Source organism: Streptopelia decaocto, assembly GCF_964273445.1.
Source record: "Streptopelia decaocto genome assembly, chromosome: 15".
NCBI classification, from domain to species: Eukaryota; Metazoa; Chordata; class Aves; order Columbiformes; family Columbidae; genus Streptopelia; species Streptopelia decaocto.
The window spans coordinates 3,190,854-3,438,818 of record NC_138670.1 but is presented as its reverse complement, the minus strand read 5'-3'; the positions used below and the strand labels follow the sequence as shown (position 1 = coordinate 3,438,818).

General features: G+C 53.6%; 1 protein-coding gene across 11 annotated transcripts; it reads right to left on the bottom strand.

The window, feature by feature from the left end:
- Positions 1 to 9,208: 9,208 nt before the first annotated feature.
- NCOR2 (nuclear receptor corepressor 2) lies at positions 9,209 to 222,432 on the bottom strand. Of its 11 annotated transcripts, none has more exons than XM_082066400.1 (47): positions 222,166 to 222,432; positions 156,499 to 156,711; positions 145,513 to 145,640; positions 139,045 to 139,225; positions 120,819 to 120,998; positions 116,520 to 116,633; positions 106,389 to 106,445; positions 102,351 to 102,403; positions 94,251 to 94,317; positions 89,326 to 89,513; positions 88,049 to 88,145; positions 85,850 to 86,028; positions 82,712 to 82,766; positions 80,334 to 80,432; positions 67,376 to 67,500; positions 65,900 to 66,072; positions 63,349 to 63,411; positions 54,529 to 54,671; positions 50,066 to 50,213; positions 47,510 to 48,065; positions 43,332 to 43,452; positions 42,101 to 42,338; positions 38,003 to 38,158; positions 37,385 to 37,524; positions 37,200 to 37,305; positions 36,413 to 36,517; positions 35,524 to 35,627; positions 33,039 to 33,189; positions 30,020 to 30,172; positions 29,576 to 29,662; positions 28,832 to 29,109; positions 27,682 to 28,045; positions 25,577 to 25,795; positions 24,804 to 25,049; positions 23,996 to 24,145; positions 23,418 to 23,552; positions 23,149 to 23,311; positions 22,102 to 22,640; positions 20,282 to 20,422; positions 19,817 to 19,959; positions 19,301 to 19,494; positions 17,465 to 17,614; positions 16,653 to 16,798; positions 15,364 to 15,417; positions 13,002 to 13,229; positions 11,248 to 11,427; positions 9,209 to 11,140 (listed from the first exon to the last, which is right to left on the bottom strand). In XM_082066400.1, the coding sequence occupies exons 2-47, from the start codon at positions 156,601 to 156,603 to the stop codon at positions 10,965 to 10,967; spliced, it is 7,578 nt and encodes a 2,525-aa protein (XP_081922526.1). In that variant the 5' UTR covers positions 156,604 to 156,711; positions 222,166 to 222,432; the 3' UTR covers positions 9,209 to 10,964. The 11 variants fall into 11 exon arrangements, with proteins under 11 accessions (XP_081922526.1, XP_081922534.1, XP_081922533.1 ...); XM_082066408.1 differs by having other exon boundaries at positions 13,143 to 13,229; XM_082066407.1 differs by having other exon boundaries at positions 22,216 to 22,640.
- Between the last annotated feature and the right edge of the window lie 25,533 nt (positions 222,433 to 247,965).

Here is a 247,965-nt window from a genome sequence, read left to right as displayed (position 1 = left end):
ATCCTTCTGGAAAAATCATATTGGATTTATAGGGATGAAGTCAATAGGCTTGGATGAAAAAGGCTGTTAAAGGAATGGAAAGGAGAAGGAAAGCCACGTTACGCAAGAGTCTTGCTTCAGGTGCACGGGAAGGGCCCGTCTCCTCGTCCCAAGGTTTTTGAGACACATTGCGGCTGAACTGCTCCTGGGATGAAGGATGGAAGACACGCTCATCATCCTCAAGCACCTGAGGAACCACCGCAGCGTGGAGAAGGCAGGAGACGTACAGACTGAGTGCAATGGTTGGAACCCAAATGCCAGATGAAGGACACGTGCATCCACTCCTGTTATTTAAATAAAACTGTAAAACGTGAATGCTGTCCAATGAAGATTCCTGAGGTGGCAGCCTAATCCCCAGCAGCAAAAGCAGTATTAGATGCAGGATATGTGTTTTGGCAAGTGCGCTCAGATGAGCTAACCCCTAAGCTAGTGGCTTTACTGTGCCATTTGGATGTTGTAAATTTAAGCAGATGATGCTTGGTATTAGTTTTGCTCCTGGGATATTTCAGAGAGTAATTGCACATATCTCTGAGGGATTACAAGGTGCTGAAGTTATAATGGATGGACTCTGAATTTAGACTAGATGCCTTTATGAACAGAAGGAAAAGTTTAGGCTGGTTTTACAGACAGCAAGAATGCTGAGCGTAAAATGCCAAAAACCTCACCTAAAAGAAGTTGCTGATAATGGGCAGCTACAAATGAAATAATAATAAAAATCCACATGCTGTGATCCCCGTTCCACTCAACAAAGCAGAGCTGTCAGGGAACAACAGATGCCTTATCAAATTTCATTCCACAGCTATGTACAGTCAACAAACAACAGAGAGATCTGCCAGAGAAAGAACCTTACCTGATACTGCAGCAGTGAACGTTTCCCCTTACTGCCAAGGCATGGGCTTGAAGCCACCATGTGCTAGACCCTGGGCTTGGTCGGCTCTCCTTGTCGTCACCAGATGGCAACGTCACAGCCTGGACCTGCAGAAATGTCCTTGGATGATCTCTGCGGTTACCCCATGGCCTAGAAAGAATGTGGCTTGGTGGGTTTGCCACCACATTAACCATCCCCGGTTCTGCCCGTTTCTAAATGCCCTGCTCTCGTTACACAGGAGGGGACCAAGGACCTGCCCAGGGCTGCCCGGCTTCTGCCGAAGCTCCGAGTCCCTTTCCCCTGGCAACGTGCCCGGCCACGGCGGAAAATCAACGCGGGGATGGTTTGTAGGACAGAGGGTCTTGGAATTGCTTTTTTGGGGCGTAAGGAAGGAGTTTTATGAGCTCTATTTTCTGCTTCTAATAATGATACTGGATCCAAACAGTTCCACGCCTGGGTCCGAGACAGACGGGGAGTTCACATCTACGAGGATGAAAATGCTCATCCTGCCAAGCCTTTGATTCTCATCATATCCTTCCTACCCGCAAACAGGCGGACAGCACATTTCTAGCATAAAAATATCCTCCTCTCCAGCTAACCACCTCCAGATTCCCTTCCTGAGCCTGTTCTGAGCCCAGTGATTAGACATTTCTATATACACAAACATTCAGATCATCTCCCCAGGGCTTTTCCTGTCTCACAAGCAAATCCTGAGACCAGCGGCTATTTGCAGCTCCTTGAAGTACAAATGGGATCAGAGCTTCGTCCAAGCTGCCTGTTGCGGTCAGTGCCCTCCGAGCACCTCCCCACAGCACCCGGCTCGCACCCCGGCCACGAACCTCCCATCACGGGCCACCGAGACACCCATCACCGGAGAGGAACGCTGCTCCCAACACCCTGTGCGTGGCTGCGGGTGACGATGCTGGGGGGCTGCACGGGCAGCGAAACCCGTGTCAGCGCTGGGATGTGCCGTGGGGATGTGCGCGCTTGAAGAGAGGGGAAAAACACGGCACGTGCAAAGTGGTGGAGGAACGAGCAACGCACACACGAGTGCAACCTGCATTCTCTTTGGTGGAGGATTGTAGAAACATTACCTTCCCCTGGGGCCTCACAGCAAAATAACCTGATTATTCATAAACCAGCTAGAATAATCAATCCCTCATTTATCATTTTCAACATAAATAATAACGGTGAGAGAGGAACACGCCAGCAATGAACTAGTTATAGATGTAGTGCTGAAATCTGCCCATTTCCTTCAAATATACCCCACTTACTGATAATGAACAGCGAGCCAGCCGATCCCTCGTCTGAGTCCTGGAGCGCTGGATTACGAAGGACACAAGCCAAGACCCTGCTTCATCCTACTGAAAGTCCATTTGGCGTTTGCATGGGAGGCCAGCTAGGAAAACGCAGCAAAGCTGAAAAAAACCCACATTTGTCTCGCTGACAAATGCCTCAGGAAAAAAAGCCTTTGTGTTCTTCTTTGACCTCTTCCACTCACAGATGGGTTTTTGCTGTGCTTCTGAAAGGCTGGGGTTGTTTTCTTTTGTTTTAGCACCTGCACTTCCAGGACATTCATTTCAGCTGCTGAAGGGCACAGCTCGGCTGCCCGATGCAGGGGACAAATTTAAGAGCGGGTGTCCCCAGTGCCCGTGCCTGGCACGGCGATGATGCACATCACCGTGTTACGGACCTACTGACCTGGGGTGGCCAAGCGGGACAGCCTTGGAGGTGCAGAGCTGGGGTTTTAGCTTCAGGTCCAGCGTCTAGTGAGGCATTAGGGGATGGCAGCATCTCAGGCCTCTTAGAGCATCCTTGGTTGGTTGAGCATGGGCTTTTCCCCGGAGTATAGGCTGAGCCAGAGGAGAGGGCACCCAGAGCTGCGCAGATCCCTGACCAGTATTTGGGAGAGGAGCTGAGCATCTGCACAGCTCGAGCCTGAGCCCCTTACCAAAGCCAAGGTGGAGCGGAGCAGGGGATGGCGGAGCAGCGCTTGAGGCTCGCGGTACTTCACTAAGCGCAGCTCTGCTCTGCCTCCTGGTCTGCCCTTGAACTTTGCAGCTTGGGCCCTTTCCGAGTCCTCCGGGACTTATAAAGGTTTTGGCAGCGCCAGCCCTCTGTGTGAGCCCCCACCGTAGCCAAAGCTCACTGTTAATGAGCCACGTGTTTCCAAGGCCTCCAGGCTTGGCGCGGGATCACGGGGACCCAGCTCCACTCGCCAGCCCCGCGATGCAGCGAAGTGCCCAGCTCAGCACCTTCTGGAAAATCTTCATTTGTGGAGAAGTGGCGGATCTGTGGGAAGGTCCGGCCACCCTCCCCCTGCTCTTGCTCCGAAGGTCTCTCCTCTATGTGCACTCAGAGAGAGGGAGGAAAAAAACCCCACATATATTTTTAAACACTGCCTGATGGTGAAAAAGAACATCTGGAGCGCAGCCTTGCCCCGCACACCGTGTCCTCCATCTCCACATCAAACCCAACAGGAAACTGGTCCAGAAGGGACCCGTCAGCTCAGCGATGGGGCCAACTCTCCCTGCAGGTGCCACCAGCCTGGGGACCCTGGCTATGGACGGGGGGACAGCGGGCACCAAAGAGCCCTGGAGAAGCGGGTGGCTAAAGCCATACTCACTGTTGGATTTTTGGAGAGTGAAGGGAAGAGGGATGCTCAGCAGCCCACACCTGTGCCTCCCGTGCTTGCCCATCTCCCCCAGGCCCCCAGAAAACGGGGGTGCAGGAGAAACCCCACATCCTTGGAGCCTGTTTCCAACGGGGCTCTTGCAGCCAACATTAACGCGCTTTGCTTTACTTCCCAGCATGGCCCAGGGCAGAAAGCAACATCTGGACCTAATAAAAAAGCTGCCCTCCCCCACAAAGAGACCCAAGAGCAACCTCTGCTATTTGGTTTCCAACCTCTGTTGCTTGGATTCTCCTTCATTGGTGGATGGAGGAGGCAGCTCCAGCTCAGGGGCTGTTGCTGCTCTGAAGGGAAGCAGGATGCTCCAGCAGCCCACGGGGACTGAATTTGTCCTGGTAGCTTAAAAATGGGTCCAGAGGGACGGGTTTCACTTTTAAAGAGCTGGCAATGCTTGAACTGGTTTTGACATCTCATCAGGGTATAGAGATGGGGTATAAGGATTTGTTCTTCCCCTGAACAGAATGGTGCTCCTTTTCAGTTCCAAAATGCGAAAGCTGGAGATGGCTCAAAGCCAAGGCCCAGGATTAACATCCCCATGGGGAAAAGCCATGCTTTGGTCCAACTGGAATGCAGATCTAGACCTGGCACCCACCTTCAGGCACGCACCGACCAGGGTCCAGTGTCTGACCTCTGGCAGCTGCTTCGCTTTCTGGGAAGGGCTGAGGACAAAACAGCAGCAGAAAATGCTCCTGGAACCCGGGCAGAGCTGGATCAGGGTTGTGTATCTACACTCCAGCCTTTGGCCAACAAACACCCAAGTCAGCGGAGTCCAAACCTCCTCAGAGTCCGTGTCTCACCTGAGCTGAATCAGGGCCCATCCTGCCGCACACCAACAGCTGCTCAGAGCAGAGTTTGAGGAACATCTTGAATGAGGATGTAGTGTTTTCGAGACCAACCTTCTGAACGGCGTTGCTCTGCTTTTTGTTCTTCATGAAGCCTTCTCTGTCCCCCGTGCCACCAGAGGAGCCCCTGCAACCACTGACCTGCAACGTGTGGAGCAATTGATTGATTTTGGCTGGCTCGACCGGGGCTGCTCACCTCACACCAACCGTCCACAGGCTTCTGCTTCCTCCGCGTTTCCTCAGCCCCTGCTGCTGAGCACTGGGGCTGCCACAGCAATTAATGACGACAACTTGAAACACACCATCGTTCACGTGGCCGGGCCTCACAGGTAGTGCGATCGGTCTTTCCTATCCCCTGGCATCACCTCAGCAAACACTGCAACAGAGTTTTCTCCGAGCCGAGTGTGCATCTAATCATCAAAGAGATTGCAAATGACTAATAAATATGAAAAGAAGTCGGGAGGGCAGCACAAATTTCTGGACCAAGATCAGTCTTCACTGACAACTGCTGCTTTTGCTAAGTGAAAGTACCCTGCGGAGTTTAGAACAGCACCCGACTTCAAAGCCGAGCGCTCTCAGATGGAGTTCACCACCGCTCCTGGCAGCCCGTGCTGCGCCAGGTTACCCGCATCTCCAGCGAGAGACCTTTGGATTATCCCCAAAGCAGGGAAACACACTGGCCTCTGCAGAGACACGGACCTGAGCCCACGTGTGACCGACGCTCTCCTCTGCGCGAGGTGGCAGAACGGATCTCCGGGTGTTGTCTCTGCCTGTTCTCCATTCACCAGGCCCAACAAGTGGAAGCCTCACCTGTTGGTGGTTACTGTGTCTGCAGCTGAGGTGAGAACAGACCTTCCTTGGGTGGGATCAGGACCCCCATGTACCCCCCAGCACGGCATCGCTGCCACACCGGCAGGACTGAGCCCATGACACCGGCCAGGCCGGGAGGGCAGAGCCCAACAAAGCCCGACTTGCAGAAGAGCCCGACTCTGGAAAGCAAGACACAGAAACTGGCACGTTTGCAGCACGAGGGTTTTGCCTCTCAACCCACCTTCTGCAGGTTTTCAGCCCAGGCGTGTGCATGTCACAGCAATGTTTTTGGACTCCCTGGTGCCACCACGGGAAGGGACCTGCAGCCCCCCAGGGTCCGGCAGTGTCCCACACGCTGGTGCTGACGCTTTCGTCACCCCCCCGGTCCCCCTGCACCCCCGTTAGGTGATTCCTCCCCCCAGCAGCTGAGAACTGTGGCTCCGGGCTGCAGAACTGTGCCCCCAGGGATTTGATTTCAGAGGCATTTCTGCAAAGCTTTTTGTTTGTTTGTTTGTGGATCAGCTCCTCCGACAGCACTTGCACTTCACTAAAGCCGACACCGATCCCAGCTCGCTCAGACACAACCGTTCCAACCTCCCGTCGGTGGCGAGTGATTTATTACCGCTCCGCTGCCTGGAGTCCTGACAAATCCTCATTTTAGTAATTACAGGAGGCCAAAAAAAGAGTGGATAAATAAACCTGACAATTAATTCAGCTGTCGCCCGCCTTCTCCCCCCACACAGTGACACTCACTCCCAAGTTTCTTATGACCCAAACTCTTCCCAGATGGGCACACGAGGCAGGTAGGGCTGAGCCAGCCAAAACAGCCCTGCCCAACGCCCTTCGGTGTCCCACACTGATAAGATCCAGGCATCCCATCAAAAGCCGCTCTACTTTCCTTCCAATCTACTCGCCGGCTTAAAACATCTCATCTCCTGCCAAGATCAGCTCTTTAGCCCTCTGCATCATTATCAGCGAGCATATATAATTTCATGGCAAATCACAGGAGCTGATGAATGACCATCTGGATTGCGACTGTCAGGAGAGTATAAAACGCTTCCTGCTGTGAGGAGCACGGGGATGGTGACCGGCTCCGCTGGCCAAACGCACGTCTGACCCGTTTGGCCGCTCGGTTAAGGAGCCAGGGGCTGGTGCGCAGGGATGGGGGCACAAGACGGGGTTTGTATTCTGGCATGTTTTGTACCCTTTTGTTTTTAACCCTCCCCTGCCCATCTCTGGGTACCACACCGCACCCCCTCCCCATCACCCGCAGGGGGGACAGGCTGCAGGGAGGGTGACGGAGCCCAACGCACCGAGACCTGCTCGTGCGGCAAGGACCTTGGTCTCATGCTGCTTCCCCCCTGCCAGCTGAGCCTGGCCTAGCTAAAAAATCCTCCTCTTGCTTTAATTCTTTCCAAAAGAAGAAAAAAATCCCCATAATCCTAACTAAACACCAATTCATCACTACAAGGTCGCAACGGTCCTGTGCCTCCTCATGGCCTCTGTCCAGGGCAAAGACATCAGGGACCTTCTTCTGTCCTCCCTCTCCCCTTCAAGCCCCGTCTGCCACAGAGTCTAAAAATAACAGTGAGTTTGGATTTCTGACTCTTTTTACTGCTGGTTTTCAAAGCCATCTGCTTTTGTCCCATTTCATTTTCATCTCCTTATGCAAGAACTTTTCAAGTAGACCTAAAGTTTTCCATCATTAAATCATAAGCGTTAGCCTAGAATTCAGAGCCTTCCCCTCTACTGTTTCTTCAGCGTCAACATGAATTATTGACCAGGGCTACCGCTGTCAGCCCTCGTCAGCGCTTAAACCCTGATGCGGAAGGCTGAACAGCTTGGCTCCTGTTCGTGCTATTTAGTAACTTATTCTAATAGCCTCCAGAGCGGCAAAAGCCTTTCCAGTTAGGATTTTAACAAAATCTCTGGTCTCTAAGGTCTTTGGACTGATCTTTAAGAGCCTGCAGGAATGTACCCAGTGCATCGCCACGGGAGCTGGCACGGGGACCGGAGGTTTGGTCAGCGCGGGTACGTACCTGGAGGGATTCCAGATGGTGTCTGGGCGATACAAGGGACCCAGGACGACCCTTCAGCAGCACATGGAGCCTTGTGGATGTTCCTTGGAGAGACAAACCAGTCCCGCAGCACTGGGGACCCTTCCCCAGGACCTGCAGCCGCTGGGGTCGGGGGGAGCACCCGAAACGCTGAGCCGGAGGCAGGTTGGGGTACACCCTGAGGGAGATGCTTAGTGCTGCTCTCAGGAAAACATTCCTTGTGTAACATCCATGTCTGAGCCCCAGGACGGCAGCGGAATGTCCCCAAATGCAGAACCAGCTAACAGCCCTTCAAGGGATTCAATTCCACGTAGCCATCCAGTTTCTCCTTGCACAGAGCCCGGCCCCTCGGCTCGCTGTCCCCATGGCTCGCTGTCCCCACGGCTCGCTGTCCCCTCATCCATCCCTTGCCCTGTAAAACATCACCACACACACACACCCCCAGACCTGGATGGGGACGACTTGGGGACCGGCAGCTCCCAACCCCAACCAAAGTCAACCACACCCCATGAGGACATAGTGATTTAGACCCACAAACAGATCCAAGGCTTCTGTTTCAATTCTTAATTAGGTAGCGGCTAATTAGCCTCCCCAATACTTTTGTACAAGGCTTATGAGGGATTATCTATCACCAGAATATATATATATTTAAAAAAAAAATCAATTTAAATTCAAATTTTGAATTCAATCACACTTGAACAATGTTTTTCTTGGCTGCTGGTCAAAGAGCAACAAAGCCAGGGTGTCCTCCAGCATCACCCCTGCGCGATGCTGCCACAGATGCAGGTCTCTCTTACTTGGGGGGCATTTAGCTGAGAGGCGCAGGGTCCCACAGCTGTCTTTGGGTGCCATCGGTATCTCTTGGTGACCACAGTCAAGAAAAACATCCCGCTTAAGCAGCTTTTGGACATCGGTTGGTTAAAAAAGCAGTGCAACATCCCAAGACATCTGCCCGCCCATCCACCCACGAGCGCAGCGCCACAGACCCCAAAAGGACCAAAACAACTCGCAAACACCTGAAAACTCTTTTGAACATGGCGACACCCTCTCAGCACAGCCCTGTGCATCATTTGGGGCTCCCGGCCAGCCCCCCAGCTCCGACCCCTCTCCGTGGGTGCGCAAAGAGCAACACAGGCACAGGGTTGGCATCGAAGGGTGGGACAAGCTCTTCATCCTCCAGCCCACGGCTCCAGGTGCTGGGTGACCAAGCCCGGAGTAATGGGAGAGACACCCCCACTCCAGCCAGGGGGGCAAGGAGGTGGCTCTGCAGCTCCTGCCTGGAGTCCGAGCCCCTTCCCCACGTCCCCACCCGTGGGGTCAGCATGGGATGCTGCGTGGTGTGGAACCCAAACCAGCGCCTGCATCCCGGCACCGTGCGGGGCTGTGGGTACCACCGGCGAGCGAGCCGCAGCCAAACCCCGCGGCAGCACCTCGGTGCGGGGCTTCTCTCGTTCCCCTCTGCGTCTGAGCCCAGGACGGGGTCCCTGCGGTTAGAGAAGCTATGGCAGGGTCCTGTCACCACGGCATGGTCCTGTCACCAGCACCTTCCTGCACTCCTTGAGACACCAAAGCACCGCACACAGTATTGCTACTGTGCCAAGTGGGAACTTTATTCTTTGTTGTGTTTTTTTGTTTTCTATTATTTTTCTGAAAAGGTTACGGAGGCGGCTTTGAAGATGGGTCGGATTTGGACATTTTCCCCCCTCCCCGCCCCAGCAAAACCTGCAACACTTTAATAGTGTTATGCCCAGACATCAGCTCTGTTAGTTTTTATATCTCAGAGCCAGAGACACCAGCAGCAATAACCTGGGAATGGAAAGACTCCCACATCGCTTGTGCATTGTCTTGGATCTTTTTTCTTAAAAAAAAAAAAAAGCACAACAGAAAAGACAAACATTGATGAACATTAAAAACCTGTACATTGTAAAATAAAAAAACAACAAAAAAAAAACCAAAAAAAGAAAACCAACCCAAGGAAAAAAACAAACAAACCCCAAACAAACAACAAACACCATCATTCTCTTGCTTTGAAATCAGAATCAACCTGGGAACGTTGCAGGGAGAGAAGAAAGATCCGCGGGGAGGTGCCGGCGCCGGAGCCGCGTGGGGACGCGGGAGCTGCTGCCCGCCCGGAGCCGCAAAGTCTGTGCCGAGCTCTGGGTTCCTCTACGTATAGAACGCGAAGCATTTAATACATATTTCTGTGGGGTTTTGCCTTGTTTTGTTTTTTTCCTCCCAGAGCGAGAAAGCAGAAGTGAATGAAAAAAGAGTCTAATATTTTGTTCTTTAACCATGTAACTGCAGATATGAGCCAACGTCATGGAATGAAAAAAATAACGTAAAGTAGAGCATTCGTGTGTATCACAAAAATACAATAAAAACTTTTTTTTGCCTTTTTTAACCTTTTTTTTGTTTTTTTGTGTCTCTTTTTTGGGTGTCCTGTGCAGTCCCAGCCCCCCCGGGCTCCTGCCCGCTCTGCCCTGCCCGGGGGGCTCCGCACCAGCCACGGCTACAACCAGCGAACAATTCCTGCCGAGTCAGCAAAGGGGTGTGGAACGGGGGGCCCTGCAACCATGGCAAGATTTTGATATTATTATTATTATTATTATTTTTTAAACTAAGTTCATACATTCTCCTGACTTACAGATAACTTCAATGGATCATTGTTACCTTCTTTTTTGTTTTTTTTTTTAACCTTTCCATACAATGGACAAACGCATCAAAGCCTGCACGTAAGAACAGAACCTCTTTTACAGCATGTAACACTGTGTTTTAAGTCCTTCCTTGCGTAAAATATCGACATAATTCACCGAAGGTATCAAAAATATACCCTGTAGACCAATACAATTTACAATTGCCTTTTGCTCACCGTTCAGAAAACAACAATGCACTTAAAGCAACCGAGCCCCTCGTGGGCAGCACGCGAGCCAGCCCGGGGACACCCCTGTCCCCAGTCCCCTTTCAGCCTGGGGACACCCCTGTCCCCACTCCCCTTTCAGCCCGGGGTCGCTTCCATCAAAGGGATTAGGGCCTTTTTAAGCAATAGCTCCTTCCTCCCTCCCCTGCCCGCTCATCCCAGCCAAATTCGAAGCCTCTTGAGATGACTCCAGGGCTGACGACGTGGGCACAAGGGAACCCAACCGGGACGTTCCTTCCTATTTCAATTCTTAAAACTTATTCTTGTTTTCCTTTTCCTTTAACCCGCGCAAGGTTCTGCAGGTTCGTGGCACGGCGGGGATGGGGGAGCATCCCGCAGCCCCTCGCTCGACCCCGCTCACGGTCCCTCGCGAGCACCGAGGTCACCGCCCGGCACGGTTGCCAAGATCGAAGATGGGTTCCTTGGGTTTTGTCTCGTTAAGGCTTTTTTCTTTTTCAGACTGAAGAGGATGCAGACATTTCCAGATGTTAACAAAAAAAAAATTCAAACAAAAAATAATAATAAAAAAACCACATTACCCCAAACTGGCTGGTTGGGAGGGGAAGGGAAAAAAAAAAACAAAAAAAAAAAAAAAGGAAAAGAAACAAATAAAATAGCTCTGCTCCTGCATCTTCGCACGTGAGAGCCGGCGGGGCCGGGGCGCTGGTGCTCGCCCTGGGTGTCCCGCTGGCTCCCCGCGCCCCGGGTTTGGTCGCCATCTCCCTGCCCCTGGCTCCCTTCACTCGCTGTCCGAAAGGGTTTCGTACTGGGAGCAGAGCAGGGGCTTGGGCTCCTCGTCCCAGGCGTGGTGCTGGCTGCCGGGGGTCCCCTGCGGCAGGGGGGTGGCGGGGGCCGGTGTCACCACCCCGCTGGGGAGCCGCATGGTGAGCGGGTTGTAGGGAAACGGCGTCGAACCTGCACGGGGAGGAGGAGGAGGAGGCAGAGTCAGCGCCGGGGTGGGGACCCCCCTTGTGCGGGTGGCACAGCCGCTTTGGGGACACGTCCCCCACCCCGAGCCCTACCTGCGGATGACGGCCTGTCCTCCCAGACGCGGTTGGTGAGGGGTGTCCGCCGGTTGCAGTCACCCTCCGAATGCACGGAGGAGACGGAGGGCGGCCGCTCGCCCGAGGACAGCCCCGGCGCTGGGGACTTGGCCTTGCGGCTGTTGGGCCTGGCAGCGATCTTTGGCTTTCCCCCTCCTCCTGCAAAGAGAAGCGCCCGCTCGTCACCCACCTCCTCGCCACGGGGTGCAGGGAGGGGGCGCGGGTCCCTTTCCAGAGCTTGCAAAATGGCCGGTGGCAGGAGAGGAGCTGATCCCGGGGCTGCTGCGGTGTGGTGGGGAAAGGTGAGGGGGCTGCAGCGGGGCAGGCGGGCGGCTGCGGGGGCTCCAAGAGGTTTCTGTCCCCGCCCTGCGCCGCTCTGCACTTTGTGGGTTGATGCCACCAACCGTCCCATGGAGCGGATCCAGAGCAGGAGCAGCCACAAATCTCTGCAGGATCCGCTCCCGAGCCGGCTCGTGGCTCAGCCCACAAACGCGGGTCCAGGGACAGGAGCTCCGTGTGTCGCTGGGCAGGGACCCACCGGGAGCTCTGTGGGTGCTGGAGCCCCCAGCACATTCCCCGTGGTCTACATGGCCAGGATGGTGTTTAATTTACAGCAAAATCCCCGGTGATATTTAACCAGTTTTTGAAAGGTTTAAACCCAAACCAGCCTCTGCTGAGTAGGTCAGCCTGGCTAAGGGGGAGCTCCCAAAGTGCGGGAGGGATGGACGGGCTCTGCATCCCTCCCTGCCTGCCTGGGCAGCCGCCGCCATAGAGAAGAGTGGCTGGAAGAAGCTGCTGGTTTTGTGCAGGAGCCACAAAAGCTTTTTCTGCCACAAGCTAAAGAGCTCCTGGTCTGAGCTGACACGGAGTGACGTGTGTGTGTGTGTGTGTCCCAGGACCCTGCTCCTCAGCTTTGGGGACTCCGTGCCCAGATTGCTAAGGGCGCACGGGACAAATGCTCTCCCTAATCCATCCCTGGTCCCCCTCCTCTCTTCCTTAACTGTGGATCTGACAAACAACCCCGCCCCAGCTCTGCTCAAGCCCGCCCCGAAGCTCGGCAGACCCCACTGATGTGCCCAGCCGGCTTTGCAAGCCCCATCGGAGCCCATCGTTACCTTATCCCCAGCCCTGCTCTCCGAAGTAGCCCCCAATCTATAGCTTTAGCTCCCTAAAGCTCTCCCTCCTGCTCCAGGCACCGCCAGGTCACATCCAGGTCCCAGTCTGGAGCGTCTCCTGACACCCCCAAACCCCGGGGTTGGGGGGAAAGGCCACCCTGCCCCATGTCCCCCCATGCTGGCCCTTCTCAGCTCCTTCCCGTTTTGGGAGCAGTGATCCCTTCTGGGGTTTATGGACAGTTTGTGGTGGCTATTTAAGTTTATGGCTTCATTGTTTTGGGGTGTGTGTCCCCCATAAACCTTCCCATGGTGTAAAAAAAAAAATAAAAAATAAAAAAAGGAAAAGGAGATATTGAAAACCAACAAACGGGGAAAAGAGCACAGTCAGTGGTTTAGAGAAAGCAACAGCACCTTCTGAGACTATTAAATTAACATCAAACAAGACCAGGATTAATCAGCGGATTCACAAAGCTCGAAGCTGGGGGAGGGAGGGGAGAAAAGAAAACCAAAATGAACACAAAACGGGGGAGGGGGAATAAATCCACCCACAAAAGGGGAAATATAAAGGCTGAGAATTAATACGACAGAGAGAGCGAAGGTGGAGAGAGGGCTGCAGACCTGGCAAGGAGCGCACGTCCTCATTCCGTCCGTCAGCAGGAGTTATGGGCATAGCAGCGGGCAGGCTTGCACTGGCATTCAGAGAGTTAAAAGCATTGGCACTGAGAGGTGAGCGCTCTTCCCACTGCTCGTCATATTTACCCATTAGGGCTTTCCTAATTATTGCCTCCAACCCCATGTTGGTACTGGAATTCTCTTGGACCGACTGGCTCCTACAACTGATTAGCCCTGGGAGATACGGGAGGGAGAGGAGAGAGGGGACGGGAGATGGGGGGGAGCCAAATGAGAAGAAAGATGGGGGGACGGGGAAAGGGGGAGAAAGGAGACAAGGGAGAAGGGAAGAAACAAACAGTCAGCACATTCTCGCAAAGCAACAAACTTTGTCATCTTGTTCTTTAAAGCGCTGCGATGCACCCGTCCTCCTCCTCCCGCTCCGTCCCGCCCCGGGGCTTGGCAGGGGCTGGCGGTGGGATGGGACTTACTCTGGGATTTGGGTTTTTGGGGTGCTGCAGGCAGGCAGGGTTCTCTGGGGCCAGGGGTTGAAGGACAGGGGGATATGGGGCTGTCGTTGAGCCCTGGGGGGCTGTGCCAGGCTCGGCACATGGGCCGGAGTCACCCGGACGCATGGGAGTCTGTACGGATGCACACACAGATCACAAGTCGCTGTGCTGGGAAATTTGGAGGCCAGTTTCCCGTGGAGGAAAAGTCATGGAAGAAAGAGGGAGCATCCCACAAAAACACCTGAGGTGCCCAGATGAGGCCCTGGCAGCAGCCGGCAGCCCCGGCCGGGCACACGCTGCCTGCGCTGGGGAGGGGGCAGAGTCCTTCCCTCTCTGCAACCCCCTGCCAGCCCCCTGCCCATCGCCCCAACCTGCTCCCTTCCCCCCCGGGGCTGGAGCCTCCTGCAGCCCCCCGGGCCCCTCCCACAGGCTGCAGAGGGGCAGTGGTGTTGGCGTGGGTGTGAGTCTCAAGCCATGCAGTTATGGTGCAGCCCTGCACCGGGACCAGAGGGCTCAGCCACGCCACCGTCATTCCCAGCGCGGTGGTTACAGGGAACAAGCAAGGGCAAAATACAGACACAAAAACAGCAGGCTGGCGAGGGAAGCACCCCCAGCACCCCCCCCCCCCATCCTGGGGGATGTGACACCACTGTCCCTGACCCTCCTGCTGCACAAAGTCCTTGCCCACAGCTCCTCCTCCCCTTGGCTGTGCGAAAGCTGCTGTTCCCCGTACTTAAAACTAACAATCTGAAGGCATTCCTGCTGTAGGAGAGCATTAATACTTAATTAAGTATCAATCAGTACTCCTCAATGGGGATTAATGTCATTCATTTGCATGCCCACCCAGGCACTGCTGGAGCAGCCTCCCCACCACCCTTCTCCCTCCGGCTGGTCTCTGTCCTGCACCGGGAAGCCCATGCCAGCCACTCAATTCCACGGGGCTGCTTTTTACTAAAATCCCTTCCTTTAGCTGCTCCCTCTCCTCCTTTCCCAGCTGGGATCAGCCGTGGGGCCAGCAGGGCTGGGGAGGGCGCAGGGCCCCTGGGGAAGTGCCTAAACCCCCATTTCAGCTCCTGCATGCTGGTCCTCGGGGCAGCACAAATACATCTCCACGGGTGCCTGGGGACCATCCCGACCCCTTCTCCCTGGGAGCAGGGGGCTCGTTGAAGGCCGGGATACAGCCCCAGGTGTTAGGCAGTGAACCCTGGTTAGGCGGGCGGTAGGTTAATGCTGGTTAGGGCTGGGACTGGCTAAAGCCCACCATGGCTCAGACACCACCACCAGAACTGGGCCATCAACCTGAAACCCTCCACCCACCGGGAGCCCCCCAGCAGCAGAGGGTCCCGGGGATCTTGCCCACAGAGCCCACCTGCCCTGCACCAGCTGCACGGCCACGGCCAGACCCACCACCACCTCCCAGCTCCTGGGAAACCAGAGCCAGCCCAGGCATTAAGCACCTGAAGAACTGAGCACAGAGCCCCTTTCCCGCTCTCGCGTTCCCTTCCGCCGCTGCCCTCCCAGCCCCCTGTGGGTGATCCCAAGGTCCCACCAAGAGCAGGGTGCTCTCTCCTGAACGGGAGGTTCCATCTTGCTAAAGTTTAACTACCTGTTGGCGTCAGATTGCCAACCCTTCCTTGAATTTAACCTCTCCTCAAGCTCTGCCAGGATTTCCCCGGAATTACACTGCTCGGCAGCAGGGAGTTACGGTGTGTCCCGGGGCTTCAGCCTCCCAGCAACTGCTACAATCAGTCTTATGGCAAAAGTTAAAAAGGAGATGCTTAAATCTACCACGACTCCTGCTCTCCGTGGCTGTGAGCCCTGTAGGGGGTGAGGTATGGTACAGGTATATGTGGGAGAGTTACCTGCTCCGGTAATCGCCGGCATATTGAAAATCTCTGTCCCAGGCTGCCCAACATCTGGACAAAAACAAAGAAGTTCTTCAGTACAGCGAGCGGCACGTGCAGGCTGGTGGTGGGAGGGACCTGCTGTGCCAGCCATGACGAGATCCCGGTGTCCCCGTCACAGCACCCAGGGTGGCAGCAACCCCCCTCCCATGCACTGCGGGTGTGGGGTCCGTGGGTGCTGCCTGGGACCAGGAATAATTTGCCTTTTGGAAAACCACGGTGGGCACATCTCGCCTGCTTGGAAAGGGCAGAAAAGCAGAGCCCAGAGAGCCAGGGCGATGCCTGCGTGCTCGGTGCTGACCTCCCTCCCTCCAGCCCTTCGGATTACACAGTTCCGTGAAGTTAAACCCTTTCTCCTGCCTACGGGATTTCCAAAGGCTCAAGTCCCCACATCCAGGGAGCAGGGCTGGGCAGCGGGAGGGTGAGGAGGAGGAGAAGAAATGTTAAATCAATATTTTCCCTCTTAGCTGAGCTGTTTGACTTGGATATCGCTTTCCTTAGAATAACAGAAATTCACATCAAATAAGAGGTGTTTCCTATTTCTATATATTTTCCCTCGATAAAGGAAAGTGTGGAAGGTCACGGGGTTCAGCCACATGTCCCCAAAGGGGCATAACAATACTGTTGGCTCATGGTAACATCAGCCAGGAGACGAGACAGCTCGGTCCCTCTTATCCGATGCAGCTGTTGCAAGACGGATTCAAATTGAATTAGTATTGACTGTATAATGCTGGGTTAAATTAAATTATGATCCTATCTACTCTATTAGTGGCTAATGAATGAATGGGCTGAATTTCTAATATAAGCCAGCCCGGTTAGTTTTACAGAGCTATACCAATATTGATGTAGAGCTTAAAGTAACGCTGGGGGGAAGATGCATCTCGAGGAGGAAGGATTCAGCTCGGCTGGCCGTTCATTAAAATATCAATTGCTCTTAAGTTTCCTCCATGCTCAGCTCATTATTTCCTTCCTCTCGGGGTTATCTGGCGCGGGTGTGATTGATTGACAGTTCCAGAGCAAGGAGACACAGGGCTGGGAACCCTCCCATCGCCTCCCCGGCTGCACACAGACACTGCTGGCACCAGCACAGCATCTGCACCCCGCGCTTCCCCATAAACCACAGCACGATGCAGAGAGAGCTGGCTGGGAGCTCCCAGCCCTGAACACAGCAGCACCCGTTCCTAAATCTTCTGTGTTTTGTCTTCCTCACCCCGGTGCCCCACATTCACCTCCCCACATGTCCTTACTGTACTCTGTCTCGTTTTTGTTGGTCGTGCTGAGCTTCTTGATGATCTCCTGTTTCTTGGACTTCACCATGGCAGAGTTGCTCTCAGTCAGCTTGCTAAAGAAAGCTGGAGGCTGAGTGTTGTTTCCTGGGGACTTGGACCCCATCCTGCAAGGCAAAAGACCATCAGAAACCTCTGCAACGTCCAGTTCACAAAGTCCTGCCTAGAGAGAGTCTTCCCTTAGTGTAACTTCTCAGAATCAGCCCTGGGGTTCCCAAGATATTTGGGGTCTCCAACCTTTTTCCCTATCCCTATCATAAATCATGGAATCATTTTGGTTGGAAAAGACCCTCAAGATCAAGTCCAGCTGTTAACCCAGCCCTGGCACTGCCCCATGTCCCCGAGAACCTCATCTCCATCTGTCCAACCCCTGCAGGGATGGTGACTCCAGCACTGCCCTGGGCAGCCTGTTCCAATGCCCCACAGCCCTTTGGGGAAGAAATTGTTCCCAGATCCAACCTCAACCTCCCCTGGTGCAACCTGAGGCTGCTTCCTCTCGTCCTGTCACTTGCTACTTGGGAAAAGAGACCAACATCCCCCTCACTACATCCTGTAGTTGTAGAGTGTGATAAGGTCTTCTCTGAGCCTCCTTTTCTCCAGGTTGAACCCCCCAGTTCATGTACCACATGGTGTTGAAAAGCCCCTACAAACGTGCAGCAACCTGGGATGTGACATCAATTTTGGCTGCAGAAAAAGCAGCTCGGGCTGGGGCGAGCGCGGGGGCAGAGGGAACATCCCCACATTGTCCCCACCGTGCCCTCCCTCGGCGTTACCTCTGGTCTATCTGCTCGCCCTCGCGGTACAGGATCGGGTACGTGGTGCTCTTGCCGTGCTCCGATTCTCCCACGCCCACTGGTGGAGAGACTGGCTCGATACAGTTGTCCGACCCGCTCCCGGCCGAGGCTTTGCTCTGCTCCGGGGACCTGCAGAGAGCGATGGGGAGATGCAATCGCTTTGTTGCAACACCCTCTGTCTCTGCACAGCAGCCCGGGGTCAAGGGGAGAAGCATTAAACCAGCTTTTCTACAGCAGGGAAAAAAGCCAAACCTTCCCAGCCTTGTGGGCTTGCGGTGCCTTTTAACACAAGCGGGAGGAAAAGCACAGATCGGGCATTTTTCTGGTTTCTGCGGCGCAGGACTGAGCCGAGCTGTGGCCCAGATTTCCAGGCATGGGGCCAGCGGCAGCCGCCCCACACAGCTGCCCAGGAGGGACGGCGGGACCAGTCCTGGGACTCGCTGGCTCAGCCCCAGTGTCCCTGCCCCTGCGGAGGGCTGGGACGCTTACCCTTTGGGGACACGGTGCTTGGTTCTCCCATCATATCTGGGAACAGAGGGGAGGGCAGCACCCCCATCCTCCCACCCACCTCCCCCTGGGCCAGCAGGGGCTCGCTGGCCATGAGCAAGGAGATGCTGGGAGCCTGGAGAGGACGGACACAGCCCCTTCATCCATCCTGCCCATGGCCAGCGCCTGGGAGACAGCCAGGCTCGAGTCCACCAGGAATTCATCACGGCGAGTTCTGGGAATTTACGTCTTTTTTCTTTTTGTGGTTTCTTCCCGCTCACCACCTCCCCATCCCCTTTTTTTTCATCACTGGGTGGCCAGGGCTGGGCTCTCTCCCTTAATGTTATAAAGCCAACTCTAGGACAAGGCAGAGCTGGGAAGAATAATCATATTTACTGACAAGGAACCACCAGTTTGGAGACACCACTTTTCCTGGATACATCCAGGTCTCTGTTGGTGTTTGGGTGGGCGAGCAAACCCTGTTCTCACATTCCCATTCTTTTAATTCCATACAACAGCCATCAGACCTTCCTTGTGCTGGTGTCAGCACAAGGATTTGAAAGTGATTTTAAAGGAAATACAGGTGGTGTCCGAAGTGGATAGTTGCAGTTGACAGGGCACATGTGTCCCACAGGCTTCTGATTCACTGATAATGATGGAAGACAAAAATAACTTTGAAACAACGGAAAACACATTGGGTTTGGGTTTTTGGAACCACCTGTGGCCTGAAAGGTCACTGTGGTGTGTGACCTGCAAGGGATTGGGGACAGTGACAGGACAAGAGGCAACAGGCACGAACAAAAAGACATGAAATTCAATCCCAACAAAAGGAAACACTTTTTTACTGCCAGGGCGCTCAAAGGCTGGTCCAGGTTGCCCAGAGAGGTGTGGAAGTCTCCGTCGGTGAAGATACTGAAAACTCAACTCACCCTGGCCCTGGACAAACTTCTCCAGCTGACCTGGAGAGGTCCCTTCCCACCTAACCCATTCCGTGACACCGGCCAGATGGAGAAGGGGATCATGAATGGACTCTAAGGGGGTCTGGAGAACATCTCTAGAACAGGAATGGCCAGGAGGCACCACCCTAGTGGAAAAATGCCCAGATCAGAAGGCAATTTTACACTCTGGGCCGTGTAAGCAAGTGATCCATCTGAGCCCCGAGCTGGGGAGCATAAATTCACTGATGCCAAATGCCAGCGTGCCCCAAGCACAGCCCCACCGAGGTGCCGGGGAGCCCCGGGCACCCGCCTGGCTCCACGCCGGGGACAGCCCTGCTCCGTCTGAGCTCCGGCTGGCACAGCGGCGGGGCAGGAACACATCTGACCTCACCTTTTGCCACCTTCGTTCTGCGGGGAGATCCTGGAGGCCACCACGTGCTCCTGCTGCTGCAGATACGCCTCGCTGGGGGTGCGGCGCAGGTCCAGGACGGGGCAGGTGGCCCCGGGGAAGGAGTACACCGGGGCCGGGATGTGCGAGTTGAGCTGCTGCGGGTGATGGCGGGTGTAGTCCTGCGTGATGACCTCCTAGAAGAAGAAACCCCCCCAAGTCAGAAATAGAGCTGGTTTCTACCTCTTGCTTTGCTGGGCTCAACTAAGATAGGGCAAGCAGGAGGAAATCAGGATGGTTTGTCCCTGTGGGGATGTAACTTCTGCTTCTTGCCTGCAGCAGCTCTCATGATGGGCTTGTTGAGGACAAAAACATTCAGGCTGAACACACCTGATGTACCCTATAGCCCGCAACCAGAGGTGCTGAAGTCTCCAGCATCACTCCCACCAGCCATGTTTCATATCAGCCCTTCCCTCCTCCCCGGAGCAACAGCGGGAAGGCAAGAATGAGGTTAATTACACTGATGTGCTGGGCCAGTGTGACCACACGCTGGTTCATGCCCTTGGCGCTCTGGCTGGACTGCAGGGGCTGGCACTGGGGGCCGTCGGGCGGCTGGAGGTGCTGCAGGTGGGCTGCGTCGGGGGCCAAGGCCTTCAGCGAGCCTGGGGAACGCACAAAGAAAACAACATGTGTGAGGTGATGTCTGTGTCCCCTTCCTTCCCCTTGCCCCATCCCTGGAGACATCCCAGGCAAGGCTGGATGGGGTTCTGAGCAACCTGCTCTGGGTGCAGATGTCCCTGCTCACGGCAGGGGTGGCACTGGGTGAGCTTTGAAGGTCCCTTCAACCCAAACTATTCTATGATTCCTTGACTGCCATCCCCCCACAGCACTGGGGCACGGCCAGTGGGAGGTGGCCGATAAATCCCCCCCGTGCCAGCTCGGGGTCTCCTGTGCCAGCCGGCAGCGCCAGCCCCTGCTGCTCACCTTGTTTCTGCCTCAGGTCGTGTTCCCCGTGTCCCTTCTCCGTGTCCTGCAGCAGCTTGGCCCCTTTCTCATGGGCCAGGCTGGGCGAGCTGACGGGACTCACGGCTTCCATCCGCTCAGGGCTGTAGGCTCCGTGAAAGCCTGGGGAAATGTGAGACGGGAGTTAAAACCAGGAGCTCGCTTGGCTTTTTCCCAGTGCTGTGGTAACCACTGTGTGCAGGTATTCAGCACATTCAGCAAAGGGGGGGAAAAAAGAGATGAGGGAAGATGTGGCAGGTCACACTGCAGGGACCCCCAGAGCCACCTCTGATGTCCAGCCATGGTGACGGCTGAGGTGAAGAGGTGACGTCTCATTCCTGCAGAGCTGGACACTCAGCAGCTCGTGTTGACAGCACGACAGGCAAGAACCAAACTCAGCCCCTGCGGGTTCACAGTTGATTCCCCTCCTTTTCCCTGCCTACTAAAAATCCTCCTGTGCCAGGAGGGAAAGCAACGCTCTGCAGGGGTGGAGGTGGCTGCACGGGAGGTCTCAAGTGCTTTACAAAGAAAAGTCCCAAGGCCAGCATGGCCAACAGCAGGGACATGAAAACGGGGCGTGTGGCCCTGCAGATTACAGATTGTGCTCCAGAGACAGCAGATTCACACACCACAGGGGCAAAAAGGCTTCTTGACCTTTCTCTGCCTTTTAAGCCCTTTGCATGGACTCAAGCTGCACCAAAGAAGGCAGAGCTGGAACAACGGACCACTGTTATCCTCAACAGAGAGGGGAAACGGAGGCATGGACAAGTTCTACTTCCACAGCCGAGGGGCAGAGGACAAAGGAGTCCTCGAGGAGGCACGCGTCGCCTCTCACCAGCTGAGCATGTTTGGTAACACTCTTGACTTTTGGCTCCACAGACCTTTACCCTCCTAATGCTCAGTTCCTAGAAACCCTTCACTGCAGGCACATCTGTCAGCGCTGCCGGAGGGTCCCCAGTGCCCGGGCAACGGACACGCTGACCTCGCACGTACCCAGGGCACGGGCAGGGAAGCACCCCCATGGAGATCCCCCTGTGCTGGGGACCGCAGCATCCCCCATCACCGCAGGCACGCCAGCACCAAGGGGACCACGCTCCAGATCCACCCAAGATGGAAAGATCCCAACCAACAGTTAAGTCCTGGGGGACACTGGCTCCGTTCTGTAAGCTCTAGAGAAACGTATCTCGGCACTTCTGTGTCCTACACAAGACTGATGTTAGGTGGTTCCTGTGCTACTGAGCAGCACTGGGCGAACCCTGGACAGCCCTGCCCGCATTGTCCTCTTGTGCGGCATCCAGCACCAGGACCCTGAGCACGGTCACCCCGTCTGAGCTGTCCCCAAAGCCCCCCGAGATCCTGCACACTCAGCGGTACAACCACGAGCAGGGAGGTCGTGTCTGACGGCCAGCAGCCCTGTCCCGCTCACACTCGAGCTCTCCACTTCACTCGTTTGATTTATTACCCACAACTGTTCCTTACAGACTGCCTGGGAATTTCTAACGATGGGGAAATCAGAATTAGCAAACTGCTATTGTCTGTAAAGAGCAATACCAGGAACTGAGCAGCATTTGCAAAACAAGACTTGGCAACGGGAAAAACTAAAAGAGGGTGGGAGAAGGGAAGATCCCTAAAACACACACAAATAAAAAAGTCTGGAGTAACACAACTGGGAAGTAGAGGGACAAGCACACTGAAGGAGCTTAAGAAGCCAACAGCCAAAACGTGCAATGAAAAATAAGAAATAATGAAATAAAACGGGTTTCAGGCCACAGCTCTCTCACCTCTCCCCTCCAATTTCTTACCATCGCTAGTGGAGTCGTTACTTAGCGAGCCTCTTTCTCGCTGCCCCTTATCGCAAGACATTTGGCGCATGATAATCACATCTATGAAGTTGGCCGCTGTCGTGGTGGTCTTACCCAGTGCTCGGAGCTCCTGTTCCTGCATTGAAAACGTTTTACTTTGACTCTTTTCTCTACTGTGCTGCTCAGGGCCCGAGGCTGTGTGCTGCTGGTCCAGAGGGTGATGGTGCTGGCTTTTCCCCTGTCCTCTGCTATAGTGATGAGAAGAACCAGGTCCGGAGGCGGGTAAAGGTCTCGACTCCATGGCTTTAATGGGGGAAGGCGACTGTTCGAGGCTGGCCCCACTGGGCAGCTTTGAGGTGAAGATGTTGTTGTCAGGCTGGGGTCGCTCTGCCTTGGCTTCCCGTGCCCTCTCTTTCTGCAGGACGGCCGGGTCCATCAGGGCTGCGTAGCCGTCGGCCGCGCCGATGGAGGAGCGCAGGGCGGAGGCCGAGGGGAAGGCAGCGGAGCGGATGGGTGACGTGGTAGTGGTGGAGGAGGAGCTGCAAGGCAAGCAAAGACGAGGTGAAGATGAGAGAAGCAAGCGGAGAAAGCGGAGCGCTGTTACAGCGTTCAGTCTGGTGGCCAAGGTCTCCTGAGTGTAGGGTTGGCCTGTGTTGGAGCAAGTGAGGATGGCTCAGTGGAGCCTCCACCACAGCAACACCCACGGGGTACTGGCTGTGGCCTGGATGCATTGACTCGGGGGAAAAAACCCACGGGACAGGCCCCAGAGACCTTTGTAACTCCACCACCAGGCGACGTTCAGCAAGAGGAGCAACAGCCTATGTGATGTGAGCACAGACAGCTCTGGGATGTTCCTGCTTTCTCTCCTGATAGCAGTAAAAAACACAGGGAAAAGGAAAGGATCTGGGCACCAAAATCCACCTCTCCTCATCACAACTTCCCTGTGAGCCCCAAACCTGCTTCTGCAGAGCCTGATGGCCAAAACCACCCTCGCCCCATCTCAGAGGTGCCCTAGGCGATGCCCATTAATTAACAGGTGGGACGTACCGCAGGACGGAAGGGGTGGGGGTCTCTGAGGAGATGATCTTCATGCTCGTGTTGTGGAGCACGCTGGGGCGCTGCTGGATGGTCTCATGGGTGCGGGGCGAGACAGGAGAGTGCTGGTGGCTGTGAGAGTGCGAGGACGAACGGCTGCTGGACTGCTCTGTACCTGCGGGAAAACACAAAGAAAAGCTTTAGCTCTTAGTTTATGGCCCCAACCCTACTTCAGCCAGCACGGGCCCCAGGACGTGGCGCCAGGCTCCTCCCCACCCTACCTGGTCTCCAGATGGGTGCGTGCTCCACCGTGGTGGATGCCAGGATGGATTTTTCACGCTCCCTCTCCCGTTCTCGCTCCCGTTCCCTCTCGGACACGGATGATCCTGACTGTTTGGTCATGTGCGTGGGGCCTCCTGAAACCCAAGTGAAAGGCAGTGAAAGGGCTGCAGGCACCGCGATTCCCCCCAGGGAACATCGCCTGCTCTTCGCATCGCTGGCTCTGCAGAGGAACAGCTCCATCCAAGGTCACCCGGAGCAGGACAGACAAGGACGAGTGTGACAAAACCCAGGCAAATCACACAATAGCCATCCTGGTGCCATTTCCAGTTTCCAGGGTACGACCTTCCAGCAAGCTGATTGCCAGCTGCCACTTTGGGGAAGAAGAGGGGAAAGCAAGGAAGCTCCCAACAAGCGGGATGGGAGGGGCTGGTTTGAGGGAGCCAGTGGGATGGTCCCTGCGTGAGAATGAATTTGGATTCCCCCCACCTGCCCTGGCAGGCTGAGCTCAGCCCCCTGAACTGGGTATGGGGATTCCACCCAACCGCTTTCCCAGAGGAAAAGCAAGCGGCAGCGTTACCTGGCGAGAGCGGGGAGCTGCTGTGGCGGCTGCTGAAGGTCTGGGGGGGCCCAGGGATGTAGGTGATGCGGTCCATGGTGGTGGCAGAGGTGCCAGGGGTGGGGGGCACGAGGACGGGCAGGTGTGGCACTTGGGACAGGTCAATGATGCCTGCAGGGAGAAGCGGGAGGACTGTCAGGATGATGCTGAGCTGCTGCAGCTTGGCTGTGCTGGTGAGATGCTGGGGGAGTTGAACCCTCCCATGGCCCTGGCACAGAGCAGGAGGTGCCAGCGCACACATGGCCCTCGGGTGTCAGAGGAGGGGACCCTTCCATGGGCAAATGCAGCATGTCCTGCTGCTGGGAGTAACAGGGAGGAAAAAACATTGAGATCGATCTGTGCTGAGTGAGGTGGCTGCAGGTGGCATCAGCCACAGCTTCCCCAGCTGGAGACCAACGCTGCTCAGAGGGACAGGAGCACCGCACCTCACACGCTCCCCAGCACCCTACGTTTTTCTGCAGAAACCCAGATACCTTTCTGGGAGTGTGTTTTTGTCTCCAAAGGCCAGCAGGGCCAGGCTGGGAAGTGTTCCCATGACCCAAACCCAGAGCTGCACATAAGGAGCCTCAAGTAACTAAAGATGGCAAAAAGAGCATCAAATTCCCTCCCCAAGGTGTCCTTGCTGACCAGCCAAGTTCCTACATTGCAGGGTGACACTGCTGCTGGCTCAGCCCCTGGCCCCAGCGCTGGAGCTGGTAATGCCAGTCTGACCCAGCCTCCTTCTCCCAAAATGTCCCCAAGCCCCTGGATGGTGCCGTGTCGGTAGGACCTGCTGGGTAGCTGAGGGCCAGGGAGGGCTCCCGCGGTGACAACCCGCGCAGCATGTCCGCCCGCTGTGCCATGGCCGTGGCTGCGGCATTGTGGTGCATCTGCTGGGACGTGATGTAGTCGTTGATGATGGTCTGTCGGTTCTCCATGGCAGCTGTGTCCGGGTAGCCCCGGATGAGGTATGGGGGGTAGAGGTGGGGGTACGTGGGGCCTGGAGCCAGGTGCCTCGGCAGGTAGTAAGCAGCAGCTGGAAGAGAAAAGGATGTAGGTGTGAAGTGGGTTTCCATAGAGACCTCTGGCTTTCATAGAATCATCAAATCACAGAATGGTTGCGGCTGGAAGTGACCTCTGGAGATCATCTAGTCCAACCCACCCGCTAACGCAAGTTCACCACAGCAGATCTCATGGGATTGCATCCAGGTTGGCTTGAATGTCTCCAGAGAAGGAGACTCCACAACCAACCTGGGCAGCCTGGTCCAGGCTCTGGCACCCCAAAGTAAAGAAGTTTCTCCTCATATTCAGATGGAACCTCCTGTGCTTCAGTCTGTGCCTGCTGCCCCTCATTCTGCCGTTGGGCACCACTGAACAGTCTGGTCCATCCTCTTGACACCCACCCTGGAGATATTTATCAGCATAAATAAGGTCCCCTCTCAGCTTCTCTTCTCCAGGCTGAACAGACTCAGCTCTCTCAGCCTTTCCTCATAAGAAAGATGCTCCAGACATCAAATAATGACAAAGAAAAAACGAATCCTAAACAGTCCCCACTGGCAGTACCTGCTTCCAGTTGGATTCCCCTGGGGATGGCAGCGGGGTCGAAGGCCAGCGGGATGTGTCCTCGGTACAGGTCAACGCCACGGAGCAGGTGCTCGTACGGGGTGATGGGGTGGTGGTGGTCGGGCACAGGGGCGTGCGGAGACTTGGAGTTGGTGAGCTCTCTCGACGTGGGGGTGATCTTTCTGTCCTGGGACACGGGCTTCCCGGCAGTGATGCTCCCTGCAGCGAGCAGAAGGAAATGAGTCAGAGACTGAGCGTCGTGGCCAAGCTGTGTCCCCAAGGGATGCCTGTGGCCAAGCATGGACAGGCACAGCTCTCCCGAACTCGGGGGACCTTTCCCTCCATGAGGAGGTCACTGCTGCTGGGCAGAGCCGGGGATCCCGAACCTCCCAGGAACAGTGGCAACACACAGTTCACAGGGTTCAAGCACCCGTCACCCTTTGGACCCATAAACTCTTTCCCAGCACACAGAGGGGAGGTTGGATCACATCAGGGACTTCTCTCAGCTCTCCCAGCCCGAGCTGGGCATTGGTGGCACTTCTCGCCCAACCTGGGACGATTGTCACCAGCTCCTGTGTCTGTAACAGCAGGCTGGGGCCAGCGGCTGACACAGAGCCACCCCAAACAGCGTCACCAAACCCCTGGCACCAGCCTGCACACCAAACGCTGCCCGGAGCCAGAAGCATCCTTGCGGATCCAGCCCCATCACTGTTGACTTTAAAACAAGTAGGGCTTCAACATGGGCCGTGCAAAGAGCCGCTCCTGCGCCTTTCAACAAGCTCGGCGTCTTGGCGTGGCTGGTAATAAATCAAACCTGCTGTTGGGGCAGAGGAAAGCTCAGGAGAGTTTGGGAAAGGTGCCTTCCAACTCCAGCCCACGCCACGGGGACTCCTCCTGCAGTTCCTGTGCACCCCAAACCGCTGAATGCTCCAGACATGCAGAAATACACCTTCCCATGGGAGTTTGGCAGGAACTTTTGATTTTTCCCTTGGGATCCCTCCCCACTGCCCAGGTGCTGCTTGTGCCAACCTCAAAGAGCCTCAAACACCTGAAGGCTTCCCCCAAAATGAGTGACCTAACTGGGCAGACAGCAGAAGCTGTGGGAATGGGAGACACCGAGCACGGGGAGCTGGAGCTGGCCCAGCCGGCAGCCAGTGCCTTTCGGAGCTCTGCACTGCACAGCCCAACTCCCACTCCTCGCCGGGGAGATGTGAGATGCGTTCTGGCCTCGCTTTTCAGCAAACTGTGTTGTCTTGTGCTGCACACCCCCGTATCATGAGACTTTCGGATTAGGACAAGTATGTGCAGGCAGGAGATGCAAACGGCCCCATAGCTAGCAGGCTTGGTGGGACAAGGTGGCAGAGGGACTGGATTCAGCGTTGATCCTGACCACAAAACTGCCATGAAGCTGGAGGGGTTTTTTGTGCTCTGGAGCCAAGTGTGTCTCACCAGATCACTGAGCCCAGCCCCAACACATGCCTGGTCCCCGGGAGCCCCAGGTCTGGCTCTGGGGACAGGAGATGAGGGATGCCAGCAGCATGGGCAGACCCTGCAGGGTGCAGGCAGGTGGGCTGGGCAGCCAGCAGATCCCCAAGGCTGGGGCATGGCCTGGATCCACTGGCTCAGGAGGGATTAGATATTCCTGGAGATGAGGCACTCAGGTGCCCAGGTGATGGATGAGGCACAAACACACAAGGCAGGCAAACACAGACCGATGAAAAGCCTGAGGATGCTCCCACCCAGTGCACCGAGCACTATTTTCCTCCCTGCCTGCAGAAACAAGGGTGCCCTGGGCCAATGTCGGGACAGGGGAGACCTTTCTAAACACCACCAGCTTCACCAGCCATCGTCCAAGCCTCCCTTTGGTCACCCCAGTGCAGAAATGGGGTAACCACCCCACTGCAACCCTGTGAGCACCCCTGGGAAGGGAGTGGAGCCCCAGCCGCCCCAGTGCTGGGCAGCCGTGGGGTACTGGGGAGATGCTGCAGAGAACAGGCACCTACTGGGAATGGTTCAGGCAGGTGGGCTCAGTCACCACATCCCACACACCTTGTCCACTCAGCTTGCTAAAAATCATAGCGTCAAATAAAAGGTTTGCCAAGTACCTTCGTGCTGCCGCGGCGTGGACTCGCGCGTGGAGACCGGAGAGCCTCTGTGCAAGTGGCTGCCGAACGCCGCGCTGTGCCCTGCGGGGTGCTCCTCGTAGGCCAGGGCACTTTGGTGGGGCTTGCCTGGCTCGGGTACAATTACAGGAGCCCCTCTGGCGATGGAGCCGCTTGAGTTTGTCACTGGGCTTGGCCTGTTTTTCAGGCTCTCTTCGTAAGCTCTCTCCAGATTCCTCGGGTCTTGGATGACGTCCAGCGAGTGCACGGGGTGGAAAGTCCTGCCGGGACTGCCGATGATGGAGCGCACGTCATGCTTTTTGGTACTCGAGGAGGAAGAGCTGCTGTCGTACTTCAGTGGGGTACCCTGGGGACAGAAGGCAGAGGGGACATCAAAGGGGTGTAAGAGCAGTACAGGACACAGTGACCGCATCCCAACAAGTTCCAACGGCACTTGTGCTTCCCCGCTCAGCGGGTCAGTGCACCAGTTTACTTGGTCAAATGGCAAATGCTACCAGCTTGGCACGGCGCAGGGCAGGGTGGAGCGCCCGTCATGCGTGTCTTGTTGTGCTCCAACAAGACGATGGTGAGTCATTGCCGAATGCTGGCTGTGCCCATCACGCCCCTCTCCTACACACGCTGTGAAATGAGGTAGGACTACGAGGTGCCATGGGAACCCTCCAAATATTTGGAGCCCAACAGGAGACAGCACGCCACATTTCATCCTGACTAGTGGCCTTGCTGGGTTGACACTTGCCCATAAAGGGAGGAGACCAAGATTATGCACACCCGAAGTCACAACCGCTGAGGGCATCGAGTTGACTTTGGCCTTGAACAAGAGCCAAACCTGTCCCCATCTGTGTACACGTGTAGATGAAGCATCACTTTCTTAACATGCCAGAGGGTGCTGAGGTCCCTTTCCTGGGTTTGGTATTTATCCACTGGGAGGGTTCATAGCCTGCTTTGGGTTGGAAGTGACCTTTAAAGATCCAAAGATGGGCAAGGGCAACCTGTACCCAAGCGGAGCCTCAATTCTGAGCAACCCAAGGGCCGTTCTGCTCTCCTTTTACCTTGGGAATGGTCCTCAGGGTCTGGGGGCAAGGACAGCAGCCTGAGGAGGACCCGTCTCACCTGCTGTTTGCCCCACACTCACCTGCGTGATGGAGCCTTCCTTCAGAGGTCTGCTCAGAGAGATGTCTGGCGTCCGCCTCAGCTCCTCCCGGGGAATCTCATGGATTGATCTTCCTGCTTCTTTTACCGTGGCCACCAAGCCTTCATGGGCTGGTTTCATTTTCAGAGGAGCAAGGCCCTCATGAGGCCTGACCTTATAGGCATCAGATAAGTCCCTCGGTGGAGTGTTTTCCCTCTTGAGCTGTTTGGCTTCTCTTCTGAGGTAGTCCTCATGGGCCTCCACGTAGGACCGAGGTATTCCTGCAACCCCAAGCAGATGATGGATGCAGAGGGTGAGTCCCCAGCCATTTCCAGGCTCCCAGTCCCCATGGGGATGCTCAGTTCAAGGGGGTCTCTAGTTAATGCACATAACTCGGGGACTGGTACCCAACTGATACACAGAGCAGCTATATCACTAACACAGTTGGACCACTCTCCATCTACCATCACTTTCTGGACTCACTTTGCATGAGTTTCAACCTGCCTTCATGAGAGTCATTGAGAATTTTACCCCCAACTTTGGTGAGAGTTTAGGTTGGTAGAAGTTGAGCAAGACTAACAATCTCTGAGCACATAGCTGAGGCTGCAGAGATCTGCAGTTGGACCTTGACATGTCCATCCTTGTCTCCTCCTGCCCTGGCCTGACACCAAGAACAACGGGCCACCCATGTGTGATACTTCCCCGCGTTACCTCTGGCCATGGCCACCTTCTCCTTGCAGGCTTTACCTTGTGTAATTGAGCCCCGCATGTGATGCTGCTCCTTTAGGTTGTGGGGACTGTGTCGGTCTGGAGGGATTGCTCGACCCATGAGACCTAGAACAGATCCAAGGGGGACACAGGGAGTTCATTTACAATGAATACATCACGGTGTTACCAGGGACTCCTGGGGCAACAAGGAAAAATATGAACAATTTTAAAATGATTTATCTTTTTTTTAAAGTGTGTTTCCTTTTTTCTTGTAGTCTTGAAACTGGTCTACCAGGACAGAAACCAAAGGCAAACAGGCCAGTTTGTGTCCCTTGTTCTCCCATGCTGGTCAGATGCTGCCCTGTTGGGATGTGCTGCGTGGTCCCAGCTAAGCGCTGCCAAAACACGGGCAGGGGAAGGTGCATCATGCAGACAAGAGACACTGCTAACACAGCATGGGTGCAAGGTTTCACCCAAACCCACCTTCAATGCTGGCAGATAAGGTATCACGAGCTGATAAGCCCCGGCTGATCCTCCCCTCCATCATATCGTAGGTCCTCTTGGTTCCTGTGGTCTCATGAGAAGCTCCTGAGCTCCTGCTGTCTTCTTTGGGACACTGAGAAGCAGCAACTCCACCTGGGGAAGGGAACACCGAGAAACACCATGAGGAGCACAGAAAATCAGCACTGGCCCAGGGAGGGTGTTCACTGCTGTTTGGGTGTATTGCTGGAAGCTCAGATCCCATCCCAGCACTGGCTACCACTCCGCAATGTCAGGACCATCGCATGACGTTGGCTTCCAAGAAGTTCAGCTGGTGTTTTCTCCCCTCCCTGCCTGCCTCAGACTCCCCATCTCTGCCTCCCACCCGGGCAGGAGCATCCGCCCATGGTGTCGCGCTCCCTCCCTCCTGCTGGGCCAGGGGCCGGCGCAGCGCTGGGGCCAGCGCCTGCGGTTCCACTGAACTTGGCCTTGTGGGTCTGGGGATTTTTTTTTTCCTCTGTTTGTTTTGATTCTTTTGCTAGACACCTACTGTTTGGGATCCTGGCCAGCCTTAACATTTGCTGAGACACTCCCTGGGTGAGAAAATCAGGGAAAAGGGGCGGGGGAGAGGCAAAGCTGAGAACGATTCCTTTGGAACAGCGGCGAGCGCGCACAAGAACTGGGAGAGACGGCGAAAAGTCCCACGCAGGAGTGATGGAGCAACAAGCAGCGTGACGGGAGGCCACTGACCGCCTACTTGTCCCAGCCTGGAGCAGATTCTTCTGCAAACCAAGAGTGGACGATGTCCTGAGCAACAGCCCCCTCCCCGCTGCCAGCACAGCCCAGGCAGCATCTTGCCCATCACGTGCAGCGAGCTGGGAATTTACAGGCAGCTCCTGATCCTGCCGAATGCTTGTGTTCATGTATCAAGCTCCAAGGGGGGATGTTGGCTTGGAGAGGTAAATGCCTCCACCCACCATCCCTGGCCTGACCACAGATTGCCAGTGCCCTGATTCCTCCTCTTCGTGGGCAGAGAAGGTCGTTATAAAATTAGGGAAAACCGAGAAGTTAAAAACATTAATTCCATTGTGGACAACTGGGAACAAAAGTCCTCAGCAAAACCAGTCATTAATAAAATGGGATTATTACAACTTTGCACCCACTGTTGGTTTCTGCCATCGGCCCCCACTCAGTCCAGAAAGCGTTGGGGGCTGCGTGCAGGGAAACAAGACGGGGATCTGTCCCTAGTCCTTCACTTCAGATTCATTTGACTGGAAAAATCTGGGGGTGACATTCAGAATCAGCCCAGCACCTTGCAGCAGATGTGGAGCGATGTGCCCGCACCCTGTCATCAAGGCACATCTGCTGCCAACAGCCCTTGTGCAGAGGGGACACGGTCCTGGGCACCATTTGTACCGCTGGGAAGCAGGGGGAGGACGTGAGGGAGAAAAGAGACTGAACAGAAAGCAAATCACTCCAGAACCACGTCCCTTGCCTTGCAGAAGCCATCAGCAATCATATGCAGCATGAGAATAACCAATCTAGCACAATTCAGCTCGCACATGCTACAGGATCTCGCCTCATTACAGCTCTTTTATTTTAAGCACCCTCATGACACTAAAGAATTTGCAATTTTTTTTTTCTGCTTGCCAAAATTCATAATCACTAACAATTTCAGTTTTCTTATTTAATTTTTGTTTTTAACTCTTCCACTTCGGGCTGCAAAGCTGCATGGGGGGAAGGAGAGAGGCAGCAGGGCTGGCCAGGCTGCAGGAGCAGGAGAGATGACTTAGGATGCGATAAACACTTCCGAGCATGTAAAAGGCTGCCGTGGGGAGGAAGGAACTAATTCCTCATCTCTGTCCCCAGTCCCCAGGAGGCAGGATGAGAGGCGACGGGCTCAGGCTGCAGGCCAGGAGATGGGCTGACACCCACAAGCGCAATGGGGAGAGCCCGGGTGCCGGTCTCCTTTGCTGCCCTGGTTGCACCGTTTCTGAGATCAACCTCGTTCGACTCCAGGCTCAGGCAGAGGAGATTAAAATAGCTTCTTGCACAAACAAGTCCTGAAATGCTTCCCGTCTCCTCCATGGTCTGAGCCCTGCCAACTGTCCCAAAGGGCGCCCAGACACGAGTCTCCCGCGGTGACACTTCTGATCTGGGCTAGAGTTGACAGGGAACGCGGGCAGGAGTGGGACGAGCTGGTTTCCACGCGGAGGATGAGCAGCTCGGGGCAGAGCCCTGTCCTGAGAGGTCCCTGTGGTCTCAGGGCACACACAGAAGTGGCATCAGCTGAAGCTTGTGAGTTGTCCCCTGTGGCATGACCTGACCCCTCTGCCTCTGGCCCCAGATGAAGTAACTGGTCTGCGATGAAACCAGCTGCCTGCACTTGTGGGCAAGCGGAAAGGGACCTCTGGACACCGTCTGCCTGCAGGACCGACCGCAGGGCCCGGGCTGCCGGGCAGGGTACAGGGATGCTCTGCCCTGGGGATGGGGGCAGAGCGATCAGACAGCACAGAGACACCTGCTGAGGTCAGGATCTGCTCCTTAGTCACCTCCAAACGCAACTGAGAAGAGAGGTGGCACACGAGGACAGCCATCCCCATGCACAACAGAGCTCACACCAGTATTTTAACCCACAAGGACACGGGGCCAAGAGATGGAAGATGCTCTTATAGTGTTTTTGGACAGTACCCCCTGCACAGGGCTGCTAAGGATGAAGGCAATACCTTCCCGCCTGGTCCTCTCCTCTCTCCTGCTCCCCAAAACTAGAGACCCTGCCCATGGCCACAGTCCCATCGCACCCCTGCCCACCGGCACAGCTGCCTGCAAGGCAAGACAACCACCCCGGACAGAGGGACACGCAGCTGGGCTGTGGGCAGGGACGACGGGAAGGGAGAGAAACAATGCTGGAAGTAAAGACGTTAGGCTGGACCACTGCAGTTCATCAGGCTTTGCTCGAACAGCTCCCGACTCCAGCTCCGGTGGCACAAACCCCCCTAAAAGGCCGAGAATTCCAACTTACCCTCGTAGGACAGCACGTGGCCTTTCTTCCCTTCGTAGATGACATGTCCTTTGGGCATGGCATCCTCCCGCGCCTTCTCTGCTCTGCTGGGGCTGTCTTCTCCGATTATCCTGGTAATGGTTCCTTTGTACAGCACTTCTGCCGGGGTGCCCTTGGAAAGCCACCAAGATCCATATTTAACAGTGTCACAAGCAATTAAGCAAGCGGGCGCGCAGGGACAGGCTGTTCCCCGCGGGAGGGAGAGCGCGCCGGCCCCCGCGCAGCCAACAGCGAGGGACTTGCGGCTTAATTATTGATGAGGATGATAACGAGGAGCGGTAAAAAGGTATGTGATCTGTGCGAGGCTGCTGGGAAGAGGTGGAGGGTGAGGACAGCATGGATCTCCAAAATAGCAACTCTACCACCTGCGTGTTTCGGAATAAGCTACCCAGCTCGCTTCCACCCCATGGGTTTGCGGGGACAGGGCTGGTGCCCTCCTGGGGACACCTCGGTGACAGCTGGGACTGCTTGAGCATTAGCTTTTCCCTGCAGCCTATTTTCCCAGCCTGGTACAGAGCTCCAGAGATGTCCTGCCCAGCCAGGTCACGTCTGCTGGCAGCACGCGTGACTTTCCAAGAGCTGTGGGGCTGGCAGCACGCCTGGGTGACATGGAGGTGTCAGTGAGCCCGGTCCCGCAGCAGGTCAGGGAGCAAAGCTTTCCAGTTAGCTCTCCAACAGGATCAGGCTCCTTACACAAACTGGTGTGAACTGGAACCTCTCTTCCCCACAGGTACACGGATGCCGCTCACTGCCACCTGCCCCTCTCTGAATCCCCTTCGAAACACTGGGTGTCCTCGAAGATGACACTGGTGATTAACACCCCTCTGCCCTCACAACCTGTTGGCACCAACTGCGAACAGCCACTGCGGGGTGACAGTCTCCCACCCCATTGCTGGGACGGCAGCGATGGTGATGCTGTCAGAGCCAAGCTCTTGCCTGACGCCCGCCTACTCTGCTGCTTCAACCCATCGGCCCCAGGACTGATGCTCGTGGGAAGCTCAGGGAAGCGATGTCTTTGCTGGTGCTCCCAGCTTGTGCCAGCACAGACCATTTCCCCAGCCCAGCATGGAGATGTCCCGGCTCTCATCACCAGTGGTCCCCAAAACCCCGCTGCAGCCACCAGGACGTGCCAGCACGCAGGTTCAGCACTCTGACGGCTCAGTGTTCTGATGGCTCAATGCCCTTGCAGCACACCCGGTCCCAGCTCTCGCAGCCCCAGGTAAGTCACCTTCCTTCCGCGGACGTGCTCTGAGGGGATTTGAAAGCAGGTGATGACAGATGGCTTCAGAGCAGAGAGCTTATATTCAAGATGTTTCTTCTGTGAACTGGATGACTAATCTGAGATCAAATGTCAGCTCTGGTACCCGGAGCTGCTGCCAGAACGGGGGGCTCCTTCTCCCCAGAGGGGGCAGAGGGACATGGGCTGCTGGGCCAGCAGCAGGTACTGCCCTGCGTCTGAGCTCAGTACCTTATTCCCAAGCCAAAGCAATTTAGATGGATGTAAAATAGTGTCTTGGCAAACCCTGCTTATCTTGTGATCTCTGGTACATGCTGCTCCAGACCCTTCATGCCCACCGGTTGCTGCCCACAGCTGCTGCAGGGGCACACGAGGGGACGGAGCTGTGTGGGTTATTTACAGCCCTCGAGCAGCCGCTCCTGGCAGCTGCTGGACGCAGCGCACCAGGCGAGATGAGCTTCGCTCTGGGCCAGCACTCAGGTTCAGGTCCCCGGGGCCAAAGGGAACGTGCTCACCCTCCTTGAAGGACGTGGGCAAAAAAAATCCGAGTGCGAGTGGCTTTAAATATCTGAATGATGGCCAGATAAAATCCCCACGGGAAACAGATTTTTTTCTTTTTTAATGCTCTCCGCTCTGTTACCAGATGAGCAATAACTCACACTGCAAAAAACTATCGCCCGCTTGCCAGCTGCTCTTCTGAAGATGGATGGTGGAGATTAAAGCCAAAGTATCTTCCTGCTCAGGAGAAGCTTTGGGCAGGACCAGGACCTGAGCACAGCAACTCAGCCTTGGCAAGGGCCTTCGCTCCCTTACATGCACCTCACAGCCTCCTCCTGTCCTCCGCCGGTCAGGGTTTTCCACCCGTCTCCTCCTTCTCTACGCTCCACTTTCTTCCACTGGCAAGATGATTTTCCCAGAGCCATTTAAAGCTGCTTTCGCCTCTGTTCCTGACAGCTCAGGAAAGCAAAGCAGGGTTTAGATGTGCTTTAAGGCTCTGCAACGCTGCTGGCTGAGCTCTGCTCAGCTCATGGAACAGGGTTTGTGCCAAGCTGGAGGGTTTTTGCAAAGGCTCTGGCCGCAGAGCTCTCTGAGGTGCTCTGCGGGACAGGACATCGCAGCCCCACGCCGCACGCTCAGCGCGTCCCACAGCCCCCTGAACCCCGTATCCAGCACCCGGCAAGCAAAACCCGCCAGAGACGAGGGACCTACGTGTGTGATGGACCCTCGGTAGGTGATGGGTGACTCTGGCGGGGGTCTGGACGTGGGTGTTCCCTTGGTGATGCTCCCTCCCGAGGCAGAGCTGAGAGAGGTACCTGTAAGGACACAAAGCCAGTGAGCTGGTGGCTGGATTTGCCACTCAGCACAAAACCCCTGACATCAGTGACTAAGTGCAGGATTCGACCCAATCTCTAGCAAGCTGAGGGACTGGAGGGGAAGCCCTCCAAGACACCAGTGTTCAACCCCACGCCTGCAGAGCCCTCCCTACCCAGCCCCCGAGGGACCGAGCCCTGCAAGCTGGGAAAAAAAATAAAGGGTATTTTGAGGTGATCAACTCTCTGTTGCCTTTGTGGAGGTGCTGGGCAGATTTACAGGCCTGGGAGAAAGCACAACCCATCTCAGCCTCCCCTGATGTGATCCGAGCAGATCTCTGGTGAGATGCAGCTTGGGGTGGTTTGAGTTCATTCGTGTGTTATTTGTGCTGGGTGGAGCGAATCCATCGCACTCCCTGCACCCCACTGCCTCAGCTGGGGGGTCACGAACCACAATTTGCACTTAAAAGCAACACCTTTGCATTTATTTTCTTCTGTCTAGCTAATGGGGAAAGAAACACAGGATGCCTGGATTTAAATGAAATGTGGTGCCTGCCCAGCTGCAGCAGCAACAGTGAAGAGCCTGAAAATGAATTAATAGCATTTAAACAGGTCTTGCTTTGTTATAACCAACAGATTTTGGGGCGAACACAAAACCTCCACCAGGATCAAAGCCTGAAGCTTTGACGCAGAGAGATGGCTAGAAACATTGAGACATTGTGCAGATCTCTCTGCCACCCCGCTGGCAATGCTGGAGAAAAGGAGCACCCTTCCCTCCCGCTCCTCACCCCGCAGGATGGAGCCCTCCTGGGACGGCTGCAGAACCAGACTCTCCGGCTGGCTGGCCTGGCTTCTAGGAGAAAGTTGTTCCTGCTTTACTCCAGGAAAAGGCACTGGAAAACATGAACCACGTATCAGCACAGGGCATGGGGCCGCAGCCCGCGGCTGCTCCAGCCTTCACCTCTGGGTCGGCACCTCCTCGGCACCATTGGTGTCCCCATCGCCTTGCGGTGGCCTTCGCCAAGGCTGCGGCGGTTGGCAGGACACACAAGCGCTGGCGAGCAAAGCCAAATCGTTGTTCTCAGCCTGGTGAAGGCACTGTACCAGGAACCAGGCTGCCACTGAAAACCCAGTGCTGGTTTATAATGGGACTCATGCACGTTGGGCAATAGGGCCCGGCTCCCCGCCCCCCAGACCGGTCCTGCTCCAGCCCCTCCTGTTGCTAAGAAATGCTCTCAAATCTGCAGACTAAACACTTTCTTTGTTCACTTCAGGCCATTTACTCTTTATCCTACCAGCCTGGAGAGCGGCAATATATTTCCTTCCTTCGATCACACTATTAGCTGGAGGGTATTTATAGGCTGGGATGTGTCCCCGACCAAGCTGATGCTTTCCTATACTGCACAAATTTAGCTCCCTGTGTCTCTGCTCTCCCGACAGACTAATCCTTTCATCCTCTTAGCAGGTCTCTGCGCCCCCTTGCCGCGTCCTGTGCTCCTCCTTCCTGCTGTGCCGCCGGCGAGCTCGCTCCCTGCTTGGAGCACGTGGGAAATCACTCGCCTGCCAATTTCTTACCCAGTTTCTTGGGATCCATGGTCAGCGGGAGGCCCATGGCGATGGAGCCGGCGGGGACCTTGGCGTGCTCGGAGCTGTAGGGCGTGTGGAGCTGGATGGGCATGCCCTGTGGTGCGAGAGGGGAGTCAGGCAGCGGCTGCCGGTCCCTGCGAGGTGTCCCCAGCGCTCACACCCCACAACCCTACCTGGGAAATGGATCCGACGGGTCTCTCCAGCACAGAGGGATGCTTGGTGGAGGAGATGAGGGGAGGAGGGTTGGAGATGCTTGCTAGTCTCTGCAGCCCCGAGCGAGAGCTCTCATGCAGGTTGAGCGGGATGGGGTGTCCTGTGCGGAGAACACAAGCATTAGCGAGACCAAGGGAAGGCAGAGTGGATGCAGCTACTGAAGAGGAAAGGGACAAGAGACAGAGCAGGCGCTGGATGTGCTGAACTGCCCAGCTGTGCCCCTGCACTAGGGTCCAAGTCACACGATCGTTTTGGAAAGGACTAGAATAACTTAAATCACCACCCTTGTCCCCTCTGCAGCCAGAGGATGTTCTGCACCCAACCTGTCTACCCTCCCAATGGAGATGGACAGCGCAGGGACGCTCAGAGCACCCTCAGACCACTGTGTTTGCAGCAAAGGATCCCCATGCTTGGCCAAAGCCAGGGGGTTAGCAGGTGTCTGCTGAACCCTCTCTTAGCTCCCCCCAAAAAAGCTGCACTGATTTAAGAGGATGACCTGTGATCCTGGCCACAATGCCAGCCTCTGTGCTCGGCCCTGCGTCGGGACAGAGGGCACACGCCACATGGCTTGTACTTGCCTGGTGGGTTATACTGGAACAAGTGGGGCTCCGCCTGGGGAGAGGTTTTTATCACATCCCGGGTGTAGGACAGGACAGGGGGCCAGCACGAGGCGGCCGTCAGCTCCGCGCTCAGCTTCTGAGCCTCTGCGATGGATGAGAAATGCAGGGACTTCTCTGCAAGGGGAACATAAAGCAGAAATGCTCAGCGGCCCCCACGGGCGAGGGGTCTCTGCGGGCACGGGCAGCGCAGCCAGAGCCAGTGCCTGGTGTGGGAAGAGGCTCCAGTTCAGTCTGATCTGACCAGGAGATGTGGGCTGAACTTCCTAACCAAACTAAAAAGAAAAAGCTTCAGTGTCCCTGCGTGGATCTGACACCATTTCTTTTAGTTCAAAGCGCAGCGGGGAGGATGCGTGTCTGTGCTGGTGACTGTCGGTGCTCGGTGCCAGCCAGGACCCCCGTGGACACCCCACCCCAGCCAGGAGAGACGGCGTTCGGCGTGCAGCTGGTCACAGGGACCGGCACAGCGCCCAGCTCCTCACGGCCCAGCTCCTCACCAGGGCTCCCGGGCAGGTCCCGCTGCACCCACCGCTCCACATCAGCCACCACTGCAGGGCTGGGGCATTCATGGTGATCCTGCCCAACCCTTAAAGCCAAGAGGCACCAACGTCGGCATCCCTCCAGGGCATGGGGGACATCCAGCAGGCACCGGCTCATCCCCATGTCACATCGTGATATGAACGCTCAGCTGCTATTAAAGGACAGTTGCTGGCCATAAACCATTTGCAGGCTGTGGGAAGCGGCCAGAAATAATGGCATGAGCTTGTTGGACAGCAATGAAATAACGAGCAGTGCCTGAAGTGACCAGATGTTCTCCGAACACTCAGGACAACTGCACAGTATGATACTGTCAAAGGCAAACGAAGATCAAGATGGGCTCTGAGGGATGACCAGATGCCTCTGTGGGGACTGGGGTGGCCTGCTGGTCCTCTGCAAGGCACCGGGGCTGGGGCAGCAAAGCTTCCTGAAATTGTCTGGCTCGGGGTACAGTGGATGTCAGGCTGGGTTCACCCTGGCTATAAAAAGGCTGGTCAGAGGCCAAGAAGTGCCTGATGACAGAGGAGCTGTGCTGGGGATGCCCAAGCCCTGCCAGGCTCTGCAGGGTGCTGGGAAACGAGGGGCTTCATCTCCACCAGCTCCACCCCAAGCGCATCCTCTCGCTTCGCTCAGCAGATGGAGGAGACAGGCTTTTCGGGATAGATTATGGGCAGGTTTGTGAGGATTTGCTTGTAATCGACTAACACTTAATTTTGCGTTGCCTTTTTTCTCCAGACCCCCACGTGTAACGTCTGCATTGACCAGAAATTAGAAACTGGACAGTAAACAATAGCAATTGCAAACAAACTCAGCCTTTAACCATCCATTTTTGATAAAAATAGAAGCCTGAATCCCGCTAAGCCTAGTAACAAGGCAAGTAGATTATCAGAGGCCCAATTTAATGAGGCTTTACTGCATTATCATTATTAATGCTCCGTGGGCTCAGAAGCCGGGAGATTATTCTTGTCCCCTTCAGCGAGAGAAGAAATCCATTCTCGGCAGGCAGAGGTGTCCGGGCGCTCGCGCCTCTGAGCTGCTGGGGCCAGACCTCGCCTGCAGCCTCTTCTCTCCCCACGCTGGATCCAGAGCGGATCCCTTCGCCCTGCCTGCGTGGGGGAATCCAAGCACATCCCCCAGATCAATGGAGACGCTCTACACTCCCTGGTTTTCTCCACTTCAGCTCAGCCCCGCTTGGCTTTGTTTGCACGGGGGCGAATGGTGCTGGGATGCCCTGGCTGAAGATGCTCTTGGATGCCAAGACAGCGTCAGCCAAGGCTCCGTGCACCCTGGATGGCTCCTGGAGAGCCCCGTCCTCCTCCCCTCCCCGTGGGAGCCGTCCCCTCCCCTCTGTGTCTCTCCAGCCTGTGAAACGCAGCCAGTTCCTAATTGCCCCCGCATTAGAGGGTGGCTATAACTCAGCCAGCTTTTGATAAAATAGCACTTAGGCAGGGAAGAGCAAGTTCCTATTACCGTTTATCAAGCCCCTGGAATGGGAGCGAAAGAGTCAGAGTTTATACGATCCGTCATCCAAATTAATGCTCTTGGCTCCCCATCGCCTACAAAGGCCAAACGAAACACAACTAAATCAACACAAAGCACAGCGCTGGCTTTCAAACCAGCGAGCGATAACCAAAGATATGCCCGACGGCGACTCGGCAAGGGGAAACGGGATCTGTCTGCCCGCCGGTGAGACGCAGGCAGCGCTGCCTGCCTCTGCCTGGCCCTGCAATTAGCAGCTCGCTTTGGGAGGCAGAGGAGGGCAGCGCTGGGGAAGGTACGGCCGGGCTGGCTGCTCTCCAAGCCGATACGGCCGCTGCCAGCGGCTGCGAGGCGGCCAACGCCTGGGCCAGGATGTGTGCAAGACTTGGCTTTGAAGCGGCTCCAGAGCGGCGTGAAGGACGTTGATCTCTGGAGCAGCTGCAAGAGTTCAAGCTCTCTTATCGAGCAGGGGAGGAACGGGAGAACCTGCTCCGGCGGGGCTGGCACAGGGATGCTCTCCTGGAGGCTTTGGGGCTGTGCTGGACTCTCCCGTTTAACACGAGGCTCGTGGAGAGGTGGTGTGGCAGCACCGTGTCTGCAGTCTGGACGCTTGCCATTTCACTGGGGCGCGTTGGAGAGCAGAGGAGGGAAGGGACATACACAGATCTGCCAGGACTATCTGGCTATCTCCCCTCTAACCCTTGATCTGCAGCCGAGATGTGCTCCAAGAGACAGACAAAGCACTGAGCAGCTGCCCAAGTCCACACCTGCACCAAAACCAGCGCTACAGGGGACGTGATTTCTCCCCTCGAGGTGACTCTTGCAGACCTGCTAGTTCCCAAATGAGAGATTTGTTCCCACCATGAACAGAGAAGACCAGCACCACCTCTCAGCGGGGAACTCCCCCTCTTTCAAGGTGAGCAGTCACCTTCCTTGCTGATATGCAAAACATTTTGGAGGTGTGATGCACACATGCTGCTCCTTAGTGTTTAAAGAAAATTTAACCAAGTTCCAGAAACCAACAATACTTGCAAGCATGTCCTTCTGTCCAGAGGGACATGACAGCTTGAAGAATAAATACTTGGCCCTGGGCACTGCAGAGCAGGCTGCTGAGATCCTGGCTGCCGGAGGGTGAACTAACGCAGTGATTTTCCAGCAAAGATCACAGCCCAGGTCCAGTGCAGATCTGGCTCATCAGTGCAGTGTCTTCCACCTTCCATTTCCACGCATAAGCAGGTCACTTTTGCAGCTGCACCCATCCTCATGTAGGATCCAGCACTGGGGGACATCCCACCCACCCAGCCAGACTTCCCTGCTCCTCTCATCCTGCTGCTGGTGACAGTGTCTCATTGTCACATGCAGCTGAAACACAGGCTGGCTACGAGGGGCAGGGACGCAGACTGTGAACTGGAACAGACTCTGACAGTCAGATTAAAACCACATTTAAAGGATGGTCTCATCAGGACTTCTCGTCTCTCCTTAACCTTGATCCCCAGGTGCCCAAGCTAATAACACTTCAGATGCTCTACGGTGGGAAACTCTGAATTGCTCATTAGGCAGCCAAACCACATCAGAGCTATTCGGGGGAGAAAGCACTGGGAATCTTTACAGGAACCTTTGGACTCCGAGTCACAGTATTAGCATTGATTTTAAATGAAATAATGGTCCCCGCAGAGCATTAAAAGCATTCTTTATAGAAAGCCAGCAAGGTAGAAAAGAGCCATTGTACCCGGAGCCCTGGCACATCTCCAGGCCCCTTTGCTCTGCAGTGAATGGCAGAGCCGCTAATAAAGGCAATCTTCACCTCCTCAGCGCTCGACACTGGCCCGGTGTTTGCTGGAGGCTCAGTGAGACATGATGTACTGTCTAATGAACATGGGAAATTAGCCATGGCTCTCTGGTCCTGCTTCAAGATGCTATTAAGGAGCTTTCAAGGGCTGGAGCAAGCTTACACTGAAGAGGAGGAAAGCAAGCGGCTGTGTACAGCTGCACGCACCGGGCGTTTCTGTGCAGATAAACACAGCGACACGCACACCCTCCTACCTTCCTTGTCACCGACAGCGGGGCTCCTGCTCTTTCCCCTGGGGCTGCTGCTCGGCGGCTGCTCCTTCTCCACCTGCGGCTGCTGCTGGGGCTGCGACAGCTTGTTTGGGGGCAGGTCCTCGCGGGCAGACTCGTGGGCTTTTGTGATCTGCTGCTGGTAGAGGGCCAGGGCATGGGGAGGCACCGGAGGCTTCACGCTTCCACTCTGCAACATCCCCTCTGAGAAACCTTCGGAGATCTGCAAAGCAACAACAGTTGGTGACACTGACCGTGTGCTGCTGACATCTGTAACGGTCCTGGAGGCATCAAGGTGTTCCGAGAAGCACCTGTCCCACTCTATCACCGCAAGTCTTACCAGCCCAAACAGGTCTCCAAAGCTCACTGGAGAATAAAAAACCCACAACAAAGAGTATCAGCTCTCTGCTGGTGACACTACAGGAGGGCCTCAGGCTTCCCTTGTTGGAAACCTCTAATCCACAGTTAAGTGCTTGTAACTTTTGCCAGAAGTTACATTCCAGCAGCCACATCAGAAGCTGTAACACGGGAAACTGGAAAAGCAGGAGGAAAGGGTCCTCCCTGAGTACTCAATACCCCAAAGCAGGGTTTTCCTCTCTCCACGCCCCACGATGCTGCTCCTCTGGTGCTGACCCTGGAGATACCAGGGTTCTTTTCGTCACAGCCCAAGCCATGGAGCCAGGAGGAACTGTCAGCCTTGGAGAATACACGTTCTGGCTGCTGGTAGTCAAAAAGAGGGACCAAGCAGAGCTTCTGGAGGAGGAAGAGCAGAAATGCTTCTCATGTGGTACCCTTCAAGCATGACATGAAGAGAAGCACAGGGCTGGGAAGGTGCACAATGGCTTTTTAAAGCAACGGGAGGCAGCAGTCATGTGGCAAGAAGCTTTTTCTGTCCAGACCTCCCACGACTTTCTGATAAAAGAGCTCAAGGGACATCCAAACACTGCTGGCAGAGCTGCTCCAGCAGCTGGGAACACGCTCTGCACTGGGAGCACCTTGTGTGCTGGGGAGCTCGCACCACCCCGGCTCAGCTCTCTGCGGACCACGAGCTCGGCCATCCACGGGGGTAAGTGCGTCCTCACAGCCCTGATGCATGCAGGAGAAAGCCCGATGGAAGAGACCCTAAGATCCTTGAGTCCAGCTGCTAACCCAACATGCATATGGCACACGTAGCCGCTGTGCTCCCAGTCCCGTCCCTCGCCGGTGGGGTACTCACGATGGGAGGGATGGCAGCCGCTCGCTGCTTCAGCTGCTTCAGGTCCAGCGGCTTCTGCGGCGAGGAGTTCAGCCTGGCATCGCTGGCAGCGTTGAGCAGGCTGGGCCGGGGGGAGAGCAACCTGGGCACAAAACACGCGTGTAAACCGGGCAATTCCATGGAAAAACTCCATGTCCCATCATTCCCCCATGTCCTGCACCCCTCTGTTTTATGCTGCCAAGCCTAGAGGACATCCCATTCATCAGAGAGGAGCATGTTGGATCACTGCTCGCTGCTGGGACTCCAGGCTCTGCAATAAATCATGTGCTTGGGCTTCCAGCCCTGCAAGTTGCGGCCCTGGCCCCAAACCTCTTTAGATGGCAACCGGCACCCCAAGACCTCAGCAACCACCATGAGGATGGATGCTTGTCCCTCAGGAGGTTGCTCTGTAGGAGAATCTACCGTGCTGTGCAAAGCACGAGGGATCTGCTGGGGATGTGTCTGGCACCGTGACCTCGGGGCTGCAGGTGTCCCCTGGTCGTTTTGGGCTCCGAGACCAGGCACAGAGGGGAACTGCTCCCTGCTACACAACCCAGCCCAGCAACACCCAGGGCAGCTTTGCTGTGGGATGAAAAGGGTGAAGGCAGGTGGACAGCACAATGGGATTCAAATCCCATTTTCCAGAGAAGATAAGCCCCCAGAGCTCCACGCTTAAACAAGACCATCACATCCAAGCTCAACCAGCCCTTGGACCCTCTTGCCTTCATCCCCCACTCTTGCTATTTCTGGCAAATCTGCTGCTGTTTTCCAGAATAAACCCAAGGGGAACGAACTGGAGCCCAGACTTGGGAGTTATAGCACAGGGTGACCAGTTCAGATTTCATTTGGGCACCAGGCCACTCTCCGGAGATCACGCACGGTGCTCGGGATCGGCCTCATGCTCTTTATCAAGGTGCTAAAGCTTGAGCAAGCGATCACGTGCACGTGGCCAGGACGCTCAGATCACCGGAAAGACGAGAGGCTGGATTTGGATGGGATTTGGTGTTCAGCCCTGCGCCCTCCCCATGTGTTGCTCCCCGGCGGACAGTGGGACGGCCGCACTGAGCCCCTGTGCAAACACACGGGGTGGGTGGGCATCTCCGTGGTGCCATCGAAACGGGGTGCGGACGGAGCCATGTGAAACCCGCGGCTCAAACCCTCGCCGCGTCCAGCTCCTGAGCCCATGCCGAGACCCCAGGGGCCACATCTCTCCAGGCCATCTCCGCTTTCTCTCCTTCCCGACTTCAGCCTGTTGAAGCCAGTTCATAGTTTTCCAGCTTTACAGTTTGATTTGTTTATTTTAGCTGTTATTTCACTGCTCTCTTCAGCCTATAAATTTCAAGGTCATCCCATGCTCACCCTTGGATGAATAAACAAGCGTGGCGGGGCCGTGTGCGGGGAATAAACTCATCCTGGTGCTGCGATGGCTCCAGCCCTTGCTCTGCACGGTGCCTGGCATCAGAGGGGACAGGGACCCACCTCTGGATTGGGACTGGGGTGCTCAGGTTAGGAGACCAGGTGAAAGGCAACAAATATGAGCTGCTCCCCGAAGAATTGCCATGTTGTCTGCCCACGGGGCCGTGCGGGTGCTGTGAAGCCCTGCTGTGGGGACATGAGGGTCCCGGCAGGGTGTGATGCCACAGGGACTGCTGAGACATGTGCCTGGGGACAAGGACACCCAGCACTTGCTCCCGACACCTCGGCACCGTGCTGAGCTGCAGCACTGCTCTTCTGCGGCTGCCGAGCTGGGGAAAGCCCGTGTTTGCAGCCCTGGACCTGCTCCCCTGGCCCTCTGGGCTCTGATATTGCCCCAAAGAAGCCAATCTTTTAAAAATTCTTTTTTAAAAAGGGACAATATTTCTGGGCAAGCCTCATCTGGGAGGCAGGGCAGCCAGCGCAGGCTGCCAGCAGCTCCGGGTGCTGGCCAAGAGCTCCTCTCCTGCCACTTCACCTCCGAGGCCAGCACTGCCAGGCTGGTGACACTGACACGTCACGCTGGGGCTGAGACAGGTCCTGGTGCTCACCAGGAGGTGACCGACCCGGCAGCGCTGACCCAGCTCCACGTCACTGTCACTGCCAGCGGCACAGGACACATCTCCAGAGCCGCAGCTGTGCTCAGCACCACTCTCCTCCTCAGCAGCAGGGCACACAGCTCAACAGCCTGATCTTCCAGAGGGCAGCAAGCTCCACCAGCCACTGGGGTCCCGCACCCCCTTCCCTCTTGCCGCGGGAACACCCCAGGCACCCCATCCCCTCCCGGGAGACGCCGCGGACGGCTCGGAGCTCTGACAAGCGCAGGGAAGAGCACCCACACCCCGCCGGTGCTGGGTGGGCGGGCGAGCATCGGGTGATGTGGTGACGGGGCGGCTCACGCGGCATCCCGGCTGCCTCGTCCCGCTCGTGGCGAGTCACGCTGCAGCAGCGGGTTTGCGGCAACCGCCCGCGAGCCGGGGGGAAACGCGAGGGAGCAAAGCTACGCTGGGGAAGGGGACAGAGTCCCCACCGGGAGCATGACGGTGCCGAAACCTCTGCCCGGGCTGTGGATGGACCGTGTGGGTGCTCCCGGGCAGAGCCAGGCGCTGGCCGCAGCTTTCCCAAGCTGGCAGGCTCTGCCGTCACCACGCTTCACCAACACGCCAGATAAGAGGAGCAGCCTGGGAGCTGAGGGACACCTGTTTAATGTTTAATATTCCTGGAAGCTGGTAACTGTTTGAAAAGCGAGATAGGCGCTGATTCAGCGAGGACCTGGGGATGAAAAAGTAATTCCCAAGGCAACTTGCTCCTCTGAGGTTGAGAAGTGGGTACGAGCTGCTGCTGCCCCGTTTTTGGGTTAATGTTAAACTGGAGGAGTGCGGCCCCACTGGCCCCACTCTCCCTCGCTGGGAGGTTTTCTCCCGTCTGGGAGGGAGGAGAGGGTGGGGAGGGGTGGTGCTGGACCCCGTCCATGCTGGAGAGGAGCACAGCAGCCAAGAGGCCTCAGCCCTGGACGGGGCCGGGGCCAGCGGCATCCACACCCCCCTCGGCATCCTCACCGCTGCTTCCAGCTGCTCGGCAGCCAGAGGGGCTGCACCCTCAGGGATCCCACAGGATCACCCACCGGCTCCTGCACCCACCGCAGGGAAAGCGCGGAGCTGTTAGGGCGGTGGAGATGCACGATGGCTCCTGACTAGCTCGTCCCACAGCGCTGTGTACAGCCCACCCGGCCTGACAGCACCCGTCTCGCTGTCAAACTGGTCCCCGCGAGCCCACAGGAGCGATGTGGGATGCAGAACGCTGGATGTGGGACACCAGCCCCCAGTTCCAGCCCAGCTCCGAGGCTGGGGACTGCTGTCCTTACATGCAATGGTGGGGTGGACTCAGGAGTCCCACCTGGCACCAGGAGCCAGCGTGGATGGAAGCAGAAGCCATTAGAAAAATCAGGGCTACAAAGATGCATGTATTCATATATATTCTTTAAAAAACAGGAACCTCTCTCCCCATTTGTGAGGCTCTCGAGTGGGGAGGGCTCTGTGGGAAAAGCTGGGAGGGGAGCAGGACGTTTCTCCAAGAAAGGGGCCAGCGTTTCCCCTTCCTGTCCCAAGAGCCACCCATGAAGGGCCATGAACGGCTGCTGTTCCCAGAGGTGCCTGAAGGACCTGGGGCCACAGCAGCTCAGAGCCGGTGACACTCCAGGAAAGTTCACACAGCACACCCCGTTCTCCTCCCTTTATGGCCAGGATGGGTCATTCACCCCTACAGATCCAAAGAGCATCTCCACCACAGGAGAACCTCACCCCCTATCTGCACTGGGAATATGTCCCTGATGTGGCTTCTTCCCTGCCAGTGTCAACTCAGACAGGAACCGTCCCCAACCCCGGATGCACCAGCCTGTGCCTCTGGCACAACTCCGCTGTCCCTGAGGGCATGTCCCCCTCCATTGCGTCACCCAGCTGGGCTGCCACCGGCAGACACAGTGGCTCTACACCCAATACCTGCCTGCGGCCATTGCCCGGTGTCACCTGTACGCTGGGACATCGCACTGCCTGTTCTGCCACGGCCCCTTTGCAAATGATGGCCCAAGGGTCATGGCCACATGAGGACACAGCTGGCCACATCCTTTCGCCTGGGGGAGCACCTGAGCAGCGACATTCCCAAGGAGGAGCTTTCCCCCTTGCTCCTACCTGCTCTTGTCCACAGCATCCTGCTCGTCCATCTCGTCCGCGCTGCAGGTCGCACTGGAGTCGCTGTCGGGGTTCACCCCGGCGCCTTTGCTGCCTTTATGACTCTCCTTCTTCTCAGCCTTGGGCGTCCCCTCCGTCCCTGCTGTCCCTCCGCCACCAACGCCACTTTCCGCCTTCTTGTCATTCCCCTTGTCCTTCTCCTGGCTGTCTTCGCTCTCCTCCTTCTTCACCTCGCTCTTGCAGGGCTCCTCGCTCACCTTCTCCTCCGGCTCCTCCGTTTTCACCACGTCCACCACCAGCTCCTCCTGCACCTTCTCCTCGCTGCTGGGCGGCTCCGGAGCTGCCTCGGGCGAAGGGCTGGATGCAGGAGCGGGGTTGTTGGGGGGAGCGGGGGGAGCGTCGGGGGGTGTAGGAGCCTCTTCCAACTTGACTGCTGGTTCTGCGCCCGAGTCACCTCCTGGCCCGGGTGGTGCCTTGGCCCCGTTTTCGCCTCCTTCTTTGGCTTCAGGCCTTGGCGAGGGAATGCTCTCGGTGTCGGAGCTGTTATTTACTGCAGCTGAGAAAAGGGAAGAAATAAAAATAAGGATCAGCCCGAGATTCTCGCTTCCCATATCACTGCCTCCGCCCCCTCCCATGGGAGGAGAACGCCCTCGTTCCTCCGAGGGGGAGACAATCCCGGGGCTGGGAGAGCTGCGCCGGGATCCCCGGATCCAGAGCCTGCTGAGTAAAGGGATGCTCTGGGGGCCTCTTTGCTTGCCCAGCATGGCAACTGTTGTTAACCCCCACCCAAACACGAAACCACATGCCCAAAAGCCTGGAGACAGAGCCACTGGGAAGCTGGACTTTAAGGGAAAAGCCTGGCTGCTGGCTGGACCTGCAGGACCTGCTCCCTCCTCACCCTCTCACCCAGGGCTCGGGATCAGCTCTGCGCCTGGGGGGCCAGGCACCTCGCTGGCACCCTGCTCACGGACTTATGTCACCCGTGTCCCTGGCTCTGCCACCCCGGGGCAGCTGGGGACCATCCCAAAACACTGCGCCTGTTTGTTGTTATTTAAGCTGCTGCTGGCAGAAGGAAGGAGGTCAAGGTTGGTGAAAGCAAAGTGCTGGCAGTGCTGCGGGACGGGTTAATTATTACATGGAAAGGATCATTCTCAAATCTGCCATCGATGGCTTGATGTGAGCTGGGAGCACAAGCGTCCATGCACTGTAGCAGGTGAAGGTGTTGCTGAGAGGTTGTTTCTACATCTGATGAGAGGATCATTCCCTCCAAACCTTCACTGGACAAACATGCCCAGGAGCATCAGGAGACCTCCACAGTCCCATCTCAGCATGCCCTGGCCAGGCATGGCTCTCATGGTCTTGCCCAAAGGCTTCCCCCTGCACATCCCTTGACTTGTGTCTCTCCATAGCAGCACACATTACAAACACTGGTGAGACTGGTGGCACAGAGGGACTGTGTCCCAAAAGCTCATCTATCCTTCCTTGGCTTGAAAATGCACCGTGCCCATCAGAGATTTGTCTTCTCCAACCTATACTCACTTTCTTCAGCTCCGTTGCCAACCCCAGCTGCAGAACCAGCGATGAGACTCGGAGCATAAGGCTCAGGAGCGTGTCAAGAGATCTGTCTCTAATCTCCAAATGACTGTTTCCTCTCAGGCACTCTTACAAAGAGCAATAACTACCTTTGACTTTGTGCCTCTGAGTCACGTATCACCTCGCACAAAGATTTACCTGGAATCTGCCTCGTAATGAGTCACTCGCAACAACGATTTGAAAAGATTTCCCATTTCGAGTCCCATTAGCCTGGGTGCTAAGGCCAGGAACCAGCGTGGTGCCAGCAGTACTGGTTAAGTTATTAAATTACTTTTGACAAAAGTCAAATGGGGCTATTGTTGGAAAATTATGCACATTTTCTCCAAACTCGCTGCCGCACTTTCTAAGCGATAAATAGCTGAAAATTGTCACTTTCAAGTTGTTTCCTTTCTTTGGTATGGCTGGGAAGGAGGAAAATGCTGCCTTAAAAGGGAAAGGAGGAGGAAAAGACCCACCAAGGTATATCAGCCCCAGGGTGGCGAGCCGCGGCTTCCCCCACCTTTGCTGGCAGCGCCGGCTCCACCAGCTGGGACAGCAGAGGCAGCGATGCCATGACGGGACGGGCACACGCAAACGTTAGTGGGTTATCCCTCCTTGAGCCCACGATAAGCTCCTCGAGAGCCCACGGGTACCCAGTAGCCACGGCAGAGGCCAGCGGGACTCACAGCTCCCGCATTGCACGACCTTCCCAAAATAAACGTCCTCCAGACAGACACGGGAGGAGGGCAGCGATCCAGGGCGCTCCTCGCAAGCGTGAAAGCTGGAGCCATCTGAAAGGCCACAAGCGCCTTGTGCGGCGGGACGCCGTCACCTCGGTGTGGCTTTGGGGTGACAGACGTGACCCCCCATGAGCGCTGATGTTTGCAGCCCCGGAGCAGTCGTGCACAGTGCCCCTGCTACAACCGTGCAGCAAAGCTGGGAGAGCTCAGCGCGTCCCCCCCGCCGCAGCCCCCCCAGCCTCACCTTCCGCCTCCTCGGCCATCTCCTCCTCATTGCCGCTCGTCCCCGACACCTCCATCTCCTCGTCCTCGGCCGCGGGAGGGAAGGCGGCTTCTTCGTTTTGAACGGCGGTGCCTTTTTTCTTCTTCCTCTTGGCGTTCCTTTCTTTCTCCTGGGGAAGAGGCAGAGGATAGTGAGAAGGAAAGACAAGAGGGATGGGGAAGAGATAGCACCGGTCCTGCCTGAAGGGCTGAGAGGGATGCTAACCCCACCGCCATCCCCCCGGGTAAGCCCTCTGAAAATCAGTCCTTGGCACCAGATTTGCCTGCTGAAAGCGCGGCAGCGTGGTCTCACCCAGCCAAAAAACTCTGACCACGGCGTAATACCCAGTACAGCTCCACATGGAGCCCCAGGCACCAGCGACCCTCCATGGGAGGGGTGGCACGGACACATGGACGAGGGACACACAGACAAAGGACACGTGCGCAGAAGCCACCAGCACCAGGCTGGCAAGAGCCTGCTGGTCCCATGTCCGCTCATTACGTGATATGACATGTTCATCCTGCGCACTTCCAGGCACCACCTCCAGCTACACAAACACGTGTGGCCGCAGCTTGACACCCATGTGCAGATAACAAAGCTGTCACCCCAGATATGCCCCAGCCAATATTTTCATGCACCAGCTTTCACGTCCCCTATGGCAGGTGCTGCCAAAGGACTTTGACTCCCATGCCGAGGAGGCTGTTGCTGGTGGGGACGCTCCGTGTGGCACGGCATCCCGATGCTGAGCTGCACCGCGCCCCGTCCTGCCCTGGGACAGCCCCATCCCCAATCGCCGGGGCATGTGCCGCAGCCACGAGGGCAGGAACGGCTGCTCCATCCCACCAGCCTAAAGGAAAAGTCTCGGCTTTGCTATTGTTTCCTGCTCTTGTTGCTTGAGTAAATATTACCAGTAGGAACAGGCCCATCATCTCCGGCTCTCCCTGCAAACCCCACACGAATGACGTGTGTAGGACGTTTATTTATATGGATGAAAAGATAAAGCTGTGGTGGAAACGTTAACTTTGCTGCTGGATCTCTGTGCTGGGAAGAGCTAGTCCCCCCGTCCTTCCCTCCCCCTTGCAACTTTTCAATCCTTTAAAAAACTTCCAGATAAAACAAACAAATACAACTGCTTTTTTGCTTGGAAACACTGCTTGCTCAAAATCTATTTTTATCAAACTGGGCAAGAGAGAGGGGAAAACGGCACTTGAGAAAGGGCTGCATGAAAGCTGGAGCGGCTCAGGAGGACGGCAGGGCTCCGCAGTGCCCGTGCCCGTCCCGGCAGCGATTCAGCAACCACACGTTTCTGTCTGAAGCAGCAGCTCCCCATCACACTAACACGGTGACAAAGCGCCGACGTTACTATGGCAAAGACTTCTCTGGCTCTTACTCACGGGTCGGTGACTCAGCCGCAGGCTCCTCGCTGGGGAATGAGCCGGGAAGCAGCCCCTGCCCCGGCACCGACTTGGCCGGAGCCCGGGGCCGGCGGAGCGGAGCAGCCAGCTGCCCTGGGGACACCGGGGGTCCCTCTCCTGGCAGACCCCACCGCTGGTGTTTAGGGAAGATGATGTGAAATCTGGGCAGCAGATCCTGGCTACATCTAGAGATATGTTCAGGCCACCACCTCGCCGCTTATAACATGAACAGCTCCAGCTTGCTCCTGGCACCTTGCCCAGGAACAGGCTCCTCTTCTGCTCTAAGCAGTCCCACGGCCCCCATGGCTGACATGGGAGCCTAAACATGACTGTGGCGGACAAGGAAGAGTCTCTGGGACCAGGTGTTTCCCATCATCACAACGTACCCTTAATCCAAGAGATTACCAGCAAAGCCACAGGAAGGTGCCTGCACCATGTGCCATGGGCACTTTGATGCTCATTTTGTGCTGTACTAGCCCACGGGGTCTCTGCTCTCCACCTGCCACCACTGCAGAAGCATCCAGGACTCAGTGCCACTTGGCCAGGCTGCCTTGCCAAGACCACTGAGGAGACAGGCTGCACATAGGACGCTGAACCCTGCATGAAGGGTCATTCCATGCCTGCTCCTCCTGGTCCCCAAGCAGCCCCGTCATGCTGACCCCCAGCCTGGACGGGCAGCTCTTCCTCTAGCAGTCACTAGACCAAAGTCACTGCAAAGAGCTCCAGGTGAAGACAGCACCTAATCTCCAACTGCTAACAAAACGAGCAGCTCCGAGGACACCATGTACCCCAGTGCACTGCTCTCCTTAAACACTGAGATTAGAGAGCGCAGCGCGCAGAAGGTCAAGGCGAAGTGACGCTGATGCCTGGGACACGGCCGAGCCGCTGGGTGAAACCCAGCCAAAACACACAGCGGGGCAGATAACGCGAGGTCTTGGGGTGGCCTGACCCTGACCCACCATGACCAGGCTCCTGTTCCGCGGTGCAGATGGCTCCAGGGGTGAGGAGCTGGTTGGAGCCGGGACCCCACTCCTGGAAGAGGCTGGAGAAGGGTCTGTGGGCACTGAGCAGCTCAGAGGAGAGGAAAATGGGGTCCATGTGCTGACACAGCCCCAGCCCCTCTGTGCTCCTTCCTCAGGGCAGAACCTCTCCAGAAAAATGACAGGTCTTCAAATTAAAACCCAGAACACAGGATGTGGGAGGGTATGGAGCACATGGGCTTTGCAGAGGTAGAAAAGGAGGGTCACTGCACCGGACACCTTGCCTGTTGCAACCCAAACCCTTCTCCTTCCAAATGCTGGATGTTCAGAAGAAGGGTTCCCCCATCCCCAGAGCTGGGGTTCAGCACACAAGGGGACAAGGAGCTGCCCCCCTGCCCCCCAGGGGACATCCTGCTCCGCACTGCGCTGCGCCACGTTTTGGGGACAGCGGGACATTGCCAGACTGTTTCCCATCCCACACGGCTCACTGCCACCAACCCGTCCCTGCAGCCCCTCTGAGTCACCCACACGCTGCCGAACCCGGCGTCACACCTACCTGGAAGAGGAGGCTACGATATTAATGAGCCCCATTTGGGAAACGAATGAGATCTGCTAATTGAGTTTATTCTCATTTAGCAAGAGGAAGAAAAGCAGAGCCGCTGTGTTTCCCAGCACACGAACAGCAAGAGTTGTTGGTGGTGAGGTCAGGGAATAATCTGGGGGTGTCACGGCAAAAGCAGGCGATGCCACGCTGCTCGCCATGTGCTTCCTCCGCAGAGGTCACGCGGACTGCAGGGTATAGGATGAGATTTGGAGGCTCGGTGAGGTTGTGAATATATTTAGGAGTCGGGAAGGAAGGTCTATGGCAATTTAATCTCAGTTGTTCTTTTATTTTATTCAGCTTTCTGGCATCTGCTGTTGCCACAAAACAATAGAGCACAATAAATAACAGCTGAGCGTTCATTGTTCTTCTCCACAACCGAACCCCATAGCCTCCAATGCTCAAAAAATAAAATGATGATGCTGATATAAACTGCAAGTGAGAGTGAGCAATTAGACGGGAGAACACTGGCGGCTGCCTTGGAGGGACGGATGCGGGGAAAAATGTGGTTCTGCAGAAAAACACTTCCGTGATATAATTTCTGCAACATTAGGAAGCTGAGTAAATTAATATACACCGGCTCCACTGTCAGCTAAGCTGTGTGATCTTATTTCAGATTCTCCCCAGTAATGAACAAGGATATCTTTATAATGTAACATTTCATATTTGGAGGGTTTGATGCACATTTCATTCCAGTCTTCATATCGGTTTTGGGGTCTTTTATATAGTTTGTTTGCTTTGTTTCTAAAAACAATTCAGTGAAACATGGGAACTCAGGAGTATCTCTGTGCATAGAGAATTAATAAAAAAGAATCACCGATGTCTTCTCTTTCTCTCATTCCTATAGACTGACTAGGATATTAAATTCCTGGGTGAGTCATTGAATGTTTTCCTGTCTTTCTTTTTACTCTTGCTGTAATAGCTTGCTTGGAGAGATTCCTGCATTGAACATTGTCCTTTGCATTTTCAAAGCACCCCTTGGGGGTTTTAGCCATGTGAATTCTATTAGCCAGAAACCAGGAACCCCAGGATACTCTACCAATGAAATAATTATAATCCTTAGTTACTCTTAGCAGCCCGTCCTATCTCCAGAACACCAAACAAGCCCCACTTCATTCACAGCCTGCATCGCATGCCAGAAAAGAAGCCGCGTTAGCCTCTTCTGATGGGGAAACTGAGGCACGGAGAGGTGTGCGCAGCCCCAACGACAACTGACATCTGTGTCCAGACCAGCCTTTCCTCACTTTGTCCTAAATCCCCGAATTTCCTTGAGGCAAACCAGCAATTTAGCAGGTCACAGCAGTACCTACAGGGCACAGAACCACCGTGCCCAGCCAGTTTTCACTCCAGTACATTCTCCAAGATGGTAAAGACCCCCCTGGGCTGTGGGAAGCAGTCAAGCTGGCAAGTATCTAAGGTGCCCGGTGCGAGCTGAGCCGGGGGTCTCACCATTTTCAGTTTGTGCTGCTGTAGGATCTCGTCCAGGTTCTGCCTCTTCTTGTAGTTGAAGTAGAAGTTTTTGCACTGCGACACGGTCTTGGAGCCCACCATCCTGGCAATGGCCGACCAGTTCCGCCCATGCTCAAGGAGACCTGTGCCCGCAGGAGGGAGAGAGGAGAAGGGTTTAACACCAGATACACTCGCACAAGGGCAGCATTGTGCAGGATGGGAAACACCCTCCGTGCAAGCCAAACTCCACAGGAACAATATGGTCACCAGCACCCGTCTGAATGGCTTCCTAGGCCAGGGGATGACCTATGAGAGGCTGTTTTTCTTTCCAAGGGGAAAAATGGCACTGTGCTGGAACAAAATACGTCCCACAGCCACATCTTGGCCAAGCACCAGGCCGTCAGGACGGCGAGCGGTGCTCCCTGAGCTTTAGGACGGTGGCAGGAGGTGTTCCATGCCCAGGAGAACCTGGGGCAGCAGCTCTTAGTCCCTACCAGGAAGCACAAGCTCTCCCCACCCTCGTGTGCCCCGTGGTGACTTTGACCAGGGTGACAAGGCGGTTCAGGGGGCTGGAGCACAGAGTCCCATTACGGATGGGGAAGAACAGCCCAGGCAGGGATGCGGTGGCACATGGGACGGGAAGGCCAGGTGATGTCCCAGGTTGGGCTATCAGTGCTGATCATGGGCTTGGGAGCAAAAGCAGCTTCCCAGGTCAGGCATCATGCCAAGGGCTGGCAAACCTGGCCAGACAGGGCCAACCAAGCATGGTGCTCCTGCCAGGGTGGAGGAGGAGGAAGGAGCAAGTCAGTGCCCCACGTCCTGGTGGTCTCTGTGGGGCTGTCTGGGCACCTGCTGTCCCACAGCTGCAGGTGGGAGTCACACCCGCAGCCCAGGGACCCTGGTCTATCCATCCCAGGTTCCTGGAGGTGACCCAGGTGAGGACCATCCAGGCTTCCCGGGAAATACAACCTCACAGCCCGCAGGTGCAGGGCCGGTCCTTCCCATGGTGGCTGGTGGGGCTGGAGCTGTCACCAGCCCACAGGACACCGCCAGCCCAGCTGGGTGTGCTGCTCTGTCTGCTTCTTGGACACCCACATGATGCCACCATCAGGCCAACAGCTCCAAGGTCATCCCTGCATCTTGTGTGGGGTGCAGGATGAAGAGACTATGAGCCCAGCAGGACGGTACTATCACAAACGGCGACTTCAAGATGAAAACCAGCAGGGAATTAACCTACTAAGAGCATCTTCCTCTTTCATTAGGGGTTTTTCTGCCCAGAAACCACCAAACACGAAGCCTGGGAAGACGTACTGCCCCGGCACACCTCCATCGTCCATCCCAAACCCCTCCCCGGCTGCTCTGCCACCGTGGGGCTGGTGAGTCCCACGCCATGGCGCCTGGACACAGCCTTGCTTGTGCTGGGAGCCAGGGCAGCTGTGCCCCAGCCACGCTGTTGCCACGTGTCACCTCCAAAACCCAGCCTGGACCTAAGGGCCAGCCCAGTCTCTGCTTCAACCCGACAACAAACTCCCCCAGGACAGACTGATCCCAGCACGGACATAAGAAACCAGGCCCTTGACCAGGATCTGCGCACCCCTGCAAGGTGAGCGCATGGTGCGGGGGCTCTGGTGGTATCTGCACTGAACAGATGGCACTGCGTACCCCAGGAGAGATAAAAACCCCCTGCCTTGCTTCCCAGGTCCTGGAGAAAAGCAGCAGCATCCAGCACAGCAGGAGTTAACGCGCAGTCGGTGCCTGTATCCTGCCCCGTCCCAGCACCAGGGCTTATCAAATTGCACGGAGCAGCAGGCATCGCAGGGCGCTGAGCACCACAAAAGGCTGTGGCAAGCCAAGAAACAAGTTGGAGCTTTAACTCTGCAACTCCCAGCCTCGCTCCAGCCAAACCCACGACCTCCGCCACCCCGCTGGCAGGCTGGGACTTCTTAAAAATAATAATAAATAAAAAAAGAGGATGTCCGGCCACCAACCGTGAGAGATAGCGAGCTGAGGCGGGAGTCCTCCACCCCCCCCTCCAGTTGCTGAAGGTTGCAAGGGAAAACAGGATAGTCCCCTATGTCACAACGTGTCCCCTGTGTCACAACCCTTTGCTGCCATCCAAAGCAAACAAGCGGCTCAGCCCCTTTGCCCATCGCTGCGCCGGTGGCCCCGCACCGAGCGTGACAGCTGGGGCTGGAGCCGTTTGCTGTGCCCCGGTGAAGCCCCGAAACACAAACGCTGGCAGCGGCGTGAGCCCCAGTGCTTCGGTGGCCGAGATGCGGTGCTGTCCGGCGGAGGGAAGCAGGACCCAGGGACAGGGCTGGGGGGAGACAGCTGCCAGCGTGAGAGTCCCCAGCACAGTGTGACCTTTCCCAGCTGTGAGCAACGCCAGCTCCCAGCTGCCCTTTCCCCTGCCAGGCTCGCTGTCCCCTGCCCACCGCAGGGCTTGGGGACAGGGACACTGCAGCTGGCCCGGCAGGTGGCCATGGCTGTGCCAGGCTCGGGACGAGGAAGGCGCCGGCAGCCCCTGCCTGCAGGACCCGGCAGGCAGCCCAGCTGCTCTGCTCTTTGCATCAAAACCACAGCAAAGCACCGACACCTGCTTCCCCACACTGTGATTATCCACACGGTCAGGGAGGGACCAGCCAAGACGCCCCAGGACGTGCTGCTCAGCCCTGGGCTCCCCCCGAGCTTGATGAGCCCCCCAGCAGCACAGCAGCCCCAGCGCCTGTCCCCCCGCAGCTTCCAGGCGCTGTCCCCGGCACGCCAGCCCGCCTCGGCACCGCGCAGCCCTTCGTTCCGCAGCACAACTGAAACTATGACTAACTGAGTTATCAGATCTTAACGCTGGCTTGGGGCGGGGGCTCGGACGCAGGGGCTGCCCACAGGCAGCTACATGCAACCCCGAGGTTAACCCCATCGCCGGACTTACGTGCTCCGGGTCCGGCTCCGGCGAGCAGGGAATGCGCCCGGAGCGTGCGGCGGGCGAGCTGGGAAGGACGCGGGCGTTGGGGCACCTCTTCAGAGCCCCCCCGGGCACGGCAGCCCGCTGCGAAGCGCTGCCAGTGCTCTGCTCACACCCTCCCCACGCATTTTGCTTTCGCTCCCTCGCAGCAGCCAGAGACGGAGAAGAAAGCAAAGCCGGTTCCTTAAATCCTGGGGGCGAGAGGATTTCAGAGCCATGGGCGGCCGAGAGCGGGGAGCGAGCAGGCACCAGGGCTGGAAAGCAGGTCACAGGCGGGAGATTCCTGACCCCAGTGGCAGAAGTTGGTGGGAACACATGCTTTGGCCTCAGTGCTCTTCCCTCCGGTGGGGCCGGTGAGCAAACGGCGTCCTCCGTGCTCCTCCCGCTCGCTCGCCGGAGCCCTCCAGCCGGCTGCAGCCGCGGGTACGGTGGATGGAAGCGCCTCCGGTATTTTCTCCCCTACCTCACCTCCTCATTCGGGGCTACGGGGAGGCTGTGCAGTTTCAGAAAGTGCCCGACGTTGCAAGAAATAATTAAAAAACCCACAAAAAAACAGGCAGGAGAAAGGCGCAGGGGAGGGAGCAGCCGACCGCGCTGCAGCTCCGCTCTGCCAGCCCGGGGACGGGGAGCCGGTGCTGTCGGTATGTGGCGGAGCAGCGAGCGAGCTCTAATCTGTTCCTCTGGCTGACCCGGGGCTCGTTGCATCTGAATGTGACCTCTAGACAGAGCATTAATAACGAACGTGGCGCTGACCCAAGCTGACAAGGGGTGCGGCCGCTTGGCACCCGCTCCCGCCCTCCCTCTCTCACTTTCTGTCTCCCTCGCTCTCGTCTGAATGTCAGCGGCAGGGGGAGGGATCCAGGAAAACAAAGCTTGGCTAATAGTTTCCTCCACTCTCAAGTGAATCAAAGGCGCTTTTCTTTGGGGAGGTGCGTGCCGGCGAGCCCAGTGCCGCGCTGGCGGGATGCCATGGCACCCCGGCACACCTCGACCCCGGCGGAGGAGGGATGGGGAGAGGTTTGGCGTGGGCACCGGTCTCACCACGCGTGGGTGGCCGGGGGACTCTGCTCCGGCACCGGCAAGCGGAGGCTGGAAGGATGAGGAGCCCAGAGAGCGTGATAGCGTGTGCTCGGTGTTTTGGAGTGCGGGGGAGAAACCCGGAGGGTCTGTCAGCTTGTGCCCCCTCGGCTCTCCGCAGCTGTGGGTTTTCACCGGAGCTGTTCCAAGGCTCACAGCACGGCTGCCCAGCCCCACCAAGGGCTTGGTGAGGGCACAGGGAGCCTGTAAAAGGGTCCCTTAATGGGAACTAACAGATTGAGGTTACAGGGGAAGAACTAAGTGTTCTTATTCCTCTATACCCGACAGCACCTGGTGCGATCCTCCAGCCCCTCTTGCACCCACGCTCCCTCTTGGGAGCGAGGATGGAGGCACTTCTGGTTGCGGCACAGCCAAAATGTGCTGTAACCCCATCCCGGACAAAGACTGGCACTACGGAGTCAGCGACACCACCCAAAGCATCGCGGAGCTGCTTCCCCCCACCCATCTCGGGCGCTTTGCAGCGCGTGGGAGAACCAAGGCACAAGGAAGGTGAGTAACTTCTCCAGGGCCGCGGAGCCGGTGGGTGGCAGAGCTGGGCGAGCGCCGGGCTCCTGACGCCGTGCCAGGGAAAGCAGTGGGGACGGTGTGCGGGCAGCGAGCCCACGTCCCTGCAGGCGCTGGGGACTTTGCCGGAGGGACCGTCGCACAGGCAGCTGGTTCCGTGTGCTCTCGCCATGGCGGGTGATGCTCACCCTTCCTGGGGATGGTAAAGCTGGGTCCAGCCTGCCACACCAAGCCCAGTGCCCTGACTGTGGACCTGGCCGGCTCTCCCCATCCTACCACAACCCTCCTTTTGTCCTGTGTCCCCACCCTTGGAGCCACCCTCCCTGGGGACACCTGCTCCCCAAGAGGTGCCATCCCGTCCGGTCTGGCCGGCGAAAGTCGAGTCCCCAGCACAAGGCAGCGAGTCCACGTGCAGCAGCCACTCCCCGTGGGCCCAGCTCTTTCCCCTCACCTGGTTTGGATATTATTCCTGCTCCCTTATTGTTGAAAAAATAACGCTCAAAATTAAAACGTAGGCTGTAAATTATAGTAATTACCCAGCAGTTCCCCCTGACAGGCCTTTTGTGTTTCATTCGCTGACACTCACTAAGCAAATCCTCGCAGTTTGCTCCTACGTGCTCAAGAAATGTTCAGCCAACGGTGGCAGAAAATGCAGCTCCATAGGGCATGGTGGCAGCTACGGGCACTGTCCCAGGGGTAACACCTTGTCCCAAGAGCAGCAAAGCCCCAGCATGGGATGGTGGGGACGGGATTACAGCTCATCACAGCCTCTTCCAGGGCAAGTGCAGACAATTCACGCCTTGGACACAGTTTTGCCCTTGTGGCTCTTAATCCACCCCATCCCCATAATTTCCAGGTATCTTGGCATGAAGTTGATGGCAAACGGGCTGTTTGCTCGGAGCCAGCAGATGCCGGTGCTCTGGCCATGGTGGCAGATGCCAGGGACTGTCCTTGCACCCACCTGGATGGAGAGCACCCACTGGGGGACCCGAGGGACGTCCCACCCCTGGACCAGCAAGAGGGTCAACAAACAGCAAGCGGCACAGGCTGCAAATGAGCTTCTCCAGCCCACATTTCCCACCATCAGCAGGATTTCACAGTAAATATCTCTAACTGGAGAGGGGAAGGCTCCAGCATGAGCACAGGGGAGATGAAGGGAGGAAGGTACAGAGCTTGAAGAAGCTATAGAGGAAGAACATGAAGACCCACAAAGACCCACCTCTCCTCGCCCTGCAGCCAGCTGCTCGCTAGAAATAACCGTGCAAACCCAAATTAGGGGTGCATGTGTTTACACTCTGGTTTTTTTTTTTTAGTTTTGTGGACAGAATGGAACTGGGAAAAATATGGTCCAGGTCAGTCCAAAACTCGTCTTACTTTCCAAATGGCTTGTCGGCAGAACTGAAAATCAGCCCCCCCAAAAATACCTTTGGCATCCAGGGGAATATTTTACATCTACCGAGAATGAGCTATTCGGGAGTTTTCATGGGTTATTTAACTCTCTGACATCAGCTTTTTTCCATTCGTGCCCAGCTCGCTCTGCCCCGCATGCTGAATCCATCCCATGGCCTCCCTGCGTCCTCAGCCTGGGAAAAGGTGAAAAGATCCTGAGCTGAGCTCTGCTCTGAGAGCGAGGAGCAAAGAGCCTTGGAAAGGCACAGGGGGACCTCAGGTGAGCAAGAAACCGCCATTTCCACGTGGCCTCTTTTCAAAGAACAAAACCACTTCATAGATGCCGTGAGGGGAAAACCCAGAGCCAGGGTGAGAACAGATACCAGACTTTAAAGAGTAACCAAAGTCACTCCAAAACCTCCTGGTTCATCGAGTTCAGGTCCAGCGCTATCACGGTTGCTCTGCGGCGCGGGGCAATAAACCCGCCTGCCTGCTGCTGGCTGGTGCTCACCCGCTGCCTGCAAAAGCCCTGCCTGGAACTCCTGCCCGCGGTCCCCAAAGGCGGGAGCTGCCTAAACATTGCCTTGTAAGGAGCAGCCCGGTCCCGCTGCCGCCAGCCCCCGCCCTGCCCGGCGGCACAGCCGCGGTGCTGCCCGCTCCCCCTCGGGAGGGGAACACGGGAAATCCTTGAGCAGCTCCGGTTAATCAAAACCTCCTGCAATATCAGGAAAACGCGCCGCCCTGCCATTATACCAATCTCCGCACATTTTGACAGACTAGTGAATCAAAGTTTATTGCGTAATAAAAGTGTCATTAAGCAAGAACTTTCCTCTCGCTAGGTTTGCGTTCCCCTAGTTAACTTTAATAACGCGGTACTCCCCTTTATTGTCTCTCCCAGCAGACACGGTCCTGCCTTCTCCTGCTTGGAAACTCTCGGTGTGGCTCCGGAGCAGAGGAGACGACTTCAACACCTCACTGTCCCAGGGCTGTTTTCTCTCACCTCCCCCAGCAGAAATGACATTGGGGTTCACGCCACGCACAAAGGACTCAGAGGTGGACAGCAAGGCCAGGCTGATCTCCCGGCTGGTGGGTGCTGGGAGCAGAGGGCACCATCCCCATCACCCAAGCACCCCAGGGAGTCAGGGCTGATTTTACATAGGACTCACATTTTGCTTGTTCAACCCCCTAAAGCAGCTGGCTGTGGGCTCAGATTGGTACTAGGAACCGGGGAAGAGTGTGGCTGGGGTGGCTGAGCCCTTAACGGTGAGGGGGACGGTGCCCGTGTCCCCAGGCCGGGTACCCAGCACCCCTGCAGCGGCTCTGCCGCCTCCAACCTCCCGAGGTTTCCTGCGGAGTTTCGCAGCGCTGCGAGTCGGAAACCCCCACTACGCCAGTCCCTGGAAACGCCAAACAGAGCCAGTTCGAAGCATTAAAGCGGCTGCTTCCTGGCAAAGGGGAATTTGGCTTCTCTGTATAAGTCTGGCGTTGCAATCTCAGTTTCCCAGGTTGTAATGGAGGGGAAAACATCAGCAATCAGGCTTCACACCAGCAAATCTCCCTGCCCCGTCCTGGCCCCTGGGCTGGAATAACTCTACGTGCTCCCACGCTTCATCCTTCCTCCACGCAGGCTTTGGCAGCTGGTTTTAAGACTCCTTAAGCGCACCTCCAGCATCCAGCATGAACCAGCAAGAGACACTTTTTAACAACCAGATGTGATCTCCAAAACAAAGCAGCGCTCGGAAAAGATCCCTCCAACAAACCCTCCCTGCTCAGCACCTGCTCACCCCATTACCTGGCCCCTGTCCAGTTTGTTTGATTAAAGTCTATCTATTAAATTTTGCGTCTATAGAAAGCCCTGCTCAGCAAAGCACAGGATTGGCACTGGATTGTAAAGGGGGCTGGAACAGCTTATAGGCGAGTGAGCCAAACGCTTTGGGATATTCACAGGCAAAGTAATCCAAGTCCACGGCTCCCATCGGCACCTGGGCAGCCGGCACTCCAGAACGTGTAATCACCATCCCGGCAGCAGGTGCATTTTCCAAGCAGAGCTGAACCCGCTAACACGCCTGTTTGCATTTGCCATCCCCAAACAGCACTCATTTCCATTTTAATTTTCCATTTACAATCCTCACCGGGCCAGGCGAGTCGGCAGCGATGTGAGCGGGACGCAGGGGCTGGGGACGTGAGCTCGACAGCCCATCAACAGGACGTGACTTTGGCAAAAAAAATGAGAGCGGCGAAAGAGCTGGCGCAGGAGCAGCACGAGGAGGGGAAGTGGCAACAAGGGCTGTGCTACACTCAGCACTTTTTAAAAATGGGCTCAGCAAAGGCTCTGAATCAGGGCCAGGATGTAAAGTCACCTCGTGCTGCCCGCAGCCCCGGCTCTCCGGAGCTCCCCGACACGTGGCTGCTGGGGTTCAGCGTCCTCCCCCTGAATCCCAGAGCTGCAAACACTCTTGGCGTGACTGGAACAGATCGTGCTGATAGCACAAATCTCCAGAGAGCGGTGTGAAGTGGCACCTCATGCTACAGACACCAGAAGCTGCAAAAAGCAACAGACGAAGCACTGTCTCCAATTCCTATGGCCGGCACCTGCCTTGCGGGACACGCGTGGGCTCCAATCACAGCCCAGACGTCCCTGGTGTCACCACAGCTCTGGGGGCCAGAGAGGCCGAGCGTGCCCTCCGTACCACCGCACGTCTCCCCCAGAATCCCCCAGCGAGGTTCATCAAAAACAAACCAGCACCAAGACGGCCAGAAGCCAGCCCCACCAGCCTGTGCCAGCTCCGGCGGTCAGACACTGTCCATCCCTGACGGCTGGGTTAGCTCCAGCAGAGCCGACGGGAGAAAGAAAAGGAGCAGCTCACCTTTTTTAGCCGTCTCCATCTCCTCTTCGGTCCAGCGAGAGCTTTCATTCATCTCCAGAGAAGCTGGAAGGAGGAAGGAAAGAAGAGCACTCAGCAAACCCAGCGAGCTCAGAGATGCTCAAACACCCGAAGCCCGTCCGGTGCCCGGTTCCCCAGAGGCACGACAGAACGCTGTGCCGAGCAAACATACTTCTGCAGGGAAGGCTGTCGTGATGGGGGCTCTCAAGGCTTTTCCACGCACAGTAACCCGTGCACAGCATCCCCCCGGGATGCGTCTCAGTGATGCAAACCTCTACTTTGGGAGTGGAAGCGAAGCCAGATGGCTTGAGGGTGGCAGCAGATTTCCTGCGGATTCGGTGCCATGCACCCTGGCCCGCCAACAACAGGTACCGAAGACGGAGCCGACTCCGGCTGTGTGCTTTGGAGGTGGCAGACGCAGGGTGGGACCGTCACCCTCGGCGGAGACGGAGAAACAGCGTCACCTTGGCGCTGACTTTGGCCGAGCGTGCTTGACTGCGGGCTCCCTCAGAGCCACCGCCGGGCTCTGGGCACCTCAGAGCCGCTTCCAGCAATGCCGGGGGGTTCACCCATCGCAGCAGGACCACGCTGCTCCGGCCGGGGGAGTCGGAGAGGGGGGTCAGCACCCGATGCTCCCCCTCTCCCACACCCTGCAGAGGGGGACACTGAGGTCCTGCATAAAGCCTTCACTATGCACCAGTCCTGCTGGCAGCCTGGCACTAGAGCAAACCCTACAATAACAAACCAGGGTGTGAGTCAGAGGCAAAAAACAACTCGGTAAGGAAACAGATTTCCGGCTCAGGCTGCCAAGGGGTTATTACTCTAAACAACAGGCAAAGCATTATTTCAACAGTGATGAGAGATGTTTTGACAGTGTCCTTTTAAAATGGAAAACAGGCTGATAGGTTCAGGATAAAGAATATGGGTGAGGAGAGAAGGAAGCGTCTTCCAAGAAGCTCTACAAGAAGCCAAGACCCTGCAGGAGGACAACACGGACTCGGATGCCCACAGCATCGGGCAGAGGAATCTCCTTCACAGGCGGCTGAGCACAACCGCAGGTGTCACCTCCTGAAGCCAGCGCAGGTCACCACCTCCCCCAGCAACGCTGTCCCTGGGGACACCGGCAAGAGGGAGGGACATGGATACCTCACTGCGTCCCTCGGCCGAGCCACGGCCACGATGCTCGTTTACGTAAACGTGAGCGTCCCCGCCGCGCCACGCGAGGCCCTTCGCTCAGCTTGAGGATGACTGTTATTGCATGGTAAAGAAATGCCAAAGAAATGGCCCGTTTGGTTTGATTAATGGTATTTACTGAGGTTGCGCAGTTATGAAACAGATGCCTACGGGGAGCTCCGGCATGCTGCAGTTAAACCACAATACGGTTTTGTGTTGTTTTTTAATGTTCAATTGGTATTTAAAACGCAATAACTTTCTTAGCCAACCTAAATTAAAGCACTATTGGAGAGACATAAAGTGAAACCAATTACTCAGATATGTCACTGGAATCGATCCATTCCTTTTTCCCAATTTAACATGGTTTAAAGTCTTTTCCCTGTGTTCACAGTGAAGTTTATCAAAGACTCTCAGATGCTGGGATAAAAAAATCCCATCTAAGTTACTGGCATTATCTGCTGCTTCTTTGCAGCATTGCTTAACAAGTTTGAGAGGGAGAGCAGGGCTCCGTTGTGCTGGGAACTATTTATATCGCCTGTATGAAAACAGTGCTCGCGATTGAGGCTTCAGCCACTCGTCAGCAGAGGAACAGGGAGGCAAAACACCTCGGGGTGATTTATAGCACATGGAACAGAACAAGCAAGAAACTGCAGAGCAAGGAAACTGAGAGGAGTCACCCTGCTTTTAGCTTTACTTGCCTCAGGTAGCCCAGTAATAATCTTGTACTTGATAAGAGCAGAAAATACATGAAAATCAGCCAAATTCCTTGATGTATTGGCTTCTTTAAGTTGATACATGAGCATTTTTCCAGGGTGGCCGCTACTGATGCTGCAGGCGCAAGAGCAGATAGAGCCAACGTGGGGCTGCGGATGCTGCCGCGGATTCCCGTCTAACCCGAGACAGGCCTGGTGGCACCGCGCGGCTCCGGCCGCCGCTCGTGGCCACGATCCACGGGTGGGAGGACCGGCAGGGACCCAGGAGGGCAGAGCAGGCTCCTGTGCAGAGCTCGAGGGTGCTGAGATCCCAGACCGCTGCCAAGAGAAGCACACCTCCAGGTGCAGGAGGTGCACGAGCCCTGCGCAAACCCAGCCGACGTGCTGCCAAAACTGACAGCTTCCCTTTGCGTCTTTTGCAATACTTTCCCTCTGAGCCTGTAAAGCTCACTAACGCTCAGCCAGGACAAGCCAAGCTCGCAAATGCCTCCAACTTTATCTGGGTGAACCGCACTGGGTCATTTGTGGGATTGCTGCCCCCCAAAAAGGAGCATTTCATGAAGGAAAATCCCTGCTCTGTGAGCAGGGAGTGACGTCCCACCCCAAGGACACCCCAAAAGCCCTGCCCAGGTGCCCCCGGTACCCACCCAGCTCCGTGCTCTGCTGCGGGGTGGCCGCCTCCTCGTTGTTGGCCTCGTTGGCCATGGAGCGGGTGATGCGGCCTTTGCGCCGGCCCTGGCTGTTGGCGGTTTTGCGACCCTTGGAGGTGACAGCTTCTTTCTCATCATTGTCTTCCCCGGACGTGTCGTCGTTCTTGTCCCTGCAAAAAGAAAAAACATTGTTAGGTTGGTCTGATTTTTAGGTCAAGCAATTATTTCTCTGCACGTGTTCGAGGGTATTTTTTTGTTGTTGGTCTTTTGGGGGGGCAGGTCTGTTTTTTGGGTTTTTTTTGCACACGCAGGCTCTTTTCCTGGCTGGATTGGTGGGGGGGTAATTTGCGGTGGGGTTTTCTTTCTGCAGCTGGCTGCAGCTCCACCACCGAGTGCACGCAGAGACCTGACAGAGACAGGTTTAATACCAGACCATTCAAATTCATCCCTGCCTCCTCCTCATTTATCTTCCTGAAAGGGACCTGCTGGTAAATGTCTTCGTAGCCTAGATATAATGAAGCCAGATGTTCTTTTAAACCAAGTATTAAGCTCATTACAGATAGCTCGCGGTCTGCGTGCCAACCTTTCCCTGCCGCGGCTCTGGTGCTCCCTCCCGATTCGGCGCGAGGGAGGCAGGGCTGGCCGAAAACCTTCATCTGGGAGCGCTCACGTTGACAGCAATAACGCTAAAGGTGAAGTGCTGCGCTCAGATCGCTCCTCTGACTCCCAGAGGCTCCCGCAACAACAAAACAAGCTGGAGGATCAGATGGGATTTGCGGGTCGATTTGGTTTGTTAAAAAAAAAATGTGTATCAGAGTTGCTCTCCCAGTCTGGGAGCAGCAGGGCAGAGGAATGAAGAGCAGAGCATCTTCAGAGGGACGGAACAGCTCTGCTGCGAGGACAGGCGCAGAGAGCTGGGGGTGTTCAACTGGAGAAGAGAAGCTCCGGGGAGACCTTATTGCACCTTTTAGTGCTTGAAAGAGGCCGATAAGAAACACGGGACAGACTTTTCAGCAGGGCCTGTTGCGACAGGACAAGGGGTGATGGTTTTAAACTAAAGGAGGGAGATTCAGGCTGGATATAAGGAAGAAATTATTTTTACACTGAGGGTGGTGAAACAAGGGTGCAGGTTGGCCAGAGAGGCGGTGGATGAACCATCCCTGGAGACATCCCAGGCCAGGCTGGACAGGGCTCTGAGCAACCTGAGCTGGTGAAGATGCCCCCGTCATGGCAGGGGGGGCACTGGGGGAGCTGGGAAGGTCCCTTCAACCCAAACGGTTCTGTGATTCTATGATTCTCTGCCCACGGAGGAGGTGAGGTGGGCACATGTCGACCCGCATGGGGTCGGGCAGCCCTGGACCACGCCGTGTCCCACCACTGCATCCCACTGAGCATCCCCCTGCACATTCCACCTCCGCAGCCCCAGCCCTCGCTGGAGGTGGCCGCGAGCCAGACAGGGAGGGCTGTCCTTACTTTGTCAGTTCTTCCTTGTCATTTTCTGTTTCCTGCTTGTCTTCTTCCTTTTCTCCCTCCTTCTCCTTTTCTTTCTCTTTTTCATCCTTCTCTTCTTGGCTGCTCCGAGGCATTTGCTGCTGCTGCTGCAAAACAAGGGAGGTAAAACAAAACCATGAGGCGGATACACCGCAGCACCTGGGCCAAACTAAACAGACTCGTCGAAACAATGCTGGGGGGTGAGCGGCCAAGAGGAAAAAGCGCCGCAGGCAGAAGGGACAGGCAGGGCGCTCACGGAGGCCATGGGGCTGAAAGCTTTCTGGGGAGATCAGAGGAGTGCGGGATGAGGCAGCCGCGCTCTGTCTCCTGTTCCAGGCAGCGGAACAGCCCCTGCAGCTCCCCCGGGGTCCAGCAGCGAGCAGGGAGCTGAGATCAACCCCAGCTCCCTGCAGGTGTTGGCTTAGCAACATCAGTCACGATTTGCAGCCGGCAGGATGCATTTTGCTGGAGCACAAAGGAGATGGGGGCACCAGAGATGCCCCGAGGCTCAGCGATACCAACTCTGTGATCTTTTTCCCAAGCATCTGACATGGCCCATGGGGAAAGTTTATGGCCCCGTATCACTGAGAAGGGAAGATGCCCAGCTTCCCAGCTGCTCCGTTCCGCCCAGCACCCTGGGTGCAGCCCGTGCACCCGACCGCCCCAGCGCCGCTGCTGAACCCGAGGGACACAGCAACTGCAATTGTTCTGGGTTTTGTTGCACCAGCTGCAGGAAGGAGGATGCTGGGGACGCCTGGTTCCCCTGACCTCCCTTCCCTCTGGCAACTGGCAAACCAGAGGCATTTCATAGAGAAGCAGAAATTAGAGACGGAAATGATTTATTAAACCATTCTGCTCCTGGCTAACGCGAGGCTGCTCGCTCCAGGAAACCCACCCGGGCTTGCCCGGCCCCTGCCCAAGCTACTGGGCTTCCACCACCCCTTGGGAAAGGGCTCGATGATGTAATGGGGGGAAGCTGCCTTAAAGCTGGCTTATCAACAGAAAGTATGATCCCAGGTGGCCTGGTCTGGGCAGCACGCAGCTGTTCAGCAAGCGCGGATGAGGTGTGTCCCTGTCCCTTGAGCCAGCAGGACCGGCCTGTCCCCAGTCTGCAGGAACTGGGAGGCTGCCCGATCATGGGAGTTCCCCAGCAGTGGCGCTGGGTACGAGCTAAACCCTCTGCCCCACGGGCTGCTGCTAAAACGAGAAGTGCAGAGCTGTCAAATTGGGCTTTGGAGCAGTTTAGCAAAAAAGTTTCTGATTCTCTCAGGCCCTGCTTCAACACAAGTCCTTAAAACACAAGTGCTGCCACCGCTGAAGCCCCACGGACTTTCAATTCCTTTTTGTATGGGGCGGGGAAGCTGTGCCGCCAGGAGCCCGCTCAGGAGCGCACGTGTGGCAGCCTCAGCCCCGGCGGCACCGGCACACGCGCCACACACCCCGTACCCCATCAGCTCACCCACACTGCACCCCAGGAAGGGCCCCATGGGATGCGAGGCTGTGGGGATCCAGGGAATGGTTGGGACGAGCACTCAATAAACTTAATATTTTCTGAAGTCCACAAATCTCTAAGGCTTGGGGAACAGGCTGTCTCCTGCAGCAACTGGCCAAGGAACAGCTCTCTTTCCAGCCATGAACCCAGCTATGACCGCGCGAGTCCCTGCCCCAGCGCCAGGCTGGCGCGGGCTCCCCGGGGAGCTCCAGCATCACCTCACCCCGTCTCCATGCCCATTCAAACCAAGGCACTGTCACCACAAGCAGCCGTCACAGCTCTGCCCTAGAGGAACGGGCTGGGGTGGCAGCGATGCTAACGAGCTCCCCACGCCAGCCTGCAAACACAGCAGTGGAAAAGCAGGGAGACGTGCGAGAGGCCACGGAAGCTCACATGGCATTGCAGGCACTTCTCTGGGGAGACAACCACCAAACTCCGGCACGACAAGGACAAGCAAACCCCAGTGACCCGGCTTCAGCGGGCTACTGCGCATCCCGTTCCTCCAGAAGGTTTCGAGCCCAGCAGGATAGGACATCAAATTAGAGCTTCTCCCACTGCAAAGGAGCATCTCAGTCCAAGGTTGCCCTCTAGTGATTGCCCTGCTCCAGCCACGGCAGGGTGACCCACGCCAGGAGCCAGATGGCACAGCACCCTGCACACAGTGGGAGGGGACAGGAGGGCACCCGCCTGCCAGCCCCCTCCTGCCGGGCTGAGATGCACGAAATGCATACTTGAGGCAGCAATGCAAACGTCGGGCAGCAATGAGGCAGCATCGTCACCACGAGGCCACAGGGGGAAAACTGTCCCCTGCTCAACCCGCGGCTGTGTTCGTGTCCTCATCTGAAGGCAGCTCCCGGCCACACGCTGCTTTGAACCCCGGCAAACGCGCGGTGATGGCTCATCTCCTGTGCTAGGGCTTGCTGCATGGCAGGGCACCCCAAACACCCTGGAAAGCACCTCTGGGGACGGCCACGCTCACAAACGTCACCTTACATCCCATCCCATCCCATCGCATCCCGAGGTACGTGCTGGGCTGGAGGCTGCGGGGATGGCTGAAGCACCCAGAGCCCTGGGGGGCAGCGGCCACCCCGGGGTCCCAAATGAAACCATGTGAGAGCTCAGCTACAAGTGGCATGTGGAGAAAGGAGGTGGGACACCCCCCAGCTGACCACAGCAGCCACCTTGGCCTGTCTGTGCTACGTGCTGTACCCCAAAACCTCAGACATCGCTGCCAGACCGCGGCACAGGACAGTGCTGGGAAGTCACAGCTGAGAACCCTTGAGCTGGCCGGTTCCCCCGGTTGCCCCCACGGTGCACGGGGAGGCTACTGCTATTCTTAGTGCTGGACGTAGACCAGCTCTGGATGATTCAAGGGACGGGACGCCATCCCAAAGCGTGACAGGCCAGGAAATGCTTCCCCAATTACCAGCCCACGTTTCCCTCTGATTCACACCGCCCCGGTTAGAGGTGGAGCAGCAGGTGGGTCGGCTCTTAGTGGACATGTCAAAGGCCAGCACCAAATCTGCTCGGCTCCTGGCAAGCTTAAACCTCTCTCCACCCACATCCCTGACCCCTGGGGATGAGGCACCTCATCTCCCGGAGGCAGAGCAGGTACGTGCTCCCCACCTTGCACAGCAAGGTGAAGGGACATGCCCGAGGCCAGGGAAGATGCCTGTGGCAGAGGGCAGGGCTGTCCCTCCCTCCCAGGTCAGAGGCTCTAACCACCGGACCGCCCTTCCTCCTCAGCATCGCTGCTGCTTGGTTTTGCTGCCGACACATCCTGTTTATTTAAAAAGGCCCCAGGACAAAAATCGCACCTGGGACATGTGAGCAAGAGGCCGATCGTGCTCCGAGTCCACGGGAACGGGCAGCCTCCTTCCCCGTGTGCTCCCCGTGCTCCGGCATGAGCTGCTCCATAATTACAAACATCTGCTCACCTCTGCCCCAATTTCCCACTGGCCCCGGAGCAGCTGGAGAGGAGCAGAGCACTGCCAGCCCTCCCGGGAACGCCGCGTGTGCCACCGGCCACCCCCTCGCCATGGCCCGTGGGCAGGGACTCGTGCTGGCCCCAGCACCCAGCTCCCCTCAGGGTGACAGGGCTCGCCCTGCCCAGCCAGCTCCATCGGATGGGCACGTCACCGGGATTTCAGCCACGCAAAAGCTCTGGCTCCGAGTGCACTTTCAGGGGACACCGGCTTCCAGGCAGGTCCCGGACAGCGAAACACCGGCCCTGCTGAGAACCGACCAACTCGCTGCGCGTCCCGGCAGCGGGTCTGGCTGGGGGAAAGCCCTGGCGAGGAAGAGGTGCAGCTCCTCCCACTCTGTTTACTTCCTCCGCCGAGGCACTGCCTGCTTCTGCGAGCAGGACGGGAGGGCAGGACGAGGTGGGAGAAGCAGCTCCCCACCTTTGCCTTCCCAGCCCCGCCGGAGACGCCTGCCGCCCTGGCACAGAGACGGTGAAACCAGCCAGGAACCCATTCCCGGCCGGCGGCACGGCCCCCGCCTCCGAAACACCCTGCTCACGCGCTCCCTGCCAGCTCCGGACCCTCATCTCCCCGCAAATCACTCACCTCCCCGCTCCCCGGCTCCCGCGAGCGGCCGGTCCCCGACAGCCCCATCGCCGGCTCCCGGCCCCTGCTCAGCGCCCAGCCATCCGGGCGCGCTGTGCCTTACATTCTCCGGCTCTGAAGGCTTCCTGACGATTTGCATAGTTAAGCCGTAAACTAACCACAACATTCCTCTTCTGATTTTGCAATCTGCTGGAATAACGTGGTCGCTCTAAGTCGAGTCGATGAATCATCAGCTATAAACCACAGCTCTCGTCACCGGGGCTCACAGTGCTGGCTGCAGCCAGCGTGATTAATCCGCCAGGATGCCAAGCTTAACCTACTGCGCAGGGCTATTTATTTTCCAAAACTTGCAAACCTCCGGAAAAACGACAGCTCCTGCCTTCCCCAGCCCCTCTGCGGTGAGATGTGCCGGGCTGCGGCAGGGGACCGGGGACACACCAGAGCCCCACGCAGAAACCTCCCTTGATGCCCACAGGGCATGCTGGCATGGAATTATAGAATAGTTTGGGTTGGAAGGGGCCTTCAAAGGTCACCCACTCCAACCCCCTGCCATAAGCAGGGACATCTTGACCCAGTTCAGGTTGCTCAGAGCCCCATCCAGCTGGCCTGGGATGTCTCCAGGGTATCCACCAACTCTCTGGGCATCAACCCTGCAACCGAGGCACACACGTCCTCTCCCAGTCCCCCCTCGCTCCCTGTTCCACAGCACCCTCAAAATCTACCACCAGTTCCCATCGCTCCAGCCATGTTGCTTGCTGGTAGGGAACTGGGTAGGTCACGGTGTGAGAGCCTGTCCCCAAGCCAAAGTGCCGGCTGGGGGTGACATCTCCTCTCTCTCTGTGACCAGGTTTGGAGGGTGGACTGGCTGCACAGGGGATGCCATTTGGCTGCCCGCAGGTGTGTCCCCTCCCCTGCCAACATCACGGTGTGCTGGGCTTATACAGAACACACTACAGAAACCACCAACTCCTGTTTGCTGCTGAAATGAGGACGGGCCAAAGCAGGACCCCTAAGCCCTGGCACAGCAGGAGCCACTTGGGCCAGGCTGAGCTGCATGGCAGCTCGTTACAGGGCTGCTCAAGCCATCCCTGGGCACTGTGGGCAGGGAGCTCCGGGGATTTTGCTCAAAGGCAGCTTAGTGTCCCTGGCCACGGGCTCACTGCAGCAGTGTGGGGACACGCGCCAACCCCCTCCCCACCATGTCAAACCCAAGTCTGCCCGGACAGGGGCTTTGGAGGGAGATGCTCCCCACCAGCGTGAGCCCCATCCCTGCCGGGAGCACCCACTCGGTTATGCCGCCTCTCCCGTGCACAGGGCATGAGCTCCTCACTTCTCCCACGGGTGACTTCAGATCAATGGCATTTATGATGCTCTCCAGGGGCACTCAGCTGCGGAGCAGGCTCAGGCCCAGGTCATTGCATGCAATCAGGGAGCTGCAAATTAAAACCAGCTTGAGATAAGCTGAAGACAAAAGGCCTACGCTACGCTGGCCAAGAATGCCTGGGGTTTGCTTTGCTGCTTCTCCGGGAGCCTCAGCATGCCTGGGATGGCCAGACGTGTGTGCAGGTGCCTGCTGGCATCACCATGACCTTCCAACGGGGTCTAGCACTGGCACCGCGGGCAGGATGCACTGTGCTCTTTTCGGCACAGCCGGTGGCACTCGGCTCCCACCCCAATCCCCAGCCCTGCAGGACGCTGTGCAGAGCGTCTCTGCCAGGAGCCGGGCTGGCGCTGCACAGCCATGGCTCAGAGCGTCCCCTCTCCATCACCCCATCCACCCTTCCACCTGCTTCCAAACTCTCCCTCTGGCAGGCACACCAACAAGAACCAGGACAGGGATTTACCCACCGAGCACCCGCAGCACCAGCCTCCTCTTTACCCACCACACTGCCCAGGCGCCCAAGGGCTCCCCTGCAGCATCCATCCCCATTTGCCGATGCCATAGCAGAGGCTGAGGCATCAACCACCAAGGTCTGACACCGCATGGCCACCGCAGAGCTCCCCGCACATCCCTACCCATCCCCGGGTGGCAAGCTGGATACAGAGTGCAGCGAGGACGGCTCAAAAATCCAGGTGTGTATCACATAACGGGCTCCCAGGGCCCGGAGCCTCCGATCCGATGGTCTGGAACGCCTCAGCCCTCGCTGCCACCCACTGCCGCACAGCCTGGCTTCTCACGACCACGCGCGGCACCCTCTGCTCATGGGAGAAACCACAAAGCAAAACAAGCGGCTGCCAAAACAACAAGGAGAGGAAGAGGAATGTCTGCCGGCGACTTGGCTTTGATCGCCTGCATCCCAGGGCTGGGTTTGATGCTGTTGGCTGTGGAAGCAAGTGGAAAAATCAAAGGGCCAGGCTTGGATTCGATAAGGAGAATGATAACGAGCATGGGGTTTGCTCGGCTCAGCTCCGACCACAACCGCCTGGAGCTGTGCTGCTCCTTCGCCAGTAAACAACAAACTCTGCAAGACAGCAATCATTACACGGCAGAGATGGAAAACACCACAGCCGTGCATCTGGGAGGCACCGAACGGGCCCCATCCAGGCTCACCAGCACCACTGGCCACAAAACGCGCTGGTGCCAGCAGCAAAGCCGCAGCCAGGCTGGGCAAACCCTGTGTCATCGCCCAGGCTGCCGGTGCTGGGGGTGAGCAGCGTGCTGGGGACGCTCCTTGATCTCAGCAAAGCACAGAAGTGATTTTTTACAGGACCCTGCTCGCTCAGATCCCTCCTTAAATCACCAAGGGCTTTTCCATAAGAGGAAATGTTTCTTTTCTGGGTTGCTGCTCAGTTTTTTAAAAAGTCACTTGATTGCTCGCAAAGGGAAAATGACTTGAGGGGAAGAGAGCGTAACGTTTGAAAGCGGAGGAGATGAGCCCCCGGCCTTGTCCCAGGTGGGGAACACGTGTTTTCTCCTCCCTGGGGTTTGCTTTACCCCGCACCCCCAGGCCGGGGGCTCGCGGGACACTGAGCAGCATCCCCGAGTGTTGCAGACGCACCAGGAGCAAAGCAAGCCCTGCATCCTCATGGAAGCATCCTTCTCCAGCATTTTCAGCTGTGCCTGCTTTAGAAAGCAACTTAGCTATGACACCACCCATTTCCCATCCATTCCCAGCCAAACCTGGATCACAACAATAGATAAAACAACTCATCCTAAAATCCAAAGGCTTCTGTCACTCCCTGTCCTGCCGGAAAGAAGCTGCAGGTCCCCTGCGGGGATCAGTAACACCCAGCCTGGATCCCAAATCCCCATTCCGAGGAGACTCACGTGGGTGCCGGCGTCGTGGGGCGCTCGCTGGGAGGATGCATCGACCTGCTGCTGGAGAAACACGAGTCCCAACTCGGAGGACAACGGGAATGGGAGCGCTCACGTCACTTTTAAGTGACTATTTTATTATTGCTCACTGCAGACGTGATCGGTCTACACAGAAGAGCCCGGCTGTGGTAGCCAAAGAGTCCAGCAGCAAGTGGTCCATCAGCAGCTCGTGATGGTGCTACCCCGGAGGGAAGCGGCTGCGTGTCCCGTTTGTCCCCACAGGTCCTGCCGCTGTCCCCAAGCTGCCAGCAGCCCACGAGGCTGCGCTGGGACTCGGGGACCGAGCAGCCATCCTCCCACAGCAATGCACCCTTCGCTTCTTTTCCCAAATATGGCCACATCGTTCTCATCTAATCACCCCCAAAACTGCAGCTGGGATTTCAGGAATGCGCGTTTGCACTGTGTTTGCCCGACTGTGCAGCCGGGGGGGGTGACGGGGCTGCGGGGAAGCGGCAACGCGCTCGGCACGGAGGGCAGGTGGACGCTCCTGTTTTGAGGCACCGAAATGATCACAAAGAGCATCCAGCAAAGCTCAGACAGGCTGCAGAGCCCTTGCCCTCACCTGTGAGACCCCCAGCACCACTGTCAGGCTGTCCTGGGAGCTGAGAAGCGGCCGAACTATACCCGGCTGTAGGAGAAGTACAAGAGATAGGTGTATTCCCAGAAACAACCACTTTTCCTGATGGAAACCGGCTTCTTTACAAGTTGTATAACACCAGCTGCTGAGCAGGACCCGCTGCCTCCAAACACACTCCAGCACAGCCTTTGGTGCTCACATCCCACTGCCTTCCCTGAGGATGGTTTTGGGCCACTTTTGATGGTTCTGGGGTGTAGCTGGTTTTGTCTGGATTCATTTTTTGGCTATGAGGAGACGTAGATTTAAAGAGCAAGAGCCTGCGCCCAGGGGCACACGCACGAGCACCCAAGGCACAAATGCTCTGTGAGACATTTCTCTGTGTGAGGCCACAGTCGATCAGGACCAGGATCGCGGGGTCTGGTTGGGTTTGACTTCCTATGGGTCCTGCACCCCCAGCCTGGCCAGGCAGGTGTCCCCAGCCACCAGCAGCGCTGTCACACTGCAGACCTGTCCAGAAAACAAGCCAAATTCAATCCCCATTGTGTCCCAGCAACGAGCTGACCTGGCCCCGCTGGTGGGATGCGGCAGAACGAGGTGACAAGGCAAGCAGGGCCACCTCACCGCAATGTCCCATCAGCAGAAGATGAACCTCAACACTGACACGTTATTCCAACCATGCAAACTGCTCTGTTACAGACCCTTTTGCAGCCACAACCACCCCCCTGCCCGCTCTGCTGGTAATCTCAGTGCTGTTGGAAATACAGCGCTCAAGTCAGCACAGGCTTAAATGCTTGCAGAAAAATCTACTGGTATTTGTGGCAGCAAAGTTTAGTGGCCACAGCCAGGGCTGTTTCCGTGTCATGTGCCGCATTATTAAACCAGGATTTCACGACAAGTATCTCCCTGCGTCTGAAAGAGAAGTTGTCAAACCCTTTGTCGCTAAGGAGCAGCCACTCCCCGGACTGATGAAAATCAAATTCTTCCCAGAAATAAGTATTATTCATCTCGTTAGCCGCTGTGGTTAACAGAGCGGGGGTACACGCACACTTTGTGGTGGAAGAGGCAGTTTGCAGAGCTCCAGACCTGGTCCTGACAGAGGAGATGGTCGGGAGGGCTGGACGGTGCCGGGGCCCCACTCCTGTCCTGGGGACAGGTGTACGGGGACACGGAGCCCCTGCCAGCCCCGACGGCTGGGATGGCACTGACGCGAAAAAAAATAAATGGGTTGTTTATAAAACCCCAGGCTGGGGCTGTTTATCCGCGTCGGGAATGGTTTGTGTTTGGGGAGGGCGGGACGGGCGGCGGGACGGATAATTCGATGTGGGTTTTGGCAGGGGCAGGGAAGAGGGTGGGCCTGGGAAAGGCTGTCAGCCCTTGGCAGGGGACGGTGCCGGATCCCGGGCAGGTCACGCCGTGGCCCCCGCCCGCTGGCGCGGCTCCAGCATGGAGGAAGGGGGGTCCGGGCGGCTCCGGTCCCCCCAGCGCCCCGGAGCGAGTCCTCGAAAGCGTCAGTGCTAACGCACAGGGCCTGTTCGCCGGGGCTGCATGAGCAGCGTCTGACAGCGGCGCCCGGGGGGACCGGCGTGACGGCACGACCCGCGAGCCACGGCCGTGACTTCATCCCTCTGAGTCACCCCGGGCGGGCCAGCGGCTGCCCCGGCCGCTGCGAGTGACCGCGGGGGCTCTGCCCGGCGGGACGGCCGCTCGCCCCCATGCCGGCCCTGCGCGGGAGCCCCACGGCGTGTCCCCAGGAACCCCCCGGCACCGCCGCGGGAGGCAGAACCGGCGCCTGCTCCAGCGCCACGTGGGCAACGCCGCTCCAAAACCAAAGCGGAATCACTCCGGAATAAAAACCTCACACTCCGCACAGAATAATTACATTGAAATAGAGACACTTGTCTTCCAGCACGGTTTCAGCCCGATGCTGAACGGCTCACCCGGCAAGCGAAGCACCCGGCACCAATTGCCCAGCTTCAATTTTGGTGCCCCTCACTACAGAATAAGGGGCGTTCGCAAAGAGACGCTCTTTGAAATACCCTGAAGAGCGACTGCGACAGCCCCCCAGGCGACACATCTGCACAAGGGCCTTTCATTACGAGCTCATGCAAATTTATGCTTATTACACCGAATATCAGATCAGATCATTTCACCACGACACAAACTTTCTTCTTTTTTTATCAATGAGAAATTACACACTCGCAAGTTCCTCCTCTTCCCATTGATTCCCCCGTTGCAGGGTTAGATGGCATTTTCCATACCCGAACGAAGAGGATTATTTTAGAAAGCATCTTCATCTCAGGAGCCTCAATAGTCTGCACAACGATCCATCAGATGCGTGCGCCCCTCGCTCGCCTGGAGCACGAGCTCTGCCTCGGAGCGGGCGGCTGCTCCCTTTCTGACAACTGGAAGCAGAATGATGTGAAGTTCCCACTCTTGGCAGGAGATTTTTAGCAATAAGTGGCAGCTTTATGGGGAATATCCTTTGCCAGGGGACCATCAGCCAGGGAGCAGTGGGATTCTTATTTTTTAATGGACTTTTAATAAGTAGGCCACAATGATCATCTTGACACCAGAGTAGCTTTATTTCTACGTGTAATTATCTCCACTTAGCTCTCAAGGTCCCCTGCAGCCTCCAAGAGCAAATAAGACCACCAACCTCTCCGTGAGAAAAGGAGCAAGAAAACAGCACAGGGCCACTTGAAATGCTGGTTGTATCAGACCTCACCCGCCGCTCTCATCTGATGGAAAAGTCAACCTTTCCTCCTCTCCTCTCCATCAATTCAATCTCACTTTTGGTGTTTAACCGCTCAAACCCTTACCAGCAGGAAAATACGTGCTCAGAGCATGGGCAGCGCCAGGAACACGGTGCCACATCTCCCGATGCTGCAGGAAGGGTGTTTGCAGCCCTGTCTCCTCCCCACACGCTGCCCATCCCTTCGATGTCCCACCGTGTCACCCGTCCTTCATCCCATCACTGTCTCTGGTGCCTGAGACAGGGCAGGTGGAGGCAAAGCCCCCGGGACAGCCCAACGCCACCACTCCCCAGCCAGAGCCCCAGCTCCTCACGAGGCTGCACGACAAGGGACCTGCATGGGTTAAAAATAATCCAGGACCCCTGGAACGAGCAGGGATGATGGGCTGAGCCTCGGGGACGGGTTACTCCCAGTTGAACACTCCTTCTGCAGACGCCTAGAGAATCTGAGCAGCTTCTGAAGGTTCTCACTAAGCAAAAATCCCACCAGGAGCATCCCCAGCTCTCCGGATTTACCGGTACCTAACCTCTCCCGTGCTGGTCTGCACAGCCGCACTGACCCCGGGGAAGCGGCTCCCATCGGCACGGCGTTCAGGGGAGACCCTGGCCCTGTGTAGGCTCTTAAAGCTTGGCTGAACATCCCCCATTCCAGCCCAGCATCAGGAAACACTGCTTGTGTCCCCCCCAGACTTAGAGAGCCGACTCCTCTTTCAAAAATCAGTAACGTTCAGGGTGAGCTCTGCTCTTGGAGCCCAGCAGCCTCTTCATGATTTTCAAATATTGCTGTCCTTTACTTGCAAAAAGTCCTGCCTTTTATTACAGTCAGTGCAGCAAAGGCTGGCACTGAACGAGGCTCCAAACGGCAGCGCAGGATCACGACTGCCCAGGTGGGACCGGACTCATCAGCAAGGGCAAGCGCTGCCCAAAATTCTGCAGCCAAGGATGCTTCAGATACTTTTAAAAACCAAAATACAAACAGCACCTGCTGGGCACAGGTGGCTGCTGGGGCAGGTAGGCAGATGCGGAGCGTTAGATTGTCCCTCTCCTTCCACACTTATTATTTGCTCAACTTAACATTGAAACCAGAATGAGCTGTGCTAAATGTCTCCACTGCTAACAAGAAACAAATGTGGCCTCATGTTCTAGTTGCTGTGATCTAACAAAACAGACCATGGTAAACACTATAAAAATGTACTGGAGGGAACCACCCTGTGTTTGCTGGGAGAGGGACTGGATAATCTAATCGGGCTTTATCCATCTCTAATGTCTCTGAAAAAGAGAAGGGAAAATTGGGCTCTGTCCATGACATTCGTCATGTCCCAGCTATTCTGATGTCTTAATGCTGCAGAAATCAAATTGCAGCGAGGCTACCTATCTGCCTCCCCATCGGGATCTAGACCCAAGTGCTGCTTTTTATGGCCATGCAGCTCGAGGAGCTGCTGATGTCAGTGGTGGCACTGGCCAGGCCAGTTTTTCCAACTCCATCCCCACGTTATCTGGAAAGATACTCCCTTTGTGGTCGCCCCGCTCTCCTCATGACGTGGATAATTGTTCACCTCATGGACCTGCGGATCCACCAGCGGGACCTTCCTCTGGTTCAAAGTGCCCGCAGGGACAAAGTACCTGCCCAGAAGGTCAGCACTTACCCAGGCACCTCGGTATCATGGGATCAGCAGCAACACTAGCATATTCGTGTCTGATTTTGCATTTTGGCCATGTAACGGCAAGGGTTGATTCAGTCACCCACCTCCAGGCACCTGCCCAGCCCCTAACCAAAGGGTTAAGGATCTCCTCTGGGTTCAGTGTCCTGTCCCCAGCACGCTGTCCTGTGCCCATCAGCTGCAGAGGGGACAAAGGAACGGGCCTCACTCGATGCTCGGACAGAGCCGCAGGCTGTGCAGGCAGCCCTGCGCTAGTCCTGACGTGTGGCCAGGTTTTCTGCGTTCACTCCATTCTCTTTTTCAAGCATCTTGGGTTTGTTGTTTGCTTTTTTAAAGCTACCGCGACTTTGGCACGGGGATGGACAAACATCAACTGCCAGAAAACAGCCTGTTCTGAAAAGCTACACAGAGCAAAACCACAGCCCCAGTGCAGCCTGCAAGCGAGATCTCCGTCTGGGGAGGCGAGAAAAGAAGCATTTGGGGTGCTCAGAGAAAGGGCTGCTGAGAAGCTGCGAGCGCGAAGCCCTGCAGCTCTCTGGGACAACGCTTCCATGTGCTTCAACAGCTCTTACCTGGCTCTTCCCGCGCCGCCGGTAATTCCTTCTCACAAGGTTCTTGTAATTCTCATTCTTCTTGGTCAGGTAGTAGTACAGGACGCAGTCTGCTACCGTCTGCAACGACACGGGCACGTCAGGGAACAGAATGTCCCGGTCCCTCCCTCTCTGGAGGTGCAGACTTCCAGAAGCAGCATTTGGGCCCTGCCATTGCCAGGTCTCCTGCTGCTCCTGAAGATCTGCAGCTTCCCCACAACTCCCTCCCAGAGCCCTTCGGTGGAGCTGGAAGAGGGGGCAGCACACTCAGTGTGGTAAACAGGCCCAGCCCCGCCAGGGGACAGAGCGGGGCCATCCCGCAGGCAGGGGATGGGGGACAGAGCGGGGCCATCCCGCAGGCAGGGGATGGGGGACAGAGCGGGGCCATCCCGCAGGCAGGGGATGGGGGACAGAGCGGGGCCATCCCGCGGGCAGGGGATGGGGGTGCAGAGCAGAGAGCGCCCCCGCTGGGAGGGGAGCAGGGGGACGGGCTGACCCCAGGTGACCGTGACAGCTCCAGGCAGGAGGAGCAGAGCCGCCTGTCACCCTCTGTCGCGGGTACGTGAGGCACAACCTGCCACGCGACTGTCGGCCGGCGTTACTTCCAGCCGCTGAGCTCACCGGCTCAAGCGCGGGCGGCTTTCTCAGGGCCAGGCTGAGATCCCGGCGCTCGGGAGCCACCAGCCCAACTCCAGCGGTCAGCTCCACGAGCACCGTCCCAGATCGGATACATTAGGAAAAAAACGACCCGCGTGGGAGAATTCTGGAATCCAGGAGGATTCTGCTCCTGACCAGCGCAGAGCGTGCCGCCCCGGGAAAAGTCCTTCGCGGAGCTGAACGCTGGTCTGGGCTACACCCTCCCATATGGGCTCAGCAGCTGCAGGAACAGAGCTGAGCCCGCGGAGCCATCCCGGGCGCCGCTGCGGGCTCCGGGGGCGCGGGGGGGCTGCGCTCCCCCTCGGCAAGGAGCGCAACCATTTGCAAAAACAGATTGCAACTTTTAAAGTGTTAATTGGATCTCTTTCTAATCTAGCCATGATTATACACACACACGCGAACACAAAAACTTACAGTCATCTGTTCCAAGGGCTAAGATCACTATTTTTTTATAATGCAATTTAAAAATCTATTAATTCATTACATTGAGCCATACTTTGCATCTCTCTCCAACAGGATAATGGATGTGTTCTGTATCATAATTACAGCCTGATTTACAAATGAGTACAAATAAAATTAGAAGACATTTTACAGCTTGGAACACAGGCTGGATTGTGAGCATCATCCAAGTCCCACCACTTTCGGCTTCAACAAGACGGAAAGGCTGGAAAGAGCCCGGTATCTTACAGTGACAACAGCAGCACGAGTTCTGCTGGCCTCTGCTTGCTGCTTTGGGCAGGGAAGTCAAGATCTTATAAGTTTTTTCCCCATCTTGTGTCATGCAGAATCAGAGAATAGTTTAGGCTGGAATTGAAGACCTCTGCAGGCCACCCCCCAAATGCAGAGGGGTTCCCCCAGAGCGAGGGGACACTGTAGATGAGACACCACACAAGATGGGCAGAGGATGCAACTAACTGCAAGGACCAGAGGAGCAGCAGCTCCCAAACGTGTCTTGCTCAGGACAGCACCTGCTCCATCGCTGCCTTTCCAGGCTGGGTCTGTCCAGGATCTGCCCACACAGCCTGTCCCACAGCGGGTACCCGGCCTTGCTCAGAACAGGACCAGAGACTCATTCTTCCTTCACATCTCTTTTTCAAACCTTTCAAAGAATCATTTTGGTTGGAAGAAACCCTTAAGAGTATCGAGTCCAACCATAACCTAAATCTAGCACTAACCCACGTCCCTAAGGGCCTCATCTTTTAAACCCCTCCAGGGATGGTGACTCCACCACTTCCCTGGGCAGCCTTTTCCAAAGCATCACAACCCTTTCCATGAAGAAATGTTCCCTAATATCCAATCTGATGAACTGGGACTCAGGCCACCCTCCAGATCCCCTTGCTGAGCAAAGAGGGGACCCCTGCGCTTCGCGCTGGGCAGGCAGGTGCCCACCCCCCGTGCGACAGCCTGGCTGGTGCAAATGCCTCCAGGAGCTGCTGGAGAGCAGATCCCAAGGTGGGCTGTGACGCCCGCACACCAAGCTGGATGCATTCCCACACCTCGTGGCGCTGAGCGCCGCGTCTCTCCACAGCTGAGTCGGTCCCTTGTCTCTGGGGGGAGCGGGAGGTGTCTGCACCATGCCCAGGGCTCTGAGCCACCACCGCACACAGACGCCCAGTGTCCGCCGGCTGCTCCAGCACCAGAGCCAGCCGTGTGATGGAGAAGAGACAGCACAAGCAGGTTAAAGCCAAGGCAGGGAGGCTTACCTTCCTGTCCAGAAAGGATGCGATCAGGCCAAAGTTCTTCGGATGCTGCATGAACCTGCGGGAGCGAGAGGGAGGGGGTTAGTGTGGTGCCGGCTCCGACCCTCCGACCCATGGCAGCTGGGCTGCCATGTCCTGCACACCCGGAGCAGCAAGGCCGGCTCCCCGAGGGACTTGGGAGGTTGAGAAAATATTTGTCTGCTGCTCAGCTTCCCAGAAAGACCAGAACTTTAAATTTAGCCCAGTGGAGCTGGGCTGGTTGGAAGCTTCGATGCACAGATGTTCATCACGCAGTGGGAGAGGGCAGGAGGGCTGGCAGTGCCCGACAGCTGCCTGTCACTCTGCTCCATCCCATGGCCACCCCAGCCTGGACCAACCGCAGGACGGGCACAGGGGGCAGCTGCACACCTGGCTGGGGCCTCAGGATCTGGCAAGGAAAGGGCAAAGCATCACCATCAATGGCCAAGCACAAGCACCCTGCAGAATGGCCAGCGGTGCCCCTGCTGCTGAGCAGGACCCCAAGGCTGGCTGGGCTGCCAGACACAGCTGCAAAGGACAGGAAGGGAAACCCAAACCCCAGGAGGAAGCACAGAGCTGCCACGTTGCTGAGTTGCTCAAGAGATGCCTGGTGAGGGATGTGCCTCCTGCCCAGCGAGCGAGGGAGCTGCCAGCAGGCTCGGGAGGGAGCATCGCCTGCCGCGGGGAAGCTGGCCCTGCGTGCAAAGACGGCTCCTCCAACAAATCCCTTCGCCTAGCTGGTGGGGAAGTGCTGATGGCAACAAGCCCATGGCAGGAGGTGCTCCCGCTGGCAGGACAGTTAACCAGTGTGTGGCCAAAGCACGGGGAGCCCAGCGAGTGGTGATCTTGTGCCAGGGCTGGGGCACAAGGCAGAGCAAGGGATCTCATCCCCGCTGCAGCCAGCGCGAGGCTTTTGTGGGTGACAACATGGGATTGGGAGGGTGTAGGAGCATGGACGGCAACAGGAGCGTGATGCTCGGGTGCTTAACGGGGTTCCCAGTCTCTGTCCCACAGGCAGCAACAGTCTTTCTGCCATCGGTGTCTTGAAGAGTAAGACTTATCTCCCAGATATAACACAGACACCAAGGAGATCATCTAAGACACATGAATAAATAAGAAAAAATAAACTAGAAATGCTAGGAAAAAAGAAAAGAGAAAAGCAGCTGGGCTGCTCAGCCTGCAATGGGAGCACAGCTCTGCAGCTGTACATGGCACAAACCACGGGCTGACCGAGGGACAGGCGTTTCAAGGCCACGTTATCAACGATGCTAACACAGAGTCAAGGGCAATGCAGATGACAATCCACTGTTTTTCACCGGCCAGGCCGTGTCCCCATGATGAGGGACGATGCTGCATTCACACCGTGCCCAGCAGCACAGGGCCTGGATGCTGAGTGCATGGATGCATGCACCGCAGCCATCCCTGCTGCTCCACCTAAACCACGGCCCCCCGTGAGCCGACTAGTGATGGGCTCTTAATAACGAGACCTGAAATCCTGCCCAGAAACAAATAAATCAGACTCCTCCTCATGGTTATGTTTTGACAGCTAAAACAGTTCAGACCTGGAGCCTGTCGGCCTTGCTGCTCTCTCCAGGAGCCCCTGCCCTCAGGGCTGAACAAAAGGTCGCACCAGGTTTTCACGGTCTCAGGAATAAGCCACCTCTGGGTTACGGATGACACATGGGGTTCACCTCAAAAACCCAGGCCAGAACTGCGGCACACCAGGCAGCTGAGCTGCCCACACACCAGGATCGTATCCTTACAGCTCCAAAGCACCAACCTCTTCAAATGAGCTTTGTGAGAGCCCTGAAATCCTGCTGTATTTATGCCTCGAGCTCTGCATCACCCACGGTGATGACACAGAAACCATCGCACATGGCAGGATGCAGGAGCTGGGTGTGGATTCTTCCAGCCCCATTAGCCAGGCCCAGCCCCGCCATTAAAGAACAAGTAATTAGCCTTTGCGTCATTTGTGGGCAAGCCTTGCTGTTTGGAGAGTCACATTTTAAGGCTAATTAGCAATGAGGATTCTCCTCTACCAAAGGTTTGGAAGGCTGTTTGCTTGTTTTGTTCTTTTTTGGTCCATCTTGGCAATTAGTTATTTCAGCTGCAAACGGGAGTCGTCACGGGCAGGGACGGGAGGAGAGATCCTGGACATGGAGAAGCTTCCAGAGCAGCTGGCCGTGGGCCTGCTGGTAACCCGCAGAGCTGTCCCATGATTGTTTGGAGGCCAGATGGGACGAGGTGGCCCTGTCAGACCCCTGTGTCCCTCGTGTCTCGAGCAGCGAGCCCCAGCAGAGCTCATCCTGCTGCAAGCTGAACTCCAGGCTTTGCTTTCAGAGACACACAGGGCACAGTGGGGACACCATGGATGCTCCGTGTTCTCTGTGCACACACACCCAGCTCCCCACTGGGCTGTGAGATACGGCAGAGTCTGGATATGAGATCGAGCTGGGACGCACAGCGTGGCTGACAGCACAGTGGTACCCAAGGAGGGGATCAGCATCCCCCAGGCGATCTCAAGCACTAAAGTGAAGTTGTTCTCAAGCGCTGCTTGCAAACAGGAGGCAGCACCGCAGCCAGAGCGGGCAGGTACCGGGTGTGGGAATGCACCCAGGGATACAGCGGCCGGTGGGAAATCCTGCTGAGCACGGGACCGAGCGCTGAGGGACAGGTGCAGGCTGGAAGCTGCAGCCTGAGGGGGTGTGCATGGGGGTGGGTGGTGACAGCCCCAAGAATCCCTCTGGACACACAGCGCCCAAAGGACAGGCATGTAAATCCAAAAATGTAACAGTGTATGGAGCACAGCTTCACTGGCTTTGTCCTTAAACTGGCTGATACGACAGGATATGCAGCAGCAAAGAAATTTCTACTAACATTTGTAGTTCTCGGCCTGTCATGAGCAGCAGCTTCCATCACCTCTACAACAACCACACAGAACCGCCTGAGGTTTCCGTGCAAGTGCATCACCCTGTGCACAGGTCCAAGGTGACACAGGGACCATGGTTGTGTCCCTCCAGGATTTGACAAGCCCTTGGGAAATTCATGACTGTGCTGGGGCCCTGGCCAAAGCACCGCACGGGTCCCAAAGGCTACATGAGGAGCTATGAGGGCTACACTCACTTTTCCCGGAAGGTTTCTTTCTCCTGCTCGCTCCACATGTTCATCACCTGCCGATCCTTGTAGACCTTCATGGGGTCATCCATGAGGCCGTTCATGTTGATGAATTTAATGCGCTGCTGGTCAGCATCGTAGAGCATGGGCGGGATGACGGCGAGCTGGCGCATCTGCTTCTCCAGGTTCTGTGGGGAAAAGCAGAGAGAACAGTTGGTCAGCACCACGGGCCCGCAGGGACCACAGGGGACAGATGTTCGGGAGGAAAGGACAGGCGGAGGAACAGCAGAATTCAAAAGCAAGCACTAGACAGCTTTATTGCTGGGGTAATTGTAAATTAAACGCTGAAAGAGGCTATCGCTGTCAGCCAGGAAACAATTAATCTTTCATTTTGAAATAAAAGGCTTTAAGATACCATGTGGAAATGCCTGACTTAAGCAAAACAGCTCCTGATCATGACGAGGGACAAGTCAGAGCAGCAGTCGCACAGGGAATGCAAACCCTTTCCAGCCACCAAACCCATGGCCACGTGGAGGTTCAGCGCCCACCCCAAACTGCAAGAGAGGAGGGTCAGCTCCGCAACGCTTTCTGAAAGGGAGGGCAGAGGGAAACGTCGTGTTTCCCTTCCACAAGAAACCTAGTGTTGTTCCAGGAGGTTTCAAATGTCACCGTAACAGGGCTGTCATTCCTTTCTTTCCTCTTACGGCAACACCCTGGGACAGAATTTGCTGCCTGGGAGGACAGAGGGATGCTCTGGGCACCTCTGTCATTTGCTAGAAGCACCGTCACTCTGAGTCCTCCCTGTCACCTGGGATGGCACCGGTCAGACACAAATTCCAACCCTTGACTCCTGAAGGCCAGGTCTCGAGTGCTCTTATTTTAATTTACAGCCAGACACCGGTTCCACAGGGAACTGTAACACCCACACCTTCCAGAACCACCCGGCTTCCCCACCATGATTGCTCAGACCCAACCTCCTCTTCCTAACACACATCCCTCTGCACAGACGCAGGCGCTTCAACTCATTTCATCACCTGCCTCATCCTCACTAGGAAGCGTCCTGTTCAGCAGCCAGCTTCTTCAGATGCCCTGCGGGTGTCACCTCATGGCAGGTGGCCAGGGACAGCCCACAGCCAGAGCATCGACCCTGACCGAAAGCAGCAAGCGCTGTGCAGAGCCCTGAGAGCACCAGCGATGCTCCCCAGCTCTCACCCCCCTGCTCCTTCCAACCCCATGGAAGGGCTAGAAGCTTCTCAAGGTCTCCTCCAAGCCAAGCAAAGTGGTGTCTTGGTGCTCAGCAGAAGGTTGTTGGGGTGGAGTTGAGCAGCACACGGCGCAGGAGGTCGCAGACAATCATCTAACGCTCCCCTTGGCCACAAGCTCTGCAGAGCTGTGAAGTTTCCCTGCTTCTGAGATCTGTGTCCTCTCGGTCGCCAGCTTAACTGGCAAACAGCAAACTGGGACCTGGGGCAGGGAGAGAACTGGGTGTGCAGGCAGCAAACGCCTCGGCCACGGCGGGCAACGGCTGCTCTCCCCTCCCCAACGCGCTGCGCTCGCTGCGCTCGCCTCCGTGCCAAGAGAGCGGAACCCTTGTGAAACCAGATCCAACCCAAGCCAAGGTCATGGGGATGTTTCGAGATGAATGGAGCTCTCCCAGAAGATCGTGGGCCAACTGGCTGACGTACAAACCATTCATTCCATAGGATTCCCCTGTGTCGAGCCGCACAGCCCATTCAAAACAAAACGGAACAGAAAAACCCCTCCGCCCGGCAGCCAGGGCGCCGGCTCCCTTCCCACCTCTGCTTCCAGCTTAAACTCACAGCCCGGAGGTGCCTGTGGGTGCTGCCCGGGACGAGCAGCATCCTGGGGTTTCATGTCCCTAAGAGGAATTTGAATGCCAATAAACTCTACCCACTGGCCACTGGGGCTCTTTGCTCCCTGTTTTGCCCCTGCAGAACCACTGCACAGCTTTGTTACATCGCTCGGGTGGCTGGAAAGACGCTGCTGGGTATTAAAGGAACACCTCACTTTGGATCCTGTGCAGAAAGTGTATAAGGCATCACGGCAACATCCCCAACCTCAGCATGGCCTGAATGTGGTGGGATTTGGGATAGACTTCACCGTGGGATCTGGCCGTGCTCTCCTGGTTTCCTCAGAGAGGTGTGGAGTGAGGGGTGAAGAGGAGGAGAAAGGACAAGCTGGTCTCACCTCTTGTTCTGAGAGCCCGTCGATGATCTCGGACACCTCGTGCTCGCTGCGTGCAGCTGACATGGCGAGCCCGCCGCTGCCCCTCTGTCCTACCCTGCTGGGAAAGGGCGGCGAAACACTCAGACACTGATGCTCCGCTTCATTAGCGGCAAACCACACTCATGACACCTCGCCGGCCCTGTTGTCCTTGTTGTTGACCTCCATAATGACCATAACCCAACACCCCACCCAGGCCACCCCATCCCACACCTGAAGCCCAGAGAGCATCATCCCCGGTGTCCCTCAAACCACCTTCCTTACCTGTGTCAACCTGGGCCGCTACAACAGAAAGGACATTTCATACCCAGCCATACTTTCCTCATATTTTCTCCTGTTTACCACACCGCAGCGTAAAGGCGTCAGCACCAGCACCAAGCCGTCAGTGCTGATTGCAAATGTTGCAGGAAATTTTAAATCACAACCAGCCATTGACATCTACCCCACCCAATATCACTAAATTTAACAGCCACGTATCCCAAGGAATTAAAACTTTTCCTATTAATCACATAAAAGCTTTAAACATTTCTGGGTACCATTTCTCCCCTTCTCTTTAAGATAAAATAAAGCCACCATTGAGGGAGTTTGGGAGCATCCTGTTGTGTGCGGGGCACGAGGACGGGACGCTGGCACAAGGGTTCAGATTCTGCGCACAGCAGGTGTCCCTGGGCAAGATCCTGGGGCTGAAATGAAGGACGGAGCGTTTTCAGCAAGAAGGGTGGAGATAATGAAATCGCGTCTCCTCCCGGCAGGAAACAATATGACCTCCATTGCGCTTCCCATGAAGCGGAGAAAACACACCAGTGGATGGGAGGGACAGGGGACATCCCTTTCAGTGAGACACTTTGCTCCTTCATATCATCCACAGTTATTCCTGTAACCTCTACAGATGTTTCTTCGATCAAAGCATGTGCATGTATTAAATCATCAACATGACCAAATCCATCTGCGAGTCTTGTATATCTTCATTTAGGCCCACCAGCGAGGCAGTAATTAGTGCTGTCCCAGCCAGAGGAGATGGGCAACCACATTCCTGACATTTTTCCTTCCCTCTTGGCTCTGTGATGAGCCACCCTGGGGAAGAAGCAGCAAAGCTACATGTCTGCTGGCTTCTGCCTTCAACTAGAAGGGGAGAAAAGGGACCGGTGGCCATCCCAGCCCGCTCCTCCCGCAAACAAACCCCGCACCCATCCCCAAAGAAAAGAGAAAGGCTGTCTGATACCAGCTCAGCCCCTTCCTACCGCTTCTCCTCTAACCTCTGCATCCGCTCTTGCAGTTCCCGCTGCTTCCGAATCTCCGGGAATTGCTTCTCATAGTATTCCCGCACTTTGCTCTCTTTGGCACGGCGCCGGGGGTTGTTTTCGATGCGCTCCACTTTCTTTTCCCAGGCCTCCATCAGCTGGTCATAGCGCTGGCAAAACTTCTGTTCCTGGAAGGGCAGAGGGAGAGAAGCAGCTCAGGAGGTGCCTGGGAAGGGCAGCTCCTCCGGCCTTTCCAACGAGTCACGTTGCTTCCATAAATACGGTTTATTAGGACACGGACACGCTCCAGGGTCTGGGCCCAACCCCAGGGGAAATTCTCAAAGGCAGGTCATCGGTACCCTCAGGCTTTTCCCTTCCAGCCCCAACACAAAGTGTGAAAACCAAGACTCCAGCCCAGTGTGGCTTTGTTCACCCACCACACATCCTGCCTGAGCATCCTCCAGCATCTTGGGTGCTTTATCGGCACCCAAACCCTGGTGCTGGGGAGGGAACCCCTGCCCCAACACACTGGGAGAGGGCAAGTCACCTGCCTGAGGCCACCAGGCAAGAAGGGACCAAAACGTGGCCTTGGCAGGGCATACAGGAGGGCAGGGATGGTGGCCTGGCCACACCACGATGCCACCAGCTCCTCCACCATCCTGGAAAGCAGAAGCGTTTTGTCAGCTGCTGCTCCTCCTCTTTGGCTCAGGAGCGGGACGAGCACAGATTCACTGATGGCAAACCCAGGTTCTGCTGAAACACGGTGCCGTGAGGGGTTTCCATGCCACATCCCCCCCAGGTGACATCCTCATAGCACACCTGATCCAGCTGCCCACGCGGGTTCATCACCACACTCCTCCCTGGGACTGATGAGACCATTCCAGTAACCACAACATTAAAATATCATTTGCAACACAAATAAGCCTCTCCCTACCTTTCCCCAAATTGCTCGTCCCTCCTCCAGCCACCCTCCTGCTGGCAGAAAACGCCCAGGAACAGGTGAGGTCCCGCCAGCCGCGGCGGTGACAGAAGCGATGGTGCTCAGCCTTATGTGAAAGCAGCTGGGCAGCCAGAGGGGGTTTTAAGGTTCCATTTTGAGTGAAACATTTTGAGCCTTCTAGGTCCCAAATTGGGAAGCGAAAGCAGATGTCGTTCTGCCAGGAACTCAATGGCAAACCGCAGGTCACCTCCTGTTCCCCCACCGCTTTCCAGAACAGGCGGCTCGGCACCGGCACCGCAGAGACAGTAACCTCATCTCTCGCCATCGCTGCCCCGCGGCTGCAGGGAAGTCCGAAGCTGCAGCATTTCCCCCATGTGCTCTGCTCTTGTCTCGCTCACTCTTGGCCACAAAAAAAAGAGGTAAAAAAAACCCCCAAAGCAATAGAAACACCCAGTTCCAGGTCAAGAGGCAGCTGGGTTATCCCCAGCCAGGCAGGTCAGTCATGCTGGGGACCCCATGTCCATAGCCCAGCGCCGGTGCCAGGCACCCGCAGCAGCCCATGGTTGGCATCACACCGATCCTGGCATGGGGGTTTGGTCCAGGCAACCCAGACCTGGCACGAACCCCAACGCAGCGACACATCCTGCAGTTCTGGGGCCTTCTGGAGGCACCTTGACAATAAAGTGGGGTGGACAAAGCACCTCGAACCCTGCGGCTGATGCAGGTGAATGCTTCCCTCCCGCAAATCAATTAATTCCCATTGTCACACCTGGAGCCAGGTGTTCCTGCCCTGCATGGATGCACAGGAGATGACCAAGTTTCAAAGGGAGCTAAAGGAAACAGCCATAAGATGAGAGCAAGGAATGAGAACAAAAATAAAAATGCCTTAAAAGTCAAGGAAGGGCAAGGAGCTACGGGTAATGCCAACAAACCATGGCAGCTCCCAGAAATCTCAGCTGCCGTGTTTCTATCCCCCGAGAAGTGATGCTATCACCCCCCTGAAAACGAGCGCTCCCACCCTGCCAGCAAATCTGCTACATCCTCCTGCTTTCAGAGCATCGCATTTGGGAAAAGGCTAAAAATACCTCGCAAAGTTTATCACTGCTCGGTGCCAGGAGGCAGCCGGTGCCCTGTGCGGAGTGCCAGCCCGCGCGGGGGCTCGAAAGGCTCTTCACTCCCCATGGGAAGGAGCGGGCGCTGGGTCCCGCACCGCATGGCCCCGGCAGAGCCGCCTGCCTGTTCCTTCTCCTCCCCTCTTTGGGACAACTCGATAAAAGCTTTATCCAGAATTCCTCTTTTAAGGAACTGGTACGTGCGGATGGAAAAAGCAACACCAGCATCACACGGCTGATCTCCCCGGTAGCTCAGGCCCTGGCAGCAGGACGGGCAGCACCAAAGGTCCCGGCTCGGCCCCCAGGGCACAGCTCTGCCAGACGCTGCTCAAATCCCGCTGACTTGCATCTGCTTGTTAAAGCCCCTTCCCACCCCGGAGCACAGAGATCCCTCCTGCCACACGAGCTCCAAACCCCAGCACGGCCGGGCTGGTCTGCGGCATCCCCGCCCAGCACCCTTTGGTCCAGCCGGGATACCTGCCCCCTGACATCTCTTCTCATCCTTCAAAATCCAAGATTACAGGCACCTCATTGTGTGCTCCTCAGATCTTCACAGCTCAGGGGAAGCTCCCAGTCAAGCACTTCAGAAGCAGAAATGTTTATTCCTTCTTCAAGCAGCCTTAAGCGAGCGTGTCCATTCCTGAACAACCATCTGTACCAGCTTTTAGCATCGGTGCTGCCTCTGCTCCCCTTCCCGGCCAGGCTCCCCAGCCCAGCAGCCTCTCCATCACACCCGTAAGTGATGGTGAGCCAAATCGGACTTGACGTGTGTATCTAAAAATGGATGAGTAGTAACGCCGCCGTAGAAGCTGAAGGCAGCTCGTGGGCTGTGCCAAGCCCGAGCCCTCCCGCAGCCCACGCTCCCGCGGCTCCGGGGAACAGAGCAGCTCTTTGGAAGGCAGGGGAAGAGCGGAGGTGACAGGAGGAACCAGAGCAATTCCTCTGCGAGCCCCACGTTTTGCTTCCCTGGCCGATGGAGATAAACCTCTCACAGCCAGCACAGCTCCCTTTGCCCTTTTCTCTCCGCAGCATCACCTTCCTGACAGCAATTAAACGTCTTCTGCTGTGCCGACCGGGAGGAAACCCTGCGGATCCTCTGGTGGGGCTTCTCAGGGCTGGACCCCACGGGGACCGAGCTCTGACCCTGCCCTGGGCAGCGACAATACCCCAGAAAGTAAAAGAGCCAGAAAGAAATGCTGGCACGTAGACGGGCTTTGCTAAAAATAGGGTCTGCTACAAAATAGGCAGAAAAATAGCTAAGCGGACCCATTTTGCAAACAGAATCAGCAAATGTATTCACTTTGCAAATTCAGCAACCGTATGTTGCCTATTTTGTAGAATAGGCAAAACGCTTCCCTAAACTGAAAAATCCCCTTTCAAGGACACTGAATAAACTGGCTGGCAGAAATTCACCTATTTTGCATGACAGGCGACTTTACCACAAATTGTATTTTAGGAATCGTGCTCTTGCAGCCTAATTAAACCCTTTCCCCCAGCTCCTCGATATTCACAACAGAGCGACTGTGGATTTAGCACAATAACCGGTCGCTTCCACCAGAAAGCAGCTCCTGGGCAGTTCCCTTCTGGTTCAAAACCACATGATGCTTTGCAATCCCTGTTTTGGGGAAGGGAACGTTGATCCGCTTCCCACAGCTGCAGAAGTCGGCTGGGACAGGCGAGGTGTGAGCCCTGAACACCCTCGCTAGGAACAGGGAAGAAGTTTGAGCATGGAAAAGACTAAACAAACACTTATTCAGACTCAAATGCAAGACACAGCCGTCCCTTTGGAGCGCAAGATCTGTGGCTTTTGGAAGATTGCTACAAAATGGAGGAAAAATAAGAAAATAATTTGATCGCTGCCTCAGAAATGTCTATGTAAACAGCCTTATTAGAAACTGCTTTTCAAGGCAGAGCCTTCCAGCCACTTTCCAGGGCTGATTATATTGAATTTTTCCAACAATTCCTCCCAGTCGGAGCACTTCCAGCACCAAAGACAGGGAGAAAACCTGCACCAATGGTAATGTAAGACCCTAAGGCCAGCACCTGAGCCTGGCCCAGGACAGACACCAAGGCAGGAACTGGGATTTTTATCTTCTGCATACAACACAACACAACACCCTGTGTCACGACCTGAATCAGCCTTCACCAAAAAAATCCACCTTCCGAGTGTGGGGAATGGGTTCTTCTGGCATTGCCCCTTCTGTGCTGGTTTCACCCCAGCTCCAGTGAACGAGCGCGGAGCTGCCAGCGACAGAAGTGTACGGTTCTGTAAATCCACTTGAACTTTCTCCTCTATTTACCGGGGACTTGTAAGAAACGCCTCTGAAGTCTTACAATAACCCCCACCTTCCCCCTTATTTAACCAAGAACCATCTCCTTGAAGGACTCTGGGACTATCTCATGGGCAAAACTGCCTAGAAGTGAACCGGTCAGAGCTTGATTTTTGTTTTAAACCACAAATTCCTAGAACATCGCTCTGTGGTCAGCTGGAAAGAGTCAGCTCGGTCTTCAGAGCATTTATCGGAAGCAGAGTCAGCTTGTTTCACACCTCTCTTAGGGTTCAATTACTCACAAACCAGACGTTTATGCTGTGAATAGGCGCTCTGAGAGCAACGAAGGGCTCCGCTGTGATTAAGCCAACCCCGCGTGTTTGCTCTGTGGGGAGGACTTGCAGAGGGAGGTGCTGCCTGCAGCGAGATCAGGGACCTCTCCTTTACATCCCAGTTATTTTAAGCATAAGAGATGCCGCAGCAACGCAAGAGGCAAAGAACTGAGCCCCAGCACTTCTCCGCTGGAAACCGCCCTTTGCTTTCTCACACAAATAAATTACGCTGCTTTATACATGTAAAATAAGGTATAAGGGAATCACTTACCCACTGTTTGCGAGCATGATTTCTTCTCTTAAAGTACAAAATTAACTTTTTCCGCATTGCCTGGTTTCTGTAAAGGAAAAAAAATAAAAAGAGGAGATCTAATTAATGAGGTGGCTAAAATCCCAAGCCTGGCTCTCCCCACATCCTGCAGGGATGAAGTTCCCTTGACCTGGAATTGCTTCAGAACTGCAAATGTGGTTATCTGGGGACCCCACGCCAGCTTTAGAGAAAGCCCAACAAACCCTCCGACACAAGAAACTTCCCCCGCGACTGTTGGTAAAACCAGTACTAAGGATAAGAACTAGATTCATAAAGTCTGAATTCTGCAAACCTTTACGTGTGCTCAGCACCGAACACGGGCAGATGCTCAGCTCCGCATCTACCAACGGGCCTGGCTGTTTCTTGATTATTTTTACATTTTAATTTGCAAAAACCCAGCGGGGTCCCAAAGCTGGGGGGCTAAGGCCAAGCTCTGCGTGGCAGGAGGTGGCTCCCCCCGAGCAGAGGCCACCCCGGTCCCCAGGGCCAGCAGCGAGGGACCTGCCAGCACACACACGCGTGCCCACGGGGTTGTTCACCCTGGACTCCGCCGCACTGATAAGAAAGCAGGATAGCGGCAGATATCTCCTGACCGCTCGCTTGCTTGGAGCCGGGCCTAACAAAGCTGCAAACCAGCCACGAAAGCTCAGCCTCTTGCAGAATTGGGACCTCAAGAGAGAAACTAGTCAGTGCAACCACAACCAACCTGATGTCTGCCCAGACACCCCCCTGGTTTCTTCTTCTTTCTACTTTCTAAAGAGAGCATGAAACAATTGCTCTAAGAGAAGCAGCACCAGAGCACTGAGGAGCAGGGAGGGCTGCACGAACCCGAGAGCCACACTTGTTCCTGGTACTAATATTTACAGCAATATGATCTCTAGGTAAAAGGTAGAGACCAGGGGCAAACGAGTTTGCTTAAGTCTTTTTATCCTGATTAATGGCAGAGCTGCAGTGTGTAATCACTGATCAGGAGCTTATCAGCCCCATGTAGGCACGTTCTGCAGGACTCAGCAGAATGAAGGACTCAGAAGATAAAGAGGGTCTGGTGTTCCAGGGATCCCAGCCTGCCTGTGTGCGGGACCGGGAGCAGGGCCTGGGGGCACCCACTAATTAGCAGGTTCATTTAGGACACTGAGAAACCACTGGGGTGATGCTAATGATGATCCACTGTGGGATGGTGCCGTCAGGGATTGTCTCTTGGGGCTTCCACAGCCAAATCGATCCTGACCCCCCCTGCACCAGCCTGGGCAACATCCAGGAGCAACACGGGGTTTGAGACGCTGCTGCTGGACCTGCCACACAAGTTCTCAGGAGACAGAAGGGTAAATGAGGAAAATTAGCAGCTCTTTTGCAGCTGATGGGTTGCCTTGAGTTTTGCATCATGGCTGACCTTGAAAGTGCTAACAGAGGCAAAGGCTTAATGGCTTCGCAGCTGCAAAAATCAGGGATGCCTTGAAAGCTGGCGCATGTTTACCACTGCCAAGGCTGAAGCAATCAAAGAGTGAAAGGATTAAAAACAACAACAAAACCCCCTCGTGCCCTAAATGTTTTTGCCAATTTATCTTTTTTTTTTTTTTTGCATAAGGTCAACCTTTCAAAGGTTAATACAACCTCAGTAAATATAAACAGGCTTCACAGTTTATCTTACTACATGTACTGCTGTTACTTAGAAACCATTCGCAGAGAGGTGAGCTTGGGCCAAGCGTCTCCCAAGCACACGCTGTGCTCCCTGGGCAAAGTGGGTTTGCTGGGGCTCAAGGGGAGCGTCCTGGATGGAGACCTGAACCTCGCAGAGCGGAGGGAATCACAAGCAGAAGGAATGGAGGCTCCTTAGATAAAGCAACAGTGACTCTTGTGGACAGATTTCAGTACTGCCGGCCTGGCAACCGCACCGCGCGCTGGGCTGGGAGGACGGCGAGCTCCCCATCCTTGGCCGTGCCCCAGGGGCAGCCTGGGATGGACCTGGAGAGACACGGAACCACCAGCTCCTGGTGAGCTGGGGTTGGGGGCTGCCAGATGGCACAGCCCCATCCTTGTGCTCAGGAATTCATCCAAGCCCCCAGCACCTCCCCACAAACACTGGCAGGCGGGAGGAGGAAACAGAGACCAAACCAGTGAAACCAAACTCAAAGCTTGATGTTTGAGCGACACCTGCCACCAGCAGAGGAAGCAGAATTCAAATACTATCTATAATTCTGGGCGTGATTCCACAAGAGCTTTTCACCCTTGCATAACTCATCCTCATCCCACAGCCCCACGGACCCAGCTGGTGCCCGACACCTGAGCGTGGTTCTCAGAGCCAACCTCCAAACCAAGGACCCCAGTGACATCCACCTCCTGCTCCACAAGGCAAAGGGAGCCCTGTGGGAACAGCTGCTTCCACCTTTACCCGGCTTGGCGCAAGGCTGGTTTTGTTTTCGGGCTTTCATAAAGGAGCCAGTCGAGGAGAGAACCTGTAACTCTGCCTTTTGAGTTACTTGGCTCAGGTCCACACAAACGACTTGGCTACGGTCCCTCTGGAGGTCGCGATCTTAAAAGGACGCCGGTGCACGCATGCGTGTCGGTGCTGGTGTGTGCACGCGAGTGGGCACCGCCAAGCCCTGGGATAAGAATCCCAAGGATACAAAGAGCCAATGCAGGGCAGCGCACCTGGCCTGGCCTGCGGAGACCTTCAGCCCGTGCAAGACGAGATGAAAGGAAGTTTGCTGTTTGATCAAAACTAATCAGGGGTATTTAATTACACGGGAGCATCTTTCATCAAGCAGCCCGTGCAAACAGCCTGCACAGAGCGATGGGAGCAGCGAGCAGCTGGCAAAGCCATCGCACGGCGAGATGGATCGTGCAGGCGAGGGTCAGAAACAGGGTCTCTGGTAATTCCAGCCAAACAAAGCGCTGCCAGCGAGGCTGGAGATCTGCAAACCACAGGACCTGTGGAGCACAGCAAGAATACTCCAAGGTGAAACGGGCCAAGAGGTAACGCAGAGGCTACAGAGACGGCCGTGTGCCACAGGTACGGCCGCCCGTGCATCGCTGGCGCCAGGATCCCACCTGCAGCTCGGGGCCGTCACCGATGCTGCGTCTCGCTGCCGGATGCCCTGCGGAGAGGGCAGGGAGCGGGTCGTCCTCTTCACGGGTCATCACAACGCATTCATTTCCCTGCTCTGGAACAGCCGGAGCACACGGCTCCAGCTGGTGACACACTGTGACCTGGTAACCCCGAGGCAGGGCACGTTCCCAGAAAGCCAGCTGTTCTGAGCGGTTTCCTTGCAATATCCAAAAAACGCTTTGGGGGGAAGAAAAGCAGAGCAGATCTTTAGCTAATTTACCCCAGAGCCCTTGAGCATTGGGATGGACCATTAGTGCCACTGGGAGCAGAGCGGCAGAGGCCCGCAGGTCTGGATATACGGGCAGGCAGGCTGTGGAGAAAGAAGCCATCTGGATGGAGGTCTTCCGACTTCTTCAATCATGTCCTGCAAGTCCGAAATGCATTCAGCTTTGGAGGTCCAAAGTCATCACTATAATTCGTGAAAATGTTTGTGCTGTTAATTCACTTGGTGATTCGCACGCTGAGGCCCGTGAGACGCTTGTGCTCCGAGGAGGAGATGCCTGGGCAAACATGGGCACCTCGTCCAGGTCCCTGCGGTGCCATCTCCTTGTTCCCACTGAGAAGCACAAGTGACTCCCCTGGGCAGCAGCTACATCCACAACCACAGTTCTTCACATCAGATGGGAAATTCCAGCCCGTCCCATTCAGCACCTACGAGCTCAGGACCAAAATGAGACAAGTCCAAGTGCAAAACCACTTCTACCATCGCTCGGGCACGTGTCCTACACCTTCGCCTTCCCTTGAAGCCCAAGCTGATGTTGCAAGCCCAAGTGTTGGCAGATATTACACCCAAAACAGCACTTGGCTTTTCACTGGCAAGAGCAAGAGGCAAAAGGTTGCGGTGTGTGCCTCCGTCATTTAGTAATTCCTCACAAGGTAATCGTTCTGCCCTAGTGCATGCAGAGAGAGAATAAAAGAGATGAAAAACCTTGAATGGGATGAGCGGGGAGCTGCTAGGTGAATTTCTAATGAGGAAAATGTCTGCAAGCGCTAATAAAAAGACCTGAAAGAGAATGCATTAGTAATGACAGGGTTTGGAAGAGCATTTGTGTTACATGTCAGGCTTCCACTATGAACTGAGAGGCAATCCAGCGCTACTAAAACCCCTAAACAGCCAGTAATGAAAAGAAGACTTAAATTTTCCAAAGTGACAAGTGATTTGCAAAGCTGTAGTTAGTAGATTTTCCAAAGAAAGCTCCTCTGCTCTTTGGGGAGTAAGGGGAGAGGCATTTCAAAAAGAAAAAGATATTCAGAAGCCCATAAACCTCTCTGAAAACCCAGACTTCACATTTGGATTCTGCAAAGTTCCTGCCCACCCACCGCAAAAAGAAAAAGGAAAAACAAGAAAAGAAAAGCGCTCTCAGCTGCAGACAGCAACCCAGATGTGCAAATACTAACAGCAAAGACAGCAGAACCACACCAAAACCCAGAATCACGCTCAAACGCGGCTTCTCCGACACCTCTGCAAGCACCCCAAGGGGACGCAGCCTGGTTTCACCCCGACGTTCCTGAATTTCAGCGTAAAACCACGCGTGAAGGGAATGTTTAAAGCAAACCCTGGGAACAGCACCTTGCACGTACTTCCCCTGCGCTTTTCGCTTTTCCTTTTGAGCTCAGAAGCTCACGTTTTGCTTTCAAACACAAACCCGCAGACTGTGATTTCAAGCTGACTGCTTGGGGAAGGGGGGAGGCGAGTCCTCCCGGGCGGCGCTTGGCGGCTGAGCGAGCAGGGATCTCCTGCCGCAGAGATGAAGGCCCCGCGGAGAACGTCTCTCCAGGTAGGCAGCAGGTAATTGATCCTGCTTGTGTGAACATCATCTTGTCATTTTGCAAACACTCTGAGGAAAGCAGGTTAATATCTGCGGTGCCAGGAGTCTGGGGAATACACAGCATCACTACGGCGGCAGGGCAGGGGGAGCAGCTCTCATCCTTGTACCTCCGGCTGGCAAAACGCTGAAACAAGAGCCCCAGACCAGACGCACTGGTGCATAACTAAGAGTCCTCTGCATTTGTTGCTGTATTTCGGCAAAATTCAAAAAAAACCCATAAACTAATGAGTCCTTGCAACCCTCTCAGCTGATGCAGCACCATTCAAACTGGCCTCCAGTTGTGTTTAGGGCTGCAAAGCATCTGGAAAGAACCTACCAGGCCACTGCAACGCCAGAACATTCACATAAAGACAGCAAGGGCCGAGCGAGCTCAGGGGGCAAAGCTCACCCCATCCCTATGGAAACGAGGACACAAAACACCACCCAGCTCCGTCTCTCCTTGGTGAGAGCGCGGCAGAGCCCTTCCCTCCAGCAAAGCGGGTGTTTCAAACAGAAAGGACACGGTCCCACCAAAGGTAGGTCAAAGTCTTTGGCACAAACCACTCAAGGGCGCCTCAGCTCCCGCGGCAGATGTCACATACAAAATTAACCACGTCTGCTCCAGTCCTGCAGGTGAAGCAGAGGGACCCAAGCAGCCGGTAACAAAGCATCGCCAGGCAGCTAAATAGGACTTAAAAGCTTCTGAAGCTGCAAACACCGGAATGAACTGGGGCATGAAATTAATTTTAACTGCACTGAATAGGAGACAGGCCATAAAACTCCACGAAAATAAGAGACCGGTAACATTTTACTAAGAGTAGAAATTCTCTCTGTAACTCCCCAGCCAGCTCTATTTGCATAAGTGACTCATCCCAGCTGAAAAGCAAAGCAAACAAGCAGGAAGAATTAAACTAGTGTTGCAAGGCGCAGAGTATCGCTGTAGAGAAATCGAGGAATCCTGGCTTTCTGATATTCAAATGCCTTCCCACTGATGCTTGTAAATGTTCAACTGAGGAAAAAATCCACCCTAGGAAGTCTTTAAAAAAAGAAGAAAAAAGGTATTTGTAAGTAAGAGCCTGGCCATCGTCCTGAGCGCAGCGATGGGGCTCCAACCCAGCTTGTCACGGGAGCGGTTTTAGCACAGCAGATCCAGCACGCAGTGAGGTTTCGTGGACAGAATCACAACCGAGATGATTTTCCGGCACCGCACCATAAGACCTTTTCCTCGTGGCTTAATCTGCGCAGGGTGACGTTGTTCAGAAGAACCTGCGCTCAGTTCCACCTCGGCCAAACACAACCTGTGGTGTCCTGGCGGCTGAACTGCTGGTGCCCGACTGTACTGGCTGATGATTCCCAGCACCCCAAGGATTTGTCCCTTCTCTTAGCGGAACAGCCACCTCCAGGCTGCAGAGCAGAAGCTGCTCTGCTAGAGCAAAAAGGAACAAACACACTAAGAACAAGGAAAGAACAAAAAATATCTTCCAATGCAGCCCACAGAGAGGCTGGTGGTGGGATTTGAACTTGGTCCAAACAGAGAAGTTTAAACCTTTTCCTTTTGGTCAAAGGACCCTGAATTGTTTGCTTAGAAGAATCATTGAAATCTTGATTTTGTACCTGCCTCCCAAGCATCCAAATGTCCTTTAATGTGCAGCAGGGAGATGGGAGAGCAAAAGACACAAGAGATGGGGGAACAGGCCACAGCAATTTCTCTGCATGTCCATCAACAAGTCACAACGTGCAGCTCAGGCCCCAGGATCTCCCAGACAGGCTCACGGTCAAAAGCAGCAAACATCTGGAGCCCAGATTGCTCAAGGGCCTTTTGCTGACCTAGATCCACGAATGTGCTCGGCTGGCATCAATAACCAGCTGAAGGCAGCTAATTGTGAGGTTTCTGGAAGGTGGGGACAGAGGCTTTTCATTAAAACGCGTGGTTTCCTTCCCATAGTTTTGCAGCATTAATCACAGCGAACATTAACCCCAAACCTGCCTGCCCCGACCTCTCCTTGGTCTCTCACTGCCACCATAATAACCCTCAGGATGCCACAAATGACAGGATGAGGAGGAGCATCTGGCGGCACGAGAAGATGGTTGGACGGGGCTTCACATCATCTTACCAGTTCCACTCCTGCCCCGCGCAGTCAGGTCCCTCTCATTCGTGCCCATCTTTCAGGCAGCAACCAAGGACAGGAAATCATTTAAATCACAGGAAAACATCATTGCAAATGTTGGCAGGGGAAGGGAGAGCGGGTGAAGTATCTGGATGTACTTTTAACTTGTTCTTTCAAGGAGAAAACCAGCTATCAGCTTGAAACGGCCCCATCAGCGCCCGGCTCCTGAGGGTGATGGAGCCCTTCGAGAGAAAAGAGGGGTCGGGGGACCCCGAGAGATGGTGACGGCCACATGTCATCAGTGGCAGGGCTGAGCCACGACCCAGAAAGCACGTCCTTGGGCCAGCACCCGATGCCATTCAGGTGGTTTATTGGGTTTGTTCAAGGCAGAAAAAAGTTTCAGATCTGGTTTGACTGTTTAGATTTCCAACAACAATCACAATTGTTGCTGTTCTCATCATCTGTTATATTTCTTCTGCGTTCAGGAAGTCACTGTGGTTATTAAATGCAGGTTGATGATTAAATCCTGTATTCAGGTGGTAAGTCAAATTAGATGATTGTTAAGTCTCGGTAAGCACCTCTGAAATAACCTGTTGTTATGAGACATTCAAGAGGTGCTTCACGAAAATCTAATTGTAATTGCAACTTTTCATTTTACCTCATCTTTCATGCATGTAAACACATACACATGTGCTGGCAGCTGATTTCATGCCTTGGTATTTGTGAAACACAGAAGAAAGTGCCCGATGTGAGCATAATCGCGGAAAACACTAAGACACCGGACAGGATGAACATCCACACCCCCCAAAAAATCAAACGGCACATTCAGCATCTGTCTGAACCCACAGCTCCCAACTGCTGAGCTCCTGGAGCTGGTCTGCGCTTCAGGCACCCGGAGCAGTGAAACGTCAGCTGTAAAAGGATGCTCACGAGTCCCTGGCAGCTTTAATCGAGGTCTGGGAGTGAGCGAGCATCCCTCCCGCTCCAGCCTAACGCCCAACCTGACATTTCAAATAGCCTTTTATTGCCACGTACTTACATTTTAATGTTTTCATGGTATTGCCTGGTGTCTGAAGGCTGGTTGTATAATGGCTGAAATAAATAAGAGAAATGAAGACATAAATGGTACAGTCTGACATTTAGAAACTTAAACCCATCAGAAGCGCTGCCGCCTCGGCGTCCTCCCGTCTCCCGTCCCCGCACCCCCAGCCCACCCATCACCCCCAGTCCCGCTCCCCGGCTGTACTGGGGGGTGCTGGTTCCCGGCAGCATCGCTCGAGTCCCGGTGCACCCCGGCTCAGCCCGGGGCAGGGCAGGCACTGAGCGAGCTGGCTCCCAACAAGCGATTTGCGACATAATCCCCACCACGGCGGAGTACGTGGTTGTGATTCAGTGATTGAGAAACGCAGCACGCTCGGGAACATCTGACACGGGGGAGGTGAGGGGAGAGGGGGCTCGGGGAGCAGGAAGAGACAGTCTGTGCGCTGCAAATTGTTATGGCTACGCAGCAAAAGCCTGACGGAGCTCTCCCCGGGAAGCAGGCACAGGCAGCTGCAGGCAGGGGTGAGTTGGTCCCCAGGCACATCACCGCAGCCCCCGGCACCCCCTGTGCACAGCGATGCTCTCGTCTGTCGCTCAGGAGGGGCACTGGGCTCCGGCAGGACACGAGTTCTGCCCAGCGTTGCCCTTTGGAGAGCCCGGTGACCACAGCTGTCTCCAACACCAGATGCAAGATCTGGATCCATCCCCAGTCACCTTCAGCCGGTCACTGCCCCCGTGACCTTTCCCTTCGCATCCACAGATTAAACACAGGAAAAGAGCAAAACATCTGCTGAACATCTGCTCAGTCAGGTGAGCGGCACTGGAGAGGACAGGACCTGCGAACATGGGTGGGTTCCTCTCTCCTCCATTTGGGAGAAGGTGTTATTCTCAACTCCTCCATGATATTTCCCCATCACTATCACCAGTGCTTGGCACAGACGCTCATTTTCCCACACGACCGGCCTGTTTCCACTGCCCTGTATAAAACAAACACTGCCTCACTCTGCCCTGCCACACATGGGGAAAAGAAAGGAGATGGGGTAGCAGCTCTCTCGACTCTCTGCAGCCCATCACCGCCGCATCTTGGCACCAGCAGGTCATCAGCTTCTTCTGGCTGCCCTTGGACCTGTCCCTCTTCGCTGCGAAAGCACAAGTAACCCCCATGTGGAAGAGGCAGATGGAGGAGCTCAGGGTGACAGACGTGGCCAGATGAACCAATGGAGACACCCAGCAGTGCCAGGGCAGACGAGAGGGAACAAGCAGGTCCCCCAGATGGGGACATGTTCTCCGTGGTGCCCCTTCCCCAGGGGGATTTCTATCATGAATCCTCTCAGATCTGCTGGTCCAGCTCCAGGCTCGGAGCTGGCTGTGCACTTCACGCTTGGAAAGCTCAGAGGAACACAGACGTCCATCTCATCACGTAGCTGGAAAGAGGCAGGTTTGCACCACAGAGAGGAGAAATCACGCTACGGCTCCGGAGCATCACGTCCACGGTCACCCTGGGAAGGCTCCGCTGGAGGAACGGCCAGGCAGCCTCAACCAGCCACAGCCTCTTGGAAGAGGAGCGCAGGAACTGGAAATACTGATAAATAAAAGCGCCTCTCCTCCCTCTGTGCTCATAAAAATCAAAGCAAACAAGCTGGCATGTGGTGAGCCACACAGACTGTCCTCCTGGGAGACGGTGGTGCAGTAAACAGTTTGGTTTGCACCTGGGTTAGAAGATGCTTATGTGCACGTGGACACCATGGATGCCCTAGTGCCACTCAGCTCTCCAAAGGCTGATGGTTCTTTTCCACTACTACTTATCTATCATATAAACAGGCACTTAAATTCTTAGTTAGCAAACCTAAGTGTTAACAGACAAGCACTGGATACACCACTTGAAAAGAAATGCCCAAACATTCAGAAATAAGAAATTCTGGGATCCAAAACCCAATATCTACGTGACACCAACATCTCAAAGATGTCTGTCTGCAGTGGTGCAAGCCCAGGAGACAAGATCTACCTACCCCACAGAGAACTTGACAGACTAAACAGTTAAACTCTATTCTCAACAGGGCAGGGACTGAGAAACAGCATCTCCCCTCAGAGCCACCCACAACCTGCACAGAATTACAGCTTTCCCGATGGGAGAGCAGGAGTCAGCCTGGCAGATCACCTGGGTACGGTGACATGTTCAAAACATCCACAGCATTTCTCCAGGGTAAGGGACGTGTAATGCATTTATCTGGGGGATGACATTTAAGGAAAACAGAATTGCAATGCAAAGCTATTACTGGAAAAACCTTGGATTTACTGAAAGCTCCTTCGAAATAAAAAAGAATGAAAGGTCTCAATTGCTTTCTGGCCACTGCAGCGTTCAGACTACACATCTCAATGACATTTCTCCCTGGAGAAAACAAGGGGTCATGTTTAAAACGGTCCCTCTACATTGCAGGGATGAAATGAGCAGAGTCCTGGCTCACTGAGACACAACCTCCTCCAGAGGGAACCCAGACTGGATCCGCGTGTCCCTCTCCTTGCACCATTGTGCTCGGGCGAGCTGCCCCACCACCGATGTGCATCTGTCACCATTGCTGCTGCACACGCAACAACCAGAGCTCTCCGAACAACCAAATGCAAGATCAGCAGCTCAAGCAGGGCTGACAGTGACCCAAGACCCTGCATTTGGGTGACGGCCACCATCGCTCCTTGCAGAGGCTTTGCACAGGATTAGCACCAGCTGCCCCGACCCCCCTGCAAGAGGTGTCTGGGCTGCGGCGGCTCCAGCGCTGGGGCACAGCGTGTGCGTGCAGAGCAGCAGAGCTGCTCTCCTTCCTGGAGCTGCTTCCTTTCCAGCTCAGAAGAAGATCTGACTATTCATCTCGTCTCTCAGAGGCCGTTGGCAAGTCCCGGGTGCTGTTTTGCCCAGCACGGCGTGGGGGCCGGGCCACAGATGAGACAGCCCGCCAGCAGAACCTGGTCGGGGTTTTGCAGAGGTTTCTCAGCAGAGGTTTCCTCCGTCCTCCCAGCAGTACGGCAGGGACATAGAGGAAAGGTTTGCACTGGGTTCTGCTACAGTTCCCTGCTGTGCAGTGCTGGTACCCAAGGACAAAGCATCAACAAACTAAAAAAGGGAAAAAAGCACAAAAAAGCCAAGGGGTGCGGTGGGAGGAAGGAAAAGAAATGCAACATCTTCTGGATGAGGAAGCACCAACCCCAAGCACTGCGAATCTTTAGAGCAGAAAGAGCAAAGGGTTTGACCCTGGTGACTCAAAGGAAAAATAATGAGCGCTACCTCCCCAAACAAGGAAACGAGCTCTGACACGTAGCAGCAGCGAGCACTAATTCCCTTGTGACCTCTCCCTTACACACCCGGGGAAGACAGCAATTAGTACCAGTGCTGATGACTGTGAGCTGCCCGCTCCCGGCAGGAACAGCCCCCTCCGTGGCAAGCGATGCTCCCTCAGACCACATCCAGCCCCACAGAACCTTCCAGCAGCGTCACTGCAGAAGGACCTTTTTCCAGCACCCTCCTCCATTACCTGCCCCTTCAGGGGTTGTTTTCAGCCACCCCTCCAGCAATCAATCACTTTGGATTTTGCTAGATGAAGGGGAAGCCCCAAATGGACAGTTTATTGTAAAGTGGCTTTTTTCCAGCTTCCTGTGCACAAGAGAAACAGCAGTAGGATGTGTGTGAGTCGCAGATGGTTGCAGAGCACCCTGCAGCACCCTGCTCTGTCTGCAGCACCCACCCCTCCCAGCCAGCAGCAGCCCCATAGCAGACGCTGACCCCCAGGGCACCCCGAGCAGAGGCAGAGCGTGCCAGAGCCCCTGCTGCCAGGCGGCTGAGCGAGGAAGGAGCCCAAGGAAGGGTTAAAGCTGCGTGTGTGTCCGCCTGCCTCTCAGTGCTCATCTCAGCCACTCCGCTTCCTGCGCTGGTGCTGTGCCAGGGGTCCGGGCCAGCACCCGCTTCCTCCTGCGGGCTCAGCCGCACGCAGGGTGCTGCGCTACCGCCCAGGGACCTCTCCAAACCCGCAGCCGAGGTGACACTCACCAGCTCCACCTGCGGCCCCAGGCCCTCCAGGATGCGGTGGGCAGCCTCTGCCTTCTTCTGCAGGGAGGAAAGGGAGAAGAAAAGTTATTTCTGACATCAGCAACAGTCACAGCCTTCTGCTCCAGCTCTCCCACCCATGCCAAAACCCCTTCCCAAACATCCACAGAACTGCTACAAATCCCTCCGTTTGAAAGCGGGTGGAAATGTTCAGCTCAACCTCTGGACCCACAGAAAAGCCCCAGGGGCAAAGGGCTCCGGCACTTAAGTTATTATGACTTTCACGCATTCAAGTTCTGCCTGAAAAGCGACCCAAATCCCCAACCCCTCCGGGTGCCAGGCGGGGGGATGGCACCCATCACCTCAACACAGCTGCTGTGTGAGGAGGAGGAGGAAGGCGGACGAGCCGGTACGCACGCAGAGATGCCCTTTCTGGGATTCATCACTCTCTGAGCATGTGATCGTTAGATTGGAGCTGCCCTTGGCTCTTCGTCTTCCCTCCCCTCCCCGCCGCAGAGGAGCCCTTCTCTGCCCCCTCCCGCCCGGCACAGCCACCTAGTGCTTATTAGAGAAAAGAAAACACCCGCGAACACGTGTCCGGGGCTGTGCGGCGGTTGCTAATTAAACAGACCTGGAAAAAAAGACACGAGCTGGCTGCGGCAGGAGTCTAAATAAAAGATGACATTTTCAGTAAATAGCACTTCCTCGCAAAGCCAGGCTTTTCGGGGGGGTTACTGAGAGTCTGATAAATCCAGATTGCTGCACGCTGCCGACGGGTCACGGGGCTAAGCTGATAAAGCCAAATACCTGGCAGCAAGGGGGGGGGGCGAGGAAATGGATTTTCATAGGCGTTTGTTCAATAAAATAGGTAGTTTTTGCTATTTTGGGGTAGGGGGAAGAGAAAATCCACAGCTGCCTAAAATAGGGCTAAAGGAGCACTGTGCAGTGGGGGCGGAGCAGGGAGGAGGGGAAAACCCTTTTTTTGAAGCACATTCAACATTTTAACCCAATAAGCACTAGGGCCCCATTTAACCCAATAAGCACTAGGGCCCCGCTGGAGCTGCGGGGTTGGGGAGCTGGGGGGGCTGAGCTCCAGGCTCCCGGCAGAGCCAGTGGGGCTTTGGCAAACCCCGGGGGAAGACCCCCCTGGGCAGGGAAGGGATTTCAGCTCCCGGTGTCTGGCACCGGGCACCTCTCACCTCCGCAGCAGCTCAGGCCGGATGAGTTTTGCAGGGTCTCAGCGCAGGGGATGTCTCACAAGCTGCATATCACCCCTCCAGCTCCTCCCCACGTTTACCCCCCCTTAGTGGGTTTCCAAAAAGCTTCACCTACGCCCCCAAGCCGGTCTTCAGAAGCGCCAAGGCAGCTGGTAGATGTGCGAGTTCCTCGCCGGGGCTTTGCACACCCACACACAGGCTGATCTGCACTTTTGCAGAGTTGGCCCCGGCAGCAGCTGCATGAGTCACGGTCCCCGCAGCCAAACCCGGCGGAACAGCCCCGGCCCGGCTGCGAAACCCGCGGCAGGTGCCTCACCGCGGCGCGGCCGCCGGGACACGCTGCCAGCTCCGCTATTTACCGCACGCTCGGGAGGACACAAAGCTCTTTCTTTTTTTTTTTTGCAATTTAGAAGCGACTTCAAGGATGCTACAGGAGATGGAATTGTGAAGCGTGCCTGCCCTGGCACCGTCCCCACACGTACGCACGATGCAATTAATAGCAGCAGCGCCGCTGTTAGCGCATCCCTGCCTGCCCATCCGCAGCGCTCCTGCGCAGCAGACCTCGGGGTGCACAGATGTCTCGGTCCCTGCGTGTCCCTCGCAGGCAAGGACACACACGCGGAGAAGCAGAGCAGCTCATGACGCTGTGGCAGAGCCCACAACGCAGCTGCAGCCCGTCCCAGCTGCTCTGCGCCTCCGGCCCCTCCGAGTCCCCGCTCCATCCCAGGAGGACCATGGGGGATGCACAGACGGGACAGACACCCGTCTGTTTGCTCCCACATCACCGGCGAGCCGCTCGGTGCGCACCGCGCTTCTGCCCGGTGCCGGACCGGTGGCGAGAGGCTTCAGGGACCACGTTTCCAGGGATGAGGTGGTAGACGCTCCATCCCTGGACACATCCCAGGCCAGGGCTCTGAGCAACCTGATCGGGGTGAAGCTGTAACTGTGGGTGGAAGATTGCAGCCCCAGCAGACACCTGTTCCCCTGGGCCCCGGCGTGGTGAGCGATGCCCTGACGGCTCCGCCAGGAACCGGGGATGCTGGAGGCCTGTGTGTACAATGCGATTAACTTCGAGAAACAGCCGAGTGTGTTCAGCTGCTGCATTTGCCATGTTTAGACAACTTAATGAGACAACCCAGAGGCAAATCACCATGGGCAGAACATGTGGCAAATCAAGAAGAATGACATAATTTGTCTTGCATTAACCGACTGTAATGTACACGTCTCCAGAACGAAAGATCAGGAGGGGAAGCTATTCTGAGCACGTCATATCTTTGTACGTACACAAAGAAATGCCTCTATCTTGAAAGCTGCCCAATTAACACTTGACACCCGCTGTAATTGCCGATGCTCCTTGCTGCATTTATCAGATCATAGCAGAACCGTAATGAGCTGTCTGAAAGACCACGCAGACCGAGGTGAGAGCTGGCGGCAGAATTGGGAAGGACGTGTTACACCCAACAGAAAGCTCCTGCCATGCTGGGGCTCAACCGGGAGGGCGGACAGACAGAGGGACACGTGTTCCCACCTGGGGAATTCAGGCAAACCTCAGACCGTTCAGGCGCAAGGGCCGCCCCCAGACTTTTGCTGTTCAATCCTGTTCGTGGGCACAGCCACCCAGGACTCTGTTCCAACACTGATTTTTTCAGGAGATGAGTGATTGACCCTGCAGAAGGGAACCAGAGGGTTCCTCCTACATCTGCTGAATAACCTCACCCGCCCCTGCAATCCCTGTTATTTCACAGAAAGAAATGTATCAGGGAGCAAATCCAGCCATTACCTCTGGCGAGACACATGAAGATCCCCACCGGTCTTACAGCCCCTCTGCCGCTCCGCAGCAAGCAGCTAATGACCCCTTTTCCCAATTCGGTACAGAATCCTGAAATATTACTACAGCACTGTCGTTTGCAGAGGGACTGAAGCCCCGAGGCTGAATTTTGTTCCCGTTTACATCCGAGTCACTTTGCTCCGGTGAAGCAGCTCTGGGTTTCTCATTGTCACACCGCGGGCTCTCCCGAGGGCAGAGGCGGCTCCGCCGCAGCGTGTGAGCACGACTCGGGCAGAGAGGTGAAGCCCATCGTGTATTAGCCCTCCACAAACACCCACCTGTGTCACTGCGGGGCCCACAGATGATAAAAGGGACCTGCAGATGTGGCCGGCAGCAGCATCGCCCCCAAAGAACCTCCGTCCCCAAGCGCAGGGGATGGGGAGGGCACCCTCTCACCCCATCTCACGCTCCTCCAACAGACCTGGAGCTAAAGATATCTCCACCATCAACAACAACCTCCCTGCAGACTAGGAAAATCTCCATTCTTGCCTAAAAAGCATGTGGCTTCCAAAGCAAACTTCCAGCCCCTTGTTTTTCCTTTGAAGAAACTTAAAACAGGCGTAGGAGGGGGAATTGGGCAGGGGAGCAGCTTCCCGGCCACGGGAGCTCCCGTGGGGACGAGGAGCCGACCCCGCGAGGCAGCGGAGCATCCGAAACCAGAGGAGGGACAGCCTGGGATTTCGTGTGGGCTCTTCTTAAAGCGAAGTTTAAAAATGGAAAAGGGGGAAAACACAAGAGTTATTTTGAGAAAGTGGATCTGAAATTAGGAGGCGGCATTTTGCTGGCCCCGCTCCAGCCGCAGCTCCATGCAGCGCAGAGCTGCTGCAGCTGAACCGTGCTCCCGGGGTTATTTATAGCAGCCCGTAGGCAGCAGCGCTGGGGAATGGAAAGGTTTTTATTGGGAGCAGGCATGTCCTGCACAGAGATAAGCAAACCCTTGGAGAGGCAGGATCGCTGCGTGCAGGGCGGTGCTGGGAAAAATTCCTGTCCCAGCTGGATGATGCCCCCGGGGCAGGAGGAGCAGCGGCAAAGAGGCAGCGGAATTGGATTTTATTTAAAACAAAATCCAGGAGTGTGGCTGAAGTCAGCAGGAATCACGGAAACCCTCAGGCGAGACACCTTTCTACACGAAGCACATAAGTCGGGGGGGATTTAACGGCGCTGCCTCTGCGCCCGGATCCGCCGGGACCAAACCACGACCTGGCAGTGCCGCTTCCACAGGGAAAGGTTTTCACCCCTGTGACCACAGGTACTCATTTTTTTTCCCCTTTAAACCTCAGCATACTCTCTGAGAGCCAAACCACCCCAGGATTTGCTGCCCTCCCCACAAAACAGGTGGGACGAGCCCCAGTGCTGTGGGGAGTGAAAGCGACGCTCTGGCCTGTCCCCGGCTCCCGCAGCCGGCAGGGACGGTCGCGCCAGTGCTGCCAGCCCAAGGACGGTGTCATCCCCCAGGTTCTCCTTGAACACACACGTCCCTGAGCTGCCAGAGACATCACTCAGCCTTGGTGGCCTGTGCCAGGCTCCTCTCAGCCTGCCCAGGGGCTGATGCTCGCCGGGGTGTCCCTGGGATGCCGGTGTGCCCGGGGTGCTCTCTGCTGCCCCACGTCCCCACGGCAGCAGCGGTGACAGAGCCACCCCGGGGCTGGGGCCAGCAGCAGTGGTTACAAATGACTAATCGCGAATAGCAAGAAAAGTGAGGAAACGGGTCAGGTTGGCACGGGTGTGAACAGCAGTCCCCGCCTGTCCTGCGTGGAGCGTGACAAGCGACTTGTTTCGGTTGCTCGCCGCTCTCCAGTTTTTGGCTCATCATTACCAGCCGGTTTCTGTGGTTGGTTCACTCACACCCCATCGCAGCCGAGGGGTGAACCCCTGTCCTGGCCGGGTTTCTGTGCATTCACACACTGACCCAGCATCGCACTCTGTCCTCTGTGAGGTTACAGTGACAAGCACAGGCATATTAACCTCAAACCAAGATCCTAAGGAGCCTTTGCCATTGCAAACTGTTGTTGAGCATTCTGCCACTGCAAAGCTGCTGAAAACATTGGCATTGCACAGCAGAATTTTAGAAATCAAAGTCTCATTACTAGAGCAGTTAGGGGAAGGTTCTGGTCTCACAACCCAAGGAGCTGGAGCCGTGCCGAAGGGTCCACACTCCTCCCTACGACAGATTTGGGTTCTCTGCGCTTTTCGTCCTTATTTCCAAGACCTGAAAATGCAGGACATGGCATTATCTGGTCTGGGTTAGTCAGGGACAAAGCTTCTAAGTCCATTCAGCTACTGGGAACTCCAGATCCTGAAGCAGACATTAAAAACAGAACCATTTAAAAAATCAACAACAAAATCTTCCTTAAAATCCAAGAAAAAGAGAAAGGATTCTCAACAACTCCAGGCTAAACATTTCAATTTTATCTTTTCAGAAATGTCGCTATCATGCAGAAGTGTTGCCAGCATCCAACCTCTGCCCTTTCCAGTTTTCCTCTGCAATATTCAAAACCCCATCGAGCGCCACCGAGCCGAGCTGAGGCAGCCCCAGAGTAACGCTTGTCACAAACAAGGCAAAACGAACGTGGCCCTTTCAGCAGCCGAACACGAAATGCCCCCACCCCGACTGCCACATCAACCAGAATTTGAAAAACAACCCTGCAGATTTAATGCTCGAAAGCAGTTTCACTGATAAGGTTTTATTTACCGCGCCAGCCCCGTGCTGACGGTGCAGGCCTGATTCTCCCCTTTCTAATGTAAATCAGGAGCTCATAGAAAATCAGAGTTATACAGACATAAAATCCCCCCGGGATCTGAGTCACACTCAGCGCCTTTGAGTAGTTAACGGCTAGATTATACTTTGCAATGCTAAAAGTGTTCATTTATCTGTTCTCTTATTTACGGATGGGGCATCAATGCTTTATGAAGGTATTTGAGGGTAAACGGTGAGTTGGGAACACGCTCCGCAGCCACAACAGCAGCAGGGGGTGCAAAAAGTTCAAAAAAACCCTTAGAATCCCGATTTCACAGCATAGTGCTGGATTTATAGATAGATGGCTGTGCCCTTTTGAAGGAACAAGCACCGAGACAGAAAACGAATTAAAATTTAATCTTATTGATTTCCAACAACTCAATCCCAAGAGCGAGACAGGCGCCGCCGCCTGTGCTGCATCAACCCTGCTTTTTCGGAGGGATGACGGGGGGACGGGCACGGGCCACACGGGAGGACCCGTCCCAGCGCTGGCCACGCCACGGTGGGTGACACCACGTGGCGTCCCCTCCCAGCGCGGCGGAGGGCGAAGCGGCACCGTGTCCCGACGTGACCTCTGCGATAAATGGGCTCAGTGTTTCAGAGGAAAGCTGACGTGCGCCTGTTTGCGGGGACCGGTCGGGCGCAGGGACAGAGGCTGCTTTGGATGTGCTGGTCTCCTGTGTGGCTCCCAGGAGCCTTTGGCCACCGATGGGGCTCTTGGAGAGCTGGCGACGGGCACACGTGGGCTCCACGTCGTTATGATGGTTGGAGAGACACCAGGAGCACATCTCCATAGCTGATGGGGACTCGGAGGAGAATCCACCATGCAAATTGGGTGCTGGCACGGCCAGGGCTGCCACAGTGCCACATCCTCCAGGACACACCGACAGGGAGAGCTCAGCCGGCCCCACATCCCAGGAACGGCACCAAGAGCCATTTGGATCAACAGCAATGCTCCCCCGTCCCCGTGCTTAGCAACAGACCTGGAAAAGTCCATTTAAAGCACAGAAACATCTTCAAGCCCAGGTACAGCTCAAGCAGCTTCAGGGGAACATCACTATCAGCCTCCAGCAGCCACCGAGACACCCATCACAACCCGATGTCCCCAGGCAGCTCTTCGTCACCCTCTTGGGGTGACGGGGACTGGCAAAAGCAGCCCATCCTGCACCCCGCACCGGTCCTGAGCTCCCCGCTGCACCGTCTCAGAGGTTTCAGCACCCGTCACTGTTTTCAAACATCGTTCTGCCTCTTCAAGGACTAGAGGCAGTTTTGAATATAGGACTCAGATGTTTCTGCCCACTGTTTATTCTCAGTTTCGTCTGCAGATAGTAACAAAAACGTTAACTTCCATTCTCATACATCCTTTCAGAAACGGTACGGTTTGCGCTCACAATTGAAATCTTGGCTTGGAAACACACGCACGGTTTTTCTGTGTAATGCTGCAAACGTTTCCCAAAAAAGTACTTTTTTTGGGTGCAACTTCACTGCTCATCTTTGGAGACAAGACCCAGCGGCTCCGGTCAGCACGTCACCCAGGGCAGGAGGCACCTGGATCTCAGCAACCACAAGTGACAATATCAACCACCTCTCTATAAACCAAGCCTCTGAAAACCTCCCCAAACGCAACCGCAGCCTCACAGGACAGGATTTCACCGCAGTCAAGGGCAGCTCCTCTCTGTTATTCCCCAGAAGAATGTGATTTCTCTGGAAATCAATTACTTGTCCAGCAGAGTGTAGCAAGAGGCGATTACAGGTCACATTTTCCACAATTATCCTCTCCCGACGCCAAGGAACTTTTCAAATCATAAGCGTTAAGTAGGTCACAAGAGGGAAAAGCAGTGTGATGGGCGTTTAGCATCAGCGAACCTGAATTTTGAGAAAAATCAGACACAGGCCAGCACCGACCTGCATCCCAACCCCTCATCCATACCCAGCGCGGCGGTGAGAACAATATATAGACTTCCCTGATGAACCATAAGCTAAAATTAGAAACCATTCACCCTTGCAAAGCCACCGCTATTGCCAAAAGGAAAGTAGGTCACAGAATGGCTGGCTAACTTGATTTTCCAGTGTTTCTAGCTGCTCTGTCCTCACGTAACCTCCTCTCTCCCATGGACCGTTCCTGGTGTGTCCTTTGTTCGCGGTGTAGCCGCGCAGCGTGCGGCTCCGGCACGGCCTGGCAGGAGCGGTGGGAACGGGCCCGGCAGCCCCCGCCGGCTCGGGAAGCACAGACCCGCGGTTCATGAAAAGCCAAAGCAGCGCCAGGCGGCAGCCCCTGCACAAAGCTCGCCCTCCCACCTGCTCCGGCAGCGGCACAGGCGCTGCCTTTCTCCCCCTTACACAATATTGCTCTTGAAAGATCGTTCCGGGCTTTGCCAGCTCCTCTGGGGTGCTTTGCTTTCTTGCCTCTTCCCAAGGCATGAATATCCTCTTTTTATTTGCATTTCTTACCGCGTGTCGCCTCCCTCAAGCAAGCCACAAGCTGAGCGATACGGGTAAATCAGGGTTTTCCTCCCTTCGCGCTCTGCCCACAGGCTGCAGCCCTGGCTCTGCCGTTACAGCCGCTTTTCCTGCGAGCAAAGCTCGAGGCATCCAACTTCGCTACTTTTCCATGGCACAGAAAAAGCAGAAAGGCTTCAAATTCAGCTCAGTGATCAGTATGTCTCTTACCTGGCTCACAGCCCTTTGCTCCTACCAACTCACCTCGCAATTTGGTGCTAAGCGGCAGCAAAGCGCAGGTCAGCATGAGCACACCCGGGGCTCACCGCTGCCACCAAACCCCCCCAAAGTGACCTGACGTCCGACCGCCAACCACTCTCCTCCACTCATGGTACTAAGTGATGCTGCTCCCACATCCTCTCCTCTTCCAGTTTTCCTCCTCCTGGCCCCAAGGGGAAGAGCAGCCACCACCAAAAGCCACCCCAAATGTATCCAATGGAGGGGAGATGTCAAAAGCTGAGGGGTGCCTTTTAGAAGGGCAGTCGCATCCTGAATCCTACCTCAGCACACCCTTCCCATGCAGCCCGGCATCCCCGTGTGATGGTACCGAAAAGGTCCTTTTGTCACCTGGCCTCAGCCATTGCCACCAGCCAGCAAAGCTCTCTCAGCTCTCAAGCCCATCATGTCATCTCCAGAGGAGGAACTTCCCTGCAGCCCGCTGTGGTTTCTATCAAGCAAAAGAGCTGTTTGGTTTGAGTCTCCTACCCGCAGACGGCCTCGCTTACACGCTACTCGCAAGGGGACTTTACAAGAAGAGGGGAAGAATCATTATTTACCCATCCAGAGATCACACAGACACGAGCCTGAGACCACCTTTTATGAACCTAACCCTCGCACAGGAGGCACAAGCCATCAAGCCCAAGCCCCTTGGAGAAGTCACTTGGTGATGCCGTGGAGAAAACGGCTCTGAGGAACATTGGGCACCTGCCCCAGCGCCCGGGGTCTGTGAAGCTGTCACCAGCCGGCACTCGCCAACGCAGCAAAGGCATCGCCCTCAGTCCTCACCCGCCCGCTCAACAGACCGCGCTGGGCTCCCGTCACTGACAGAGCAGCAGATGGAAACGGGAAAACCAGGGGATGTGATTTCTTCTTTTTTTTCTTTTCTTTTTAGGAGCCGGGCACCTGGATTTCTGCAGCTCCCAGTCAAATCCCAGGCCTCGCAATTCAAAATAATTAGCGACTGGTAGTTTTCCCTTTATGCAAAATCATCCTTTTTATCCAACACCTAAATGAAAATGAATGTGCTTGATTATCTACCAAAGGGCCCAATTTCCTCGCGCCGCTCCAAAGCGCACAGCAAAATCCATAACTCCCCGGGCTGCTGTTGCAGCCAACGGCTGAGCGGTCAAGGCGGAGCCGCGGAGCCAGCGATGCCAGCGTGACCTTTGCTAACGCTATTTACAGCGTCAAATACCCACAAATCCAGCAACGGCCGCATCCACGGCCTTTCTGCTCCAGCCTGGGGGGCTTGGAGCTGGCCAGGCATGTCCCCCCCACCATGCACCCACCAAAACCCATCCGCTGAGGTGGCTTTTAACCAGCTTCACTTCCAAGGGAGAGGATGAAACAAGTTTATTTAACAGACAGGGCTCTGAAGCACCTCCTGAAGGCTTCAAATCTAGGGCTGATCACAGAAACCCCCCCAGGCAGGTTCTTCAGAAGACACTGGTGCTCAAACCAAGCTCAGCGCTCAGCCCTCATTGTCACTGTCCCCTCCGGGCTCCATCTATCCACCTCCCACGGCCTCTGCCCCGGGGGGCTCACCCAGGGAACCCCCCACCCAACCTCCCTGCCCCCGGCCAGGGTGACAAGGCACGATGGCACGTCTGTACCTCCATTGTCTCCAGACTCACCCTGTTCTCGTCGTAGATGATCTGCACCAAGCTGCGATGTTTGGACTCGATAGGAGGCGGTGAGATGGGTTTTTCAGGCTCTGGTGGTTTGGCTGCTTCTTCCTCCAACTGTTGCTGTGGAAAGAAAAGGGGGAGGAGGAGGAGGGTGAGTCACAGCGAGAATCGCAGCCGTCCCTGTCCACACGAGACTCTCGGCGGTGCCATGGCAGAGGCTCCGGCTGCGAAGGGATGGGAGAGGGAGCAGAGCTGCCTAACAACCCCTGCCCCGCAAGCGCAGCACCGTCCTGCCCCAGGCACCCGGCCCTATGCTGCTGGGTTGGTGCTTTTTAGGCTTGGAGGATGAGGACCTGCCTTGAACAAGCCTCCTGGAGAGGGCTCGAGGCTGGAAATAACGATGTTACAGGAAACCCTTGAAGCAAAGCTCCAGCCCGGCTCCCTGCGGCTGCAGGCGGTGCAGGGGTGAGCAGCGAGGCTGCTCTCCACCTTCAGCTTCATCTCGCGGTGCTGTAGTTGGAGTAGACACCCCGGGATGACTGTTCACAATGAAACGCACCAGCTGCCCCCGCGCCACGCAGCCAAAGGAGCCAGTAAGTACGGCAGAGGAGGCAAGAACCCCGGGAAAGCTGACATCTCTGGACACGTGGCAGCCCGCCCGGCCAAGGGGAGAGACACAAAATGCTCAAGAGGGCATGGGACAGCACAGGACCCAGACACAGGCCACCAAGACACCCTCTGGTGAACTTTCATAGAGAGCCCAAGTACTCTGGTTGCAGCATTTCCTCCTTTCCTCCTGCCAGCACTGTAGGCTCCAGTGGCCCCTCTGTAACATGTGGGAACTCTGACCCGGAGAAGGCACCTCTGTCACTCCTCGCTCCAAAAACTCCAAAGAAAAAGCCACAAAAGGGATCAGTCAAATCCTCTACTTCTCTTGGGGAAAAAATAAGAGTGAGAAGCTTGGCTACATTGTTCTAGAAACCCACAAAAATCCTTCCAAGGGGTCAGGTGTGCTCTAAGTGATTTCAGACAAGAGGATTTGATGGTGTATCAGGAAACAAAAGTTTACCAGTAAATGAAGGCTCATTAAAAGCAGTTTGTTAAAAGAAAAAATACAAATCTAATTATAGCTGAAACACAGTAGAGAATTAAACTCCATTCTCCGTGGCATAACGCTGTCTGGTTATGAAAGCAGCAGATGCCAGAGGTAGGGATGCAGGCAGCACACCTACCACAGCAGGTTCAGCCACGACATAACCCCTGGGAGCTGTGGGAAATGGCAAAGCAAAATAGGTCAGGGTTCCCAGACACGGACAAAATGGATTTCTTAAAGGTCTGCCACAAAAGGCAGGCTGGGACGGTGACCTTTACGGGGAGAGAGGCGGGATGAGAGATGAGTCTTGACAGCTCCACACTCTCTCCCCACCCGCAGTGGTCGCTGCTCGACAGACCCTCCTCTTCCCAAAAGAAGCCAGCGAAGCGACGTTGAAGGGACCCAAGTTGCCGTGATGACCACAGCCCTGGCTCCTACAGCCTCCGCAGGCCAACCCGTGTCCAAGTGACATGGTGCCTTCTCCGGGTCAGAGTCCCCACACGTTACAGAAGGGCCACTGGAGCCCGCAGCGCTGGCAGGAAGGTGGGTGACATTTCAGAAAGACCCTGTCCCCATGTGTACCAGCCACTGTGCTGAAGGGACCTGCCTGACAAAGCCAAGGTCATTACACGCACCCAACTGCGTGGTGTTCAGCATCCATCCCCTGGGTACCGCGATGCTGCACCTGCCCAGGGGAGAGGAAAGGGCTTCTGGGCACAGGCGGCTCTGAAAACCACTTTACCAGAGGCGAGGGGAGAACAGAGGAAACTGGGACAGGAGACGGATGGAAGGGGAAACCCTGGAGCTTTTCCACCCGGCCGGTTCCACCTCCATCACCAGGTGGGAGTGTTGTACTCCGGAGAGGCTCCAGCACGGCTGCAGAGAACAGCCCCACAGCTAATTTCTCCTTCAGATACCCGGTACTGCTGCCAGGAATAAATGCATAAGGAGACAGAGGACTCAAGGAGAGATTTAAGCGCATATGGCACATGAACGAGCAGGGGGTGGCTGCTGGAGGTGGCCTCCTGCCAGGGGTGCGCACGGTTTGGGGAAGGTTTCTCAGCGTGCTGAAGGCGTTTGCTTCTTGAGAAGTCCATGCACAGTCGTCTTTGCCATTTCTGGAATGACCCAAAGAAAGAGATGGTGGATTTGGGTTGGCTGGGATTTTTTCTTTTTGCGCAGCCGTTCCACAGAATGTATTGAATTACCCTGAGAAGGCCTCCCAAAGACAGAGGGGAAAAGCATTAGGATACTCCGGCTGTGCACGATTTCTCCGCCGCCCGTTCCTGCAGCGGCGGTATCTGTTTCAGATTGCTTTCCCTGGCTCGTCTCTCTCCCGTGCTGACAGCTCAGATGCACAGATGGACAAAACGTTCCTGGAGGTTCCCAGACAGGACACCCCCCACCCCAAAAGTGCTTCCTCCCAGATGTCCCAGCTCTGCTGGAGGACTGGGCTGGGGAAGGATCCTGCTGCAGGGGAAAGCAGGAGGAGATGCTTCTTTTCCTGCCAACAGCCGCTTTCACCTTCTTCCCCACTCAGCCGAGCATTCTTGTGGGCAGGAAGAATTGTAAAATTCATTCAGAGGGAAGAAATAAAGTACCCAAGCAGCCAACAACAAGAAACCCATTTCCTTATGGAAGGACAGCTTGATTTTAACAGCAAGGAGCATATGCTGCTCCCGCCAGCTTCAACAGCAGCTCCTCAGCATCTCTGAAAAACATCAGGCAGCGGATCGGCAGAGTTGTCACCTCCCGGCTGCTGTGAGCGGGACCATCACCACCGTGCCGGGCACACATCCCGCTCGGGAAGCCTGTCCGGAGTGGGAAATGCCCATGGTTTGCATCCACATGCTCAAATAGGAGTTAAAAACGTGGACCAGCAGCCAGCGTGCCAGGTGTGAGAGGACACCCCCATTTTGCCTGGGCTCCCCAGGATGCCCAGGGGAAGCGCCAGCTTCACCCAGCTCCCTCCAAACCCAACCGGAGGAACCTCTGTGTGTTCCACTGCTCCAGAGCTGGCACATGGCGCTGATTCCTCCCACCCCCAGCACAGCTGCTGCTGGCCCCTCTTGGTCCCTCTCCCTAAACACTCAGTGGATAAAAAGCAACACACACAAAAAGGTCCTTCGCATTAATTAAACCACATTGTTTTGAAAACAAAACCAAAACATCCTGCTTCATTTTGCAGGAAAGAAATGGATAACATCTGATATGGGAAAATATAGGTCTGACGGGGACGAAGGTCGACTGCAGGCTCATCCTCAAGAACACTGACAGCCCAAGCGGGGGTTTGCTCCGTTCCCCAATTCCTGCCGCACGTGTTTCAGGAGAGGTCGCTCCTCTCGGACAGTTTGGGATTAGCAGCCAGCAGAGGGTTTAGAAACCGGCCCCAAGCAAAGGAAAAAACCCACTGGTAAGAGAAGCAGAGAGAAGCGATTTGCTTTAGCAAGTGAAAGCCTTTAAGTCTGTGGGTTTTTTCACAGACATCCACCAAGGTTTTGTCATATTAATCTCTTAATGGGTTTATGGTAATTGTATACATGGCAACATCGAGCTGGCAATCCTTGTGCTGGGGAGAGCTCTTGTGCAGGGGTAAAGCACCAACCAAGACGATCAGATTCAAATCCCCGGCTCAGACGCAGCCCTGCCCGGGGCTGGACAAGCCACGGCACACGGCTGCGGAGCCGCAAAGCCCTGGAGAAGGGGGACAGAGGCACTGGGAGGGCCATCCGGCCACAGCAGCGACGTTTTAGATGGCCCAGTGCTACAAGAGCGGCAGCAACAGCACCGGGGAGAGACACTTGCTGGAAAGAAAAATGAAAAGACCTCGGGCAGAGGACGCGGGCAACCCAGGCTGCACTTCCAGCTCTGCCACTGAATGCGTGTGTGACCGCAGGCAAGTCACCAAGGATTTTTCTCCCTTTAACGTACTCTGGTGTGCAAAAGAGCCCACAAACTGGGTTTCCAGAAGTTCCCTCATCTTGCAACTACCAGCTGCTGACTGCGGGCACAGCAGCAACTGCCCCATGTCATGCCAGGGAGCATGGGCACAGACAGACCGTCCTGGTGGCAACACAGACTGTCCTGGTGGCAACACAGACCGTCCTGGTGGCACTGCCACTTCCCCTCTGCGGACGCGCGTGGGCAAGGCCAGGGCGCAGGACAGCACGCAGCAGCGAGGATGTGTGCTCCCCTCTGGACCACAGACTTACCTGCTTCTTCTTCAGCTTGGAGATCTGCTGCTCCACCATGGTGATCTCCCGGTCCACGCGGTCCATGTTCTGGATGAGCTCCTCCTTGGACAGCCGGGCCGGCAGCAGGTCCAGCTCGGCCTCGGGGTGCGCGGGGCTCACAGGGGACACGGGCTCCAGTTTGCCAGACAGGCCACGATCCTGGGGAGCACAAAACAACCAGGTCAGCTCCTTCCCAGGAGACTTTGGATGCTCCTCTCATCCTCCCACAGCAGCTGCCAGCGCTCCCTGGCCCATTCCCAGCCTGAGACACACACCCCCTCCAAAAAACCTGCTCGGCTCAGCAGCACCAGCTGCCAGATCACATCACCCAAGTTCTCTGCAGCCTCCAATGTCTCTGGAGAGCACCAGGTTAGTCTCCAACAGACATGACAGCAGCTCTTCCTCCTGCCAAAGCCTCAGAGGCTCCCGCTACCTTCAGTACCACCCACGTTCCTGCAGGATCAATAAATCCATCCGTATTCACCATCCATCCCTTCACATCTCAGCAGCCAGCTCAAGGCTGCATCTTCTCAACACAACATGAGGTAGAGCAGCATTAACCATGTCAAACAAGAAGGGGCTACGCGGGCAGCCCCCAGGGGAGAGGGGACCCCCAGCTCCTTCAGGGAGGTCCCCTTCCACCTCTTGTTAAATGCTGGGGGGAGCTCAGAGTGTTGGACATCGAAAGCATCCATTCAATAATAGAGGAAATGGGGATGGGTGAGGTCAGCTGAGATAAAAATAAGACTGAATTGATGAACGCCACCTTTCTAAATTCCAGGTCAAGAAGCTCTCAGCTCAACAAGACTCTTCAAAAATCAGAAACCACCGGTACCCCCGAGCACCCCGCGGTCACAACGCCTCCCCACATCCTCATTCCAGCCCTTCTTGTGGATGGCATCACATCTGCCAACTTCCAGAAGACGTTTCCCACCAAAGAGGTCATGTCCCAAGAAACCAGCATCCTTCACTGGCGCCCTCCTCCTCCTCCCTGCTAAACCCAGCTCTAGCTAAGCCAGCGAGGGAGGAACCACCGCTGGGTGCAGCTTGAAGGCGTCAACATCCTTCCCACTGCTGCCATCAAGGGACAGGGAGCCAAGGAGCAACCTGAAATCCCCGCTCACTGTCTCGTTTTGCTTTCCCAGGATTAGACACCAAAATTCGCCAGCCTACTGCATAATTGGGGGAGTTTATTGGTGGTTTTTGTTTGTTTTGGTTTGTTTTCCGAGCAAGATTAGCAGGACAACCACAAAAAGCAAGAGATACATTAGGTGCTCGTAACATCTTGTTTGGAACTGGCCTGTAGGCGGGTAGGTTTTTCTAAAGGAAAGCAGCCAAAAATGCAGGAGAGAAAGACTTCTCTCTGTGCACATGAAACAAGAGACACCAACTCACAACTGCCAAGAGGCAAGACAGGGCATCTTTAAACTCCTGCTTGGCACAAAACCCTTTGGAAACCTGGTTTCTGATACATTTTTCTCTTTTTACCTTGCAGAATCAGAAATGAAACAGCAATAAAGCTGAATAAGGGGAATAGCTGCAAGTCACAGCACAAAAACCATCATCATCTAGTATTAGGAGATGATTATAGCAATAGAGAGAGGCAATGTCCCTGGACCTCAAACAACCAGTCACTGTCATTTCGCAAGCACCTTTTTAAACAGAAGAAATGACGAGCAGCAAGAAGGAAAAACCAAAATAAAACTCTTGCCTGTGCAACGGTGAAGTCCATAAAGCAGAGCTCCCGCATTTATACAAGGCACAAAGAGGCCCTTCTTCTACATCACAAAAGTGAGTTGAAAAGGTTTGCCAGGACCAGAGTCCACCCAGGGCCAGGAGTGGACTCTGATGGACACAGACATTTTAACTCTGTTTCCTTGCACCCTCAAGAAGCTGCTCAAAATACATCCCTCCGCTTCAGACTGTATCATAGCCAGGCTCTGAACAACTGCAGTGCGAAACGTGAAATTCTTCTTATTAACATGAAGTCACAGACTTCGAAACCAGCATGAGCCGGGAGAGCTGGAATAAATCTGCTGGAGGGAAGAAAACAATTACTGCATTACTCAAGTTGATATTTTCTCAGTAATTATACTGTTTCCATGTGATTTGTTTTTATACACGGCTAACAGCTACTGTAGTTCCTGTTTATTCCTGGACTTATTACTATGTGATTTGTACGATAACAAGGGTGGGCGAGCGGGGGGCAGAGGCTGCACAAACCTTCCCACAGCCAGAGGAGACGCTGCCGGTGAAGAAAATTATCACCGACGAGTCTATCGAAGAGCAGGGCCAGGCTTGGCGGGTGTGCTTCTTCTACACGCTTTTAATCCCAGCATAAATAACGTTAACGGAGCAAGCCTGATACATGCTATTAAGCCACGGCTTATAGGGGAGAAAGAGGTGAAAGAAAAAGGATAAGCCAACTGCCCATCAGTGCCTTGAAGAACAAAACCCAACTCTTGCCGCACAAGCCATTTTGGCCTTTCTGACCCCCTGACCGCACCAGCTGCCTCCTCAAGGCTACGCTGCTGGAGCTCAAAGCCCCTACAGCCCCAGCTATGCCGGGTGGCACCAGCGCGTACCGAGGAACCGGGATCCGCAGGAGCTCCGCACGGCACCACGGTGCTTGCAGTAAGTCCTGGTCTCTCTCTGCCTTCCTAAATCAGATCATTAGTGATGTTCCACCAAGCCCAGGACAAAGAATTAGGGGTGCCAACATCACCTCTTCCACAGTCTGTTCGCTTGCTAATTATCAGCCGGCAGCAGCGTTTTGTGCTGGAGCGCCGGGAGGGATGAAGAGGTGTCATCCGCAGCTCCTGCCCACTCACACGTCCCACGTCCCCGCAGGCTGGAGAGGGTTCCAAAAGCAGGCACGATGGGCTGGGGCTGCTCAAATTAATTCCCCGCAAGGACATAATTCACAAAGGGAAGGCTTGTGATCAGTGCAGCCTGCAAAGGATGTCTCCATCACCCGGGATGGCTCCATCACCCGGGATGGCTCCATCACTTGAGACTCACGTGGCAGCACAGAACCAGAGAACATCGCTGAACTCCGCCAACTACAAACAGTCCTCAAAACCCCATGGTGCGACGCTGTGCCACACACAGGGACAGCAGCTTGTCCTCCCTGTCCAGACCCCGCTCAGAGCGGCATCGCGCACCCTGCATTGAGAACGGAGCAGGAGAGCCAACACCCCACGCCTCCATCCATCAGGCTTTAGGGCAAAACTATACATATAAAACTTCTAGATGGGCCAAATACAGACTAAAGGATTTTTGTTAAATGGGAAAAGTGTCTAAACCATTCCAGTGTATCAGCAGTCCCAAGATTACACCACTCATGGGCAGAAAAGCCAAAGGGGCTGAAAACCAACATCTCATTTCCCCAGGGAGACGCGCGAGTCCGGAGCCAGAGAGCCTGGGCAGTCAAAAGTACATCGAGTTATTGCAATTGTTTTGTTCGTGACCATCTGCTGCGCTAATGGCTCTTTCAGCCTCCCAACCCTTCAAACTCAAGACTAACGAGCCATCTAAAGACAAACCTGAGTTTATTTCCTTTTTTTTTTTTTTTTTTAAATCTGTGACTTTATGAGAAGGCCGATGAAATTCCTTTCCCCTGTAATCCAGCTGAATTCCACACAGCCAGGGCAGAAAACATCCCAACAATTTCTAAGCTTGCACGAAAAGTAGGTCAAAAAACTTCCCCGATGTTTCAACAGCTTGAAGCAATTTAATTGCAAAACCAGTACCAAATGCTGACCCTCCCTCCCCACCCCCAGCAGCAGATTTACGAGGGTGGTAAAACCTCACCAGCGAGTGCTACGGTTAAATGCACTAAGCAAAGCCTAGTATCTGGTCTTGCAAAACTTGCTTCTGCTAAAAAAACCCAACAAAAACAGCAACAAAAGCGCCGTTCCACAGCGTTATAGTGAACAGATGCTGCTCAGGATCGCAGAATCGCAGGGTCTGACAGAAGCTCCAGCAAACGCGGCTCATGGACAAGAATAATGCATTGAATCCAGCAAACCTCGCTCAGGCAAACTCCCAGCTACACCGACAAATGGATGTTGTGCCTCTCATTAGCTTCTTGCATTTCCCCATTAGCGGATGATAATTGCATTGAATGCTTACGTTCCCTACTGACTTTGCAGGAGTGATGAATTCTCACATACTCATTACAAAGAGGAGCTAATCACTCCACCTCTCATTAAGACCCGCCCAACTTCTGCAGCACTGGATTTTCAGCTGAACCTGAGTTTGCTAAAACATTAACTTTCTGGACTAAAATTTTCCATGTTGAATATTCGCTTCAGGCATTTTTAGCCTTTTTTTTGGTTGTTGTTCTAAATACTAAATTTCAGCCAAAACAACTCTGCTGCTTCCAAGAACAAGTTTACAGGAAAACATGCCTTTCTGCAACGTTCAGAAAGATTCTGGGAACCTCTTCTTTGAGCATCTTTGCCGCAGTTGATACATCTGGCGAGACTGCTCTGTGCCAGTGATTGGCCTTTTGTTAACTCTGAAAGGGTGGCCAAATAAATACATTAAGAAATATCTCATTTTGGTGCTTGTGTAGGGGAACGTTGAACTGATCAAGCAAGTGTAGTGGGGTTCTGGGGAGCTCCAGGTCATGAGGGGGAAAAGAAGAGAGGAGGAAAAAAGAAGAGAGGAGGAAAAAAGAAGAGAGGAGGAAAAAAGAAGAGAGGAGGAAAAAAGAAGAGAGGAGGAAAAGAAGAAGAGAGGAGGAAAAGAAGAAGAGAGGAGGAAAAGAAGAAGAGAGGAGGAAAAGAAGAAGAGAGGAGGAAAAGAAGAAGAGAGGAGGAAAAGAAGAAGAGAGGAGGAAAAGAAGAAGAGAGGAGGAAAAGAAGAAGAGAGGAGGAAAAGAAGAAGAGAGGAGGAAAAGAAGAAGAGAGGAGGAAAAGAAGAAGAGAGGAGGAAAAGAAGAAGAGAGGAGGAAAAGAAGAAGAGAGGAGGAAAAGAAGAAGAGAGGAGGAAAAGAAGAAGAGAGGAGGAAAAGAAGAAGAGAGGAGGAAAAGAAGAAGAGAGGAGGAAAAGAAGAAGAGAGGAGGAAAAGAAGAAGAGAGGAGGAAAAGAAGAAGAGAGGAGGAAAAGAAGAGAAGGAAAAGAGAGGAGGAAAAAGGCTGATCTGGAAGGACCTTCCTGGCACGCGTGTTGTGCTCCGGGCCAACAGCAACAAGTGAGGAGGTGCAGGAGTCGTGGTCTGGCCAGCAGGTAAAGCCCGAGACCACCCACCAAAGGTTTGCATGAGAAAGGCACCAGGTACATCAGCCACCCGCTTAAGCACGTGTCAAAATCCTACACCAGGATATTCAGAACTTCAGTGACTAAGACATCCCATTGGTTTATAGAGGCCAAAAGGACGAGGCTGCCCCGAGCTCACCAAAACACTTGGGAGGCACAAAACACCTCTCTTAAAAAGGAGCGAGCTGTGAAAAACGCCTCCCATTACATTAAACACAAAGGTAGGGAGGCAAATTTTTAATGGCCCAGTTTGAAGCCCGGCCAGGGTGGTGGGGTTAACACCTCCCGGCTTGGCAGAACCAGACGGCAAAGGCGGCGGAGCAGCTCTCGGCTCCTGCCACAAAGCAGCCGGTCCCTGGGGCTCCAGCCTCCCTCGGCTTCCCTGGAACCGCCTGCAGGTTTCACAGGAGCCTCTGAGTCACTGCCACGACTTCCACGGAAACGCAGGACGTGGTAACGCGGCCTCACGTGCCCATCGCCCTCTCCTGTTGTTGCATTTCTCCCCACGCTGGCAGGAGGGTTCCCCAAAACACCCCAAAACCTCCTCCAGCAGCCCAGGAAGCACCTCCTCACCAAACCCAACAAACCCCAGAGGAACGTAACACTTATTCTGTGCTTTTCAAAGTTTTAGCCTCCTACTTTATTTTTATTTATTATTATTGGGTTTTTTGCAACACAACCATCCTCTTTCAGCTGCCACACGCACTAAAGCAAGGTCTGAGTCTTTCCAGGACACCAACCGCACAGGGATGGAGCATTAAGGTCCACGTTAACAGCAGCGGACACATTCCCTCCCATCTGGGGATGCTGGAAGAGTCCCCCCCAAATCCCAGCTGGTCCTCAAGAAAGCAGAGGGCCCTCAAGCCTCAGGTGCCAGGCTAAAAGTACAATGGAGTTCACCTTTTGTACAAAAAGCTTTTGCAGAAAAAAACCCCTAATTTATAGTAGTACAATACTCAAGTGGAAGCACAAAAGCCACCGCGGTGTGACAATGCACCAGCACGCGTTGGGCCCGCAGAAGCGGGGAGGGCAGCAGGACCCCAGCCCGGCCGAGCCCCCCGAATCCCCAGATTCCCGCCCTGCACCCCAGGAAGCTCTGGCTCATTCACGGGGTGACACCAGGTGCATCCTCCAGCACGTGGGCAAACACACAGGAGGGAAAATCCACCACTGAAAAACCTCAGTTATTTAAAAATAAAAAATCGAGGGGAAATGAAAAGACAAAAGCCCTTCTCAGCCTGCTGTTATCAAGCAGAGGAAATGAGACTTCTAAGGCTCCCATTCAGAGAGGAGTGTGGGGGAGAGAAATCCTACTCCAGACGCACTTGAGGGAACAGCTTTTGAAATGGAAATGTTGCTCTTCAGAAACATTTGAATTTCCTGCTATTGCCAGGAGGAGGAAGGAGGCAGAGGAGGGACCAGGGGCTCCCCAGCCCTGCAAATCCAAACGGGGGACACCGGGGCAGCCCAGTCCGGGGGGATGTGTCAAAGGAGTTAACCTGGACCAGCACCCGGTATTAAGTCACCTTGACAGGACATTGGGTTTAGAGGGGAAGCAAGGGAACGAATGAAGACAGCTCTAAGCACCGCTGCAAGCAAGACAGACCTAAAAGCTGCTCGTGCTCCCTCCCTCCATCCTCCCTGCACAACCATCAACCAAATTATTTTTGCCCTGAATCCTGGCTGCTGAGCTGGCTGCTGAGAAAGGGCTTGAATGAGAAAGCAAACTCAAGCAAGACACAAGACTATTTTAGGGGTGGTTGAGACGCGTTGTGCAGCCAACCTGTTGAAGCCTGTTGAACTCACCATTTGCTTTGGCATCTTTGCTTTAAGTGGGTGCTGGCCCATGGTCCCCAACATGTTCACTGGACACAGCGGGGATATCAACTCTGCCCAACCCAACCACCAGCCCATACAAACACATCACAGAATAGTCTGGGTTGAAGGGACCTCCCAGCTCCCCCAGTGCCCCCCCTGCCATGACAGGGACATTTCACCAGCTCAGGTTGCTCAGAGCCCCGTCCAGCCTGGCCTGGGATGTCTCCAGGGATGGTTCATCCACCACCTCTCTGGTAACCTGGGCCAGGCTCTCACCACCCTCAGAGGCAACAATTTCTTCCTCATGTCCAGCCTGAATCCCCCCTCCTTATTTTACAACCATCTCCCCTTGTCCTACCGCAACAGCTCCTGCTGAACTGCACCAGCCGTGGTCCCAAAGCACCCAGGATGCACGGGGGATGGACAGGGCCCCGTGCTGACACCGCTGTGCATGGCGAGAGGCGGGTGCAGCCCCCCGCACGTCCCCCGACGCGGGCTGCACCGGCCACGGGAGCCAGCGCCGGCTGCGCTCAGTGGTTTGCAGTGCCAATAACTGTGTGGACACGTGGAACGGGGTGCCCCAACACTCGTTGAGTAGCCGTTTCCTTCTCTTTTTCCACCCAGAGGCTGGATCCTGAGCCGCGTTGGCAGCAGGCGGGGGTGGCAGTGCCGGCTGTCCCCAGCGCTGTCCCCAGTGCTGTCCCCACGGCCGGCGGGGCAGGAAGGTGGGAGGAAAGAGCACCCCCAGGAGCAGGAAACGCAGGCGGGTGCAGGTCCAGACACGGGCCAGCAGCCCGACAAGCCCAGAAAAGCGTGCAAAACAAACCTTTCAGGAGCGTTTTGAATACATTTGGAGATTTTTTTCTGCCATAATATATTCCCCCCTCTATTCAGCAGGTAGAGACAGTCTCAGGGTGCAGGAACCATCACGGTGTCTTCAAGCCCAACACTCCTCAACCATCACTCAGCTTCATGATTAGAGCAAGACTGACCAAGGAAGCACCAAATACCAACAACAGCGCCAGGTAAAGCAGCTTCCGAAGGCTCAGGGCAGAAGCACCATTTCTAATTGCAAATGGCTGTGGGAGTCACTCGAACTGCAAACCCCTGCCCAGGCTGGTCCTGCGGAAACGCATGAAGCACCCGTGTCTCCGGGCCAGGGTGTTACAGTAAAAAACCCCGAACATCTCGGCTCCCAGAACAAGAATAAGCTCACAGTGAATTTGTTATTATCTGTTAGCAAAGCAGCAGCTTCCCACCAAGGCTGGAATTTCCATCTTGGTTTGGCAGGCACAGGGCTGTGAAATGATTACTGTGTTTACTTTTCCTTTGCTAACTATAAAATCCCATTCCACCGCCCTGCCAAGAATGACTGAAGCTAATAAAATTCAGGCATTTGGAAGAAAGCAATAATAAACCTCCCTTTTGGGGCCTTTATGATGAAATTTCCCCGCTCTGATCAGCGATTATGCTGTATTCATGAACACTAGTGATGTCTCCAAGTGCACCCAGATTGACTCAAATCAATATTTAGCTTTGCTCGAGACTGTAAGTCTTTCTCCGTGTGGCTGCTGAAGGCAGGATCGCTGAACTGCACAGCCAGGAGAAGCCTTTGAAAAAACAGCTTACAAGTAGGTAGGGCAGCATATATGTGTATGTGCACATGTAAAAAATGTAGGCTTTTCAATTACTTAAAAAACAGTGAAAAAGTATATACACACAAAACACGCATGGATGCGTGAATTTACATATCCCTCTCCAAATATATTGAAAGGTATTAGTAGAATGTACACTATATATCTATATACACATACCTGACTATTCTTCAGTAGCTTTTAGTGTTCGAAATGCCGTAATGTTCCTGTGTTACATCTGCCACTCTGTCAAGGCAGAAACACAGAGCTGCTGGGGGCAATCTGCTCTGCGTCTCCCCTGCGATGGCTGGTGCGAGATAAAGTAACACAGACCTGAAAAACAGCCTCAAGTAAAGGTCTGCGCTTGGTTTGGCCGCGTAACCACGCGGGATGGCTTGATTTGCGCTCGGCAATGGCTCTTTCTCAAGCAGCCATGGGAACGATGGCATCCAAGGCGAGATCAGAAGGCAGAAACGATCGCTGCTGCTCCTCGGGGAACAGCGCAGGGAGGAGAGAAATCCCTTGGCAGGGCAGCGATCGGAGCAGGCTGCTCAAAGGCAAGTCTAGGACACATCACCGTGCACGCAGAGCAGGTGACAAAGTGCCCGCTGTGGCCTTGGCGGGGGTGCTGGGGACTCTGCAGCCCCAGGGGGTCCCCTGGGGATGTGGTGGAGGCACCAGGCACCCCATCCTCTGCCACAAGGCACTGCCAAGGGACAGCGCTCCCCGTGTCCCCTGCTTCCCGCCGGAACACATCCTGCACTCGGGATTAAAGGGGCTGCCAGCCCTGGGCGGGAGGACGGCGAGCAGGAGCTGGGCTGATCGTGGCTGCATGCAGAAGGTGCTTGGACGAAGCCCTAAGATGACCAAAGCATAACAACATCTAGGCCAGGACCTTGAGGAGGTGGTTCAGATCATTTCATCCCTCGCTGCCTCCCCGCCACTAATTTCTGCTTTCAATTCACCAAAGCAGGGGTAGGACACCTCGCTCCTGCTGGGCAAAAGCGCGTTTCCGAGGGCAGAGGGAGCAGCTCCGCCGCGCTCCCGCTCCCCACCCGCCTGCAAGAAAGGTGCCAAGAATTAGAATTACATTTTTCACGAGCAGCAGAACAAGCCAAGGGCCTGTCAGCTTGTCCTAAAACAACCCCTCTCCGCTCGCCCAGCGCGCAGCCAGCATTCCTGACGCACACCAGTGTCCAGCGCCCCTCGGCCCCCCCGTGCGGAGCATCTCGTGGTGGAGCAAGCCAGAAAACCCTCCGAACGTTCTCCGTCTAAAACACAGCCAAAGAGTTTTTGTTTAAAAAGCAGATTTGCGTCCAAAAAGAAAGGAGGTTTTCAGCGAGCGACTGTAACTAGGCCCTCTGGCACTCGACAGCTCCTCTCTTGTTATCGATGCTGAGGGTGTTGTTAAGGGATGAGGCTCCGCGAAGCACGGACGTGAAATCACGGAGCTTTAGCAAGAGCTGTTGCCATGTTCAGTACGTTATTACAGCTCCATCACCACAGGCACAAAGAGCAGCAACTCCCCTCTGCCAAATCCATCTCTGAAATCACTTCCCCACCCCGTCCCCTCCAGCAGCAGCAGAAAAACACCATCCATTGGTGCTGCATCTCCACGGCTTTCCAGCCGGCGTCGGGAAGGAAGGATTTAGCACAAAATACCCTCCTCCTCCAAACACAGCACGTAAAATTAATCTGATCGGTGTCACAACGCGCTGGCTTTCGTTGCGTGAGTCAGAACCGTGGATGGGCTGCGTTTCATAACAGTGGAAAAGTACAGCCCCAAAAGTGTGCTCGGGGCTGCATGTTCGCCGAGAAGACACCTGAGCTGCTCCCACCAAACCTCCATGGAAGAGGAGAGGTGCGCAGGGTGCTGAACGAGGAGGCTCCACCTCCATCTGCCATCGGTGACAACCTCCTGCTGCTCTGTCACCTCCACTAACCAGCCAGATCACAGGGAAGCAGGAAGAATCACGTACCCCATCCCGGAGTGCGCGGGGATCCCAGAGACGTGGGCAAGAGAAGATCAGGCTGAGACTGCAGGGGAGGAAGAAAACACCCAGGACATCACTCTTGGTACCTGGGCTGAATTCTTCACTGGAAATTTATTCCAGGTGGGAGTTTCTTTTTTACCACAAATGTGCAAAAATGGATTGAGAGGCGGCACAGCCGTCCTCACCTGCACCATCCCCGAGCTTTGGAGCAACCACAGGAGCCCCGTGCCAGGTCCTGCCACAGCAACCCGTGTCCTACGTCCCAACTGAGGACTGACCAAGTTAAGTAGGAAATTATAACAGCTTTGCTGTCCTGCATTTCCAGGACATAACAGGGCATGTGAGAATCCTTGCTGTTAAAGAAAAAATAGGCACACGTAACAGATGTACAAACACTTCAAAGATGGAGAAGAAAAATCTCCATGAATCCACAGAGCACACGCAGCTCCCAACGCTGCCGTGCTGCAAGCAGAAAGAGCCGGCAATATTTCTTCCAATTACAGGGGTGAGACACAGTCAAGGGACTGACTTTCCCTCAAGCAGATCAGGTGAGATGTTGCACTGCGCGAGCCTTGCGATATTGACTGAACGGAACAGAAAAGTCCAATTATGTAAATGATGAAGCAGGCTCCCGAGAAGCAGCCAGCCTTATCACGCCGCCTTCTCCACCGCTACGGCTTGAAAGGCAATTTAAAAGGTTGTTTTGGATGTCGATCACCGCAAATGAGCCGAAGAAGTGCAAAACAACCACCTGCGCTTGAGGCACCGTCAGTTTGCGGTGGGTTTTCCAGCCGTGTTGAGCCTCGGCCCTGCGCCCGGTGGCTTGGGGACAGACGGGGGCCAGCGCAGGACACAGCCAGGCTGTGGGCAGCTCGGGGAAGGTCAAGTTCAGTTTTACATCCTGCCCCCGGATCACTTCCACAGCCCACGAGGGCTTTACCTGCTGTGCCTGAGCCTCTCAGGCCACAGCTCAGCTCTCCAGCCATGGGAAATTCAGCTGAAAAATGGAATAAAATCAGTTGTTTTGTCAATCTCAGTGCTCCTGCCCTTTAACCTCCTGCCCCAGGGCCGGCTGGAGGAGCCAAACATCTCATAAGGACCATGCAGTGCCTGGTAACATCGGCTTTTCACGTGAAACCCGCGTGAGTCCGTGCGTGGACGGAGCATCCTGCTCCAGGTACAACACCCCTCCGGCTGTTTGCTCCCCCGGCTTCCCACCCCAAGCCGGTGCACGGTGCTGACGAGTCCCCTCCCGGCACGGCCGCGGCACAACGGGGGACGGTCCCCTCCCGGCACAACGCCGCAGCAGCCGGACGGGGTGCCCGGCAGAGATGAGCCCTGCAGGTGTGCGAGATCACGGGCAGGTGAGCAGGAGTCCACACATTCACACGCATCCTCCTGCCATTCGGAAACGATCTTTGGAGCAGCCCGGAAAGCAGGGGAAGGGAGAAATCCAGCCAAAAGTGTTTGTGCTGTGACAAGGCAAAAAATGCAAATATTTCAGCTTTTAAATATGTTTGGAATGGCAGAGAATGCCAACATCTCCCTCATCTTCCCAGAAATAGCTTTTGAATCATTGCTGCCCTAACTCAAAGTCCTCCCTCCCCCACCCCCGCCCCACCGAATGGTTTTTGCAATCAGATTTTTATCAGGCACAAGTCGACAGCGTGAACAACCACCCGAACAACCACCCGGCAGACGGGTGGATGTCGAACACGTAGCATGAGGATCCTCCTACAGCTGCTGAACCCGACAACCCCGCACCCTCGCTGCCGATGGGCACCCAACCGCAGCACCGGCCCCGGGACCACGGGGAAAGCACGGGGAGTTCAGAAGAAACGCTGCTCTGCAGAGAAAGGAGGACAAAGGCAGGAAAGACGTAGGTACATTTGCACCCGCTAAAACTGCTGCATTTCACAGCTCAGACCTGAGGACAGAGGCACTTCAACAGGAGTCTGTTCCTCCAAGAAGGGGTTGGGAGGCCACACGCCACGTGTGGGCTTTGCAGTGAGCACCCTGCAGTCCTTAGGGTGACAGTTTTTCTTCTTGTGGTAAGATGTTTGAGGCATTTCACCCTTCACAGGGTGAGAATTATTTTTCTTCTCATGGCAAGTTGTTTGAGGCGTTTCAGCTTTCACGAGGCTGATGGAGCCGCACACGGCGCTGAGCTCTGCGCCTCACCTGGGTTTCGGATAACCCGGAGCAAACATGCAGCCTTGCCGTGTCCCCAATCCATCGGTGCTACCACCACATCCCACGGGGCTCGCCAGCAGCCACCCACCAGCCTCCCCACCTCACCAGATGTGGGCACAAGCACATCTGGCCAAGGAAACAGCTCCCTCTCCTGCAGCAGAGGCGCACGGCCAAGGAGGGCACCCCTGTCGCTGGGTCCCCGCTTGCAGACGTTCATCAACAGCCCCAGTAACGAGCCCAGAGCTCCTTTTCCCAAGCGAACCACCACTTCTGGCAGGGACGGGACAGCCCAACGTGACCCATGCTGAAGACTCGGAGGCTACGTGAGGGCACGTGCCTGGGACGGCCAACGCTCGCAGCTTCGTTTCCTTCTCCAGCCCCTCCGCGCTATTGTTCCGCGGCAATAAATCACGGGGAGGCGCTGGAATTCAGGGCTGGTTTCTGCAGGAGGAAGCCCAGGGTGCAGGAACCGAGATGCCGCCTCACTTGTGTTGTTCGCTGATGCCCTCGGCTGCCGCGCTCGGAGCACCGCGGCTCTCCCAGCCCAAAGCACGGCTGCTCCTCCGCCCCCTCCGCTCCCTTCCCCCAGCACTGGATTACTCAATTAGAGATTATGCTTTTGCCAGTTCCCTCCAAGCCAACTGGGGCCCCTGCCAAGGTCAACACAAGTTCCAGCCAGTTTCATTAATAACTGCAAGACCAACCCACTGGAAACTCTGAGAGGTTAATCCCAGCAACAGATCAATGTTCCCATAACAAAGCCACGGAGCAGAAACGCGACTGGTGAATTACCAGCCCAGTTATCCGTGCTGGGAGCTGCGGGTCTGTCCTTCCGAGCATCCCTCCCCATGCTGGGGCAAACCCCATGGCAGGAGACCCCAACCTCCCACTCCTCTGCGCATTCAACAAGGGATGGAACAGCTCCCAGCGCTCCCAAAGCTCCGGCGAGGGGGACATGGGGCTCCCAAAATGCCTTTGGGTTGTCCTGGGTGCCGGGGCTGGCATTAGCGGCTCGCCAAGAGCCTTTCCATCCCACAGCCTGGCTTCCAGGGGTTCATTGTAAATCAGGCTCTGGAACGGGCAGCCAGTGTGAAATTTGGCATGTATGCTGCTGGCTTCAATGCATCATTAAAAAGGCATTTGAAATGTGTTAATTCCTCCTTTTTCAATTAATTCCTTTTAAAGCTACATTAACGTGCATCAAAGCAAAATACCCTTTGCCCTAATTTCTGCTTTGCTGTACGTATTTCCTGGTCTTGGTGCTGTCTTTTCCAAGAGTCCCCCCGCTTTTCTTATTCCAGGTTTTAGTCTGCAGCACAACAAAAACACACAGAAAGGGAAGAAATTAAAACCCTTCAACAATGTAAAGCAGAGTCCAAGTCCTAACAACACACAGCTTCTTAATAGCCTTTTTCCATCCCTAGTTGTTAATTATTTGACAAAAGAGGGAAGTGGCATTGTCCCTTGTACAGATGGGGAAAATCTGAGATATGGAAAGGGAAGAGACTTACCCAGTGACCTGCCAGGGCAGATGGCAGCAAGGTTCAGGTTTCCTAAGCCTCCACCCAGCCCCACACCCATGGGACTATGGGCTCCCCATAAGCATATTCCTGCTGGAGCAATAAGCTACGTATAAGTGCAGCCAGACAGCCCTCGCACGGGGACGAAATGCAGATCACGACTGACTCACATCCTATAGGAAGGAGCAGCAAACCGCGTACGTGGTGGAAAAGCAGTCTCAGAATTGGGAAGAAGAACAAGTGGGAATAAGGAGAGATGGAAGGGGAGAGGCAGGAGTAACCTCGGCTCTGGAGAGGGGCGAGCAGACACGGCTCGTCCCCGCGAGCGGGATCACACGCCGCACCAGCTGTGCACGTACGCGCGGGGACGGGGATCGCGCAGATGCATTACTGCTCTGCTCCGGAGCCATTTGTTTTACTCCTGTCTGTTGTTACGTGATGAAGGTCCGTGAGTTTCTCTATTGGAAAGAAAGCAGAAGCCATCGAGGGTCCTGGGAACCAGCTCCTGCATCTCTGCCAAGAGCACACCCGGCAAATCTGCATCAGTGAATCTCACATCCAGGTTTGCAGTGGTGGAAAAAACATTCCTGCTTTAGTTTTGCCTGGTTATTCTCGGCCAGCTCAAGGGAGCACCTTCTCCAGTCCACGCTGGCACAGAGGGCACGGGGACATTCATATTTCCCCAGCAGACCGAGCTCACCAGAGCCCTCCTGGTCACATCCGGCAGCAGGAGCCCAGGACCACGGCACCGCAGCAATGTGACAGCAACCCCTCTGGCAGGGAAAAGGATGCTGAAGTGGGGGACAGCAGGCAAGAAAACAACCTTCTGTTCCATCTTGAAAAGAAACACTTAATATTTGAGGATATGAGCTATGTGAGGTTGTTAAGGAAAGGTAATATCTTTTATTAGACCAACTGAGATTTAGCCGTAAAGCTGCTGCTTTTGAAAGGCACGCTGCCCAAATGTCTGTTTTCTCCAGCTCCAACACGCTGATCTAACAGAAGACATCACCTCCTCCTCGCAAACCAAGCCTTGCTGGGAGAGAGGCTGCAGGGATCCCAAACGGGGTAAAGGGGCCCAGCTCTCCCCACATTTGGGAAAGGCAGATGAGGAAAAGAAGTCCTGAGATTCACTTCTCTTCAGGAAAAAACTCTGGAACCTGTTACCGGCATTTGCCACGTGAATTACTCTGTGTTCAGAGCATGGATTATGGCCCAAAGCAAAGGTGTTAACTTCTCTCCCTGGACTGAGGGTTGGTAAACCCAATGTAACCAGTAGTCATCAGGGACGTGCTAAACTCACTCCACCACAGACCTGACTCTGCATTTCAGCTCCACCGCTGCTCTGAAACCAGAGACCAGCAGATATCCGCTGCCTGAAGGCAACATCCATCGCTGGTGCGTTACAGCGACATCCCTGGGGACCGCCAGGCTGGCCCCCAGAGCGCACAACCAACCCCCGCCCTTTTTATTGAGGGGTTTGTGAAGTTCTTTACTGTGCAAAAAATAGCTCGATCAGCATAATCACCATGAAAAGCAGCCATAGCACTGTTACTCCGAGCTCCTCCCTGCACAGTGACTGCAACAACGTGGAATGGGGTGAGGGGTAAGCGAACAACTCCTGGGATGCTCTGTCTAAACACTGACCGGTGCGTTTAGCAATACCGGGCTCACGTGGTGCATCTCGCCCGGCTCGCAAAGCTGCCCTAGATACGATATCGAGCAGCTTCATCGGCACTGAGTCAGCAGCACAGATGGAACAGTCAATTCCTCTTTCCGGCTCCGGTCACTGGGACACACGTCCCGCTGCCACGTTTGTGACACCGCCCCGGGACACGTGCAGCTCGGAGATGCACAGAGACCTCTGGCTCTACACCCACCTTGCAGGAAAGGAGGAATCTTGCAGAATAACCCCGAGAAGGGAAGACACGCTGAGCAAGAAGGGAAAACACGGTGCTGCTCAAAGCAGAGCGCAGGCCAGCGTCCGTGGGGATGAGCTGGCAGGGCAGGCAGCGTCCCAATGTGTGGCTTAGCAAGTCCCGGCAGCCAGGGAGAGGAGCAGACCCAGCCGTGGCGCTCGGCACGGAGCCTCTCGGGAAGGGCTTCATCAGCTGCAAACGCAGACGTACCTTCCGAGCGCTGCTCCTGCATCCCGGACGTGCGTGCTGCTCCTCACCACTTTTTACAAATGGCTCCATAAAAGCATAGTCTTGTCATGCTGTCTCACAGCCTTCCCTCGTTCATTAACAGATGTTTTAAGGCCCTCAAAATGCATGTAATTTTTGGAAGCGTGTCACAGACCAAGAAGCAAACGCAGCCCCTGAACTCCCCAACTAATGCCTCAGGAGCGGCTTCGCCTACCAGAAACAAATAGCTGAGACAACACGTGGTTTTCCAGTGAGAGGCAGAACAGAACTGCTGATGGAAACAATGCGCAGACAGAAAAGCTGTCCTGGTTTCCTCACATCTTTGGACATGGATCATTTTCGTTTCGTGGCCAACAGCTGAATTTCCCCAACAGCCACCCAACCCAGCATCCCCCAGGACACTCGCGGGTTCAGAGCCAGCACGAGACATCCCGGTGGCACAGGGACCAGGCTCCTCCTGCCTGTCCCAGCATCGCCTCGGGAAGATGCATCTCTGAGGGAGCGGCAAAGAGGGGCACAGAAGGGCCACGGCACCTCGGAGGCGGTTTTTGAAGGCAACGCACTCTCAAGAGCTAAAGGAGAGCAAGCTGACACGTCTGGTGCTTTTCTCACAGACTCCAAGTTCAAACACAGCTCATGACAACAAGCTGCTCTATCCCTTCCCAGCATCGGCTCACCCACCATGCCAGCACCGGCCATTCCTCATCGACAGTCCCGCATCCCCCCTCCAGGAGACCCAGAATTCCCCTGAACTTAAACATCCTTCTCATTTAAGATGGGTCAGAGGGATCTCATGTAAGGCTGTATGGATAAGGGATGTCTGAATATCCCGGCACAACCAAGCGAGAGGTTTCTCACCCGTGTGTTATTTCAACCAGCTCCCACAGCAAACCAGCCCCTTCCCTTCCCCACGGGCTCCGACATCTCCCGAGCCAGCCTGCGGCTGCGCTAACCCTCAGTTACCACCCGGCCCCGGCCCGTTCACCCAGCAACACGCTCCTGCCAGCCAGGAATACGCCCAATCTCGAGGTAAAATCAAATACAATTTAGCCCAATGCAGCATGAAAGTAAATCCAAATAGGCAGGCGAGCTAGGGATTTCTCCTTGCTACATCCATCACATGCGCAGAGGGGACAATTGCAAGTAAACAACTTGCTTTGTTAAATGAGACTAAGACAAGGTAGGCTTTCCTGGGGAAGATTATATTAAAGAACCACCAGCAACCGATCCAAACCCTTCAAGCACCGATATTAAATAAAGAGAGGTGATAAATGAGAAAGGTCAAGAAAAATCAAATCAGGGCACAGCATCCAGAAAAGCCAGACATGAGCACCCCTAATTCAGCCTACTGGAGCTTCCAAATTGTTCTGATGCATCTAATAGCCCAGTAAATACAAACCCGTGACTATAATAATTATGGGGAAAGCCGGATACGCTTCCGTTTCTCCGAAGAGGCCACTGTGTCTCAGTGAACACCACCCAACACCACCAAGCGCTGTTTGACACAGCAGGTACCCCATCTGCAGTGGTTTCAGGAGCGGCCCAGAGCCCCCAGGGCAGCTCTACACAAGCCAAAGGGACCCCAAAACACAGACCCCACATACATGTGGCATCCCGAGCCAATGTCCCCTTACCTTTGAGAGATCCTCTGTCCCTCCCTGCTGGCTCTGGTTCAGGAGAGGCGAGTGCCGCATCAGGGGGTCCTGCAGCAGGTCCAGGCGCGGTCTCTTGCTTTCAATGAACTCCAAGTCCGACGGCTTGGTCAGGTCAGAGAGATAGGGGTGCGCCTCGGTTCTCAGGTGCAGCTCCTGAGATCTGGGGACAAAGAGAAAGGAGCCTTTAGAAAACAAACCACCCTGCTCTCCCGTGCGCTAGGACTGCGAGCTACTCGAGGAGGAGCGAGGGCTCAACTGCTGCCCATTAAGGGAGTGGAGCATCTCCCGTGTGAGCAAAGGCTGAGGGAGCTGGGGCTCTGGAGCTGGACAAGAGGAGACTGAGGGGGGACTCATTCATGGTGATCAATATGGAAAGGGTGAGTGTCAGGAGGATGGAGCCAGGCTCTTCTGGTGACAACCAGTGACAGGACAAGGGGCAATGGGCGCAAACTGGAACACAGGAGGTTCCACTTAAATCTGAGAAGAAACTTCTTCCTGGTGAGGGTGGCAGAGCCTGGCCCAGGCTGCCCAGGGGGGTTGTGGAGTCTCCTTCTCTGCAGACATTCCAACCCGCCTGGACACCTTCCTGTGTAACCTCAGCTGGGTGTTCCTGCTCCATGGGGGGATTGCACTGGATGAGCTTTCCAGGTCCCTTCCAACCCCTGACATTCTGGGATTCCCCAGGAGGATGCTGGTGTTGGGTTAACGGTTGGACAACATGATCTTAAAGGTCTTTTCCAACCAAAATGATTCTGTGATTCTAAGGGAGGCCGGGTGGGCCTGGACTCAACCATCTCAGGATTTCACAGACCCACAGGTCGGTGTGTCTCCTGGAGTGCTCGGTCTGCACAGGCAGAACCAGAAATCTATCGGGGAGCAAGACGGGCGGTGCAGCATCACTGCCGCCCCGCCGTCCCCTCCTCAGCATCGCCACCGTGTCACCTGGAAACCCGTCCCCTCCTGTCCCACCACCCGGGGCGGCTGTCCCCGCACTGGGACAAAGCAACCGAGGCTGCAGGTCTGAGTTCTCCCGGTCACGCCACGTGCGTTGGGCTGCCCAGAAAAAGCCAGAGCTCAGAAAATCCTCAGTTCTGGCCCATAAATCGCCCTGCGGCCCCTAAGACCAGGCAGGGCTCCCTTATGCCATATTTGGCTTACTTAGCCACAGGTACCCACACCACTGCTTATTGTCAGCATCTTCTATAGCAATGCCAAAGATTATATGCTGGGGAAAAAAAGCATCCTCCTCCGTGGCTAGATAGTAGGGATTTATTTTTCCAGGATGGGGGAGGAAAGAAACTGGCCACATGTAGCTGCACATCTGACAGAGACCTGGCAAACTATAAAAGCACGTTATCCAGTGATAGGAACTGCACCGACAAGCCACGTCGGGCTCAAATATCTTTCACTTACTAAATGTGATGCAATTGGTAATACCTGGATATTTGGTTTGCTTTTTTAAAGCAAATATAAAACTTTTTTTGTAGCTCTGTTTTCCCTAGCAGGATTCTCCTGGGGGAATTGTAACGGGATCCTAACAACAATACATTAAACGTTTTACTGTGCCCAGGGGTCAGCTTTGCTGCAGCAACTCCAAGGGTGTGTTTTTAACACTTTAGGCAGAAGTGTCTCTTAAAGAAATAAAAATTAAATTAAGCACAGGAGATTCAAAGCTTGGAAACAAAAAATGGTGTGTGTTTTATATTCTTTCCTCTCTTAAACAAGGTTGTTCAAGTTCTCCTGAGCTGCGTGGTGAAGGATCCTCCCCAGTTACCAAATGACAAACCGAACAGCCTCCAAAACCGCTCGAAGGGGAAGAAAGGATGGGATGAGTTTTGCCATGCACAAAAGACAGGGGGTCTTGGGCATCGCTTGGCCCCGACCCACACACTGCAACTCCTGACATTAATTTCTACCGAGCTAATTAAATATCTTGGAGAAGATGGCAAAAAGGGAAGGAGCCAGAGCCCCTTGAAGCCAGCAGGAGCCTTTCCAGCAGTTCTAACGCTCTGGGCCACATCCAGGGAGAGGAGGAACCCCGTGAAACCCCTTTGTGCGGGGCAGCACCTCGAGCAAAGCTCTGCCGCCCTGGGGCAAAACCAACCCCGCTCCAGGGAAGCAAGATCCCTTTGGTTTGGGTTTAATTTTTTAAATTGGGGCAGCACCTTTGCCACTGACACACAGGAACAGAATCTGGCTCATCCTCCTCCTCCTCACAAAGGGGCAGGGGCGGCTCCGGCGCTGCCGAAACGTCGGTGCAGAACAGCTCTTAAGCTTGGCTTTGAGGCACAGCTCGCTTCACCTGCAAACACTTTCACACCGAATGATCCTCAGGCTTTCTCAGCAAGCCCAGAAATCCCTCCCGGCACCTCTGGAGTTTCCTGCTGGCTGGTCCCAACCCCTGGTGCAAACCCTGCCCGCCGGCACTTGGGGCTCTGCTGGAAAACCCAGCAACAATGAGCAACTGTTGAGCTGGGCAGGTGTTAAAATATTCCAACACCAAGGCCCTGCTGTACCGAAGCAATTTAAAAAGTCAGATGTATTTATTTTCACTTTTTTTTTTTTTTTTTTAAGGCTGTATTACCAAGAAACTGTTAATTGACACAGGACAGCTCCGAGACCTCAGCAGTCGTCAGGAACCCAACACAACCCGCTGCACAGACACGACTGCTACCCTCAGAAAAAAAACATGTATTTTTAAGATAAGAGCAGCACTCAGCTTTACAAAGGCAATTACTCACCGCAGGGCAGGGGCCACGCCGGGGAAAGCAGCTGCAATGTTACAGGGTGCTATTTTATTTCCATTTCCCCATCCCTTGGAACTGCTATTAACTCTACCCACTGGAATTTCCAGCCGCTCCCGAGATCGCTTTGCCCGACGCAACCGAATCCAAACGCTCCCGCTTGAAGCCTTCACACCTCCCACTCTTCACAGCAGCCTCTACACCGCGATGACGGTGCCGACGGGACCCCTGCCTGAAAAACCCTCCCCTTACACAGAGTTTGGGGTTTTGCTGCATTTTCCAAAGAGATCCCACCTGGCTGGTTTATTCCAGAGCTTCCTGCTTCGCTGAAGGGAAAGAGTGTTTTTAATCGCATGCGAGTTACACATGACTAATTGAAATAAACCAAATGCTAGTGTTAATGATGAAGCGGGGCAGGTTAGTCCTCATCTGGAGTCCTAGCCTCACGAGCACCTGCCTTTTAACACTCAACCCAGTTTTTCTTTTGTGGACCAAAATATATATATATATAAGAGAAGAAACCCCTATGCTTGTCACCTTGCCAGGACATTCCTCTGCAAGTACTCACGGTACGACTTGTACCAACAGCAGATCCTGAAGCACTTGTCTTCGCTCCTGCCGTCCAGTTGGCACAGCCAACCGAACGAGCTAAGGGAAGTCTGTGGATCCTTCCAAGAAAAAGCCTGCTCCCAAAAAAACCATCACGGAAAGCAGCACATCCCTGCAGAGACAGACAGAGCCAACTTTCCCTACAGCAACAGATTCAGAGAGGTGCAGGTTTTCCTTCTCCCATCCAAGACGGAATTGCTGCGCAGGGAGTTCAGGTCTCTGCCCATGCACCGAGGCAGGATGAGGACTCTGATGGATGTGGAGAAGGGTTGTGTGCAGCTCCCAGCATCTCCTGCAGGACCGGGTTGTCTAGGAGGAGAGCCCATGGTGGTGGGACACATCCTGCCCGACCCACCAGACTCGGCTGTGGGGACAGCAGCTGCCTGAGCCTGACATCGAACACGCTTCTTGCTCCAAGACATGGGGCCATCTCAGCACCCCGTTCCTTCCAGCAAGTTACGACTCAACACCTTTTTGCCACCAACACCTGATTCATACTAAAAACACCGTGTCCATGGTGAAATGCTTCACCGCTTGTTCCCTTTCCACAGGACGACAACCAACCACCACCCTGGTGACTACAGCAAAACTGCAGCCAGGACAGACAGAGAAACTGTGAGGCTGTAGGAGGACAATCTAAGCAAGCCCAAGTGATTTCTGCAGGATTTAAAGCCACCACAACCAACACCAGACAGGCTGTTGCCCCCAAACACCCAAAGCAATGGGGGATTGGAAGGGTTTCCCTCCACCAACACCTGCTCAACACCAGGCACAGCCAGAGCTGGTTTTCGGGGTGAACATCAACAACCAACCCAACCTGCTCCAAAACCTCCAGGGTCTTGGCCCAGGTGAGCAACCAAACATGCAAAGGGCTCCATGACAGCACATCAGGTGCTGTTTGATGGCAGGTCCTCACAGCACAAAGATGAAAACACAAAGCCCCCATAGGATCAGGTTCTAACTGTAGTGCTTAAAGATGCGGAGAAACAGCAGCTGGCTTTGCAAAATGGACAAACACCTCCCCAGCGCCACGCAGTTTGAATGACTTCAATAATTCATTACACTGGGTTGAAAATTCCTGCAGACCCCCCCCCATCCTGCATCAAAAGATATCCGACTTCTTTTATTTTTAAATGAGCCTATATCCCAGCATTTTGGCACAAGATGCCGACTGAGCTCAACTCAAGTGGTATTTTTAGCTCTATTACCCAGTATAATTTTTGCAGAAGATCAATTCTTCAGATGTTACGGGGAAAAAAACATGAAATTAAGTTGAGTATGTCATTAAAAAGTTCCGTTTTATAGCATGCCAAAACTTCACCATTCAGGTCAGGAGTGCTGAAGTGGCCGTGATAACCATTTGGTTGTGTAAACCTGGCAACCTCAATTAACATCTACCCACATTCACAGGGCTGTCAACACTAAAACAGAGTTTGGAGGATTTGAAACATCCGTAAACCAAAGCGAGATGCTTGGATGGCCACAGCACATTAGGCGCGTGGTACAGCAGACACCGAGGCTTGCGGTTGGTTTGGGGTTTTTTTGTGATATGGAAGAACCAAGGTATATATATATTTTTTAAACAGCACATTCGGACCTTGAAACCTTCATTTTATTGGAGAGCAGAACTGGTTCTCTGTTTTGCAAACCGTAAGTGATGTGAAAAACAAACGGGCATGAGCACGTCGTCAGGTTCTCTTTACCTATCTCCCCCAAATTCAGCTGAATCTGATCCACTTCTAACATAATTATGTTATTCTGTGCTAAGAAATCAAAGCCAAGGCAATGTAACACATGGCGATAAATCATTGACCATCAGAAGCAACATGACCCTCTGTACATGCAGGAGCCACAGGCACAACCCCAAAGAGCACATCCAGGGGGAAGACGCAAAACTAACTCTGGAGGCTGCTTTTTGCCTCCAGATTCTCCTGGTGCTGTTCCTGCTGAGCACCACGCTGGATCCAGCCCACGGAAAAAGCAGGTCCTGGCCGCACCTACACCTTTCCACATCCAGCTTCCCGAGGCCCTTCCCCCCTCCCATAACTGTTATGACTTTAGAGAAACAGATTCATTCCTGTGACTCTTAGCCCAAGGAATGAGCCTCAAAACCAAAAATGCTTTGCATAAATCTACTGTAGCAAGGTTCTTATTTCTCTTCCAGGTCATTTTTTTCCCAAAGCCACTAAGCATCAAATGCAGAAGAGAAACTGTGAGAGCGCAACGTTTTGTGACGAAACAGAGAGTGAGAGTGATGGTCTTCGGAACAGACCCACTCCCGTGGTTAAAGCACCTACAGCGTTTCCAAAGCCACGTGGCGCTGCCCTGGGTCGCACCTAAAAACGCTGCCAGGCTCCCATGGGGGCTACGAAATCACCGGTGACACAGGGGGAGCTGGGATGGGAGCAGACAGGAATAAAACAGCTCGGAGAAAGTTGCGCGAGGGATGCAGGAAGGGAAACAGAAACACAGAAAGTGAGGAGGAAGAGCAGCAGAGGAAGCGGAGATGCGCCGTGGAAATGAGCTCTTCTCAGCCTCGGGAGCCACAGACCAAACCTGACCACAGGGCTTTATTTCCAGCAGTGAGGAAAGCCAATGTGACGTGTAGCTCCACAGAAGGGAAGGGAGGTGGGGTTTTGTTGTTGTTTGGTGTTTTTAAGATGTTTTTAAAATGCATGACAGTCCAAGGCAAGAAACCAGAAGGCAAAGGTGCCAAGTGCGTTTGCATGATGAAGCAAAGAGCGGCACAGGGACTGAGCACAGTCAGTACAAATGCAGAACAGAACCCTGGACAGGACAAGGGGTGATGGTTTTAAACGAAAAGAGGGGACATTCAGGCTACACAGGAGAGGGTGGTGAGAGCCTGGCCCAGGTACCAGAGAGGTGGTGGATGAACCATCCCTGGAGACATCCCAGGCCAGGCTGGACGGGGCTCTGAGCAACCTGAGCTGGTGCAGATGTCCCTGTCATGGCAGGCGGGGCACTGGGGGAGCTGGGAAGGTCCTTCAACCCAAACTACGACTGCCCGGGTCCCAGAGCTGTGCACAACACTTGCTGCCGCAGTCAGGGTGCCCGTGGGGCCAGGGGACGGTACCTCTCATTGCCCGGCTGGAACTCGGAGAGCAGGGACGGCCGCCGCCGCTGCGGCTGCATGATCGACCCCGGCGGCAGGTGGGACACGAAATCCCTGGAATGATGCTGGTACTCCAACAGCGCCACGTCCTGCAAAAACAAACACAGAGAAGCTCATTAGGCTGGTGGCCACTTTCAAGCAAGCGTTGAACCCCAACAGTTCCGAATAAACCACAGAGATGTTCTTTCCCTGAAGCGCCGTGTTGGGATGGGAGCTCGGCCCCCAGTCCAACCTGCCTCCAGCCCTCTCCTGGGGCTAATCCCAGGCTGGACCCTGCGATGGGGGCCCAGCAAGCTCGGCCCAGCCAGCTCAGCCCAGCCACCGAGCACACACAAAGGGATTTCCAGCACCCAAGCAGTCCTGATGACAACTCAAAATCCAAGGGGAAGAACAGGTAAGAAGAAAATCCAAAGTCACAGGATACTTTCAGCTTCAATAATCCATGCAGCATGATGAGGAACAGAAAAAGAAAATTCAGAAAAGGAAGGCTAGAAATCGCAAATGTTATCTGGAGAGTGTCCCTTTAAACACAGCTCCCCTGGGCTGAGCTCAAGGGGTTTGAAAGAACAGTTTGTCGCTATGTGTACGTCCCTTTTGTTCCTTGACCCTTGGAGAGTACAGTACAGTATGTTCCTGATTTTAATTAAATAAGAAGCCCTCCTGCTCTGTGCCACAGACTGATTCCAGCAACATTATTTTAGCAGCTACACTGAACCGCTATTTTTTATTTGCGGAGAGATACTTGACCAGAAGACTAATCATCTAATTAACTGAGACCTTCAGCAATGGCATAGAAAGCCTTGCCACTGAATATCCCTGGTAACACCGACACGCATGTACGTTAGAAGAACCAATCCCACCTGGGAGTCTATTCTGAACAGTTCTCAGCTGGAACAAAAAAGCTCCAACTCCCTCGAAGAGAAGAAAAGACACTTCAGAGTTAAAAAACAAACCCACAAACCAATAAATAAAATACCAAATGCATACAGTTGGGAGTGTGGGCAGGGGACTCTCAGCCCTAACAGCTGCAATTGAAATTATTTGATCAGACGTAGTGAGGGTTGGCACGTCCCAGCACCAGGGAAGCTGGAGAAATGTCCCAGCGAGTGCACGACAGGCAAAGAAAGGACTTGGGAGATTCAACAGCGACAACCTGCACCTGAAGTGGTGCTGGTCCTGCTGTACCGTGACTGCTCTTGGGAACACCAGGGACCTCGGCCAGCCCCAAGCTCCCGGTCTCCACCTCCAGCCTGACCATTTCAGATCTCAGCTTCTGCAGCAAGGGGCGTCCCAGACAGCAGCCACTCAGCCCCACGGGGACGTTCGCTTCTGCTCTAGATCCAGGTGCTAAGGGAGGATGCTGCCCCGAGATGCTGCTTTTCCTTCATCCACACAGGAGGCCCTGGGGGCTGCGGGACAGAAAACGCCACAGGGCCAACCACAGGTGGGACAAACCCGGACACCTGAATTGAAGGAGCCCGTTAGCTCTTACAGCCCCAGCCAAATTGCTGCCTACGAGCTCCCCTTGTTCACACTTGTCCTGGTTTAAACTAAAAAAATAAAAAGGCAATGCAGCTCCCAATATCCACCTACAACACCAACACACCATGTCTGGGAACACACCAATAGGTCCACAACCAGAGCTGTCACCTCCTGTGGGCGTATAAACAAGAATTACCCGTCTGGGAGGCTCGAAGGCTGTGCCCTCGAGAAGAAAAAAAGGCTCTTGCATGTCCCAAGAACCATCTGTTTTTCCTTTTCCCTCTGCCCACACTCGGCTGGGCTTTGCCTTTCCCTCCTCTAACCCCCGTCAGAAAATCGCTGGTGGAGCTCAGAGCTTGGTGGCGTGGCCCGAAGTGACGGGGACACTCGGGGCCGGGATGGCTGGTGAGCACCAGCTCCCGCTTCTCCAGACACGGCCCAGCTCGCGCCCTGACCTGCTCCGCTTTGCTGACAGCAGCGGTCGGTTCTGCCAGAAGAAAACACAGCCTAAAAATGAGCAAGGAGGACTAAAACTGACAAATTTCTGCGCCCTGTGATGAACCGTCAAAGGAACTGTGGCAAACCCAGTAGGACGTAGGTGGGTTAATTGCTCGGAAAGTTACTACAGTAAGTTGCACTATGAGCTACGACCGTGTTTTTCAAACGTAAATGCTGGAAAGGTTTATGAGCTGCCTTGGGAAGACGCTTCGATTTTGTTCAGCAGTGTTGTGAAGCCGTGTGCTGGGAGGCACCGGGGGCCTGGGGATTCCCCATCACCCAAACACGCAGCACGGGCGTGATTTATCCCCATCCCGACCCATAACTTGCAGCTCAGCCTTGGCACCCGCTCAAGGGCAGCTATAAGACATCCGAAACAGAGCAACTAAAAAGCTCCACAGCCCCAAGCTACGTGTTGCTGCTTTTCCTCTCCATCGATTCACCGGGTTTTGGCCAATTCTATTTTTGCTCATCTTCTCATTGCATCTCTTCCCGCCCTCTGCAAGCCCTCTTCCCAAACCCCAAATCTGAGGAGCATCTCCTCCAGGGCCCTCCATTCTCCCACTGCCTCTGGTCAGGATTTTGTTCCTTTCACGCCAAACCTTCCTGTTGTTCCTTGTGGTTCAGGTGCTCCCACTTGCTTCTTCATGCAAGTTTAGCAGAGTTTCATAAATTCAGTAAGTCATGAAACAGAAATGAAGGAAGCAGAAAGGCAGGGGCACATCAACAGATTTGGGGCTGGGAGAAGGGTTCGTGGAGGGCAGGGAGCACAAACAGCTGCTGGTACCAGCACCAGAACTGCAGAGGATTCGGAGTGCACGTACCCAGGGACACGCTTCAGCACCCCACTCCATCTGCAAACTTTTACACAGCACCCCGATTCTCCCTCCCTTTCCTCAAACCTGTTTCAGTCGAAGCCTGACATGGGTGAAGCTGAAGACAACAGACCTCACAACCACCACCTTGCTGTGGCAAGCGGTGAGGAAGGGTCTTGCAGGGAAAACCAACAAAATGTAGCCGCTTTCTGTCTAAATACAGCCCAAAACCTGCCCAGCGGGTCCTCTGAGCAGCTCCTGGCCCCGCACCACAAGAAGCCGCTGGCTGGGCTGAGCCAGCACCAAGAGCATCGGAGACAGATGGACACCAAGGGCCTACAGTGCAATAAATCACCCCAGGAGAGCAATGCAGCACAAGGCCAACGCTTGGATAAATAAAATGCTAAAGAGCCAAACGCAGCCTCATTAAAACACATGTTTTCATGCAGCAGGCTGCAGAGGCACCTGGGCCCAGGCGGAGGTGACACAGAGTCCTTCGCTGCCAGGCCCGGGGGAGCTGGTGGAAACACTCCCTGTCTCAAGGTCTTTTTGTGATTTTACTTGATTTGGGAGCGCCGAGAGCACCCTTCCCTCCCCTTCACGGTAATTCCTCTGATCCTAAATAACCCGAGTCTATCAGGCTCATTTAGATACACTAATTGAACTGTCTAAAGCCAGGAGACTGAAGGCAACACTACAGAAAAGTCCTCAGGAAGACAAAAACAGAGACATCCCTGATGAAGGCAAATTTTAAAAGTAGGTTCCCCCCGCCCCGCTTTTAAAAAATTCTTTAAAGCTTTCAGCCTGCTGCCTTACCTACCATATTGTCTCTCCAGTGCAATCATCTGTGCTGTCCCCGACCTCAGGATAACCCACACTGAACTGACAACTGCAGGCAGCCGCGCAGCCTCTGGCCTCTCTCGCTTTCTGTTTTGAATGCGTGCGCTTGCCGCTGCGCTTCACTCCTCCTTCCCCTGCCCACAGCCGCCCCAGCGGGCTGCCCGACCTCCGCGAGGGGAGGAAAGGCAGCTTTGAGAGCGATGCTGGAAGCACCCGCGGCGCACAGAGCAGACACCACCATGCCACGGCCACCGGCAGCCCCGAGCCGGCCCTCCCAGCCCCAACACACAGCACGTCCATATGGACACGGCATCCACTGACAGCTCCATCCAGTCGGTATTCCCACTGCATCACGAATTAGCCCCCGAGGAGAAGACCCCAAAGACATGGGCCCTGCAGAAAGGAAGCTTGGAGCTGGGCTTGCAACAGAAAGGCAAACTGTTCCTCCTCGCTTCCTCCCACCAGCAGAAAAACACGTGTGAACGCCCAGCGCTTCTGGCTTCCTTGGAAAACAACTCTAGAGCAAACTCGTGGAGACCCAGCCAGAGCAGCACCTGCAGCACAGCTCGAGCAGCCCGAAGCGTCACATCCATCCCCGTCGCTTACCACGGCTTCAGCCAACAACGCAACCAGGAGCTCCCCGCCGAGTTTCGGTGCAAAGACGGCTTCACTTAGAAACCACCAGCTCTTGTTTTGCAGCGACACCGAGGAAGCACAGTCCCAGGCTCGGTCACCACATCCGCCAGCTGAGCCGGCTCCCGGCACAGGGCAGCACCGGTGCCACCTGCTATGGTGGCACTGGGCACGGGCAGCGCTTCGCCCGCGGAGCTCCCGGGCACCCGCGCCCAGCCAAGCGCCGCTGCCCCGCGCTGTCCTCGGCACCTTCGCAGGCGGGCAAACCGGTCACAGCACCGCACGCCCTCGCCGAGGAGCAAAGCCCAGCTCCTCGCCACCTCCGCCAAGGATTAGCTCGTGGGCTGCTCCTTACGAGCTCGCCCAGTGTTGTATTGCGCATAATTCTCATTTCTTAACAACGTGCTGTTTCTGCTGAAGCACTCCCAAGCGTTTAAGCCCTAAACGAGGCCGATTAATAACGGCGTGGTCCAAATAGAGAGCAAAACACAATAAAGCACCCCTATTGATTTCACTGTTTTACAACAAACACAGTGGCCAGGACATGACTTCACAGCCTCAGACTCCAAAGCCACCCTGTCCCCGCAGGAGCATGAAACCAGCACAGAGCAGCGTATCCTGACTTGAAACCTGCAGGGGCCTCTGACCATCCAGCAATTAATTTGTGCTGCTTGAGCCCCTGGTTGCAACCCCAACTGCAGTAGGAGGCTGGGCAAGCCACCGGTGCCACGCACAAGCCACCGGTGCCGCGCACAAGCCACCGGTGCCGCGCACAAGCCACCGGTGCCGCGCACAAGCCAGGCAGGTGAGCTCCCCATCCAAGGTGGGGTGGCCAAAGCAGCACGGCAACCAGTCCAGTGGCTTTGCCAGAGCCAGGGGATGCCCCCCAGCCCTGCTCTGCACATGCTGAACTTTGAAAGAATAAGTTGCTTTAAATCTCTTTCTCCTAGCAGTGAGCATGACCTATTTTAGCAATAAAAGGAAAAGCTCTCTGGTGCCTGGATGCCCCTTGGCACTGGCAGCGCAGCAGTTGCTCATCAGACCGAGAAATGCACTTTTTAACCTTTGCTTGGAGAAAATAACTCTTTGCAAAGCCAACTCAGGTAAGAGGAAGGGGGAAGGTTTGGGAGGAACCGGGGCAGTAGCAGAGACATCGGTGCATTAGGTCTGGCTGCGAGGGGACCAGCGTGGCACCCAGCCCATCGTCCTCACCATCCTCTGCCACCAGACACCTCCGCTGAACTGCAAAGAGCTGGTTATTGATCAAAACAGGCTGTCCACAAGTACACTGCTGTCTGCCCCACTTCCTCCCCAAAGCCCTGGGAGGAGCTCGCTGCAGATTTAAGAAAAAAACAAAAACAAACACAAAAACAAGCAACTCCTCCACAATCAGCTCTACTGTTGAAGATAAGGTCAGTAATAAAAACCTAGCAGGATACATGCATTTTTATCTTGCCTACGGGGATGCAACATGTGCTGGGAAGACAAATGCCCGTATTGTTCCGACAGTCCCGTTGCCATCCATCCATCTCTCAGAAGCTGCTGACTTGGCCTTTTGTTTTAGGAGGTGACCACGCTGCGTGTGGCCCCTTCTCGATAGCACCGGTCGCTGCTGCCGACGCCACGTCTGCCGGACCAGCTGCGCGGTCACGCATCCTTCCCCACGGCCTCCCGGCAAACCGGGGCTGCCAGCCGCGCTCAGCCCGTCCCAGCTCAATGCGCCATTCACCGAGGAGAATCACGTCTCGGTGGGGGCAGCTCTCGGCTGCTGTGGCGCCCCGGCCATCTGCGCGGTGCCGGGCGCGGGAGCCAGCCGCACGCCCAGGACAGTGCTGCCTTTGAGCCCGTCTCCATCACAAGACTTTTGTCCCAGTCGCATCCAGGCGCCTTTGAGCTGGGAATGACCCGCCTTGCCCTCCCTGCATTCCCCCCGCTCGGCTCCCCGAAGACACTCGTGGCTGCAAACACCCACGCCGGGGGAGCAGCTCTCGTCACACAACGAACCCAGAAATTCCACCTTAAAAGCACCAGGTCATTCAGCTCATCATCGCATTTTTTCTGCAGCGTAGTACCCCATCACCTCCCACACGCCACCCATAATCTATCTGCAGGGTCACACAGGACCCTTTTTTCTTTCCATGTCTCCCACAATTCCTTACACCTCCACGGCAAATCTTTTAGGTCAAAGAACCTGAATTGCTCAGTATTTTGAATAAATATGGTGACGGTGACAACCAGCAAACCCCCCAGTCCTGCAGAATGTGTCTCCGGGGGCTGGAGGGGCAATTTGGGCAGAGTCAGGTCAGCAGCGCAGGCGAACGCTTCGTGTCTCCAGAAGCAGCATTAGCAGGTCTCTACCATTGCTGAACCACATATGCAGAAGAAGTTTTTTCTTCCCCTGTGGATTTACAATTTTGAGATCAATCAAAAGCAAAGAATCACCCTCTGCATCAAATCACGTCCAAAAAGCAGATTAAGGAGCAACCATACAAGTTTACAGTAGCTTGAAGAAAAAGAACTGCCTTGGATCAAGGCTGTGTCCTAGGGAAAACGAGCTTTAAATATAAACTGCTGTAAGCCAACTCCTTTCTGGCGATGGGAGAGAGACCCCAGGGCAGGGAATTCGGTGTCTTGTTCCTTCACCTCCATGTCTCCCGGTCCCACAGCAGAAAGCCAATTCTCCCAAATCCACCGCTGAGCTGCTGGGAGCTCGTGCAAACCCTTCGCCGGCAAGCTCCGGGTACTTCCAGAGGGACCGCGCCGACTTCTTGCGACAGACCCAGCCAGGGTCAGCATTTCCAAGGTACGTTTTTGATTTCTCAAGCCATTCCTTGCAACGCGAGCTGGAGCCAGGCGGGCAGAACACAGGACGCAAATCCCTGGCACAACCGGCCCGGCTGCGCAGCGGGAGCAGGAGACTCGGCTGGAGAAGGATCCTCAGAGCCTGGGGGATGCTGAGCATTTGGCGCCGTAAACTCCTCCGTTCTGCGAGTTCCTGGAGCACCGACACAGACTGGCATTTTGCTTCCAGCAGATAAAAGCGTGAATAGCTCCTCCAAGGAAAAAAAATCAACACAGCAGCAAAGGCGTCTGGTGGATTAATGCAAAAGACACCGTGTCTCTGCAGGCTTACCTGGCGTAGCCTTGCCACGCTGATCACGTTGCTGCGGAGAGCAGCCACCTCCTGCCATCTCCAGAGCTTGCACCTCCTTCCAGCACCTTCCATGGCAGGACGCTGGGTTGAACTCACGCTGCTGGGAGGAGGAGACTGGCCGGGGAAGGCACTGGAGTCCCCCCCAGGCCACCATTTGGCTGGGACACCGAATGGATACACCAGTTTGCATCAGCCTCTTGTCTCTGGTTCAGCCAGACAAGGAAGTATTTATCACAGACCAAGAAACAAACGAGCGATCTGATTGTGATGCTCCTGCGCAAGTGCTGTTTAGCAAATGAGGAGTTTAATGAAGGAACTACAGCGCTGCTCCCAGACAGGAGGGGTGGCCGGGGACGGTCTCAAAGCCAGAGCAGAGGGGTTGAGCTCTCTTTGCCATCTCAGCTGAGCTGTGCGGGGGAAACGGGGCCAAAGATCCGCTATGCCGAGCGGCTCTCGCTTTGCAGGGAGGGGATGGTGCTCCCCAATGGGGATCCAGCTGAGGACACCGCACTGATTCCATACACACATGCACACACACCGACACTACCAATCCCTGAGCCTGTTTAGCACTTCTAGTAGGCAAAACACTAAAAGCTCCCCCAAACCAGAAGGCGTTTTGGCACAGAGGCCGCCACACACAGGCACCGTGTGTGCCCCAACCCCCAGCACCTCCCACAGCCGGTACCCCCCTCCTGGCAAGCGCAGCCCGCACCCCAAACCGCATCCTTCCCGCAGCACCGAACGTCGGGCGCTTCAGGAGGACTGGCGAGAAACTGGATCCTCGGGGAGGAGGAGAGGGGAACCCTCCTGCCCCCAGGGCATATTGACCATGAAGGTGCTTTAAAAGGAAAGGGGGACGTGCCCTACGCAGGGAAATCGATCTGTTCGCAGAAAATATCTGCAGGTTGCCTGAAAATGAATATCCCTCATGCGAAAGTTTCCTTTGAGAGAGCATGAACTTCAGACACATTAGAAGGTTAAGAGTGTAAGCAATGTGTTTTTTCACCTTCAGCTGAAGGTCACGGAGCACTCAAACAATTCCTCTGTTCCCAAGCTGAACACGACAGAAGTCAACTAAGCACCCAAAGCTGGCACCTCAGAGTGAAACCAGCCAACAAACACCCTCACCCGACCGGTACTGGATCTTCTGCAGCAGCTCTGGACTCGGCAGGAACTCCTGGAACACTGTTGTGAGACAGTGCCCATGTGTGCAAAGCATATTTCTGTTTGTTCTCTTGAAATACATCATCTTCCCCATTTTCTTGGATACTCCCTCAGGTTTCACATGATAGGAGAAGGAAAACGTCCACTGCCTTCTGCCCCTCCACAGCCTCCCCTCTCACTTGCCTCATCTGCGAAATCAAACAGCCGCAATCCTTTAAATCACTTTTCGTAAAGTGTCTCCCAAGCCTAAAATAACGTCACGGCTCATTTCTGAGCTCGGTATTCCTGCCGCGCCACCTTTCCCTGGGTGCGACCGTCACAGCTGGACTGTATTTATTTATATTATAGCAGCATTTGCAGCCCTGTTCGCTCAGCCCTGCACACGTGCCCAGGAGGTGACCCAGGGCGTTTCCACACCAGGACAAGGATCCCCAGGCTGACAAATGCCCGGTTCTCAGCACAGGATGTCGTGGAAGGCAGCGAACCAGAACCAAACCACAGCAAATGCAAGACACGCCAGTGTCGGGTTGGTTTTGGCCTCTCCTGCCTTCTTCCAAACAAGCTCTCACTGTGCAAACACACCCCATGACAAAACTGACCTGGCCAAGACATGCAAGCAAATACCGCTGGCTTTGATATTAAACAGCGCAGCAACTTCAAAGCAACTGGGCTCTCCTCTCCCCAGCGGTCCCAGCAGAGATCAGCCCCAGCCCTGGGGCCATGGCTTCCAGCCCACGGCGCCGAGCAGGAAACACGTGTTTGCAAACAGCTGAGCGTGGCGGGGCGGATCACGCAGGGACGCGCTTCCAGAAACGCTCCGTCCGTCCTCCCGAGGAGAGGGAAGGGGTGTCCGGCGTGCACAGGGCTGGCGCGGCTCTGCACAAAGGAGCCCTTTGGTTTTTCCATCCAAAATAAAACAATTTAAAAACAAATCTCAGCTCGGACCTCTCCTGCATCCAGACACCTCAAAGGTATCACATAACTCGGGAAGATTACACGCGGCTGTAAAAATAGCTTCTAGCAGCAAATGCCAGCAACTTCCTCCAACGTTAATATGACAGAATAAAACCAGTATTCACCCCAGCCAGAGCGCAGGGCAGAGAAACCCAGAGCTCCGTCCCGCTTGCAAACAACTGCCCCGCTTGGTTCACGCTGCTGTTGCGACACGAAGGGGAAGGAGCCGGGGTTTGGAGGAGACAAGGACTCCGCACCCCGAGGGCAGGAGCCTCCCCCTCTCTGCTAAAATCCACCTCCGCACTGGGTACTGAGGTTTCTTTGGTTTGGTTTTAAAACACAGTTTTGCGATGACTGTAGATATTTGCTCACCTGGTCACATCCTCTTCCTGCTCGCGTTTCTGATAAAAAGAGAACCGAGATTTTCTTCTTGAGACAAACGCTCTCGTTCTGTCTCACTTCCCGAACACGTTCGCACCGACGGAAGCAAAACTCCCATAAATTGAAGCAGGTCAGCGCGGTTCATACCCTGGATGAAAAGGCTCTTTGTGCAGAAGCACGCAGGCCCCGAGCGATCCAGATGAGCCAGCGAACGCAGCCAAAAGCTCGTCCTGTGCCCTCCTTAACGGCTCCATTTCACACCCTTCCCAAACTCTGGCTCTGCTGAAGCGCAAAGTGAGCAAGACAAGGGAATTTTATCCCTTCCAGGCTTTCAAGTCTAACTCTAAAACCTTCACAGCAGGAATTTTATTGTTCAATAACCACTGTCAGAAACACAACCCTGAGCCAAGGTCTCCTCACCAACCCGCGTTACGAGCCGCGGCCACCTCGCTGTGAGCCACCAAGCAGCAGCTCCAGAGCAGCCTCACCAGTGCCTGCCGCACTCCAGCACCTAATAAGATTCACTTAAGCAGCTTGAGCTGACTAAAGCTGTTCCACTAGGGAGAGTCTGTTCCGTTAACTGCTTAAACCAAAAATATTCAACCATCCAGGATGAGCAAGCACAGATGTGAGTGACACAGCGCAGAGAGGTTGAATCTGGGTGAAATTAACCTGTGCAAGCTCCGGTGCATTCAACATTCTCCCCCCAGACTAGCTGCCGCACCCAAGGGTGCTCTTGCCAGAAGCCAAATGGACTTGGGTGCTCAGAGAGATGAGCCAGAGCCCATAACCACCACCAGTGCCGGAAAGAGGCTGGAAAGGGAGAGAAAAGCCAAAAGCAACGTATGAAGAAACAGAAGAGGGTCCCATGAGAGAGGAACGATGAAATCCCAAACCACAGGCACGGAAGCGGGCTGATTTCCTTGTAACAGCCACATCCGAGCCCAGATCACGCCACAGCCGCGGGGACACACCACGCGGCCCCGGCCCTGCCAGTGGGTAGGGAAGGAACAACTCTGTCCTTACCGCGTGTGGCCGAGTGATCTGAAGCGGGTAGGACATAGCGTGCGGGGGGTAGCGCGGCTCGGCGGCGCGCCAGCTCTGCGTCACGGGCTGCGTCGATCCAGACATGTCGGAAAAGCAGGCGCGGCGGCCGCCGCTTCCAAATCGCCGACAAAAGGATTAGGAGAGCCGAGAGCTCCTCTTCATCATGCGCGTGTTTTCCACGTCACGCAACAACTGGAAGCAAACAGGAGAGAGGCAGGTTAGAATTCAGTCACCCACAGCGCAACACAAAGATCAAGCCTTGGGTGACCACCAAGGATTGAAGCACGTCACACACCTGCAGTGCCACACTGAGGACCAAGAGCCAGAGAAGACACCATGGCCCTGAGGGTGTTTTCACAAACACCCCTGTCACCCACACATTTGATGCTTTACAAGGTGTTGCAAGTCCTTCCACAGCTGTAACAAAATCCAGAAAACCAACAAAGTGGGAGAATTCCCCTCAGCCCCAAGCAGAGATTTGCAAGGATACTTCACGTAGTTTGTTTGGAGAGGATTTTAAGCCCCCTGCTTTTTGTCTGGATTTCAATGAAAAAAAAAAGTAACAAACATTTAAATGCTGCCAGTTTAAGGTACACTATTATTCCCATATTAATGCATAGATACACAAAGTATAAATCCCCACTGCTGCCTGGGCTGGAGGGATGTAACCAGGACCGGTCTGAGCAGGGAGAATCCCTGTTCCCCATCTCCGTCCCACACGAAGCCACACACCCCGCACGCCTCCCCAGCAGAGGTGCATGTTACATATCGATTTGTGCAACTTTTTGGCAGAATCCGACTTGTTGACCAGCACACCGGGAGCACCATGAGCTCCCCAGCCGAACAGCAGCCACAGCCAACGCAACTGCAACCAGAGCAGCAGCTGGCATGTACAGAAAGTGAAAAGGGGATGGGAAACGGAAAAAGAAATATTAAAAAAAAAAAGGGGGGGAAGTTTTTTTTCTGCTTTTTTAATTTTTTTTGTATTTCTCCTGTGAGCCCACAGATCAGCCTGTGCTGATAAAGCGCTCGCTATCTGCTGCAGGCAGGCACAGGCCCGTGTCGCTGGTTTGCTGACATCCCCGCACGGCTCCCCAGCCAGAAATAAAACCAACCCGGGGCAACGGTCCCCGGCGGGCGGGCACGACACGAGGGGGGCAGCCCCGGGAGGCCCCCGTAGAAAGAGGTCACGTTTTACAAAAATAGCGCTTTCCAGCAAATTCCCATCACGGCCGAAGGATGAGAGACCTGCAGAGACATCTCCGTGTTCCTGCCCAGGGTCAGCCGAGCCTCTTCAGCAAAAGGATTTTGCCAAGTTACATACGGGAAAACACACAGCGAGGTTTGGCTCTCGCGGCAGGGGAGGAGGGACAAGCAGGTCCCCTCCTGCTTTGGGCTCCATCCCTGCGCAGGAGCTGGGATTCCCCTGCACCCGCATATCCCCACCGAGCCCCGGGGCTCCTTACCTGCCACCCCGGTGACCCAGGAACAGCCCGACCCTCACCCAGGCGGGACAGCCATGGATGGGGACAGCGCTCGGCGTGCTCGGGGCCATCGGAAAGCCCCCACACCCAGGGGAATTCACAGGCACCCAGAAAGCAGCCAGCGCGTATTTATACTTCCAGTATGACTAACGCCACTTCCCCCCGCGCTTCCGACTGGATGCGATTTTAATCGCTGATTCCCACCCAAAGCTGGGGGCTGTGTTGGGAACACGTGGTTTGACACCCATTCACCCCCCCAGCTCTTCCTGCAGCCCTAGTGGGTTTCCATAGGGACAAACCCTCCCCGCAGCCGCCAAGGACACGCACACGATGCTCTCAAGGGCTCCAAAAGCTCGCTGGGATCTGCAGAAGTTTAAGGTACTTTCCTAATAACGGAATCAAGCTCGGACATCTTGGCTTGCAGCCACCTAAGAGTTAATTAGCACATGTAAATTATATATATATATGTGTATATATAGATATATATATATATATATACACACACACACACTCTAAGGTGGGGGGCCCAGAGCCTTTGGCGGCTTTCAGCAAGGCAACCGCTTCTCTGGAAGCTCAGCAGGTGGACCGGACCACATCCTGGCAGCCGCCTACGGTAAAAGATATGGGATGATTTTTCTTCTTTCAAACTCTTCATATCAGAAGTTCAGCTTCAAAACTCAACACCAAGTGCAAAGCCACAGAGCGTCAAGCTCTAAAACAGTTCTAAAGCTTTTTTGCTTCTGTCTGTGCAATCGGAAAACAAATAAGTTAACTCCCTAATCGAGAGATACACACATGGGGTGAAATTATAGGGGCCAACAGACCCGTCCTGCACCCACGGAGGTGCAAAGTACGATGTCTTGGGGGGATGTATGGGTGCTGCTGGGCCACCTATCCCAGCATAGGATAATGAGATGCTTCCCCATCAGTGACCCTTAACTAATTATTTTTAAGAGAGGAACACAAACAATAGGAGCAGATTAATGGAAATAAAAGAGCAATAGCGCAGCCAGCCTCTTTAAATCTTTAAGATCGAACTGTTCGGTTCCTGCTTTCCTCAGCTGATTTTGATGAGGAACAGACATTGTCTCACAGGAAAAGTATTTCCCCCCAGTTGGAGTCCCCATCAGAGGCTGTTTTATCCGCAGACCTGCATTAGTCATTACAGCCCAAGGTACGAGATTTACAGCCTCTGATCAGCAACGGGAGAAAGCCCGAGGTGACCGGCCAGGGGCTACAACAGGGACTGTGGGGGGGGCCAGAGCCCGCGGATGCTCCTGCACCCAATATTTCCACCTGTTTGGGAGACACCCAGGATCCTGCCGCACTGCTGAAGCCTCCAAAAAAACCACCCGCAGCAAACCACCCCCTGCTCCTCCTCTTCACGTGCCATTGATGGTCTCAAGTCATTCCCCATCAGCTGTTCTGCCTCATTTGCACCATGAAAGCACCGTACAAGCCACTGCAAGTTGCTGCAGGCTCGGCCACACCAGAGGAGCTCAGCCCAAGAACCTGCCAGCTCCCAGCAGCAAACAGCAGCTCGGGTGTGCAGCACCGGGCCAAGCAGAGCCGGGTCCAGCCCAAAAAATGGGTGCAGACAAGCTCCCGACGCCCCACAGCGACCTACAAGCTCAGAGCCGACAGCACTTCGACACCGGGCTGTGCATTTCTGTGCTGCTCCCTCAGTCCGGCAAAAACACATATTGATAAAACCAGGACCGCGGAACAACCCGACAGGTCTACAAGAAGGTTTTATAATTAAATCGAGTTGCAAAAGATTTAATTAATGCCATTCAGCACGCTTGTTGATCTTCAAAGTTACGGCCAACGCTCCCGACCGGCTCCATGTTCCTCCGGGAGAGCAGGATTCCCAGGCGAGGGACAGAAAGTGGGCAAGTTGCCATAACTACCCTGTGCCTCAGTTCATCTGTCTGAAAGGTGAGAACAAGACACTCCCCGCTCCCGGAAAATACCGGTTTAACCATCCTCAGAAGAGTTTCAAAGATCCCAGTGAAAACATGCTGTTCAAGTTCAAAATAAACTTCTTTTTTTCTTTAAAAACCAAAGACTTGCTGAAATAAGATTAACAGAATATTTTGTTTCTTAAGTCTAGAGTAATGTTGCTCAACTTGTGGTCTACAGCCCATGGATGGTCTACAGAAGACGTTAGGAGCCAACCCACAAAATGACTGCAAAAGATCTTCGGAAAGGCAACGACCAGGACCACCACACTACGCACAGAATGCAAATAAGAGGAATGCTGCTAGCACTCACCAGGGCACGTTTAATTGAGGAATATTGACAACAAAGCTAATGTTTAATTACAAACACTCAATGATGCACGTTTTTGGAAAAAACAACCAAGTTTCTCCACTCAAATGCTTGATACATGGCAATTTTCGTCTTCAAGCGCACAAAAACAATGTATATATCGTCCAGTCAACTCATGTATTTTGAAATAAAAGGAGACCTTTGTTTATAATGTTTAATCAATACTGAGCTGTAACATTGGTCTCCAAGAGACCAACCAACCATCGTGCTTTAGGCAGCACCAGCAGAGCAGGAAAGCCCATTGCCCATCATCATCCCCGGTACTGACGCCCCGTTCAGCTCTAGATCCAAACCGGACTGAAAAGCACTTAGAGATTTACCCCTTGGCTTCAAAGGACCAGTAGAAGCAAAAAATAATTAAGATGTGATGAAAATGCATAGAGAGAGGTTCCCAAGAAATGCACCACAATGTAACGGTAATGGATTTGTCTAATCAATATGTGCATGAAATTTTCTTGGAAGACAGTTGACATTATACGCAAATATTTCTATGCACTGTATCTATTGAGTCCTTTCAATAGGAAAGCAGGCCCTGCGCCATAAATTTAGGGTTCTATTCAGAATAACAAAGACGACTGTGTCAGTGTGTGCAGCCCGGGAAGCCACAGCAGCGCTCAATCACAGCAGGGTACAGAGGTTTTAAATTGAAATAGCAGCACAGGGTCAACAGGAAAGATCAGGCACACCCTGAGCTCCGTGGCACGGAGGAGAGGTTATTTGAGCCCTGGGGTTGAAAGCTTGTACCTGTGTGTGTGATCTCAAAGCATTTTCTTTGTTTTGGAAGAGTAGAAAAGCAAAGCCAGGCTGGCAGCATCCTGCACATCACGGCCAGACCCCACGGCTCCTCATGTGCGCCCCAAAGAGTGGGACCCGACCCCAAAGAGTGGGACCCGAAAGGCTCTCACCCTGTTCCCCAGCTCACCCCGAGGTCTGCCCATCCATAACCACCCTCCTCCCTCTGCTCCTTTGGCCAGATGACTTTTGAACCAGCCTAATTTCCCAGCCCAACAGTGTGGATGCACAAGCCGCGTATCTGGGGGAAGCAGAGACCCCGCAGCACCACGAGGGAGCTGCCCGGGGCAGGATGTCACCCTTGAAAAAGGTACAACCAGTCCCTAAAGCCACAAGGGAACGGCAGAAGCTCGAAGTCCCTCATCCTTGTTGGAAAACCCCGGGCTGCGCCAGCCGTCCCACCGCGACACGGCTCCGCACAGACCCGGTTCTGAGCCCCCATCAAAGGTGACTTCTCTGCCCTGCTCCCGTCACAGCCCGAAGCAGCAAAGCAGGATTTGCAACTTGTATTTCTCCTTTTCAATCTTTCCAGGCTATTTTGGGCACGGGCCCCATGTTTAGCTCTGCCCCGAGATAACCTTTGCCAGCATTTGTGTGCGGATCTCTGCGCTGCAGCTGCGCGGAGCAAGGTCAGAGGGCTGCATTTTGCCAGCAGCGCTCCCGGTTGTGTTTCCAGAGGCAGGTTTGCCAGACGACGCTGGCCCGATGCTTCTGGCAGAGGAAAGTGTGTGCGAACTGCGGCTGGAGCTCCTGCCACCAACAGCCCCGTTCAGAGCCCGACCCTCCGTACCATCACCCGGTTCCTCCGGGGCCGATGAGCATCTGCACCACCTGCCCCAGCTCTCATTGCTGGATTTTTCCCTCCTAATTGATTAAAAAAATCATAAGCATTGCCTGGAATTTGCAGTTGAGGCTGCAGAAGCAGGTGGGTGACCTGTGGATGATCCGGACAGCGAGCACATCAGCAGGGATGCGATGGGAGCTGCTCCCGTGCACAACAGCATCACCCTTTTCCGCACCGGCACACACAACCCACAGCTCCTGACTGCCGGCTGCAGAATTAATGCCCAAAAGGGACACTTCAAATAATTCCAGATGCTGAGGAGTGGGGAAAAAGAAACCCCCACAAATTAAAAAAAAAAAAAGGGGGGTGGGATTTGTATCCATGCACAGGCCGTTCATGAAAGAAAGGAGTTATTTTAGGGGTAGGCTGGAGATAGAAAGCAAATTGGACCACGTGAGGGCTTTGTTGAAGATGATGTGCAATGACAAATGGAAATGCCTGGAGAGGAAATTAAAACAAAACAACAAACCAAACATGAAACCAGCCGACACTGGGACTGCAGAGGGAAACGGGGCAGCCGAGCAGAGGAGGAACGGGAAGGAGCGACGGCCAAATGCCAGAGCGGGGCAGCCAAAAAGGAGACAGATCATAAAACCAGTGCAGGACAGCACAAGTGAACAGCACTTTATTAGTAAGACTCCAAGGATGGAAAAAAAAACCACTAAAAATGCTCTGTTTTCTGCTGAAAACCCAGCCCAAAGCTCCAGATACAGAAATGCACGAGTTGCAACTAAGAAGTGCATTGGCCGGGACAAGAGGGGCTGCTGAGGCAGGCGGCAACTTTAAACCAAGGAAAAACCACGCAATTCCTTGCTAACAAGCAACAGTGATATAGTAACCACAGGGCTATTTTAGCCATGCTCCCAAGTACACTAAACAGCACATTAACAACCATTGCTGTAACAACATCATCACTACACCCATTCACAGCACCCAGGAGCAAACCTAAACCCCAAGCCCCGACTACCCAGATAAACAAGGCTTTTAAAATGCAAGGCAGATTACAAAGCACCTGTGAGAATTATTTATCTATTTTGCACAGAACACGCTGCTCATTTGATTTTCAAACCCTTCCGCTCGTATTGCTGCAGAGACAGGTCCTCTGATGTCTCAGGCACGTTCATGAAAGCCGGGGGAGTCATCTCCTCGAGATCCTTTTGTTGAACAAATTACTCAGCTCCAGAGTGACATTTTCGATTATTTACATCCTGAATAAAGAAGGGAAATTCATTTTCTGGAGTTCCTAAGATAAGTTCTTTGAGGCAAATTGTACCGCTAAACATTTTCTCCTTTCGCACGTTCCCAGTTTCAAAGGCGACAAAACATCTTCGCCTCCTAAATTATTCCTTTTCTTTCATGATCCTCTAATGATTCAGGAGCCCGAACTTCACACGGGGATCTTTGAAGAGCACCGACTGCCAGCATAAAAGCTGAACTATTGTGACAAACTGCACAATTTTATGCCTCCATAGGAAGACACGCGCAAAGGAACAAAATTACCCATGGGAACCGAAACAAAGCCTGCAAATAAATTAAATGACCTGTAAACTAAGGCACTCAAAAATATATGAGATGCTACGCAGCTGTGCCATAAAATATCACTAAAGAAGGGAGTCATTTGGGAGCGGAGCTGTTTTAAACAAACCCGTTTTACTCCAGGTTTGCAAAGCAGTCGCTATACGCACCCAGCACGGCGGATGGGAACCTGAGTAACGCTAACTGGATGGCTTGTGATCGTCTATCAAACACCAGCTCTGAACCCTCCACTAGGCCCTTCTCCTAACATCCCCCAGGTAATTACTAGCAGATAGAGTCAATTTTCAGCCCAGGCTAATAACTGAATTCCAGCCATTTGTTCCTACACGTTGCTGCTGCTTTCATTTCTCCCCAGGAAAACAGATGAGAAGTTCAAGCTCGCTGGTGGCCCAGCAAAGCAGCCGCTCATTAGTTCGGAGCAGATCAGCCGGAGAGACGGGTCTAAGCGGCAGGAGCCATTAATTGGGCATGTTCTGCTTTCCTTGTCTAAGTAATTAATAGCTTCTAGACAGAAAGTCAAAGCCTCTCTAGAGGCATCAAAAAATAATTCAACATTTGCATACAACGTGTAGCACCTCGCTGGACAATTTGCAGAGAGGGAATGGGGACAGGAGAACGTCACCTCCACCTCCTCCATCCCTTCTTCTATCCCCTGGACCCAAACCAAGAGCGCGGGGGATTGGACTAGATGAGGGGGATTGGACTAGATGATCTTTTGAGGTCCCTTCCAATCCCAAACATACTGTGATACTGTGAGCCCCGGCACACGGTGAGGGCAACGCAAAGGGCTTCACCCCTTCCGCAGAATCGTACCCTATAAACGAGGAGTCCCGCACAGCTCCCGCAACTTCACTCCAAGGCAAAAGCCGCTTTGCAGGAGCCGAGCTTTGGGTTGTGTTTCTACAGACAGGCTCACAAAGCAAATGGGGATTCCCGATGTGTTTAACAACTGAACCCGCGCAAACGGGATTTCGGTGCCTCCCTGCCAAGCTCAGCCCCACTGACAACAAGCTGCCCAGAGCCCTCGGGAGGCCCCAGCACATCGGGAGTCCTGGCTTCCTCACCAGGACAGTTCTCAACCCGCAGCCTGGTCGTTCCCTTTGTCATTTGCCTTTTCTGGGCTTGGAGCACCACTTTTCGGCCTGTTGTTCATGGGCTTCTGGGAGCCTATGAACTAGTTTGAAGGAGTCTTTGAAAGGCAATGGAAATTCCTGCTATAGAGACAGGACACATGTTGCAGGGTCCACTCTTCCCCGGGGAAGCAACAAGTGCAGGAAGATGGGGTCGGAACCCTCGGATCTCCCTGCACTGATGTACCAGAGGGAAGGGAGACCTTTGCCTGGTTTCCCAGCCAAAAGCCATTTCAGTCCGTCCTGATTTGCAATCGCTGAACTAAAAGCTATTTATTAATAATTAATACTACTAAAACCAAAACAAACCTCAGCTGCCAACATGAAGCTGCTCCTCAATGGCCCAGCTCACTGCTGCACAGGCAGGTACCTCCGTCACCGTCACCTACCTCCCGTCATCGTCACCTTGCAGGTACCTGCCCTGAGGCTGAGGTTTCAGATGGTTCCTCACCCTCCAACCCTTCAGCCACGCAACAGAAACAAAAAAACCCCAAACCAGCACACAAGGGAAATGTCCGACACAAAGCAATGGTCACCGGCTGGGAAACGCCTCTCCTAAGCAAGCAGAAACACTAACACCAAGTATTTAATTTGGACAAAACTGGTCTGGACAGGAGCACCGGGGATGCCAGCAGAGGGAATAGCAGAGTCATAGTCCCAAAGTCAAATATTGCTTTGTGTGGAGGTACAGAAACAAATTACAGCATAATAATCTGAGTCCATCCAGGGAGGTACTTAAGGATGTTTCCCAGCACCTTCATGCATTGAGCTTATAACCTTGATGAAGGCCTCAGATTTAAATTAAGATGAACTCTGGTTATCCAAGGCAAGAAAAACACAAACATGCCACTTTAAACTGGGAACAACGCAAGTTTCTGTATTTTCCTTGAAAATCCTGTAGTAGATTCAGGGGTGAAGGTGCTTTTGGACACATTAATGCGTCCATGTGTATTAGTATCCATTCTGTGAACATCAATACAAATGTACTTTACAAACTTAGAAGGAATGTTTAAACGAGGAAACACTGAGAAAAGGGATAATTCTCCTGTTCTTAAATTGCGCAGAAATTTTTATGGACAACCAACCACCCCCACTGTCCCCCCCACAAAGCTCTGTTGCATGCTTTACCCAGGAAACTCAGTCCGCTTCAATACAAAACACTTGGCCACAATTTCAACCGATGCAAAAACTGCTCGCCCTGCAAAAGGAGCAACATCACCGTCCCAACAGCTGGGAAATAGCGGTTTCCTATGCAATCACTGCCAGACTCTCCCAGTACCTCCTGGAGATGACCCCAGTACGGCTGCTGACGGATCCGGCAGGCAGGGTAGGGAGCTCCTTAGTCCTCCTCCCACAGCTCTGGTTTAAGGGGTGTGGAATGGCTCAATCATGCCCCTCAAGGCAGGAAGAAGTCACTTGTCTTTAAATACTCAGGTTTTTATTGAGTTAACATGTTTTAACAAGGTCAAGGCTTGGAGGGTAAACTCCTACCCAAAGGGGAATTCGCTGCTTCCCCCCCTTGTAATTCAGCAGCATCTGAGGCCAAAGTTAAAGTTACAAACTTTCCAAAGACAAATCAAGAAAAAAAATATTTAAGCAGTCAGAAAAAGTAAATAAACCTTCGGTTTCTTCACCCTCAGTGTCCAGAGAAGCACCTGGCACCGAAGCTCAGCACCCACATGTCCCCATGGGACAGAACCAGCAGGACAACGGGGTGGCTTTGCCTCCTGTCACCTCCTGCCCAGCGCAGGGCTGAGCTCCTGCAAACAGCTCCCCAGTTGAAATCCCTGTGGTCTGGCAGTGAAAACAGCTGCACAACAGCTGGCTGGGAAGCAAACACGGGGGGCACAGGCCACCGGAGCAGCCCCTTCTCCCCACATCTCCTCCGGTTACGGGTTGGTGGGAAAACTCCAGAAACACACACCAATATTGCAGACAGATGCCAGAGGTGAGCGAATGAATGCTCAACTGTGTGACAACGTGGAAGGAGAAATAGAAATCAAAGCCTTCCCCAAAATCACCTCCCCACTCTCCCAGCCCTAAAAAAGGCTTCCCAGTTTTGTTTTTACATCAGCCACCAACACAAGACCATTCCCACATCCCGTGAACACGCTCAGCCACATCGCCAGCCTGGCCACAACGTGACCAAGTCTTTCACGAGCCCAGACTCCCAAGGAGAAGCACTCCATGACCTCTTTGAACACACCATTCACCGAGGCAGATCATTTAACCACGTGCAGCACAAAGTCACTTCTAGGCAGGAGCAGTGACAGGTTAAAAGCTCACAGGTTAAACCAACAGCTCTTCCTCAAACTTCACCTCCTTCCTGGGTCCAGGGACAGTGGCAAAGCAGCAGGGACACACAACCTGCCCTGAGCATCGCTCAGGAGGTTCTGACCTGAGCAGAACTGGTATCAATATGATATAAAGTAGTTTTAATTTCTCCACGCAGTGGTTTGTACTGGTTTGACTGAACTGGCTTTTAAGTCAGGCCTGTGTAAACTGGAGCAGGTTTCCCGCTGCGATTCAGATGCCCCATTGCAGAGCCCATCCCAGCAGCCAGCCCTGCACAGCTCCAGCAAACAGAAAGTTGGGCAGGTCATGAATAAAATGCTTCTATACACGGACAAAGAAGGCAGATTAAAAAAGTCTCCCTTAATTTCATATACAGAATTTACCTTTAGAGTTTGATACTTGGTTAAATAACAGCAAAACCCAGGAAGCCAACACATGTGTAGACACCAAGCAGGATGCAGAGCTCAGCCTGCACCCCACGGCTCGCTTTGAGGGAGCACGTTGTGCTTCTGTGCCTTGAAACGCACCTGGAATAATCCGTAACAAGGTACTTAAAACTTCAGCACATGGAAGATCTAAAATATCATTTCTGTCAACTTAACAGGCATTACAGGTCCATGGTGTGTTTTATTAGCCAGATGCTAATGGAGCTACAATACATCAGGTGACATTTTAAAAGTTCCAAATAGTTTATAAAGGCTTAATCAATCATTAAATAGGTGTTTTAATAAATGGCTAAATCAATCATTTTAAGCCAGAGCTCTAAGGGAGCTGACTTTATAATAACCTGCAATATCTTCAGCTGAGATTCTCATATCTACCTAGAAGACGTCAACAAGTCACAGGCCTGAAGAACAGAACACACTATCTATCAGTTCTTAACTATTTGAATGTAGACTTGAATGTAAATAAGCGCCATACATGGTCACACTTCCTGCAGGTGATGATAAAAAACCAACAGATAAAACATTGCGGGGCGCTAAAAAGTGGTCCTTTGGGACGGCACTGGAGAATATTTAATAAAGTCAAAAGCTGCCGGCTAATTTCCCCTGAGAGTTCCCATTTAGAGCCTGTCGCAATGAGAATCCATCACAGACACCACTGATGCACCCACACCAGAGAGAAAAAACACCTCTTCTCCCTCTCTGAGCACCAGCAGCGACTTCCATGGGGCACAAACATCCCAGCGGGGCAGCCCTGGGATGCTGCAGCCAGGACCGGGACCTGGGGAGCTGCACAGCCCAGGGCTGACCCACCGCGGGAAGCCAAGAGGCCGCTCCGCTGACCCAAAGAGGAGCCGACGCTTGGGAGCAGCAACTCCATCCCTGCACATCTGTGCTTCCTCCTCCAAGGGGGCACTTCTGAAAGCAGACAGGCAAGCTGGCAACATGAGCTTCTCAGCGCTGACATAATTAATGTAGCATTTCTCAGGGGATGGGGGGGGAAGAAAAGCAATCAAGGGCACTCCAGCATCTTCCCCAGCAAAGAGAGACCAAGTGTCTCACCTGAGCTCAGCCTGGGGCTGCTACGTGTCTGGGAGGGACGGGAGGAGAAAGAGCCAACTGAGCAGAAAGGGAAATATCTCCTGGACTCCAACAAGACAAGGCCCCTGCCAAGAAACGCACAGCCAGTTCCTCATCTGCTTTACTGAGAAAAGGCAGAAACATTAAACGCAGAGGCGCACAGCTGGAGCAGATGTTTGCAATTCTCCACTGCTCACAACAGCAGCTCTGCCCCTCCCGCTCCCACCTGCCCCTCCGCTGCATCCAGCGGCGGGAGGTGATGCCGAGGGATGGGGCAGAGCCCTTCCCGGGGCCAGCGCCGTCCTTTGAGGCCCCCGCTCCATCGTCTCTCCTAAACTGACCCATTAAAATAACCCAGCTCCTGCGGTACCGCTGTTCTCTTTGGCCCACCAACCTAAAGGTTTCTTATCAGGAGCTTTTCAGACTCCAGAAGTAAAACCACTGAACTTTAGACCATTCAGAAAGTCCGTATCACACCAGCGCCTGTGAAGGGGAGAAGGGAAAGGCGTCCTGTCCGCTGCTTTGAAGAGATGATTTGAGGTCACTGTCCCTTACGCAATGGGAGCTACTCAGCTAGGATAAGATAGGCCACTAAGCGGGATTACAAATTTATCTCCCCTCAGTAGTGTGATCTTCCACCACTAATCATATCACAGAAAATAATATAGAAAATATTTTAAGGATTGCGCTTTGAGTCACTAGCAAGGCACGAAATGCTCGCACAGCAACATGAAAAATCTTTTGTTTCAGCTGCGAGGGCGACGTGAAGCACAGAGAGGGAGCACGGACACGGAAAACAAAACACAGCAACCCCGGGGTCAGTAACAGCGCCGGGAAACCCCCACAGAGCCGAGATGCTGCCAACCAAACTAGAGGAAAGATGTGAAGCGTCACCAGGCAGCGCAGCCCGAGAAGCCGGGGCTGGATGCACCCGCTTCCAATGGCACTTGGAACTTCCACCCGGGCAGCACCTTCCTGCCCCGGGGCTGTAAAAATTGTCAACGACAGTCTGACATCCAACCCCTTCAAAGGATCAAGGGCAATCCTCATGTTCACGCTCCCTGGGGCCAGCGCTGCTTTGGTTTGGCACCGAGCTGGCAGAAAAACCACCCTGCACCTCCCCGGGTAGGCACAAAACTTTAAACCAACATTAAACTTGCAAATAACCTCTCAGAGACCACAACTGAAAGCCATAAGCCTCTACACCTAGACACTAATCTAGTGGTTTTGAGGCTCGATCAGACGTATTTTCCAAAACTTTGCCAGAAATTAAAACCTACAATGCAAATAACACCATTTAGGGATGCGGACTTTCCGGTTTCCCATCAGAAGGATTTCAGTCTCATCCCACTAATCGCTGCAGCAGGGGCTACTCCATCAATGACATCACGGCAGAATTAATTACAGCGCTCATTACATCATCACCCACAAGAGATTATGCAGCTCTCCAAGTGGCACCAGCAGCCTCTGAATAGCTTATATAGAGGAGACCACGAAGAATATACATATTTAAGAAGTCTCACATTGTTAATTTAAGGGAAATAGCAGCGTGCACTGAACCACCTCTCTCCAGGATGGGAAAAAGACTTTAAAAAGCCTATTGAAATGACTCTCAGCAGCAAATAAAGTTTAATAACAGGAACCTGAATGAGAACCAAGCGCCCATTACAGAATCTGGCGCTATGCGGCTGGGAACATGAGAAGGACAGTGTTTTTGTGTCCCCGTGTCACACAGCGGCGTTAGATCCGTCACGGGAGCTGCTCCTTGCTCAGCCTTCCCTCCTCTGCCTGGACTATTCGCAGCAACATTAGAGCAGCCATCCAGCAGATGCTTAAAAAATGCAGCATGACGTTCAAATGACATCTATCCATAAATCAGCCCAAACCACAAACATCTGAAGAAGATTTTCACTTAATCCAATTTACTGTAATCTCTCTTTTTAGTTAAAATGACAGAAATGTCAAAATGGGACTTTACTCCTCTGTCAAAGCATCTCATGGTGAAAAGGAAAATAAGCAGGCTCTGGCGCGCAGCACCACTTATTAGGTTAGAAATGTCAAAACTGTACTTTGATTCTCACTATTAGCAGTCACATCCACACGCTGTGCCCTTCTGTTTCACTTCATTTCCCCTAAAAGCGAGCGCACAGCATATGTCTGATGCCAAGCAGCATCCAGGCAAAAAAGCAAATGAGCAGCTCTTTGTTTGCGATGACCCCGAGCTCATCTCCTTTTCCAGACCCTCCTGGAGTCTCTCTTATATATATATAAGCAGTCCTACCTACCACCAAGGGTTTCGGAAGATTGCCTTCTGCTCCTTCCAAGAATAGACCAGCGACCCGAGCCTTCTCAACAGAACCACCTTAAATTGCTTTCCCCCAACTATCCACATTAATTAGCAAACAGCATAATTGACTCTCTGCCCAGGAGTTAAACACCTGTGCGTCCACATAGATATTTCCCTGCGTGTATCCTTCTCCCCAATGGTCACAAAAATTAAGCCATTACCCAATAGTCCAGGAAAGTGAAAGAAAAATCCCTACTGTCAGGAGTGGGGTCTTCATGCATTATTTAACAAGAGCTCTGTTGGCAAAACTGGTGTTGTTTTTATATAAAAGCTAATAGAAATTGTACCTCCAGGTGTCAAAACACTGATGGTAATTCCTGCTGCCTCAGACATCTTGATGTTTCAATTTTAGCAGTATGAGGAGCCTGCAGGGAATCCAAGAGGGTAAAGTGCTCGTGCTCAAAGAGAAGCAGAGAGAAGGAGCCTTTTTATTCCTTTAGAAAGGGCTCGGGGGAACAGTTCTACTCACTGGAATTATCAGATCTGGTTCCCTGCTCCTTCCCTTCCTTGAAAGGGGAAAGAGCAAGATAGGCTAACAAGGAGTGATTGTATCGTGTCGACAGGAGAAAAAGAACAAAATCATCAACAAGGCTGCTAAGGAGAAGCAGAAAGACAAAGAAGTGAACTGAAGATATCGTTAGGGCGCAGCAGAACAGCAGCTGCAATTAGCGGGATGCTTACATGACTTCCACAGAATGAATAAACTGTGACGAAACAGCGATTTTAATTTTATTTTAAGTTTATGCCTAAAACTGCCGCAGCACCTCAAGTCCTGTCCCTCACTGACTTGCAGCCGCGCTCCTTCCCTTGCAGCCGTGGTGCCGGGGAGGCCAGCGCCGATCCCCCCTGCACCAGACCACAGCCAACAGCTTCAGGCTGCTGACACCGGCACACCGAGGCCCTTGGGTACTCATTTATTCACTGAACAGCCACCTCCTTGCTCTTATTTTAAAAAAGGATGTGTTAGTTCCCAGCGTCAGCAAGCGCAGGCATCTCCCAGACCTTCGTGTCCTTGCAAAGCGCTGCAGGTGCTGCCCGATCCGCGCTCTCGGTGTTTATTCTCTGCTCAGAAACCTCCTGGGTGGCAGATGACATCTCAGCGGCCTCGTCCTGGCCTCTTCACGCACCTTCACCTTCCCACAGCCCCCTCCTGGGTTCGGTTTGTACAGCCCACGGTGGAAGCGGGTGCCCACCTCCCAAACCCGCGGCTGGCAGACGGGGGGCTGCGTACAGCGCCCCACGACACAGATACACCGGGGAGCAAACCGCAAAGGCAAACCCACGCTTCTGCGCAGCACTTGCTGCCGAGGGCTTTACAACGGTGTCGAAAAAAACAACAAAAACAAGTGATATCCATCTCTCTTGGCTTCTCTCTCCACAACCCGCACACCTTCTGCCACCCCACAACTCCTCCTTTTCTGACGCAGCAAATAGTTGATTTCTGGACTACAGCACAAAGTCACCAACAATTTACACCCCTCCGGGCCAACTCTGGGGATGGGATCACGCACACCCACCCTCTGCTCCCACCCCACGTCCTCCCCACCCCGGAGCATCGCGGGGACAGCGCAGGGACCGGGGTGCTCCCTCCCACCCGGATCCGCATCCTGCGAAGCTTTCCCATCCAGGCCCCCTCCCCGCTCCCAAATCCTGCTCAGGCATCACTTACAGCTCGCTAATATTTCAGGGCCGGGCGGTCATCGCTCCCCCCTGCCCCGAGAGAGACATTTGTTGCCTTCTCGCTGCTCCAGCCACGTCTCGCAGCGCGTGGTATAAACTTTAAGAGGCAATGACCTCATCGGAGCTGGAAAGAGGGAGGCGGGGGAATTGGCTACTTGCCACCTTCTCATTTTTCACATTAAAAAAAATAATTTATGAGAGAAAGCCCATTTTATTTCATCTAAAAAAGAAAAAAATCCCATTAGAAGCAGCAGGCCTGCCTTGGAGCGCATCACTTGTACAGCAGCCCCAGAGCGGCACTTACTAGTGGTGGTGCAGGGATCCCAGGACCCCTGTACCAAAACACAGCCCCCGGACTCCCCAAGTCCCAGGGGGTGACACATAGTCCCCAAGCCGCAAGGGTGTCCCCAAGCCCTGGGGGGTGTCCCCAGGCTCCGGGGGGTGACATATAGTCCCCAGGCCCCAGGGGTGTCCCCAAGCCCCAGGGGTGTCCCCAGGCCCCAGGGGGTGTCCCTGGCTATGGGGGGGACACAGGCCTCAGACCCACAGTGCCCCCCATGGGTCACTATATGGCTGCCCTATTGCCCCCATAGATCCTTATCTGGCACCCCATCTGTAGAACTGCACCGCCTGCTCGTAGTCCCGGCTATGGGGGGGGGACAGAGGGATGGGACCCACAGTGCCCCCCATGGGTCACTATCTGGCTGCCCTATTGCCCCCATGTGTCACTATCTGGCAGCTCTGTTGCCCCCTATAGGTCACTATCTGGCACCCCCCCTCTAGAGAGCTTCACTGCCTGCTCGTAGTCCCTGGCTATGGGGGGACAGGGCGATGGGACCCACAGTGACCCCAAGGGTCACTATCTGGCTGCCCTATTGCCCCCATGGGTCACTATCTGGCTGCCCTATTGCCCTCATGGGTCACTATAAGGCTGCCCTATTGCCCCCATGGGTCACTATAAGGCTGCCCTATTGCCCCCATGGGTCACTATATGGCTGCCCTATTGCCCCCATGGGTCAATATATGGCTGCCCTATTGCCCCCATAGGTCACTATCTGGCACCCCCATCTGTAGAGCTTCACCGCCTGCTCATAGTACTTGGCTATGAGGGGACAGAGGGATGGGACCCACATTGCACCCCATGGGTCACTATCTGGCACCCCCATCTGTAGAACTGCACCGCCTGCTCGTAGTCCTTGGCTGTGGGGGGACAGAGGGATGGGACCCACAGTGCACCCCATGGGTCACTATCTGGCTGCCCTATTGCCCCCATGGGTCACTATCTGGCACCGCATCTGTAGAGCTTGACCACCTGCTCGTAGTCCCTGGCTATGGGGGGACACAGGCCTCAGACCCACAGTGCCCCCCAGGGGTCACTATCTGGCTGCCCTATTGCCCCCATAGATCCCGATCTGGCACCCCATCTGTAGAACTGCACCGCCTGCTCGTAGACCTTGGCTATGGGGGGACAGAGGGATGGGACACACATTGCACCCCATAGATCCCTATCTGGCAGCCCTATTGCGCCCATGAGTCACTATCTGGCAGCTCTGTTGCCCCCCATGGGTCACTATCTGGCACCCCCATCTATAGAGCTTCTCCGCCTGCTCGTAGCCCTTGGCTATGGGGGGGACAGAGGGATGGGACCCACAGTGCCCCCCATGGATCCCTATATGGCACCCCCATCTATAGAGCTTCACCTCTTGCTCGTAGTCCTTGGCTGTGGGGAGACAGAGGGATGGGACCCACAGTGCACCCCACGGGTCACTATCTGGCTGCCCTATTGCCCCCATAGCTCCCTATGTGGCTGCCCTATTGCCCCCATGCGTCACTATCTGGCACCCCCCATCTATAGAGCTTCACCGCTTGCTCATAGTCCTTGGCTGTGGGGGGACAGGGGGATGGGACCCACAGTGCCCCCCATGCGTCACTATCTGGCTGCCCTATTGCCCCCATGGGTCACTATCTGGCAGCTCTGTTGCCCCCCATGGGCAACACCCACAGTGCCCCACCAGCTTCTCAGGAAACAGAACACAGCGCAAACATCCTCTCGTCTTTGCTAAGGCTGATTTCCCCTGCAAGCACAAGGAGGGACGTCCAACTCTCATTTGCAGCTCCTCCAAACCCAAATTACAGCATCATCTGCTGACTGCACCCGGGACGAACGAACCCACGTTAATGACAGGCTAAACTTTGCAATTCACCTCTCAAAAGCACGAAACATCAGCAAAACTGCTCCGATCACCCCAACAAATCCTCTCCAGCTGACGGAGCAACGCGCGAGACCAAGACGTGCAGCAAAAAAGCAAACAACTTTTTCCTCTCGTTTTCCTTGTCACTACTTCAGCCCCCCAAAAAAACACACGCTCCAAGCCAAGAAGGGTTGGAGGGATAAAATCACCTGGGAAAGCAGCCGGGGCTCGCAAATCCTCGCACTTCGCCTCCCTTGGCAAACACCGGCCACCTCCGGGCAACCGCAAAAGCGTATTCGCAGCCTCCGCCGCTCAACACTGTTTCTGTGTCGACGGGCCAAGTCCCAGTTTTTCAAAGCAACTTCTTTCTGCCGTGGCCTAGTTTAGCTCTCCAGACAAAACGCCACCAAAACAAAAGCAGCCCGGCCAGGCTGGGGAGGGAAAGGGGGGGCACTTACCTAGCAGCATCCCCGCATCACCTCCGCCACCTCCTGCATCTTTAGCAGCCAAACCCTCTCAACTTCTAAATAAATAAATAAAAGAGAGGCCACACAGCCTTAAAACCAAGCTGGAAATGAAATGGAAAGCCTGTAATTATTTCTCAATGCTCCTGCCAGTCTCAGCCTATAAACACAGTGGATTACATAAGTCCACCCCTCCTGTTTTGAAGCCAAAAGTATGAGCTTTTCCTCCAGCTCTGGCAGCAAGTAATAATTCCTCGTCGGCATGGCAACGCTGGCTGGCTTCCAGCAGACAATGGGCGAGTTGAAATACTGCTACGGCCTTTTTATAGCTGAGCTCTGAAAAACCTCTAAAATATTAGCTATCTGATGGCTAACCCGACTCCACCACCTCTCCCCTTTAACCGTTTCCTTCCTGCGCCGCCGCCCGGCGTCACCCAGACGTGCGGTCCGGAGGTGCAGGGGATGCTCCTCTTCCCGGGGACCGTTTCCCGTCTGATGGATTTGTTGACTTCTCACCAGCGCAGCATCTGCAGCAGCTGCCACAGACTCGGCGCGGTGTTGGGGTTTATCTGGCTTTATTTGGCTCTGTTACTCAGCAGGTAGGTTTGCTCTGTTGCGTTCGCTCCGGCAAGCTCTGCATGAGGTTCTCCTCTGGGCCAGCCCAGCTCGAGAGAAAACAGGCAGCAAAATAACACTTGTGCATGCGATTTTGTCATCGCCTTCCCGTGTGAGCAGGGGTGAGGCTTGTGGGGCTCTGAGCGTGATTTGCAGAGGTGCAGGGCAGCAAGACGCTCCCCAAATCCTCTATCAGCAAGTCCTGGGAGAACTCAGCCATCTTTTCGGGACCGTGTTGCAGGGATGTGTTGGAAAGTAAATATGTGGGAAAGCAAGATGTGCGGTTCCAGCCACCTGGATGATAAAGGAGGATCAATACTAACGTGACCATCTGGACGGTCAAAGAAATAATACTAACATAATCAGATCATAATAAAATATAAAGGGCCTTGGACAGATGATGTTGAAGTACGTTTCTCATAACTGTAAAGAGTTATAGCCCAGACTCGTGAGAATGGTATCTCGGGCCGGATGACTGCCCCCAAGTGCATGGGATGTACGAATGTCCTTGGGCCTGGTCTGTGAATGAGTGGAAAAACAAGCGAGAAAAACATCCCATGAGTTTAGCGTGTTTTTAACAACAATTAGTGGAAAAACATCTTATGTAAACATGTTAGTCCAGTCCTGTACCTGTAAATCCTATAAATTGTCCATAGTGAATAAAGAAGGCGGCCTGGGTCAGCGCTCTGCTTGGCCAGGCTCCGTGCTTTTCTCCAGAACAAGATCTCTGTCTCTGCGTGGATCTCTGTCTGCGTCCCCGTGTGCGTCGGGATGTCCTGGAGAACCAGCTGGGGCAGGGCAGGGCAACCTGCCCACGCACAGTTTGGGCTCATTCTGCGGCTGAATGGTTTAAAAGCACTAAAACATCCCAGCGAGCCTGAGGACCAGCAGCAAGTCTCGGAGAAGACACTCAAGGCGTCATTCAAGTCCATGGTGCAGCGAAGACTGCTGAAGGAGCCTCGGGATTGAGTTTCAACCAAATCCTACCAAAACGAGCAGCTAACACAAAGACGCGGCAACTCCCAAGATCACGTGAAGTTCAGATTTGCCCTAAACAACCACACAAAGCTGCCCAGGATGACTCAGATGCCTCCCCGGGCACAGACCCTGACCCCCCCAAGGCCAGCAGGTCCATCACGCCGACCTCATTCACACCCCTGAGCAGGAGCCGTGTGCCCGCTCTGCGGCTCAGAGCTAAACTCACCCTCCGCAATTCGCTGAATGTTGCAAGTTGGCAAATAAGCAAAGAAAACAATAGAAATTAAAGAGAAAATTAAAAAAAGATAGCAGCGCCAAGGCCACCGCAAAAGTACAGTTAGCGCCTTTCTGAACACTCAAAATGGAGCTGCCAGGGCCCACGATCCGGCTGGCGAGGGCTCCGGGAAACCCGCGTGGAGGCCGGTGACTCCACAGCTCTCCGAGGAAAAGGCTCCAACGCACCACCCAGGGGAGCCTTTAACACTCCAAAACCAAAAGGCAAACACCATCAAAAAATAAAGAACATTTCTTTCTAAATCTCACTAAGTCGGAGAGCACGATTATGATTTTTTAATGTGCAAAGGTGATAACATTGCTTGGAGCTCTAGTTCAATTAAGTATTTTATGGGGATAAACATACCAGGAGGCACTAAATACAAACCATAAAGGCTCCCTGGTACCTGGCAGGCTCGCAGTTGCTCAGCCTTTGCTACTAGGCTGTACTTCCTAATGCCACAGAAGAGCCTAATTCTCACGGCAACTATCCGAAAAAGAGTCAAGCAATTGTCTTCGCACAGAGCAGGATGCAGCAAACCCTGGCAGACACTGGTTCTCACACAAAAAAACCCCTCTGAGATGGCCAAAAGTAGCAGCGATTGCCTCATATAATTAAATGCACGTTGTGCTACTGCAGAGCCCAAGTCACACATGGGGGAAAAGCCACAAGCAGCACCGAGCATCTACCTGAGAATGGGTTGGAGTAGAAGATGACACCTTAAATCTCTTAACGCTGTTCTGCCAGATGAGAACTCAAGGCTACGTGCCTGGAACACTTGCGTTTTCTAGGAGAGAATAATAATGTATTTTTTCTTTTTAGTGGCCAATTTTCTGGGTTCCACCCCAGTGAGTAACAGGCAAACAAGCCACAGAGAGACAAAACCTTGGGACGGGTGTAGGGATGGGATCTGGCCCTGCCCTGCTGAACATGGATAAATTCCACGTTCTGCTGCTCCAGGGAAACCCCAGCGGGTTCCAGCGACACCGTCCTGGGCAGACTGCACCTCATCCCCGGTTCCCATCGACTCCCCACGCCCTCCCCCAAAACTTGCTGTTTGCAAGATTACATCGAAGAACATGGCTACAAAACACCATCTTCCCAACCTGAACCGAATAAAAGAAATATTTTGGAAAAACAAAGATGATGTTTCTGTCTGGGTGTAATGCACCATGTCCCTGCAAAGATGCTGCACCCTCCAAGTGGGCAAAAGGAGCCACAGAAAAGAGAAAGTTCAATAAAGTGAGAGCTAAAGGCTCTGCAGAAAGCTTGCTGCCCTCCCTTCTCCGGGCAAGGAGCAGCCCCAGCACACGGACGTGGGATCCGCCATGGGGAATGCAAGTTACAGCTACAAAGCCCCGCTGAAACTTTACCATGGCATCACACTACACATGCTCTTCCAGCTTCAACCCTTAATTAAAGAGGCTATTCTTTACGGCGCTGGAGCCACTCCAACGCCCATTGTTAAATTTAAAATAAAACCCTGCAACCCCACAGCATCTGTAAGACATTAAAACATTCAATACTCACTTCTTTATTCAGCTTTAAGACATCATTTAATATTTTTTCCTCTCAAACCCCAAATCTAAGGATTTAAAGAAAATCACCAATGGCACCTCTTAAAGGATGCTTTTAAAAAATGAAGCTTCTGCAATAATATCCTTGACCTTTAACAATTCAAAACCGATCAAAAGCACTCGATGACATAGAGCCTGCGGACAGACTGCGAGACCAGGACACATTCAACTCGGAGTCAGGATGGAGCAGACTCCGCAGCACGGAACGCAGCTCCAAATACAATCCAAAACAAGAAAACGGGCAGATTTGACCACAGAAGATCAGCAGGAACACAAGTGCAAGAGGAGAAGACCCAAAGATTATCAACTGAGAGCACAGTTCATGAAGCAATGGATGCGTAAGGTCACCCCATGGCAGCGGTGGGCAAGGTGACCTGGCTGAAGGTGGGTCCACCAGTGTGGACATCCCCAACCAGCAGAAGTTCAAGTGTGGGGCTGCATTCTGCTCTGCTGTGCCCACGGTGCACCCCATCCCCAGCAGGAGCCTGCCCGGGGAGGGTACCAGCTCACACCAGTGAGCAACCAGCCTACACACCAGTCAGCTACACCGTCGCTTCTGTCTCTGTTTGGGCAATAACATCTCACCTGGGCCACATTCCCGGGTGCTCCTGCCCGCTCGTGCACAGCAACTCTGCTGCGCCAACACACAGAAAGAGCAGCGAGGTTTGCAGAAAATCCCAGTAAGATACCTCCAGCAGTTCCATCATGCGTGCTTTAAAGTTCATAAAATTAAAAAAAAATATATGTATATTAAAAAGTCATCCCAAACCCAAATACAAAAGCCTGACAATTAGCAGAAGCCGTTTTGCTTGATCAACTCTCCCCCACCTGCCAAGTGATTTTGTGGCCACAGTAGCAAATCTTTGGGGTAACGCAGCCCCATGCGCTGAGCCCACCATACAGCTCCAGCCTCCTGCACCCCCGGCGCGGCCAGCGCCAAACCGCCCTCCCGCTCCGCAAGCCAGAGCCTCCAAAACCAAAACAATGACATGCTGGGCATGTACCTGCTTCTACCAGCGGAGCCTGCAGCAGAGAAAAAGCCTCGCACCGCCCAAGCTGCGTCTTTAGGAACGGGCTCCGACGTCAGAAAATGTTGTTAATGCAGAAACAGGGCAACACGTGGCATGTGTGATGGAACCAAAGGATGAGGAACGCAAGGGAGGAGGCGGAAAAGACGACTCATTGCAGGAGCTGTGCAAAAGGCGGCGATCCCGGCAGCGGCATCGCCCGGTCCGGCAGCAGAGCCGCCCGGCACCAAACCAGCCCACAGCAGAACCGGGTGACACACACCCCACGGGACACGGGAAGCTGCTGCGAAAGGAGAAAACGCGTGCCAGGAAGAGCTTAAAAACCCCACACAACACAAAACAAAACACACCACCAACAAAACCAAACAGGGGAGCGGGGGAAGTATTTCATCACGCGTTTTAGAGAAACAAAGTAGGAAAAAAAAGAAAAACAAAATCAAGAATCCGATCCCAAGCCGTGCTACACCAGGAAGAGGCTTCCCTAATTGTTTCAGCGAGTTCTGGAGCATGTCCTCGCCAAAGGCACTGCCTACGCTATTCCAAAAAGTTTGAAAAGCATCCCAAACGAGTGCTCTGAAAGGCAGGGCAGGACCACAAGGATCTTCCTAACAGCAGGGACAGACTCTCAGAAAATGTAAGAGGCCACATGGACAAACAGACACTGCAAGCAAAGGAAGAACGTGGTTAAGATATTCCATAGCCAAGTTACAAAACGTAGCAAATGGCAGAAAGAAAAAAAAATAGCTCAGGCTGGATATGGAAACAGGAGACGAGCAAGATCTGCAGAAGTACAAACCACTCTTGTGCAAGACTAAGAGTAGGTACAGATTTGAGGAGAAGCGTCCAACCACCAACCGGCAGCAGCGGCACTCACGGGGATTTCGAAACAAGGCTGAAACCCGTAAGAAGTTTCCGATTTATTTTTTAGTTCAGGAAAGGGTAAGACCATAGCCAACCAACCAGCACACCGGTCCTCCTCCTTCGGAGGATTCGACCTTCCCGTATTTGCAGTCTGAAACAGCAATATCCCATCATGAAAGAAAACAAACCAAAATAATAATGATTTTGGTTGTAGCCTGGCCATGCAATTCAGCCTTTTCCCAAACACACACCACCGCTCGCTATTTATTTTCAGTTGGAGCTTCCTCTCCACATCCACCTCCTTCCTCTCCCGGACTGATTGGCCATTTCTCATCTCCTATCTGCCGGTCTGCCCACCGCATTGGTGTTTGAAACCCGCAGCTGTGACAAACGCTGAGCAAACCCAGCCACTGTGAACACTGCAAACGCAGAGCGGCTGGGGAGCACTGCAGACGAGTCATATGCTTAAACATTTTGTCCCCAAGAGCTTGGCCAATCCATTTAGCAACGGAGCAGGACTCTAATAATAGACACAAGGATACACAGGAGATAAATGTACACAAGACAAAAATAAACCCCAGCCTTGTTATAATTTTAATACAGGAGCTAAACTGGGAAATGATAAATGAAGACTGTTTCCACAGTTGAGTCAAGAGGAAAATTTAACTCCCAAAAGGCCAAGAACAAACACACGCACACTGGAAACTGGATGGGGGACTTTCGCAAAGCTAAAGGATGGGATAAGCATTGCTTTTAAAATAGGGTTTTCATTCTTTCAAATTACACAAAAAAACCCATTGCTTTGCTGTTTTCCAGGGCAACCAGAAGTGGATTTTAAGCAGCTGTGCCTGTTCTCAGCCATGAGGCGCCTGCAGTCACGGGGCCAACAGCCACCTCCAAAAGTTGCTTTCAGCTCCCTGAAAGCTTCCCAGCAGCTCATCTTCAGCTCAGTGATCTCCAATTAAAGCTTTAATGCACTTACACACAGTTATAAACTCCTACATACATCTTTCCCGTATGAGTTTTAGCCCATCTCCAGACTCCATGGTTAACCGTGCTCCCCGCACAGCCCCTGCCTTTGCTTCAGAGAAGAATTTCTGGTGTTCAATGAGATTAACTGTTTCCGTCTGAGGGATAACTCTTCCCTTCCCACAGGAATACCCAGAAGAGCCTCACTGATTTCCCAACTTCAAGCCCTGTGTCATCACAAGTTATGTTTTCACGGACACAAAACATCTGGGTGCCCGAGGATGCAGAGGTGGGGGCTGTGGCCAAAGGTACCTTGGTGTCTGCAGGGACCTTGATGGATTCTCAGGACGATACCAGATCAGGTCCCTCACACCCCTGGACACCCAGACCCCAAGCAGCCCTGGTATTTCTCCCATTTGATTCTCTTGAGCTCTGGCTTTGCAACTCAACACGCACAAGATTGTTATTCAAGAGTGACGCAAGATGGGCCAGAGAAGATCGCTAACCACGTTCAAGCTCTTCCTCTGCTGAACGACTGCTTGACCCGACCCTCCCGTACAAGCCTGGCCAATCTGGGGCTTCAAAGCTCATTAAAAACGTCTACCTGGGGCTAACGACCACAGGAGCATCATTCTTCAGGTGACTCTCGGACTGGAAGTCCATGCTGGCAGAGCATCAGCAAAAGGATGAAGGCGAGAAACTGCTCAGAAACCTTGTCCATGTCACTAACTCCAGGATGTTTCTAGATAGTACCCAGACCCGGACTTCCTGCAGTGAACTAAGACTGGACCAGGGTAAACTTCACTGCATGTTAATCTCCGCTCAAACCATTCTACTAAAAAGGAGAAAACAGTCCTGTTCCAGATGGGAGAGGCTTTTTATAGCAAGCCATGGATATCTGGCACACTTCGCTGAAGGTCTTTCATCATGCACACAAGGTATCATGCTATCTAGTAATCTGAGGAAACATCCACGGGTTTTTCAACCTCCTCTAGAAATTGAGATTCAACAGGAAACCACAAATACACCAGGCAATTAATTTTTTCTTTACCAAATGTTTCCAGTCATGTCGCAATTTTAACAGTAAGCAAACTACTTGGGTTCTTTCCAGTTCTTGTGCAACAATGTTCCTCATTTTTCGTTTTCTTTTTTAAATAATCTGGCTGAGATTTTTTTAAGTTTAAAACAAGTTAGGAAGTCAGCGTGAACAGAGAATACTCTCCCTGCTAAATATTTACCCCCCCTGAGGTTTCTGTATCACATAACAAAGGTTTTGTACAAACAACCAAGTAAAGACTTTTCCCAGCTAAAAATATAGCGGACAGCCTAAGAAACAAGAGCAGAACAACATATCTACCGACACAGGCAACGCCAAGCTATCCGAACCACATAAATAAAAGTCTCATTCAAACATTCCCCCCTGTCCCCTCCCAGCACCATTCCAGGGGAACAAAGAAACATTAAGTCTTACTTTCCTGGTGTATATTTGATCAGACCTTCTGTTAACACAGTACGACAGCAGCGATGAAGAATATCTCAGCTAAACAAGCGTCTACCATTCCCCTTCCTTCTGCCGAGCCCTCGCTGACGCAAGGATGGAGCAGCTGCTGTCTGTTTTTAAACAGCTCCATATTTCATAAGAAGCCGCTGATTTCTGAAAGGACAGCAAACCCAGCCAATGGCTTACAAAATAAGAACCAAATGAAAGCAATTCGGGACACACTATTTAAACATCGTGTCCATTTGCTCAGCTTCCTTCCAACGCGCCGCCGCAGCTGAAATTCGGAAGACGGGTTTTGATCGCTGTCTCGGCCGACTCCGTTACCACCACGAGCACAAAACTTTTAAATATTCATCTAAAACAAAGCAGAGGACACTGGAAAATCCCTCCCATGGCTCCATATAAGAAAAACCTTGAAACATGGGAAAAAACAAACCCAAGTGATTAGTTTGATGCAGACACAGACACTACTTCTGCACCATATTAACAATACCTTCCCCTAGTTGGGATTTCTGCTGCTGGGAGACACTAAATCAGCATTAAATGGTCATTTGAGATGGAAAGACTCTCCTTGAAGGACCTAACCATACATCTTGAGCTTTGGAAGACTTACCAGCAAAAGATATGTAAATATTGATATTGTTTTTTTTAATCCGGGATGTATCAGATACCTGGGAAGCCCCTCGTGACTACTGAAATTCCACACTTTCTTCTTCTAAAAAATCCACATAAGATACAGGTCACTGCGTATTAGGACCTCAGCTTAAGCCTTTTCTGTTCTGACTCGGTAGCTGTCACTTGGGCTGTTAAAAGCCATGGGTGACACCAGGCGAGTCCGTCCTGAAGGGCTCAACTCCTGCTGCCTCCTTTCTAGTTAACAGCTGCTTCAGAATATGGCTTTTTCGGTTGTTTGTGTTGTGTTGATTAGCTTAGATAAGGACTTGGAGAAGGAGGAGAGAGAAAAGGACATACAGGGGGAGCAGGATTTAAAAAGAAAAAGGCTTTCATCTGCTCTAGTAATTAGCAGGTCATGCTGAAAATGATCAGCATCTCTTTAAAGCAACTGTGCATGAAATGCGCAGAGCCCTGCTCAGGTCACTGCACCCGTACGAGTCGCTTAGTTCTATCAGTCACTGAGACCTTGTGATTTTCTAATTCCTCTCTGGCCAGGATCCTTCTGCTTCCACTTTTCCACGCCGGGAGCCTGGGGATAAGGAGGTTCATCCATCTCGCTGCTCAGTCACAAGGGAACTAGGCATGCAGGTGCCAATGCAAATCAAGGACTAATTAAAGGTTTGCAAAGGACCTTCAGATTCTCTGATAAAGCAGCGCAGGGAAACTTGTTGCAAATTATTCACCATTCCTGGAGAAAAACTGGGTGCAAAGCCTCCTGATCATCTCCAGGAGGCTTTCCCAGGGAGATGATCAACAAACAAGAACCAGAGTCTGCCCCAAATGTGACGGACATCTTCTGTAATTGATCAGCGAGCTGCTGCCCAGGTGTCCCTCTGCAATGCACGTGTTGATGCCCGCACAACAGCCTCTGCCCCCGACACGCACCAGCAGCTGTGGACCCCAAGAGCCTTGCCCCCTTTCACCCAAGCTTGAAAACGACATTGACAACACTGTCTGGGACTTTATACATAAGCCCTGGTGCAAAATGAACAGCAGAGAGAGGAATGAAAAAACAAAAAGAAGAAATTACAAATCAGCAAGAGAGCTCTGGTCATTCTGGCTCCCCTCTTCCCCACATCTTCTCTTGCCTTCAGAAAATCCAGCATCCCTCTGCAGGAGGGGCATGAGCACAGCTCCTTTAATAGACCTGCCCTCCTCAAAAAAGGTGAAAAGATGGTTACAACCATGATAATTCTTCCTCTGATGTACTCACATCCTTCTATTAAGGACACATTACCTCAAAGGTCAGTAATCACCAGCCAGAGCCAGCTCTGCCTCGACAACCCATCTTCAAAATGCGCCAGGCGCCTGAGAGTGCCCAGGACAGCAGGAGACTGTCCTCAACGTGCTGTCTGGACGCAGCACAAGCTCCTTTGGTGGCTGGAATGGCTGCGTCTTCTCAATTGTCTTTAATTTCAGCAGCTTTCCTTCACTTTGACATCATTTTTCTGCCTCCGCTTAATGCTGATCCCCAAACCAACACACACCTTCAAAGTGCTGCTGTTTGAAAGAGGCCCAGAAAGAAGGGAATTAAGAGATTGCGTTGCAAAGGCAGGAACGACTCCCCCAACACGCGGTGGGACAGGGGACAGTCCCTACAAGATCCGTGTGGCACAGGGACCAAGGAAAAAGCACCAGGGCTGGTCCAGGAGGGCAGGAGCAAAGCAGAAACGCTTTGTAGGGAGGGGAAAAAAGCAACATATAAACAGCAGAGACTGAAATCACCCAAACTCCATCCATACAGAAAACTGCAATGGTCACAAGAGCATCAGGAAGGAGCCAAAGCAAACTGAAGGTAAAACGCATCCCTCTGTGGTAGCGAGGCATCCATCGGAGAAAAGGGAACGTCCCTCCAGGAGGGCAGCGTGGAGCACCTCAGTGACAAACCTACAGCGATTATTGGGAAGGCATCATCCATACATAATTTTGAATTTAATTTAATTAGGCACCCTGCTAACTTCATTACTTATTTAACCGGACTGCTCATTCAATTTACGTTCCTGTTGTTTCAGATAACCGCTCCAGGCTCCACCTCAGCAGGAGACACACTCGAGGACACATTTGGGGGTGCTGTGGCCTGCATCCCCTCAAAATTAAACGTCACGCCAAGGCGAGCTTATTTTTGGTTTCATTAGCACGCAACCTCCCTCAAGTGCAATATGAGCGTTTTCCTTTGTGAATTGAACTCGCAAAATTATTTGCACAGCATTGGGGAAAACGTAAGTGTCAGAGATCCCGTCAACAGGGAAGGAGACTCAGTTTCACAGCAAAGCCGCCTCTTCATAGAGAACAGCAGCAGAAGCTGAGTGTTGGATCAGAAGGACCAGGCTCTGCTGCCTGGCCAGGGATGGGGCTCAAATGGCCATGCCAGGATTTCACCCTTCACAAGACGAAGGGATCACGTAGACTCCATAGAAACAGAGGATCTTGGCAACTCTCATTTCCTCCAGCAAACAGTTCTCAGGGGCCTCTTCCAACCTCCTCCAGCAGGAAGAGGGGAACTTCTAACACCTAATCGCTGACATTTAAGAATGTGAAGCTCCAACCATCAAGTTGACACCACAGCAGGGAATGCAGCTAACAGATATACAGTTGCATGCTCCCCAGGGTGTGGATTTCAAATTGGAGCTTAAAAAGAAGAGAGGAAACTAACCTACGAACCCAACTTTATCTGGGATGTATTTATGTGTGACCACACCACAATGTAAACACCTGGGAGGATTCCGCATTCCTCCTCCAGCAGCTGTGTCCGAGCCATGCTCGTATCTGGAATCTTTTATGTTCTAAATGCTACTTCTGCTTGCTCCTTGGTGCCAAAATGCCTTGTGGCACATGTGTGGGGAAGGAGAGGAGCAAGAGAACGCTCAGTAAAGTACCAAGACGCTCCAGGTACCAACGTGGTGACCACAGAGGAGAGGTTGACGAGCAGACATCCACAGCACGCATAACAGGCGGCAAATGGAGGAGATGCTGTGGTTTGAGATGGTCACACTCAGTAAAAGTCACTGTTCTCCCCTGGTTACAATAAAAAACAAATTCACATTACTCCTAAATAAACCCAATGTTTGTTATTTCTGCTTCTTTGTTTGCTATGCAGAGCTCCAAAGCCAGGCAGCAATGTTTCCTGGCCAGCTGATGTTATTCATACACAACTTGGAAATCTAGGCTTGCATCTGGATTTATCGGTGTCACACGAGTTGCAATGGATTCCAGAGCAGCCCCCAACGCACGCGGCACTCCACAACACAAACGCACCAAAAAGTGGCATCCGAGTCCTCTCCAACGCCACCCCAGCCAGGATCAAGGTCCTTTTAAAGCCAGAACTTCCTAAGGCACGTCCCCAGCTGCTCAGGGAGCCGGCTTTACAACACAAAGCTCTCGTGTTAATGTTTGCATCTGCTCGTATTGAAGTATAAAATAAAACCAAGCTGTGCTGCAGCACCGACCCTGTGCAGACACTTGGGTGCCTCAACTCGGGCACCCTCAGGGATTTTCAGTGCGCCCTGGGGACACACAGATAAACAAATATTTAAATGAGATGCGTGTCAAGAGGCCCCTCGGCAGCTCTGTAAGAGATGTCCAGTGTAAAAAACGCTCAAGACAGAGGGCTGCGCAAACCCCCTGTGCCTTCAGTCGCATCTGGGATGACCTTCCCGACAGGCCTTGCCCCTTGTCTTTGCTCGAGTTACCTCGGCCAAGACCGGAGTGACCCCAGCCAGCCCTTCAGCTCTTTGCTGTCAATGCCCAGCCTGCACAGAAACCTGACCCAAAGCCCAGCGAGGTTAGCGGACAGGCACGCGTTGCCGTCAGCAAGGTCCCTGGTAAGGCCACCGCAGGGTTTGCCCTATTCCTGGAATCGGCAGTGCCTGGAAGCCAAGGAACAGAGTTAACACTGACTGTTGGCTGCCTTGGTCTTGCCAAGGACCAGCCTGTCTTCTGCAGCCACCCCTGGCAGGGCTCAGGCAAGACGGGACTGATATCAGGTGGCTTTTTCCATGCCATCCATCCTGGATTTCTCCACATCGAGCAACCAAGAAGGCCAGACCAAGAGGTCAAAGCCTCGAGATGAGACATCAGGCTGTGGGGAGACCTGCACACAAAATGTTGACAAACGCTGACACGTTTCATCTCATGTGCCAAAATTCCACATTTCTAAGACTTTTAGACCTGGCGTTCCTTAGAGGTTCAAGGGTCACCCCAGCATCTGTCCACTGGTGACAGCAGACGTGACCTCACTGGGACGTGCACAGAACACCAGGGCTCACAGATTCCCAGATACTTGCTCTAAGGCCGGAGGTTCGCAGAGCAGCTCCGTGATTTACTTTCAGGGTTTAATTCTACCCAAGGGGATTTTGGGGCTGCATTTACCTCTTGCGCCAGCCTACCCTGCCACAAACTCTACGAACCCCGTTAATCACCAATCTCCTAGAAAAGAAAAATCTTTCATTACTAAATGTAGCTCTCTTAGATAGAAACTGCCTGAAGATCCCCACGTGGCAAGAGGAGCTCCGAGACGAGTGCTCCTCTGCTCCCGTGCCAGAACACCTGTTTATTTGGATGCCAAATACCAGGGGCTCAAAAGAACAAAATCTCAGCGCCCTTCTCCCACACTGCTTTTGAAGATGATGGATGCATCTGGTTGGGAATCTGAGCTTTTAAACACAAGACAGACTTTTTAACACCCCCATAGCCCACAAGCGAGACACGCTAATCAGTCATTAACAAAGATCAAGTCCTCATTAGACCCCGAATATGAACTGATCTTACAGAAAAGCATTTTTGAGTATTTGTGTATTGAGGCTACTGTTCTATAGTCGCAAAAAGAAAATAAAATAAATAAATGAAATAACCTAAGGCAGTTGCAGGCAGGACATGCAAGCTCAGTAAAAGTGCCGGTGCTTAAAGGGAAACAGCAAACACCTTGAAAATAAAACACACCTGTCAGTGTGCAAGTCAGCACGGAGACTCTGCAGGGGACGGAGACCCCCAGCGCTGCACAACGTGCCCGAGGCTGTTGGTTTGAAAAGGGATGATGGTTTACGGGGTGTTTGCACAGCTTAACAGACTCGCTTCCACACGCATCGTTTCTCTGCGCCCAGGTTTGCAGACAGCTAGGACAGCGCGGTCTCCATCAGGCTGTACCCACATCACTCTGGCACCCAACGCCAGCAACAGTCAGAAGCGTCAGGAACTTCTCAGAAACAAGCTCCTTGCTAAGAGCAGCAGCAGTGGCCACTCCGGGAGCTTTAATCAGAGTTTTAAACAAGTCACAGAATCACATAGAATCCCAGAATGTCAGGGATCGGAAGGGATCTGGAAAGCTCAGCCAGTGCAATCCCCCCATGGAGCAGGAACACCCAGATGAGGTTACACTGGAGGGTGCCCAGGCAGGTCTTGAAGTCACCACATCAATAGACATCCACCAGTGCCCCAAGACCAGGAGGAACATGAGAAGGCGATCGCTGAACATCTACCAGTAACCACACTAATTCAAACACCAGTAAAGACAGAAGGTGGTTTACATGGTTCTCAAACAGCCCTCAGTCTACCTGTAACTACCCTGGAACCAGCAGAGTGTGGTTATTTTAGGACCAGTTCCCCCGCCTAAGGCAAACAGCTCCTAGAGCAGAGCCCGAGGAACAAAAGCGCGCTACCAAGCCACAAAACTCAACTTTACGGTATTCACAGCATCAAACCCACCCAGCGAGCTTTTACCTATGGATGTCACCAGGTGCTGCCCAGCGGCAGAGCCATCACAGTCCAACCCGGAGAAGGTCACCAAGGGGAGGGAGGGAGCTCTCCAGAAAACGTAGAAAATGTGCAGCTTTGTTGGGAAAGCAGCAGGAATGTGGCACAAAGGTAACTGCTACAGCCTGGGGCCGCCAGATGAAAGCAGGATCAATACTCCACTATGTTGTTCAACCCGTTTATTAGGGGGGGAGGTGGAGATAAATGAGTATTTGAGTTGCCAGAGGGTACACTTTCACCCCAATCTGAGTCAGCTGGAGCAAGTTCCTGCCCAGCAACACCATCTCAGCCAAATGATTTCAGCCTTACAGTTCACTTAACCACAGAATACAAAGAGCCAGGAACCCAGCAGTCGATAATGGAATAAACTATAGGTCAGTGACCAGAGGAAAACACACCATTTAAAATTATACCAATATTGACATGCACGGGAAACACAGGCTGGTGGGGTTTATTTATTTATTTTAAGCAGCCTATCTGCTCAGAAGCGGCGTTGAGCCAGCTGCTAAAATTACAAGGTTAGATTCTCAAAGGCCGTGGGTAAACTGCATAATGCCAGCGCACGCTCGCATCCATTAACGCACAGCACCGGCGAGCAGGGCCGAGCACGCAGGCGATCCGGCACGGCGCGGCGCGCACGCTCGCGCTCAGCGCCGCGGCCAGGAGGCACCTGGGCGCCCAGCGCGGCTCTGCTAAGCTGCCCCTGCAAGCCTGGCTTGTGGCCAAAGGGAGAGCACAAACTCCCTCCAGACACCCCGCCAGAAGCCCAGCCAGGCTCATTTATAGCTCCATTTCCTCACAAGGCTGCTTTTCCCTGAGAAATTACCGCAGTGACAATTTGCACGTTAAGATTAAAGGTTGCTACAGCTCTCCAGCAACTGAAAACACCCAGAAAAGCCCACTTTTCCCCCCGCCACCACGTCCAAGGAGCATTTTGTCCATCGCATGTGAGCAAAGTGAGGACGAGGTGACACCAGAAATTGCAGAAAACATCTCGTCTGAAGTTCATGCAGTACCACAAAGCAACCTTATTTCCTCAAAATAAAACAAGACAATGTGAATTTGGCAGGGTGAGTGAGACGAGCAGCAGGCACTAATTCTGGCCAACCTCTCAGCTCCATCGAGTAAAGCAAAACCAGCTGCACCATGTGCACCAAGCAGGGTTTCCAGCCTTTAGGATCAACAGAAGCGTTCAGCGCGATGCGACGCGTATGCCCCACCACATCATTAAAGTTAAATTTTAACACGTTTAGGCAGCGGGATCTCAATGCCAGCTCCCCCTGTTTGCAGAGCTGGCTGCTGCAGTCCCCTGGCCAACCTCCCCGCGCCGAACGGCATCCGGATCGCTCCCCATCCGTCCTGGCAGCGCCGCAGCCATCGCTCCAGTGCCTCAACCCGCCTGATGCGGCAGCCGGGCACTAAAACACCATTTGCAGTGGCAGCCAAGGGAACGTGAAGCCGAGATTGATGACTTTTGCGGGAGAGTACCAAGGAAACAAATTGCACTGTTCCCCAAAAATCACTTTTCCTCAAAAATACCTGCTTGCCAGAAGGGAAAAGCCTTCAAGGCTGAATCTGGTGCTCAGGAAAAGACAAGATTAAGAGCCCCAGAGACCACCTGCTGTTTCTCCTCCAGCAGAAGTGAAATAGAGCGGCGAAGTTTGGCCGGGCTGATCTCCCCCACGCCACCGAGGGGCAAGTGACCAACACTAAGGGCTGCAATAAAGTTCAGCTTCCCAGCCCAGCCCCTCCTTGGCACCCTGCTCAGCGCCGCTACCAAGCCCACCAGCATTCCCACCAGCAGCAGAGCCACCTGCCCATTCAGAGCTGGACTCCTGCCACCGACTCGCTGCACAGGTGCCACCCGGGTGACGAGACAGCTCCGAGAGCCGAGCCTGGCAGCACCAGAGCGGGACAACACCCGGCCCTTATTCAGCGCCTGTCTCTGCCTCTCATTTGCTTGGGAAATAACCAGCAGGTAAACAACACCCAGCTAGCAATTTGCTTACCAACAAGGAAAACAAAAAAACAGCTCTACTTTCAACTTTTTTTTAAATTTCAGAGTAACAAAGCCTTAATCCAGGCTCAGTAAAGCACCGCATTGCCTGGCTTGGCTCTCTTTGGCTACCAGCAAATCAATAGCTTTCTTATATCTCTCTGCTCTGCTTGGGAGGGAAAAGGGGCCACTTTTTTTCCCCAGCCAAGACATCTGCAGAAGGCATCCGTGTGCTGTGAGCCAGGACCCCTCACGGGGAGGGCTGAAAAGAGATGAAAGAGCGCTCTGGCGCGGCAGAGCCGGCTCCTCTCGCCCTCATCTCTGCTGGCACTGCCAGCGCGTTTCATGTGGGAAAGATTTCAACCCCAGTCTGGCCTCCCAAGCACCATCAGTCCTGCGCTGGTTAGTTACTCACAGCGGGGTGGAAGGAGGGGAGGAAAAGCCACTCGGAGCAGAGGTTCAGATGCTGGAGGTGGGACTGCACAGCTCTCCTGTTCTGCACAGGCAGCTGCTGACTGAGCTGCTTATTCTGCACATCCATAACCTTCAAAAAGGAGGCTCCGAGGCACTGGGAGGAAGCATATAGGAAATCCAGCCTTGGATTCAGGAACACCTCGGTGCAAATCAATCAGCCCCTCTCTGCCTCTCACCAGAAAAGGGTCTACAAATCGGCAAAGAGATGAAGCCAAATGGCCCAACGTAACGCAAACAAATATAACAGTCCCAGAAGCACCTTGAGCAGACCAGCGAGCGCAATCCTTATTCCCCAGCACACAACAGGGGCGTCCAACTCCTCCCAGACAGAGCCACACCAGAAGCCATTCAGACCTGTCCCATGTCACAGTGGGGCACGGGTGCCACAGGCTGAGCCTCCCCTGAGCCCCTGGGCCACAGCAAACCGGTTCACTTCCAGTGCCAGCGAACTGAAGCCTCCCTGAAGGCCGCAGGTGGCTGCAGGCCCTCGGGATACATGAGACATCCAAAAAAAGCACCTCTGCAAACATCACTGGGCTGGGGAGCTTTGACTTTTCCAAAGGTGAGCCTGGACCAGGCTTTCCTCTGCACCCACAGGTCACCCCAGGCTGTGTGTCCCTGCACCCCACGGAAAACCCAGCTCCACGCAGGACGCTCAGCCCTGCAGAACACGGGAGCCGATACCCAAAACCAGCCACCAGTACACGGTAAACCCCACAACTTTAACATAAGAGCACGCACAAACCCATATTACAAACATCAACAGAGCTGTGTCAATTAGATTAGACTCTGCCTTGTTATCCATCATGTTTACTGTACATGTGAATGCTTTCTAAAGAGCAGATGCTTTTCAAGCTTAATAATTCAACCGTTTAGAATTGAGCAGTGAAAGACCCTGCAAACAAAGAAATAAATGCACGCACAGCAGAAGCCTTTTTGTTGATTTTCAACTATTTTTTCCTTCAAATATAAAGTACCGAGAATGCCAGACATCTTTTCTTCTGACGAAATGACAGACAAAGAGGGTGTCTAATAGGTGGAAAGCATTTGGAGAAGAAAAAACAAGACGACCCTCAAACATATTCTTGCAGGACAACTTCTGAAAACCACATTAATAAGTAATACAGGCTTCCCTTGAAACAACAACAGCAAAAGCTTCAATGGACGACGTCACCAGGCCTCGATCTCCGCTGCAGATCAAATGCCACCCGAGCAGGAAACAGCTGACGCACAGCTCGGTGCAATTACACACAGTGCCCACGCCACAAAGGGCCCCCTCTTCACTGCAGGGACACTCGGCACCCTCAGCCCTGCTCCCTTTGCTGACAACCAGCCCCTCCTGCCCCTCGAGGAGAAAGGACCCGGCCATCCCGGGCGCTGGCCCCACGGGGATGCTCAGCACCCCACAGCTCAGCCGGGCTCTGATAACATCTTCCCAGAACATGTCACCTAAGGTCTCCAAACCTCATTTTCTCCATCTGTTAATAAAAAAAGTGAACAGAACTTTGCCACTGCAAGGGCTAAATGGAAAACACCTGTGAAAACGCTTTTCCAAGTGTGGCATGCACTCTTTGTACTTACTGTTATCAGGCTCGGACTACGAGTTGTTCAGAGCGCAAACTATTTGCATTATACGTTGAAGACAGTAGCGCTCACTGTTGGTAGCACTCAATGCACAATATTTTCTACACACCCATCTCATCATCTCAGTAATTTATACCATGACTAGCTCTTTTACATTTACTCACACATAACTACATAAGTTTGACATTTACTGCATTATCACTACAGAGAAATTACTGTAGGGGACAAATTAATTACCTATGCAAAGCAGGCTAAGAATAGTCAGCAACACTGTACCACTGAAACGCTAGACAAAGCCTCAAACAGGACTTCCCTCGCATGGAGGATTACAGGCTCTACCCACAAAAGACTCAAGTGTCTTGCCTTATCTTTATTCCATTTAAAAGGAAACAGACTTTCCCGAAAACCTGATAGAAACATGCCTTTACAGAACAAATGCAAACGGATTAATGCACTTATCAGCAGTAGGCTTGAGGGGAGGCAAAGGCATATTCCTAATGCTGCCTAGATATTCTAAGATACTTTTTAATTAAATTATAGAGCATCATTAGCTAATGAAATATTTGGGTCCATCGTTACACAACTCTCCTCCTCCTGCTGCCTTGCAGACCCCACGGTCTATGACTCCACACAAGCATTTCAAAGACAAGAAGACATGGGGACTGCAAAGGGAGCTGAAAGAGAAAAACCTCACGTCTTGTCCTTGCTCCCAGGCTGGCCAGGGCCCCCCACGCTCGGCTCCGGGAGACACAGTTATCCCCAGGTTGGGGACACGCAAAGGAAACTCGACTGTGTCAGCACTCACACTGTCATCGATGGTTTGGTTTCAAACGCCTTGCGCTGGCTGAGAGGTTTAACAAGCACATACCAAAACGCTGCCTTGTCAAGTTCTGGATCGTCAGCGTTAAACCCTGGGAGCAGCCAAGTACGAAACGGGCCTGCAGACAGAGAAATGTGTCTCAGCGTTTTTCCCCTGCCTCGCCCTCTCCCTTCGCCAGCGCGTGTTTGCTTTTGCTTCTAAACTTCGCTTCTCTGTGCAAACAGTCTGCTATGAGAGGTATTTGCTCAGTCCACAAGTTTCCTGCATTTTTGTCCAGCTCTAGGGCCTGATAGTCGGGCGTTTCCAGCTCAAAGACCCAGGCTATGGAAAAACGACTCCAGCCCGGCAGAAGTGATGCACCACCGGGCACCAGAAGCCAAACCACTTGTGAAACGGTTATATCTGAGCATCGCAGCCCATGACAGGGATGCTGCAGAGGACTCGGGGGCGTCAAAGGGAACCTCAGCCACTTCACCCAGGAACAAAGACACCCAAAGCACCCCCACCTTTGAAGCCAAGCTTTGAAAGCATCAAACAGCTGCAAAGCCACAGAACAGCCTTCTCAAAGCTCTCCTGTCCGCCTCCCCAGCGCCAAAGACACTCTGCCCCTGGTCATGCTTTGTAGGCAGGCCAGCTCTGAAACTCGGCCCGTTTACAGTCAGCTTTTATACAACCGCCTTTATTCTACTGAGAGCTTTACACCACACCCATCGCCACATTCCCTGGATTTACATGCTCAGCCCGTGTAAACGCAGTTATTTTCCTTTTTCCCAAGGCTTCTGGCACCCACGTCTTCCATCTGTTTGCTGTAGATTTGCCCCACACCGATCCTCAACGAGCCTGTGGTGTGTCTAACACACTGACCGGCATCCCCCCGGAGCAGCACCAAGCACAACAGGTCCCCAGCAGGCTCTGGATGCAACGATAACACAGCAAGGAACACTCCAGTTCAACAGAAACCCAAGGGAGCAGGATTTGGTGGATGGAGGTTATTAGCGCATTACAAATAGAACAGAAATTCAGGAAGCAGTTATCTCCAGAAAAGAAAGATTCATTTCCTTATGATGCTCGCAAATCACACTGCTAACTTCAGATCGGAAGAGCTGGTGCTCAGGAGAATGAAATTACGCATGTTGGATCACACAGGACACCTGAGTGGATAATAGTGGAAAATTAATGGCAGCATATGTGCCTCAGGCAGAGGACTGGAAGACCAGCAAGAGAGCTGTGCTACGCTAAACTTCATCATGATGAATGAAACCCACTGCAAATGCAGAAATACCATGATTAGATGTACACTGGAGGTTCAACGTCTTAAACATTAATTGGTTTTCTCCAAGAGCACCTCTCTCAGCCAACAAAAGCACATGTATACTCTCCTTCAGAGACAAAAGGGTACAAGGAAAAACAATCATGAACTTTTGGAGATCACCGGCCTCGCACGAGGATTTGATCCCTGGATCTTCTCCAAAGAAAGCTTTCCAAAGCAGCACATGAAGTGGAACTGCAGAGATTAAGCAACCTGCCGCTTAACTCCTGTGCTAACAATGGAGGGTCTGGTGCCCGGACAGGCTGGTGACCCCAGGATCACCTGCCCTCGTCCAGCAGAAACCCTCAGACCCTTCCCACCTCAGCACCATCAGAGCGGGGTTCAGGCTGCAAAGCACAAAGCACTGGCGTGGGACACCAACTGCAGCCACCACGCGGCCCATGTTGAAGTGAACTCATGGCCTCGTACCACGTACCCGGCTGCTCCCCCAGCCCTGCCAAGCCGCCCTGTCTCCTCTGCCAGAGCATCGAGCAATCTGTTGTTTTCACTGATGCCGAGTCTCTCCTTGCGAACCTAATCCTGGAGCCTCCCTATGACTTGCCTTCACAAGAATGCTAATTAGGTCTTTACTACCCCCAGGCTTTCCGAAAGAAAACAGGCATCTGCCATGTGCACTCCCACTCCGGCTCTGTTTTCCCCATTCCAAATGAACAAAACAAGTGTGTTACTCGGTCAGTGACACGCAGAGGACACAGTCAGCTTTGTAAGAAACCTGGGAAAGGAGCTGCATCACCCATCACACACCATGGAGGAACGTCCGTCCTCCCAAAAGAGACAATGCACCTCATGAGAGGCTGCCACGCCTGGTCACCATGTCCTGGGTCCTCCTTCCAACGGTGCTGGGTTTTCTCAGCGTTTCCCCAAGGAACAGGCTGCTCCCACACCCAGCCTTGCCAACCCACACCATCCCCTTCCCGAGACACCCTGCTATTTCTAGCACAAGGTGCACACAGCAAAATCTGCTTCCATCAGTTGGTCACACCAGTGACATCCACCCACAACCGTCCTCCTCCAGCAAGGCCCAGGGACACACCGGTTTTCCAGCTGGAGAACCTATGTAAAAACAGCTGCCAAACCCCCACGACACCAGCTTGTTTCTTCAGTTCATGTCCACTCCTCACTCCTTCCTAAAAGGGAAAAGGCGGCATTTCCCAGGACCAGGCTGCCCACAGCTCTCATGTACCCACGAACAGCCACGGAATAACATGAGGAAGGGGCTGCAAGGGATTCACCTTCTGCACCGCTCCAAGGTGACATAAAAGCCCCACAAACGCCAGTCCCTGCAGGTCCCACATTCTGGCTCACTTAGAGCACTCCCAGCCAGATTTAGGGAACATGACATTTGTAGAGAGGAGCAAAACTACCCTCACATTGAAGAGCTTGTTGCAAACAACCTTTGATGCACAAACAGGCACCCAAACACACTGACAAAGACAACCAGGCAAGTCAGTGTGAATTAGAACAGCAAAGTTTCCAGTTTCCAGGCACATAAGCCACCTTGATGATGCTTCTCAGCTTTCCCAATTCAGAAGATGGCTCGGTCACCACTGCCCCCCTCCAAAAAGATTGCAAGTTCTCCACCCTTAACCTGTGTTGCACTTAGAAAACAGAGACTGGAAAGGGAATAGACTCAGATACTAAGAATGTGGCACAAATGACTCTGGGGGAAGCATTTCGGGGCTTGAGAGATTCTTTACATGCAGCATTTTACAAGCAGGACAAATCCCAGACCATGTGGCGACACAACGGAGCTGCCTGCAGCTGCTGAGCCAGCCAGCTCTGAGTTCCCTACATAAATGGTCCTTTAAATTTTTTAATGCCAGCTGCATGAATAGGACTTTTATGGATTCCTGCAGTAACGCACAAAGAAAACCTCAATGTTTCAGAGCTGCTCCATAGCCCACACGCTAGCTGCCTTCACTAGACAGTTCAGACCCCATACGAAGAGCAGAACTCTTTCTTCCAGGAAGGCTGTCGCACTGGGGATGTTCTGCTGGCTCAAAGAAGTCAGGATTTCTGGTTAGGCCCAGCCAGACCAGAATCTGCAGCTTCAGTTCCCAAAGGCTGCACCAGACCCTGCTCCACCACCGCCCTCAGACCACTGCGAGGGTTTCTTTGTCCACACAGCGTGCCTTCCAGCAGAGGCACAAAAGAAACCGCGATAAGCGTGTAATCAATAGGCCTCACCCTCGCTGCCCTCCTGCTGTCGCTGCTATTTTTCAAAGGGAACTTCTCCTTCCTCGCTCCCTTCTGCATCGTCTCCTCCGGCAGCCGAACCAACAGCTGTGTCCACACTAAGCCGGGCCTGGCAGCGGGCTCAGAGGAGCTGTGCCGTGCTTTGGGACAGCAGCTTGCCCGAGCCAGGATGTCTCCATGAGCTGCTTTTGCTGGTGTGACCAGGGCTCCTCTGCTGCCGCTGTGAAGCTGCCTCAAAGGCACTAACACACCCCAATGGACCCGGTCCAGAGCACAAAATATTATCCCTGTCCTCTGTAAGCAGCAGCTCAAGCCCCCATGGGAGAGGCTGCGACTCCAGGACCAGCCCCACATGTCCTCCCTCCTGCTGGGTGCCAAGAAGAGATACACAGCTTCAAGGCATGAAGGGAAGTGGTCCTGCTTCTCTTCCCACAGCCGGGGCACCAAAAACACCCTGCGATGGATTTTCACGCTTATCTCCAAGGGTGGCCTCCCCCTCGTGCCACAGTACAGGGGGTTTACAGCCCAACTCTCTTAAAACTGCTCGATGCAGCCCAATCCCACAGCACCTCAGTGAGCAGCCGGCAATTACTCTGCAGCATGCGCTGCTGTTTCCAGCTGTGCGGCTCCTGCAGAGCGAGACAGGATGCTGTGGTCCTTCCAGGACACCCGGGAAGCACCATACCCAAAGACTCAAAGAGACGTGTCCACTACAGGGAAGCACAGAACAGCTCGAGCTACACCAAGGCTGTACGATCCTCACTGCCCTGCTGAAATTCCTCAAGGGATGGACATGAAGAGCACAATGATGGAGATAAAAGATATTTCTCAAGTGCTCCAGCGTAGCTGAGACACAGAGAACAATCTGTGCTGTGCTTTCAGGAAATCGTCTCCCTTTTCCATATTCATAGTGTTCCAAAAACTCCTACATGACATCCCCTCTAGATCAGTGCAAGCTATTGCAGCACTCGGGAAAGGCAGACGAAACCTTGAAGACACCCTCGCAGCACAGTCAGTGAGGCTGATGGTTTATCCACCTGACTTTAATCTTCCCCACGTGTCTTCAGCAGCTCCCAAGAACACATAGAGACCTCCTGGGACTTTTTCCACATGCCGTATTCAGTGCGTTTCACTGCAAGACCAGGCTTTCAGGGCTGAAAGCAGGTGGCAGGGCATGGAAATACACAAGATAGCAAAAGGAGCAGCCAACATCAGGCACAACCCTTCCATTTCTGCACCACATGACATCATCCCAAGAACTGTGCAGTGACAACCAACTGAGCCTGACGATCTATACGAGGAAACGCCATGGCTGTACAGCCACACCACGAGCTTGCTCCAGTCCCACAAGCACAACCCACAGCCGCTGGGCTACAGCCGAGAAACCTGCCGGGGCGTGCGAGAAATGAAGAAAATCAATACCAGTTGGGCTGTCTGCAAATCTGCTTCCCCCTCACCTTCCCGCTGAGGACGGCTCGTTAGGAGCCTGGAGAGCTGCCAGCCCCAGCTGGGCCCGTGCAGGCGATGCTGCGGTCCTGCCGGAGAGACGTCTCGCTGCTGGGACCCACAGACCAGATAACCAGCCTGCTCCAACCCTTCCCCAATCCCCTCCTCGAGACAGCAGGTGAAAGTGGTACAGGCAAGAAATGAAAAGGGTAAATATAATTCAGCCCAACGTGCACCTGTCCTCCAGACAAAGCCCGCTCCCGGAAGCCAGGCTGTGCCTCTCAGCACACAAAGACGGGTCTAAATCTGTCTGTAATAGAGCTTTTCAGGCTGACTGAACAGTAATGTTCACAAGCTGCTCCCCTCGAGGGAATACTGTATCTTCCTCACTGCATTACCCCAATCAGAAAGATCAGCGAGCAGCTCAAAGGCATCGGTGGAAGAGGCACTGCTGACGCGGTTCCATTTAGAATCTATCAGAATATTTTATTCCTCCCTTTGAAAGCGACAGATTAGGTATTTCCACATCTCTTTGAAGTCTTGCAGAACAATTCACACCAGTGGACCAAACACCCCTTGCTCCTCACTCCTCTCGCTGTGCCAGGTACTGCAGATGGGAGAAAAGCCTCTCTGAGAGCCCCCCAGAGTCACCCGAGGCGAAGCCACCTCCGCAATCAAAGCCTCGACTCCCGGCCAACGGGTCGCGATTTCTCTTCATCACAGCGAGCTTTGTTTCCATTCCAGCTTCTTTCTTTTCAGAAAGTCTCCTGGAGAATTAAGTGCGGTGCACCTCTATTCCAAAAATCTTTCCTTGGCAAGCGCTGGGTCCCCCCTTGCTGGCAGACACTGAAATTAAATGCAGCCTCCCTGTTTGTTTCCTTCTTGCTGTGGATATGCACATCCTTGCTGAGCTCTGGAAGCAATTTGTTAGTTGGGAAAAATAAAGATTTCTAGCTCCTACATAAACAATGGCTGGTGACAGGAGGGGAAAGACAAGGGTTAGAGAATTTCTCACATTTTATTAAAGTGTCTCTCAGTGCAGCGGATCAGACAAAAAGAACAAACCCAAACAAACAGATTGAAAGAGCCAAATATCAAGAGGGTACTGGGGAGACCGGCTGAGGCATCCCGGGGCAGGCACAAACAAGGATGGACTTTGCTGTTCCATGGTACAGATGCCTCCCAGCTAAAAGGTGTCAACACAGACCAATATTGGAAGAGCAGAGCCCAGGCTGCTGTACTTCCCAAGCACACCTCTGCTGGTCAAAAGTCTGAGTGCTAGGAGGGAAAAAAAAGTCTTCCCTCATTTCATGTGCAAAAGGGGAAAAATAAGCAACTCAGTCAGTGCTTCCTCCAGCCCGGAGCACAAATTGATAGGATCAGGCTGATCTAATCCAGAGGGCATTCCCCTGCAGATTGTAACAGTCTCAAAGTAGGTCACGCTTGGGCTTGAGTTTCTCAGCAAGCCCGACTGACATATTTCTAGAGCGTGTGTAGGTGCGTGTGTGTTTCTCCCTTTCCCTGTAGTAGCTCGCGGTGCAACACTCATAACCAGAAACCCGAATGAGCTCACAGACGGGAGTGAAGTCGAAGGGCCGGATGTCTGCTCGAAACAGCCAGAGCTGAGCTGTTCCAGCCCAGCGACCGTCCTCTCAGCGCCGGAGCTGCGAGGGGCCGGGGCAATCCCTCCTGCGCCAACCCAGCCGAACCGCTGCGCACTTCAGCCCGAACTGGAAAACACAGACAAAACCCCAAACCAGGAGACCTTCCTGAACCTGCGTTTTGCACAACTACAATCAGGACTCCAGGTCGTTCTGTTTTTCCACCTCAGCACCTCTTCACCTCTCCCTTTATCACCTGAACACGAGAGGCACATTGCGATCAATGTTTGCAACCAGATCCCTACAAAACAAGGGCTAAGCACTGCTGTAATTTCGATTTGTCAGGACACGAGAGGAGCACATCTCTATTCTCCCTTTATCACCCTGGGACAGCTCCAAAGCAGAACACCTATCCATACAGAATTGCTTTCACAGCCATGCGCTCAGAGCCCTTCCTGTAACTCTCATTTCAGATCCTCCCAGCTGTCACAGCGCTTGCCTCATCCTCCTAGAACTACAAATGCAGGCTTTCTTCAGGGTCCTGAACTGTTTATGTGCAGAGCGAAGAGGAGAATTGCATTTGCCGAGGCGATGAATGATTTATCACGGCGCTGAATGCGGGAGGAGCGGGGTCCCAGGGCTCGCGGCACGACCGGAATCTCGCGGGCAGGCTGCATCTGCGGAGATGTTTGTGTGCGCTCTTCAAATCATCATTAACCATCAGGACCCTCGAGAGGAGCATTTATTTCCTTGGGATTGTAAGGGAGATGGCTGCTGAGAAAACAGCTGGGCAGGATTTAGCCCCATTATATCCGTCTGTCTTGTTCCGCTCTCCCACCCCTCCACCTCCCAGTTTAATTGGGTACAGAAATAGAGATAATAATGAAAATTAAAATAAAGAAAAAAAGAGGGGGAAGTGCAGTACACAGCACAGGCCAACCGCGGGTCACGGCTCTGGGCGGTGGAAGCACACGCAGCTGCACAGGGCAGGTTTTATGTTTCCAAATATTCCCCCCACCCCGTGGTTTTAGGTAGTCGTCCCATTCTCCAGATGATTGCACGGCGCTGTAAGTGCAGGTGTTATAAATAAACAAAAATATGCCCATGACAGCATACAGCTTTCGGCTAGGAAAACGGGCATCAAGTATTCTTAATGAAATGGGTTTGCATTTCCCAGCAGTTCTGTGCTCTCTGGAGACGGGGTGATTACACAAATACACACAACAAGAGCCCAGCCTTGACTCCATCTATGGGAGTTTTGCCACAGAGCAAAATGAGACAGGAATGCCGTGCCGTGGGCTCCCCCAGCCAGCCACACGGACCGTAACTTAATATTATGCCCCCGATTAAGGGTGCAATACCAAGAGATAACCATATCTAAGATGGCACTTTGTGTCTAGGGATAAAGCAGGATGGAGCCACCCACCAGTCACTCTGCATCTCTTTCCTTGCAGGATTACACAGGCCAACCCCACTGATAGGAAGTATTTATAAAGTAGTATTTTCGTTCTAGATACTGCAGACTTTTTATAGTTACCATATCCCTATATTTATTTTCAGAGTACTATATTTCCATGCACACAATCTTCACCTCAAACCCACTCATTAAAAAAAGCACCGCTCCCTTGGAAAACAGCCCTCGGCTCACCCGCCCCTCCTTCCAACAGTGTGAACCCCACCAGTCATCCCAAGGGCTCCCCGCAACCAGGGAGGAGGAATCCCAAGCAAAGAAGAGGGAGGACGAGGCAGGGGACGAGCAGCCGCGGAGTAAACCTCTCTTTTTTACTACATACACCCCCTGCACCGCACTTGAATCATTTCCTCCTGCCTCCCCAGGCAACCCGTGGATTAGATGCATGAAAGTACAGCAATTACCCTCTTCAATTACCCTAAAGACTCAGGAAGAATAAGCTGTTTGCAATGGAGAGCCCTCTTGCTTGCTCCCCTGGCAAAGCCGAACCCTTTCTCCACCTACAGCTACCCTACCGAAATCTGTATGCTTTGCAGAGCATCGCTAAGCAGTCAGCTTTGATTTCCTTGGAGTCCCCCAGATGTGGCACTGCGGCTCAGACACAGTTATCCACCGGCTTTGGAGGCTTTGTTTCTTCTCTCTCCCTCCCCAACACGCAGCCCACGTATCACAAAACACAAGCAGAAAGAGAAGGGAACGGCGAAACTTGTCTCCAAAACCATCTCTTCATCTCAGGCTCACGGACGTGGCGCGACACCAGCCTGGAAAAATCCCCACAGCCCACCACGATTTGGAGAAACAGCACCAGACATCAGCTGACACCAGCAATTACACCCAAACAGCAGATACAAGGTCTGTTATCGATCTGTTCCTAGAGGGAAGGACAAGCTATCCAGTAAAAAGGGGTGTCACGTTATTAAATTCTGAAAGGATAATAACCCAACACAGAGGGCACAGCTGTTACTGGTACACTTCAGGCTTCATTTCCAAGCCTGACAGGGAGCAAAGATCATCAGAGAGCTTCAGCGTTCAGAGACAGGCCTGGAAATTACAGGAATAAATTAACATATCCATATCCAAATTATTTGGCCAAGGGGGCCGCAGTTCTGCGGGCAGGAACTGGCCTCACGCTGCTGCCAGGCGCTCCCAGCAGCTGCTCTAACCTCTTGTTAGCTGGTACCACAGTGCTCGAGCAGGAACGTAAAACGCGTCGACCTCCCCAAGCTCTGGAGCAAAGTTTTGACAGCCCAAAGACTTTCAACAGCCCGTGCAAAAGGCACAAAGGGGGACAAGCCAAGCCCGGCGTCCTGGTGAAGAACAGCGACAGACAACCCTGTGCAAAGCCTGGATCGATTCCGCTGCAAAAAGAAAACATGGCTCAGGTAAGTGAACAAGCCACAGCCTTTCAACATCAGCAGCTCAAAAGAATGGGAGAGTTTAACTAAGCTGCAGCTGCAAAGAAAAAAAAGAGCCAAGAAGAGTTATCGATTTTTATGAGCTTGGAGTCAAGAGACCCATAAATTATTCACAAGGCAACAGAGATGGCAGATTTCTTGGACATCTCAGCACCGCACCACACAGAATTACGAGCTCAGGTCATCTGGCCAGACTGTCCCACAATCAGGCTTTTATAAACAGCAACAGCCATCTCTGAAACAGGTGCCTGAGTGTGTCACGGGCCACCACGCCATGGACAGCAGAGCCGGACAGACAGAACCACATCGGACAAACGGTTCCACAATCCTCCAGGGATGTTCCGCCCCACTGCAGACAGCAGCTCTCCCTGTCCGCATTAACAAAATTACAAACCTAACACCACGAATCAGCAATGAAATGCAGCCACATCCCTGCCCGAACAGACTTGGCTGAGGAATCCAAGTCCCTCCAGTCGTCCTGAAAGGCATCTGGGAATCGAGGTGAGAAGAGCCCTGTAGATACCAGTTTTCAGCTCAGATTTAAGTCTGGGCAGAAAACTTGAACTTGGGAGCTCTGCGAGGATTCCCAGCTCCATCACAAGCCTCAGGTGCAGCCTCTGGCAACTCATCTCTTGGTAAAATGGAAAGCAATAGTTTTTCTCCCCTTGTGAGGGAAACGCATTGATAGACCCAGGTGGAAGAGCAGCACCTCGGATCCTGAGCTTGTCTGCACAGATCCTCATCACCACAGCCAGCCTCCAACACCGAAAGAAAGCCCCTTCGATTTGCAGCACCCAAAGCACCGAGGGACACCTGGAATTATCCCATCACACGGTCAGAAAAGCACAGACCAAAGTGCTGCTGCTCACGCCTGGCTGGGCCGAGCCCCCCCACCTTCTGCTGGCTCAGAAACACCAGCCCCTGGTCCCAGCTGTAACTGGGGAGCCTCTGGTTGAAGCCCTGAGCCAGGTGGGACTCCAGAGCACGTCTGAGACCTCAGCACTGCGAAGATTCTTGTTTAAAAGGCAGCAGATTGGAAACTTCACACCAAGATAAGTTTTTATGAAATCTAGCGGAGGAAGATCAATATTTTCTTTTGTTAAGTAAATCTGGCCACTGTGAACACACTGGAGCAGCAGCTTAGAAGACAGATTTTTGTTTATCCACAGCACCAGAAGCAAGAACAAAGGCAGCTGCCCTTACCCATCACCCCGACACAAACCCCATCCAGGATCCTGAGCCTTTAACTCACAGAACAGGAAGCATAAATCTCCCTGTGCTCGTACAGAAAGAGCTGGAGGTTTTAAGAAGCGGCGGACGAGAAACGAGTCACTTCTCTTTACCCTCCCTAAAATCGCAGGGACTCAGACACCTGGCCAGTCGCCCACACCAGCACCGAACCCCAAGGCAGCATTGGGGCACCAAAGACACCCCAAACCCCGCAGGTTTGCAGCACAACCCCCGCGTACTCCGCGGCGAACAGGGCGATGAGAGGCGTGCTGGGAAGGCTTTCGTGCTGAGCCGGCTCTCACTAATGGCCCCGCAGCAGGATCTGGCAGGCAAAGGCAGCCCCCAGATTTAGCCAGCGCTGCTTGAGTTTCAGATGGTGCAGAACAGCACATTGATCCATTTATCGTCTGTAGGTTGCCATGGAGACCACAAGTCATTCCCCACCATCACCACCCCCCCCTCCCCGCAGACCCCCCCACTGCTTTTCAATTGATAGCTGGGCACTGGGGAAGCATTTGCAGCACCGTGGAAATTAAATCCACACTAGAGGAGCAGGGGATTCAGAGCTGACACGGCCAAGGGACCTCAGCTTGAGGCGGCCTGGCCCGCTCTTCCCCACCGAGCGAGTCCAAGCAACGAGTCGCTCCGAGCCTCTCATGGAATAATTACTGGAAATTAACAATAATAAAGTGGGATTTTAATGCCCCTCTGTGGGTTCCCCTCTGATGCAGTAAGTGTTCACCAGGTAGCGGGGAGGGAAGGCTTCCCTCTCTGCAAATACACATGCCAAAAAGGGCTTTGGAGCATCCCGAAGCTCCTGCTGTCCCCAAGGAGGTGGCAGCTTTCTGCTCTTCACCTGGCAGATCCACCAGGGAGGGATCACAGCTGATCCTCTGCTGAAGGGAGCACAGCACCAAGCAAGCACTCAATTTCTGTGTGCGACCAGCAGGATGAGAGTGGGTGGATCAAGCGGCTGAACCAACATGGGCAACTGAACCTGAGCTCAACCTCCAGGCAGCTGCTGCTGGGAAAGTCACTCCCCAGGCTGCAGGAGACACAGGAGCAACCAGCTCGGGGGGGGGCAGAGCAAGGCAGGACCTGGGCACATCCCGTAATCCCACCCTGCAGAGATACATTCCCCAGTCTCTCTCCCAGGAAGCAAATACCTGACCCATCTTTGCGCCAAACATCCTGGCCATGCCCAGCACTGCCTCCCACACCTACACCTTCTAGGCTTTACCACCACGAGGTATTTCAGGTGCTGCTGTTTAGCACTGTCATTTACCAGAACAAGATATTATCACATTTCCTTTCTCCCACCCTATGTGGGATGAAGAACCACCATCAAGACAACCTGAGGGAAGTTTTCACATCTTAGTGCTTAGCTTTTCACTCCACACACAGCCACCCGAGGAAGTCACCTGCTCACACAGAAGAGCTGCATGTGCGAGTGTGAAAACACCGTGCTGGCTTCACCCAAGGCTCCAAAAGCACGTTGCCACAAGCACCTCTTTGAGGAGCCAAAGGAGATGACCTTTGTGCCACGCACGGAGGAAGAGCTGATGTCAACATCCCCTGCAGCACAGTGTCACTGCCCGAGGAGCCCAGCGCCCGGCGCTGGGGCGTGAGGACACGGGGCAGGTGGCGGAGCACAGCGCGGCAGCTGCGGGCTCGGAGCCTCCAGGGAAACTCGAGAAGCCTGGTGTAAATAGTGTATGTGCCCGGAGCCAGCAAGCTCGGCGAGGGCTGCGGGTGGCATTTCCTGAAGGTTACCTCTAGTAAGTGCTGTCAGCCTGCCAGCCTTCGACTGTCTGCTGAGTCCTTCTGCGGGAAGAACGGCGCTGCCTGGACCTCTGTGGCATTGGCACTATCTGTGACAGCAAGAGCTCCCACGCAGCACGGATGAGGCAGGTGTAGGACACCAGGGCGAGCAAACCCACCGAAACCCAGCAGGGTGAGAGGGCTCCTCTCTTCTTCCTAACGCCTGGTCCCACAGCTGCTTGTTGAGCTTTGTGCATCTCCCTCTCCAAAGCACAGACCTTGCACACGCTGCCACCAGAGAGGTTATCCCAGCCCTCCCCGCTCGTTTGCTTTTTCCAATTCATCGGGAACAGACAAGGCGTCTTTACCTATTCCCACGCCTTTTCTGGTTCTCAGGGTCAAGTTTACTCACAACTTTGAGCCCTGTGCTCACAGACCCCCAGTTAAGTGGGTCTGCTCACCGCTGTTCTTCCAAAGCCCTGCTGAGCTCAGCCTAAGGCAGAAGCTCACAACCAAACCAAGACCAGCCCCAGTCTCTCCAGTCCAGACATCAAGCTTTCCAGCAGAACCAGCAAATGCCCAGCTCCTCCTGCTAAGCCTCTGCAGCCCTTCCCCTCCAACCCCTTTTTCTTTTCTTTTTGGAAGCCCACTCCAAACGCAGCCTTGGAAATAAATGCTAAATGATCAGCAGCGGTACCTTGGCAGTGCACACCAGATAACAGAAAACACTGCAACTGTGAGCAGGGAAGGACTGGTGAGATCTGTTATTCCAGTGGGAATGTAAAAAAAGCCACGTTCAAGGCCTCCTCGGTTACGTAAACTTCATTTCCATGTCTTTTATCACTGATAAGATAAGCCATTGCTCAAGTTCAAGTTCTGTATCAAGTAAACCATGATAATCCTCTTAGGAATTCCCCATGCCCCAGCTTGAACAGACCTGCAGAAAAGAGCTTAAGGGGTTGCCTTCAGCTTAAAAAAAGAAACACAAGCGCACAGCCACATACTTATTTATAACGTAGGCAAATTTGGGGCCCTATATAGAGTACCGAAGGCTTATACGGGTCTGCCTGAATAAAAGGATCTACTTCTGCCCTAGTTCATCAATGCGACAAGCTGTACTTGGTCATGCATCGCATGGCTGAACACCAGCCCAAAGACGCCCGCCCTTCTGAGGGGGATTTCTGGCACTGATAAGGATCTGGAGGATCAGACCCCCAAAAGCAATTAAACTGATTAATGACCAGACCCACACACCTTGCGCTGGATTGCAACAACTAAATTTTTCCCAGGCAGCTGTACTTGTTGGGTTTTTTTGGTTTATTACAGCACAGGATAGTTTCACATCCTTTAAGGCTGGTGGCAGAATAACAGTGATTTCAATTATTACCCTGCTTTGGGTATAAGATTTAAAACTCATTAAGACAACCACCTCCTCTGCTGTACTGTCAGGACATCCAGATGTGAACCATCACTGCCTGTATTTGTTAGACGGTGATCTGATCCCATCTAACAACTGGATATATTTGCTAACCACTTAAATATGCACTCACACGCCCTGCACCGTAACACAAAAGGCCATTTCATAAGTTTCCGATGGCAAGACGGATGACGGCAATAAGCAGAGGCACGAACTCTCGCCCTCCTCTCTGCTGCTCGTCATCAGGACACAAATTACCTGGGCCGGCAATTTTATCGCAGCATCTTCCAGGGAACTGACTTTGCCTAAAGGCAACAAAGGCCAACGTTTGAAGCTTAACGCTTTACTCCACAGGGCTGCATCTGGCCACCCCCGTGCTGGAAGGGCAAAGCCTCAAGCCTTTCTGAGCCCGCAGCTGCCGGAAGATCAAGGCACAAGGTGGTGGGTAACATCTGAAATTGGTGCTTAAAATGTAAACTTCCTTCAGATCCACCCACCTCCCCAGCCAGCCCGACAGGCTCCAGCACCCACAACTGCCTCCCAGTCGTTTCCAGATGGAAAGACTTTCATCCCTCCAATAGCCTCTGTCCACTAGGACCTTTTTCACGTGTGTCTGAGTGTTTTACGACACTCCCAATGAAAAGATGCAGCATATCAAACAAAACACGTCTCCCTCCTCCCCACCAGCAACTTCAAGATCCTTCAGCACTGACTGACAACCCAGAACATTGCGGGAAAGGTTGTTTGCAGATCAGCTGCTGGAAAAACTCTTCCAAGGCAGCAGCTGAATTCAAATCGCACACCAATTAGCTCAGGGGGATTTGTATGTTTTTCTTTCAGGAAACCTATTTGAAAACAAAACAAACCAACCAAACAAAAAGAATGCTTTAAATCTCATTAAAAGATCTTCAAGTGTCACAAGCACGCCACGTTTTCCACTGAGGAAAACTGCAGCAAATCTAACTAGTTTCACCCCATCAAAAGGGGTTTTTGTGTCCCCACCCCCAAGTTCTGAGGACGAACAAGCCAACGCAGAGGTGCAGAGCAGCTACAGACCTGTTCAGCATCCCGCAGCGAGCAAACCGCTGTGCGAACCGCTTGGCTCCCTCCCGCGTCTTTCCTCCCAAGATGGGATTTTTCCACTCCGCTCTCCCCAGGTTTTCGCCTCAAGGCCGCATGCAGACCACGGTGCTTTTTTTTTTTTTCTGAAGCCAGTGCCAATGAGGCCGCTGCATTCGTTATCCAGCGGGATAATGACAGAGTGCAATTCAGTCAACAGCAAATCCTCCCCGGGGAGACGGCCTCTGACCTCCCCCGAGCTGGGGGATGAACGCAGACAGCCAGATCTCAGACAGGCGGCAGAGCCCAGTGAATAATTCCTAATGAATCCTTTCATCTCTTCTTTTGTTTTGGGGAAGGGGCAGAGGGTGGAGGGAAATAAGTTTGGAACTGTCCACCAGCAGAAGATGATTTTTCTAGAGCTACCCCAAATCGCTGTCACCCGAAGCGGCGTTTTGCACGGCTCTGATGAGCACCCGGTGGCATCCAACACGCTGCTCTCTGCAGCGTCCATGCGACGGCCGGTCCGGGAGGGCAAGCGGAGCAGCCGAAGTCACAGCAACAGCAGCGATGCCCCTGGAAACCTCGCTTAAAAATCACCCTTAGCCAAGCAACTGAGAGCCAGCTTAAGATATCAATTCAAACCTCATTTTTCCCCACCCAATTCAGTTCCACCGACACATCAGCAAACACGTGAAGGACAAGAAAGTTCATGAAATAAGGCCCACAGAAAGCCAGGACCTCACGTCTCTCCACATGCCAGTCAGCCCTCACTACCAATTTTCCCCTGTTTTCCAAACCACAAGCTGAAAGCATCACAAGCATTTCACACAGACTTCTTTCCCCAACAAAAAGAAGTGATTCTCATCTCTCCCATGCAAATTCAGCTGCAGAACTGAATTCTACAGCACGTCCTCAACAGCCAGTGTCACCCAGAGGTATTACAGTAAGTAAGGGTGGAAAACCAAATCACAGCCACGAGATTTCAGAGCTGCTTCACAAGCTTTCAGTCACCTGCATGGCATCCATGCCCACGGCCACTAGTTTCCATCAGTGTGATAGAACCAGCTTTAGCCACACAGTTTTTAGCCCCAGCAAAGTTTTAAATCAGCCATGTCTGAAGCAGCCTCCTCCATCCAGCTGCACCAATATTTACAGGGAATCACTCTCAGCAAGTCCCACTTCATCAGCATCTATGTTTTATATTGCAAATAGAAATGACACAGAAGGACCAGAATCATAAGATGCTCCCTACCCTGCTCCCAGGCAAATGAACTGACATGAACTACACACTTAGAGCTCGGCTCGTGTATTTATATAGACGCCAAATCCCAGGGATATCAATGACAATCTCTTCCCCAGTAAAACCTGATTACAGCACTGGTCTCTCTAAAGCCCCCCCGCCACGTCCCACGTCACCCGGGACGTCACGGGGAGCGACGAGCGAACCCCTCCAGGTGCCCAGCGCAGTGGGGGCTGCGATGCCAATGATTAAGCAGATCTTCAAAGGAAGAAAAACAAGAGTCCCGGTCAATGACTGACCAGTGTAATGGCTCAGGCTGCTCTCACACGCTCCTCTCACAGCACATTTGTTTGCCGGGCTGCCCAAGAGGTTTCAAAGGGTCAAACCTGAGGTCACCAACTGCACAGCAAATTCAGCTTCGCTGAAAAACGTAAAAAGCTGGAACTGCAAGCGAGGGAGGTCCCAGTACTTACAATTAAGGCTAAAAAGACAGGAAAATGCAAATCCTTTAAGTTCAAACACACCAGAAGCAGCATCAAAAAAGAAAAAAATAAAACACAAAAACAAAGAAACAAAACACCACGCACACAACTCATGCTTTTTGAGGTTAGGACTATTTAGTAATCCATCTAAAATTCTGACCAGTCTGAAGGAGCAGGAGCGGTTGTGGAAAGCAAACCCTTGCTTTCAGGCTATTTTGAGAAGCACTCACAAGGTTTATCCCAGAAACTGCTGCTTTCTGCCTACTCGGGTTTCTCGGCCGAACCCATCACATGGTGTTCGGAGGGACTGCTGGAGACACTTGAGAACAGCAGCGCTGGCACAGGACGGCTCTTCATTGAGGCTGAACTCTCCAGTCCCTGCTGCAGTCTGCAGCTCCAATCACCGAGACAATAATTAAACCCAGGAGAAACTGTGCAAAATAGAGACGCCTTAACCCCTACACTGAGATGAGGACAGCGCAGACATCTCCAGGATGCGCCGTTTCGGTTCAAGCCTCAGGATTTGAGCGGATTTTAATCGGCAAAAGTCAGGGTGGCAGAGATCCCACAGTGCAGTACGGAAAAGATGCAGAAAAGCGTTTGCTTTCACCTTACGCAGCTCAAGGAGGAAATCAGAGCAGGTTTTTCCCGTCTGAGTTTGGGACCTTCTTCCCCTGGGAATCTGAGAGATTATAAAACAAGAGGGGAATGCACAGCAAGAGAAGCCCCTGAGATGTCAGTCCAGTTCCGAGACATCCTCCCCAGCTCATACCGACCCAGGAAAGAAACCTGCTCGAGAAACCCCCCTGAGAAAGTCAGCGCTGGCTGGTGGATCAGACAAAACAAGTTCTGTTCTGAAATCCGAGGGGAGAGACTCAGCCTGGAAACCACTCTCCATTAGGTTAATTAGTCAAGTTTGATGTAACCAAGCCGGTTACCATGGTCACAGGAACTGAGGAGTAATGATTTACACAGATTTCCCTGTGTGGGACTGGGGACGGGGACCCGCGTCCAGCTCCTCCGGGCCCCCCGGGTGGGCAGGGAGGGGGATCCCACCACAAACACCCCCCAGGGCAGGCTGGGCTGCTTACAAACACTTACTGGAGGAGCTTCTTGTCCGTAGATCATAAAGGTTGCTAAAAATAGCAGCAGAGAGCAACCAGGTTAATGACACATCAAGAAGATGCATCTGCACGCAGAAATAAACAGAATGCATGAGAGATTTGCCCCCACCTGGTTTTGCTTTTTTTTGGTTTTGAGTGGGAGAAGAAACAAAAACATGTTCTGTTTCCTCTTAAAAATTCAAAACCTGCCTGTCAAAGAAGTGATAGAAAGCTGTCTGTATCCAAACACCATCGCAAATACAGCTGAATCTTGTTAATCTGTTCCAGTGCCTGAGAAAAGCCCACTGTGTGTTACAGCATTTCCCCAAACTAACAAATATTTTAAGTATCATTAGCTACACTCCACCCAATTACAATCAACATCGTGTCAGTTACTTCCAACTTCACACTGCAACACCCGTTCATCCACGTACCAGAGCACAGCAGCACAAACCACCGCTGCTGCCAGCAAAGAGCAGCAGATTGAGGAAAGAAGTGGGAGAGAAACAGCAACCTGCAGTTCAGCAAAGCTCCCGCGGCAGAGCAGATTTAAACTCTCTTGGAAAAGGACTCTCCCCTCTCATGTTTTCTGTTCACCCGGAGCCTCGCGGAGCCGCGACCAGATGGGGAGCCAAGGGACAGCCAGCCTGAAATCGGGGGGCAGAATCACAGAACGGCCTGAGTTGGAAGGGACCCAACGAGGATCAGCGAATCCAACTCCTGTCCCTGCATACGACAGCCCCAAAATTCACACCCTGTGTCTGAGGGCATTGTTCAAAAAGTGATTGGACAATGCCCTCATATCCCAAAAATACAGCCTAAAAGAAGTCAGCTAGGTGCTGTGAAAGAGGCTGAAGAAATCATTCTTTTTTGACGGACCCAAACCCATTATGAGATACAATTGAACTTCACCTTCCTCAGCAGGTTAATGTTAAGCTGCTGCTTCCCCCCCCTTTCTTCTGCAGATGCCTTAATTGGTTGCTTAATACAGATTTCACCATTACGCTTATCGCAACACTCAGAGCTGGCTGTGTGACGGGAGCACAGAACACAGAGAAGACCCATTTGTCTCCAGAACTAATTGTTCTGCCTCCTCAACGTACACGCTAAATTGACTTGGCAAGACTGCACGGCGAAGCTGCTGTATTTATTCAGACATTTCTCTGCCCGCTGAGAGGCTCCGCGCAGCAGACGGCGAAGAGCCACGACAGCACAGGCACCCTTATCAAGTTTATGCAAAACTGGAATGAGCGAAGAAACGATCCAGCCCCAGGTTAGCAGCATTCCTGGCCACGTCCTTTACAGTAGGTGTTCTGGCCTCGGTTACCTATGAATTAATTGGCAAAACACTCAAGAAGTTCACAAAGGCAAGTGTGAACACTCACTTCTGACTCCAGCCGACTTTACCCTGGGGATGAGGCTCCATAAAACAAAAATAAGTACGTGTAGACTGCCTGATCAAAACGCAGGGGAGTGCCTGCGTTAGCCCAACGCGTCTAACATCTGAAGCGGCAAGCGGGTAACTCGAGGCCGAAGCTTCGTGCCCAGACGCGTTCCTCCCGGAACAGCCCCGCGCCTGCAGCCGGGGCTCCGGCTGCGCGCAGCCTTCCAACTCCGGCAAAGGTTCAAGGTGTTTCCGCATGAAACAAGGAACTAGAGCAAGACAAACACAATAACACATTGTGTGGGGAGTAACGCCTCCTGCCAAGAAGAAATCCACAGACGTTCAAAAAGCACAACTGGGCAAAATGCAAAAAAAGAAAAACATAAAGCCACAGGTGGAGCTTGAAGTCCTCGTCTCGCTGAAACGGACAGCAAAACTCACACAGTTTTTGGCAGGAGCAAGCAGGGAGCTTGCATGCTTGAGTCTGCTTCAGCAGCACGGCTCCCCCACCGCTGGGCAAACAAAACACCACATCTCAGCTTTCTGCTGGCGGAGTTTGAGGACATTCGTAGAAGTGCTCTAGGCTTCACGAACACCAGTCTCAGCGGAGAAGATGCAAACCTTAGCTTTCCACAGCCAGAGAGATGGAGCAAAAACATAACCCTTATGGTATGCACAGACATCTCCCTCTACTTTTGTTTCATAATGCTGGAGAAAACCCAAAATCCTGCAGCGTTTCTCTGTCCATCAGCACAGCCCTGGGGAACGCTGCTGGCAGCTGCCCGGGCTCTGGACTAAAACAACAGCAGCTCTTTACGTGCATCTCTAACCACGGCATCTTCAGACATGTAGACATCAAAAACCAAACACACAACAGATTTTTTAGCAGTTGCCCTGTCAAGGGAGCAACACAAAGCCAAGACTAAAACCTACAAATGAATTTAGAAAAATAGGGAGGAAAAAGAAAAAAGGGTTGGCTGACACCTCCTATACATGATGTCAGCAGAATCGTTTGCTCCAAAGATAAAGATGCTCAACGCATCTAACTGATGACAACGACAACCGCTTCACGGTCCCAACACCGGAGTGGCATAAAAACCTCTGAACATCCATTGTCTTGCAGCTGAGTAAAAAAACAAACACTTGTACTTGCTCAGGGCAAGAAACAGACGCCGTACGCTGCTCCCCAGCAGGATTTTCAGCTCTTTGCACCCACTCGCGCATCCCCTGGCGCTGCAGCGATGCCTTTCACCCCTCTGCCCTGGGCCGGTCACGCTCGGCAGCTGCAGCCACAAGCCCACAGCCCAGCTCTGCCTGGGCCACAGCGTGCTAAACCATCTCAGCGGCTGCTCGGACCCCGAAAACTGCAGAGCAAAGGCAGAACGGCAGCGCTACCAGCCCCAGGCCCCGCACAACGTCCTGCACACGCTGCACCTCCCAAATAAGCGACATTTAGTTAAGACTATAAAGCCTTACATAAGGTTATTGAAGGCTTTTTCCACTGCCAGTTCAGAGAGGTTTTTTTCAAAACGCTGGAAACACAGATTCTTGTAACGCAGACTTCGCTGCATTTTATTTCTTTGACAGTTTTTCATCACCTCTGGTCGAGCATTTGGAAATTATTATTCACTCACACACACAACAGGAACAAGGCTGCAGGGAAACATGAATTTCACTGGCCTGCCTGGTTTTGTCTGTGGACACCACCTCACATATTACCAAATCAAAACAAGGCGGCCAGCTTCAGTGTGAGGGGGAAATGAAAGGGCAGACCAGTGACCTAGAAACGAAGCTGAGACTTTGGCATGAGCTTGAAGCTCTGCAGCAAAGAACAAAAAGAGCTGTAACTGCTTTCAAGATAAGAGCTTGAAAAGTTTATTAATGGCATTATATGACATGGTACCTGCAGAAAAACAAACGCTTGATCAAGGAAGTCTTTCCAACAGGAGTCATCCCCTTTGCCAAACAGAACAAACTCTTGTGCCACAGAAAAGGGGACGCAGTTATTCAAGGTCCTGATGCAGGAAAAACATTCTTAGCCAAATGACTGGAGAAACTTCTGATAGAAAACACCACCATTCTGTTACACACCCAAGATTTACATACCACATGATATCCTGAATCTCATGACGGTAACAGCAAGGGCTTGACGAGTCAGTAGATGAAGCTTTATGGCTTCGAGCAGTGGATGGGGAACACTGCAGTCACACGTCTGAGCGCCGATCCAACGCAAACTCACCCAGCCAGGTGTAATCACTTCAAGGAGGGTGTTAACATGTTGCCTTTGTTCCAGCAAGTTTCAGGCTTGATTGGGTAACATCCACACCACCAGCACAAAACTGACAGGGGATCTGCACGGCCCTCCAGCAAGGCTGACGGGAGAGGCCACCACATGCCAGTGTCCAGCGCGGACCGTGTGTGCACCCCCGAGTCATCCAGTGTAAATCACCGGGGACTCTCAGCCTTCACAAAACCAGCTCCTTGCAACATCGGGCGAGCTCAGCAGTAAACACTTACACGGAGCTGCAAAGTGCTTCTGCTACATGAGCCAGGTGCTGCCACCAATAAACCATGTGCTAACCAGCGCTGCTGCAGCGCTGGGAGGTGCGTTCAAGCAGCTTGCAGAGGCCAAAGACGGAGCTATTTACGAAGTGATCGAGTATCACACAGCTGAGACCTGCTCCTATAAAAACGGAGCTGTTGGAGTCATTTTATAAGGTCTCTCTAAATCTTTTCAGAAGAAAGCCAACTTTCCGTTGTTCGCCACAGCTCGCCAGAAGCCCCCAGGTCCTGCAGCGCAGCGGAATGACGCCTCGCACCCCGCTCCGCAGAGCTGGAGCTGCAGGCAGCTGTTCTGCAAGCTGGCTCTGCCTGCATCCCACTCACCAATTCCCTCTCCCACCAAAACCCCAGCCCAGGCTTCAGTCAGTCCCTCACTGTCGTGCACCACAATAATCAGGCCCCAGCTCCTTATACAACCACCTAAGCCTCCAAATCTTGCAATTACACACTCCCTGGGGAGGGCGAAACCTGCCTGAGAGACAGTGAGTCCTCAGGGGCTGATCACAGATGATGGGTTGATGTGCACCAGGAACCTTCCCAAATCCTGTCATCTCCCACCCACAGGCTGACACATTTCTTTCCTTCTGCCTTCCTCAACTTGGAGACACAGAAGAGCACAATACAAACCACTCGCTTGCCTTAACATGCACAGGACAAACCTTAAGTGTGATGCTGAGGAAGTTGGTGAGAAGAATTCGGGTACCGGCACGGAGCACCAGCCCAGAGCCTGCAGAAAACGGGTTTAGAAAATGTAAAACTCCCAAAAAAGTACATGACAGATGGTTCCACCACTAGAGTATTTCTTAAGTTTACAGGCAGTTCCCTGCCTGGGCAGGGAGAAGCACACCCAGACGGTAAGGGTTAACTTGCCACATATTTGGGCCAAAACTGCACTTCTGGGCACCACCACCCTTATCCCGTGCTGCGCTGGGGAAACAATGCTAAATAAAGATTATGTCGAGTGGTATTATGTAAATAATTCTCTTCCACAATGAAAGGATAAACCTAGCCTGCTTGGTTCATTATTAAGCCGGGAACCAGTGCCGCGGAGAGGAAATCCTGCCGGCTCCCCCTCCCTTGACATGCACCGGAGCCCTGGTCGAACTTGCCGCTACCAGAGACAATAACGCACCGTCCCCTGGCTCCCCGCGTGCTGGCACTCGCCCTCGGACCACTTTCCACCGGAGGAAAACACTTGGGCCGTGCCACACTGTCCCCTCCCAGGGCTGCCCCGCTCCTCCTGGCCTCACCGCTGCTGCAAGGCTGGACTTGGCCCCCTTCCTCCTCATCATCCTCCTCCTCCCACCACCGGGCCAGGACATGGAGGGCTCCCTGCCCTTTGATGGGAACATGCTCCTCGCCACATCCCTCCTCTTGAAGACCTTCCCTTCCCCGTGTAGGCTGAACCCCTGGAGCCCGCCTCCGCCTGCACATCTCCTGCCCAGAATAACTTCCTCGACCTTTCTGCTTCCACCTCCCCCTGCAACCTTCCTCCTGCCTTGGCCTCACGTCTGGATGCTTTATGATTGTCATACGATTTTAAATCCGTCAGCAATTCATCCATCTGCTGCCTCCTGGGTTTTTAACGCTGCAAACCGCTCTGGGATACAGCCTTGCATAAAGCTCTCGGTGGAAAATGAAGCTGTACCTCATGCAGAAACCAAACCAGCTCCAACATAATTTCTTCCCAAGGTGCCGGGCTGTTTCAAAGACTGGCTTCTTCCCTACAGCTAGCAGAAAAGCCACGATGCTATCCGGTCTAAAACAAACATTATGGGAGCGGCGATAAGGGGAAATATTTCAGCTGACTAAGAGTAACGTGGGTTCAAATCCAAGCGTAAGCTGATATCGCTTGTAATTTGTTCCTGAGCCAAAAACACGAACTGGGAGTGAAAAAATGGAAGGCATTAAACAACAAGCAGCATACTCAGCGACTCTGGAAAACTTCGGCGCTTCCATTTATGTTATTATTTTTTTAAATAACCTTCAGTTTCACGGATCATAAAGTTAATTTGGAGTTAACTTCCCTTCTCTGTAACTAGACAAAGCTGCTATCCTTTACATTCATTAATGTTTGTTCAGCGCTCCACAGCTATAAAGCACTTCAGAGCACTGGCCGTTATCAGCGTCCTCCGTGCCCCCCAGCAGGCACACAGCCGTGCCCACCGCTCCGCTCTGCGTCCCCTCTATGCCCCAACCCCACCGCTGTGGTGACACTCACAGCCACAACCCAGCACCCTTTTTACCACTTTTCCTCCAGTGCCACCACTGGTCACCTCTCCCCACAGGCAGGGCTGCTCTCTGGACATCTCCAAGCCAAAGTGGGACCAACAGCCACGCACACACTGTTAGAAGCTGGATCCGCAGCAATCAGTGTCTCTTCCTGCCTGCCCAGCCACAACCATGTCCCATTTCTGAACTTTCAAAAGTGTAGATGGCAGAGGCAGCAGAAAACAAGAAACATCCTCTCCTCACCTTTTATAAGGGACAGCTGACACCCCAGAGAGCCTCCAGTTGCGGGCTGGCAGGGAGAACTGGTGGCCTTGAGAAGGGAAGTGCCAAGCGGGGTGGGCAGCAGGACCAGGGGTGCAACCCAGATTTCTCAATTCCCAGCAGAGTCCCGCTGCTGCCTCGTGGGCAGGTCAGGGTTCACTTCCCAAAACTGCCAGATCACTCATTTCCTTCTGCTCTTCTGTCCTCCCCTTCCCACCAGATCCCTCCATCTGACCAGGCTCTTACAGGCACCTCCATGCCCTCCAGCTCCCAGCTTCAATCCTTTCTTAGGAAGCATCTCTGTTCTAGCCACGCTCATGAAATGATACACATTTTCATTTTCCTCTGTGATGCAAAAACCCACCCTCCCTGGGTCGGGAGACCCTGACACCTTGTGTGCCAGCACAAGTCCAGCCACAACCAGCAATTCTCTGCGACTTTCCTATGTCAATACACAGCAAGGGCCCTTCAAAGCCACGCAAGAGCCTACGCCACTGCATCGTAGATGAGAATCCATAACCTCATGATGCCCAAATCCTTAAGCAGCCTTCAGTCACTAATCACAGAGGCAACCAGGCACTGCTGTACCTCGTTTCTAGATCTGTTACAGCTGACTCTGCTCTCCACTGAAATCTCTCAGTAACGACCAAAGCGAGCCACAGGTGGCCCAAACAGCTGCACAGAGATAACAGTCCTTTCACCAACACATCGCCCCAGCTTTCCACGCTCAAGTACCCCTGCATCTATGCACGGTCTGCATTTGGGGATCACTGCTCACAGCACACAACCCAGGAGGGAAGCGGTATTTTGCCACTGGGAGTAACAAGCCCTTGCGCAGAACGAGCAGAGCACTCATGGGGAAAGAGACTCCTCTTCAGCAGCTCCACGGCAGACTTGCTCCGACACATTGAACTTGATGTAACCTCCTCAGCCTCGATTTTTCAGACGTGCCTCATTCTGAACCAGATCACCAGGCATCGGGTTAGGGATGGGTAGTACTGCACCCCAAACACAGGCCCTCTCAAACCTCTGCCCCTTCACAACGGCTCAAATCCACCGGCCAAAACCCACTTCTGAAAACTCACTGATTTAATTCTCCGCTCCTACCTACTCATCTAGAAACCAGAGAGACCGTAACTTTCTTCCTCCCCAACGAGCTGTGAAGATGACAATATATCAAAGCTGTAAATTATGGTTGAATTCAAGCAGGTTTCTCCCAGGATGACCTGACCACAAACAGGGCTGTATTTCAGCAGAGGCCACTAATGACCAGAACCTGCAGCAGGGGGGCACCAGGAGCCATCAAGGGGACAAATAATTAATAGCCATGTCACAAAAGATGAAGATATTGCCTATGACCCAATTCCAGCCAGCACAGCCCAGAGCTGCCAGAGATGAGACGCACAGCTCTCTTAACACATACAGCTGTCAGCACAGCTGCATGCACACACCTTCATCCCCAATCATAACAAAACCGCCTTTGCCAGACTGGACCTCCTAATTACAAGATGTGAACACAGTCTGAACCAAACCCTCTTCGGATTTAGCACAGCCTGGCTCCTGGGACTGGCACAACCTCCACTCGAGGCATCTTGGTTCAAATCCAACCACAGCCGTTAGCAAGTGAAAGGTATTGCCAAGCAGCAGCTGTTCGGTGGCTTGCGTGAAACAAGTTTATGGTTTCAGTCCAGATCCTGTCGCGAAAGAAAAACGCCAGTCAGCTCCCTGGCGCTCAAAGGTGTGAAGCCAGAAGCATCCACCCACTTCTGCAGCGCTGGAGATGCCGGCGTGGGCGGCGTTCCCATACGGACCCGGTACCGGCTCCATGGAGCCGGCCCTGACCTCCGCAGCATTTTCAGAACCAGGTATGTTTTGCAACTTGGCAGAAACACACGACTAAACAACAGAAACCACCACCCACATGAAGCCAGAAGAACAAAGTACTAGTGTTTTCCTGCCCCAGACATGTGCGTGCCCCCCTCCTCTCTCACACCAAAAATAGCTTCTACTTTTTCCCTTTTGGCAACAACAACCTGGGGGTTGAGTGCATTTGCTTTCAATAAACCCAACGGGTTTTGCAAGAGTCTCTCTCATACTGAAACTTACTCAATTGAAGTTATAAAATATTGTCACACAGAGAAATTCCCTCCCGTAGAATCCTGGGATTGAGCCTCAAAACACTCTGCAAGCCCTGCTGACCATCTTCCCCACCCAAGGCACGGCTTCTGCGCAGAGCCAGCAGACCAAGCACGGTCCCAGGGTCACCCAACGAGTCAGCAGCGAAATAATCAAGCACAACTTCACTAAAGCCATCTGGGAAAGCACAGCCTCACTAAAGCCCTCCAGGAGTTTTCTTGCCACTTTCAGAGGAGATGGAAAAACCCAGTTGTCCCAACTCGCGTTCCCTCCCTTTATGAATCAGTAGTATCTCTAAAGCACATGGCAAACTAAAATTTAACCTTGCTGATAAAAACCTTACATTAAATGAAAAAAAAAACCAACCCTCTCACCCCACGCAGCCAAGCAATACCAGCAGAACAACATCACATCCAAAGTCAGATTAAAAACACCAGATTCAGCAAAACCCCGCCGTTTTCAGGCAATTCAGAGCGCCAACCTTTGCTTCATGCGAACACCAAGGGAGAGGCCGCAGAAGGAGCTCAAGCCATAAATGCCCGTGAACCAAAAGGGCGGCGTTAGGAAACACCCGTTGCACAGATCACCTCCAGCAGCACCGTCCTCTCGGGCAAATTCTTCAGCTGACCCAAACCACAAAGTTCACGGAGCAGACCGGCCTGGGGCGCGGGCAGGAGCGCTGCGGGCACGGCGGGCAGGGACATCCACGGGGCTCAAAGCAGCGGGTGGGTTTACGGGGTCACCGCAGCCCCTCGGCCCGGGGCAGCGGAGCCCCAGGAGGGCCAGAGCCCAGGCGGTTTTGCTGCTTCAGTGGCTTTGGCAGCAGCCCACATGGCAGGCAGCTGCCTGCACCCACTGCAGCCTGCTCTTTGTGCATTGTCAGGGCAAGAGAGCAGGAGGAAGGGCCGAGGGAGAAGAGGGAACAGGAAATTAGAAGAACCGACAGAAAAAAAAAAAAAAAAAAAGCAATCAGTCCAGACACTGCAGCTGGGGTTTAGAGAAACGTACACTTGTTGCCTGCAGACACCGGCCCTGTTTACCCACCATAAATATTTACACGCCTGCCACTAAAACTCCACATCCATGGCCAAACCAGCGAGCTCTGCGGTTCCCCGGTGACACAGCGCCGGGCGCCGGGCTGAGCGGGGCCGGACCCCCGCCGCGCAACCCCCGGGATGCTGCGGGGCCAGCGTGAAAACCCCGCTCCACGAGCGTGCGTGGGGCAAGAGGAGGAAAATAAAGCAGAATTGAAAGAAGGCAGGGAAAAAAAAAAGAGGGGAAGGTTAAAAAAAAAAAGGCTCTTTGGGTGCCCCCACCCCGAAGAGGGGGTGTCCCCGCTAGTTTGCAAAGCACAGGGATCCCCCCGAGCCCCCCAAATCCGGCAGCTCCCTGGGCAGCGCTTTCCCTTGAGGGTTATAGAAATAAAAAAAAAACCCAAAAGTTTGTCCCCCCGCGAGCAGCTCCAGCCGCACATTTCACGTTTTCATTTTTACGTAACGGCGGCCGCCCGCACCCCCACCTGCCGGGAGCGCCCCCCCGCCGGCCTGACAGCCCAGCGGCCCCGGGCCCGCTCCGGGCACCCCTCCGCCCCCGCCTTACCTAATCCCGCCGGCGGCTGCCGCCCCCCATCGCCGCCGCTCCGTCCTCAGCGGCCGGCGGGGCAGCGCTCAGCGCGGGGGCCCGGCCCCGCCATCTGCGCCGTGTTTATAAATCCAGAGCCATGGGGCTGCTCCCCCGCAAGCTTCGCCGTCCGCCCGTCGGTTTGCCGGTGGGTCCGCCCGCCCGCGGGGCCGGGCCGGGCCGCCCCTCCGCCGCAGCGCTGGCCCAGCAGCGCCCTGCCCTGCCCTGGCTCGGCGCGGCGCGGCGGGAGGCGGCGGCCGGTCCCTCAGGCCGCCCCACAGCCGCCCCGGCGGCCGGGCGGGGCGGGGCCGCGCCGCCCGCGCGCCTTAAAGGGGCCGCGCCCGCCCGCGCCGGCAGCTTCGAGCGCGGGAGCCCCGCGGGGCTCGTAGAATCACGGAATGTCAGGGGTTGGAAGGGACCGGGAAAGCTCATCCAGTGCAATCCCCCCATGGAGCAGGAACACCCAGCTGAGGTTACACAGGAAGGTGTCCAGGCGGGTTGGAATGTCTGCAGAGAAGGAGACTCCACAACCCCCCTGGGCAGCCTGGGCCAGGCTCTGCCACCCTCACCGGGAACAAGTTTCTTCTCAAATTTAAGTGGAACCTCCTGTGTTCCAGTTTGCACCCATTGCCCCTTGTCCTGTCACTGGCTGTCACCAAGAAGAGCCTGGCTCCATCCTCCTGACACTCCCCCTTTCCATATTTATATGGGTGCCACTGGCTACGCTGGTGCCATCAGCTAAGTTGGCATTCCCCGCTTCACCGGTCCCACTGGGTATATCAATACCATTAATTGTCATTAATAATTATAATGGTAATGACCATTAATTGTCATTAATAAATCTTTCTGGTGAAAAAAGAATATTGATTTTTTCACCCCCTCCCTGCCGCGGATGATGCATGAGCCCAAAAGCTGCAAAAGCATCTTGCAAACCTCAGCTTCTCCCTCCACGGTCCAGCAGCCAATGCAAGCAGAGCTGGGGGTTCCCCACCACTCTCCCTCCCCGCAGTTTATTTCTCTTTTCCCACATCTCCACGAGCAGCGGTTCCCCGGGGGCGGACAGGCAGCTCACGGCATTCCTTGTCCCAAAACAGCTGCGCTGCCGCGGGGCAGAGGGACTTTTCCAGGCCCAGACCCAGTCTCCTTATGTCACCCGGCTTGAAATGTAAGCACAGGCACACACCTCGGCGTGAACATAAACATCAGCAGCGCGAGTCAAATGGCCCCAAAGGAGCCTGATGTGCTGGGAAACGTTGCCCTTCCGTGCCTGGAACAGCTGGGCCTCCGGCAATTTTGGGCAGCACCTTCGGTGCAGTTCAAGTCCCTGTTTGTAAGGGCTCATCTGGCAGGCTGAGCATCTCGTGAAGCAGAGCAGCAGATCAAATCTTCCTCTCGAAGATACAATTATCTTGGAAGATAAAGAACCGATTTTATCCATGTTGCATTGCGGGGTGTCTCTGCTCCAGCCATTTAGCATTTCTGGAGCTGAAGCCTCTCTCTTTCTTTATAATCTGTGACGTTTCACTTAATGAATGGAAGGCAAGTCCTGTACCATGGCGAAGAAACTCGAGACATTAATTTTACAGGAGCCGGGAGCCAGGAGCCAGGCTTTTAGTTTCCAGTGACCTTAGAACAACATTATAATCAAATGTATTAAAAAAAAAAGCAAAACCTTATGCTTGAACACACTTTCCAGCAATGCTGAATGTCCTGCCAGAGCACAGATGGATTTTTTGCCCATGTTCCTACGGTCCAGAAGGCCACGGTCCCAGAGGGAATTGCTGGCCTGGTGTCATAGTGTGAATATGGGCTTTCCATGGTGGCGTTGCTCTTATAATAGTGGGGATGATTTCCTTTTGCATTTCAATGTTTTCTGGCAGCCTGACTGTCTGTAACTAGCAGCTACCAGATCCTGGTGGTGTTTATAAAACCATTATGCAAAACCACTGCATCCAGTAATCCCCAAGTACCCAAAATACTACCCAAATTACCCAATAATATCCCAAAATAATGGTTGCCCTGATGTTGTAGGGCTAAGTGACCTCCAGTGTGGTTCAAGACCAAGCAGTGAACCCCTCTGGCCCAGATCCTACCTTCATCATCCTCATCTTAACAAACTCCTAATGAGGAGCATGTGATGACTCGACCCAAGAGCCTGGATGTGTTTGTGCAGGTTGCTGATCCCACAGAAGCAAAGCCGTTCCTCATCTCAAAGCAAGAATAACAAGCTTGGCTTTAAACTAATGGCATTGCGAACAGCAGGCAGAGATGGTGAGCTCTGTGCAATGGGGTTTTGACTTTTGGAGTCTCGAGGCTTCGTGTTTTCAAGCTTTTTCCCTGCAATCATGGAAGCTGGAAGCTTCTTGTCCCTGTTAAATCACAGATGAGATTGTGGCAGCATCCCAGGGCTCTGGGAGCTGCAGCTTCATGAAAGCAAAGACTATGGCGAAGCTGCCTCGAGCATCACGCAGAGCAGAGGGAGAGATGGCGTGGGCTGCGGTGCTGCAGCCGGACACGTACACACGCATTAAACACAGGAGACAGAGCCAGGCTGTCGCTGTAATCAAAGTCTATCTGCGCTGGGAGGCTGCAGATAGCTTACACAGATTTTCCGTAGCGTTTCACTTCGAAGCTGCCGTTGATAGCTATTCCATCAGATAAAATGGTAATGCGACGCGCCTCTGAAACGTGGCAGCATCAAAGGCGGGGATTTCAGATCTCAGCGGAAAACTGGAGTCCTGCCTCGGATTCTTGTCTTGAGATGGTTTACATTAAACTTGCCCTGTGCCCAGCGCAAATGCAAGAAATGGGGGTATTTTGTCACTTGTGTTCACCTAAACTCCTCCAGGAAAAGAAGGCAGATGCAAAACAGCAGCCACCCTCACTTTGAAACCACTCTCCTGTGGAAAGCTTCAGGGGAAAGTAATTACATTTAAAGTGAGCTGCAGCCTTTCAACTAAGTCATCCTGTAATTGACTTTATCGGAGCATCAGCCCACTAGGACCAATGTGTGTAAAAACCACGATGGGGGTTTACCCTCCCTGGCCACACGTGAGCTGTGGTGCCGGCACGGGTTTGGATTCCCCAGCACCGTGCAGGGACTGGGGGGATGTTCGGCGAGGGGTGGGGGCAACAGGAGGTTTGCACCCCTGCCCTGCATGATGCAACACGGCTCCATCTAAAGCACCTTCCCACCGCCCCGGTGACCTGCCTTTACTTGCTCTGGGCATGAGAGGAATTTGGTGCAACTCGGGCGGTGTGAAGGGCTGGAGTTCACCTTGAGGAAGCTGATCTAACTCTGAAAAATAGCCCAAAATAAAGATCTCTACCTGCCCTTCTGGAGGAGGAGGGAAGGAAAAGCCCGGGGAGCGGGCTGGTGGCACAGCGGGGCTTGCAGCAGCTCCCCATGGCCATGCTCCATCTGCAGGAGACGACTGCTCCTGCCTTTTTCCGTGCTTGCCTTCAAGTTGGCAATGGTTTATGGAAACAAATGACGCAATGTGAATATCCCGAAGTAGGTGGCACTCAGCAACGTGCTGAGAGGGGAGAACCTGAACTGACCCTGGGCAGCAGCTGCATATTGGGAAAGGATCTAAACAGCACTAGGGCACCTTCGCCTTGAGGAGCGAGGGCAATCCCACCCCTGTGCATTCCTTAGATACAGGGAAGAAATTCTTCACCGTGAGGGTGGTGAGGCCCTGGCACAGACTGCCCGGAGAACCTGTGGATGCCCCATCCCTGGAGTGTTCAGGGTGAGGCTGGACAGGGCTTTGGGCAGCCTGGCCTAGGGGAAGGTGTCCCTGCCTATAGCGGGGGGTGGACTAGATGGTCTTTAAGGTGAATGTGTTCAGCTCCATATCAGTTTAGAGAAGCAAATCACTTCAAAAAAATAATAAAATACTCAAAGCCACCCAATGGCTCTTGCTCAGGAAGAGCCTTGAAGCAGAAGCCTTTGTGCACTGTCCCCTGCCAGCATCCCAAGATGAGGGCACCAGGCACAGGAGCATCCCTCATCCCGCACAGCATCCCAGGGTGTGCATGGGTGTACCGGCTTTTGGGAGCAGCAGAGTTTCTCCCGCAGAAAAAGCAGATGTCCCTCGCCAGGCAGCAGTGTGCTTTCCTTTGGTGCCGAATAAATACACCTTTGACAGGCACCAGACAGAGAAATGGTTAAAATGAGCAGAAGATCAGAGCAGTGATTAATGCGCGTCGGCAGAAGCGTTGCACGCTGTTTCCTACCCACAACAAAAGCTCTGCGGCCCCGCGCTCCTCGCTTTCCGTGCCATCGCATGCACAGTGGCCCAACCCCATGGTGACGTCCCCATGGACCAGAGCCTGGGGTGCTCTCCCCACCCAGGAGACGCATCATGGTGCCAGGGCTAAGCCATCATGGGACAGCAGGGCGCCAATTTGGAGCCAGGTCCCGAAGCCATCCCCATCAAAGCCAGTGATGGGGACACCAATGGGCAGGACACAGGCTCAGCGACCGGTCCCATGTGGATTTTGGCTTCCCAAATACACCTTTGGCAGGTGTGTTGCTGCCTCCCATGGTGCTGGGGCAGCTCACAGAATAACTGGTCTTTACCACAGAAATAAATGACCACAACTTTGTTAAATCAATATTAATTCATAATCTTTAACAGACAATTATAGTTATCTCACACATGAAACTACCCACCTCTTCAAATCTCTGATCTGACAGGGTTATAATTAGCTTATTACTGGCCATACATCTGCTAATAACTTTTCCCTCAGCCCTGCGAAGTGAATTAAGGAGCACTAATAAACCATGGCTGTTAATCCATTTATATGTCTTTATGCTTTTGTCTAAGCACCCAATTTAAAGATACATAAAAAGGAGTTTTCTCCTTTCTTTCCTCCAAGGTCTTGCTACCTGGCAGCCCCTGGCTGCTTGGTGAGGACAAGGGTGTCCCCTCAGTGTCCCAGCAGATGCCGTCCTTGTTGGGAGCAGGACACGATGGGAAACGTGGGAAAGCATTTTACAAGCTGAAAAGACTCGGAATATTTAAGAGCAGATACATTTTTCCCAATGTTTTCTTATTCCCAGCCCCAGTGCCTGGTGTGAGGCAAAGGGTATTTCAGGAAGGTCCAGGGGCAAGGCTGTGAACCCCAAAAATACCACACGGGAGGCAATAACGGGCAGGCAGCAAACAGGGGCTCGCTCTCTGCCGGTGCCGCTCATTAGCAATAATGAAAGTGAGATAAGACGCAGTCAGGGGTGGAGGGAAACGTTGATCTGAAACGATGGCCGGTAATAAAGGACAGCAGAGAGGCACCGTACGATGTGATGAGATAAAAGCAGATGGCTGGCTGCTGTTTCTAATTATAGGCCCTTGCTAACGAAGAGGGCGCTGATTAGACTGACATTGTCCTAGGACACTCATTTCTAGAAGGAGCCAGAGCTGGGGCTCCGGGTGCATGGGTGCCGTGGTGGGGATCCCACTGCTGGGAACTGCCCCAAAACCCGCTTGTGCCCCATCTCTGCCCCCACACCCACACCACCCAGCGGGGTTTGGTCCCACCATGGGCACAGTTGGGTCCAGGGCACCGTGGGGATGCTGGGTGAAAGCCAGCGGTGATGTCCCCATGTGTTCGTGCTGTGGTGGGTGGAAAAGCCCTGAGGTCCATTGCCAGCCCAGGGAGGGTCTGAGGTCTGAGACCCTGAAGACAAAAGGAAGCTCCTTTTGAGTAAGAAATGCAGTTGAGTCTCGTGGGTGAATAATTCATGGTGCTTACTGTAAGAAGACAGAAAAAAAAAACACATTCAGTTCTGGTTTCATCATATTTTTGGCTATGAGTAAAACAGTAGAAAATGATGAGGGCTTCCCACAGCAAAGCCAAATGCCTGAAGCTGAAACTGGTAGCCAGGCCACTTCTAACCAGAGAGTTGATCTTTTGCATATTTTTGGTCGTGTTGGCTCTTCTCCTCCTCCATGGAAGAGATTTGATGTGCGTTTGTAACGACACCGCTGTCTCCCTCTCCGCTGAGCTCAGCGGCGGCACAGGAGCCTTCCCCAAGGAGGGGACCCGGCCTCACCCTCCCGTGGCACTTGGTGATGATTCCCCTGCACGCACCCACACGGGGCGGCCCCTTTCCAGGGGGGCTCAGGTCCCCCTTCACCAGCATTTCAGCTCATGGCCTCACTCTGCACCTTTCTCCCCTTCCCTATGGTGGCCTTTGGGGACCTGACATGGCCCTGGAGTGACAAATCCCGCAGAGAGATCACCAAAGCCTCCCCGTGCTTCCAGCTTCCAGCCCTGCAGGGGCAGCAGGACTTGGTTTTCTTCCCCAAAAAGCTGAGCTGAAATCAGAGAAGATCCACAGCCCCTTCTTGTCCCTTTGACGCCGTCCTTGCAAAACAAGAGCCTACTCAGTTTGTATCTGCTACTCTGTGCATGAATTGGGAAATGCTGTTTGCGGAGGTTTTCCATTTTAAGATATTTGGCATTTTTTGAGACTGGGAAAAACATATTTTCCTCTTTTCTACCCACTCAAACTGCAGCAAAAGCCCTGCTTTGGGATGGAGAAGCAGGAGGGGGAAGCCCTTTTTAACCAAAGACAGACCATGTGCCACCCAAGGAGAAGCCAGAAAAAAACGGGGCAGAAACTTTGCAAGCCCCGCAGACGGAAGATGGGTGGAATGGCTGGTAAGCTGCTGGCTGAAATTTGTAAAACAAAAAGCCTCAGGAAAACCAAACCAATGCGTGAGAGTTAGTCTTTAAAAAATCCAAGTATCTTTCAGACAATGACTTTTTTTCCGGGTGAAGTTCATGGGGCTACAGGGCCTTGAACTGATGTTTTCGGTGTGACTGGGCAGGTGCAGAAGAGGCACATGGAGCGCCAGGTGTGGAGCTGGCACTGAGGTCCCCAAGGGATGGCCACTGGCTGCTAGGAGAGCTGTATTCACTTACATTAAGGCACATTTTCAGGAGGGATCCTGTAGCTGTCAGGCACCCAGCTACAGCCCTCTTCCCATGGGCACAGAGCTGTGCAAGCGCCTGCGAATTCCCCGCAGCAATTCCAAGCCCTGCTTAGACAGGAGAAGCAGTTACCGGGGCACCCAACCTTTTGACATCTTAATGAGCAAAGATTTCAAAAGGAATCTCGCCATGACTTCTTTATCTTTTTTCTTTTCTTTTTCCTCTCCTCCCTTCTCAGAGAATTCAACTTTTCATCTCCCCCCTTCCAAGCACAAGACAGCCAAACAGGGGATAACAAACGAGCGTCTCGCTCCACCTGAGGAGTTCAAGCCGCAATCATCCAGCTCCTTGTCGCTCCAAAGAGCCGAGAAGCACCAGCGCACCGGAGAGGAGACCTAATTAGGTACAATTCAAGAACAGCTCATCAGCTATATTTAACAGACGGGCCGATTCATCGGCAACAAAACCCTGCGGAGGAGCCCAGGCTGCGGCAGAGCTCGGTACTGGACGAAGAGCCAGTTGTGTTACTGCCTGAAACACTGTTTATTTTGAAATTGATTTTTATTATTTTGCAATTTTATTTCATAGTGGGTATTTATCCTGTAAACATGAGGACACTGTCATCCAGGTTTTTTTAGCATTTAGAGTTTTCCCTTCACCAGGAATAAGATTAGTTGGAGGGAAAATAGCGCAATGGTCCCTTTTATCCTAATCTTTCTGCCTGGAGCAGATGGGAGAGTCCTGCCCAAGCCCTGGTGACATGCCACGAAGGACGTGGGGACACTGCCTTCTGCTGAGAGAGGGGAGAAGAACTCATGTGTGAGATGGAGCGGGAACACCATTGGGATGGGACCCCCAGCATCCAGCCCCCACCAGCTCCGCTCCCTCGTCCCACCAGCCAGGACCGACCCGAGGGACACGGAGGTTTGGGGAGCACCCGGGAGAGCTGGCACATGGGGACAAAGGGGGTTGCAAGGCTGCTGGGACTCTGACTTGTCCCCAAACCAGCCTCTCTGCCCACAGGGAGCCCTCAGCATCTCTGCCAGAGCCTGAGTCCTCATCCCAAATAACATCTGGAGAGGAGGAGCAGAGAAGTTCAGAACCAGCCACGGCTGCAGGGGATGCTGAATCCAGGCTTGCTGGTCTCTGAAGGCCTCCTAAATACACAAACTGCATCGAAGTTCCAGCTTAACTACAAAAATTGATGAAGTAACCACTGAAGCTCCCGGGAGAAACACTTACATTTTTCTTATTAATGAAAGTCATGGAGTGAATGGCAAATTTACATGGTAAACTTCGGCGATGCCTTCCCAGCCACCACATACCAGAAGATGGGACCGGTGATTCCATCTCGATAGCCGCAAGCAGCAAACCATGCCCAGCAAAACACCCCCATTCCCTAAAGCAGCCCCCAAGTTCAAGGACCTAATGACCAAAAGAGACGCCAAAAATCCCAGAGTGGAGTCCTCTGGCCCATGGGGGTGGGTGCAGGTGGGTGCATGGCAAGCAGGGAAGGATAAAGGAGTTTTCTGGAGGTGCAGGTTCTGCTCAAGCTCACCCTGGGCTCCTCGCTAACAGAGGGTAAAGAGCTACTTATGCTGGAACATAAAATCCATGAGACAGTGGAGCGCTATAAATAGGGCATATAAACTTTCAACTGACAAGGCTCTGATTTTGTTATTCTAACCAAAAAAGAAAAAACGATAAGGAGAAAAAGGGCCTAGATGGAGCTGACAAAGAGGGAAATACATGCAGAATACAGGTTTGTTCCCAGGAATGCGCTTATTATAAGTCAGATGTAGTTAGAGCTATTACTTTAGCTTCAAATGAATGGAAGGAGAATAAATCTGCCTTTGTGCAAGGCTGCCTGCAAATAGCATCTCCCTCTAGCAAACCTGCAATTGTGTTTGCATGAGACATTTGTTAGAATAAATGCAATTTTAGAAGAAAAACAGTTCACACCTACGGCAAGGGGAGGCTGGTGATATGAATGGCAACCAGCGGGGACAAGGGGGAAACAAAATGGGCCTCATCGGCAGGGTGCAAAGCCCGCGGCACTGGAAGGGACTATTTTGGGGTGGCTGGAAGGATGGAGATTGTGGTAACAGCTCAACCTTGTCCCCTAGGGTCTGTCCTGCATCCGTGCAGCCGCAACGCCACGGGGATGGGCATCCCGGGAGCTGCCACGTGTGGCCGCGCGGGCGCCAGCACTTTATCAGCGAGAAACACACCCGTTATCTCCCTCTTTGTGAGGTGGCCGAAACAGAAAAGCACTTCCTTAGAAGTTTTTCATTTTGCATCTCGTATTCCTAAACACCTTTCCCAAGGTACTGAAAGGGCTCAGGGGTTATTTTTTCTCACCACCCTACTCTGACCTTTACCCTGCGCAGCTGCAGCAGCTTTGGGGAGGGGACCTGCAGGGGTGGCACCTCCAGGGGCTGCTTGTCACCTTGTGACACCCACAGCCAGCTGCCGTGACATGGGCTGACTGTGCCTTTCAATGGGCAAATACAGCATCTTACTTGGGCAACAGCCTAAAGAAAAGGGGAGAAAACCCTCAGCGAAGTCCCCTCCTGCCTCCTTCTGTTATTATTTTTAGTATTATTCCCATTGAATTTATAGGAACAACTGTCTGGGAAAATGACTTTACCTCTCTGGTTCCTTCATCAATTTTTAATAGAAGTAGAACCAAAAGGGATTTTTAAAAAAAGTGTTAGCGTCAAAATCTGGCTCTATTCATAATTAATTATACTTTCGGGGGAGGGGAAAAAAAAATTACAAGCTGCTAGTGAGAACATTCATTATCATGCTAATGCAGAAATCAGTACTGCCGTGCCTGTGTGTGTGTACGCTTGGTCTAATTACTCCGCAGTGATGTGTGTCGTTTGCATATTTACCTCTGTGCTGCGTGGGATTGTAAAGTCAAAGTTAAAATTGAGAAGATGAATCGCAGCCCGATCAGTGGGGATTGGGAGCGGCGGTGCCGGAGGGATGTTTCACCCCCGGCAAGGCCAGTGGAGGGGTTTTGCTGGTGTTTCTCAGGGCCAGTTCTTGGGACACCCCCACCAAGGTGCCCGTTAGCAAGTAACATCCTGGCTTCAACATTTTGGGTTGACAAAGCATGACAGCAGCATCAGGAGGAATTTCAAGGTGTGAAGAGTAACACACACCAGGGGAGAGGGGATGAAAGAGCACAGAGGGAGGTGGAAGTGGAGAAAAACAAGGTGATATTTCAGCTGTTTAGTGCCTAACAAGCTCCTGGGTTTGCCACACCGAGGAGATGCTCACCTCCCAACACAGAGCCCGAGCATCTGCCCTGGGAGGAGCAATTGGGCTCAGCTGGGCTCCAAAACTACCCACGGAGGGCAGCCCAGCGGGTGTCGCATGCACACTGGGGAGGAAAGGGCAACTTTCTATAAAACAAGAGGAAGAAAGAGGCTCAATTTAGCCCTAGAGCATTGATATTGCCAGCAATAGGGGATTTTTTAGTTTCCGATCCTGTTCCATTAAGCAGCAGCGATGCCAGTGCCGCGGCTGGCAGCACACCCAGCACAGGACCAGACCGCTCTCCAGCATCCGTGCAAAAAAACAGCTGGGAATTGGGGGAAAAAAGCTCTTTCTCAGTATCGTAGACCCAAACCGAAGGGCCCAGCAGTGCCCGGCGGGGTCAGGCACGAGGCCAAGCCCGGGCTCACCCCGCTGGCGCTGGGCACCTCAAACTCCAGCTGAAATCAGAGGGGAAAACTGCAGGCTTGGATCCACGGCTCGAACATCAGGTTCACCCCAGACATGTTTACGGAGATGAGTTATCTTAATTATATTAAACCTACGTTAGGCATCTGCACAATCTGAGCGTTTCTGTGGCATAATTAAACTGATCTCCCATTATTTCTCGAGCTGCCAAGGAAAATGTCCTACTTTTATAAGTAGGAGCACTGCATTTCCCCAGCCATAAATCCTCCCGCAGACTGCAGGAGCCAGAGCCTGGCAGGCAGAGAGGAGCCGAAGGGGGACGGGGGGGTGATAGGACACCCAGCCCTCCTGGATGTCTTAAAAGTCTTAAAGAGCTCTAAGGGCTGCACCGCGTTATGTTCCCTTGCTCACATGGGTAAAACAAATCTTGTAGCAAACCGGAGGGAGAAAAGATGGAGCAAGCAATGAACGCTGAGGGATTCACCACGTCCCTGCCTGCCCCCCTGCAAACACCTTGTTCCTGAAATATCCTGCATCGCAGGTCCCAGAGAACAATGCAAAAAGCCACCAATTCCAAGGCACAGCCTAAGTTCCCCATCCAAAGATGCTGCATGGGCAGCGCCAAGACCCTGCGGCCGGCATGGAGGGTGGGAAGACGGAGAAGTTAATGCCTGGAGTCCTGAGGATAAGATCAGAGATTATTTTAATTTTGGTTCCAAAGGTGGGCTTTGTGCAACATCTCGTTCCCTTTCACGTGGGCTCCGGCAGATGGGCTCGGGGCCCCTCTGGCCTTGCTCAAGCTCCAGCTGTGCCTAACCCCAACATCTGGGGGTGCCTGCAAAGCTCCCTGACCTCGGCCAGCTCTGCACAAATGGACCATGAAGCATTTTCGGCCAGTGCCTGAGCTTGGAGCTGTTTGGGAACCTGGAGCATAATTGCTCTGCAGAGTCTGCCAGCTGCTTTAAAAATATCCGCCCCACCTCAGCACGCTGGCACTCTCATTTTTATCCAAAAATGTATTTGGGAAGCAGAAGCTAAGAGTAGCACCAGGTGCTGTGGCCTTGAAAAAGAGCTGTTACAGGCACTGCAGGGAAAATAAGGGGCAAAAAAAGACAATTTGGTGATCTCCACGCATTGTGCAAGTGCAGGGGTGCTCGGTGCAGAGCGTGGCTGGTGCTCGCACACCCACCTGGTCTTGGGGATCGGGGTCCCGGTGGCTCCGCAGCACCCCCAGCCTCATCAGGGCACGTTCCCAAGCCACAAAGCACATCGCAGGTTTTATGTGAGGGTTGAAAATCACACAAGGGAGAGACACACACACACACATCCTCCCCCCCACCGAAAACCCTTCACCAGCAGATAAAAGGGCCTCACTGTTCTTCAAAATGATGAAATCGGAGCCAAATCCCCTGAAAGAAAACAGATGACCTCTTGTTCTGGGAACAGCTACAGTCCCTCCCGTTAACTCGATCACCGCCTGAGCCCTGCCCAAGTGACAAGCAATAAGCTGTGACATGAGTCTCCATGTCCCAGCCACGGGAGGGAGCGAATCGCGTCCCACCCGGCCTGTGTTCCCCAGGGCATGTTTGCAAGGTCGATATTTGTTCTCTGCCAGCACAAATTGATGTTTAAGCCCCAGCAAAGCCCCGTGTGCCCACAGGAGTCATGTTTTCGTGCAGAAAGGTCACACCGAGCATCTTTCCCCCCCACCAGAATGTTGCTGGCTGCAGAATTTGGCATTTCAACACCCATATTTCATGCAAAGTGGATGCAGCCCGGGCGAGAGTTCAAGTTTTTTTGCATTTATAACCAACCAATGGGAGAATAAAACCAGATTGCACACACCCTTTTTAGAGATGTTTTACGATGTATGAAAATAGCCCTAAAGCTTTTCACGGAAGTCTCCCTGATGGGGTTTGGGAACAGCCAGCCGGGGATGGTCCAGCGGTGCTGGGGCACCTGTATCTGCTGAGCATCCCTATCCTCCACCCTCCGGGTGAAGGCGGTGGGACCAGTTGGCTTTCCACCGAGAACACATTGCTATCAAGAAATGGTGCTGGGAATAACTCCCAAAATAGCAGCTCGTGGTGTTTTTTGGCAAGACTGGCAGGTGCTCGTACAAGGATGCTGTGCCCAGCATCCCACCACATCCACCCCAGTGCCCAGACACGGCTTTGGGAAAATGCCCTAATTACAAGGACACGGACAGCCCAGTTTTGCAACCTCCTTTTTTTTTTCCTGTTGCACTTTCTCCATCTGTATCGAATAGCAGAGCCATGAATATTCAAGAGAAAAATGTGTTAAAAACGGGTGACATTTTCAGGATTGGCTGGCGCTAGCCAGAGAACATTATTCGCAGTAATTATGAGTAAAATCCACAGCCCTTCACAGATGACAACAAATCCAAATGGCCTTTTTACACAGTGAAAATATTAGCCTTAACACTTCTTCTTTTTTTAATATCTTCCAACCAGTTGCTGCTTTCACAGGCACTTCTGAGCGAGCTGGTTTCGGAAGAACTTCTCCCATCACAGTTGCGTTCGCTGCCTTGTACAGAAATGAATGGCACTTTATTTCCCTCCCTCTCATTTGAGAGTTTCCTTGGTAGGGATGGAACCACGAAACAGAAGGCCGCCTAAATGAAATTATTAACCCAGAGAAACCGCTAAAGGAACTTGATTAATTTGCCAAGTAACAGAGCCCGGTTTGTTCTTTTAGGCAACACATCTTAAAGTAATTGAATCACCCCTTGCAAGAAAACCAGTGGATGATTGAGCCCTGAGGTACACTCGTTCACTATCCTTAATAAATCTCTTTATGAAGGAGGTAGTGCGCTTTTCTCATCAGAAACCTGTTATTTTTTTCTCTTTAAAGTAAGTGAATACAAAGTTCAAAATCTATCTGCAGCATCCTTCAAGAGGAAAAAAAAAATCAAAGCTTTATCTCCTGTTTCATCTCAGCAAGTTAATTATGCTATTATAATTGAGTTAAACCAGCAGGTTATTAAAAATACCGCAAGATTCTTTTTTTTTTTTTTATGAAATACTATAAGCCCCAAATCTTTGGCAAAACCAAGTATCCCAAGACCTGGATCGCGCCCTGCACGCTGCAGAGATGCCCATCATGGACTATTCAGCTCTCATTGAAAGAAAAGCTGCTGAGGTGGTTTTTAATGAAGCAGGAGGACAGACTCATCCTCAGCCACGTTATTGTCACCCCCACCGGTGACCCCAGGGACATCCGCAGCCCAATGGTGACGTGCTGTAGGCAATGAGGCATCTCCCTCTGCCTCGGTATGAGTGGGTCTGGCTGTACAGGCTCCCTCCATAACTGAGATATCTTAGACTAGTGTCCAAGAAAGCCATACTGAGCTTAGTCATGCCTGGGGATGGAGGAGGAGCACCTGATGCTCCACCACAGCGCACACGGTGCTTTCGACTCAAGTATATTTCAAATCAGCATTTTGCTTCAGATTTTACCCATTCAACTAATTCCACTAATTCTAGTGAATTACAGAAATAATTGCTATTTTCCAATAGATACAGGCCTGCCTCACGAGACAGGAAAAAAAAAAATAAAGCAAAAAAAAAAGTCAATGAAACACTGTTTAAAAAAGTCAAAATAAGCTATTTCCATCGCCTCATTTGCAATTAACTTCGGAGCATAACACAGTGGGAGGTGGTTCATGGGAAAAGTGGAGCTTCATTGTAATCCTCCCTCCTTTTGAGCGGAAAGATCGGTGGAGATAGATGCACCGAGGCAGCAGCTGCTCCGTGCCAGGTCGTGGCTGCCATGTCCTCCGAGCTGCCAGCCCCACGCCGTGTCCCCGTGTCCCCTGTCCCTGCCCTGGCAGGTGCTGGACAGCAGCCGGGCTTCCTCTGGTTGCCTGTGGTCACCACCTGCACCACTGGGCTCCTCAGGCCAAGAAAGCCCTTGAGGTGCTGGAGCGAGCTGGGAGAAGGGAACGGAGCTGGTGAGGGGCTGGAGCACAAGTGTGATGGGAGCGGCTGAGGGACCTGGGGGGTTCGGCTGGAGAACAGGAGCTGAGGGGAGACCTTCTGATCTCTGAACTGCCTGAGAGGAGCTTGGAGCCAGGGGGGGTCGGGCTCTGCTCCCCAGGAACAAGCGCCAGGAGCAGAGGAAACGGCCTCAAGTTGCACCAGGGGAGGTTGAGGTTGGATCTGGGAACAATTTCTTCCCCAAAGGGCTGTGGGGCATTGAACAGGCTGCCCAGGGCAGTGCTGGAGTCACCACCATCCCTGCAGGGTTGGACAGGTGGAGACGAGGTTCTCAGGGATGTAGGTTTGTGCCAGGGCTGGGTTAACGGTTGGACTGTATGATCTTGAGGGTCTTTTCCAACCAAAATGATTCTATGATTATGGTTCTGCGTGAGACACTGCATCCCTGTCCCCATCCTCATCCCTATCCAAACACAGCTCCCACATAGCAGTCTCCAGGAGACACCTTCCCTTCCCAAAGTGGATGGAGAACAGGAATAAGAGGCTGATAACAGCCTGGAAGAGCAACCATCTTCTCTAGGAGAAACGGGAGCTGGAGCTTATTGAGTTGGAGCTGGCAGCACGGGGACACGGCGGGGCGGCAGGATGGAGCTACCTCCTCTCGCTGGGCTGAACGCTGCCTAGAAGAGGGCTGGTTGTTATTATCATCTGCTTACTGTTGGCAAAAACAATAAACTGTGAATTTTCTACAGGAACATCCTTTTCCTCTTCCCCACCGATGACAGCACCCCCACAAGAACAGGTGCCCCAGCAGCACGTCCTTCCCTGGAGAGCTCTGGGTACCACTTGTAGCAGGGTCCCAGCAGGACGTTTGCCCAGCGGGATACTTTGACACCGCTTTGCCTTGCAGCAGCCCTGCTTCACCTAAAAAAACTTCTCTGCTTATGGGTGTTTCAGCCACATTCCCAAAAAAAACCACACCAAGCAATGGTTTGGGTGCAAGACGGACCTGAAAGAGCCAGTTCTCCCACATTACCTGGCAGGGCTGGGAGCTTTTCCCTGCTCTCCATGCAGATGTTCCCAGGGGGAGGAGGAGCAGACCCAGCCATGTGCTGGGAACCTCCTGCCAGTCTCTGCCTGGGGGGGCAGAGAATCCAGACTGGGAGGAGGGTGCCCATCATGTGCCCTGTCTGACTGTTGGGTTGTGGGTTGGTTGTGAACCTGCAAACAAGGACAACACCAGCACAGGGGCTGATGCCCATTAGTGGAGGTGGCACCTGGCCGGCTCCTGCACCCCAGCCCGGCTGCAAGAGAGAGCAGAAACTTGCTGCAACTGCAGGGTCCTCCTCCAGCACCCGGTGACCTTGGCTGGCAAGAAGGATGCGCCACCCTCCACCCAGCACTTCCCATCCTTCACCCTACAATATTAAAAGCACTGCTGACGTGGCGACCTGCTGATTGTGCATTAAATATTCACCTGCATGATCCTTCCTTTGAAGAATTTTCCTTTTAACTGTTCTATTTTCATCGCTGTCCTCATCTCTCCGTAACACTCCATCTTCTGCTTAAGTGTCATCTTCAGATTTTGTTCCCAATTAATATTTCTATGGCAACTGCATTTAATTTTGAAGTGGTAGCACTTGCTCTGCACAGGGACCGGAGCCTCCTCCCCACCTCTCAGCTCTGTGCCCATGGTGGACATTCAAGATGCTGTGGTTTGTTTTCAAAAGCCATGGTTCCCTGGAGCAGCTTCACCCACCTGCACATGGTTTAGTGATAGATTTAGGTTATGGTTGGATTTGATGACCTTAAGGGTCTCTTCCAACCAAAATGATTCTATGATTCTATGATCAACTTGTGATCCCTTATCACCAAGGACCTTTATGGGCTACAGCATGGTGTAAAGCACAAATATTTGGGCAACGCTCTCAGTAGGATCAACACCACCAAGTGCAACCCAGGACCCTTTCGTGGGCTCTGCACTAGGACAAAAGCAGACACAAAGTGGTTAAAATAAGCCTGAGTTATGGCCTGGAATGAGAAGTATTTGTGTGCGCTGGTTTCCCTGCCATGGCTGCCTTTTGGTCTGTCTGAAACCTTGCAGGCATCTCTGGAATGACAGAAATGCTGAACGTCCTGTTAACGGGGTTTTGCAGCCGTCAGCACAGCCCGGCTTGTTTGTGCAGAGGAACCTGTCCGGGATCTGGCCCTGGGGTGCACGGGGGGGTTGGCAGCCTGACAGATGTAAAGCTGGGCTTTGTATGTATAACACAAGAGTTTGGGGATTAAGCTGTAGAAATCCACCTTCAAAATCATTTAGTTCTGAGCCAACACCCCTCCCGTCGCCGATTGCCTCCTGGGTGCTGTGAAAGCATCTGCCCTTCGTGCGTGGGGACGATACGTGCACAGAGGCCCCTCTGTCACCGGCTGCTCCTCCAGCTGCGATCTCATGGGACAGGACAACCAGAGGGATGTATTGGGACATGAGGACAATAAGCGCACATCCCTGCTGGTTCATGAGCTCAAACACACACAAAGAGCAGGTTTTGGCACCTTTGGTGTCTTGTGCTGAAATGGTCACCACCGAGGTGGACCAGGGCTTTGGTCAATGAGCAGAGCTAGAGGCTGGGGGGGATGTTGTTGCTCGTATTCTGCCTACATTGGGCAAGGGACATCGTGGCTCACGTGTCCCTGTGCTGTGTGTGGGCTGTTTTCTGCCACAGCTCAGGGCGTCATCCCTGGCAGCGCATGTTTTTGTGGTTCCCATCTTTGCAAACCGTCTCAGACACCCACAGGGGATGTTCGGTGGGGGATGCTCTGGTTTTGGCCCCATGTGTAAAGTTGGCATCCAGCTTTCTGATCCCAGACTCCGTTCCCTGCAGAGTGTCCGGCTGAATTCCTGCCTGCACCTCGTGGGCAGCGGGACACCCTCCCACCCGCTGTCCCCACCGTGTCACCGCCATCCAGCAAAGTGCCACCAGCAGCACAAGTGTGCTCGCCATGGGTTTGGTTTTCAGAAACGCCTCCCAGGCAGGCTCTGCTCACAATATCGACATTATTCCACGTTCAAATGAGAGAACCACAGAAAAATGTAATTTTGGAAGCCAAGTAATTTAACTCCCCGCAGCTGTGCCTTGGGCTGGGCTCCAGCTGCTCGGCCATCAGCAGGGCTGCTCCACGCTCACACCAGATTCCTCCCCAAACTCACTTCCCAGGATGGGAACCTACTGTGAATGAAATCTGGGCTTGGATTTCATTTCTCGGCCAGTTGGGCCGCCCTGCGGTGGTGGCATGAACGTGGGTTTTTATGGATTTCACAACTGCAAGGCAACGCTCCCAGCCACTGCCTGTCCCCAAAGACGCTGTTACCCAAATAAGATGCAAACTCTGGAGCAGAACAAACTCCCCCTCCGCGCTGGTTGAGCATGTTTTTCCCTGCCCAGCCCTGCACCACCAGGCAGAGAGACGTCTTGCAAAGCCCGTGCCGAGATATTGGCTACAGATCTGACCTCACCCCTCCTGTCAAATAATTATTCCTATTGCAATAACACGTTGATGTCCTGCCCCAAACCAGCACCCCAGCACAAGGCTCCATGTGCCCTGGAGACGAGCAGGAGCTGACACAGCCTGGGGCAGGGTGACAGGCAACGGGTGGCACTTGAGGAGTCAGACAGGGTCACCCCCCAACACAAGTCCCCATCTCCTCCCTCTAACGCTGCAGTGAACCTGGGAGCTCCACAGTGCAATTGCCGCTGTCCTGAAACGCTAACTGCCCTTCTCATCAAATTACTCGGCTGGGTGGTGAAGGGCTGCTGCCCTGCCGCAGCCTCCCAGAGCGATGCGCGCTCGCCAGCTCTTCGGCTTGGGGAAGGTAATTAATGCTTTTCTCCTGCTGCCGGGCAGGCTGGTGGCAGCTCACGTCCCCAGACACGGTGACACAGCCGGGCACGTCCCGCGTCAGGAGCTGCCGCGCAGCCGGCGCATGGCGGGGAGCGTGTCACTGCGTCCTCTCCCCGTCACCTCTCATTAGCTTGAAGTGACAGTTCATACTGCTCGGTTAGTCGGGAGCTGGCCGGGGCCGTACACCCAATGTCATCCTTAAAACGCAAGCGCTAGTCCCCCCCGGGGCTCCGCATCAGGACATCTCTGCGGATGCATCGGGAAGGTGAGTGCAAACAGAGGCGGCTCATCACTGACCTAAAGTGGTTTTACCTGGTGGATTTTCAGGTGTGATCCATCCCTTCCAAGCTTCCCAGTGCATCCGTGCCCTGACGCCCCTGCTCAGGCTCGTGTGTGGATGGACACGGCTTCCCCATCCAGCAGCCCCACACCAGCCCCGTGTCCCAGGGTTGGGTTTCCACCTCACACCCACTCCCATGGGCTTATTGGGTCTGGGGACCGCAGTGACACCCGGCTCCGTGCCAGCACTGCGCCCCAGGAAAACCACTCAACAACTGAGACACCTCCAAATGTCAGTCTGACTGCTGTACGTCTGTCTCACTGGCTACAGGACTCCACATCATCCCAGTGATCATCTGGGGATCATACATCACAAGTGAGCTCAGAAAACCCAGCTCATGCACCAAAAACTTCCCTTACGCATGCACTGGCCAGGAAACACAGCGCCAACAATAATGGGCACCCAATTTCTTCTTAACCTGAGATCCTTGAGAGTGATCAGCAAATTGGAGAGGCCAATTAAGGAAAATCAGCACTTCATTAGTTTCCTGAAATGCAGCCACCACTGGAATGAGAGACGGCAGAGCTCAGCACAGTGCTAACCCTCGTGAAATGCGGAGGAGAAAAATGCAGCAGCCTCTGTGAGCTACACAGAGAGAAATGGTGACGCCTGACATGCCACACCATGGGACCGCCAGTGTCAGGAGAAGTCAGGGTCCCTTGCTCACCAGACTCGGTGTCCCCAGGGCCCGGCTGGCTCCCAGGCTGCAAACCAGCGCTGTTTAATGGTGTAAAATGCTTCCCCACCACTTGTGCGGGCTGGCTGCTCTCCATCGGGTGAGCTCATTCTCCATCCCACTTCCAAACCGCTGTGCTGTGGCCCCAGCACCGGGAGCACAAGTTAACCCCAGCCCAGCGCCCAGCTCCGGGCATCGGGAAGTCCATTTTCCCTGGCAGACGAAAGGGAAAACCCTGAGGTTAAGACTTGGCAGTGAAGTGAGATACCTCTCCCTTCCCTGCTTCCCTTCCCTGGGTTATAGTAATGCTTTGTTTTTAAGACAGCCTTGCAAAAACGGCATGAAAATTTAATCCACCCGGCACAAAATCTAATAGCTGCTCTTCACATGCACTTCACTGCGATTTATTTCTGCTAAAGGCTTCAAACTCACCACCCGCTTGCAGCAGCTCAGTTGTCCCTAGGGAAAGCAGCACCAGCCTTTCCCCCAGTCCTGCCAGGGGCTGCGGCACTGGGATGTGGCACTGGGATGCGGCACTGGGATGCGGCACTGGGATGTACTGGTCCCCCACACTGCGAAGAAAAGGTGACTGAGCAGCTCCAGTGCCACGTGGGGTGGAGGGGACTTCTGCTCAAGGAAGGCCGTGACACCACGAGAATATCCTTCAGTTAAAATCAGAGACCCTGATTCCATTAACAATTTGTTAATGAATTAATGACATTTTCCAGTGGAAAAGAAATTGTGAAATTCTCCTGGGAGCTTCTGATTTGACCCAAACAATCTGTCAAGTCAGGCCAACCGCAGTCTGGCCGCCCGGCGTCTCGGGCGGGCTCTGAGCTCATCACCAGCCTAATGAGTAATAAATAAGAAACCAGGAGAATGACAGCAGATGCCAGAGATGAACTGAGGGTCTCCAGCTCCATCGACACCCCTCAGCAAGGAGACCCAAGGAGGGGAACTGAAGCTTTGCAGGAGCTCAGTGTGTTGGATGATGGGTTTCTTTAAAATATCAACATCATTTAAAATATCAGTAAACCCCACTGTAAGGGTGGAGGTGCCACAATCCTTCAAGCAGCATCTTCAAACCCAGCCCCACGCTATGAGCCACTTGTTCCATTTTAGCACTGACATCCCTGGCCACAGCTGACAATAATACCAACAAAGAAAAAGTGCTTAAAGCCACTAATAGCTGAGGCTAAAGGAGAGATTATCATTATCCAAATTGCCTGCTCCTTGGAGAGAGCTGGGCAAACTTCCAGGGACGCAGTGGATCCCGTTTCCCGGGGCAGCGGGGGATGCTGTGTGCTCCCCTGAGCAGGATGGCTCCATGGGGGCGCCGGGATGAGGGGGCGAAGGGCTGAGGACCCCCATGGGATCCCCGCAAAGCTGGAGACACCCTGGGAAAAGAGGATTGCAGCTCATTGCAATTCCTCAGCAGCATCTTGGTTGCATTAGGATAGAGCGCGAGCTCAAGGGTGCCATGAAGCTGAATGTTCAGCTTATAACAGGGAGAAAAATGTTTATTACACGAGAAGATCCACTGTCATGTCAGTCCCCAAGTCCCGAGTCCCCCGATTTACAGTTAGAAAGTTTGCATTGACTGTGCTCAGAATCATTAAGCTACAAACCATACACTAATTATGGTGCCCTGGGCAAAAACATTAATCCAAAGAGCATAAAATTATAATGACTTTCTTGGCATAATTAGACCAATCAAGATAAACAGTCCAAATGGCAACTGCAGCTTCGGCACATTTACACGCTCCCAGCTCAATCCACCGCGTGGCTGCAGGACGGCGGGGGGACAGTGGGAGAAGGGACATCCTGGGGCGGGGAGGTCATGGGATGTCACCAACTTACCCCATGGTGCCTGTTCAAGCTCTTGCTGAGCTGTGGAGGCATCGCATGGCAGAGGGGTTGTTCCCACCTCCCACATCGAGCAGAGCTGCTCCACCATTCGGTGTTTCCCCGGCCACTGCGGGGACTAAACTGAAGCCACCAGCTTGTTGAGCATCCCTCCAGCTGGACCACGTGCATCTGCAGGGACAGCACCCCGCAGCGTGCAAACCTGAGCAAAGCTCCCGTCACATCCAGGCAGGGCTCACCTGTTTGCCAAATTCAGGAGGAGCTGCTCAGATCCTCATGCCTCTTACCAGCCCCGTGCCAAAGGACCAGTTGCCGAGCCCCAAAACCCAGGAAAGTGGCCTCAGACAGGGTCAGGGGAGTCGTTTCCAAAAGCACGGCTTAAGCATAATGCTCATTTTATCTGCCTCTTTATTTATTTATTGCTGACTGGGAAGTGCAATACAAAAGCTAATTATTTGATAAAAGCTTTGGGCAGGGTATTAATGAGCCAGACTTCTAAGCAGATTTTTAAACCTCTTTTCTGTGGCTGGCTGCAGAGCAGAGGTCACTGAGTCAGAGCGGGTTGCGGTGACATGGGGCCCCTTTCACGCACGGCTGGCGCTGCTGTGGCACGGGGTGGCAGCGCATGGGGACAGGCATTCTGAAAGGCTGTCAGCCCTTTTTTCTCCCTCCTGGAGGAACACTGGTTATTCCTAGTGCTGGGGTTTGAAAGAAGAGATTGGGAAGACGATGAGCACAGAGTTCTGCCACTGAGCCATGAACGTGATCGTCTGCAAACAGCACAGCCCCACTGCAGTGCAACGGGTCCTCCCAATACATAACCCACGATGCTATAGACGTTTAGAAGGATCATATATATTTAGCAAGATCATGTGTATTTAGGAGGAGTGCAGATGAGCTGCAGGGAGCTGCAATGCCAAGGAGATGCAGCATCTCACAAGCATCACCCTGCGCTAGGGCATCAGTGAACTTGGTGCCAGGGGTAGGAGGAACACAGATGCCCCCACACAGTGCGTGGAGCAGCTCAGCCTCAAGGAAAGCAATGATGGGGGAATGATGTCTAGCGTGGGGGTCCCAGCCCTCCCTGAAGGGCCGCTGGGACCTGACACCTGCCTCTGCCCCAACAGGCCCAGGAGCAGCATCAGCATCTCCTTCCCAGACCCCACTGTCTCACCAAGATGGGCCTTTGGGCTCGTTGTGTCCCCGTTTCCTCTAAGCCATCATTTTGCCAGACTACCCAGAACACAAAAATGCCAGCGTGGTGCCAGCATCCCCTCTGATGTTCCCAAACTGCCGCCCTTGGGTATAAGGAGAACCCCCCTGCAGCCTGCGGTGAGGGCAGGATGCACACAGGGTGCTGGAGCCACTTTTTGCACCAGAAAACCCCACTTTGGCACCCTGGCTGACCACCCTGCAGCCAAACCAGGGCTTTCCTCTCCCTCACCTTTGCCTCCATCACTGACAGACTTTACAGGCACCAGCCAGAGCCATTCCGCTATAACCTGCTGTTAAATCCAGCCGTAAATCCCAGTTTCCAGCTCATTTCTGCCGCTCCGGGCGACACCCTCGAGATGAAATGTTGCTCATACTTGTGGCCACACTCAGCAGAAAAAAGTCAAACCAAAAGCATGTGGCTGGAAGCCCCAAGCAGGGGATCCCACCCCCTCCCCCGGGTTCTCCTCGGATGCTTTCAGCCCACGGCTGGTGTCAAAACCCACCAGCAAGCCTCCAGTCTATCTTCTGGCTGAAAATTAAATACATTCACCTCTTTTTTTCCTGCTGGTTCGTCTCCACATGGGGCTGGGGAAGCCGTCCTGGTGGCAAACCCACCTCCCACCACTCAAACCTTTTCAAAATAGAACGTTAGCTGGTGAAATTTGTAATCACAGTAAAATGGAGACTATCTCTGTGCAAGTAGGAGATTAGGAAGATAGATGACATCTATAAAGAGCATTTTAGCCCAAAGCAGATCTATTTGAAAGGTAAATGGGGGATTTTTTTGGGGGGCCAGATATACAGGTGATTGGGCTGCCCCAGGCAGGGCTTGGCCATCGAGGTTTTGTGGGGGACGTTGGTTCCTGGGGTCCGGGAGGGGTTTGGGCAGTTTCCCCTCTGACAGCCCGGACAGTGAGCCAAAAAATGACTCTGACACTGGAATCCCTCTTGGTTGAATCATTTGAATTTCCTGCTAATTGGAAAAAAATTGTTAAAATTGAGTGTGCCTTGAAATAGCAACAATTTCAAGTAAGGGGGAACAACTGCACCTACACTGAATCACGGGCACTGTGAAAATATTACACAAACCCCTTGTTTTTCCCAGTGATTAAATCTCCATCAGCACTAAAATCAATGCGCAGAGCTGCTCTCCCTCCCGGCCCCACTTGTAAAACTCCCACCCAACAACTCCCATGGCCCAACGCTGCTCTTTTTGTTAGTGACATTTCAGGGGTTTTTTAGGATGTGACATATAAAAGAGCAGCAACAACGAAGGGGGTGAGCGGCACAAGAAGCCAATTCCAGATCGTGAGTGAGCAGAATGAATAGTTCTTCAGAAAAGAAAAAGAAATCTAATCAAGAACTTTTCCATTCTTCCCTTTTTTTCTTTATTTTTTAAACAAGGAGGGTATGTGATACATATAGTCTCAAAAGGAGATTTACTAGACACTGCTGTGACTAAGGCAAGATGTAATTAGAAGAAGGGAGGAACATTTATCATTTGCCAGAGTGAATTAGGTATTTCAACTTCTCAAAAGAATCGAGCGCAGAGGGTGGATTTTTTTTTCCAATTTCTCTCACATCTCCAATATTATTAAGTTCAGCCAGAAAACACCCGAGACAAATTGACTCATCTGAGCCCATCTCTTTATAATCGTTACACATTTTAAATTGGCTTAGTTAAACGAACGCTCTGCATAGCGGTTGACAGGCTCTGTTGTCTGGATGCGGTGTTAAAAACATCAAAACATGAGAGCTAGAGCAGAAGTTGGGGTTATTGCTTTCCTGAGTGCTGTATATTGCTTTAGTTGGAATGTAGCATATATGTACGACTATAAAGGTGGTTTCAGACGTAGATGAAGAGATATTATTCCTTTCCTATTAAGAGTAAGGCATTTCTTTTGCTTTCTACTTATCAAGAAGTTTATAAGCTCACCCACTAAAAATTTAGGCCATCAGACATAAATGTGTGTGCAGAAATCATCCTTAAATTGCATATTCACTGTGCGAGCCTACACAGAGTGCAATGCCTCAACATATAGCACATTTGCAGTCGTTTGCATGGAGTAGGATTATTTTCACCCCCAGCTGCCTGATCCTGCCCAGTTGTTAACAAATGCAGCAGGGGCAGCTGGGGACGGGCAGCGCTGGGGATGCTCAGCATCTCCCCAAAGCCCAGCAAACTCCTTCCAGCTCGTTTCCCCAGCGCTGGGGCGCACGTGAGAGGTTTCACGGGTCTCATCCAAAGGCTACGGAGAGATTGGGAGAGAAGGGAAGAATTTGGGTCTGCGCTTTTCCAGCATGATCTCAGACGGCATTTTCAAGACTCAAGAGCTTTGCGAAAACCCAAAGCCAGGCAAAATAATTGCTGATACAGAAACATTTGAGCAGCTCAGGCATGCATTAGATAAGGGATCTTGTTTCTTCTCACCCTCCCCTTGGCTTGCCTGCTTCCTCTCCACATTTCTTTATCACGAACAGAAAATAACCAGAGAGAGACAGAAAGGGAGAACCTGCCAACTGGGTGATTTATGTTGACTTTAGAGCTGAAATCCTTGATAAAGCATCCAAAGCCTTGGGTGACTGTGAGCAGGGGCTGCAGCAAAGCCAAGCACCAGCCTGCCCTCTCGCTGTTCCACATCTTCCTATAAAAGCCCCCAAAGATGGAGCTGCGGTGGGATGGAGGGATGTGTCCCTGTCTGTGGTAGGATGGAGGTTTTATAACTTCACAGCCCAGTTCGCTGCACAGATAACCGTGTTGGCAAAACTTTTTCCCAAGATCAAGATAGAAATAAATGGGTTACCAGAGCCCGACGTGCATTGATTCATTCCAATCCTAGCAGCAAGATTTCTCCCTTATTTAAATAGCGTCTCCAAGGGCCTTACCCTTACTCATTTAATAAATAAGCGTGTCAACGCCAGTTCTGCATCGCAAAATGAAGGGCACTCAGCGGCTCCCCCATGGGACAGTTAAATAAAGAGAGAAGAAAACAAAGGATCAGCACAGCCCCCGATCGCAGGCACCGCGGGGCGAGGCGAGCGCTGCCCTGCCCGGCTGCGAGGGCGGCAGAGCTGGATGGGGAATTAAGGGCTTTAAAGCCCTGAAGTGAAGCTCAGGGCTAATCCTGCGGGCAGGATGGACGGGGGGCGCTGGTGGCAGCCCCAGGCCGGCCGGCACCGCTGCGCTC

Bases quoted from the DNA above. Each gene is read 5' to 3' on its own strand.
- NCOR2 (XM_082066400.1), bottom strand. From the start codon at position 156,603: ATGTCTGGATCGACGCAGCCCGTGACGCAGAGCTGGCGCGCCGCCGAG. The intron at 67,501-80,333 runs GTAAGAGCTGTT...CTTGTTTTGCAG, and splicing joins GGCGGCGCGGGAAGAGCCAG to CAGCAGCAGCAAATGCCTCG. The intron at 43,453-47,509 runs GTAGGAGCAAGG...TTTTGTGCCCAG, and splicing joins GATGCTGTGGACAAGAGCAG to GTTGCTCTCCCCCCGGCCCA.